The sequence below is a fragment of the Anomaloglossus baeobatrachus genome, chromosome 6, assembly GCF_048569485.1.
Source record: "Anomaloglossus baeobatrachus isolate aAnoBae1 chromosome 6, aAnoBae1.hap1, whole genome shotgun sequence".
Lineage (NCBI taxonomy): Eukaryota > Metazoa > Chordata > Amphibia > Anura > Aromobatidae > Anomaloglossus > Anomaloglossus baeobatrachus.
In genome coordinates, this window is record NC_134358.1 from 574,697,312 (window position 1) to 574,985,669 (window position 288,358).

The 288,358-nt window shown below is 50.4% G+C and overlaps 1 protein-coding gene across 2 annotated transcripts; it reads left to right on the top strand.

The window, feature by feature from the left end:
- The first annotated feature begins 28,068 nt into the window (after positions 1-28,068).
- Positions 28,069-159,481, top strand: WNT9A (Wnt family member 9A). 2 transcript variants are annotated; one of them, XM_075315891.1, is made up of 5 exons: positions 28,069-28,184; positions 58,614-58,739; positions 113,524-113,783; positions 130,607-130,869; positions 151,767-159,481. In XM_075315891.1, exons 1-5 carry the CDS (start codon positions 28,105-28,107, stop codon positions 152,238-152,240), a joined length of 1,203 nt encoding a protein of 400 aa, XP_075172006.1. In that variant the 5' UTR covers positions 28,069-28,104; the 3' UTR covers positions 152,241-159,481. The 2 variants fall into 2 exon arrangements, with proteins under 2 accessions (XP_075172006.1, XP_075172007.1); XM_075315892.1 differs by lacking the exon at positions 58,614-58,739.
- The last annotated feature ends 128,877 nt before the right edge of the window (positions 159,482-288,358 follow it).

Sequence of the window (288,358 nt, forward strand, 5' to 3'; positions counted from 1 at the left end):
TGTTTCTGGTGGGCTGTATTTCTGGTGGGCTGGGTTTCTGGTGGGCTGTGTTTCTGTTTGGCTGTATTTTTGGTGGTATGTATCTCTAGTTGGCACTGTTTCTCGTGGGCTATATTTCTGGTGGGCTGGGTTTCTGGTGGGCTGTTTTTCTGTTTGGCGGTATGTATCTCTGGTTGGCTCTGTTTCTGTTTGGCTGTATTTTTGGCGGTATGTATCTCTGGTTGGCTCTGTTTCTCGTGGGCTATATTTCTGGTGGGCTGGGTTCCCGGTTGGCTGTGTTTCTGGTGGGCTGGGTTTCTGGTGGGCTGTTTTTCTGTTTGGCGGTATGTATCTCTGGTTGGCTCTGTTTCTGTTTGGCTGTATTTTTGGCGGTATGTATCTCTGGTTGGCTCTGTTTCTGGTGGGCTGTATTTCTGGTGGGCTGTGTTTCTGGTGGGCTGGGTTTCTGGTGGGCTGTTTATCTGTTTGGCGATATGTATCTCTGGTTGGCTCTGTTTCTGTTTGGCTGTATTTTTGGCGGTATGTATCTCTGGTTGGCTCTGTTTCTGGTGGGCTGTATTTCTGGTGGGCTGTGTTTCTGGTGGGCTGTGTTTCTGGTGGGCTGTTTTTCTGTTTGGCGATATGTATCTCTGGTTGGCTCTGTTTCTGGTGGGCTGTGTTTCTGGTGGGCTGTATTTCTGGTGGGCTGGGTTTCTGGTGGGCTGTATTTCTGGTGGGCTGTATCTCTGGTTGGCTCTGTTTCTGGTGGGCTGTATCTCTGGTGGGCTGTATCTCTGGTGGGCTACATCGTTATAGCTGTTTCTCTCCGTGTGCACTCAGATGTGGCCGCCAGCCTGTGTTCCCAATATGTAAATGGTTCCATCTATGGTCTGAAAGTCTTTTTTATCTTTGTTCTTGAATTGAGGTCTCCTAGGATGAGAACTTTTACCCCAGACCTGATAATGGGCGGCTTCTTCTTCTAAGATTCCAGAGTTCGCAGGGGATTCTGGCCATACGAGGGGCAGAGGTGGACATCAGCTTGAGGTGAGGATGGAGCTGCTGATGCTGATCTATATGTGGTTGTCTTCTCACGTCACTGGTTTGATGTACTCTCTCATTGTACTACACCAATCCTTCTCCTGAGCAGCGGCTCTGCCAGATGTGTATGTATCTCATATATCTCAGATATATACACTGCCTTGCAAAAGTATTCGGCTCCCTTCAATTTTTCAGCCTTTTCCCACATTTCAGGCGTCAAACATAAAGATAAAATGTTAATGTTCTGGTGAAGAATCAACAACAAGTGACACAATTTAAATAAATTAAAATAAGCAATAAATTTCCTTCCTCCTCACAATTGTGTCACTTGTTGTAGATTCTTCACCAGAACATTCACATTTTATCTTTATGTTTGACGCCTGAAATGTTGGAAAAGGCTGAAAAATTCCAAGGGGGCTGAATACTTTCGCAAGGCAGTGTATATCTTGGGCAGCACGGTGGCTCAGTGCTTAGCACTTGCAGTATCATCATCATAGTATCATAGTATCATAGTTTTTAAGGTTGAAGGGAGACTCTAAGGGGCACTTTGCACACTGCGACATCGCAGGTGCGATGTCGGTGGGGTCAAATTGAAAATGACGCACTTCCTGCATCGCATGCGACATCGCAGTGTGTAAAGGCTGGATGATACGATTAACGAGCGCAAAAGCGTCGTAATCGTATCATCGGTGCAGCGTCGGCGTAATCCATGATTACGCTGACGCGACGGTCCGATGTTGTTCCTCGCTCCTGCGGCAGCACACATCGCTGTGTGTGAAGTCGCAGGAGCGAGGAACGTCTCCTACCGGCGTCACCGCGGCTTCCGTAGGATATGCGGAAGGAAGGAGGTGGGCAGGATGTTTACATCCTGCTCATCTCCGCCCCTCCGCTCTGATTGGCCGCCTGCCGTGTGACGTCGCAGTGACGCCGCACGACCCGCCCCCTTAACAAGGAGGCGGGTCGCCGGCCACAGGGACGTCGCACGGCAGGTGAGTGTGTGTGTGAAGCTGGCGTAGCGATAACTTTCGCTACGCCAGCTATCACCACATATCGCTGCTGCGACGGGGGCGGGCACTATCGCACTCGGCATCGCAGCATCGGCCTGCGATGTCGCAGTGTGCAAAGTGCCCCTAAGTCCATCTAGTTCAACCCGTAGCCTAACATGTTGATCCAGAGGAAGGCAAAAAAACCCCAATGTGGCAAACAAGTTCCAATGGGGGAAAAATGTCCTTCCTTCGTCCACATCCGGCAATCAGACTAGTTCCCTGGATCAATACCCTGTCATAAAATCTAATATACATAACTGGTAATATTACATTTTTCAGGAAAGGCATCCAGGCTCTGCTTAATGTTAGTAGTGAATCCCTCATTACAACATCATACGGCAGAGAGTTCCATAGTCTCACTGCTCGTACAGTAAAGAATCCTCGTCTGTGATTATGATTAAACCTTCTTTCCTCAAGACGTAGCGGATGCCCCCGTGTTCCAGTCGCAGGCCTAGGTGTAAATAGATCTTTGGAAAGGTCTCTGTACTGTCCCCTCATATATTTATATATTGTGATTAGATCCCCCCTAAGCCTTCGTTTTTCCTGTCTTGGTATTGCAGCCCCCCCATTCCTCTAATAATCTTGGTGGTCTTCTCTGCACCCCCTCCAGTTCAGCTATGTCCTTCTTATATATCGGTGACCAGAATTGTACACAGTATTCTAAGTGCGGTCGCACTAGTGACTTGTACAGAGGTAGAACTATATTTTTTTCATGAACACTTCTACCTCTTTTAATACATCCCATTATTTTATTAGCCCTGGCAGCAGCTGCCTGACACTGGCCACTAAAGTGAAGTTTACCATCCCCCCATACACCCAAGTCTTTTTCTGTGTCTGTTTTACCCAGTGTTCTACAATTAAGTACATAATCATAAATGTTATTTCCTCTACCCAAGTGCATGACCTTACATTTATCTACATTAAACTTCAATTGCCACTTCTCAGCCCAATCCCCCAATTTACATAAATCTCCCTGTAATATAAAATTATCCTCCTCTGTATTGATTACCCTGCAGAGTTTAGTATCATCTGCAAATATTGAAATTCTACTCCGCATGCCCCCAACAAGGTCATTTATAAATATGTTGAAAAGAAGTGGGCCCAATACTGACCCCTGTGGTACCCCACTATGAACTGAGACCCAGTCCGAGTACGTACCATTAATAACCACCCTTTGTTTCCTATCACTGAGCCAGTTTTTAACCCAGTTACACATATTTTCCCCTATCCCCATTATTCTCATTTTATGTACCAACCTTTTGTGTGGCACCGTATCAAAAGCTTTTGAAAAGTCCATATACACAACATCCACTGCATTTCCCTGCTCCAGGCTTGAACTTACCTCTTCATAGAAGCTGATCAAATTAGTTTGACAGGATCGATCCCTCATAAACCCATGTTGATACTCTGTCATAAGGTTATTTTTCTTGAGATACTCCAGTATAGCATCTCTCAAGAAACCCTCAAGGATTTTACCAACCGTAGAGGTTAAACTTACCGGCCTATAATTTCCCGGCTCAGTTTTTGTCCCCTTTTTGAATATTGGCACCACATTTGCTATGCGCCAGTCCTGCGGTACCGGCCCTGTTATTAAGGAATCTAAGAAGATTAAAAATAATGGTCTATCTATCACAGAACTCAATTCCTGTAGTACTCTGGGGTGTAGCCATCCGGGCCCGGAGATTTGTCAACCTTAGTGATTTCGAGGCGGCGGCGTACTTCCTGCTGGGTTAAGCAGGTAATATTCAAGGGTGAATTTATGGTATCACTGGTCATGTCATCTGCCATGGCATTTTCTTGTATAAAAACCGTAGAAAAAAAGTCATTCAGCAGGTTGGCTTTACCCTCATCCCCTTCCACCATTTCACCAAGACTATTTTTAAGGGGGCCAACACTATCGCTTTTCAGTTTTTTACTGTTTATGTAGTTAAAGAATATTTTAGGATTATTTTTACTTTCTCTCGCAATGAGTCTCTCTGTCTCAAACTTAGCTAACTTATTTTGGTTTTTACATATTTTATTTAATTTTCTATAATTATATAATGCCTCATCACTACCTACCCTCTTTAATTCTTTTAAGGCTTTCTTTTTTTCTTTTATTGCTTCCCTTACAGCTCTATTTAGCCATAGGGGTTTCCTCCTATTTCTAGCATGTTTGTTGTCATAGGGTATATTTTCTGCACAAGCCCTATTCAGGATGCTCATAAAAGTCTCCCATTTGCTTTGTGTACTTTTATTACTTAGTACATCATCCCAGTTTATTGCACTAAGATCATCTCTCAACCGTTTAAAATTTGCTTTCCTGAAGTTTAGTGTCCTTGTAGCCCCTCTACTATATATCTTACTAAAGAATACATGAAAACTTATTATTTTGTGATCACTATTCCCCAAGTAACCCCAACTTGTATATTTGATATGCGGTCTGGCCTATTGGTTAGTACAAGGTTGTCACGGCCAGGTGTACGGGCAGGCCCAGGAGGTGGATCCACTGGACCGAACTCCTAGATGGTAGGAAAGAGTCCGGCAGCTGGAACACTAGAAACAGCAGAACAGTCCTTGCACACGGGAATAGCGGAGAAGTCCCTGGGACCACGGAGTTATGGGTGGTGGTCCGGGTGACGCAGCTCAGGTTCGGAAGCCGAGATGATGTCAGGCGGGGTCCGGAACCTTGGTAGCAAGATGACGGGTCACCGCAGGGATCCGAGATGGTGCGGACTGTCAGGATGGCAGAAGGACAGCGTTCGGGGTTCAGGATACGGCAGACTGGATGGCGAGGCAAGCACGGCTCTACAAAGAGAGATAGGTGAGTACATGCACTGAAACACCAGGAGACCTGACTCCTAGCTTAGGGAACACGAAGATCAGGCCCCGCCCCCTTGGACAATACACCCCTTTATACCCTGTACCTGATTAGCCTCATTACCTGTTAATGGACGCTGGCCCTTTAAGAAAGGGTCAGTGACCGCGCGCGCGCCCTAATGCGCATGCGCGCAGCCCGGGTGCCAGAAGCCAGGGAAGGAGGCTGAGAAGAGGACGCAGGGGAGCCGGCCAGGGCCTGGGAGGCCGTCGGGCGCCGCGATCGGGGACCAGGGGGCCTGGGAAGGACGGGGACCGGAGGCTGGAGAGCGGGGAGCGTGGCAGGTGAGCCGGGGAGCGGGGCTGAGGACCCGGGGAGCGGAGCAGAGGACCCGGGGAGGGAAGCCAAGGACCCGGGGAGCGTGACAGTACCCCCCCCCCCACGCCCCCCTCCCCGCAACCGGGACATGAAGGCACGGATCAGAGGAGTGCCCACGTTCTCCCTGGGCTCCCAGGACCTATCCTCAGGACCATACCCCTCCCAGTCCACCAGGAAGAACTGACGACCTCGAACGGTCTTCATGGCCACGATATCCCTTACCGCATAGATGTCGTCATCGGCAATAGGTGGAGGAGCCGGACTGGCAGCAGCGGAGAAGGGACCAAGGACGACCGGCTTGAGCAGGGAGACGTGGAAAGAGTTGGGAATCCTCATCGTGGCCGGGAGCTGTAGCTTGTAGGAGACCTCATTGATCTTGCTGAGGACCTTAAACGGCCCGATGTAGCGAGGACCCAGCTTGTAGGAAGGTATCTTCAATCGGATGTACTGGGAAGCAAGCCAGACCAGGTCACCAGGAGAGAAACACGGAGGGTCCAGACGCCTCTTGTCAGCGTGTTTCTTCATCCGCTGGGAAGCGCGTCCAAGGGACGCCTTGACAGAGTCCCAAATGGTAGCGAAGTCACGGGCTACAGTATCAGCCGCAGGGACATCCGAAGAAGGGGATATAGGCAATGGAACGGAGGGCTGAAGTCCGTAAACGACATGGAAGGGAGATTTGGAGGACGACTCACTGATATGGTGGTTATGTGAGAATTCAGCCCAAGGCAGAAGCGTGGACCAGTCGTCGTGATGGGCGTTGACATAGTGACGTAAGAAGGATGTCAAGATTTGATTGACCCTCTCCACTTGGCCATTAGACTGAGGATGGTAAGCAGAAGAAAAGTCCAGAGTCACTCCCAGATGCTTGCAGAGCGCCCTCCAGAAGCGGGAGGTGAACTGAGTTCCTCTGTCGGACACGATGTGGGATGGAAAGCCATGCAAGCGGAAGATGTGATGTATATAGGCTTCCGCGAGTTCCTGAGCAGAGGGCAGTCCGGCCATAGGGACGAAGTGAGCCATTTTGGAGAACCGGTCCACCACGACCCATATGACTGTGTGTCCGGAGGATAATGGCAAGTCCGTAATAAAATCCATCGCTATGTGTTGCCACGGAACTGAGGGTATAGGCAGAGGCAGAAGACGGCCATAGGGCAGGTGTTTGGGCGTCTTGTTCCTGGCACAAGAGGAGCAGGCAGAGACATAAGCAGCGACGTCCGTGCGAAGGGATGGCCACCAGTAATGGCGTACAATCGCACCCCATGTTCTCTTCTGGCCTGCATGACCGGCTGTTTTGGAGGCATGACCCCAGTGTAACACTTTTTGCCTGTCAGTCTCAGAGACATAGGTCTTCCCGGGCGGTATCTGGGCCAGAGTGACAGGGGCCACCGGAATAATCTTGCTAGGAGGGATGATAGGTTGGGTAGTCTCTTCCTCCTGCTCCATGGGCACGAAAGACCTAGACAAGGCATCAGCACGTACATTCTTGTCCGCGGGTCTGAAATGGAGCTGGAAGTCAAACCTGGCAAAGAATAAGGACCACCTGGCTTGCCGTGGGTTCAGTCGCTGAGCGGACCGCAGGTATTCCAGGTTCTTGTGGTCCGTGTAGATAATCACGGGGTACACTGCTCCTTCCAGGAGGTAGCGCCACTCCTCCAGAGCCAGTTTGACCGCCAATAGTTCTCGGTCACCGATGGTGTAATTACGTTCCGGCGCGGAGAAGCTCTTGGAGAAGAAACCGCAAGTCACCATCTTGCCGGAGGAGGATTTCTGCATGAGCACTGCTCCAGCCCCCGAGGAGGAGGCATCCACTTCCAAGGTGAACTGGCGGTTTAACTCCGGACGGTGGAGTACAGGAGCGGAGGCAAATGCTCGCTTCAGGGAGCAAAACGCGGCGTCGGCCGCAGGTGACCAGTCCTTTGGATTAGCCTCCTTTTTGGTCAAAGCGGAGAGAGGAGCAGTCAGGGCAGAGAAGTGAGGGATAAACTGGCGGTAGTAGTTGGCGAATCCCAGGAACCGTTGGATTGCCTTCAGTCCAGAAGGAGGAGGCCAGTTGAGTATGGAGGAGACCTTCTTTGGATCCATCTGCAGTCCAGTGCCCGAGATGATGTATCCCAGGAAAGGGAGAGAAGACTGCTCAAAGACGCACTTCTCATATTTGGCGTAAAGACGATTCTCCCTCAGTCTTTGCAGAACCAGCTGTACGTTCTCTCTATGGGTCTGGAGGTCCGGAGAGAAGATAAGGATGTCATCCAGATAAACTACGACACAGACGTAGAGGAGGTCCCGGAATATGTCGTTCACCAATTCTTGGAAGACTGCTGGTGCGTTACACAGGCCGAAGGGCATCACGCAGTATTCATAGTGCCCATCGCGAGTATTAAACGCGGTCTTCCATTCGTCCCCAGAGCGGATACGAACTAGGTTGTAGGCACCCCGAAGATCCAGCTTGGTGAACACACGGGCTCCTCTGAGCCGGTCGAACAATTCGGGGATGAGCGGCAGAGGGTACTTGTTTTTGACGGTGATCTGATTTAGACCCCGGTAGTCGATGCATGGGCGTAGGTCACCCTCTTTCTTCTTCACGAAGAAGAAGCCTGCTCCCGCAGGAGAGGAGGATCTCCGGATGAATCCTTTTGCCAGGCTCTCTGTGATGTAGGTAGACATGGCCCTGGTTTCGGCCGGAGACAACGGATATATCCGTCCTCGAGGTGGTGTTGTTCCTGGGAGCAGGTCGATGGCACAATCGTAGGGACGGTGTGGCGGAAGTACCTCAGACTCCTTCTTGTCAAAAACGTCTGCGAAGGACCAATAGGCCGAGGGCAGTTCCGGTAGGTTCTCTGGAACCGGAGGTCGTCGGATAGGTTGTATGGACTTCAGACACTTCTCATGACAAGCAGAACCCCATCGGGTGATTTCGCCAGTACCCCAGCTGACTGATGGTTCGTGTGTCCGCAACCAGGGAAGTCCCAGCAGGATCTGGTGGGACATGTGTGGAAGGACGTAGAGAGTGATGTTCTCGGTGTGCAGGGCACCGATACGCAGTTCGACCGGTCTGGTGACCCAGGAGATGGTATCAGAGAGGGGTCTCCCATCCACAGAGGCAATCACTAGGGGCTTCTCGAGTAGAGTAACAGGCAGCTGGTACTTGTCCACCGTGGCCTGCTGGATGAAATTGCCTGCTGCTCCAGAGTCGAGGTATGCCTCAGCCGTGAAGCGCGTCTCTCCCGTTGACACTTGCACAGTCCACATAACCGGGTCTGAGAGAGTCCCAGCACCTAGGGTGGCCTCTCCTACCAACCCTAGGCTTTGGAGTTTCCCGGCCTTTCCGGACAGGAGCGTAGGAGGTGAGTGTCCTCTCCGCAGTAAAAGCAGAGGCCCTTGGCGAGCCGCTCTGCTCGACGTTGTTCAGATTGCCGTACTCGGTCGATCTGCATGGGCTCGTGGACGGGAATCCCAGCTGTTGATGACTGCGATACGGAGGGCTTCTGTGGAGGAGGGGAATGTCGTACCGGACGTCTCTCCCGAGACAGCTCTTTGGAGCGCTCCTGAAAACGAATGTCCACTCGAGTTGCTAGGGCAATCAGGGCATCTAGGGTGGAGGGCACGTCACGACCCGCCAACTCATCTTTGATGCGACTCGAGAGTCCTTCCCAGAAGGCGGCTGTTAGGGCATCATTATTCCACCCGAGTTCAGAAGCCAACGTGCGGAAACGGATGGCGTATTGGCCCACCGTCAGTGTTCCTTGACGTAAGCGGAGGAGGGATGAAGCAGACGCAGAGGCGCGTCCCGGCTCGTCAAAGGTGCTGCGGAAGGCCTGCAGGAACTCTTGAAGATCCTTGGTCATAGGGTCCTCCTTCTCCCACAACGGGTTCATCCACGCCAGTGCCTCGCCCTCCAGGTGAGACATGATGAAGGCGACCTTGGCTTGGTCGGAGGCAAACAGATGTGGCAGCTGCGTGAAGTGGAGGGAGCATTGGTTTATAAACCCCCTGCAAGTCTTGGGATCTCCGGCGTACCGGGGTGGTGAGGCCAAACGCAGTCTGGAAGCATCCGAAGAAGCGGCCACGGGAGCGGGGGACGTGGCTTGACTAGTGGCGGCTTGGGATGTTGTAGACGTGACTGCCGCTTGTAGCATGGTCAGGCGGGTGTCCACGGAAGTCATGAAGTTCAGCATGCGGGTCTGGACTTCACGCTGGCGTTGGAGTTCCTCTTGCAAGGCCGCTAGTGCTGCAGCGGGATCCATGGCCTGATCTTACTGTCACGGCCAGGTGTACGGGCAGGCCCAGGAGGTGGATCCACTGGACCGAACTCCTAGATGGTAGGAAAGAGTCCGGCAGCTGGAACACTAGAAACAGCAGAACAGTCCTTGCACACGGGAATAGCGGAGAAGTCCCTGGGACCACGGAGTTATGGGTGGTGGTCCGGGTGACGCAGCTCAGGTTCGGAAGCCGAGATGATGTCAGGCGGGGTCCGGAACCTTGGGAGCAAGATGACGGGTCACCGCAGGGATCCGAGATGGTGCGGACTGTCAGGATGGCAGAAGGACAGCGTTCGGGGTTCAGGATACGGCAGACTGGATGGCGAGGCAAGCACGGCTCTACAAAGAGAGATAGGTGAGTACATGCACTGAAACACCAGGAGACCTGACTCCTAGCTTAGGGAACACGAAGATCAGGCCCCGCCCCCTTGGACAATACACCCCTTTATACCCTGTACCTGATTAGCCTCATTACCTGTTAATGGACGCTGGCCCTTTAAGAAAGGGTCAGTGACCGCGCGCGCGCCCTAATGCGCATGCGCGCAGCCCGGGTGCCAGAAGCCAGGGAAGGAGGCTGAGAAGAGGACGCAGGGGAGCCGGCCAGGGCCTGGGAGGCCGTCGGGCGCCGCGATCGGGGACCAGGGGGCCTGGGAAGGACGGGGACCGGAGGCTGGAGAGCGGGGAGCGTGGCAGGTGAGCCGGGGAGCGGGGCTGAGGACCCGGGGAGCGGAGCAGAGGACCCGGGGAGGGAAGCCAAGGACCCGGGGAGCGTGACAGTGGTCTAGTAGTGCTCCCCCTCTTGTGGGGTCCTGTACCATTTGTGAAAGGTAATTATCTTTCATTGTTATAAAACATCTATTTCCTTTGCTGGAACTGCAAGTTTCTGTTCCCCAATTTATATCAGGATAGTTAAAGTCCCCCATAATAATTACCTCTCCGAGACTCGTTGCTTTATCAATTTGCTTTATGAGGAGATTCTCTACTGTTACGGCCAGATGGACGGGCAGACCCGGGAGGTGGATCCACTGGGCCGAACTCCCCGATGAGGGAAAGGGGTCCGGTAGCCGGAGCACTTTAGGTAGCAGGACAGTCCGTGCACTAGAGCACAATGGAGAAGTCCCTGGGACCACGAGGTCACTGATGGTGGTCCGGGTGACGGAGCTCAGGTTCGGGAGCCGTGATGATGTCAGGCGGGGTCCGGAACCGTTGGAGCGAGATGACGGGTCACCGCAGGGAACCGAGATGGTACGGACTGTCAGGATGGCAGATGGGCAGCATTCGGGGTTCGAGATACAGCAGGACCGGATGGCGATGCAGGATCGGCTCTAGAAGACAGAGAGGTAAGTATCTCACAGAACACAAGGAGACCTGACTCCTAGCTTGGGAAAACACGAAGAACAGGCCCCGCTCCCTTGGACATTAACCCCCTTTATACCCTGTACCTGTGTGCATCATTTCCTGTCAGTGGACACTGGCCCTTTAAGAAAGGGTCAGTGACCGCGCGCGCGCCCTAATGCGCATGCGCGCGGCCCGGGTGCCAGAAGCCAGGGCAGGAAGCTGAGAGGAGGACACAGCAGAGCCGGCCAGGGACTGGGAAGCCGACGGGCGCCGGGAGCGGGGACCAGGAGGCCTGGGAAGCGCGGGCACTGGAGGCTGAAGAGCGGGGAGCGTGGCAGGTGAGCCGGGGAGCGGAGCAGAGGACCCGGGGAGCGGAGCAGAGGACCCGGGGAGCGGAGCAGAGGACCCGGGGAGCGTGACAGTACCCCCCCCACGACCCCCTCCCCGCAACCGGGACAGGAAGGCACGGATCAGAGGACTGCCCACGTTCTCCCTGGGCTCCCAGGACCTATCCTCAGGGCCATACCCTTCCCAGTCCACCAGGAAGAACTGTCGACCTCGTACGGTCTTCATGGCCACGATATCCCTTACCGCATAGATGTCGTCCTCAGCAATAGGAGGGGGAGCCGGACTGGCGGCAGCGGAGAAGGGACCAAGGACAACCGGCTTGAGCAGAGAGACGTGGAAGGAGTTGGGTACCTTCATCGTGGCCGGGAGCTGTAGCTTGTAGGAGACCTCATTGATCTTGCCGAGGACTTTAAACGGTCCGATGTAGCGAGGTCCCAGCTTGTAGGATGGTATCTTCAGTCGGATGTATTTGGAAGCAAGCCAGACGAGATCTCCCGGAGAGAAACACGGAGGATCCAGACGTCTCTTGTCCGCGTGTCTCTTCATCCGCAGGGATGCACGTGCAAGGGAGGCCTTAACTGAGTCCCAAATGGTTGTAAAGTCACGGAGTACTGCATCAGCAGCAGGGATGTCCGAGGAAGAGGATACAGGCAATGGGACAGACGGCTGAAGTCCGTAGACGACATGGAAGGGAGAACTGGAGGAGGACTCACTGACGTGGTGATTATGGGAGAATTCAGCCCAAGGAAGAAGCGTGGACCAATCGTCATGATGGGCGTTGACGTAGTGACGTAAGAAAGAGGTCAAGATCTGATTGACCCGTTCCACTTGGCCGTTCGACTGAGGATGGTAGGCCGAAGAAAAGTCCAGAGTCACTCCCAGATGTTTACAGAGAGCCCTCCAGAAGCGGGAGGTGAACTGAGTTCCTCTGTCGGACACTATGTGTGATGGAAAGCCATGCAAGCGGAAGATGTGATGTATATAGGCGTCCGCGAGTTCCTGGGCAGAGGGTAGTCCAGCCATAGGAACGAAATGGGCCATTTTAGAGAACCGATCCACCACGACCCATATGACTGTGTGTCCGGAGGATAGGGGCAAGTCCGTAATAAAGTCCATCGCTATGTGTTGCCAGGGAACTGAGGGTATGGGCAGAGGCAGAAGACGGCCATATGGCAGGTGTTTGGGAGTCTTGTTCCTGGCACAGGAGGAGCAGGCAGAGACAAAAGAGGCGACGTCCGTGCGAAGAGATGGCCACCAGTAATGACGTGCAATCGCACTCCATGTTTTCTTCTGACCTGCATGACCGGCTGTTTTCGAGGCATGGCCCCAGTGTAACACTTTTCTCCTGTCAGTCTCAGAGACATAAGTCTTCCCAGGCGATATCTGGGCCAGGGTGACAGGAGCCATCGGAATGATCTTGCTAGGGCAGATGATGGGTTGGGATGTCTCTTCCTCCTGCTCCATGGGCATGAAAGACCTAGACAAGGCGTCAGCGCGTACATTCTTGTTCGTGGGTCGGAAATGGAGCTGGAAGTCGAACCGGGCAAAGAACAAGGACCACCTGGCTTGCCGTGGGTTCAGTCGCTGAGCAGTCCGCAGGTATTCCAGGTTTTTGTGGTCCGTGTAAATAATGACTGGGTACACTGCTCCTTCCAGAAGATAGCGCCATTCCTCCAGAGCCAGTTTGACTGCCAATAGCTCTCGGTCACCGATGGTGTAGTTGCGTTCAGGCGCTGAGAAGCTCTTGGAGAAGAAACCGCATGTCACCATCTTCCCGGAGGAGGACTTCTGCATGAGCACTGCTCCGGCTCCCGAGGAGGAGGCATCCACCTCCAAGGTGAACTGGCGGTTTAACTCTGGACGGTGGAGTACAGGAGAGGAGGCAAAGGCTCGCTTTAGAGAGCCAAACGCGGCGTCGGCCGCAGGTGACCAGTCCTTTGGATTAGCCCCCTTCTTGGTCAAGGCGGAAAGAGGAGCAGTCAGGGCCGAGAAGTGAGGAATAAACTGGCGGTAATAGTTGGCGAATCCCAGAAAGCGTTGGATTGCCTTCAGTCCAGAAGGAGGAGGCCAGTTGAGAACGGAAGAGACCTTCTTAGGATCCATCTGCAGTCCGGTATCGGTGATGAGGTAACCCAGGAAGGGGAGAGAAGACTGTTCGAAGACGCACTTCTCGTACTTGGCGTACAGACGATTCTCTCTCAGTCTTTGTAGAACCAGTTGCACGTTCTCTCGGTGGGTCTGGAGGTCCGGAGAGAAGACAAGGATGTCATCCAGATATACCACCACACAGACGTAGAGAAGGTCCCGGAATACATCGTTCACTAATTCTTGGAAGACTGCTGGTGCGTTACACAGGCCGAAGGGCATCACGCAGTATTCATAGTGCCCATCGCGAGTGTTGAACGCGGTCTTCCATTCATCCCCTGAGCGGATACGGACCAGGTTGTAGGCACCCCGAAGATCCAACTTGGTGAACACACGAGCTCCTCTGAGCCGATCAAACAATTCGGGGATGAGCGGCAGGGGGTACTTGTTTTTTACGGTGATTAGGTTCAATCCCCGATAGTCTATACATGGGCGTAGGTCGCCCTCTTTCTTCTTTACGAAGAAGAAGCCTGCTCCAGCAGGAGAGGAGGATCTCCGAATGAATCCCTTAGCCAAGCTCTCTGTGATGTACGTAGACATGGCCCTTGTTTCGGCTGGAGACAGTGGATATATCCGTCCTCGAGGTGGTGTAGTTCCCGGGAGCAGGTCAATGGCACAATCGTAAGGACGATGTGGCGGAAGTACTTCGGACTCCTTCTTATCAAAGACGTCCACGAAGGACCAATAGGCTGAGGGCAGTCCCGGTAGGGACTCGGGAACCGGAGGTCGCCGGATAGGTTGTATGGTCTTCAGACAGTTCTCATGGCAAGAAGACCCCCATCGAGTGATATCACCAGTGCCCCAGCTGACTGAAGGCTCGTGTGTCCGCAACCAAGGAAGGCCCAGCAGGATTTGATGTGACATATGTGGGAGGACGTAGAGAGAGATGTTCTCGGTGTGAAGAGCACCGATACGCAGTTCAAGCGGCTTGGTGATCCAGGAGATGGTGTCAGAGAGGGGTCTCCCATCCACAGAGGCAATCACAAGAGGTTTGGCGAGTGGAGTAACAGGCACCTGGTACTTGTCCACCGTGGCCTGCTGGATGAAATTGCCTGCTGCCCCAGAATCGAGGTACGCCTCAGCCGTAAACCGCGTCTCTCCCGTTGTCACTTGCACAGTCCATGTAACTGGGTCTGAGAGAGTCCCAGCACCTAGGGTGGCCTCTCCTACCAACCCTAGGCTTTGAAGTTTCCCGGCCTCTCTGGACAGGCGCGTAGCAGGTGTGTGCCCTCTCCGCAGTAGAAGCAGAGACCCTTGGCGAGCCGCTCTGCTCGACGTTGTTCAGACTGTCGCACACGGTCGATCTGCATGGGCTCATGGACGGAGACACCAGAGGCCGTTGACTGGAGTACGGCGGGCTTCTGTGGAGGAGAGGAATGCCTTACCGGACGTCTCTCACGGGACACCTCTTTGGACCGCTCCTGAAAGCGTATGTCCACTCGAGTCGCTAGGGTAATCAGGGCGTCCAGGGTGGACGGTACGTCACGTCCAGCCAGCTCATCTTTGATTCGACCCGAGAGTCCTTCCCAGAAGGCGGCGGTTAGGGCCTCGTTATTCCACCCGAGTTCAGAAGCCAGGGTGCGGAAACGGATGGCGTATTGACCCACCGTCAGAGTTCCCTGACGTAACCGGAGAAGAGATGAAGCAGACGCGGAGGCGCGTCCGGGTTCGTCAAAGGTGCTGCGAAAGGCCTGCAGGAACTCCTGGAGGTTCTTGGTCATAGGGTCCTCCTTCTCCCACAAGGGGTTCATCCACGCCAGTGCCTCGCCCTCTAGGTGAGACATGATGAAGGCGACCTTGGCTTGGTCGGAGGCAAACAAATGTGGCAGCTGCGTGAAATGGAGGGAGCATTGGTTTATAAACCCCCTGCAGGTCTTGGGATCTCCGGCGTACCGGGGTGGTGAGGCCAAACGCAGTCTGGAAGCATCCGAGGAGGCTGCCACGGGAGCGGGAGCCGTGGATTGACTAGTGGAGGCCCGGGGCGTTGAAGATGTGACCGAGGCTTGTAGCGTGTTCAAGCGGGCGTCCACGGAAGTCATAAAGTTCAGCATACGGGTCTGGACTTCACGCTGGCGTTGGAGTTCCTCATGCAAGGCCGCTAGTGCTTCGGCGGGATCCATGGCCTGTTCTTACTGTTAGGACCAGATGGACGGGCAGACCCGGGAGGTGGATCCACTGGGCCGAACTCCCCGATGAGGGAAAGGGGTCCGGTAGCCGGAGCACTTTAGGTAGCAGGACAGTCCGTGCACTAGAGCACAATGGAGAAGTCCCTGGGACCACGAGGTCACTGATGGTGGTCCGGGTGACGGAGCTCAGGTTCGGAAGCCGTGATGATGTCAGGCGGGGTCCGGAACCGTTGGAGCGAGATGACGGGTCACCGCAGGGAACCGAGATGGTACGGACTGTCAGGATGGCAGATGGGCAGCGTTCAGGGTTCGAGATACAGCAGGACCGGATGGCGATGCAGGATCGGCTCTAGAAGACAGAGAGGTAAGTATCTCACAGAACACAAGGAGACCTGACTCCTAGCTTGGGAAAACACAAAGAACAGGCCCCGCTCCCTTGGACATTAACCCCCTTTATACCCTGTACCTGTGTGCATCATTTCCTGTCAGTGGACACTGGCCCTTTAAGAAAGGGTCAGTGACCGCGCGCGCGCCCTAATGCGCATGCGCGCGGCCCGGGTGCCAGAAGCCAGGGCAGGAAGCTGAGAGGAGGACGCAGCAGAGCCGGCCAGGGACTGGGAAGCCGACGGGCGCCGGGAGCGGGGACCAGGAGGCCTGGGAAGCGCGGGCACTGGAGGCTGAAGAGCGGGGAGCGTGGCAGGTGAGCCGGGGAGCGGAGCAGAGGACCCGGGGAGCAGAGCAGAGGACCCGGGGAGCGGAGCAGAGGACCCGGGGAGCGTGACATCTACCTCTTCCATAATATTCGGCGTCTTATAACACACCCCTATCAGTATTTTATTATTCATTCTCCCCCCCTTATCTCCACCCATAGGGACTCTACATTCTCAGTACCCTCACATATGTTGTCACGCAGGATGGGTTGTAAGGATGATGTTACATATAGACACACACCTCCCCCTCGCTTATTTGTACGGTCATTCCTGAATAGGCTATAACCCTGTAAATTAACAGCCCAGTCATAGCTCTCATCCAGCCATGTCTCTGATATCCCCACTATATCATCATTTTCTTCCAACAATATTAATTCTAATTCCTCCACCTTATTTGTGAGGCTTCGGGCATTAGTGTACATGCACGTTACGTATGACTCTGTACCTGTATTCCTGCTTACTGTATTGACTGTCCTAACCCTTCCCCCCGTACCACCCCCAATTTCATTACTTGTGCCCTGGTCACTATCTGCACTACATTCCCCTTCTATAAAGTGAATACCCTCGCCCCCCATTCCTAGTTTAAACACTCCTCCAACCTTCTAGTCATTTTCTGCCCCAGCAGAGCTGCACCCTCCCCATTAAGATGCAGCCCATCCCTAGCATAGAATCTGTAGCCAACTGAAAAGTCGGCCCAATTCTCCAGGAACCCAAAACCCTCTTTCCTACACCAATTCCTGAGCCACCTGTTAACCTCCCTGATCTCTCTTTGCCTCTCTGGTGTGGCTTGTGGCACAGGTAGTATTTCCGAAAATACCACCTTTGAGGTCCATGCTTTAAGCTTACAACCTAATTCCCTGAAATCATCTTTAAGGACCTTCCACCTACCTCTAACTTTGTCATTTGTGCCAATGTGTACAATGACCGCTGGGTCCTCCCCAGCCCCTCCCAGTAATCTGTCAACCCGATCAGCGATGTGCCGAACTCGAGCGCCAGGAAGACAACATACTGTTTGGCGATCCATGTCCTTGTGACAGATTGCCCTATCTGTCCCCCTAATAATTGAGTTCCCCACTACCAGTACCTGTCTTGGTAGTGGGGGACTCAATTATGTGTGTATGTTCTCCCCGTGGTTGTGTGAATTTCCTCCTCCGAGTTCTCCGGTTTCCTCCCACACGCCATAGACTGATAGGAAGTTTAGACTGTGAGCCCCAACAGGGACAGTGATGACGATGCATGTAAAGCGCTGCGAAATTAATGGCGCCATATAAGTGAGCGAATATTATATTATTATATAGGAGATAGGCAGATAATTAATGGATATGATGTGTTCATCTATCTTCACCATTCACTATTATTTTATCTGTTTCTCTCCATTTTTCTTCTGATCTTTCTCTCCCTCTTTTTCTCTTTTCTGTCGCTTTTTCTCTATTATGCTCCCTCTTTCCTTATCTCCCATGCTTTTCACACTTTCTTTCTTTTTTCTTTTTTTCTTTCTCTCTATCTCTCTCTTTCCTGTCTTTCTTTCTTTTTCTCTCTTTCTTTTTCTTTCCTTCTTTGTTTCTTTTTTTTTCTTTCTCTTTCTCTCTATTTCTTTTTCTTTCTTTCTCTTTCTTTTTCTCTCTCTTTCTTATTTTCTTTCTTTCTCTCTTTCTTTTGTTCTCTCTCTTTCTTATTTTCTTTATTTCTCTCTTTCTATATCTCTTTCTCTCTATCTCTCTTTCGTTCTCTCTTTCTTTCGTTCTTTCTCTCTTTCTTTCTTTCTCTCTCTTTCTCTTTTTTTTCTTTCTTTCTCTCTTTCTTTCTCTCTTTCTCTTTCTTTCGTTCTTTCTTTCTCTCTTTCTTTCTCTCTCTCTCTTTCTTTTTCTTTCTTTCTCTCTCTTTCTTTTTTTTCTTTCTCTCTCTCTCTTTCGTTCTTTTTTCTTTCTTTATTTTTCTCTCTCTTTCTTTCTCTCTCTTTCTCTTTTTCTCTCTTTCTCTGTCTTTCTTTCTCTCTCCTTCTCTCTCTCTTTTTCTTTCTCTCTCTCTCTTTCTCTCTCTTTCTTTCTCTCTTTCTCTCGCTCTTTCTTTCTGTCTTTCTCTCTCTTTCTCTCTCCCTTTCTCTCTTTCTTTCTCTCTCTCTCTTTCTCTCTCTATCTCTCTCTCTTTCTCTCTCTATTTCTCTCTTTCTCTCTCTTTCTTTCGCTCTTTCCCTCTCTCTTTCTTTCACTCTTTCTTTCTCTCTCTTTCTTTCACTCTTTCTCTCTCTTTCCCTCTCTCTCTCTTTTTTTCTCTTTCGCTCTCTTTCTTTCTCTCTCTCTCTATTTCTCTCATATTCTCTCTGTCTTTTTCTCTTTTTCTCTCTCTTTCTTTCTTTCACTCTCTCTCTTTCTTTCTTTCTCTCTCTCTTTCTCTCTCTTTCTCTCTTTCTCTCTCTCCCTTTCTCTCTCTTTCTCTCTCTTTCTCTCTTTCTTTCTCTCTCTTTCTCTCTCTCTCTTTCCTTCACTCTTTCTATCTCTCTCTTTCCCCTTCCTGTAGTATAGCAGGTTAGCAGGCAGCATGCTCGGGGTATATCACACACACATTACTCCCTCCCTGACCCCAGCACACCTCATACCCCGGTGATTGACAGTGACTGCTGGACCCTGGACATGAGCGGACCCTGATGCGGGGGAGACGTATCAGCTACTTTATATTGTGGCGCTTCACTAAGTGACTGGCACTTTGTCTGGCACTGCAGGGGATAGTGTAACACTGGGGCTAATATAGCAGTGGTTAGGCTGGTATTGAGTGTGGCAGTGCAGGGTTAGGCTGGTATTGAGTGTGGCAGTGCAGGGTTAGGCTGGCTCTGGCAGTGCAGGGTTAGGCTGGCTCTGGCAGTGCAGGGATAGGCTGGCTCTGGCAGTGCAGGGTTAGGCTGGCTCTGGCAGTGCAGGGATAGGCTGGCTCTGGCTCTGGCAGTGCAGGGTTAGGCTGGCTCTGGCAGTGCAGGGTTGGGCTGGCTCTGGCAGTGCAGGGTTAGGCTGGCTCTGGCAGTGCAGGGTTAGGCTGGCTCTGGCAGTGCAGGGTTGGGCTGGCTCTGGCAGTGCAGGGTTAGGCTGGCTCTGGCAGTGCAGGGTTAGGCTGGCTCTGGCAGTGCAGGGTTAGGCTGGCTCTCGCAGTGCAGGGTTAGGTTGGCTCTGGCAGTGCAGGGTTAGGCTGGCTCTGGCAGTGCAGGGTTAGGCTGGCTCTCGCAGTGCAGGGTTAGGTTGGCTCTGGCAGTGCAGGGTTAGGCTGGCTCTGGCTCTGGCAGGGTTAGGCTGGCTCTGGCAGTGCAGGGTTAGGCTGGCTCTGGCAGTGCAGGGTTAGGCTGGCTCTGGCAGTGCAGGGTTAGGCTGGCTCTGGCTCTGGCAGTGCAGAGTTAGGCTGGCTCTGGCAGTGCAGGGTTAGGCTGGCTCTGGCAGTGCAGGGTTAGGTTGGCTCTGGCAGTGCAGGGTTAGGGCTGGCTCTGGCAGTGCAGGGATAGGCTGGCTCTGGCTCTGGCAGTGCAGGGTTAGGCTGGCTCTGGCAGTGCAGGGTTGGGCTGGCTCTGGCAGTGCAGGGTTAGGCTGGCTCTGGCAGTGCAGGGTTAGGCTGGCTCTGGCAGTGCAGGGTTAGGCTGGCTCTGGCAGTGCAGGGTTAGGCTGGCTCTGGCAGTGCAGGGTTAGGCTGGCTCTCGCAGTGCAGGGTTAGGCTGGCTCTGGCAGTGCAAGGTTAGGCTGGCTCTGGCAGTGCAGGGTTAGGCTGGCTCTGGCAGTGCAGGGTTAGGCTGGCTCTGGCAGTGCAGGGTTAGGCTGGCTCTGGCAGTGCCGGGTTAGGCTGGCTCTGGCAGGGCAGGGTTAGGCTGGCTCTGGCAGGGCAGGGTTAGGCTGGCTCTGGTAGTGCAGGGTTAGGCTGGCTCTGGCAGTGCAGGGTTAGGCTGGCTCTGGCAGTGCAGGGTTAGGCTGGCTCTGGCAGTGCAGGGTTAGGCTGGCTCTGGCTCTGGCAGGGCAGGGTTAGGCTGGCTCTGGTAGTGCAGGGTTAGGCTGGCTCTGGCAGTGCAGGGTTAGGCTGGCTCTGGCAGTGCAGGGTTAGGCTGGCTCTGGCAGTGCAGGGTTAGGCTGGCTCTGGCAGTGCAAGGTTAGGCTGGCTCTGGCAGTGCAGGGTTAGGCTGGCTCTGGCAGTGCAGGGTTAGGCTGGCTCTGGCAGTGCAGGGTTAGGCTGGCTCTGGCAGTGCCGGGTTAGGCTGGCTCTGGCAGGGCAGGGTTAGGCTGGCTCTGGCAGGGCAGGGTTAGGCTGGCTCTGGTAGTGCAGGGTTAGGCTGGCTCTGGCAGTGCATGGTTAGGCTGGCTCTGGCAGTGCAGGGTTAGGCTGGCTCTGGCAGTGCAGGGTTAGGCTGGCTCTGGCTCTGGGAGTGCAGGGTTAGGCTGGCTCTGGCAGTGCAGGGTTAGGTTGGCTCTGGCAGTGCAGGGTTAGGCTGGCTCTGGGTCTGGCAGTGCAGGGGATAGTGTAACACTGGGTGTACTATAGCAGTGGTTAGGCTGGTACTGAGTGTGGCAGTGCAGGTGTAGCGCCCCTGCAGCGGTCGAACCGCTCGGATCCGGCGGTTGCTGTGGCTCAAGGGTCTCCGGACCCGGGGGCTTGCGGCCACTCTCAAATGAAAAGGGGGCTATATACAGGGGATAATAGTTTGTGACGCCACCTGTGGTTTGTGGTAAGGGGAGTACCACCGCTGCTGATGGGAGTACCCGGGGGAGATGGAGTGGGGCAGCCAGATGACGTTCCCTCCACGAGTAGGGGAGACCCCGGGACTCTGGATGGTGGGGTGCAGGGGAGCGCAGGGCTAGGTGGTAGCAGGGGGGGCAGCGTACTCACTCAGACAGCATTGGTGATGAAGAAAAGAGTCTAACATTGAGATAAACCAATTCTCTGGGTGCCGCTGCCCTCTTGGGGGAGCCCATCCAGGTATCCGTCCTCTATAGTACCGCCTGATGGTCCGGAGCCTGCCTCCAAGCACAAATTTAGAAGTGTTCAGTTGGCCCGTAGGCATAAAGCTGACCGGGCCTTGCTCCCTACAATTGGTAGAGGAGCTTTGCTCTCAGGGGCTCACGCTTGGGATTTCTGTGGGCTGCTTGTTTGGAAAGCTCTATCCCCCTCATTGCGCTAGTGCCCCCCGATCTCTGAGCTTCGTGGGGACAGTCCATAAAGTCACTATCCTCCGCAGGTTAATTGCCGGGTTGCTTGAAGCCTCTCCTCGACCTAGGGTCCAGTACCCCGACATGCTTTTGATCCCGGACTGGTTATTAGACTCAGATGCCTCCTGACCTCCAAGACCGGGTCCAGGCATCCAGCCTCAATACCCTGCGACCGGGTCTCCGACTCCTCTGGCCCAGACCACCGTCTGCGACCCAACCTCTGTCTCCCCGGGAGCTCCAACTCCCCTAGCTCCTCACTGCTCGAGGGCTACTCTGTTCTCCTCACTTCCTCTCTCTTTGCTCCCCTGGAGCCGACTACTCTGTCACCTCCCACCAGTCTGCCTGACCCCTATGTGGGCGGCCCTATTCCAGCTCAGCAGCCCACTGGTGTGCCTGACAGGGTGTGCTGCGAGGTGTGGTTGGCATTTGGATGCTGATGGAGGCAATACTATAGGTTGGGAACCCAAAACCATGGGGGGTTGAGTCCTACACTAAGAAATAAAAAGCGTGCAGTCCCCTGTGACGCCCTGACTAGTCCAGGGGCGTCACACAGGGTTAGGATAACACTGTGTATAGTGCTGCAGGGTCAGGCTGGCACTGGGTCTGACAGTGCAGAATTAGCCTAGTACTTGTTCTGGTAGTGCATAATTAGACACTGGGCCTGGCATTACAGATTTCATTTGTCACTGAGTATGACAGTGTAGATTTGGGCTAGCACTGGATCTGACAGTGCAGGATTATGGGTCAGACACTACAAATTTAGGCTGGCACTGGCTCTGACACTGGGTCTAGCACTGCAGGGTTAGGCTGAAACTGGGTCTGGCAGTGCATGGTTAAGCTAGCACTGAGTCAGTGAGTGCAGAGTTAGGCTGGCACTGGGCTTGGCTTACAGAGTTGAGTTGACACTGGCTCTGGCAGTGCAGGGTTAGGCTGGCACTGGGTCTGGCTGTACAGGGTTAGGCTGGCTCTGGGTCTGGCTATACAGGATTAGATTGGCATATGGTCTGGTAGTGCAGGGTTAGGCTGGCACTAGGTCTGGTTATACAGGATTAGGCTTGCACTGGGTCTGGCTGTACAGGATTAGGTTGGCATTGCCTCTGGAGTGTAGGTTAGGCTGGCTCTGGGTCTGGCTGTACAGGGTTAGGCTGGCACTAGGTCTGGTTATACAGGGTTAGGCTAGCACTGAGTCTGGCTGTACAGGGATAGGCTGGCACTGGGTCTGGCTGTACAGGGATAGGCTGGCACTGGGTCTGGCTGTACAGGGATAGGCTGGCACTGGGTCTGGCAGTGCAGGGTTAGGCTGAAACTGGGTCTGGCATTCTAGCCTTAAGGGGGCTTTACGCGAGGCGATGCATCATCGGGGTCACGGTTTCCGTGACGCACATCCGGCATCGTTCACGTCGTCGTCTCATGTGACACCTCTGAGCGTCGCAGTATCGCTCACAAATCGTGAGTCGTGCACTCGTCGCTCAGTTTTAAAAAATTGTTTATTTAAAATGAATGAACACAGCTCACCTGCGTCCCGTGGCTCCCGCCGGCTATGCGGAAGTAAGGAGGTGGGCGGCATGTTTACGTCCCGCTCATCTCCGCCCCTCCGCTTCTATTGGCTGTGTGACGTCGCTGTGACACCGAATGTCCCTCTCCCTTCAGGAAGAGGATGTTCGCCGCCCACAGCGAGGTCGCTCAGCAGGTAAGTACGGGTGACGGGGGTTTAACAACTTTGTGCGACAAGGGCAGCGATTTGCCTATGACGCACAAAAGATGGGGGCTGGGACGATCGATCGTGAAATCGCACAATAGGTCGTCTCGTGTAAAGCAGGCAGTAGGGTGGCACTGGGTTCGATAGTATAGGGTTAGGCTGGCTCTGGGTATGGCACTGCAGGGTTAGGCTGGCACTGGGTCTGGCTATACAGGATTAGATTGGCATATGGTCTGGTAGTGCAGGGTTAGGCTGGCACTGGGTCTGCTCATACAGGATTAGGCTTGCACTGGGTCTGGCTGTACAGGATTAGGTTGGCATTGCCTCTGGAGTGTAGGTTAGGCTGGCTCTGGGTCTGGCTGTACAGGGTTAGGCTGGCACTAGGTCTGGTTATACAGGGTTAGGCTGGCACTGAGTCTGGTAGTGCAGGGTTAGGCTGGCACTAGGTCTGGTTATACAGTGTTAGGCTTGCACTGGGTCTGCTCATACAGGATTAGGCTTGCACTGGGTCTGGCTGTACAGGATTAGGTTGGCATTGCCTCTGGAGTGTAGGTTAGGCTGGCTCTGGGTCTGGCTGTACAGGGTTAGGCTGGCACTAGGTCTGGTTATACATGGTTAGGCTGGCACTGAGTCTGGTAGTACAGGGTTAGGCTGGCACTAGGTCTGGTTATACAGTGTTAGGCTTGCACTGGGTCTGCTCATACAGGATTAGGCTTGCACTGGGTCTGGCTGTACTGGATTAGGTTGGCATTGCCTCTGGAGTGTAGGTTAGGCTGGCTCTGGGTCTGGCTGTACAGGGTTAGGCTGGCACTAGGTCTGGTTATACAGGGTTAGTCTGGCACTGAGTCTGGTAGTACAGGGTTAGGCTGGCACCGGGTCTGGCAGTGCAGGGTTTGGGTGGCTCTGGGTCCAGCAGGGTGAGGCTGGAACAGAGTCTGGCAGTGCAGGGTTAGGTTGGCTCTGGGTCTGACAGGGAAGGGTTAGGCTGGCACTGGGTCTGGCAGTACAGGGTTAAGCTGGCACTAGGTCTGGCAGTGCAGGGTTAGGTTGGCTCTGGGACCCCCAGTGCAGGGTTAGGCTAGCACTGGATCTGGTTGTAGATGGATAGGCTGGCACTGGGTATGGCAGTGCAGAATTAGGCTGGCATTGAGTCTGGCACTGCAGGGTTAGGCTGGCACTGGGTCTGGTTATACAGGGTTAGGCTGGCACTGAGTCTGGTAGTACAGGGTTAGGCTGGCACTGGGTCTGGCAGTGCAGGGTTAGGTTGGCTCTGGGTCTGACAGGGAAGGGTTAGGCTGGCACTGGGTCTGGTTGTCCCGGGTTAGGCTGACACTGGGTCTATCTGTGCAGAGTTAGGCTGGCACCTGGTCTGGTTGTACAGGGTTAGGATGGCACTGGGTCTGGCAGTACAGGGTTAAGCTGGCACTAGGTCTGGCAGTACAGGGTTAAGCTGGCACTAGGTCTGGCAGTACAGGGTTAGGTTGGCTCTGGGACCCCCAGTGCAGGATTAGGCTAGCACTGGATCTGGTTGTAGATGGATAGGCTGGCACTGGGTATGGCAGTGCAGAATTAGGCGGGCATTGAGTCTGGCACTGCAGGGTTAGTGTGGCACTGGGTCTGGCAATGCAGGGTTAGGCTGGCACTGGGTCGGACAGAGCAGAGTTAGGCTGGCACTGGATCTGGTTGTACAGGGTTAGGCTGGTACTGGGTCTGGCACTGCAAGGTTAGGCTGGCTCTGGGTCTGGCACTGCAGGGTAAGGCTGGCAGTGAGTCTGGTTGTACAGGGTTAGGCTGGCACTGGATCTGGCACTAAAGGGTTAGGCTTACTCTGGGTCTGGCAGTGCAGGGATAGACTGGCACTTAGTCTGGCAGTGTGGGGTTAGGCTGGCATTGGGTCTGTCTGTGCAGGGTCACCCTGGCTCTGGGTCTGGCAGTGCAGGGTTAGGATGGCACTGGGTCTGGCACTGCAGGGTTGGGCTGGCTCTAGGTCCGGCTTTGCAGGGTTAGGCTGAAACTGAGTCTGGCATTCCAGCCTTAGGCTGGCTCTGGGTCTGGCACTGCAGGATTAGGCTGGCACTGGGTCTGGCTATACAGGGTAAGGTTGGCATGTGGTCTCGTTATACAGGGTTAGGCTGGCATTGGGTCTGCTAGTACAGAATTAGGCTTGCACTGGGTCTGGCTGTACAGGGTTAGGTTGGCATTGCCTTTGGAGTGCAGGTTAGGCTGGCTCTGGGTCTGGCTTTACAGGGTTAGGCTGGCACTAGTTCTGGTTATTCAGGGTTAGGCTGGCTCTGAGTCTGGCTGTACAGGTTTAGGCTGGAACTGGATCTGGAAGTACAGGGTTAGGGTGGCACTGGGTCTATCTGTGCAGAGTTAGGCTGGCATCTGGTCTGGTTATACAGGGTTAGGATGGCACTGGGTCTGGCAGTGCAGCGTTAGGTTGGCTCTGGGATCGCCAGTGCAAGGTTAGGCTAGCAATGGATCTGGTTGTAGATGGATAGGCTGGCACTGGGTATGGCAGTGCAGAATTAGGCTGGCATTGGGTCTGGCACTGTAGGTTAGGCTGGCACTGGGTTCGGCAGTGCAGGGTTAGGCTGGCTCTGGGTCTGGCAGTGCAGGGTTGGGCTGGCTCTGGGTCTGGCAGTGCAGGGTTAGGCTGGCACTGGGTCTGGCAGTGCAGGGTTAGGCTGGCTCTGGGTCTGGCACTGTAGGTTAGGCTGGCACTGGGTCTGGCAGTGCAGGGTTAGGCTGGCACTGGCACTGTAGGTTAGGCTGGCACTGGGTCTGGCAGTGCAGGGTTAGGCTGGCTCTGGCACTGTAGGTTAGGCTGGCACTGGGTTCGGCAGTGCAGGGTTAGGCTGGCTCTGGGTCTGGCAGTGCAGGGTTAGGCTGTCTCTGGGTCTGGCAGTGCAGGGTTAGGCTGGCACTGGGTCTGGCAGTGCAGGGTTAGGCTGGCTCTGGGTCTGGCAGTGCAGGGTTAGGCTGGCTCTGGCAGTGCAGTGTTAGGCTGGCTTTGGTAGTGCAGGGTTAGGCTGGCTCTGGGTCTGGCAGTGCAGGGTTAGGCTGGCACTGGGCCTGGCAGTGCAGGGTTAGGCTGGCTCTGGGTCTGGCAGTGCAGGGTTAGGCTGGCTCTGGCAGTGCAGTGTTAGGCTGGCTTTGGTAGTGCAGGGTTAGGCTGGCTCTGGGTCTGGCAGTGCAGGGTTAGGCTGGCTCTGGGTCTGGCAGTGCAGGGTTAGGCTGGCACTGGGTCTGGCAGTGCAGGGTTAGGCTGGCTCTGGGTCTGGCAGTGCAGGGTTAGGCTGGCTCTGACACTGTAGGTTAGGCTGGCACCGGGTCTGGCAGTGCAGGGTTAGGCTGGCTCTGGCACTGTAGGTTAGGCTGGCACTGGGTTCGGCAGTGCAGGGTTAGGCTGGCTCTGGGTCTGGCCGTGCAGGGTTAGGCTGGCTCTGGCAGTGCAGGGTTAGGCTGGCTCTGGGTCTGGCAGTGCAGGGTTGGGCTGGCGCTGGCAGTGCAGGGTTAGGCTGGCTCTGGGTCTGGCAGTGCAGGGTTAGGCTGGCACTGGGTCTGGCAGTGCAGGGTTAGGCTGGCTCTGGGTCTGGCAGTGCAGGGTTAGGCTGGCTCTGACACTGTAGGTTAGGCTGGCACCGGGTCTGGCAGTGCAGGGTTAGGCTGGCTCTGGCACTGTAGGTTAGGCTGGCACTGGGTTCGGCAGTGCAGGGTTAGGCTGGCTCTGGCAGTGCAGGGTTAGGCTGGCTCTGGGTCTGGCAGTGCAGGGTTGGGCTGGCTCTGGGTCTGGCAGTGCAGGGTTAGGCTGGCTCTGGCAGTGCAGGGTTAGGCTGGCTCTGGGTCTGGCAGTGCAGGGTTGGGCTGGCTCTGGGTCTGGCAGTGCAGGGTTAGGCTGGCTCTGGGTCTGGCAGTGCAGGGTTGGGCTGGCTCTGGGTCTGGCAGTGCAGGGTTAGGCTGGCACTGGGTCTGGCAGTGCAGGGTTAGGCTGGCTCTGGGTCTGGCAGTGCAGGGTTAGGCTGGCTCTGACACTGTAGGTTAGGCTGGCACCGGGTCTGGCAGTGCAGGGTTAGGCTGGCTCTGGCACTGTAGGTTAGGCTGGCACTGGGTTCGGCAGTGCAGGGTTAGGCTGGCTCTGGCAGTGCAGGGTTAGGCTGGCTCTGGGTCTGGCAGTGCAGGGTTGGGCTGGCTCTGGGTCTGGCAGTGCAGGGTTAGGCTGGCTCTGGCAGTGCAGGGTTAGGCTGGCTCTGGGTCTGGCAGTGCAGGGTTGGGCTGGCTCTGGGTCTGGCAGTGCAGGGTTGGGCTGGCTCTGGCAGTGCAGGGTTAGGCTGGCGCTGGCAGTGCAGGGTTGGGCTGGCTCTGGCTCTGGCAGTGCAGGGTTGGGCTGGCTCTGGGTCTGGCAGTGCAGGGTTAGGCTGGCTCTGGCAGTGCAGGGTTGGGCTGGCTCTGGCAGTGCAGGGTTAGGCTGGCTCTGGGTCTGGCAGGGCAGGGTTAGGCTGGCTCTTGCAGTGCAGGGTTAGGCTGGCTCTGGTAGTGCAGGGTTAGGCTGGCTCTGGGTCTGGCAGTGCAGGGTTAGGCTGGCTCTGGCAGTGCAGGGTTAGGCTGGCATTAGTCTGGCAGTGCAGGGTTAGGCTGGCTCTGGCTCTGGCAGTGCAGGGTTAGGCTGGCTCTGGGTCTGGCAGTGCAGGGTTAGGCTGGCTCTGGCAGTGCAGGGTTAGGCTGGCTCTGGGTCTGGCAGGGCAGGGTTAGGCTGGCTCTTGCAGTGCGGGGTTAGGCTGGCTCTGGTAGTGCAGGGTTAGGCTGGCTCTGGGTCTGGCAGTGCAGGGTTAGGCTGGCTCTGGCGCAGTGGCAGTGCAGGGGTTAAGCAGGCAGTGTGGCAGTGTCAGTCCCCGGGTGTGATGTGCAGGCACGTGTAGCGGGAGGAGGCAGCTGCGGGGAGGAGTGGTGGGGGGGGGGGGGGGGGGGGCGCCGGTCTCCGCCTCAGTCTATAAGAAGCGCAGATCTGCAAGAAGCTAAACTCCAACACAACTACACGAGCGAAATGGTCATCTCCAGAGCCGCAGCAAGATGCTGGATGGACAGGGCTTCCTGGGATGGCTGTCACTTGTAGTCCTCCTCTCCAGCGGACCGGCGGCTGCTTACTTCGGGTAGGTGACAATCTGCAGCTCCAGGAACCTGCGGGGACTGATGGCAGCGGGACCTCCGGGATCAGAGACGGCTGCGGCAGCGCAGGGAGTGATACAAAGTGTCTGAGCCGGAGGCACCGGGACCTGCAAGCAGAGGTACAATGTATCTAAGCGCTGGCACCTGTAGAGAGGGGTACAGTGTATCTAAGCAATGACAGCAGCACCTCTGAAGTGGTCCATTGCATCTGAGCTGAGATCCTGGACCTGTAGAGAAGCGTATAGTGTATCTAAGCTTTAACAGCGGCGCCTCTGAAGAGGTAGTGTATCTAAGCTTTAACAGCGGCACCTCTGAAGAGGTAGTGTATCTAAGCTTTAACAGCGGCGCCTCTGAAGAGGTACAGTGTATATATGCAATGACAGCGGTGCCTCTGAAGTGGTCCATTGCATCTGAGTGAGATCCTGGACCTGTAGAGAAGCGTATAGTGTATCTAAGCTTTAACAGCGGCGCCTCTGAAGAGGTAGTGTATCTAAGCTTTAACAGCGGCACCTCTGAAGAGGTAGTGTATCTAAGCTTTAACAGCGGCGCCTCTGAAGAGGTACAGTGTATATATGCAATGACAGCGGTGCCTCTGAAGTGGTCCAGTGCATCTGAGCTGAGATCCTGGACCTGTAGAGAAGCGTATAGTGTATCTAAGCTTTAACAGTGGTGCCTCTGAAGAGGTAGTGTATCTAAGCTTTAACAGTGGTGCCTCTGAAGAGGTAGTGTATCTAAGCTTTAACAGCGGCACCTCTGAAGAGGTACAGTGTATATATGCAATGACAGCGGTGCCTCTGAAGTGGTCCAGTGCATCTGAGCTGAGATCCTGGACCTGTAGAGAAGGGTATAGTGTATCTAAGCGTTAACAGCGGCGTCTCTGAAGAGGTACAGTGTATCTAAGGGATGACATCGGCACCTCTGAGAAGGTACACAGTGTATCTGAGCTAAGACACGGGACCTGGAGAAGTTACATTGTCTCTGTTGCGCCGGACTGTGAAGATTGATACAATGTATCTGAGCTGCAATCACAGGAAAGCTGCGCTGAGAATGAGATCCACCGGCTCTGGACATCCTGTACGGAGGAGATGGGGTACATTGTACCTAGTCTGGAGCAGCTGGGATACATTGTATCTATTCTGGATAAATGAGGTATTTCTGTTTTGAAGATGCTGGGGTACATTGTATCTATATTGGAGGAACGTGGTGCATTCTGTGGCTATACTGAAGTTGAGGCACGTTGTGTCTATTCTCGAGAAGTTGAGGCACGTTGTGTCTATTCTCGAGAAGTTGAGGCACGTTGTGTCTATTCTCGAGAAGTTGAGGCACGTTGTGTCTATTCTCGAGAAGTTGAGGCACGTTGTGTCTATTCTCGAGAAGTTGAGGCACGTTGTGTCTATTCTCGAGAAGTTGAGGCACGTTGTGTCTATTCTCGAGAAGTTGAGGCACGTTGTGTCTATTCTCGAGAAGTTGAGGCACGTTGTGTCTATTCTCGAGAAGTTGAGGCACGTTGTGTCTATTTTAGAGAAGTTGAGGCACGTTGTGTCTATTTTAGAGAAGTTGAGGCACGTTGTGTCTATTTTAGAGAAGCTGAGGTACATTGGATCTTCGCTATCTCTTTGGTACAGTGTATCCTCACTATTTCGCTTTGGAACATTGTATGTATCCTGGAAGAGCTGAGATACAATGTACCTCAGCTTCTTCAATATAAATACAAGTATCTCTTTTGGTGGAGCTGAGGTACATTTTATCCCCGCTGTCTCTGTGGTGCGGCGTGCCGCCGCTGTCTCTGTGGTGCGGCGTGCCGCCGCTGTCTCTGTGGTGCGGCATATCAGGCACATTCCCTAGAGAAAGCCACCAGGCGAAATGCGCGTTGGGTTGATGGGGTCTCCTGGGAGAGCTCCTTCTTCCATTATGGGTAGCTGACGTAATGATATTGTATGCATTGTGCTAAGTGGTATAATTACACTACTAGTGTTTGGATATTTGTTTGCTGTCTTACCCCTGTTGATTTATACAGTCGGGTACTTGCAGATTATTAGGATGGGTTTTCCCCGGAATTGTTTCCCCTCCCCCACTAGTTGGATTTATGTCTGTTATTCTTGTTACATCTGACCTCGGTATTGTTGTTTGTGTATAATATTTGTATATTCAATTTTCAATAAAGAGTACATTTTAGTGGATGTGTTACTCCATTTTTTTTCTTTCTATGGTTTGTATATGGCGTATCCCCGCTGGCTCTCTGGCGCGGCGCGTCCCCGCTGGCTCTCTGGCTCTCTGGCGCGTCCCCGCTGGCTCTCTGGCTCTCTGGCGCGTCCCCGCTGGCTCTCTGGCTCTCTGGCGCGTCCCCGCTGGCTCTCTGGCTCTCTGGCGCGTCCCCGCTGGCTCTCTGGCGTGGCGCGTCCCCGCTGGCTCTCTGGCGTGGCGCGTCCCCGCTGGCTCTCTGGCGTGGCGCGTCCCCGCTGGCTCTCTGGCGTGGCGCGTCCCCGCTGGCTCTCTGGCGTGGCGCGTCCCCGCTGGCTCTCTGGCGCGGCGCGTCCCCGCTGGCTCTCTGGCGCGGCGCGTCCCCGCTGGCTCTCTGGCGCGGCGCGTCCCCGCTGGCTCTCTGGCGCGGCGCGTCCCCGCTGGCTCTCTGGCGCGGCGCGTCCCCGCTGGCTCTCTGGCGCGGCGCGTCCTCGCTGGATCACCTTCTTGTACAGTTTGGACTTTTCTCTGCCGGTTTTGTTCTTGTCTTGGAGTGAAATGTGGATCCTTGTCGTCCCAGTTCCAGCGGTGGATTATGGGGCTGATTTAGATTTAGGGGCAGGTGGAGACGTCACTTCTCACTCTGTTCTCAGTGAGAGAAACAAAATTATAATCATGTTGTGATACCTTTTTAATGGCTAACTAAAATATAATAAAATGATGTTACAAAGCAGTTTTCGAGACATCCGGGGTCCCTTCATCAGGCATGGTAGGACAAAATATCTGAAGAAACACAAATATATATACACAACAAGCAGAGGGATGGCAGAATAAAAGACATTTAAATAAACAAACACTGAGCTTAGAAAGTGAATCCTTAATTAGCTTTGATTAGTGGTGTGAAGGTTTATTGTCCCAATATCCATGTAGGATCAGAGGCCTGTGCCCTCAGTCTCTGGAACAGACTCCTCAGATTTTGTAGTGAGTCATAAATCCTCCTGACAGGCTGAGTCCTGTGTCCACAGAGTCACACATTGTAATGAATTTATCTTCCAGACCCTGCGATGATTCTGTGATCTGAAGTTGCCTTTTAATATGACGACTTTCATATGGTTTATGTTGTGTCCTGGAGCACAGAAATGTTTGGCCACAGGTAAATGTGTTTTTTTTTTTTTGTCTGTAATTGTGTGGCGGTGAGATCTCATGAAGATGGACTAACCGGCTACCAAATGTTTCTTGTAGCTAATGGGATCCCTTCTGAGTCTATTAAGACTCACCAGATTCATGCTCACACACAACGTTTTCTCTTTTGGCGAGGAGCTTTACTTACAACGCACAGGAACTGCTAGCAAGGATGAAATCTCACCACCACACAATTACAGACAAAAAAAAAACCATTTACCTGTGGCCAAACATTTATGACCCATTACAGAATCAGAGGAGCCTGCTCCAGAGACTGAGGACACAGGCCTCTGATCTTACATGGATACAGAATCTGAGGGGTCTGCTCCAGAGACTGAGGGCACCAGCCTCTGATCCTACATGGATACAGAATCTGAGGGGTCTGCTCCAGAGACTGAGGACACCAGCCTCTGATCCTACATGGATACAGAATCTGAGGAGTCTGCTCCAGAGACTGAGGGCACCAGCCTCTGATCCTACATGGATACAGAATCTGAGGAGTCTGCTCCAGAGACTGAGGACACCAGCCTCTGATCCTACATGGATACAGAATCTGAGGAGTCTGCTCCAGAGACTGAGGGCACCAGCCTCTGATCCTACATGGATACAGAATCTGAGGAGCCTGCTCCAGAGACTGAGGGCACCAGCCTCTGATCCTACATGGATACAGAATCTGAGGAGTCTGCTCCAGAGACTGAGGGCACCAGCCTCTGATCCTACATGGATACAGAATCTGAGGAGTGTGCTCCAGAGACTGAGGACACCAGCCTCTGATCTTACATGGATACAGAATCTGAGGGGTCTGCTCCAGAGAGTGAGGGCACCAGCCTCTGATCCTACATGGATACAGAATCTGAGGGGTCTGCTCCAGAGACTGAGGGCACCAGCCTCTGATCCTACATGGATACAGAATCTGAGGAGTCTGCTCCAGAGACTGAGGGCACAGACCTCTGATCCTACATGGATACAGAATCTGAGGGGTCTGCTCCAGAGACTGAGGGCACAGACCTCTGATCCTACATGGATACAGAATCTGAGGGGTCTGCTCCAGAGACTGAGGGCACAGACCTCTGATCCTACATGGATACAGAATCTGAGGGGTCTGCTCCAGAGACTGAGGGCACAGACCTCTGATCCTACATGGATACAGAATCTGAGGGGTCTGCTCCAGAGACTGAGGGCACAGACCTCTGATCCTACATGGATACAGAATCTGAGGGGTCTGCTCCAGAGACTGAGGGCACAGACCTCTGATCCTACATGGATCCAGAATCTGAGGGGTCTGCTCCAGAGACTGAGGGCACAGGCCCTGATCCTACATGGATACAGAATCAGAGGAGCCTGCTCCAGAGACTGAGGGCACCAGCCTCTGATCCTACATGGATACAGAATCTGAGGGGTCTGCTCCAGAGACTGAGGGCACAGACCTCTGATCCTACATGGATACAGAATCTGAGGAGTCTGCTCCAGAGACTGAGGGCACCAGCCTCTGATCCTACATGGATACAGAATCTGAGGGGTCTGCTCCAGAGACTGAGGACACCAGCCTCTGATCCTACATGGATACAGAATCTGAGGGGTCTGCTCCAGAGACTGAGGACACCAGCCTCTGATCCTACATGGATACAGAATCTGAGGGGTCTGCTCCAGAGAATGAGGGCACCAGCCTCTGATCCTACATGGATACAGAATCTGAGGAGTCTGCTCCAGAGACTGAGGACACCAGCCTCTGATCCTACATGGATACAGAATCTGAGGAGTGTGCTCCAGAGACTGAGGGCACAGGCCTCTGATCCTACATGGATACAGAATCTGAGGGGTCTGCTCCAGAGAATGAGGGCACCAGCCTCTGATCCTACATGGATACAGAATCTGAGGAGTGTGTTCCAGAGACTGAGGACACCAGCCTCTGATCCTACATGGATACAGAATCTGAGGAGTGTGCTCCAGAGACTGAGGGCACAGGCCTCTGATCCTACATGGATACAGAATCTGAGGAGTGTGCTCCAGAGACTGAGGGCACAGGCCTCTGATCCTACATGGATATTGGGACAATAAAACCTTCACACCACTAATCAAAGCTAATTAAGGATTCCCTCTCTAAGCTCAGTGTTTATTTACATGTCCTCTTATTCTGCCGCCTCTGCCCTGGTTGTGCATACATTTGTGTTTCTTCAGGTATTTTGTCCTACCATGCCTGATGAAGGGACCTGAGAGGTCTGGAAGCTGCTTTGTGACACCATTTTATTTTTTTAGTTAGTCATTAAAAGGTATCACAACAAGATTATAATTTTGTTTCTCACTGAGAACAATCAATCATGTTTCGACGGCTAAGACGGCACCAAAACCCTTTCCCTTGTAACTTCTCACGCTGACATGTCTTCTGCCTTTTTTTCATTTAAAGGTACTTTAAACGCTGCAATATCGCTAGCAATGTCGAGCGCGATAGCACCCGCCCCCGTCGTATGTGAGACATTTGGTGCTGGCTGCTGTAGCGAACATTATCGCTACGGCAGCGTCACATGCACATACCTGCCCTGCGACGTCGCTGTGATCGCCGAACAATCCCTCCTTCAAGGGGGCGGTGCGTTCGGCGTCACAGCGACGTCACTAAGCGGCCGTCCAATAGAAGCGGAGGGGCGGAGATGAGCAGGACGTAACATCCCGCCCATCTCCTTCCTTCCTCATTGCCGGTGGACGCAGGTAAGGAGATGTTCGTCGTTCCTGCGGTGTCACACGTAGCGATATGTGGTGCTGCAGGAACGACAAACAACATCGTACCGGTGGCAGCAGCGATATTAAGGAAAGGAGCGACGTGTCAACGATCACCATTTTTGGCCGATTTTGTGATTATTGATCATCGCTCCTTGGTGTCACACGCTGCGATGCCGCTACTGGCGCTGGATGTGCGTCACTAACGACGTGACCCCAACGATATATCGGCAGTGATGTCGCAGCGTGTAAAGCCCCCTTTAGTCTTGGTGCCTTCATCTGCTCATGAGGATTGTATCTCAAGGGTCTGCAGCCAGCAGCGTGCCCCCCAGTCATGTGCTCTGCTGCCTCCACATCCACCTCCGGGGGCTTCTCTGTCCTCATCTACACCCATAGACAGTAATATGGAGGAAAGTATGTGCCCCCCCCCCCACATCCACCTACGGGGGGCTTCTCTGTCCTCCATCTACATCCATAGACCGTAATATGGAGGAAAGTAAGTGCCCCCCCCCCCCACACACACATCCACCTCCGGGGGCTTCTCTGTCCTCCATCTACATCCATAGACCGTAATATGGAGGAAAGTAAGTGCCCCCCCCCCACACACACATCCACCTCCGGGGGCTTCTCTGTCCTCATCTACACCCATAGACAGTAATATGGAGGAAAGTATGTGCCCCCCCCACATCCACCTACGGGGGGCTTCTCTGTCCTCTATCTACATCCATAGACCGTAATATGGAGGAAAGTAAGTGCCCCCCCCCTCCCCCCCCCCACACACACATCCACCTCCGGGGGCTTCTCTGTCCTCCATCTACATCCATAGACATTAATATGGAGGAAAGTAAGTGCCCCCCCCCCCCCTCCACACACACATCCACCTCCAGGGGCTTCTCTGTCCTCATCTACACCCATAGATGTTAATATGGAGTCGATCTCTGCAGATATAATGGATCTTGCTCGTCTGTGATTTCCACGAGATATCAGTGTCATCTGTTGGAATTTTTGCCCCACTTTTTGGGTCATACCCTGATGTTGGGGGGCTGGACTCAGTCTCTGTATTGGATAGGGCGGGGGTCCGGTCTCTGTGCGGCATCATGTTCTCCCCCCTCCATGTCTGTATGGAGCTTGTGCACTGGGCACAGTCAGGGGGAGCAGATGAGGCCTTCCCACAAGTGTCCACAATGTCTTCTGAAATTTCCCATTACTGGTATAAGAGGCCGCGGCCGCCCCCTGATAACAGCCCGGAGCATCCTCCTCCTCCACCATCTGTAGGGTGGGCACAGTGCAGTCAGGGGGTGACGTCCTACATCAGACGCAGATAGAGACGTGCGATCAGTCACTACATAGAACACATCTCCTCCAGAGTCCGGTGGTGGCGGCTTTACACCGCTCCATCCGACACTCGGCATTGTGCTCGGTGATGTACGGCTGATCCATAGAGGACACGTCTCCTCCAGGGTCCAGTGGTGGCGGCTTTACAGCGCTCCATCCGACACTCGGCATTGTGCTTGGTGATGTGCATCTGATCCATAGAGGACACGTCTCCTCCAGAGTCCAGTGGTGGCGGCTTTACAGCGCTCCATCCGACGCTCGGCATTGTGCTTGGTGATGTGCATCTGATCCATAGAGGACACGTCTCCTCCAGAGTGCAGTGGTGGCGGCAATACACCGCTCCATCCGACACTCGGCATTGTGCTCGGTGATGTACGGCTGATCCATAGAGGACACGTCTCCTCCAGAGTCCGGTGGTGGCGGCTTTACACCGCTCCATCCGACACTCAGCATTGTGCTTGGTGATGTACGTCTGATCCATGCACGACACATCTCCTCCAGAGTGCAGTGGTGGCGGCAATACACCGCTCCATCCGACACTCGGCATTGTGCTTGGTGATGTGCATCTGATCCATAGAGGACACGTCTCCTCCAGAGTGCAGTGGTGGCGGCTTTACAGCGCTCCATCCGACGCTCGGCATTGTGCTCGGTGATGTGCAGCTGATCCATAGAGGACACGTCTCCTCCAGAGTGCAGCGGTGGCGGCAATACACCGCTCCATCCGACGCTCGGCATTGTGCTTGGTAACATACGGCTGCTGCAGCTATTCGGCCAGGTTTGTGCTGATGATACCAGATGCTTGCTGCTCAATACTTTTTTCCGTATAGCGGATTTTCCCTGATCTGTAACCTGTGTAGCATCGCTGGTTCGGCAGTGTGCTCTGTGAGGTTTCGCCCACTGTGCGCTGACTCTATTACTCTTCGCTTCAGTGTGTGGTTGCTCTCACTCTGTGAGGTTTCGCTTGCTCTGCTATTCTCTTAGATTATTATGCTTGCTTCATGTTGATCTTTTTTCCTCTTCCCTGCTGCCTGTGTTGTATCGCTCGCTTGGTGCTGTACTGTGTATGGTTTTGGTCGCTCGGCAGTGTTCTCTGTGAGGTTACACTCACTCAGCGCTTTGTCCTGATCCCTCCTTCTCTTCACTCGTCGTTAGGTTGTATCGCTCGCTTGGTGCTGTACTGTGTATGGTTTTGGTCGCTCGGTAGTGTTCTCTGTGAGGTTACACTCGCTCAGCGCTTTATCCTGATCCCTCCTTCTCTTCACTCCTCGTTAGGTGGTATCGCTCGCTTGGTGCTGTACTGTGTATGGTTTTGGTCGCTCGGCAGTGTTCTCTGTGAGGTTACACTCGCTCAGCGCTTTGTCCTGATCCCTCTTTCTCTTCACTCCTCGTTAGGTTGTATCGCTCGCTTGGTGCTGTACTGTGTATGGTTTTGGTCGCTCGGCAGTGTTCTCTGTGAGGTTACACTCGCTCAGCGCTTTGTCCTGATCCCTCTTTCTCTTCACTCCTCGTTAGGTGGTATCGCTCGCTTGGTGCTGTACTGTGTATGGTTTTGGTCGCTCGGCAGTGTTCTCTGTGAGGTTACACTCGCTCAGCACTTTGTCCTGATCCCTCTTTCTCTTCACTCCTCGTTAGGTTGTATCGCTCGCTTGGTGCTGTACTGTGTATGGTTTTGGTCGCTCGGCAGTGTTCTCTGTGAGGTTACACTCGCTCAGCGCTTTGTCCTGATCCCTCTTTCTCTTCACTCCTCGTTAGGTTGTATCGCTCGCTTGGTGCTGTACTGTGTATGGTTTTGGTCGCTCGGCAGTGTTCTCTGTGAGGTTACACTCACTCAGCGCTTTGTCCTGATCCCTCCTTCTCTTCATTCCTCGTTAGGTTGTATTGCTCGCTTGGTGCTGTACTGTGTATGGTTTTGGTCGCTCGGCAGTGTTCTCTGTGAGGTGTCGCTCAGCTCTTTGTCCTGATCCCTCTTTCTCCTCTCTCCTCGTTATGTTGTATCGCTCGGTCGGTGCTGTACTGTGTGGTTTCGCTCACCCTGCATTGTACTCTGTGTGGGTTTGCTTGCTCAGTGCTTTCTTGATCCTTCTTTCCCCTGTTTGATTTTGCTCACCCAGCACTGTACTCTGTGTGATTATGCTCGCTCAGAGCTGTACTCTGTGGTTAAGTTCACCCAGCGGTGTGTCCTGATCTTTGTTTCTCTGAGTATATGTGGCATTGCTCACTTGGTGCTGTACTCTGCGGATTCATTTACTCTATGCTGTGCTCTGGTTTTGCTCGGCGCTGTAATCTGTGGATTCGCTTGTTTGGCACTGTGCTCTTTGGTTTCACTCAGCGCTGTACTGTGCATTCGCTTGCTCGCTGCTGTACTCTGTGCATTCGCTTGCTCGCTGCTGTACTCTGTGCATTCGCTTGCTCGCTGCTGTACTCTGTGGATTCGATTGCTTGACGCCGTGCTCTGTGGATTCACTTGCTCGCTGCTGTGCTCTGTGGATTCGCTTGCTCGCTGCTGTACTCTGTGCATTCGCTTGCTCGCTGCTGTACTCTGTGGATTCACTTGCTCGCTGCTGTGCTCTGTGGATTCGCTTGCTCGCTGCTGTGCTCTGTGGATTCGCTTGCTCGCTGCTGTGCTCTGTGGATTCGCTTGCTCGCTGCTGTGCTCTGTGGATTCACTTGCTCGCTGCTGTGCTCTGTGGATTCGCTTGCTCGCTGCTGTGCTCTGTGGATTCACTTGCTCGCTGCTGTGCTCTGTGGATTCGCTTGCTCGCTGCTGTGCTCTGTGGATTCGCTTGCTCGCTGCTGTGCTCTGTGGATTCGCTTGCTCGCTGCTGTGCTCTGTGGATTCGCTTGCTCGCTGCTGTACTCTGTGGATTCGATTGCTCGCTGCTATACTCTGTGGATTCGATTGCTTGACGCCGTGCTCTGTGGATTCGCTTGCTCGCTGCTTTACTCTGTGGATTCGCTTGCTCGCTGCTTTACTCTGTGGATTCGCTTGCTCGCTGCTTTACTCTGTGGATTCGCTTGCTCGCTGCTGTGCTCTGTGGATTCGATTGCTCGCTGCTGTGCTCTGTGGATTTGATTGCTTGACGCCGTGCTCTGTGGATTCGATTGCTTGACTCCGTGCTCTGTGGATTCGATTGCTTGACGCCGTGCTCTGTGGATTCGATTGCTTGACGCCGTGCTCTGTGGATTCGATTGCTTGACACCGTGCTCTGTGGATTCGATTGCTTGACGCCGTGCTCTGTGGATTCGATTGCTTGACGCCGTGCTCTGTGTGGATTCGATTGCTTGACGCCGTGCTCTGTGTGGATTCGATTGCTTGACGCCGTGCTCTGTGTGGATTCGATTGCTTGACCCTGTGCTCTGTGGATTCGATTGCTTGACTCTGTGCTCTGTGTGGATTCGATTGCTTGACGCCGTGCTCTGTGGATTCGATTGCTTGACGCCGTGCTCTGTGGATTCGATTGCTTGACGCCGTGCTCTGTGGATTCGATTGCTTGACGCCGTGCTCTGTGGATTCGATTGCTTGACGCCGCGCTCTGTGGATTCGATTGCTTGACGCCGTGCTCTGTGGATTCGATTGCTTGACCCTGTGCTCTGTGTGGATTCGATTGCTTGACGCCGTGCTCTGTGGATTCGATTGCTTGACCCTGTGCTCTGTGTGGATTCGATTGCTTGACCCTGTGCTCTGTGTGGATTCGATTGCTTGACCCTGTGCTCTGTGTGGATTCGATTGCTTGACGCCGTGCTCTGTGGATGCGTTTGCTCGACGCTGTGTTGTGATCCCTCTTGGGTGTGTCAGGATTCGGTTCTCTTCTCTAGATCTTGCGCTCGCACAGGATTTTGTAGATTCTCCTGTTTCTCCCATTATTTCAGAGCAGATTGTGGAGCTGCAGATGCCCCCCCAACACACAGGCTAGAAACTGATTTGGGGAGCATTGAAAATATGGGGGTTGCAGGGGAAATGAGGATGTTGGTAGAAGTGCTGATGATTATTAGGGTATGTGCGCACGTTGCTTTTTACCTGCTTTTTACCTGCTTTTTTGCTGCTTTTTCTTCTGCGCTGTTTAATGCCAAAATGGATGTGTTCTGCTATTCAAGCAAAGTCTATGGGAATTTGGGTTTCTTGTTCACACTAGGTTGTTCAAAATGCTGCCTTTTTGTGGCAGAACTTTGATCAAAAACTCAGCTTTGCAGTGCAAAACCCAAATGGCAAAAACAATTGACATGTTGCTTCTTTGAAAAGCAGAGTTTTTGACCAAAGTTCTGCCACAAAAAGGCAGCATTTTGAACAACATAGTGTGAACAAGAAACCCAAATTCCCATAGACTTTGCTTGAATAGAAGAACACATCCATTTTGGCATTAAACAGCGCAGAAGAAAAAGCAGCAAAAAAGCAGGTAAAAAGCAGGTAAAAAGCAACGTGCGCACATACCCTTAGACTGTTGCAGGCAAGAGGGAAGATGACTATCGTGATGATGGTGGTGGTGGTGATGATGATGATGGTGGTGGTGATGATGATGATGACAATGGTGATGGCGATGGTGGTGATGATGATGATGGCGGTGATGGCAATGATGATGGTGGTGATGATGATGATTCGGGGAGGGTTATTATGTAAATCCAGGGAAGAAGGAAGAATGTTAACCTTCTAACAATCAACGAGGATGGAAGATGCCCAGGAGGGCCACATCTTCCCCAAGTATTGAGTGTGGATGATAGGAGTGATACATTGTGTTATAGATTAGATTGTGAGTTCCGGGGTCAGGGATGATGGGAGCAGTGATACATAGTGTAGGATTAGGATGGTGAGAGCAGTGATACATTGTGTGATGGGGATGATGGGAGCAGTGATACATAGTGTAGGATTAGGATGGTGAGAGCTGGATCCTGATTGGTTGCAGGTTTCCTTTGGTCCAGTGTTGATGACTTTCCTCCGGACGGCTTTGCTGCAGACGATCTTCTCACGTGAGCTCCAGACTGAAACTTTTATTATTTTTTTTTTCCAATTGAGAAGACCTTGTGAATGGAATTTCTTAGGAGTGATCCTCATCCTCCGCTGTCACCTGCTCCTCGTTGTTTGACAGTCTCCGCGCAGTCCTGGCTGTGGCCAGCAGGGGGTTCCAGTGAGCCAGGAATCAGTGGGAGGATGATGAGCGTTCGGCAGGTGCATCCTGTTCTCGCTGTTATTCTTCTCTCTAACTTCTGCTGAGTTTACGTCGCGAAGAGCGAACACATAAGCATCGCGGCACGGGGGCGCTCCTCGCGGCACAGGGGGCGCTCCTCGCGGCACAGGGGGCGCTCCTCGCGGCACAGGGGGCGCTCCTCGCGAGGTTCCTTGAGATGTCCGCTCATTCTCGTGTTCCGCATGCCTGCTTCTTTGATTGACTTTTGGAAGAGGTGATGACCTCCATATTTGATCTCCTGAGATTGCTGCTGGATCCTTCCTGCCCTTTATATTTGCAACGTGTATTCCGTTAGTGTCCGGCCAGACAGAGGTCAACTTGTCGTGGCCAGTGGCTTTCTTGAAATGGCCAGTGGCTTTCTTGAAATGGCCAGTGGCTTTCTTGAAATGGCCAGTGGCTTTCTTGAAATGGCCAGTGGCTTTCTTGAAATGGCCAGTGGCTTTCTTGAAATGGCCAGATTATGTGCCAAGTTGCTTCAATTTACATGTACGTTCTATGTAACACCCGCCTCCATAGGCCGGATGTCCGGTAGTTCTCACCTCACTATGGCGAACCTTGCTGGGGGGTCCCTGGAGGAGGGTTTTCCGTTTGTCAGGGATTGACTCGGGAACCCCCCGTCCGCACTCACAGGAGAGCAGATTTACATAACCGGTTTATTACAAGCCCTATCAAGAAAAGAGCCGATACCAAAAACAAAATCCAAAATTTATTAATTTAAAATTAAAACAACAAGGAAGACCGTAATGAAAAAAGCCACAAAATCGACACCGCAGAAAAAGGAGCAGTAAACAGGTTTATTGCGCGATTATTAAATGGTGAAAATGGCGAGAAAATGAAGAAGCTGCAATCATATGTCCCAACACAAGTGCCGCCCCCTAGAGGTAGGGAGTGGCATTACTCCGAGCTCGGCGGGGGATAATCCCAGGGTAATACACAATCCGGCTATACAGTGGAGGGTTGGGCTGCTTTCACACATCCGGTTTTTGCTGTGTGGCACAATCCGGCTCTTTGCAGAAAAAACGCAACCGTTTTTTGGTGTTTTTTTTTTGCCACCGGTTGCGTTTTTTCCGCATAGACTTTCATTAGTGCCGGATTGTGCCGCATGGCCTTGCATCGGTCTGTTTTTTGCCGGATGCGGCATATTTAGGCCATGCGGCGGCTGGATGGAACGTTGCCTGGCACATTTTTTTTTTTGTCTGGAAAAAAACCCCGCATCCAGCCGATGCGGCGCTTTTTCCAATGCATGCCTATGGACGCCGAATGCTGCAAAAAACTCATCCAGCCGCCGCATGCGTTTTTTTGCACTGCGCATGCTCAGTAGTGTGCCGCAACCAGCAAAAACCGGACGGGCCGCATGTAAAAACTTATGCAAAGAATGCGGTTTTTTTCGCCGCATCCGTTGCATAGGTTTTAGAGCCGGATTTAGCCGCTCTGCAAAAACGGATGTGTGAAAGCCGCCTTTTACACATGACGTTTCCTCAATCTCGGGTTCTTCCAGCTCACAGTTGACACTTTCACATTGCAGCAATCCCCCATCTAACAGCAGATACCAGATAATCGCCTGAAACCAGCGCCGTCCAATCATAGGGCACAATTACTGCGGGGAACTGTTGATGCATTGTAACATTGCAGTCCTGGAAAAATCCTCTCAGTAACTCATCTGTTATGAACCACAAGTTCCTGAAATATTCTCTCAACATCACTTTTCTCTTACAGATTCTCTAGCTGAGGTGTCCGTAATCATAGTACGGTGTCCGTGCTCTGCACAATCTCAGTTGTGCTGTCATTGATCACATATGGTGTCTCGGTCCCATACACTCTCTTCCTTCCCCTCCTTCCCCTCTTCTTCCCTCCTCCCTTCCCCCTTTTTCCTCCCTTCCCCCTTTTTCCTCCCTTCCCCCTTTTTCCTCCCTTCCCCCTTTTTCCTCCCTTCCCCCTTTTTCCTCCCTTCCCCCTTTTTCCTCCCTTCCCCCTTTTTCCCTGCCCTTCCCCCTTTTTCCCTGCCCTTCCACCTTTTTTCCTGCCCTTCCACCTTTTTTCCTGCCCTTCCCCCTTTTTCCCTGCCCTTCCCCCTTTTTTCCCTGCCCTTCCCCTCTTCTTTTTCCCTGCCCTTCCCCCTTTTTCCCTTCTTTTTCCCTGCCCTTCCCCTCTTCTTCTCTTTTTTTTACCTGCCCTTCCGCTCTTCTTCTCTTCTTTTTACCTGCCCTTCCCCTTCTTCTCTTCTTTTTACCTGCCCTTCCCCTCTTCTTCTCTTCTCTTCTTTTTCCCTGCCCTTCCCCTCTTCTTCTCTTCTTTTTCCCTGCCCTTCCCCTCTTCTTCTCTTCTTTTTTCCCTGCCCTTCCCCTCTTCTTCTCTTCTTTTTCCCTGCCCTTCCCCTCTTCTTCTCTTCTTTTTCCCTGCCCTTCCCCTCTTCTTCTCTTCTTCTTTTTCCCTGCCCTTCCCCTCTTCTTCTCTTCTTCTTTTTCCCTGCCCTTCCCCTCTTCTTCTCTTCTTCTTTTTCCCTGCCCTTCCCCTCTTCTTCTCTTCTTCTTTTTCCCTGCCCTTCCCCTCTTCTTCTCTTCTTCTTTTTCCCTGCCCTTCCCCTCTTCTTCTCTTCTTCTTTTTCCCTGCCCTTCCCCTCTTCTTCTCTTCTTCTTTTTCCCTGCCCTTCCCCTCTTCTTCTCTTCTTCTTTTTCCCTGCCCTTCCCCTCTTCTTCTCTTCTTTTTTTCCCTGCCCTTCCCCTCTTCTTTTTCCCTGCCCTTCCCCTCTTCTTCTCTTCTTTTTCCCTGCCCTTCCCCTCTTCTTTTTCCCTGCCCTTCCCCTCTTCTTCTCTTCTTTTTCCCTGCCCTTCCCCTCTTCTTCTCTTCTTTTTCCCTGCCCTTCCCCTCTTCTTTTTTCCCTGCCCTTCCCCTCTTCTTCTCTTCTTTTTCCCTGCCCTTCCCCTCTTCTTCTCTTCTTTTTCCCTGCCCTTCCCCTCTTCTTCTCTTCTTTTTCCCTGCCCTTCCTCTCTTCTTCTTCTCTTCTTTTTCCCTGCCCTTCCCCTCTTCTTCTCTTCTTTTTCCCTGCCCTTCCCCTCTTCTTCTCTTCTTTTTTACCTGCCCTTCCCCTCTTCTTCTCTTCTTTTTTCCCTGCCCTTCCCCTCTTCTTCTCTTCTTTTTCCCTGCCCTTCCCCTCTTCTTCTCTTCTTTTTCCCTGCCCTTCCCCTCTTCTTTTTTCCCTGCCCTTCCCCTCTTCTTCTCTTCTTTTTCCCTGCCCTTCCCCTCTTCTTCTCTTCTTTTTCCCTGCCCTTCCCCTCTTCTTCTCTTCTTTTTCCCTGCCCTTCCCCTCTTCTCTTCTTTTTCCCTACCCTTCCCCTCTTCTTCTCTTCTTTTTCCCTGCCCTTCCCCTCCTCTTCTTCTCTTCTTTTTTCCCTGCCCTTCCCCTCTTCTTCTCTTCTTTTTCCCTGCCCTTCCCCTCTTCTTCTCTTCTTTTTCCCTGCCCTTCCCCTCTTCTTCTCTTCTTTTTCCCTGCCCTTCCCCTCTTCTTCTCTTTCCCTGCCCTTCCCCTCTTCTTCTCTTCTTCTTTTTCCCTGCCCTTCCCCTCTTCTTCTCTTCTTCTTTTTCCCTGCCCTTCCCCTCTTCTTCTCTTCTTTTTTCCCTGCCCTTCCCCTCTTCTTCTCTTCTTTTTCCCTTCTTGCTTTCTCTCAGGTGAGTTCAATCTATTACTCCCCATTATCAGTCATCACTGTGATGTGATGGATGGATCCTCTATTTCCACCTGCGGAGACTTCTGAGCTCTGCTGGTCATTTGGCCATTAATGATTGATTGCCTCCGGCTACATGAATAGAGGTGGCAGCCGCCTCCGCCAGAACTGTGATTAATCAGTAACGGATGCCTCGTGCTTTATCAGCGACTTATCGAGCGTACCACGGGCTCATTCACCAGCTTATAATCACCGGAGCTCATGGGGGTCAGGTGCCCCAATACCTCATTCCCAGCGTATGGTCATGAGGGCTCTATCATGACAGTGTGCGCTGTACTGAAGGAGCAGGCACTGCACATTCGGTGAGAGTGGGGATAGACTACATGGGTATGAATAGATCAGCGCCCCTCGCTCTGTTGGTGGCCACCCACCCCGCTCTGTCTGTCGGTGGCTGCCCTTCATCGCTGCCCTGTCTTGGTCGGTGGCCCCAACCACCCCGCTCTGTCTCTGGCTGCCCCAACCACCCCGCTCTGTCTCTGGCTGCCCCCCTACTGTGTTGGAGGAAGCCCCCTGTTATTGCCCTTTCTATTCTCATGTGGCAGCAGTAGATGAACATGGTGAAGCAATGTGGTTGCTCTGCCAGCCCCACCGTGTGCTGCTCGGAGAGGGAAAATCCCACCCAATATTCTAGGAAATCCTCAGCTCTGAAATTCTGAATGAGACGTTTGTCAACTGCAAATGTCGCTCCACAAGTGAGAAATTGGCCAACTTTTTGGCAAATATTTGGTTCATGATCACAGTCTGACAGGAGCACTGTGCAGCTCTGGCTGGGACTGGAGCCTAGGACTGTGCAGCTCTGGCTGGGACTGGAGCCTAGGACTGTGCAGCTCTGGCTGGGACTGGAGCCTCGGACTGTACAGCTCTGGCTGGGACTGGAGCCTAGGACTGTGCAGCTCTGGCTGGGACTGGAGCCTAGGACTGTGCAGCTCTGGCTGGGACTGGAGCCTAGGACTGTGCAGCTCTGGCTGGGACTGGAGCCTAGGACTGTGCAGCTCTGGCTGGGACTGGAGCCTAGGACTGTGCAGCTCTGGCTGGGACTGGAGCCTAGGACTGTGCAGCTCTGGCTGGGACTGGAGCCTAGGACTGTGCAGCTCTGGCTGGGACTGGAGCCTAGGACTGTGCAGCTCTGGCTGGGACTGGAGCCTAGGACTGTGCAGCTCTGGCTGGGACTGGAGCCTAGGACTGTGCAGCTCTGGCTGGGACTGGAGCCTCGGACTGTACAGCTCTCTCTGGGACTGGAGCCTAGGACTGTGCAGCTCTGGCTGGGACTGGAGCCTAGGACTGTGCAGCTCTGGCTGGGACTGGAGCCTAGGACTGTGCAGCTCTGGTTGGGACTGGAGCCTAGGACTGTGCAGCTCTGGTTGGGACTGGAGCCTAGGACTGTGCAGCTCTGGTTGGGACTGGAGCCTAGGACTGTGCAGCTCTCTCTGGGACTGGAGCCTAGGACTGTACAGCTCTCTCTGGGACTGGAGCCTAGGACTGTGCAGCTCTCTCTGGGACTGGAGCCTAGGACTGTGCAGCTCTGGCTGGGACTGGAGCCTAGGACTGTGCAGCTCTGGTTGGGACTGGAGCCTAGGACTGTGCAGCTCTGGCTGGGACTGGAGCCTAGGACTGTGCAGCTCTGGCTGGGACTGGAGCCTAGGACTGTGCAGCTCTGGCTGGGACTGGAGCCTAGGACTGTGCAGCTCTGGCTGGGACTGGAACCTAGGACTGTGCAGCTCTGGTTGGGACTGGAGCCTAGGACTGTGCAGCTCTGGTTGGGACTGGAGCCTAGGACTGTGCAGCTCTGGCTGGGACTGGAGCCTAGGACTGTGCAGCTCTGGCTGGGACTGGAGCCTAGGACTGTGCAGCTCTGGCTGGGACTGGAGCCTAGGACTGTGCAGCTCTGGTTGGGACTGGCGCTTGCAGCTTCTGAATATGAAACTCTCCTACAGAATACTACGGGGCCTAGGACAGAGTCTGAAGAAAATGCTAAGACAGCAAAAATCTCTAGTATGGGAGGGCATGATATACCGGTAGAGAGGAAGACAGGTAAACGGTAGACAATCTAAACTTTACCAACTAAAGGTGAGTGCAAAGCCCCAAAAATTATCACCAAAACCTCCCGAGTGCAAAAAAGAAAAATGGGCAGCACTCGAGTCTGTGAACAGTAGTTACCACCACCATAGCAATGGCAAAGAGAAGAGTTTGTAACGCCAGGGTGCACTCAGTTTAGATCGCCTCCTGGCAGTCCCGTGTAAGGTGGGGCAGTCCCAGGAGCAGTGGAAAGCACATTTACGTGTGGTAAGGTTACACAGGTACAACCCTATTCAGCAGTTTCTTTCCAGGGAAGTGATGTGGTTCTCCATCTAATGCAGTGACGCCGTAGCTTCACTCTCTGCGCATGCGCACAATCCTCACCACACAAGTACCTGTAGCTGAGGCTATACACCGGAGCTGTGGCTGCTCTCCTACCTGCCCCCTCAGCTTCTGATCAACTCACACACAGAGAACATATCTCCTTCCCTGCTAGGTCCAGAGACTGGTCACAGCTCCACCATGTGACCTGAATGCATATATGGAAACAAATTCATTAACCCTTACAACTTCTTAATAACAGAACATAACAGGTACATCACTTTGTGCAGTTATAAACTATTTCTGCATGCTGAATTCTCATGTCCAATATCTACAAAGGGAAATGTTACCAGAGTGCAAATATAATAAAGGGGCTGCTAGCTCTGCTACATCTTAAAGGCACATACACAACTACTTCGGTGTATTAGAGAGAGATAAATGATAGATGATTTGATACATGGATAATAAGTGATACATACACTACAGTTCAAAAGTTTGGGGTCCTCCAGACAATTTTGTCCTTCCCATCCTACTTGTATTTATCAGATGAGTTGCATAATAAATAGAGAATATTGTCCAGACAGTGACGAGGTTAGAAATAATAATTTCTCTTCACACTTTGCTTTCGGCACAGAATGCTTCTTTGCAGCAATTCCAGCTTTGCAGAGCTTTGGCATTCTAGGTGTTAATTTGCGGAGGTATCTGGAGATATTTCGCCCCATGCTTCCCCCTCCACAAGTTGGATTGGCTTGATGGGAACTTTTTGTAACATACAGCTCTATAGGGTTGAGGTCTGGTGACTGGGCCCCTCCATTACAGATAGATACCAGCTGCCGGCTTCTCCCCTAAATAGTTCATGCCTAATTTGGAGGTTGCTTTGGGTCATTGTCCTGTTGTAGGATGAAATTGGCTCCAATCAAGCGCTGTCCACAGGGTATGGCATGGCGTTACAAAATGGAGTGATAGCCTTCCTTATTCACAATCCCTTTTACCTTGCACAAATCTCCCACTTTACCAGCACCAAAGCAACCCCAGACCATCACATTACCTCCACCATGCTTGACAGATGGCGTCAGGCAGTCTTCCAGCATCTTTTCAGTGGTTCTGCGTCTCACATATATTATTCTGTGTGATCCAAACGCCTCAAACTTCGATTTGTCCGTCCATAACACTTTTCTTCAATCTTCCTCTGTCCAATGTCTGTTCTTTTGCCCATATTAACCTTTTCCTGTTATTAGCCAGTCTCAGATATGGCTTTTTCTTTGCCACTCTGTCCTGAAGGCCGGCATCCCGGAGTCTCCTCGTCACTGTAGACGGTGACACTGGTGTTTTGCGGGTGCTATGTAATGAAGCTGCCAGGTGAGGACCTGTGAGGCGTGGATTTCTCACACTAGAGACTGTAATGTCCTTGTCTTGTTGCTCAGTTGTGCAGCGCGGCCTCCACTTCTCTCTACTCTGGTTACAGCCTGTTTGTGCTCTCCTCAGTTGTGCAGCGCGGCCTCCACTTCTCTCTACTCTGGTTACAGCCTGTGTGTGCTCTCCTCAGTTGTGCAGCGCGGCCTCCACTTCTCTCTACTCTGGTTACAGCTTGTTTGTGCTCTCCTCTGAAGGGAGTAGTACGCACCGGTGTAGGAAATTTTCAGTTTCTTGGCAATTTCTCGCATGGAATATCCTTCATTTCTAAGAACAAGCATAAACTGTTGAGTTTCACATGAAAGTTCTCTTTTTCTGGCCATTTTGAGAGTCTAATGGAAGCAACAAATGTAATGCTCCAGATTCTCAACTAGCTCAAAGGAAGGTCAGTTTTATAGCTTCTCTAATCAGCAAAACTGTTTTCAGCTGTGCTAACATACTTGCACAAGGGTTTTCAAGGGATTTCTAAACATGCATTAGCCTTCTAACACAGCATACACAATGTATTATTAGAACACTGGAGTGGTGGTTGTTGGAAATGGGCCTCTATACACCTATGTAGATATTGCATTACACACCAGACGTCTGCAGCTGAATAGTCATTTACCACAGAACAATGTATAGAGGGGATTTCTGTTTGTTTTTCAATTAAGATAACATTAATTTAATTTTCTTTCAAAAATAAGGAAATATCTAAGTGACTCGAAACTTCAGAACTGTAGTGTAAATGATAGAATACGTTTCATGGATATATGGGTATAAACCCTCCACGTTTCTTGCCTTTAAATCCCTACACCAGGGCAGCGCTCTGTAATCTGGTGGGGAGAGCACAGGATAAATCCCTACACCGGGGCAGCGCTCTGTAATATGGTGGGGAGAGCACAGGATAAATCCCTACACCGGGGCAGCGCTCTGTAATCTGGTGGGGAGGGCACAGGATAAATCCCTGCACCGGGGCAGCGCTCTGTAATCTGGTGGAGAGGGCACAGGATAAATCCCTGCACCGGGGCAGCGCTCTGTAATCTGGTGGGGAGGGCACAGGATAAACCCCTGCACCGGGGCAGCGCTCTGTAATCTGGTGGAGAGGGCACAGGATAAATCCCTGCACCGGGGCAGCGCTCTGTAATCTGGTGGAGAGGGCACAGGATAAATCCCTGCACCGGGGCAGCGCTCTGTAATCTGGTGGGGAGGGCACAGGATAAATCCCTGCACCGGGGCAGTGCTCTGTAATCTGGTGGGGAGGGCACAGGATAAATCCCTACACCAGGGCAGCGCTCTGTAATCTGGTGGGGAGAGCACAGGATAAATCCCTGCACCGGGGCAGCGCTCTGTAATCTGGTGGGGAGAGCACAGGATAAATCCCTACACCGGGGCAGCGCTCTGTAATCTGGTGGGGAGGGCACAGGATAAATCCCTGCACCGGGGCAGCGCTCTGTAATCTGGTGGAGAGGGCACAGGATAAATCCCTGCACCGGGGCAGCGCTCTGTAATCTGGTGGGGAGGGCACAGGATAAATCCCTGCACCGGGGCAGTGCTCTGTAATCTGGTGGGGAGGGCACAGGATAAATCCCTACACCAGGGCAGCGCTCTGTAATCTGGTGGGGAGAGCACAGGATAAATCCCTGCACCGGGGCAGCGCTCTGTAATCTGGTGGGGAGAGCACAGGATAAATCCCTGCACCGGGGCAGCGCTCTGTAATCTGGTGGGGAGGGCACAGGATAAATCCCTACACCAGGGCAGCGCTCTGTAATCTGGTGGGGAGAGCACAGGATAAATCCCTGCACCGGGGCAGCGCTCTGTAATCTGGTGGGGAGAGCACAGGATAAATCCCTGCACCGGGGCAGTGCTCTGTAATCTGGTGGGGAGGGCACAGGATAAATCCCTACACCGGGGCAGCGCTCTGTAATCTGGTGGGGAGAGCACAGGATAAATCCCTACACCGGGGCAGCGCTCTGTAATCTGGTGGGGAGGGCACAGGATAAATCCCTGCAGCGGGGCAGCGCTCTGTAATCTGGTATGGAGAGCGCAGGTTTTAATTATTAACACTTGATGTTTCCTCTCTTCTGACTGCGGCGCTGCCCCCATTTCTTTGGACTTCTTGCTTTCCTCTCGGTGGAGTCGTCTTCTCTGATGTTCTTTGGCTTTGATTCTTTTTCTGGATTGCCCCCCATTCTGAGTAAATTGTACGTCAGTGATGACCGCACCTAAAACCAGACTTGTCTAAGAATACTGGACCATACGAGGGCCGAGGATTCACCGTCTAGACACGGAAATTGTACATGTGGAAGCCGCACATTTTCTCTGCAGTTTGGGATGTGGAGGACGTATTAAACTCTCATGTTATGTTATAGAGGAACTTAATGAATGTCATTGTATGACAGCAGCTGGGGGCCGCAGGGGCCACAATCGTGCCCCTCAATAACCCCGTACAACATACATCTGACAGTGCACAGCATAATCACCATCATTCTTCATCCATTGCTGTTTTCCTTTTTGTGATTTCTTCAGGGGCTTTCACTTCTTACCAACAAAACACTAAGACCACTACTGGAGCATGATAGCGGTATCTACTGCGCTGTGGTCTGTCAGTGATGTCATCATCGAGGGCGTGGTTTTATATAAGGAGTTTGGTCTCATGACTGATCACATGTCATTGCATCAGTGATATCATCAGGGGTGGGGCTGTATATAATGGGTGTGGTCTCATCAGGGCTGTGGAGTCAGAGCTCATTTTGGTGGAGTCTGAGTCGGTATAAAATGCACCGACTCCGACTCCTAAAATCTATAATAAATTGGGTCCAGCGCTCGGTGCAGAATGTGCGGAATATTGTTCATAGGAATTTGGGAAAGTTCTGAAATGTCCTATAAATGTCTGTTCTATTCCTGATCTAAGGCTGCATTCACACACAGCGTTTTTTCTGCGTTTTTTGAGGATACGTTTGTCAGCTGTAAAAGCAGATCATCTTTTTATAAAACCGCATCACCTGAAAGTTTTCTGAGCTCATAGATAATGCTTTCAATAGCAAAAGCAGATTAGAAAACACCACAAACTGACCGCTCATTCTGTGCGAGGAGCCGCACAACACGCGGTGTCTGAATGTCCTCTCTTGTCACCCATTGCCTTTGCTGGATGCCGGAGTCACTGCATTTCACTGCATTATTTTGCCATCAATGTTCGATATGTTTGTGACAAGAAAGAAATTGTTACCAAGACACTGGCAGTAACAGATAGTAAAGCTCATCACACCGGCCAGTTTCTCCAGGCCTTAGTGGAAAAAGTTCTGCAAGATTAGGAACGCAAAAAAGAGCAGGTTCTTGCCATTGTAACGGACAATGCTTCACTCATAAGTACAATTACACTGATGAATGAGAGGAATGAACAGCAGCTAGAAGAGAATGTAGGCTTCAGTGTGTGTGAGATGGAGCCACAGCGCTGCTCATGTAACTGAGGAACAAACAGATATTACAACAGAAGAACAGCAAAATGATACTTTAGGATTAGATGATCTTGTTTCCTATTCATCACATGCGCTGTGTTGTGCACACGCTGCAGCTGGCAATAAGAGTCTGCAAGAGGGACCCTGGTTTCACACATCCGTCTTTTCGCCAGTTTGGCGGATGCGGCGCACCCCAGTACAGTGTATACAGTACAGTGGCAGCGCGACAAACGACGGTCACATGCTTTCATGTGACCGGAGCATGTGACCCGGAAATTGTGGCGCTGCCACTGTACTGTATCGTACTGTACTGGCTTGCGCCACATCCGCCAAACCGGCAAAAAGCCGGATGTATGAAACTGGGCGGACATGCTGGAAATCTGATTGGAAAAGTGAGGAAGTGGGTTATTGCCGCCAAAACCCATAAAATTGATTCCATCTTGAAGAGACGTGCTGGGAAAGGGGCAATTATTGATCAAGCCACTCACTGAGGCAGCACTTATTTAATGACTTGAACTAAAATAGTTTCTTAAAGATATGATGAACCCTCAAGTAACCTTAAATGAAGGTCAATGGACACAGGTGGCTGAATTGAAGGAATTGCTTAATCACCCATTTACCGTGACTAAAAAATTACAAGCTGAGGATTTAACTCCTGGCATTTTCATAAGGGAGTGGAAGAACTTGCTATTTTGCCTGTCCCAAAGAGGAGGTTTAATCGCAGATGGCATTTCTGCTTCAATGAAACGGGGAGAGCCACAGCTATTGGAAAATAAAATTCTTCTGGCAGCTGTTTATGTGGCCCCAAGTCATCATATACTGGTTGATGATCAACAGCTTACTAAAGGAAAAGAAGCTGTGACTGAGGTAGCAGTTAGGATGAGCGGCTACAGGACTGCCAGGCGCAAGCGGACTTGGGGCCTGACAGTGGTACTGCTGCCGTATCTTCATCCTCATCAGATGAGGAGTTTAACTTTGACAAGTATTTGGATGACATGGAGCAGCAAAGCGTTACCGCAAGGAAAAAGATTTCACTCCGTCTCCTATAGCAGCAGATTGACCAGATTTCAGTAACATTTTTCACTTGCTCTCAAAGAAATAAAAAAATTCAACCGTTCATCAAAACTGAGTGTGCACGAGGCAATTCCTTTGTACCCGGAGATTGTTAGAGATGTTCCCATGTGGCTACGGCTTTGTCTCCGACCCAAGTTACTGTAGAGAGGTTGTTCTCTAACATTATTAGGTCAGATTTGAGGTCATCTGCGAAGGACGATCTGATGGAGGCAATTCTATTTCTTACAACAATTTCATGGACTGCACAAATGTTATTTAGTATGTTTTTGTTGAAAACTGTTTTTCACCACTTACATAGTGTATTACATAGTGTTATATACAGTATAACACACACACATATATCTATATCTATATATATCTATATCTATATCTATATCTATATATATATATATATATATATATATTTAGATATAGATAGATATATCACTATGTAATGCACTATGTAAGTGGCAAAAAACAGTTGTCAACAAAAACATACTAAATAACAACATTTAGTATATTGCTTATATTTAAGTGAGAAATATATTGTAGTACAATGTGAACATCAGACATTTAATCATTGTTATCATACAATAATCAAGATATTTAGATAGAACATAAAATATATTCATTGGATACAACTTTAGAACACAAACTGTAATAAATTGTAAATATGTAATACAATATGTAATTTTATATATATATATATATATATATATATATATATATATATATATATATATATATATATATATATATATATATATATATATAAAATGTGTTCTAAAGTTGTATCCAATAAATATATTTTATGTTCTATCTATCTCAATTATTGTATCATAAAAATGATTAAATATCTGATGTTCACATTGTACTACAATACATTTTTCACTTAACTATAAGCAATATATGTGGGAGTCTGAGTCGTGGAGTCTGAGTCGTGGAGTCTGAGTCGTGGAGTCTGAGTCGTGGAGTCTGAGTCGTGGAGTCTGAGTCGTGGAGTCTGAGTCGTGGAGTCTGAGTCGTGGAGTCTGAGTCGTGGAGTCTGAGTCGTGGAGTCTGAGTCGTGGAGTCTGAGTCGTGGAGTCTGAGTCGTGGAGTCTGAGTCGGAGTCGGTGCAAGGGAAATTGAGGAGTCTGAGTCGAAGGTTTGGCTTACCGACTCCACAGCCTGTCTCATGTCTGATCACATATCTTTATATCAGTGATGTCATCGCTAGGGGGCAGGGCTGTATATAATGGGGTGTGGTCTGGTGTCTGACTCCTTTACTCACACTCCGTCCCTTGGTGCTTTCTGCAGGATGTAGAATATGGGATATGACAGATGGCGCTTATGTTCTGGTGATTGTCGCCCACTTCTCCCCTTCCCGCTGTACAATATTTCATTGGAGCTCATATTCCCTTATCAGAAATCTTGGAAACCCCCCTGCCCCCCATGTCTGATGTGTAACCCGCTGGGAGTTGTATTACTTGCAGTAACATAATCCGGCACTGGGCCTGGATACTAAACTTAGCCGCCGCTCACGTTTCCTGCCGGAGCTGGAGACACTCTTCTTACAGATCGCTTTATATAAAATTGTACTGTGATAAATAATCCCCATAAATGACCCCAGAACGTGTGAGGAGCAGAGCTCCGGGGTCTGTTACATTGTATCACAGACGTGGCGCAGCGCCTGACAGTCCTGACTCCGCATCCTGCCCTTGTGCTGAGGCTTCTGATATTGTGTTCATGTGCGGCTGACACCTATCGATGCCTCCATTAATAGTGGCTATAGGTTGTCAGTGTTCACCCAGCTGTCCTATAGACCTCCATTGCCTCTTTCTCGTTGTGTCAGTTTTCACGGATCTTCCGGTGCTCATGAACAAAGCGGCTCAGAATGAGCATTTGTAGAAAGTGTCATGGAATAAAAAGAAATGAATGTGACGCCCCAGGGCAGTGGGGTACTCGGTCCCAGGCGTGCGGTGAACAGGGTGGTCGTGGTTGTTGCCCGATCGCGTGACCCCGGGGGTCAATCCGAAAAAGGCTGAAAAAAGTTTAAAAATGAGTTTTTGACTACGCCACTTGTGTAATCCGCAAGCAGGGCCAGGCCCCGGAAGAGGATGTAGTGTGCAGTGAGCTGATGATGCACCAAGGTAGAAAAGATTCAAGCCTCACAGGGACTGCAGTGTAAACTGGTCTTTACTCACTGTTTTGGTACCAGTGCCCGGGTGGTGCTGCTTTTCAGGTGTTCATTCACCCTTTGTTCCCAGTGCCAGTTGGTGACCTGGTGAGCTGTCCTCTGTGCACATTTTAGTTTTTTATGGGTCCCCGTGGCCTAAAGCATCTTGGTCTCTCCACCGTTTCACAGTCTTGGCCCGTATAGCAGGCAGCCTGGACAATTTTAATAAGCAGGACTCCTGTCCCTGTCCCCAGGTCCACTCTTTGCTGCTTTGCTCCGGACACTCTGGTGATGGACCCTGATGAAAACCTCAACTGGCAGATTTAACAGGTAGCTTGACGCATACTCCCGTTCAAGGGTTCTGCACCCCGCCTGTGCTGGATGCTGTGAGTTATGGTCCCGCACTTCTCTGGCAACCCTCGGTTCCTTGAGTACTGGTTCCTTACTCCACAGCAACTCTCCTGTTTTAGCTCCAGTTCTTTCTTCAGGTTTTAACACCCAGGACTACTCTCCTGAAACACTTCACTTTCTCCGTTCTCTCACTTCGGACTCCCTCAGAGTCTCTCTCCAACAACTGACTTCAGTTCCCGCCTCTCTCTGTTCAACTTCAACTCCTCCCACTCCCAGGTTTCTAGCTTACGGATTGGATGAGCGCCTACCAATAGGCGGCTTCCATCAGGCCCGTCTCCAGGCAGGGAAAAGGTGTGGTGTGCTGTGTGGTCACCGGCACTGGTGTTCCAGGGTTTGGGTTGTCCACTGTTGGTTACATATTTTGTGGCACCGGATACCTCAGGGGTGCTACGAATAAGCTGCAGAATCCCGCTATTCATCGGATTCATACAGATATGGGTAACTGGTTGGGAAAGTTGACTAAAATCGACCATTTACATATGTTAATGAGCAATCAGTGATTGTACTGTTATGCCTGGATAAACAAAGAATTATTATATAGTGATCAATTACAGATCCCAAGCTTCCATATCCAACTAAATCCATTAAAGGGAACCTGTCAGGTGCGATCTGCCCCCGGAGCACGAGCAGCGCTGTGCATATTACTGATCCCGGCCTCCCTGTCCTGTATACACTAGCATAGATAAAGAGATCTTTAGGAAAAGTATTTATAAAGATCTTTTATTGTATCCTAATGAGCGCGGGGACTAGTCTCGGGGGCGTTGCTTCCCTTGCTAGTCAGCCCCATTAGCATGTTGGCACCCACAGGGGCCCACAGGGGTGTACTAACATGCCAATGGATGGGCAGTGTCAGAGGATGATCTCACCTCTCCGCTGTCATCGCATCCGACGCTGGATTTCGGCTCAGTGCGCATGACCCCGGAGTTTAGGTCATGTGCACTATAAAGCCGGATGTACGCGTCCTGGCATCAAACTGAAGTAGTGCACATCAGCGAACCTCCGGGGTCATGCGCACTGAGCCGAAATCCAGTGTCTGACACGATGACAGCGGACAGGTGAGCTCATCTTGTGACGCTGTGCATTCATTAGCATGATAACACGTCCACAGGGGCCCACAGGGGCGTACAAACATGCTAATGTCCCCAAGCAACAAGGAAAGCAACGCCCCCGGGACTAGTTCTCGCGCTCATTAGCATGTGATAAAAAATATTTAGAAATACTTTTTCTAGAGATCTCTTTATCTATGCTAGTGTATACAGGGACGGTTAGGCAGGGATTACTAATAAGCATCCAGAACTGCTCGTGGTTCGGGGGCAGAACGCACCTGACCGGTTCCCTTTAAGAGTGATGTCCCCAATAATTCCAGTTTAGGATATAGTTCTCCTATTACTTCCATTGTACATTGTAGTTCTCCCCCCGTTACAGCCAGTGTAGGGAGTAGTTCTCCCCCCGTTACAGCCAGTGTAGGGAGTAGTTCTCCCCCGTTACAGCCAGTGTAGGGTGTAGTTCTCCCCCCGTTACAGCCAGTGTAGGGTGTAGTTCTCCCCCCGTTACAGCCAGTGTAGGGAGTAGTTCTCCCCCGTTACAGCCAGTGTAGGGTGTAGTTCTCCCCCCGTTACAGCCAGTGTAGGGTGTAGTTCTCCCCGCGTTACAGCCAGTGTAGGGTGTAGTTCTCCCCCCGTTACAGCCAGTGTAGGGAGTAGTTCTCCCCTCGTTACAGCCAGTGTAGGGAGTAGTTCTCCCCCCGTTACAGACAGTGTAGGGAGTAGTTCTCCCCCCGTTACAGCCAGTGTAGGGTGTAGTTCTCCCCCCGTTACAGCCAGTGTAGGGTGTAGTTATCCCCCCGTTACAGCCAGTGTAGGGTGTAGTTCTCCCCCCGTTACAGACAGTGTAGGGTGTAGTTCTCCCCCCGTTACAGCCAGTGTAGGGAGTAGTTCTCCCCCCGTTACAGCCAGTGTAGGGAGTAGTTCTCCCCCCGTTACAGCCAGTGTAGGGAGTAGTTCTCCCCCCATTACAGCCAGTGTAGGGAGTAGTTCTCTCCCCCGTTACAGCCAGTGTAGGGAGTAGTTCTCCCCCCGTTACAGCCAGTGTAGGGAGTAGTTCTCCCCCCGTTACAGCCATTCTACGGAGTAGTTCTCCCCCCGTTACAGCCAGTGTAGGGAGTAGTTCTCCCCCCGTTACAGCCAGTGTAGGGAGTAGTTCTCCCCCCGTTACAGCCAGTGTAGGGAGTAGTTCTCCCCCCGTTACAGCCAGTGTAGGGTGTAGTTGTCCCCCCGTTACAGCCAGTGTAGGGTGTAGTTGTCCCCCCATTACAGCCAGTGTAGGGTGTAGTTCTCCCCCCGTTACAGCCAGTGTAGGGTGTAGTTCTCCCCCCGTTACAGCCAGTGTAGGGTGTAGTTCTCCCCCCGTTACAGCCAGTGTAGGGTGTAGTTCTCCCCCCGTTACAGCCAGTGTAGGGTGTAGTTCTCCCCCCGTTACAGCCAGTGTAGGGTGTAGTTCTCCCCCGTTACAGGCCAGTGTAGGGTGTAGTTCCCCCCCCCCGTTACAGCCAGTGTAGGGAGTAGTTCTCCCCCCGTTACAGCCAGTGTAGGGTGTAGTTCTCCCCCGTTACAGGCCAGTGTAGGGTGTAGTTCCCCCCCCCCCGTTACAGCCAGTGTAGGGTGTAGTTCTCCCCCGTTACAGGCCAGTGTAGGGTGTAGTTCTCCCCCGTTACAGGCCAGTGTAGGGTGAAGTTCCCCCCCCCCCGTTACAGCCAGTGTAGGGTGTAGTTCTCCCCCGTAACAGCCAGTGTAGGGAGTAGTTCTCTCCCCGTTACAGCCAGTGTAGGGAGTAGTTCTCTCCCCGTTACAGCCAGTGTAGGGTGTAGTTCTCTCCCCGTTACAGCCAGTGTAGGGTGTAGTTCTCTCCCCGTTACAGCCAGTGTAGGGTGTAGTTCTCCCTCCGTTACTTCCAGTGTAGGGTGTAGTTCTCCCCCCGTTACAGCCAGTGTAGGGTGTAGTTCTCCCCCCCGTTACAGCCCAGTGTAGGGTGTAGTTCTCCCCCCGTTACAGCCCAGTGTAGGGTGTAGTTCTCCCCCCGTTACAGCCCAGTGTAGGGTGTAGTTCTCCCCCGTTACAGGGCAGTGTAGGGTGTAGTTCTCCCCCGTTACAGGGCAGTGTAGGGTGTAATACTCTCTAATATGTCAAATATAAAGCATAGTGCTCTCAATTTTTATTAGCAATTTCTGCACTCACACCACATATGGTCACAGTTAAAAGGGCATCCCCCTGACCATATTTTACATGCCCCCTAGAAATCCAGCCCCTAAGCCCCTACGTGTCTACCCAAGATTGTCTTCAGAGGGGCGGAAAATTGGGCAAAGTCTGCAACCACCTCGGTCCGTGGAAGAAACGCCGCGCTATGGACGATACAGCCGACCGTGAGTAATTTCATTATATTCTGGATCTTTTCTACAACTGGTAGAAAACAATAGTAATTCATTGCTATAAAAAAACAAAACTCGGAATGCAGAGAAAAAGCAGTAAATCACATAAAAATGTGTCATAGATTCAGATATAACGTATAAAAAAAACCGGAATCCTTGAAAGTATAAAGCGATTATTATATAGGATGTATAGATGAGGCCTGTATGTAATCTATAGATGGTGCCTGTATGTAATATGTTGGTATTTATTATATAGGATGTATAGATGCCGCCTGTATGTAATATATTGGTTATTATATAGGGTGTATAGGTGAGGCCGGTATGTAATATGTTGGGGATTATTATATAGGATGTATAGATGGCGCCTGTATGTAATATGTTGGGGATTATTATATAGGATGTATAGATGAGGCCTGTATGTAATATATTGGTGATTATTATATAGGATGTATAGATGAGGCCTGTATGTAATATATTGGTTATTATATAGGGTGTATAGATGGCGCCTGTATGTAATATGTTGGGGATTATTATATAGGATGTATAGATGGCGCCTGTATGTAATATGTTGGTGATTATTATATAGGATGTATAGATGACGCCTGTATGTAATATGTTGGTGATTATTATATAGGATGTATAGATGAGGCCTGTATGTAATATGTTGGGGATTATTATATAGGATGTATAGATGAGGCCTGTATGTAATATGCTGGTGATTATTATATAGGATGTATAGATGGCGCCTGTATGTAATATGTTGGGGATTATTATATAGGATGTATAGATGAGGCCTGTATGTAATATATTGGTTATTATATAGGGTGTATAGATGGCGCCTGTATGTAATATGTTGGGGATTATTATATAGGATGTATAGGTGAGGCCGGTATGTAATATGCTGGTGATTATTATATAGGGTGTATAGACAACGCCTGTATGTAATATGTTGGTGATTATTATATAGGATGTATAGATGACGCCTGTATGTAATATGTTGGGGATTATTATATAGGATGTATAGATGAGGCCTGTATGTAATATGTTGGGGATTATTATATAGGATGTATAGATGGCGCCTGTATGTAATATGTTGGGGATTATTATATAGGATGTATAGATGAGGCCGGTATGTAATATGCTGGTGATTATTATATAGGATGTATAGATGACGCCTGTATGTAATATGTTGGTGATTATTATATAGGATGTATAGATGAGGCCTGTATGTAATATGTTGGGGATTATTATATAGGATGTATAGATGAGGCCTGTATGTAATATGTTGGGGATTATTATATAGGATGTATAGATGAGGCCTGTATGTAATATGTTGGGGATTATTATATAGGACTAGGGGGTGCATTATAGTCACTGGAGGATGATAAGGTGCATTATAATATATTGAGAACTATTTGGGGTGCATTATATATGTAAGGCAATGTATGGTCAATTATACTAAATGGTGGACTATGGGGGTGCATTATACTACAGAGGACAATGCAGGTGCACTTGTGGTATATCCAAGGCAATGTGGGGGGCATTGTAATATTTGGAGGGCTGTGAGGGAGTCTTCTCTCGCTCTTTCCCTCTGTCTTTCTGTCTATAGGCCTCCAGGTAAATCTCCAGGGTAACTGTGAAAACAGCCCATATATTCCCTCATAGAACCCCTCACAATGAGTATACAGGTGAGGTGACCCCCATCACTTACATAAAGCGCAGTCATGGCCGTCGTCCTGCCTTCCCTTTCTTCAGACTGGTCATTGAGCCGTAATTCAGCTTCTCTTAGGGGGGCTTTGCACACTACGACATTGCAGGTGCGATGTCGGTGGGGTCAAATTGAAAGTGACGCACATCCGGCATCGCAGTCGAGATCGTAGTGTGTAAAGGCTCGATGATACGATTAACGAGCGCAAAAGCGTCGTAATCGTATCATCGGTGCAGCGTCGGCGTAATCCATGATTACGCTGACGCGACCGCCCGATGTTGCTCCTCGCTCCTGCGGCAGCACACATCGCTGTGTGTGAAGCCGCAGGAGCGAGGAACATCTCCTACCGGCGTCACTGCGGCTTCCGTAGGATATGCGGAAGGAAGGAGGTGGGCGGGATGTTTACATCCCACTCATCTCCGCCCCTTCGCTCCTATTGGCCGCCTGCCGTGTGACGTCGCAGTGACGCCATACGACCCGCCACCTTAATAAGGAGGTGGGTCGCCGGCCAGAGCGACAGTCGCAGGACAGGTGAGTCCATGTGAAGCTGCAGTAGCGATAATGTTCGCTACGGCAGTTATCACAAGGATATCACTGCTGCGACGGGGGCGGGGACTATCGCGCTCGGCATCGCAGCATCGGCCTGCGATGTCGCAGCGTGCAAAGTGCCCCTTAGTGTCTGACAACAATCGTGCAATGATATTGTATATAACCCCACACACAGAATATACAGGGGAGGTGATGACTTTCCTCAGCCTCTGCAGCAGCCGGGGGAAGTGTCACCACCGATATCACCTCACACAGAGTATACATGGGAGGTGATGACTTACCTCAGCCTCTGCAGCAGCCGGGGGAAGTGTCACCACCGATATCACCTCACACAGAGTATACAGGGGAGGTGATGACTTACCTCAGCCTCTGCAGCAGCCGGGGGAAGCGTCACCACCGATATCACCTCACAGAGAATATACAGGTGAGGTGATGACTTACCTCAGCCTCTGCAGCAGCCGGGGGAAGCGTCACCACCGATATCACCTCACACAGAGTATACATGGGAGGTGATGACTTACCTCAGCCTCTGCAGCAGCAGGGGGAAGTGTCACCACCGATATCACCTCACACAGAGCATACAGGGGAGGTGATGACTTACCTCAGCCTCTGCAGCAGCAGGGGGAAGTGTCACCACCGATATCACCTCACACAGAGCATACAGGGGAGGTGATGACTTACCTCAGCCTCTGCAGCAGCCGGGGGAAGCGTCACCACCGATATCACCTCACACAGAGTATACATGGGAGGTGATGACTTACCTCAGCCTCTGCAGCAGCCGGGGGAAGTGTCACCACCGATATCACCTCACACAGAGTATACAGGGGAGGTGATGACCTACCTTAGCCTCTGCAGCAGCCGGGGGAAGCGTCACACCGATATCACCTCACACAGAGTATACAGGGGAGGTGATGACTTACCTCAGCCTCTGCAGCAGCCGGGGGAAGCGTCACCACCGATATCACCTCACAGAGAATATACAGGTGAGGTGATGACTTACCTCAGCCTCTGCAGCAGCCGGGGGAAGCGTCACCACCGATATCACCTCACACAGAGTATACAGGGGAGGTGATGACCTACCTCAGCCTCTGCAGCAGCCGGGGGAAGCGTCACCACCGATATCACCTCACAGAGAATATACAGGTGAGGTGATGACTTACCTCAGCCTCTGCAGCAGCCGGGGGAAGCGTCACCACCGATATCACCTCACACAGAGTATACAGGTCAGGTGATGACTTACCTCAGCCTCTGCAGCAGCCGGGGGAAGCGTCACCACCGATATCACCTCACACAGAGTATACAGGGGAGGTGATGACCTACCTCAGCCTCTGCAGCAGCCGGGGGAAGCGTCACCACCGATATCACCTCACACAGAGTATACAGGGGAGGTGATGACTTACCTCAGCCTCTGCAGCAGCCGGGGGAAGCGTCACCACTGATATCACCTCACACAGAGTATACAGGGGAGGTGATGACCTACCTCAGCCTCTGCAGCAGCCGGGGGAAGCGTCACCACCGATATCACCTCACACAGAGTATACAGGGGAGGTGATGACCTACCTTAGCCTCTGCAGCAGCCGGGGGAAGCGTCACACCGATATCACCTCACACAGAGTATACAGGGGAGGTGATGACTTACCTCAGCCTCTGCAGCAGCCGGGGGAAGCGTCACCACCGATATCACCTCACAGAGAATATACAGGTGAGGTGATGACTTACCTCAGCCTCTGCAGCAGCCGGGGGAAGCGTCACCACCGATATCACCTCACACAGAGTATACAGGGGAGGTGATGACCTACCTCAGCCTCTGCAGCAGCCGGGGGAAGCGTCACCACCGATATCACCTCACAGAGAATATACAGGTGAGGTGATGACTTACCTCAGCCTCTGCAGCAGCCGGGGGAAGCGTCACCACCGATATCACCTCACACAGAGTATACAGGTCAGGTGATGACTTACCTCAGCCTCTGCAGCAGCCGGGGGAAGCGTCACCACCGATATCACCTCACACAGAGTATACAGGGGAGGTGATGACCTACCTCAGCCTCTGCAGCAGCCGGGGGAAGCGTCACCACCGATATCACCTCACACAGAGTATACAGGGGAGGTGATGACTTACCTCAGCCTCTGCAGCAGCCGGGGGAAGCGTCACCACTGATATCACCTCACACAGAGTATACAGGGGAGGTGATGACCTACCTCAGCCTCTGCAGCAGCCGGGGGAAGCGTCACCACCGATATCACCTCACACAGAGTATACAGGGGAGGTGATGACTTACCTCAGCCTCTGCAGCAGCCGGGGGAAGCGTCACCACCGATATCACCTCACACAGAGTATACAGGGGGGGGTGATGGCTTACCTCAGCCTCTGCAGCAGCCGGGGGAAGTGTCACCACCGATATCACCTCACACAGAGTATACAGGGGAGGTGATGACTTACCTCAGCCTCTGCAGCAGCCGGGGGAAGCGTCACACCGATATCACCTCACAGAGAATATACAGGTCAGGTGATGACTTACCTCAGCCTCTGCAGCAGCCGGGGGAAGCGTCACCACCGATATCACCTCACACAGAGTATACAGGGGAGGTGATGACCTACCTCAGCCTCTGCAGCAGCCGGGGGAAGCGTCACCACCGATATCACCTCACACAGAGTATACAGGGGAGGTGATGACTTACCTCAGCCTCTGCAGCAGCCGGGGGAAGCGTCACCACCGATATCACCTCACACAGAGTATACAGGGGAGGTGATGACTTACCTCAGCCTCTGCAGCAGCCGGGGGAAGCGTCACCACCGATATCACCTCACACAGAGTATACAGGGGGGTGATGGCTTACCTCAGCCTCTGCAGCAGCCGGGGGAAGCGTCACCACCGATATCTCCTCACACAGAGTATACAGGGGAGGTGATGACTTACCTCAGCCTCTGCAGCAGCCGGGGGAAGCGTCACACCGATATCACCTCACACAGAGTATACAGGTCAGGTGATGACTTACCTCAGCCTCTGCAGCAGCCGGGGGAAGCGTCACACCGATATCACCTCACACAGAGTATACAGGGGAGGTGATGACCTACCTCAGCCTCTGCAGCAGCTGGGGAAAGCGTCACCACCGATATCACCTCACACAGAGTATACAGGTGAGGTGATGTGACTTACCTCAGCCTCTGCAGCAGCCGGGGGAAGCGTCACCACCGATATCACCTCACACAGAGTATACAGGTGAGGTGATGTGACTTACCTCAGCCTCTGCAGCAGCCGGGGGAAGCGTCACACCGATATCACCTCACACAGAGTATACAGGTGAGGTGATGACTTACCTCAGCCTCTGCAGCAGCCGGGGGAAGCGTCACCACCGATATCACCTCACACAGAGCATACAGGGGAGGTGATGACTTACCTCAGCCTCTGCAGCAGCCGGGGGAAGCGTCACCACCGATATCACCTCACACAGAGTATACAGGGGAGGTGATGACTTTCCTCAGCCTCTGCAGCAGCCGGGGGAAGCGTCACCACCGATATCAGCTCACACAGAGCATACAGGTGAGGTGATGTGACTTACCTCAGCCTCTGCAGCAGCCGGGGGAAGCGTCACCACCGATATCACCTCACACAGAGTATACAGGGGAGGTGATGTGACTTACCTCAGCCTCTGCAGCAGCCGGGGAAGCGTCACCACCGATATCACCTCACACAGAGTATACAGGGGAGGTGATGACCTACCTCAGCCTCTGCAGCAGCCGGGGGAAGCGTCACACCGATATCACCTCACACAGAGCATACAGGGGAGGTGATTACTTACCTCAGCCTCTGCAGCAGCCGGGGAAGCGTCACCACCGATATCACCTCACACAGAGTATACAGGGGAGGTGATGACCTACCTCAGCCTCTGCAGCAGCCGGGGGAAGCGTCACCACCGATATCACCTCACACAGAGTATACAGGGGAGGTGATAACTTGCCTCAGCCTCTGCAGCAGCCGGGGGAAGCGTCACACCGATATCACCTCACACAGAGTATACAGGTGAGGTGATGACTTACCTCAGCCTCTGCAGCAGCCGGGGGAAGCGTCACACCGATATCACCTCACACAGAGTATACAGGTGAGGTGATGACTTACCTCAGCCTCTGCAGCAGCCGGGGGAAGCGTCACCACCGATATCACCTCACACAGAGTATACAGGTGAGGTGATGACTTACCTCAGCCTCTGCAGCAGCCGGGGGAAGCATCACCACCGATATCACCTCACACAGAGTATACAGGGGAGGTGATGACTTACCTCAGCCTCTGCAGCAGCCGGGGGAAGCATCACCACCGATATCACCTCACACACAGAGTATACAGGGGAGGTGATGACTTACCTCAGCCTCTGCAGCAGCCGGGGGAAGTGTCACCACCGATATCACCTCACACAGAGTATACAGGGGAGGTGATGACTTACCTCAGCCTCTGCAGCAGCCGGGGGAAGCGTCACCACCGATATCACCTCACACAGAGCATACAGGTGAGGTGATGACTTACCTCAGCCTCTGCAGCAGCCGGGGGAAGTGTCACCACCGATATCACCTCACACAGAGTATACAGGGGAGGTGATGTGACTTACTTCAGCCTCTGCAGCAGCCGGGGGAAGCGTCACCACCGATATCACCTCACACAGAGTATACAGGTGAGGTGATGACCTACCTCAGCCTCTGCAGCAGCCGGGGGAAGCGTCACCACCGATATCACCTCACACAGAATATACAGGGGAGGTGATGACTTACCTCAGCCTCTGCAGCAGCCGGGGGAAGCGTCACCACCGATATCACCTCACACTGAGCATACAGGGGAGGTGATGACTTACCTCAGCCTCTGCAGCAGCCGGGGGAAGCGTCACCACCGATATCACCTCACACAGAATATACAGGGGAGGTGATGACTTACCTCAGCCTCTGCAGCAGCCGGGGGAAGCGTCACCACCGATATCACCTCACACAGAGTATACAGGGGAGGTGATGACTTACCTCAGCCTCTGCAGCAGCCGGGGGAAGCGTCACCACCGATATCACCTCACACAGAGTATACAGGGGAGGTGATGACTTACCTCAGCCTCTGCAGCAGCCGGGGGAAGCGTCACACCGATATCACCTCACACAGAGTATACAGGGGAGGTGATGACTTACCTCAGCCTCTGCAGCAGCCGGGGGAAGCGTCACACCGATATCACCTCACACAGAGTATACAGGGGAGGTGATGACTTACCTCAGCCTCTGCAGCAGCCGGGGGAAGCGTCACACCGATATCACCTCACAGAGAAGCTTCCTATAACAATGTCCAATCACAGCACCTATTATTGACCTGTAACAGAATACAAGCAGAGCTGTGATTGGTCGCTATAGGCCTCCTGATAAATCTCCAGGGTAACTGTCAAAACAGCCACTAATTTACCTCATAAATCCCCACACAATGAGTATACAGGTATACAGGTGATGTGACTCCCATCAGCCGGGGCATAATAGGAGTCTATAATAACAGAACCGCTCCCACCTACATTCACTTTAATGGAGGCAGGTTTTTTGGCGAATAACTGTAAGGTGCAGGCTTACATTTTCCCCTCAAAACATTGTCTACAACGTTCCCTGAGTCACATGAGGCGTCTGCAAAATATCATGATTGTTAATACGATGGTGCGGAGTCCTTTAGGGGACATACATACATACATACATACATACATACATACATACATACATAAGTGCGCACATACACACAGACACATACAAATACATCTACATACACACACATACAGATACATACATACATACATACATGCACATAAATACATAAATACATACACACATACACACACACACACACATAGATAGATAGATACATACATACATACATACATACACATAAATACATACATACATACACACACACACATAATAATAATAATAATCATCTGTATTTCTATAGCGCCAACATATTCCGCAGCGCTGTACAATTCAGGAGGTTCAGATACAAACAAGTAACTATTATAGAAAACACAAGGATTACAGCAAAAAAGACAACCCTGCTCGTGAGAGCTTCTAATCTACAAAGAGGGGGGGACAAGGTACAAGTGCTTATTACATATACATACACAATCATCTTTATGTATGTAATCTATAGATGGGGTCTGTATGTAATATGTTGGTGATTATTATATAGGATATATAGATGCCTGTATGTAATATGTTGGTGATTATTATATAGGATGTATAGATGGGGCCTGTATGTAATATGTTGGTGATTATTATATAGGATGTATAGATGAGGCATGTATGTAATATGTTGGTGATTATTATATAGGATGTATAGATGGGGCCTGTATGTAATATGTTGGTGATTATTATATAGGGTGTATAGATGGGGCCTGTATGTAATATGTTGGTGATTATTATATAGGATGTATAGATGAGGCCTGTATGTAATATGTTGGTGACTATTATATAGGGTGTATAGATGAGGCCTGTATGTAATATGTTGGTGACTATTATATAGGGTGTATAGATGAGGCCTGTATGTAATATGTTGGTGATTATTATATAGGATGTATAGATGACGCCTGTATGTAATATGTTGGTGATTATTATATAGGATGTATAGATGAGGCCTGTATGTAATATGTTGGTGACTATTATATAGGGTGTATAGATGAGGCCTGTATGTAATATGTTGGTGATTATTATATAGGATGTATAGATGACGCCTGTATGTAATATGTTGGTGATTATTATATATGATGTATAGATGAGGCCTGTATGTAATATGTTGGTGATTATTATATAGGATGTATAGATGAGGCCTGTATGTAATATGCTGGTGATTATTACATTGGATGTATAGATGAGGCCTGTATGTAATATGTTGGTGATTATTATATAGGATGTATAGATGACGCCTGTATGTAATATGTTGGGGATTATTATATAGGATGTATAGATGACGCCTGTATGTAATATGTTGGTGATTATTATATAGGGTGTATAGATGAGGCCTGTATGTAATATGCTGGTGATTATTACATTGGATGTATAGATGAGGCCTGTATGTAATATGTTGGTGATTATTATATAGGATGTATAGATGAGGCCTGTATGTAATATGTTGGTGATTATTATATAGGATGTATAGATGACGCCTGTATGTAATATGTTGATGATTATTATATAGGGTGTATAGATGAGGCCTGTATGTAATATGTTGGTGATTATTATATAGGATGTATAGATGACGCCTGTATGTAATATGTTGGTGATTATTATATAGGGTGTATAGATGAGGCCTGTATGTAATATGTTGGTGACTATTATATAGGGTGTATAGATGAGGCCTGTATGTAATATGTTGGGGATTATTATATAGGATGTATAGATGAGGCCTGTATGTAATATGTTGGTGATTATTATATAGGATGTATAGATGACGCCTGTATGTAATATGTTGATGATTATTATATAGGGTGTATAGATGAGGCCTGTATGTAATATGTTGGTGATTATTATATAGGATGTATAGATGACGCCTGTATGTAATATGTTGGTGATTATTATATAGGGTGTATAGATGAGGCCTGTATGTAATATGTTGGTGACTATTATATAGGGTGTATAGATGAGGCCTGTATGTAATATGTTGGTGATTATTATATAGGATGTATAGATTAGGCCTGTATGTAATATGCTGGTGATTATTATATAGGGTGTATAGATGAGGCCTGTATGTAATATGTTGGGGATTATTATATAGGATGTATAGATGAGGCCTGTATGTAATATGTTGGTGATTATTATATAGGATGTATAGATGACGCCTGTATGTAATATGTTGGTGATTATTATATATGATGTATAGATGAGGCCTGTATGTAATATGTTGGTGATTATTATATAGGATGTATAGATGAGGCCTGTATGTAATATGCTGGTGATTATTACATTGGATGTATAGATGAGGCCTGTATGTAATATGTTGGTGATTATTATATAGGATGTATAGATGACGCCTGTATGTAATATGTTGGGGATTATTATATAGGATGTATAGATGACGCCTGTATGTAATATGTTGGTGATTATTATATAGGGTGTATAGATGAGGCCTGTATGTAATATGCTGGTGATTATTACATTGGATGTATAGATGAGGCCTGTATGTAATATGTTGGTGATTATTATATAGGATGTATAGATGAGGCCTGTATGTAATATGTTGGTGATTATTATATAGGATGTATAGATGACGCCTGTATGTAATATGTTGATGATTATTATATAGGGTGTATAGATGAGGCCTGTATGTAATATGTTGGTGATTATTATATAGGATGTATAGATGACGCCTGTATGTAATATGTTGGTGATTATTATATAGGGTGTATAGATGAGGCCTGTATGTAATATGTTGGTGACTATTATATAGGGTGTATAGATGAGGCCTGTATGTAATATGTTGGGGATTATTATATAGGATGTATAGATGAGGCCTGTATGTAATATGTTGGTGATTATTATATAGGATGTATAGATGACGCCTGTATGTAATATGTTGATGATTATTATATAGGGTGTATAGATGAGGCCTGTATGTAATATGTTGGTGATTATTATATAGGATGTATAGATGACGCCTGTATGTAATATGTTGGTGATTATTATATAGGGTGTATAGATGAGGCCTGTATGTAATATGTTGGTGACTATTATATAGGGTGTATAGATGAGGCCTGTATGTAATATGTTGGTGATTATTATATAGGATGTATAGATTAGGCCTGTATGTAATATGCTGGTGATTATTATATAGGGTGTATAGATGAGGCCTGTATGTAATATGTTGGGGATTATTATATAGGATGTATAGATGAGGCCTGTATGTAATATGTTGATGATTATTATATAGGATGTATAGATGGCTGGTGACTATATATTTAATAGGGATGATCGAATACCACAAATATTCGGCTTTGCGAATATCCGACAAATAGGTTGCCGCTATATGAATATTCGATTTGCAATGTAAGTCTATGGGAAAGCTGAATAGTTGTTGTTCTGGTTTCCCATAGACTTACATTGCGCATAGAATCTTCGCGAATAGTTGAATAGCGGCGATCTAGTCGGTGAATATTCGCAAAGCCGAATATTTGTGGTATTTTGATCATCCCTAATATTTAACCATTCGGTTGAGTGGTTAGATGGCTATACATGTGCGTTAGTCCTGGACGGAGGGGCCGTGTTTTGGGGTCAGTACGATGTGTGCGGTGCTGGGAACTTGCTGAGTGTCCGTGTTTTTGCCCGGGAGCCTGCGGTCAGTAATGAGCCTCTTGTGCTTCCCGTTATCTCGCTGCGGTGCGACATGGGACTGTATAATGATGACTGCGTTGGCCTCTTGACTCTCGCACACATGACTACGTGGGGTATTTTTGTTCTGCGGCCAGCAGTTTTACTTACGTAATTGGTGGAGAATAATGAGATCTGACATGAGAACACAGACTGGCAATTAATGAGCGGCTATTTTCTGCCTCTAATCCAGGAATCCCTTTCTGCGCTGGTTTTCGCAGGCCGCAGTGGGGGACGGTCCGAGCCTACATCTGAGAGGCAGCACATTTCCTCAGCACTTCAAAGGACCCTGAGAAAACGTTTCGTGACTTGTGATCTCAGACACAGTGGAGCTGGGAGTCCTATTAATGTACTTAAGATAAGCGGCTGCGGGGGTCACCTCATGGGGGACAAACCAGGCTTTGTGCACCGACAAGAACGTTAGGGTGTATGACCACTAGAGGGCAGATCTGGAGGTCAGGGGCTGCGGTCCCACGTGGGGTCTGGTATGGAAGTTGTGTGAGTGGATTGTCTATGATGTTTTGGTGGCCCCTGTTCTAGATTTGCTTCGGGGTCCCGGAGCTCTATGACCCACCTTCCATCTTTTTCATTAGAGTATCAGCAAATGCTCTAAAATGTGGCAGCAAATGTGTGTATGTGTGACCAGCAGTGGATTGCGGTGACTCTTGAGCTGCTCTTCTGTCTCTACATTCACTTATGAATGACCGTAGTTATCAAGGTGGCTCCTCCATGACACAACTTTGATGTCTCTAGTGTATGAATTTTGTGTGATTGTGTGGCCGGGTCACATTTTATGGACATTGTGTTGGGGTTAACCTTTAGTAGAGTCATTAGTTGGGATGACTTTTACGGAAGTGTTTCGATAGCTCTCATTGATTAACATTGCTCCACTATCACCCAACATTGAGGTCTTCTGAACTGTGTTGGCTTCAGCTCTAACTCTTGAGTATCCTATATTGACATTTTCACCATCTTCTCCTTGCGTGTGGCCACCATTTAGTGATGACTTGAGATGATGCCATCTCTTGTAGTGATCAGGAGTAGTTAGTCACCACTAAATAACCTTGATGTCTCCTGAAGTATGTTGGGGTAACGTATACATCATTTTGTTGAAGGGGTTTTGTTTTTTATTTAATGACTTTTTTTGTGTTTGTACCTGGCAATGGCCATCGTTGACTTTTATTTCATGGATATGGTCACTATTCAGTGTAGGCATTGGTTGGGCTGACTCGTTCTCCTTTAGTGATCAGTGGTAGATGTTCTTCCATCATAGAATGAATGTTGTGTGACTATATATTGGCAGAGGTGTCACACTTGCTGGACAATGTGTTCAGGGTTTAGCCAATTTTTGGGTCATGAATTAGTAGATACATTAGTTGGGATGACTCTTGTCACAGAGATCAATGATAAATAATGCTGCACCAACACACAACCTTGATATCTCCTGGAGTCTGTTGGTGACAAGGATAAATTTGACTTTTATTTCGTGTATTTGGCCACCGTGGATTTTAGCTTCTGTTTTTTGGCTGTTATGCATTTGTATCTCTTGTATATGCTCACCATGGACTTTCAGTACCAGCATATGGTCACCATGGACTTTCAGTACCAGCATATGGTCACCATGGACTTTCAGCACCAGCATATGGTCACCATGGACTTTCAGCACCAGCATATGGTCACCATGGACTTTCAGCACCAGCATATGGTCACCATGGACTTTCAGCACCAACATATGGTCACCATGGACATTCAGCAGCAATATATTGTCACCATGGACTTTCAGCAGCAATATATTGTCACCATGGACTTGTATCACACGTGTATGACCACTATGGATTTTATCTTGATTACCACCATGGACGTTCATCCAATATAAAAGGCCAAAATGGACTATTATCTCATGTATATAACCACCTTGGAACTTTATCTTGTGTATACGCTCACCGTGGAATTTTTCCTCATCTGTATGACGACCCTGGATTTATTTATTTTTTTTTTTTCTCGTGTGTATGGCCCCCATAGACTTTCAGCTCATATGTGTCACCACAATGGATTTTATCTCATGTATATTGCAACCATAGACTTTCATCTTGTGGATATGGCCACCATGGACTTTCAACTAGTACATATGGCTACCATGGACTTTCTCCTAATATATATGGCTGAAATGGACTTTTATCTCCTGTTTATGTAGGATCACCATAGAATTTTTTTCTCATGCATGTGAACACCATTGACTTTCAACTCCTTTATATGACCAACATGAAATTTTATCTCATAAATATGGCCACCATGCACTGTCATTTTGTAGATATGGCCACCATGGACTTTCAACTCATACATATGGCTACCATGGACTTTCATTTAATATATATGGCTGAAATGGACTTTTATCTCATGTATATAACCACTCTGGAATTTTATCTTCTGTATATGACCACCATGGATTTTTGTTTCTTGTGCATATGACTACCATTGACTTTCATCTTATTGATATGGCCATCATGGACATTAATCTCATATTTGGCCACTATGGACTTTCATCTAGCATATAGGTCCCCAACCTTTCCTATCATAAGAGTAACATTTAGCTATGAAAGAGCATCACAAGCCACATTCAGCTCAGGGAGGGTCGCAAGCCACATTCAGCTACTGCCCCCTCATAGTAGTGACACCCAGCGAACCCATTACCAGTATAATGACAGCCAAAGCTTTACCACAGAAATTCCACCAAAGCAGTATACAAAGAGCCAGAGGTTCCTACCTTACCCCCGTTCAGATCTGCTCTTGTGTGGGCCTACTCACAAAAGTCACCATTTGGAGACCTGCAACTCCTAGCCATTTGCTTATGAACCAAGCTGGAAGACAGCCGCAAGCCACATATTATGGGCCCGTGAGCCAAATGTGGCTCCAGAGCCACAGGTTGGGAGCCTCTGAGCTACTGGATATCGCCACTATGGACTTTCATCTTATGTACTTATGTATATGGCCACCATGGACTTTCATCTTATACATATGGCCACCATGGACTTTCATTTTGTTGAAATAGCCAGCATGGGTTTTCATTTTGTGGATATGGCCACCCTGGACTTTCATCTTGCGGATAGGCCACCCTGGATTTTCATCTTGCGGATAGGCCACCCTGGATTTTCATCTTGCGGATAGGCCACCCTGGATTTTCATCTTGCGGATAGGCCACCATGGACTTTCATCTCATATGTAACTACCTTGGACTTTTATTTTGTGGATATAGCCATCATGGACTTTCACCTAGTGGATATGGCCACTATGGACTTTCATCTTGTGTATGTGGCCACCATGGACTTCTTATACATATGGCTACCATGGCCTTTCGTGTTGTACATGTGGCCACCATTATTTTATACTTGTACATGCAACCACCATGGACTTGTACCTCATATAAGTGACCATCATGGACTTTCTTCTTGTGCAAGTACCCACCATGGACTTTTCTCCTGTATGTGGCCACTGTGGATTTTCTCATGTATGTGGCTAACATGGGCCTTTCTCTCGTATATGTGGCTACCATGGACGTTTTTCTCATGTATGTGGCTACCATGGACCGTTCTCTCGTGTGTGGCCATTGTGGACTTTTTTTCATGTTTGTACCAACTGTAGCCTTTTTCCTTGTGTATGTGGCCACCATGGACTTTTACCTTATGGTGGAGACTTTGGTTGGGGTGATTTGCTCTCCAGTAGAAGTCTCTGGTAAATATTGTCCCGCATGTCCTGTGTCGCAGCGGTGGCGTCATGGCTGCTGCTGTTCCTTGTGTTTGGAGTAGTGAGTGTGAATATAGAGCAGAAATCTCCATGTGTTAAGGTCACCAGATGCCGGATAATCTGAAGTGGCACCTAAGTTATTTATGGAAACCAAAGTCGCTGAAAAAGCGGGTGCCGAATCTTCTGCCAGAGGCGATAGGAGTGGTAACTGAATGTCCGTTACCCTGATGATAAACAGCGTTCAGGTGCGGTCTCTTCCCGCGAGAGGGACCTACCTGGGGGAAGGGATGGTCACTCCGCAGTCAGTAGACCAGGAGGAGTTCTCTTCTGCAGTTATTTCGGCTGTTTCCAGAAAGTCAGGTGACCATTACTCTAATATGGCAGTCAGTCCAGCGATCAAGTTGTCGCCTAACTTTCTCACTATTTTGAAGATCTCTGCTTGCTGTCATGGAAACATTTTTCTATAGATCCAGAGGCTTTATTTTGTGGATTTGTTGCATGTATCAGTCATTGAATCCTCTCCGGTCTTGGTCTTCAGGCTGATAACGCTACCTGAACTGACACACTGTGACAGATCCTCGTCCACTGAGTGAGCGGGACGTGATCAAGGACATCCAATAATGTCTCCATTCACTGACGGGAACCACAGATCTTGACATTTTAATGTTTTACCATTTTAAAGTTTTGTCTAAAGTTGCTGGACTTGTGACTCAGCTTCATCTCGACCCTTTAAATAAGTGACTGATGTCACCACATCCGCACACATCCACCCAGAGAGGCAGTCTTACCGGACGTCTAATCCAGCTGCTTAACAGTTCATTAATAAGGAAAGTGAGAGTGACAGAAGATGAGGGGAATGACTACGTGAGCCTCGGATGTGACATAAGAGCCTCAAACATGAGCCCCAGGGTCCGAGGACCCTAATCCGGGCGGATACGTTCTAGCTTTCCTCCAGCTGTTGTGGGACCACACGCTCCAGCCAGTAACATGGTGGTTAGGTCAAGACGATCTCTCAAAGATTCACCTCTGGTCTTCTATATGGTCATGAGGTGACTGTGGTTGTTCTCCAGATGCTCGACCCCTGCACATGCCCTGGCATGGAGAACCCCGCAATGTAGGAGGTGGTCAGGGGCTGGCTTTACGGTTGATTGTACGGCACAATGGTGGATTTCACTCTATTTCTTGGATTGGTAGGAAATGTCTAGAAGTGGTTGAGCCTGTCTTACAAGGTGTCGCTAATGAAGAGATATAAAGGAAGGCATACCACCGCTGGTTGCCCATCCTGGTGCCAGCTCACATATTAGGAGACTCTCCATAACCCTTGTGCTGGCCCATTCATCAGGGTTTAGTGCCATATCACAGTTTTGGGAGGATCTACCAATAAACACAATTTTCTGGTGATCACCTGACATTTCACAAGGATGGTTTGGACTTTTCTTACTATTAGAAGTCATCAGTAAATGATTGACTTCCTATGATGCCAAAAGAAGCCATTAATATGGGTGGCTATGGCACCTGAACTGACCATATTTCCCTCAGTTGTCTATTCGGTAACATTTGGTGGCAGGCACAGCCAATAGGATCCTGGGTTTAAGATCCATCCACGTTGACATCAACATTAAGCTTCTGGCGTTTTCTCCAGGTCTGTTCAGGTGATCTTATTGATGTTCTAATGACTTTCTGTGATTGATCCGCTCGAGATCATGCCTAGGTCCTATGATTTTTTTCATGATTCTTCCATCCTAGGTCCTACTTAGGTCCAGTGTTTTTCTGTAATCATTCCACCGTAGGTTATACTTGGGTCTCCTGTCTTCTTGTGATCTGTCCACCCTAGGTCATACATGGGTCCCATGTTTTCCGGTGATCTGTCCACCCTAGGTCCTACTTGGGTCCCATGTTTTCCTGTGATCCGTCCATTTTAGCTCCTACTTAGGTCTTCTGTCTTCCTGTAGTCTGTCAACCCCAGGTCCTACTTAGGTCCCATGTTTTCCTGTGATCCATCCACCTTAGGTTCTACTTAGGTCCCTTGTCTTCCCATGATCCTTCCAACCTAGGTCACACTTGGGCCGTGTCTTCCTATGATTGCTCCAGCCTAATCTACATCTGTAAATTCTGCAGATCCCGATGACCCACACATATGCAAATGCTAACTATGGAGACGTTGAGGTTCTTCTGGGTGAGAAGGTGTTGGTCATTTTTTTATTTCTTGATGGCTTGCAATGTGAATGGTAGGGAGGCCTCCTGGAGATCTCCATCCTGAAGGAACTCTTGGGGCAGTAGTATATATGGCCTTTGAAAAGCAGGTGTGGCGGGTATGTTACAGTTCACCACATTGTACACCAAACTTCGCCATCACGTCTGACAGCTATCAGTGATTGCTCAGGGCAGGCGTACGTTTCCGCAGGAAAAGCTGCACCAAATGTTTGTAAGGCTGAGAGGCTTTGTGGTGCACTATGATCCAAGTATAAGTAGATGTGGAACTGCGAGCGGATCCACAAACACTGCCATGTGGGCCTGTACCTCCATGCACAGGCACGGGGCGGCTGCGGAGTCCGACCGTCCGCTCCTATATGTCCCGCTTCTAGGCCATACATCATGGGGCGTCACTTTCCGTCTGACTTTTCTTCTGTTCCTATAAGTCCCGATTCTAGGCCATACATCATGGGGCGTCACTTTCCGTCTGACTTTTCTTCTGCTCCTTATTTTTCTCCCTTGGCCGCGGAGTTTTGTAAAATCATCATCCATTTCATCTGCCAGAGTATAGAGTTGTTGTGCTGTATTCGCCGGTATCCTTGGCCACCCCAAATATCCCACGGCTATGCTGCGCCCGTCAGCAGGTCTGAGAATGAGGTGTAGCTATTGGGTGGTCTCCCCCGGAGCTGGCCGGTGACGGTGTGTGGATCCCGGGGCTCTGGCCGTGGCTCCGCCACATGTGCTCTTCTCGTTTGTGAATTCTTCCTCCGTACACTCCTCATTCTTTCACCATTTGACCCTCGCTCTGCGCTGGTTTCCATCTGCAGCCCTGGATCTGTGCATCCTTCTGGTAGACTCCCTTCACCACATCCGCCAGCTTCTGCCATCAGCTATTCTCGTCCCGCTGTGTATTACACGGGGCTGTGCCAAGATGTCCGACCAGAAGGGAGGAAGACCGAAAAGACAAGGGGGAGAGTATACAGGACCCCCGACCCTCGGTAATACTGGACCCCTCATAGCGGCCCCTCTGCATCCTGATCAATGGAGAACCACAACTCCCAGCATTGCCAGGATATTACTTATAGTTACCACACAGTCTGTGCTGCGGCCGTCATCTCTATAGTTATAACTTGATGGGTGTGAGACATTTCAGTAGCTGAGGATCCCCAGTAATTGTGACCAAGGGCAGAAGACCTTACATTACTGACCCTGTGTTACCTCCTGTATTATACTCCAGAGCTGCACTCACTATTCTGCTGGTGCAGTCACTGTGTACATACATTACTGACCCTGTGTTACCTCCTGTATTATACTCCAGAGCTGCACTCACTATTCTGCTGGTGTAGTCACTGTGCACATACATTACATTACTGAAACCCTTAGTTTCCCTCCGCTCTCTATACAGACACATCTGCGGATTATCCCCTCCGCTCTCTATACAGACACATCTGCGGATTTTCCCCTCCACTCTCTATACAGACACATCTGCAGGTTTTTCCCTCTGCTCTCTATACAGACACATCTGCAGGTTTTTCCCTCTGCTCTCTATATTGACACATCTGCAGGTTTTTCCCTCTGCTCTCTATATTGACACATCTGCAGGTTTTTCCCTCTGCTCTCTATACAGACACATCTGCAGGTTTTCCCTCCGCTCTCTGTACAGACACATCTGCAGGTTTTTCCCTCTGCTCTCTATACAGACACATCTGCAGGTTTTTCCCTCTGCTCTCTGTACAGACACATCTGCAGGTTTTTACCTATGATCTCTATACAGACACATCTGCAGGTTTTTCCCCTCTGCTCTCTATATTGACACATCTCCAGGTTTTTCCCTTTGCTCTCTATATTGACACATCTGCAGGTTTTTCCCTCTGCTCTCTATATTGACACATCTGCAGGTTTTTCCCTCCGCTCTCTATACAGACACATCTGCAGGTTTTTCCCTCTGCTCTCTTTACAGACACATCTGCAGGTTTTCCCTCTGCTCTCTATACAGACACATCTGCAGGTTTTTCCCTCTGCTCTCTATACAGACACATCTGCAGGTTTTTCCCTCTGCTCTCTGTACAGACACATCTGCAGGTTTTTACCTATGATCTCTATACAGACACATCTGCAGGTTTTTCCCCTCTGCTCTCTATATTGACACATCTCCAGGTTTTTCCCTTTGCTCTCTATATTGACACATCTGCAGGTTTTTCCCTCTGCTCTCTATATTGACACATCTGCAGGTTTTTCCCTCCGCTCTCTATACAGACACATCTGCAGGTTTTTCCCTCTGCTCTCTTTACAGACACATCTGCAGGTTTTCCCTCTGCTCTCTATACAGACACATCTGCAGGTTTTTCCCTCTGCTCTCTATACAGACACATCTGCAGGTTTTTCCCTCTGCTCTCTATACAGACACATCTGCAGGTTTTTCCCTCTGCTCTCTATACAGACACATCTGCAGGTTTTTCCCTCTGCTCTCTATACAGACACATCTGCAGGTTTTTCCCTCTGCTCTCTATACAGACACATCTGCAGGTTTTTCCCTCTGCTCTCTATACAGACACATCTGCAGGTTTTTCCCTCTGCTCTCTATACAGACACATCTGCAGGTTTTTCCCCTCTGCTCTCTATACAGACACATCTGCAGGTTTTTCCCTCTGCTCTCTATACAGACACATCTGCAGGTTTTTCTCCTAATTTTGGTAATTTAGTAACTAAAATTATTTCTATTTGTCAAATGCCAGAATAATGAGAGAATGATTTCCGGCAGTCGCAACAAAAAAGACTATCTAAATGAAATGATAAATTAAGTCTTCCTATGGGTGATATCCGGGCAGTGCGGGATCTGCTGAGGCCACTGGTCACACTCTCCGCAGTCATGAGGCTGTATATAAGGGGTGTGGTCTCATGTCTGATCACATGTTATATCAGTGATGTCATCACCGGGGGCGGGGCTGACACCTTTCACACTATATACAGGCCGGTTGTCACAAATCACGAATTGAGGCCTCTACACTCCCTGACAGACGTTCTGTCGCTTATCCATGTTATGTAAATAAAAGCTTATAACCTGACTTTAAATTCATCCATTGGTTTTATAAATTACTCTTTTGAAAGCTGAAACCCTCCCAAATTTGGTTTAGGTATGAAAATAAAGTTGCTGCAAAGCTGAAATATTGATCATTTAATGAACACAGAAAGGTCAGATTTTGGAAAGACAAAAGTTTTGTCGCCCACAGAAAGTAATGTGAAATTCACACAAATAATTACCTTCTAATACAAAGATATGCTGCATAACATTGGTGAATGAAGTTGTGGTGCTATTGGAGCCATATGTAATATTTTGTGTGACTTACATGAGCTTGAAGGACTGCATCCATGCGGCTCAACAATGATTCATACAATGTATTAATGACGTCATCAGGAATAGCAGAGAATGCATCTTACATGCCTCCCAGAGCTCATCTAGACTCTTTGGTTTTGTCTTCCAAGCTTCCTCTTTCATCCTACCTGTTAGGGCCAGGTGGACGGGCAGACCCAGGAGGTGGATCCACTGGGCTGAATACCTCACCAAGGGCAAGGTGCCCAGTAGCCGGAGCACAAGCAGGACAGTCCGTTCAGAGGAGTGGAGTGAAGAAGTCCCTGGGACCACGGGGTCTCTGATGGTAGTCCAGGTGACGGAGCTCAGGTTCGGAGGCCGAGATGTCGTCAGGCAGAGTCCGGAACCAATGGAGCGAGAAGGCGGGTCACCACAGGGATCGGAGATGGCAGGAACTGACGGGATGGCAGGCCGTCACCGTTTGGGGTTCGGGTATCGTCAGGACCGGTTGGCGAGGCAGGAGCGGCTCTACGAGAGAGATAGGTGAGTATATCACAGACACAAGGAGACCTGACTCCTAGCTTAGAAAACATGAAGAACAGGCCCCACCCAGTTGGAAAGGATCCCCCTATATACCCAGTACCTAATCCTTCAATATCCTGTTGGAGGACACTGGCCCTTTAAGAAAGGGTCAATGACCGCGCGCGCGCCCTAATGCGCATGCGCGCGGCCCGGGTGCCAGAAGCCAGGGCAGGGAGCGGTGAACAGGAGGCAGGAGAGCCGGCCTGGAGCAGAGCTGCCGACGGGCGCCGGGAGCGGGGACCGGGCCGCCTGGGGACCGCAGGTGATGGGGCCTGGAGGCTGTGGAGCGGGGGAAGCCTGACAGAGGAGCCGGGGAGCGAGGCAGGGAAGCCGGGGAGCGTGGCAGGTGAGCCGGGGAGCGAGGCAGGGGAGCCGGAGAGCGTGGCAGGGGAGCCGGGAAGCGTGACAGTACCCCCCCCCCACGCCACCTCCCCGCAACCGGGACAGGTAGGCACGTATCAGAGGAGTACCCACATTCTCCCGGGGCTCCCAGGACCTATCCTCAGGACCATACCCTGCCCAGTCCACCAGGAAGAACTGTCGGCCCCGAACGGTTTTCATGGCCACGATATCCCTTACCGCATAGATGTCATCATCAGCAATAGGAGGAGGAGCAGAACTGGCAGCAGCGGAGAAGGGACCAAGGACAACCAGCTTGAGCAGGGAGACGTGGAAGGAGTTGGGTATTCTCATCGTGGCCGGGAGCTGCAGCTTGTAGGAGACCTCATTTATTTTGCTGATGACTTTAAACGGCCCGATGTAGCGTGGACCCAGCTTGTATGATGGTAGCTTCAATCGGACGTACTTGGAAGCAAGCCAGACCAGATCTCCTGGAGAGAAACACGGAGGATCCAGATGCCTTTTTGTCTGCGTGTCTCTTCATCCGCAGGGAAGCATGTCCAAGGGACGTCTTGACAGAGTCCCAAATTGTTGCAAAGTCACGGACTACAGCATCAGCAGCAGGGACATCCGAGGAAGAGGATACAGGTAATGGGACGGAAGGCTGAAGTCCATAAATTACATGGAAGGGAGAGCTGGAGGAGGACTCACTGACGTGGTGTTTATGGGAGAATTCAGCCCAAGGAAGAAGCGTGGACCAGTCGTCGTGATGGGCGTTAACGTAGTGACGTAAGAAGGAGGTCAAGATCTGATTGACTCGTTCCACTTGGCCATTCGACTGAGGATGGTAGGCTGAAGAAAAGTCCAGAGTCACTCCCAGATGTTTGCAGAGGGCCCTCCAGAAGCGGGAGGTAAACTGAGTTCCTCTGTCGGACACAATGTGAGATGGAAAGCCATGCAACCGGAAGATGTGTTGTATGTAGGCGTCAGCGAGTTCCTGGGCAGAGGGCAGTCCAGCCATAGGGACGAAATGAGCCATTTTGGAGAACCGATCCACCACGACCCATATGACTGTGTGTCCGGAGGACAGGGGCAAGTCCGTAATAAAGTCCATTGCAATGTGTTGCCATGGAACGGAGGGTATAGGCAGAGGCAGAAGACGACCATATGGCAGGTGTTTGGGCGTCTTGTTCCTGGCACAAGAGGAGCAGGCTGAGACAAAAGAAGCGACGTCCGTGCGAAGGGATGGCCACCAGTAGTGACGTACAATTGTACTCCATGTTTTCTTCTGACCAGCATGGCCGGCTATTTTCGAGTCATGGCCCCAGTGCAACACTTTTTGCCTGTCAGTCTCAGAGACATAGGTCTTCCCGGGCGGTATCTGGGCCAGGGTCACAGGAGCCACCGGAATGATTTTACTAGGGCAGATGATGGGCTGGGATGTCTTCTCGTCCTGCTCCATGGGCATGAATGACCTGGACAAAGCATCTGCTCGTACATTCTTGTCCGCGGGTCGAAAATGGAGCTGAAAATCGAACCTGGCAAAGAACAAGGACCATCTGGCTTGCCGTGGGTTCAGTCGCTGAGCGGACTGCAGGTATTCCAGGTTCTTGTGGTCCGTGTAAATGATCACGGGGTACACTGCTCCCTCCAGAAGGTAGCGCCATTCCTCCAGAGCCAGTTTGACTGCCAATAGCTCTCAGTCACCGATGGTGTAGTTGCGTTCAGGCGCTGAGAAGCTGTTGGAGAAGAAACCGCAAGTAACCATCTTCCCGGAGGAGGACTTCTGCATGAGCACTGCTCCGGCTCCCGAGGAGGAGGCATCCACCTCCAAGGTGAACTGTCGGTTTAACTCAGGACGGTGGAGCACAGGGGAAGAAGCAAATACCTGTTTCAGGGAGCCAAACGCGGCGTCGGCCGCAGGTGACCAGTCCTTTGGATTAGCCCCCTTCTTGGTCAAGGCGGAGAGAGGTGCAGTCAGAGCAGAGAAGTGAGGGATGAACTGACGGTAATAGTTTGCGAATCCCAGAAAGCGTTGGATTGCCTTCAGTCCGGAAGGAGGGGGCCAGTTGAGAATGGAAGAGACCTTCTCCGGGTCCATCTGCAGACCGGTATCGGAGATTACGTAACCCAAGAAGGGAAGAGAAGACTGCTCGAATACACACTTCTCGTACTTGGCGTACAGACGATTCTCTCTCAGTCTTTGTAGTACCAGCTGCACGTTCTTTCTGTGGGTCTGGAGGTCCGGAGAGAAGACCAGGATATCGTCAAGATACACCACCACACAGACGTAGAGAAGGTCCCGGAACACGTCGTTCACCAATTCCTGAAAAACTGCTGGTGCGTTACACAGGCCGAAGGGCATCACACAGTATTCATAGTGCCCATCGCGAGTATTGAATGCGGTCTTCCATTCGTCCCCAGAGCGGATGCGGACCAGGTTGTAGGCACCCCGAAGATCCAACTTGGTAAACACACGAGCTCCTCTAAGCCGATCAAACAATTCGGGGATGAGCGGCAGGGGGTATTTATTCTTTACGGTGATGTGATTCAATCCCCGGTAGTCAATGCAGGGGCGCAGGTCGCCCTCTTTCTTCTTAACGAAGAAGAAGCCTGCTCCCGCAGGAGAGGAGGACCTCCGAATGAATCCCCTTGCCAGGTTCTCCGTGATGTAGGCAGACATGGCCCTTGTTTCAGCAGGAGACAGCGGATATATCCGTCCTCGAGGTGGTGTAGTTCCCGGGAGTAGGTCGATGGCACAGTCATAAGGACGATGTGGCGGAAGTACCTCTGACTCCTTTTTATCAAAGACGTCCGTGAAGGACCAATAGGCCGAGGGCAGTCCCGGTAGGGACTCCGGAACCGGAGGTCGTTGGATGGGCTGTATAGTCTTCAGACAATTCTCGTGGCAAGAGGAGCCCCATCAGGTGATTTCACCAGTACCCCAGCTGACTGACGGTTCGTGTGTCCGTAACCAGGGGAGTCCCAGCAGGATTTGATGGGACATGTGTGGGAGGACGTAGAGAGCGATGTTCTCGGTGTGCAGGGCACCGATACGTAGTTCCACCGGCTTGGTGATCCACGAGATGGTGTCAGAGAGGGGTCTCCCATCTACCGAGGCAATCACGAGGGGTTTGTCGAGTGGAGTAACAGGCACCTGGTACTTGTCCACCGTGGCCTGCTGGATGAAATTGCCTGCTGCCCCGGAATCGAGGTACGCCTCGGCCGTGAACCGCGTCTCTCCCGTTGTCACTTGAACAGTCCACGTAACCGGGTCTGAGAGAGTCCCAGCACCTAGGGTGGCCTCTCCTACCAACCCTAGGCTTTGGAGTTTCCCGGCCTCTCTGGACAGGAGCGTAGAAGGTGTGTGCCCTCTCCGCAGTAGAAGCAGAGGCCCTTGGCGAGCCGTTCTGCTCGGCGTTGTTCGGACTGCCGCAAACTGTCAATCTGCATGGGCTCGTGGACAGAGACACCAGACGACGCTGACTGAAGTACGGCGGGCTTCTGCGGAGGAGAGGAATGCCGTATCGGACGTCTCTCACGGGACACCTCTTTGGATCGTTCCTGGAATCTGAGGTCCACGCGGGTGGCTAGTGCGATCAGGGCATCCAGGGTGGAAGGAACATCGCGGCCTGCCAGCTCATCCTTAATACGGCTGGAGAGTCCTTCCCAGAAGGCGGCGGTGAGGGCTTCATTGTTCCATCCCAATTCTGAGGCCAAAGTGCGGAAGCGGATGGCATACTGCCCTACCGTCATAGTCCCCTGACGTAGCCTGAGGAGTGATGAGGCGGTTGCAGCGGCACGGCCAGGTTCGTCGAAGGTGTTTCTAAATGCCTGCAGGAAGTCCTGGATGTTAGCGGTTACAGGGTCCTCCTTTTCCCACAAGGGGTTCATCCAGGCCAGTGCCTCACCCTCTAGATGGGACATCACAAACGCCACCTTGGCTTGGTCAGAGGCAAACAAGTGCGGAAGCAGCTTGAAATGAAGGGAGCACTGGTTTAGGAATCCTCTGCAGGTCTTGGGATCTCCGGCATATCGGGGTGGAGAGGGCAAGCGAAGTTTAGAAGCTTCCGAGGTAGCCGCCACAGGAACCGTGGCCGTGGACTGTGCAGTAGCAACCTGAGACGCCAGGGACGTGGCAGATGCTTGCAGCGTGTTCAGGCGGGTATCCACCGAGGACATGAAGGACAGCATGCGGGTCTGGGTCTCGCGCTGTCGTACGAGTTCCTGCTGCAGGGTGCCCAGCTGGGCCGCTAGTGCTTCGGCGGGATCCATGGCCTGTTCTTACTGTTAGGGCCAGGTGGACGGGCAGACCCAGGAGGTGGATCCACTGGGCTGAACACCTCACCAAGGGCAAGGTGCCCAGTAGCCGGAGCACAAGCAGGACAGTCCGTTCAGAGGAGTGGAGTGAAGAAGTCCCTGGGACCACGGGGTCTCTGATGGTAGTCCGGGTGACGGAGCTCAGGTTCGGAGGCCGAGATGTCGTCAGGCAGAGTCCGGAACCAATGGAGCGAGAAGGCGGGTCACCACAGGGATCGGAGATGGCAGGAACTGACGGGATGGCAGGCCGTCACCGTTCGGGGTTCGGGTATCGTCAGGACCGGTTGGCGAGGCAGGAGCGGCTCTACGAGAGAGATAGGTGAGTATATCACAGACACAAGGAGACCTGACTCCTAGCTTAGAAAACACGAAGAACAGGCCCCCGCCCAGTTGGAAAGGATCCCCCTATATACCCAGTACCTAATCCTTCAATATCCTGTTGGAGGACACTGGCCCTTTAAGAAAGGGTCAATGACCGCGCGCGCGCCCTAATGCGCATGCGCGCGGCCCGGGTGCCAGAAGCCAGGGCAGGGAGTGGTGAACAGGAGGCAGGAGAGCCGGCCTGGAGCAGAGCTGCCGACGGGCGCCGGGAGCAGGGACCGGGCCGCCTGGGGACCGCAGGTGATGGGGCCTGGAGGCTGTGGAGCGGGGGACGCCTGACAGAGGAGCCGGGGAGCGAGGCAGGGAAGCCGGGGAGCGAGGCAGGGGAGCCAGAGAGCGTGGCAGGGGACCCGGGGAGCGTGACACTACCCCAAACATGCTCTATGATGGTCATGTCTGGTGACTGGGCTGGTCAGTTCTTGAGCACCTTGATCTTCTTTGCCAGGAGGAACTTTGTTGTAGAGATGGATGTATGAGATGGAGACCCTCCTGCTGCAGAATGTGACCAATTTTATGATTGGGAATGTAAGAGGTAGCTAATACTTTTTCATATTTTAGGCTATTGCCACCTTGCAAATGTTTCGCACACCCCCATACTGAATGTAACCCCAGACCATGATCTTTCCACCACCAAACCTGTTTTCTGGATCCATTCGGGCTCCAGTAGGTCTCCTGCAGTATGTGCAGCGGCTGTGGTGTAATTCAACTGATGATTCATCAGAGGAATCCACCTTCTGCCACTTTTCCAGCGTCCATCTGTTTAGCAGGCTGTGGGACTTGGCAAACGCCATACCTTTTTTTTTAATTGCCTTTTGTTTGGTGCTGGCTTCTGGGCACTGAGTCGACCATGGAGGCCATTTCGAGACAGAATCCTACAAACTCTTCTAGTTGACACAGGGACTTGAGGTGACCAGGCCTGTTGGAGCTCTGCTGCAGTGGAAGAGGGGCTGGCTTTGGATTTTCGTTCCTCCTGAGCAGTTGTCTTGTGGGGTCTGCTTGACCTGGGCATCTCCAGTCTCTTCAAATCTTTTTTTAGGTCTTTGTACTTGACGCTGAGACTCAGTAAAGATGCAGCCTCCTCTGCAGTGGATCTGGTCTTCAGCCTCTTGATAATCAAGGCTTTGGTCGCAGGGTGGATTTTTGGCATGTTGTCAGAGGTCAAGTTGCAGTTCAAGTGAAGGTCTGGGGTGCTGGGTTTCTTATATATATATATATATAATATATATATATATACACACACATACACACACACACATATATATATATATATATATATATATATATAATACACACATACACACACACATATATATATATACACACATACACACACATATATATATACACACATACACACACACATCATTTAGTGAGCACAGGTGAGGATGTAAACTAGGATTAGGTGCATTATATGAAAAGGCAACAAAACTTTTGTCTTTCCAAAATCTGACCTTTCTGTGTTCATTAAATGATCAATATTTCAGCTTTGCAGCAACTTTATTTTCATAACCTAAACCAAATTTGGGAGGGTTTCAGCTTTCAAAAGAGTAATTTATAAAACCAATGGATGAATTTAAAGTCAGGTTATAAGCTTTTATTTACTTAACATGGATAAGCGACAGAACGTCTGTCAGGGACTGTATGGTGTAATAATATATGCTGTGTGTATAATTTTGAACATTTTAGTCTTGTGACTATGGTTACAGGATCTGAATGTCGTGCGGTGGGGCAGGGGTGATAACCCGGAGGCGGCGTATCCTCATCTTCATCCTCTTCCTCCTCATCATCAGACGGAGCGGCCGCCAGAGCCGGGGTTTATGCTGCGCTCAGTGTATTAGTCTTAGGCTCTGTGCGCACTAGACCTTTTTACTCGCAGATTTACCCGTGGATTTGCCGCGGAAATTTCTTGAGAAATGTCTGCAATCTTTGTGCGGACATTTCCCAGCAAATTCTATTTCCTTGAAGAATTTCTCGAGAAACTTTCTTGAGAAAATGAGCATGTCCATTATTTCCGCAGGTACCCTGCGGATTTCGGCAGTAGAGCCTGCAAAATCCGCAGGGAACCACCCGCGGGAAAATCGCGGCAAATCCGCATGCGAATTTGGTGCGGATTTTTTCCGGAGGTCCGGAAATCTTTCACTCCCAGAAATTTCTCAAGAAATTTTCTTGAGAAACTTCACATTTCTAGTGCGCACATAGCCTAAATCTCTTAAGTGCGGATTCTCCTGACAATGTTATTACTGTACGACTGATATACGAGCGGCGAGGCCCAGAAACCTCTCTACATGGTGCACGTATAGAGAGACGGGAAGTATGGAAGATATACCCCGATCATTCACCGCACAGATCATACAGCGCATGACATAGTATACAACAGTGAGACATCCCGGCCTGACCACGAAATAAGGAGAACGACACCAGAAAGAATGGCACCGGGAGATACAACACTAGCAGAGGCCTCAACCATGATATACCTATAATACTATGTACAAGAATATAACTACTATAATACTGCCCCCTATGTACAAGAATATAACTACTATAATACTGCCCCTATGTACAAGAATATAACTACTATAATACTGCCCCCTATGTACAAGAATATAACTACTATAATACTGCCCCCTATATACAAGAATATAACTACTATAATACTGCCCCTATGTACAAGAATATAACTACTATAATACTGCCCCCTATGTACAAGAATATAACTACTATAATACTGCCTCTATGTACAAGAATATAACTACTCTAATACTGACCCCTATGTACAAGAATATAACTACTATAATACTGCCCCCTATATACAAGAATATAACTACTATAATACTGCCCCTATATACAAGAATATAACTACTATAATACTGCCCCCTATGTACAAGAATATAACTACTATAATACTACCCCTATGTACAAGAATATAACTACTCTAATACTGACCCCTATGTACAAGAATATAACTACTATAATACTGCCCCCTATGTACAAGAATATAACTACTATAATACTGCCCCTATATACAAGAATATAACTACTATAATACTGCCCCTATGTACAAGAATATAACTGCTATAATACTGCCCTTATGTGCAAGAATATAACTATAATAATACTGCCCCTATGTACAAGAATATAACTACTATAATACTGCCCCTATGTACAAGAATATAACTACTATAATACTGCTCCTATGTACAAGAATATAACTACTATAATACTGCCCCTATATACAAGAATATAACTACTATAATACTGCCCCTATGTGCAGACTCCCAGGTCCCCGCTTCTTCCACACCCTCACTACCACGCTCCTCTCCATGGTGTGAAGAATCGGGAGTGATTGTGGTCACTGATTGGTCTCCATTCCACCGTGTTACTCCTTGATTCCCTTCTATTTTCTCTGACTTCCCCAAACAAGATGGCGCTGTCCATCCATCTCTAGGCGTTCCCCTCTGCCGCTCTGCCTTTGGCTAGGCGTGGTCTCTTCCGATTCACCATCATGGAGTCTCCACCCGTCCTATCCTGTCAATTTTATAATGATTGGGTTTCTTCTTCCAATGTGCTGGGAGTAGTGGGCACCGCCTGACAAGGGACTGAGGATTTCTAGGTGTGGACTCTCCTCTGAAGGACATGGTATCTCGAGGGCTGGACAGGCCTTCGCGCTCATGCACTCCTCTGACTCCTAGGAAGGGTGGAGCTTTTTGTGCGGCGCCATTGTCGCCATTGCTGCAGACCCGGTCAGGGTTCTGGAATGTCCTGCTCAGCCTCACAGTAAGGGGGACATTGTGTTTGGAGTTGTGATGGGCCTGGTTGGGCGCGAGGGTTTGTTCGCTGCAGGTCGGTGTTATTGGTGACCAGGTCCCATCTGCAGTGAAGGCAAACACAGAGGCAACCGATGTTTTAGGTCCTTCCATGTGACATAGCGGGCTCATATCGTAAGCGCAATCTGTTCATGTAACGTCAGATATACAGCCGCGCAGTCTGTAACCGTTACTCTCCACACAACGGTTTACCTTCACCTTCCCTCTTCTCTGGAGAATCTCCATGGAGTCCACAAACCATGGCGGGATCGAGACCTCACATAGGTCTTCTATCTTCTGTGGACGAGAGGTGGCAAGAGGGATTCCATAACTCCAGTGAGGAGCGGCTGCCGAAGGTTCCGCATGGGGGGTGGATAACTGCCGCTTCCCGCCAGGAAGGGTCAGGGGCCCGGCCGGCAGTCCGGTTACAGCTCTGCATTTAGCATTGGCCACTCGTCTGTTTCCAGCCTTGTTCTGCCTGAAGCTGCGATCTCTCGGAGGACTCTCGCTATCTCACTGTCCATCTTATGCTTTGGAGTCAACAAGTCACCCCCTACTGCAGCCTTTTAGGTATGAACCGACCAGCCCGTCCGAAATAGACACAAGACACACACTATGACTTCTAAGGTGGAGTCCGTCCTGTCCCCAGGGACCGGCTCCTGCACTGGTGGCCTAGTCCCACGCCTCACTGCCTCTGCAGCCACCCTACATCCACACGTTCCTACGTAACTGTCCTCACACACCATCAGTCTTATCACCCGCCATGCAGGAACACATTGTAACACTGTGGATGTCTTCAGGGCCAGGACCTCGACCACCTCCTTATACCGCAACACTGCACCAACCCTGCCCTGACACTGCACCGCCCTCTACCAAACACTGCACCACCCCTCCACCGACACTCTACCGCCCTCTACCAAACCCTGCACCACCCCTCCACCGACACTGCACCGCCGTCTACCAAACACTGCACCACCCCTCCACCGACACTGCACCGCCGTCTACCAAACACTGCACCACCCCTCCACCGACACTGTACCGCCCTCTACCAAACACTGCACCACCCCTCCACCGACACTGCACCGCACTCTACCAAACACTGCACCACCCCTCCACCGACACTGTACAGCCCTCTACCAAACACTGCACCACCCCTCCACCGACACTGTACAGCCCTCTACCAAACACTGCACCACCCCTCCACCGACACTGCACCGCCGTCTACCAAACACTGCACCACCCCTCCACCAACACTGTACCGCCCTCTACCAAACACTGCACCCCCCCTCCACCGACACTGTACCGCCCTCTACCAGACACTGCACCACCCCTCCACCGTCACTGTACCACCCTCTACCAAATACTGCACCACCCCTCCACCGACACTGCACCGCCGTCTACCAAACACTGCACCACCCCTCCACCGACACTGCACCGCCCTCTACCAAACACTGCACCACCCCTCCACCGACACTGTACCACCCCCTACACTGCACCACCCCTCCACCGACACTGCACCGCCGTCTACCAAACACTGCACCACCCCTCCACCGACACTGCACCGCCGTCTACCAAACACTGCACCACCCCTCCACCGACACTGTACCGCCCTCTACCAAACACTGCACCACCCCTCCACCGACACTGTACCACCCCCTACACTGCACCACCCCTCCACCGACACTGCACCGCCCTCTACCAAACACTGCACCACCCCTCCACCGACATTGTACCGCCCTCTACCAAACACTGCACCACCCCTCCACCGACACTGTACCACCCTCTACCAAACACTGCACCACCCCTCCACCGACACTGCACCGCCGTCTACCAAACACTGCACCACCCCTCCACCGACACTGTACCGCCGTCTACCAAATACTGCACTGCACCACCCCCTACACTGCACCACCTCCTACCAAACACTGCACCATCCCTCCACCGACACTGTACCGCCCTCTACCAAACACTGCACCACCCCTCCACCGACCCTGTACCGCCCTCTACCAAACACTGCACCATCCCTCCACCGACACTGCACCGCCGTCTACCAAACACTGCACCACCCCTCCACCGACACTGTACCGCCCTCTACCAAACACTGCACCACCCCTCCACCGACACTGCACCGCCCTCTACAAAACACTGCACCACCCCTCCACCGACCCTGCACCGCCGTCTACCAAACACTGCACCACCCCTCCACCGACACTGCACCGCCGTCTACCAAACACTGCACCACCCCTCCACCGACACTGTACCACCCTCTACCAAACACTGCACCACCCCTCCACCGACACTGCACCGCACTCTACCAAACACTGCACCACCCCTCCACCGACACTGTACAGCCCTCTACCAAACACTGCACCACCCCTCCACCGACACTGTACAGCCCTCTACCAAACACTGCACCACCCCTCCACCGACACTGTACCGCCGTCTACCAAACACTGCACCACCCCTCCACCGACACTGCACCGCCGTCTACCAAACGCTGCACCACCCCTCCACCGACACTGCACCGCCATCTACCAAACACTGCACCACCCCTCCACCGACACTGCACCGCCCTCTACCAAACACTGCACCACCCCTCCACCGACACTGTACCGCCCTCTACCAAACACTGCACCACCCCTCCACCGACACTGTACCGCCCTCTACCAAATACTGCACTGCACCACCCCCTACACTGCACTACCTCCTACCAAACACTGCAGCACCCCTGCCCTGACACTGCACCACCCCTCCACCGACACTGTACCGCCCTCTACCAAACAGTGCACCACCCCTCCACCGTCACTGTACCGCCCTCTACCAAATACTGCACTGCACCACCCCCTACACTGCACTACCTCCTACCAAACACTGGAGCACCCCTGCCCTGACACTGCACCACCCTCTACCAAACACTGCACCACCCCTCCACCGACACTGTACCGCCCTCTACCAAATACTGCACCACCCCTCCACCGTCACTGTACCGCCCTCTACCAAATACTGCACTGCACTACCTCCTACCAAACACTGCAGCACCCCTGCCCTGACACTGCACCAACCTCTACCAAACACTGCACCACCCCTCCACCGACACTGTACCGCCCTCTACCAAACACTGCACCACCCCTCCACCAACACTGTACCGCCCTCTACCAAATACTGCACTGTACCACCCCTCCACCGACCCTGTACCGCCCTCTACCAAACACTGCACCACCCCCTACACTGAACCACCTCCTACTAAACACTGCACCACCCCTGCCCTGACACTGCACCACCCCTGCCCTGATACTGCACCGCCCTCTACCAAACACTGCACCACCCCTCCACCGACACTGTACCGCCCTCTACCAAATACTGCACTGCACAACCCCCTACACTGTACCGCCCTCTACCAGACACTGCACCACCCCTGCCCTGACACTGCACTGCCCTCTACCAAACACTGCACTGCACCACCCCCTACACTGCACCACTCTTTACCAAACACTGCACCGTCCCTCACCGTACACTGTATAGCACCATCTCTAAATTGCTCCACTCCATCCCTGCTCCACCTCTTTCCCTGGCACTGCCCTGTCCCCCCAACACTGCGCCACAGCTCCCCTGTGCAGCCCGTCCCCCAGCTTTTCACTCCTCATCACCTAACACTGCACCCACTGCCTCAGCCTTACACCATCCGTGGCTCGATCCACCGCACTGCACCTGGGCCCTGAAGACCTCGCCCCCCCGGGGTCCGCACATTGTTAGCTGCTGTCACTGCTGTGATCCTTCCTTAGCTGGTAGATGACATTTTGACGTTTTTTTCCTCTTGTTTGTGTCCCGGGCCATGCCTGCGGAGGTGATGGGTCAGACGAGGGGTTGGCAGCTCTCAGGAGTCAAAAAAAGGAGGACGGCGGCCAAGACTGCAGGGAGGAATGCAGAATATCAGCACACCTGTCAGGGAGCGACTGTGCCATCCGCCATCACTCACCCTGGGGAGACGGCGGGGAGGCCCGGCGTCTGCATGGATCCATCCTCTTCTCCCACCCTCCTTACAGATACACAGTATAGCAACCGGGGCGGACCACCTTGGAAGTGGACGGATGACAAATGACAATGGAAGGCCCCAATCCCACAGGTGCTGCTTGGATGACAGCGGACGGCCCCAATCCTACAGGTGCTGCCCCGATAACAGTGGACGACCCCAATCCTACAGGTGCGGCCCCGATGACAGTGGACGGCCCCGATCCCACAGGTGCTGCCCCGATGACAGTGGACGGCCCCAATCCCACAGGTGCTGCCCCGATGACAGTGGACGGCCCCAATCCTACAGGTGCGGCCCCGATGACAGTGGACGGCCCCAATCCCACAGGTGCGGCCCCGATGACAGTGGACGGCCCCAATCCCACAGGTGCGGCCCCGATGACAGTGGACGGCCCCAATCCCACAGGTGCTGCCCCGATGACAGTGGACGGCCCCAATCCTACAGGTGCTGCCCCGATGACAGTGGACGGCCCCAATCCTACAGGTGCTGCCCCGATGACAGTGGACGGCCCCAATCCTACAGGTGCTGCCCCAATGAGTGGACGACCCCAATCCTACAGGTGCTGCCCGGATGATAGTGGACGGCCCCAATCCTAAAGGTGCTGCCCCGATGACAGTGGACGGCCCCAATCCTACAGGTGCTGCCCCGATGACAGTGGACGACCCCAATCCTACAGGTGCTGCCCGGATGACAGTGGAAGGCCCCAATCCTACAGGTGCTGCACCGATGACAGTGGACGACCCCAATCCTAAAGGTGCTGCACGGATGACAGTGGACGGCCCCAATCCTACAGGTGCGGCCCCTATGACAGTGGACGACCCCAATTCTACAGGTGCGGCCCCTATGACAGTGGACGGCCCCAATCCTACAGGTGCGGCCCCGATGACAGTGGACTGCCCCAATCCTACAGATGCGTCCCCGATGACAGTGGACGTCCCCAATCCCACAGGTGCGGCCCCGATGACAGTGGACGTCCCCAATCCCACAGGTGCGGCCCCGATGACAGTGGACGGCCCCAATCCTACAGGTGCGGCCCCTATGACAGTGGACGGCTCCAATCCTACAGGTGCGGCCCCTATGACAGTGGACGGCCCCAATCCTACAGATGCGTCCCCGATGACAGTGGACGTCCCCAATCCCACAGGTGCGGCCCCGATGACAGTGGACGTCCCCAATCCCACAGGTGCGGCCCCGATGACAGTGGACGGCCCCAATCCTACAGGTGCGGCCCCGATGACAGTGGACGGCCCCAATCCTACAGGTGCTGCCCCGATGACCGTGGACGGCCCCAATCCTACAGGTGCTGCCCGGATGACAGTGGAAGGCCCCAATACTACAGATGCTGCACGGATGACAGTGGACGGCCCCAATCCTACAGGTGCGGCCCCGATGACAGTGGACGGCCCCAATCCTTTAGGTGCTGCCCCGATGACAGTGGACGGCTCCAATCCTTTAGGTGCTGTGCGGATGACAGTGGACGACCCCAATCCTTTAGGTGCTGTGCGGATGACAGTGGACGGCCCCAATCCTACAGGTGCGGCCCCGATGACAGTGGACGGCCCCAATCCTTTAGGTGCTGCCCCGATGACAGTGGACGGCTCCAATCCTTTAGGTGCTGTGCGGATGACAGTGGACGGCCCCAATCCTACAGGTGCGGCCCCGATGACAGTGGACGGCCCCAATCCTTTAGGTGCTGCCCCGATGACAGTGGACGGCTCCAATCCTTTAGGTGCTGTGCGGATGACAGTGGACGGCCCCAATCCTACAGGTGCGGCCCCGATGACAGTGGACGGCCCCAATCCTACAGGTGCGGCCCCGATGACAGTGGACGGCCCCAATCCTACAGGTGCTGCCCCGATGACCGTGGACGGCCCCAATCCTACAGGTGCTGCCCGGATGACAGTGGAAGGCCCCAATACTACAGATGCTGCACGGATGACAGTGGACGGCCCCAATCCTACAGGTGCGGCCCCGATGACAGTGGACGGCCCCAATCCTTTAGGTGCTGCCCCGATGACAGTGGACGGCTCCAATCCTTTAGGTGCTGTGCGGATGACAGTGGACGACCCCAATCCTTTAGGTGCTGTGCGGATGACAGTGGACGGCCCCAATCCTACAGGTGCGGCCCCGATGACAGTGGACGGCCCCAATCCTTTAGGTGCTGCCCCGATGACAGTGGACGGCTCCAATCCTTTAGGTGCTGTGCGGATGACAGTGGACGGCCCCAATCCTACAGGTGCGGCCCCGATGACAGTGGACGGCCCCAATCCTTTAGGTGCTGCCCCGATGACAGTGGACGGCTCCAATCCTTTAGGTGCTGTGCGGATGACAGTGGACGGCCCCAATCCTACAGGTGCGGCCCCGATGACAGTGGACGGCCCCAATCCTTTAGGTGCTGCCCCGATGACAGTGGACGGCTCCAATCCTTTAGGTGCTGTGCGGATGACAGTGGACGGCCCCAATCCTACAGGTGCGGCCCCGATGACAGTGGACGGCCCCAATCCTTTAGGTGCTGCCCCGATGACAGTGGATGGCTCCAATCCTTTAGGTGCTGTGCGGATGATGAGCTGTGGATGCCATTCACAGGCACTCCTTAGGGATTTGGAGCCGGGATACCTTCATGTCTAGTTGCTGGTTTCTCGTGTGACAGGAAATAGTCAAATGAAACATCGGGAAGAAGAAGAAGACAGTAAAAATGTAGATTTTCCCAAGTTGAGGTTCTACTTATTGTAATACATGGATAAGTCAGTCTGTTCATTGAGGGCCTCATTACCCCATATGATCGGACACAAGGGGAACACTATCCCTTTAAATGAAAGCTCCACCCACAATGTAAGATGAGCACTGAATATAGCTAAGAGGTAGAGATATTCATACATTTACTGTAATATCCCCCTGGTGATAATGAAAAATAAAAATGTCCCAGCATGCATCACATCCTTCCCCTCAGAGGAGGATGCTTACTGCAGCCAATCGGTGGTTGTTTTATGTAGGCCCCACCCTAGAGGAGATATTCAGAAATGTCCCCATAATCTTGTTACACTTGTGAGCCACTGTGCAGATCGTCGTGCTGCAGATCGTCGTGCTGCAGATCACAGTTTTGTAATCATGTTGCAGATCGCCGTGTTGTGGATTGCTGTGTTGCACCATGTTGCCGATCGTCGTCTTGCGGATCGTTGTGCTGTGGATTGCCATGTTGCGGATCGTTGTGCTCTGGATTGCCATGTTGCGGATCATTGTGTTGGAGGTCGTTGATTTGCAGATTGCCATGTTGCAGATTGTCATCTTGCAGATCGTTGTGTTGCGGATCATTGTGTTGCGGATCGTTGTGCTCTGGATTGCCATGTTGCGGATCATTGTGATGGAGGTCGTTGTGTTGCGCATGGCCGTGTTGCGGATTGTTGTGCTCTGGATTGCCGTGTTGCAGATCATTGTGTTGCGGATGGTCGTCTTGCGGATCGTTGTGTTGTGGATTGCCGTGTTGTGGATCATTGTGTTGGAGGTCGTCGTGTTGCGGATTGTTGTGCTCTGGATTGCCGTGTTGCAGATCATTGTGTTGCGGATGGTCGTCTTGCGGATCGTTGTGTTGTGGATTGCCATGTTGCAGATCACTGTGTTGCGGATGGTCGTGTTGCGGATGGCTGTTTTGTAGCCGTGTTACAGGTCGTTGTCCAGACTGGACCCGGTGCTCCTGGTTGCCTCCGCTTGCCGCAGCCGTATTGAGGATGGCCATAATATAATGATATTCATCGCCATGTTTGGGATATTTGAAGTCCCGTTTCCTTTCAGCCGCTCGTCTTTGACAGCGTCGGGGAGAGATAAAGCGTTTCTGGACACATATGAAAGCGTTCCGGCGCTCCGTCTGCTGCACCAGCTCTTTGTTCCTCCATCGTCAAGGCCCTCGGTGCAGATGGAGATGGATATTTTGGAGACTTTCGTGGAGGACACATAATACCCTGCTAACAGATGATTAGATGGGAGCGTCTGATGGAGGGGGCAGCCGTTTTTGTGCCGGGTGATGATGGGCGCATGGCCAGGACATGATCAGAGGTGATCCGCAGAATGTTACATTGTATCACTGGCCGCAGATGATGAATCCTCTCCATGAAAACGTCTCTCATTATATTCTTGTGCTGGGTGATTTGTCACCGGCTCAGAGCCGCATCCAACATGGCTGTCTGATGGCCAAGTCCCAGAAAAGTCCTATTGTGAGCGAGCCAGAGCCGGCTTCATTAGAATAGGAAGGAATATTATACCAGCGACTAATAGAGGGTCAACGAGGCGATCTCCGAGTGCTCAGCCGCGACCGTCCTCCACCGCCGTACAGCCCGCCGGATACTGATAGGGGGCCGCTCATCTAATAATGTGTCCAGAATACCGACCACAATACCGTCCTCCACCGCCGCACAGCCTGCCGAGTACTGATAGCGGGCTCATCTAATAATGTGTCCAGAATTACCGACCACAACACCGTCCTCCACCACCGCACAGCCTGCCGGATACTGATAGCGGGCTCATCTAATAATGTGTCCAGAATTACCGACCACAACACTGTCCTCCACCGCCGCACAGCCTGCCGGATACTGATAGGGGGCTCATCTAATAATGTGTCCAGAATTACCGACCACAACACTGTCCTCCACCACCGCACAGCCTGCCGGATACTGATAGGGGGCTCATCTAATAATGTGTCCAGAATTACCGACCACAACACCGTCCTCCACCGCCGCACAGCCTGCCGGATACTGATAGCGGGCTCATCTAATAATGTGTCCAGAATTACCGACCACAACACTGTCCTCCACCGCCGCACAGCCTGCCGGATACTGATAGCGGGCTCATCTAATAATGTGTCCAGAATTACTGACCACAACACCGTCCTCCACCGCCGCACAGCCTGCCGGATACTGATAGGGGGCTCATCTAATAATGTGTCCAGAATTACTGACCACAACACTGTCCTCCACCGCCGCACAGCCTGCCGGATACTGATAGCGGGCTCATCTAATAATGTGTCCAGAATTACCGACCACAACACTGTCCTCCACCGCCGCACAGCCTGCCGGATACTGATAGCGGGCTCATCTAATAATGTGTCCGGAATACCGAGCACAAAACCGTTTGAATAATCCGGTGCAACAGAATCCATACACTCATAATACAGGTATCCACTGTGGAGCTATATTATAGGAGTGATATTTCTGTACATAGGAGCAGTATTATAGTAGTTATATTATTGTACATAGGGAGCAGTATTATAATGACATGCCTGTGTGCCGCCCCCATGCCAGCAGCCATGCTGCTTGGATCCGAATTTGCGGTATGGCTCGAGGGACTCTACCGGACCCGGGGGTCACGTGGATACTCCGAATAAAAGGGGGACGTATTTGTACGGGTGTCGTTGAAAACTATCTGTGACGCCACCCACGGTGTGTGGTGAGATGTAGCACCACCGCTGCTGCTGTGGGACTCCTGGGGGACGATGGGCTGGCAGCTGGATGTTAACGCCTCCGTGGGCAGGGATGGATGCCCCGGGGCCCAATATCTCTGTGCAGGGGATGATAACGGCAGGGGTCGGCGCACCCGGTCAGACCGGGGATGTTACTCACAGTTGAATAAATCACACGAGTCCTTTGGTAAACCAAGGTGATGGTGACCGGCTGCCGCAGACAGGTGTATCTGGTCCCACACCCGGGCCGGTGGTCAATGACCCTTTCCTCTGCACTTTGTGTTTTCTGTGGTGGACTTCCCGGTGTGTAACGCAGGAGTCCGCTCCCAGTCCTTTGGTTGGGAGCCGTGCCCATCAGACGCTGACCTGTGGGATCTACCGGGCCCTGGCGGATGCCCTATTCCTCTCTGTGTGTGGTTGTCTACTTTTCGGGACTTGGGTTGGGACAGGACCTAAAATCCTGCCCTCAATTGGTTAATTAACTAGGCCGTTGGTGCCGGTCCTGGCTTCAGGGTCCAAGTACCCCCTTTTGTGCACGGTTGGTTCTCCGGTGTCGGTATCGGCGGGCTACAACTCTGCCCCGGTCCACCTCGGATCTCCGGCAGCCGTCTCTCCATCTCCTGCTGGTGCTGACCACTGTCTGCCACCTAGCCAATGTGTCAGGGCTCCTACCCTGGCACCTGTCAGCTTCACCTCCAACCTCCACTTAACTCCAAACTTCAAAACTAAACTGACTGCTTTCCCGCCCCCGGGTTCTCCAGACCCCTAGGTGGGCGTTTTCCTTCCGCCTGGTCCCGTCCACTGGTGTGTCTGTCCGTCCCTGAGGGAGTGACTAGGGTTTTGTCAGCTGGTTTAACCCTGTGTGGGAGCGGTGTTATGCGGGGGCCTATAACTGTGTGACTACCTGGTTTTGCCAGGGCGTCACACCTGCCCCAGGGCAATACTCGGAACCGGGCCGGCCTAGTCTGGGGATGTCAGCAGTGGCAGGGTCTGGGATGATGATTACAGTGGAATAAAGCTAGTGACGCCACCTGTGATTTTGCGGCTATGTGGGCCGCCGCTGAGCTGTAGGTTCCACGGGGCAGGTGAGGAGGGCGCAGCTGAGGTGTTTTATTCCCCACAGCTGGAGTGAGGCCCCAACATAACCGCTGATTAAATGAAAAGTCTATGAGGGCTTGTTTAAAACTATTTTGGAATAAATTATATGAAAATTAACCCTTGAGAGTGCCTTGTACCTATTTGTATGAGGGCAGGCTGTGACGCAGGAGAATGGAGACGACACCAGGGCTTTGCAACAACAGCCTTTTACTCACTGTTCCGGTTCAAGCTTTCCAGCCTGCTTAGTCCATCCACAGTGTGTTGCGATCCTCGATGATGGGCAACCACCGATCCCGAATAAGTCTGAGGCCAGTACCGGTACACCCTTCGTTTGCCTGTCCTGGCCGTCTCTCTGTGCTGCCTTTCTCCTGCCATCCTGCACCTCCACACACAGTGCCCTGAGCCAGGGGCCGTGGACCTGTAATGGGGCTTCTGCCTGCCGGGCTCCCTCTGGAGACCTGTAATGGGGTTCTGCCTGCCTGGATCCCTCTGGAGACCTGTAATGGGGCTTCTGCCTGCCGGGCTCCCTCTGGGGACCTGTAATGGGGCTTCTGCCTGCCTGGCTCCCTCTGGGGACCTGTAATGGGGCTTCTGCCTGCCTAGCTCCCTCTGGGGACCTGTAATGGGGCTTCTGCCTGCCTGGCTCCCTCTGGGGACCTGTAATGGGGCTTCTGCCTGCCTGGCTCCCTCTGGGGACCTGTAATGGGGTTTCTGCCTGCTTGGCTCCCTCTGGGGACCTGTAATGGGGCTTCTGTCTGCCTGGCTCCCTCTGGAGACATGTAATGGGGCTTCTGCCTGCCTGGCTCCCTCTGGAGATCTGTAATGGGTCTTCTGCCTGCCTGGCTCCCTCTGGGGACCTGTAATGGGGCTTCTGCCTGCCTAGCTCCCTCTGGGGACCTGTAATGGGGTTTCTGCCTGCTTGGCTCCCTCTGGGGACCTGTAATGGGGCTTCTGCCTGCCTGGCTCCCTCTGGGGACCTGTAATGGGGCTTCTGTCTGCCTGGCTCCCTCTGGAGACATGTAATGGGGCTTCTGCCTGCCTGGCTCCCTCTGGGGACCTGTAATGGGGCTTCTGCCTGCCTGGCTCCCTCTGGGGACCTGTAATGGGGCTTCTGTCTGCCTGGCTCCCTCTGGAGACATGTAATGGGGCTTCTGCCTGCCTGGCTCCCTCTGGAGATCTGTAATGGGGCTTCTGCCTGCCTGGCTCCCTCTGGAGACCTGTAATGGGGCTTCTGCCTGCCTGGCTCCCTCTGGGGACCTGTGATGGGGCTTCTGCCTGCCTGGCTCCCTGGTCCTCTGTGGCCCCTTCCAGCGGATTCTTGTGCTGCTTGTGGGCCAAATATGCATACAGCAAATCTCCCCCCCCAAGGCTCCGGTGTTACTAGAAAGTCCTGAAGTATCGCCCCAGCCTGGGGACCGGGACCCCGTTTGCGACCAATCCCTTCACTTTCAGCTACTGTCTGTGAAATGTGACTATAAGGTGTCTGACACCTCCCCTACTGTAAGTCACTGGGATCCTTTCTTCCATCTCCTCAGAGTTGACAGGACCCGGGGCCCTCACCCCTCGTCGGTCTCCTCCCCGCTTCTGACTGACTGACTCTCTCTACGGTGAACTTTTTAAATTTAGCTCCGCCCCTTTTACCTCAGACAGCTCAGCCACTAAGCTCCACCCACTGAATGTTTCTAGGGACAGTGCAGGGGCTTCAGTGCCAGACCCAGATTACTGGTCACAGCAGTAATGGCCCCTGCCCCGGCCCTGACCTAATGTGTGGGGTAATAATTGGGTGTCTGTAGGTTTTTGGTGCGTGAACCGGTAGATGGCCTCTCTCTTACCCAAGATGGGGCACCACACCTGTAGCTGATGTGCAGTACCTCTGTGGCTACGGTAGCCTCAGGGGCGCCACAATAGTAGTTATATTCTTGTACATAGGGCAGTATTATAGTAATTATATTCTTGTACATAGGGGGCAGTATTATAGTAGTTATATTCTTGTACATAGGGGGCAGTATTATAGTAGTTATATTCTTGTACATAGGGGCAGTATTATAGTAATTATATTCTTGTACATAGGGGGCAGTATTATAGTAGTTATATTCTTGTACATAGGGGGCAGTATTATAGTAGTTATATTCTTGTATATAGGGAACAGTATTATAGTAGTTATATTCTTGTACATAGGAGCAGTATTATAGTAGTTATATTCTTGTACATAGGGGCAGTATTATAGTAGTTATATTCTTGTACATAGGGAGCAGTATTATAGTAGTTATATTCTTGTACATAGGAGCAGTATTATAGTGGTTATATTCTTGTACATAGGGGCAGTATTATAGTAGTTATATTCTTGTATATAGGGAACAGTATTATAGTAGTTATATTCTTGTATATAGGGAACAGTATTATAGTAGTTATATTCTTGTATATAGGGGCAGTATTATAGTAGTTATATTCTTGTATATAGGGAACAGTATTATAGTAGTTATATTCTTGTATATAGGGGGCAGTATTATAGTAGTTATATTCTTGTATATAGGGGGCAGTATTATAGTAGTTATATTCTTGTATATAGGGAACAGTATTATAGTAGTTATATTCTTGTATATAGGGAACAGTATTATAGTAGTTATATTCTTGTATATAGGGGGCAGTATTATAGTAGTTATATTCTTGTATATAGGGGGCAGTATTATAGTAGTTATATTCTTGTATATAGGGGCAGTATTATAGTAGTTATATTCTTGTATGTAGGGAACAGTATTATAGTAGTTATATTCTTGTATATAGGGGGTGTGAGGTAAATCCTGGGATATGAAGAGGAATTATGACTAGAAGTCATAATTGCTCTCATCACTCCCTGGCAGTGCCCCCCTCCCTTCTTGTGCTCAAATGTCCAGCATCTGTGAAGGTGTCACATCCCACTTACACCTCCAACAGCCATCTCCTCTGATATGGAGATGAGATGATGTGAGGACAATGGACCCAGGATGACTCCCTGCCGTCACCCTGTAACAAGAGTTGTATCTCATTAGCAAGGCTTGGAAGTAGCCAGACAGAACGACTCCAGTAAAAAATGGTTCATATCTCGCAAGCCATATCTCCGATAAATATGGCAACCATAAAAATGGTGTTTGCGCAGGCGGACGATGCTGGCACACCTTTTTTATGGAAGGGGGAGCTTGGGAAATACCCCAGGCGTGATATCAGCCAATGGGGAACTGGCAGACAGGTCATGAGTCCCCTCGTTCTGTAGCTAAATTCATAACTGTCACAATGAGAGCATTGGCGTCCGCCTACGACGCTCCCAGGCAAAGTTATGGCCCATATTCCATGTTGTGAATTTGTCCATAACTCCAGCCAGGGGTGGAGCAGTGCTCCCTGTGAGGTCACTAAGGTAGGAGGGGACCTGGATTTGCCCAGGTTGATAACCCTGCTTCGGCCATTTTCCAAGGTTCTTCTCGCTGGGGCACGTGTAGGAAACATCTGTGGGAGTTCCTAGAAACCTGGTCTACAGCGCCCCCCTGTGGCCAGACGCAACAAGGTAACTGCTGGAACTGTGTATGCCTGTTTGTAACCCATGCTTTATCTGTAACTGTACTCTGACATATGTATATTCTGTAGATTCCCTATTGTATATATTGTAGTTTCTAGTGTGCTTTAGGCGATTAAATTATATAATTAATCTTGGGCTGTTCTGTTATCTCGATCTTGAATCCCACGTCTGTGTGTTCGGCTAATAGTTACCGTGAAGCGGTTGGTGGCAGCGAGTTGTGCCAAGGATTATTGTGGGGAGGCCAGTGAGATTCGGGAAGATATTATATATTCCGCCCGCGGAGGTCGGGGGAATATATACCTTACTCTCACCGGGGACCCTTCAATAATCGGCATAAGTAGTATAGCGGCCTCCTTTCTTATTGTCGGGCAATTCCATAATTGGCCTGACTATAAGAGGGGCGCTAGAGAGCGCGTCACGTGCTCTGTCTGTCGGTCGGGAGGTATAAAGGAGGGTTGACTCCTGCTTGTTACCCCCCGATCGTGACGTACTGGTAGCCAGCGCGGGGGATTTCGGAGTGACCCCCCCGGTGGTTTGTGACATATTGGTGGCATAGCGGTGGGATCGAGATAATAGTGTGTGTGAGTGTGAGACCCATACTCCCAGACACTAAAGACTGCCTGCAGCAGCTGTGGCTGCTGGGGTCTTCAGACTAGCTCAACACTAGAGTGTCAGAGTGCAGATACTGTAAGGTGTGTGGAGGCATCAGGTGTCAGTTCTGTGTCAGTGACCAAAAGTCTGCAAGAATGGCTGAGAGCACCAGGAGCAAAGCCAAAGGAATGGCCGATGCTAAGGCCAGAGACGATGAGGAGGTTGTCCACGAGTCCTCCAGGAGCTCGACGCCAGAAAACAGCTCTGCAGAGGACATTGCACAACCGGGCACTGCTGGACAAGATGAGGAGCAGCTCGCCCAAGGGTCCTCAACGAGCCAGACGCCAGCCCTCCGCTCTGCAATGGACAGTGAAGCACCAGGCTCCGCAGCGGGCCGCAGATCACCACGTGCCATTCCACCGAGCCTGGGAGGCTCGGATAGCCTTCTTCAAATGGCTATGGCCCTACGCCAGGCTGGAGACCGGGAGGGCTACAAGGAACTCATGGCCGAGCTGTGAGCGGCAAGCAGCGCGTGAAGAGCGCCAGGCAGAGCGTAACTACCAGCTGCAGCTAGCTCAGCTCCGGCCCTCATCAGCCACCCGTGACCTTCCAGACACCAAACTTCCAAAGGTCCGTGTTGAGGACTTCCCAGTGCTGGAGAAGGATGGAGACTTGGACTCTTTCTTGACTGCTTTTGAACGGACTTGCTTGCAGCATCATCTGAACAAGGACCAGTGGGCCAAATACCTGACCCCCCGTTTAAGGGGTAAGGCCCTGGATGTCCTTGGGGACTTGCCTGCTGAGGCAGATCAGGGCTACGACACCATCAAGCGGGCCCTGATCCAACAGTTCAACCTCACTCCGGAGTCCTACCGCAAGAAGTTCCGGACCCTGCAGAAGGGACCAAAGGACTCCTGGGCTGACCACCGCGCGGGCACTTGCCCGAGCTGCCGACCACTGGACCCAAGGCCTGCAGCTTTCCACCGGACCAGAGATCCTGGACTTGGTCATCACGGAGCAACTCTTGTGGAACTGCCCTGAGGATCTCCGCCAGTTCATCCGAGACCAGAAGCCAAAGGGGTCCACGGCTACAGCTGCCCTTGCCGATGACTACACCAACAACCGGGCCCCTGAGGCCAGGAGAGCGGCCACCAGCAGCACCTGGAGAGGGGGTAAGATGAATTCTGCGACTGCCCCACCTGCCCCTAGACTGCAGGGGTGTCCCCCTCAACTCCCCTCTCCAGGCCCGTGGCAGAGCCAAGACAGTGCCACCAGTGCAACCTACCTGGACACTTCAAGGCCATGTGCCCTCAGCGTCCCAAGGCCCCGGCTCCGTCCCCGTCCCAAGGGCCGCCCAAGGTGTATTGTGTGGGTGGGGGTGGTGGTAGGTCCCTGGACAGCTTCCAACCTGTCACCGTCGGCCAGTCTGTGACCATAGGACTGCGAGACAGCGCCTCGGAAGTGACTCTGGTGCGGCCTGAGATGGTGTCCCCCCCAAGACTTGATCCCTGGAAAAACCCTCGCTGTCTCCGGGATTGGAGGCATTGACCCGGCGCTGCCTGTTGCTGACATTTATGTGGACTGGGGCGCGGGGCGAGGGGTGAGAGAGGTGGGGGTAACTGATCGGATCCCTGCAAACGTGCTACTTGGGACAGATTTGGGGCAAATAACCTCCCAGTTTGGCCCCGCCCCAAAGGCTGAACCTTCAGCCAGTGCTGACGTGCCTCCGGACAATGTTAATGTGTTATCTATGAATGATGTAAGGGAGGAGGGAGTGAACTCTGATATTTCTGCTTGCACAGACACCATAGACACACACACAGCTGCAGCTGTGACAGGGGAGGGGGTCAGAGAAAGGTGTGACAATGCCTCTACAAGTAATCAGCCTGTGAGCTGGGATCTGTTGCCCTCTGCAGGGATAAGCAGAGAGCAGGGTGCTGCAGGGGGAGGACCAGTGTGTGGGGTGGGGGCTACCACAGCAAATGTGGGGTCCCCAGAGATTTCACAGCGGGGTTCTGTTGCTGCAGGAGGGGAACAGGCAGGTGAGATTGGGGCCGGTCCAGGAGCGGAAGTGCTCCCAGGTAAGATCTCGGTGCATGGTTCCCCCACAACCGGGGTGTCAGGAAGCCAGGTAGGTCTGCCTGAACCGGCGACTTGGTCAGGAACGGAGGAGGAGCAGGCACGACCCACGGTCGCAGCGGCTGTGGCCGCTGTCACCCGCAGTGGGAGTGCTGGAAGCCAAGGGGCCTCCCGGAGGTCCGAAAGCTCTTCCCCTTCTGACCAAGTGGCAGCCGAGTCAGGTGGAGGCCAGGACACAGGTCCCGGGGTACTGACTGAAGATGTGACAGTCTCGTCGATTCTGGCCACATCTAGTCAGGAGTTTCAGGCAGCGTTAGAAGCTGACGACAGCCTGAAAGCTCTTAAGGAGCAGGCGGCACAGCCTCCCTCGGACTCGGACCCGGAGCGAGTGGTCTGGGACCAAGGACGGCTGTACCGGGCCACGGTCCAGCAGGGTTCACCGGAGGCGTGGCCCAGGGACCGACAGTTGGTGGTACCCTATCCGTTCCGGACGGAGTTGTTGCGGATCGCACATGAGATTCCGATGGCCGGACACCTAGGGATCGCTAAGACCAAGGCCAGGTTAAACCAGCATTTCTACTGGCCAAAAATGGGGGCCGATGTGGCTGCCTACTGCCGTTCGTGTGAAACCTGTCAGAGAGTGGGGAAGGCGGGGCCACGCCCCAAAGCCCCACTGGTATCTCTGCCAATCATCGATGAGCCTTTCAGGAGGGTGGCTGTGGATCTGGTCGGCCCGCTGGCCATCCCCAGCAGCTCCGGGAAACGCTTCATACTGACGGTAGTGGACTATGCCACCCGGTACCCAGAAGCAGTGGCCTTGTCGTCCATTCGGGCTGACAAGGTGGCCACCGCATTGCTGGAGATTTTCTCCCGAGTGGGTTTTCCCCAGGAAATGCTCACTGACCGGGGGACCCAATTCATGTCCCAGCTGATGGAGGCCCTCTGTAAGCAAGTCCAGGTGCGACATCTGGTGGCCAGCCCGTACCATCCACAGACTAATGGCCTGTGCGAGCGGTTCAATGGCACCTTAAAGCAGATGCTTAAGATGTTGGTCGACTCCCATGGGCGTGACTGGGAGCGGTATCTCCCACACCTGTTATTTGCTTACCGGGAGGTTCCACAGGCCTCAACAGGATTCTCACCGTTTGAGCTCCTGTACGGGCGACGTGTGCGGGGCCCCCTGGCTCTGGTGAAAGAGGCTTGGGAAGGGGATTTGGCCACCCCTGGAGTGTCGGTTATCGAGTATGTCATGCGCTTCCGGGACAAAATGCAGGCCTTGACGCAACTGGTACACGACAATATGGCTCAAGCCCAGGCCGATCAGAAGCGTTGGTACGACCAGAACGCTTGTGAGAGGACCTACCAAGTGGGTCAAGAGGTGTGGGTACTGGTCCCCGTACCACAGGACAAGCTTCAGGCAGCCTGGGAAGGCCCATACCTCGTGTACCAGCAGCTCAACCCTGTGACGTACCTGGTCACCCTGGACCCTGCCCGTGGAAGGCGGAAGCCCTTCCATGTGAACATGATGAAGGCACATCATGAGCGGGAGGCATGTGCGCTCCCCGTGTGCAACCTGCCCGAGGAGGGAGAAGCGGAAACCCTCTTGGATATGCTAGCCCAGGTTAGGGCAGGCGGATCCATTGAGGATGTGGAGGTTGGCCACCAGCTCTTGGAGGACCAACGGTCCCAGCTGTGGGCCACCCTACACCCCTTCCGGGGGTTGTTTACCAACCAGCCCGGAAGGACTGACTTGGCTGTCCATCACGTGGACACTGGGGATCATCCCCCGATCCGGCGTTCAGCATATCGGGTCTCCCTGGAGGTGCAGCAACACATGCGCCAGGAGATTGACGAGATGCTGGAGCTGGGGGTGATCCAGGCATCCAACAGCGCTTGGGCCTCGCCTGTAGTCCTCGTCCCTAAGAAGGACCGAACCACTCGGTTCTGCGTGGACTACAGGGGGCTCAATGCTGTCACGGTCGCCGATGCGTACCCAATGCCACGCATCGATGACCTGCTCGATCAGTTGGCCGGGGCTCAGTACCTGACCATCATGGACCTGAGCCGGGGATATTGGCAGATCCCCCTGACTCGCAAGGCCAGGGAACGCTCTGCCTTTATTACCCCATTTGGACTGTACGAGTCCACGGTGATGCCATTCGGGATGAGGAATGCCCCTGCCACTTTCCAGCGGATGGTCAACACCCTGCTCAAGGGACTTGAAGGGTACGCGGCCGCGTACCCTGGATGACATTGCCGTCTTCAGTCCCACCTGGGAGGACCACCTAGAGCATCTAGCACAGGTGCTCAGGCGGATCCACCGGGCAGGTTTGACCATCAAGCCGGGAAAGTGTCAGCTGGCCATGAGCGAGGTCCAGTACCTCGGTCACCGGGTAGGTGGGGGAACGCTGAAGCCCGAGCCTGAGAAAGTGGGGGCCATCGCATCCTGGCCCACCCCCAGGACCAAGAAGCAGGTGATGTCCTTCTTGGGGACCGCTGGGTACTATAGGAGGTTTGTTCCACGCTATAGTAGCCTGGCAAAGCCCTTGACGGACCTCACCAAGAAGAAGCTGCCCTCTGCAGTCGATTGGACAGTGGACTGCGAGACAGCCTTCCGGGCCCTAAAGGACGCCCTGTCCAGCCCGCCCGTGCTACAGGCAGCCAACTTCACGCGGCCGTTTGTAGTACAGACCGACGCCAGTGACTTCGGCCTCGGTGCGGTGCTCAGCCAGGTGGACTCTGCGAGCCAAGAGCACCCAGTCCTGTACCTGAGCAGGAAGCTGTTACCAAGGGAAGTGGCCTATTCTACAATGGAGAAGGAGTGCCTGGCCATAGTGTGGGCCCTGCAGCGTCTGCAACCCTATCTATACGGGCGCCACTTCATCGTGGAGACGGACCACAATCCCCTCAGCTGGTTGCACACCGTCTCTGGGACGAATGGGCGATTGTTGCGATGGAGCCTTGCGCTCCAGCAATACGACTTCACCATTCGCCACAAAAGGGGCCGTGACCACGGTAACGCAGACGGGCTGTCCCGACAAGGAGAGGTCGCGGACGGGCGCACGGGGGAACACCGGAGTGTGCTGCCCCCTAGCGCCCTCAAAAGGGGGGAGGTGTGAGGTAAATCCTGGGATATGAAGAGGAATTATGACTAGAAGTCATAATTGCTCTCATCACTCCCTGGCAGTGCCCCCCTCCCTTCTTGTGCTCAAATGTCCAGCATCTGTGAAGGTGTCACATCCCACTTACACCTCCAACAGCCATCTCCTCTGATATGGAGATGAGATGATGTGAGGACAATGGACCCAGGATGACTCCCTGCCGTCACCCTGTAACAAGAGTTGTATCTCATTAGCAAGGCTTGGAAGTAGCCAGACAGAACGACTCCAGTAAAAAATGGTTCATATCTCGCAAGCCATATCTCCGATAAATATGGCAACCATAAAAATGGTGTTTGCGCAGGCGGACGATGCTGGCACACCTTTTTTATGGAAGGGGGAGCTTGGGAAATACCCCAGGCGTGATATCAGCCATATGGGAACTCGTAGACAGGTCATGAGTCCCCTCGTTCTGTAGCTAAATTCATAACTGTCACAATGAGAGCATTGGCGTCCGCCTACGACGCTCCCAGGCAAAGTTATGGCCCATATTCCATGTTGTGAATTTGTCCATAACTCCAGCCAGGGGTGGAGCAGTGCTCCCTGTGAGGTCACTAAGGTAGGAGGGGACCTGGATTTGCCCAGGTTGATAACCCTGCTTCGGCCATTTTCCAAGGTTCTTCTCGCTGGGGGCACGTGTAGGAAACATCTGTGGGAGTTCCTAGAAACCTGGTCTACAGCGCCCCCCTGTGGCCAGACGCAACAAGGTAACTGCTGGAACTGTGTATGCCTGTTTGTAACCCATGCTTTATCTGTAACTGTACTCTGACATATGTATATTCTGTAGATTCCCTATTGTATATATTGTAGTTTCTAGTGTGCTTTAGGCTGATTAAATTATATAATTAATCTTGGGCTGTTCTGTTATCTCGATCTTGAATCCCACGTCTGTGTGTTCGGCTAATAGTTACCGTGAAGCGGTTGGTGGCAGCGAGTTGTGCCAAGGATTATTGTGGGGAGGCCAGTGAGATTCGGGAAGTTATTATATATTCCGCCCGCGGAGGTCGGGGGAATATATACCTTACTCTCACCGGGGACCCTTCAATAATCGGCATAAGTAGTATAGCGGCCTCCTTTCTTATTGTCGGGCAATTCCATAATTGGCCTGACTATAAGAGGGGCGCTAGAGAGCGCGTCACGTGCTCTGTCTGTCGGTCGGGAGGTATAAAGGAGGGTTGACTCCTGCTTGTTACCCCCCGATCGTGACGTACTGGTAGCCAGCGCGGGGGATTTCGGAGTGACCCCCCCCGGTGGTTTGTGACAGGGGGCAGTATTATAGTAGTTATATTCTTGTATATAGGGGGCAGTATTATAGTAATTATATTCTTGTACATAGGGGGCAGTATTATAGTAGTTATATTCTTGTATATAGGGGGCAGTATTATAGTAGTTATATTCTTGTATATAGGGGCAGTATTATAGTAGTTATATTCTTGTATATAGGGAACAGTATTATAGTAGTTATATTCTTGTATATAGGGGCAGTATTATAGTAGTTATATTCCTGTACATAGGGGGCAGTATTATAGTAGTTATATTCTTGTATATAGGGGCAGTATTATAGTAGTTATATTCTTGTATATAGGGGCAGTATTATAGTAGTTATATTCTTGTATATAGGGGCAGTATTATAGTAGTTATATTCCTGTACATAGGGGGCAGTATTATAGTAGTTATATTCTTGTACATAGGGGCAGTATTATAGTAGTTATATTCTTGTATATAGGGAACAGTATTATAGTAGTTATATTCTTGTATATAGGGGCAGTATTATAGTAGTTATATTCTTGAATATAGGGAACAGTATTATAGTAGTTATATTCTTGTACATAGGGGCAGTATTATAGTAGTTATATTCTTGTATGTAGGGGCAGTATTATAGTAGTTATATTCTTGTATATAGGAGCAATATTATAGTAGTTATATTCTTGTACATAGGGGGCAGTATTATAGTAGTTATATTCTTGTACATAGGGGCAGTATTATAATAGTTATATTCTTGTATATAGGAGGAGTATTATAGCAGTTATATTCTTGTACATAGGGGCAGTATTATAGTAGTTATATTCTTGTACATAGGGGCAGTATTATAGTAGTTATATTCTTGTACATAGGAGCAGTATTATAGTAGTTATATTCTTGTACATAGGGGCAGTATTATAGTAGTTATATTCTTGTACATAGGGGCAGTATTATAGTAGTTATATTCTTCTACATAGGGGCAGTATTATAGTAGTTATATTCTTGTACATAGGGGCAGTATTATAGTAGTTATATTCTTGTACATAGAGGGCAGTATTATAGTAGTTATATTCTTGTACATAGAGGGCAGTATTATTGTAGTTATATTCTTGTATATAGGAGCAGTATTATAGTAGTTATATTCTTGTACATAGGGGGCAGTATTATAGTAGTTATATTCTTGTACATAGGGAACAGTATTATAGTAGTTATATTCTTGTACATAGGGGGCAGTATTATAGTAGTTATATTCTTGTACATAGGTGGCAGTATTATAGTAGTTATATTCTTGTATATAGGAGCAGTATTATAGTAGTTATATTCTTGTACATAGGGGGCAGTATTATAGTAGTTATATTCTTCTACATAGGGGCAGTATTATAGTAGTTATATTCTTGTACATAGATGGCAGTATTATAGTAGTTATATTCTTGTACATAGGGGGCAGTATTATAGTAGTTATATTCTTCTACATAGGGGCAGTATTATAGTAGTTATATTCTTGTACATAGAGGGCAGTATTATTGTAGTTATATTCTTGTACATAGGGGGCAGTATTATAGTAGTTATATTCTTCTACATAGGGGCAGTATTATAGTAGTTATATTCTTGTACATAGAGGGCAGTATTATAGTAGTTATATTCTTGCACATAGAGGGCAGTATTATAGTAGTTATATTCTTGTATATAGGGGCAGTATTATAGTAGTTATATTCTTGTACATAGGGGGCAGTATTATAGTAGTTATATTCTTGTACATAGGAGCAGTATTATAGTAGGTATATTCTTGTACATAGGGGGCAGTATTATAATAGTTATATTCTTGTATATAGGGGCAGTATTATAGTAGTTATATTCTTGTACATAGGGGGCAGTATTACAGTAGTTATATTCTTGTACATAGGGGCAGTATTATAGTAGTTATATTCTTGTACATAGGGGCAGTATTATAGTAGTTATATTCTTGTACATAGGAGCAGTATTATAGTAGTTAGATTCTTGTACATAGGAGCAGTATTATAGTAGTTATATTCTTGTACATAGGGGGCAGTATTATAGTAGTTATATTCTTGTACATAGGGGCAGTATTATAGTAGTTATATTCTTGTATATAGGGGGCAGTATTATAGTAGTTATATTCTTGTACATAGGGGGCAGTATTATAGTAGTTATATTCTTGTACATACGGGGCAGTATTATAGTAGTTATATTCTTGTACATAGGGGCAGTATTATAGTAGTTATATTCTTGTACATAGGGGGCAGTATTATAGTAGTTATATTCTTGTATATAGGGGCAGTATTATAGTAGTTATATTCTTGTATATAGGGGCAGTATTATAGTAGTTATATTCTTGTACATAGGGGGCAGTATTATAGTAGTTATATTCTTGTACATAGGGTCAGTATTATAGTAGTTATATTCTTGTACATTGGGGGCAGTATTATAGTAGTTATATTTTTGTACATAGGGTCAGTATTATAGTAGTTATATTCTTGTACTTAGCGGCAGTATTATAGTAGTTATATTCTTGTACATAGGGGGCAGTATTATAGTAGTTATATTCTTGTACATAGGGTCGGTATTATAGTAGTTATATTCTTGTATATGTGAGCAGTATTATAGTAGTTATATTCCTGTACATAGGGGCAGTATTATAGTAGTTATATTCTTGTACATAGGGTCAGTATTATAGTAGTTATATTCTTGTACATAGGGGCAGTATTATAGTAGTTATATTCTTGTACATAGGGGGCAGTATTATAGTAGTTATATTCTTGTACATAGGGTCAGTATTATAGTAGTTATATTCTTGTACATAGGGGCAGTATTATAGTAGTTATATTTTGTACATAGGGGCAGTATTATTGTAGTTATATTCTTGTACATAGGGGGCAGTATTATAGTAGTTATATTCTTGTACATAGGGGGCAGTATTATAGTAGTTATATTCTTGTACATAGGAGCATTATTATAGTAGTTATATTCTTGTACATAGGGGCAGTATTATAGTAGTTATATTCTTGTATATAGGGGGCAGTATTATAGTAGTTATATTCTTGTATATAGGGACAGTATTATAGTAGTTATATTCTTGTACATTTGGCGGTATTATAGTAGTTATTTTCTTGTACATTTGGCGGTATTCTTGTACATTTGGCGGTATTATAGTAGTTATATTCTTGTACATTTGGCGGTATTCTTGTACATTTGGCGGTATTATAGTAGTTACATTATTGTACATAGGGGGCAGTTATTACATTTTACATTTTCAATATACAATTCTGTCATTTTCAGACTGACTGGGAACGAGCCATTGACAATTCTTCCTCTGACCTCAGAAACGGAGGGAGCTGCAGACAAAACCCATTACAAAATCTGTGACCGACTGAAGCTTGAGAAGAAGCAGCGAAGAATGTGCCGACGAGACCCTGGCGTAGCGGAGACCCTGATGGAGGCCATTAGTATGAGCGCCCAGGAATGCGAGTATCAATTCCACTTTGAACGCTGGAACTGCACCTTAGAAGGACGGTATCGGGCGAGTCTACTGAAGCAAGGTGCGGTATTCTTTATGATTTGTTCCTTATTGCAGATCAGAGCAGCGTCTCTAAATTTCCAGACGGAAGGGATATATGGAAACACTAGAGATTGGCCACTAACTAAGGACTGCGCACTAAACCTGCCGACACCGGGGTCTGCGCACTAAACCTGCCGACACCGGGGACTGCGCACTAAACCTGCCGACACCGGGGTCTGCGCACTAAACCTGCTGACACCGGGGACTGTGCACTAAACCTGCCGACACCGGGGTCTGCGCACTAAACCTGCTGACACCGGGGACTGTGCACTAAACCTGCCGACACCGGGGTCTGCGCACTAAACCTGCTGACACCGGGGACTGCGCACTAAACCTGCTGACACCGGGGACTGCGCACTAAACCTGCCGACACCAGGGACTGTGCACTAAACCTGCCGACACCGGGGACTGTGCACTAAACCTGCCGACACCGGGGACTGCGCACTAAACCTGCCGACACCGGGGACTGCGCACTAAACCTGCCGACACCGGGGACTGCGCACTAAACCTGCCGTCACCGGGGACTGCGCACTAAACCTGCCGACACCGGGGACTGCGCACTAAACCTGCCGACACCGGGGACTGCGCACTAAACCTGCCGACACCGGGGACTGCGCACTAAACCTGCCGACACCGGGGACTGCGCACTAAACCTGCCGACACCGGGGACTGCGCACTAAACCTGCCGACACCGGGGACTGCGCACTAAACCTGCCGACACCCGGGGTCTGCGCACTAAACCTGCCGACACCGGGGTCTGCGCACTAAACCTGCCGACACCGGGGTCTGCGCACTAAACCTGCCGACACCGGGGTCTGCGCACTAAACCTGCCGACACCGGGGACTGCGCACTAAACCTGCCGACACCGGGGGACTGCGCACTAAACCTGCCGACACCGGGGGACTGCGCACTAAACCTGCCGACACCGGGGACTGCGCACTAAACCTGCCGTCACCGGGGACTGCGCACTAAACCTGCCGTCACCGGGGACTGCGCACTAAACCTGCCGACATCGGGGACTGCGCACTAAACCTGCCGACACCGGGGTCCTGCGCACTAAACCTGCCGACACCGGGGTCTGCGCACTAAACCTGCGGACACCGGGGACTGCGCACTAAACCTGCCGACACCGGGGACTGCGCACTAAACCTGCCGACACCGGGGACTGCGCACTAAACCTGCCGACACCGGGGACTGCGCACTAAACCTGCCGACACCGGGGTCTGCGCACTAAACCTGCCGACACCGGGGTCTGCGCACTAAACCTGCCGACACCGGGGACTGCGCACTAAACCTGCCGACACCGGGGACTGCGCACTAAACCTGCCGACACCGGGGGTCTGCGCACTAAACCTGCCGACACCGGGGTCTGCGCACTAAACCTGCCGACACCGGGGTCTGCGCACTAAACCTGCCGACACCGGGGTCTGCGCACTAAACCTGCCGACACCGGGGACTGCGCACTAAACCTGCCGACACCGGGGACTGCGCACTAAACCTGCCGACACCGGGGACTGCGCACTAAACCTGCCGACACCGGGGGACTGCGCACTAAACCTGCCGACACCGGGGGACTGCGCACTAAACCTGCCGTCACCGGGGACTGCGCACTAAACCTGCCGACACCGGGGACTGCGCACTAAACCTGCCGACACCGGGGTCTGCGCACTAAACTTGCGGACACCGGGGTCTGCGCACTAAACCTGCGGACACCGGGGACTGCGCACTAAACCTGCCGACACCGGGGACTGCGCACTAAACCTGCCGACACCGGGGACTGCGCACTAAACCTGCCGACACCGGGGACTGCGCACTAAACCTGCCGACACCGGGGTCTGCGCACTAAACCTGCCGACACCGGGGTCTGCGCACTAAACCTGCCGACACCGGGGACTGCGCACTAAACCTGCCGACACCGGGGACTGCGCACTAAACCTGCCGACACCGGGGACTGCGCACTAAACCTGCCGACACCGGGGACTGCGCACTAAACCTGCCGTCACCGGGGACTGCGCACTAAACCTGCCGTCACCGGGGACTGCGCACTAAACCTGCCGTCACCGGGGACTGCGCACTAAACCTGCCGTCACCGTGGACTGCGCACTAAACCTGCCGACACCGGGGTCTGCGCACTAAACCTGCCGACACCGGGGGACTGCGCACTAAACCTGCCGACACCGGGGTCTGCGCACTAAACCTGCCGACACCGGGGTCTGCGCACTAAACCTGCCGACACCGGGGGTCTGCGCACTAAACCTCTGGCCATTATTCTGCTGATGGTATGCCTCTGCAGGAAATGCTCTTTGTTCCATGAGACGATGTTCCTTTCTGGAACGAGCTCAGCTCCGACACCGCAGCGCTGGACCGGGCCCCGAGCTGTCAGGAGACACCGGCTGGAGCTGTGGAGGTGTCTGGAGTCCGGTGACGCGGAGCGCTATGTGCAGACTGTCTGATGTCACCGATCAGCATAAACCGTATGTCACAAAAGTGAGTACACCCCTCACACTTCTGTAATTTTGTTATTATATCTCCTCCTGGGACAGCGCTGTGGATCTCACAATGTGCAGTGTCAGTGGGCAGCGTGTATACAATGTGCAGTGTCAGTGGGCAGCTTGTATACAATGTGCAGTGTCAGTGCGCAGCTTGTATGCAATATGCAGTGTCAGTGCGCAGCTTGTATACAATGTGCAGTGTCAGTGCGCAGCTTGTATACAATGTGCAGTGTCAGTGCGCAGCTTGTATACAATGTGCAGTGTCAGTGCGCAGCTGGTATACAATGTGCAGTATCAGTGCGCAGCTTGTATACAATGTGCAGTGTCAGTGTGCAGCTTGTATAACAGTGTAAATAATTCAGCACACGGCCATTAATGTCTAAACTGCTGATTGCAAAAGTGAGTACACCCCTATGTGAAAATGGCCACATTTTGCCCTTGGTGTGAATATTTTGTGTGGCCGCCATTATTTCCAGCATCTTACCTCTCTTGGGTCTGGAGGTCACTAGAGCTTCACAGGAGCCGCTGGATCCTCTTCATCCTCCATGACGAGATCACGGAGCTGGTGGATGTTACAGACCCCTGCGCTCCTCCACCTTCCATGTGAGGAGGCCCCCACAGATGCTCCATAGGGTTCAGGTCTGGAGACACTCGGCCTCCACCACCATGCCTGACTGTAGGCAGGACACACTGGTCTTTGTCCTCTACCCTTGGAGCAGCCCGCACACACTGACACAATCTGAACCAAAATAAGTTTATCTTGGTCTCATCAGACACAGGACGGCTCCGGTCATCCATGTCCCTTTCTCTGTTCATCTTCAGCAAAATGTTTACAGCTTTCTTGTGCATCTTTAGAAGAGGCTTCCTTCTGGGATGACAGCATTGCAGAGCAATGTGCTGCAGAGTGTGGTGTATGGTCTGAGCACTGACAGGAGGACCCCCCCACCCCTGTAACCTCTGCAGTGTATAGTGTATGGTCTGAGCACTGACAGGCGGACCCCCCCACCCCTGTAACCTCTGCAGTGTGTGGTGTATGGTCTGAGCACTGACAGGCGGACCCCCCACCCCTGTAACCTCTGCAGTGTGTGGTGTATGGTCTGAGCACTGATAGGAGGACCCCCCCACCCCTGTAACCTCTGCAGTGTGCGGTGTATGGTCTGAGCACTGACAGGCAGACCCCCCACCCCTGTAACCTCTGCAGTGTGCAGTGTATGGTCTGAGCACTTGACAGGCGGACCCCCCACCCCTGTAACCTCTGCAGTGTGTGGTGTATGGTCTGAGCACTGATAGGAGGACCCCCCACCCCTGTAACCTCTGCAGTGTGCGGTGTATGGTCTGACCCCTGACAGGCGGACTCCCCACCCCTGTAACCTCTGCAGTGTGTAGTGTATGGTCTGAGCACTGACAGGCGGACCCCCCCACCCCTGTAACCTCTGCAGTGTGCGGTGTATGGTCTGAGCACTGACAGGAGGACCCCCCACCCCTGTAACCTCTGCAGTGTGTGGTGTATGGTCTGAGCACTGACAGGCGGACCCCCCCCCCTGTAACCTCTGCAGTGTGCGGTGTATGGTCTGAGCACCGATAGGAGGAACCCCCACCCCTGTAACCTCTGCAGTGTGCGGTGTATGGTCTGAGCACTGACAGGCGGACCCCCACCCCTGTAACCTCTGCAGTGTATGGTGTATGGTCTAAGCACTGACAGGCGGACCCCCACCCCTGTAACCTCTGCAGTGTATGGTGTATGGTCTAAGCACTGACAGGCGGACCCCCACCCCTGTAACCTCTGCAGTGTGTGGTGTATGGTCTGAGCACTGACAGGAGGACCCCCCACCCCTGTAACCTCTGCAGTGTGCGGTGTATGGTCTGAGCACTGACAGGTGGACCCCCCACCCCTGTAACCTCTGCAGTGTGTAGTGTATGGCCTGAGCACTGACAGGTGGACCCCCCACCCCTGTAACCTCTGCAGTGTGAGGTGTATGGTGTGAGCACTGACAGGAGGACCCTCCACCCCTGTAACCTCTGCAGTGTGCGGTGTATGGTCTGCACTGACAGGCGCATACCCCACTCCTGTAACCTCTGCAGTGTGTAGTGTATGGCCTGAGCACTGACAGGCGGACCCCCCACCCCTGTAACCTCTGCAGTGTGAGGTGTATGGTGTGAGCACTGACAGGCGGATCCCCCACCCCTGTAACCTGTACAGTGTGTGGTGTATGGTCTGAGCACTGACAGGTGGACCCCCCACTCCTGTAACCTCTGCAGTGTGAGGTGTATGGTGTGAGCACTGACAGGCGGACCCCCCACCCCTGTAACCTCTGCAGTGTGTGGTGTATGGTGTGAGCACTGACAGGCGGACCCCCCACTCCTGTAACCTCTGCAGTGTGAGGTGTATGGTGTGAGCACTGACAGGAGGACCCTCCACCCCTGTAACCTCTGCAGTGTGTAGTGTATGGCCTGAGCACTGACAGGTGGACCCCCCACTCCTGTAACCTCTGCAGTGTGTGGTGTATGGTGTGAGCACTGACAGGCGGACCCCCCACCCCTGTAACCTCTGCAGTGTGTGGTGTATGGTGTGAGCACTGACAGGCGGACCCCCCACTCCTGTAACCTCTGCAGTGTGAGGTGTTTGGTGTGAGCACTGACAGGCGGACCCCCCACTCCTGTAACCTCTGCAGTGTGAGGTGTATGGTGTGAGCACTGACAGGCGGATCCCCCACTCCTGTAACCTCTGCAGTGTGAGGTGTATGGTGTGAGCACTGACAGGCGGATCCCCCACTCCTGTAACCTCTGCAGTGTGTGGTGTATGGTCTGAGCACTGACAGGAGGATCCCCCACCCCTGTAACCTCTGCAGTGTGCGGTGTATGGTCTGCACTGACAGGCGGATCCCCCACTCCTGTAACCTCTGCAGTGTGTGGTGTATGGTCTGAGCACTGACAGGCGGACCCCCCACCCCTGTAACCTCTGCAGTGTGCGGTGTATGGACTGAGCACTGACAGGCGGACCCCCCACCCCTGTAACCTCTGCAGTGTGCGGTGTATGGTCTGCACTGACAGGCGCATACCCCACTCCTGTAACCTCTGCAGTGTGTGGTGTATGGTGTGAGCACTGACAGGAGGACCCCCCACCCCTGTAACCTCTGCAGTGTGAGGTGTATGGTGTGAGCACTGACAGGCGGACCCCCCACTCCTGTAACCTCTGCAGTGTGCGGTGTATGGTCTGCACTGACAGGTGGACCCCCCACTCCTGTAACCTCTGCAGCAATGCTGGCCACACTCATATGTCTATTCTATAAGACCTCTGGGTATGAGGCTGAGCTCGTGCACTCAGCTGTGGTCGGCCATGGTGAGGTCTGTTCTGAGTGGATCCTGTCTGGTTATACCTCTGTATGGTCTTGGCCGCCGTGCTGCAGCTCAGGGACACTCCCCACTGTGCTTTCTCTCTGGCTTCTGAGTTGCACAGAGATGCTCGGGCATTGATCAGCTGTGTGCTCATTAGTGATCGGGCTAGCAGGAGTTAATTTCGGCTAGCCTGTTGGTTACGTTTTGGATCACATGTTGTGGGAGACCTATTACATTTACTCCCCGCCTTTTTAAGATGGAGGAACCTGTTTTCTCATTCCGACTATAGCTTTTTGCTTATCTGGTCCATGTGCTGTTGTGTTCCAGTAACTGGTGATTTACTGTGACCTGATTGGTGTACTGTGGAACGCCTCTTGTCGTCTGGTTATTTCCCCCCTGCTCTTTATTTCCTCCTGATCGCATATTGTCTTATATCTCCATATGGGCTAGCTGTTTGATAGTTTTGCTTTCTCCTGTTTGTCGATATCTGTGGCTTCAACCACTCCTCACCCAGCTCTAGAGGTGCTATTAGATCAAGGCTGGCCAGGAGCAAGGCAAGGAAGGCGGCCCAGACATCCTCACCATTAGAGGTATCTCTGGGAGTAGGAACAGCTAGGCCCCCCAGCCTGAGGGCTAGTCTAGGAGCCCATGACAATACCGTCTATGAACGCCTCTCTGCAGGGATCACACAGCGCTGGATCCTTCCGCTTCTGATATTTCCTCAGAAATCAGACAAAGTGAAAGGGAATTGTGACCGGGCTCCTGATGGTGAGTGTGTCTGTGCAGTGAACACTAGCTGCATGGTGTGTGTGTCTGTGCAGTGAACACTAGCTGCATGGTGAGTGTGTCTGTGCAGTGAACACTAGCTGCATGGTGAGTGTGTCTGAGGAGTGAACGCTAGCTGCATGGTGAGTGTGTCTGAGGAGTGAACGCTAGCTGCATGGTGAGTGTGTCTGTGCAGTGAACACTAGCTGCGTGGTGTGTGTGTCTGAGGAGTGAACGCTGGCTGCATGGTGAGTGTGTCTGTGCAGTGAACGCTAGCTGCATGGTGAGTGTGTCTGTGCAGTGAACACTAGCTGCATGGTGAGTGTGTCTGAGGAGTGAACGCTGGCTGCATGGTGAGTGTGTCTGAGCAGTGAACGCTAGCTGCATGGTGAGTGTGTCTGAGGAGTGAACGCTAGCTGCATGGTGAGTGTGTCTGAGGAGTGATCGCTAGCTGCATTGTGAGTGTGTCTGAGGAGTGAACACTAGCTGCATGGTGTGTGTGTCTGAGGAGTGAACGCTAGCTGCATGGTGAGTGTGTCTGAGGAGTGAACGCTGGCTGCATGGTGAGTGTGTCTGAGGAGTGAACACTAGCTGCATTGTGAGTGTGTCTGAGGAGTGAACACTAGCTGCATGGTGAGTGTGTCTGAGGAGTGAACGCTAGCTGCATGGTGAGTGTGTCTGAGGAGTGAACGCTAGCTGCATGGTGAGTGTGTCTGAGGAGTGAACGCTAGCTGCATGGTGAGTGTGTCTGAGGAGTGATCGCTAGCTGCATTGTGAGTGTGTCTGAGGAGTGAACACTAGCTGCGTGGTGTGTGTGTCTGAGGAGTGAACGCTAGCTGCATGGTGAGTGTGTCTGAGGAGTGAACGCTGGCTGCATGGTGAGTGTGTCTGAGGAGTGAACACTAGCTGCATTGTGAGTGTGTCTGAGGAGTGAACACTAGCTGCATGGTGAGTGTGTCTGAGGAGTGAACGCTAGCTGCATGGTGAGTGTGTCTGAGGAGTGAACGCTAGCTGCATGGTGAGTGTGTCTGAGGAGTGAAGGCTAGCTGCATGGTGAGTGTGTCTGAGGAGTGAACGCTAGCTGCATGGTGAGTGTGTCTGAGGAGTGATCGCTAGCTGCATGGTGAGTGTGTCTGAGGAGTGATCGCTAGCTGCATGGTGAGTGTGTCTGTGCAGTGAACACTAGCTGCATGGTGAGTGTGTCTGAGCAGTGAACGCTAGCTGCATGGTGAGTGTGTCTGTGCAGAGAACACTAGCTGCGTGGTGTGTGTGTCTGAGGAGTGAACGCTGGCTGCATGGTGAGTGTGTCTGTGCAGTGAACACTAGCTGCATGGTGAGTGTGTCTGTGCAGTGAACACTAGCTGCATGGTGAGTGTGTCTGAGGAGTGAACGCTAGCTGCATGGTGAGTGTGTCTGAGGAGTGAAGGCTAGCTGCATGGTGAGTGTGTCTGAGGAGTGATCGCTAGCTGCATGGTGAGTGTGTCTGAGGAGTGAACGCTAGCTGCATGGTGAGTGTGTCTGAGCAGTGAACGCTAGCTGCATGGTGAGTGTGTCTGAGGAGTGAACGCTGGCTGCATGGTGAGTGTGTCTGAGGAGTGAACACTAGCTGCATGGTGAGTGTGTCTGAGGAGTGAACGCTAGCTGCATGGTGAGTGTGTCTGAGGAGTGAACGCTGGCTGCATGGTGAGTGTGTCTGAGGAGTGAAGGCTAGCTGCATGGTGAGTGTGTCTGAGGAGTGAACGCTGGCTGCATGGTGAGTGTGTCTGTGCAGTGAACGCTAGCTGCATGGTGAGTGTGTCTGAGGAGTGAACGCTAGCTGCATGGTGAGTGTGTCTGAAGAGTGAACGCTAGCTGCATGGTGAGTGTGTCTGAGGAGTGAACACTAGCTGCATGGTGAGTGTGTCTGTGCAGTGAACACTAGCTGCATGGTGAGTGTGTCTGTGCAGTGAACACTAGCTGCGTGGTGTGTGTGTCTGAGGAGTGAACGCTAGCTGCATGGTGAGTGTGTCTGTGCAGTGAACACTAGCTGCGTGGTGTGTGTGTCTGAGGAGTGAACGCTAGCTGCATGGTGAGTGTGTCTGTGCAGTGAACACTAGCTGCGTGGAGTGTGTGTCTGAGGAGTGAACGCTGGCTGCATGGTGAGTGTGTCTGAGCAGTGAACGCTAGCTGCATGGTGAGTGTGTCTGAGCAGTGAACGCTAGCTGCATGGTGAGTGTGTCTGAGGAGTGAACGCTAGCTGCATGGTGAGTGTGTCTGAGGAGTGAACGCTAGCTGCATGGTGAGTGTGTCTGAGGAGTGAACGCTAGCTGCATGGTGAGTGTGTCTGAGGAGTGAACGCTAGCTGCATGGTGAGTGTGTCTGAGGAGTGAACGCTAGCTGCATGGTGAGTGTGTCTGAGGAGTGAACGCTAGCTGCATGGTGAGTGTGTCTGAGGAGTGAACGCTAGCTGCATGGTGAGTGTGTCTGAGGAGTGAACGCTAGCTGCATGGTGAGTGTGTCTGAGGAGTGAACGCTAGCTGCATGGTGAGTGTGTCTGAGGAGTGAACGCTAGCTGCATGGTAAGTGTGTCTGAGGAGTGAACGCTAGCTGCATGGTGAGTGTGTCTGAGGAGTGAACGCTAGCTGCATGGTGAGTGTGTCTGAGGAGTGAACGCTGGCTGCATGGTGAGTGTGTCTGAGGAGTGAACGCTAGCTGCATGGTGAGTGTGTCTGAGGAGTGAACGCTAGCTGCATGGTGAGTGTGTCTGAGGAGTGAACGCTAGCTGCATGGTGAGTGTGTCTGAGGAGTGAACGCTAGCTGCATGGTGAGTGTGTCTGAGGAGTGAACGCTAGCTGCATGGTGAGTGTGTCTGAGGAGTGAACGCTAGCTGCATGGTGAGTGTGTCTGAGGAGTGAACGCTAGCTGCATGGTGAGTGTGTCTGAGCAGTGAACGCTAGCTGCATGGTGAGTGTGTCTGAGGAGTGAACGCTGGCTGCATGGTGAGTGTGTCTGAGGAGTGAACGCTAGCTGCATGGTGAGTGTGTCTGAGGAGTGAACGCTAGCTGCATGGTGAGTGTGTCTGAAGAGTGAACGCTAGCTGCATGGTGAGTGTGTCTGAGGAGTGAACGCTAGCTGCATGGAGAGTGTGTCTGAGGAGTGAACGCTGGCTGCATGGTGAGTGTGTCTGAGGAGTGAACGCTAGCTGCATGGTGAGTGTGTCTGAGGAGTGAACGCTAGCTGCATGGTGAGTGTGTCTGAGCAGTGAACGCTAGCTGCATGGTGAGTGTGTCTGAGGAGTGAACACTAGCTGCCTGAGCATGCCACCTGAAGACAGTCTGCCTCACTGCCTCAGACCAGCTGACAGCTTCATTCTGCAGTAACAGCAGTGGCCGGCACCTTTGCTATGAAGTGCTGCGTTCTACAATTCAAAAGCAAAGGGTTTAGTTGATCCACTCAGTGACGTGGACAACTGAAAGTGCCGAAATGTGCACGACAAATACAATGGCAGGGCCGTGCTAGCCATCTGACAATTGCCATATAGGCTGGTACCTACCCTGGGCTGCTCTGTCACTTGGTATCTCCCAATATCTAAAGCAGTGCAGTGAGGAGAAGAGAGGGGGCGAGCTAAGTGCTGGATCACAGGCTGCAGCAATGCATGATGGAATTTGTAGTAATAGCACACAGTAAGCCGGGGAGGGGAAGACAGAGCTGCAGACACCAGGGAATGCGATCTGCAGGATAAAAGGCTGATATCACTGTAATAAAAATATTGGATGCGAACGATGAATAAAAAGGAAATGAGAGAGTAGTGGATATCATTAATGGCCGTGTGCGGAGTTATTTACACGTTTATACAAGCTGCACATTGTATACAAGCTGCACACTGACACTGCACATTGTATACAAGCTGCACACTGACACTGCACATTGTATACAAGCTGCGCACTGACACTGCACATTGTATACAAGCTGCGCACTGACACTGCACATTGTATACAAGCTGCGCACTGACACTGTACATTGTATACAAGCTGCACACTGACACTGCACATTGTATACAAGCTGCACACTGATACTGCACATTCTATACAAGCTGCACACTGACACTGCACATTGTATACAAGCTGCGCACTGACACTGCACATTGTATACAAGCTGCACACTGACACTGCACATTCTATACAAGCTGCACACTGACACTGCACATTGTATACAAGCTGCGCACCGACACTGCACATTGTATACAAGCTGCGCACTGACACTGCACATTGTATACAAGCTGCGCACTGACACTGCACATTGTATCACAGGGTCAGATCTGCAGCGCTGTCCAAGGAGAAGAAATAAAATGTTTACAAAAATGTGAGGGGTGTACTCACTTCTGTGCTATACTGTATTCTGTGTGTCAGAGATCCTTTTGCTGCAGATTGTGGAGTGACAGCAGTGACTTAATGTTCCCGGGATCATGTCCAGAATATAGCAACATCTGTAGGACGCTCTGCGGGGGCCACAACCGCGTCCCCACCATCCTCACTACAATGCCAGCTCCTGCACAGCAGGGTCTGATCCGCCGCCAGCTGCAGGGCCTGGATATGAAATGCCTGACACCAGTCACCTCCAGAGCTGCAGTCACTATTCTGCTGTTACATCATGTCTTATCCTCCTGTCACCTCCAGAGCTGCAGTCACTATTCTGCTGTTACATCATTTCTTATCCTCCAGTCACCTCCAGAGCTGCAGTCACTATTCTGCTGTTACATCATTTCTTATCCTCCTGTCACCTCCAGAGCTGCACTTAGTATACTGCTGTTACATGATGTCTTATCCTCCAGTCACCTCCAGAGCTGCAGTCACTATTCTGCTGTTACATCATGTATTATCCTCCAATCACCTCCACAGCTGCAGTCACTATTCTGCTATTTACATCATGTCTTATCCTCCAGAGCTGCGGTCACTATTCTGCTGTTGCATCAGGTCTTATTCTCTAGGGACCTCCAGAGCTGCACTCGCTATGCTGCTTTTACATTATGTCTTATCCTCCTGTCACCTCCAGAGCTGCACTCACTATTCTGCTGTTACATCATGTCTTATCCTCCAGTCACCTCCAGAGCTGCAGTCACTATTCTGCTGCTACATCGGGTATTATCCTCCAATCACCTCCAGAGCTGCAGTCACTATTTTGCTTTTACATCATGTCTTATCCTCCAGTCACTTCCAGAGCTGCAGTCACTATTCTGCTGTTACATTGTCTTATCCTCCAGTCACCTCCAGAGCTGCAGTCACTATTCTGCTGTTACATCGTGTATTATCCTCTAATCACCTCCAGAGCTGCAGTCACTATTCTGCTGTTACATCATGTATTATCCTCCAGTCACTTCCAGAGCTGTAGTCACTATTCTGCTGTTACATTGTGTATTATCCTCTAATCACCTCCAGAGCTGCAGTCACTATTCTGCTGTTACATCATGTATTATCCTCCAGTCACTTCCAGAGCTGCAGTCACTATTCTGCTGTTACATTGTCTTATCCTCCAGTCACCTCCAGAGCTGCAGTCACTATTCTGCTGTTACATTGTGTATTATCCTCTAATCACCTCCAGAGCTGCAGTCACTATTCTCCTGTTACATCAGGTCTTATTCTCTAGTCACCTCCAGAGCTGCACTCGCTATACTGCTTTTACATGATGTCTTATCCTCCAATCACCTCCAGAGCTGCAGTCACTATTCTGCTGTTACATTGTGTATTATCCTCCAATCACCTCCAGAGCTGCAGTCACTATTCTGCTGCTACATTATGCCGTATCCTCCAGTCACCTCCAGAGTTGCAGTTAGTATATTGCTGTTACATTGTCTTATCCTCCTGTCACCTCCAAAGCTGCAGTCACTATTCTGCTGTTACATTGTCTTATCCTCCAGTCACCTCCAGAGCTGCAGTCACTATTTTCCTGTTACATCATGTCTTATCCTCCAGTCACCTCCAGAGCTGCAGTCACTATTCTGCTGTTACATCGTGTATTATCCTCCAATCACCTCCAGAGCTGCAGTCACTATTCTGCTGTTACATCAGGTCTTATTCTCTAGTCACCTCCAGAGCTGCACTCGCTATGCTGCTTTTACATCATGTCTTATCCTCCACTCCCCTCCAGAGCTGCAGTCACTATTCTGCCATTAAATCAGGAATCGGGGTCCTGTGTGGATTCTCTGTAATTGAATCTTGGATGTCCTATGACCCGCAGCTCCTTTGCTGCTGACCCCTGATCCTCTGTCATCCGTATGTGAGGAGTGGGGGGTCCTGACCCATAAGGGGCTGTTATTTCAGGGCCTGTGATCCTGGGGGGGCAGTGCTTACTGCTGTGGCTACAGTGTATGCACATCGGCAGTGTTATTCTCTTGTGCTGAGGGTTTGTTACAGTGTATCGGTGCAGACAATCCTCTGTGAGTGATGCACACCGGCAGTGTTATTCTCGCTTGTGCTGAGGGTTTGTTACAGTGTGTCGGTGCAGACAATCCTCTGTGAGTGATGCACACTGGCAGTGTTATTCTCTTGTGCTGAGGGTTTGTTACAGTGTGTCGGTGCAGACAATCCTCTGTGAGTGATGCACACCGGCAGTGTTATTGTCTTGTGCTGAGGGTTTGTTACAGTGTGTCAGTGCAGACAATCCTCTGTGAGTGATGCACACCGGCAGTGTTATTCTCTTGTGCTGAGGGTTTGTTACAGTGTATCAGTGCAGACAATCCTCTGTGAGTGATGCACACCAGCAGTGTTATTCTCTTGTGCTGAGGGTTTGTTACAGTGTATCGGTGCAGACAATCCTCTGTGAGTGATGCACACCGGCAGTGTTATTCTCTTGTGCTGAGGGTTTGTTACAGTGTGTCGGTACAGACAATCCTCTGTGAGTGATGCACACCGGCAGTGTTATTCTCTTGTGCTGAAGGTTTGTTACAGTGTGTCGGTGCAGACAATCCTCTGTGAGTGAGGCACACCGGCAGTGTTATTCTCTTGTGCTGAGGGTTTGTTACAGTGTGTCGGTGCAGACAATCCTCTGTGAGTGAGGCACACCGGCAGTGTTATTCTCTTGTGCTGAGGGTTTGTTACAGTGTGTCGGTGCAGACAATCCTCTGTGAGTGATGCACACCGGCAGTGTTATTCTCGCTTGTGCTGAGGGTTTGTTACAGTGTATCAGTGCAGACAATCATTTGTGAGTGAGGCACATCGGCAGTGTTATTCTCTTATGCTGAGGTTTTGTTACAGTGTATCGGTGCAGACAATCCTCTGTGAGTGATGCACATCGGCAGTGTTATTCTCTTATGCTGAGGTTTTGTTACAGTGTATCGGTGCAGACAATCCTCTGTGAGTGATGCACACCAGCAGTGTTATTCTCTTGTGCTGAGGGTTTGTTACAGTGTGTCGGTGCAGACAATCCTCTGTGAGTGATGCACACCGGCAGTGTTATTCTCGCTTGTGCTGAGGGTTTGTTACAGTGTATCGGTGCAGACAATCCTCTGTGAGTGAGGCACATCGGCAGTGTTATTCTCTTGTGCTGAGGGTTTGTTACAGTGTGTCGGTGCAGACAATCCTCTGTGAGTGATGCACACCGGCAGTGTTATTCTCGCTTGTGCTGAGGGTTTGTTGCTTGTGCTGAGGGTTTGTTACAGTGTATCGGTGCAGACAATCCTCTCTGAGTGAGGCACATCGGCAGTGTTATTCTCTTATGCTGAGGTTTTGTTACAGTGTATCGGTGCAGACAATCCTCTGTGAGTGATGCACACCGGCAGTGTTATTCTCGCTTGTGCTGAGGGTTTGTTACAGTGTGTCGGTGCAGACAATCCTCTGTGAGTGATGCACACTGGCAGTGTTATTCTCTTGTGCTGAGGGTTTGTTACAGTGTGTCGGTGCAGACAATCCTCTGTGAGTGATGCACACTGGCAGTGTTATTCTCTTGTGCTGAGGGTTTGTTACAGTGTGTCGGTGCAGACAATCCTCTGTGAGTGATGCACACCGGCAGTGTTATTGTCTTGTGCTGAGGGTTTGTTACAGTGTGTCGGTGCAGACAATCCTCTGTGAGTGATGCACACCAGCAGTGTTATTCTCTTGTGCTGAGGGTTTGTTACAGTGTGTCGGTGCAGACAATCCTCTGTGAGTGATGCACACCGGCAGTGTTATTCTCGCTTGTGCTGAGGGTTTGTTACAGTGTATCAGTGCAGACAATCCTCTGTGAGTGAGGCACACCGGCAGTGTTATTCTCTTGTACTGAGGGTTTGTTACAGTGTATCAGTGCAGACAATCCTCTGTGAGTGAGGCACACCGGCAGTGCTATTCTCTTGTGCTGAGGGTTTGTTACAGTGTGTCGGTGCAGACAATCCTCTGTGAGTGATGCACACCGGCAGTGTTATTCTCTTGTGCTGAGGGTTTGTTACAGTGTGTCGGTGCAGACAATCCTCTGTGAGTGATGCACACCGGCAGTGTTATTCTCTTGTGCTGAGGGTTTGTTACAGTGTATCGGTGCAGACAATCCTCTGTGAGTGATGCACACCTTCAGTGTTATTCTCTTGTGCTGAGGGTTTGTTAGTGTATCGGTGCAGACAATCCTCTGTGAGTGATGCACACCGGCAGTGTTATTCTCTTGTGCTGAGGGTTTGTTACAGTGTATCAGTGCAGACAATCCTCTGTGAGTGATGCACACCGGCAGTGTTATTCTCTTGTGCTGAGGGTTTGTTACAGTGTATCGGTGCAGACAATCCTCTGTGAGTGATGCACAAAGGCAGTGTTATTCTTTTGTGCTGAGGGTTTGTTACAGTGTATCGGTGCAGACAATCCTCTGTGAGTGATGCACACCGGCAGTGTTATTCTCGCTTGTTCTGAGGGTTTGTTACAGTGTATCGGTGCAGACCATCCTCTGTGAGTGATGCACACCGGCAGTGTTATTCTCGCTTGTGCTGAGGGTTTGTTACAGTGTATCAGTGCAGACAATCCTCTGTGAGTGATGCACACCGGCAGTGTTATTCTCTTGTGCGGAGGGTTTGTTACAGTGTATCAGTGCAGACAATCCTCTGTGAGTGATGCACACTGGCAGTGTTATTCTCTCTTTTGCTGAGGGTTTGTTACAGTGTATCGGTGCAGACAATCCTCTGTGAGTGATGCACACCGGCAGTGTTATTCTCACTTGTGCTGAGGGTTTGTTACAGTGTATCAGTGCAGGCAATCCTCTGTGAGTGATGCACACCGGCAGTGTTATTCTCTTGTGCTGAGGTTTTGTTACAGTTTATCGGTGCAGACAATCCTCTGTGAGTGATGCACATCGGCAGTGTTATTCTCTTGTGCTGAGGGTTTGTTACATTGTATCAGTGCAGACAATCCTCTGTGAGTGATGCACACTGGCAGTGTTATTCTCTTGTGCTGAGGGTTTGTTACAGTGTATCAGTGCAGACAATCCTCTGTGAGTGATGCACACCGGCAGTGTTATTCTCTTGTGCTGAGGGTTTGTTACAGTGTATCGGTGCAGACAATCCTCTGTGAGTGATGCACACCGGCAGTGTTATTCTCTTGTGCTGAGGGTTTGTTACATTGTATCAGTGCAGACAATCCTCTGTGAGTGATGCACACCGGCAGTGTTATTCTCTTGTGCTGAGGGTTTGTTACAGTGTATCGGTGCAGACAATCCTCTGTGAGTGATGCACACCGGCAGTGTTATTCTCTTGTGCTGAGGGTTTGTTACATTGTATCAGTGCAGACAATCCTCTGTGAGTGATGCACACGGGCAGTGTTATTCTCTTGTGCTGAGGGTTTGTTACAGTGTATCGGTGCAGTCAATCCTCTGGGATGTGAAGGGTTATTGTCGCGGCCAGTGATGTGAGAAGCGCTGAAACCAGAGAGCTGCGGGTGGAGGACCCAGGAGACGCCGGCGGGAGAATGGCCGTATTCACCTCTGCTTTTCTTGTGCAGCCATGTGCCTCGCTGGGGAGACTCCGGGGGTGTAATCCGAATATTGTGCGGTGGTGACTGGCGCTGCCGTCTGTGAGGAGCTCCGCTTGCTGCCAGTGAATTGTCCTGATCTTCTGTCCTGAGGGTTTGTTACAATGTATCAGTGCTGTCAGTCTGGAGTCCAGGCTGGTGGAGCATTGTCTACACTGGATACAATTGTAGCAAAGCCTCAGCTGTGATCCGTGTCAGCGGTGACTTTCTCTGGATGAGGACACGCTCCGTTGACCATTTCCCGCTCTTCCTATTTCAGGGTTCAAGGAGACCGCCTTCCTCTTCGCCATCTCCTCTGCTGGACTCACCCACGCCATGGCGAAGGCGTGCAGCGCGGGGCGGATGGAGCGCTGCACGTGTGACGAGGCGCCGGACCTGGAGAACAGGGAGGCCTGGCAATGGGGCGGCTGCGGAGACAACCTGAAATACAGCAACAAGTTTGTCAAGGAATTTCTGGGCAAAAAATCCGACCGAGATCTGCGAGCGCGAATGGACTTACATAACACCAACGTGGGGATGAAGGTGAGGAGTCCGGGAGAAGCACGGGGGCCGCCTCGGGGGTCTGACCTCCCAGCGGACCCCAATAGGTGGGGAGGGGGTCTTACCTGTGCAGGGATGGTGGTGAGGGAACAGTCGGCTCATGAGGCTGCGACTGACTCTGTATGTCGGTCCAGATGGCTAGTGCCACAGCCGTCCACACAAGGAGGGATGAGCGGGCCCGTGAAGTTCAGGCCCGCCGGCTTCAGTATAAGTCAATCAATGGTGACCTGAGCCAGTGTGCTGTAAAATGATCGTAGTAAGAGTTAGGGGGCTGCAAAATAGGAAACAAATGTGGATATTTTTCATAACCAACAATGGAAAAGCAGACAAGGTTGTTGGGCCCCTCCTAGCCTAAAAATAGCAGCCCGCAGGCACCCTAGAAGTGATGCATCCATTAGATGCTCCGATTCTGGTGCTTCACCCCGGCTCTTACTGATTCCCCTGGTTCGGTGGTAATCAAAGTAATACTTTTGGGTTTGATGTCAGTTGTGTAGTGTCTGCTGGCATCAAGCCCAGGAGTTTGTAATGCAGAGGCGTCTGAGATACCCCCATTACTGACCCGGCAAGTGTAGAGTTAAAAAAGACAGAGGGGAAAAAGAAAAATTGACTAAAGACTCCTCTTCAAGACGGCTTCAAATTAAACACTCGAAATTCAGAATAATCCAAACAGTAATGTCCCATGAGGCCCATCGATTCCTATCGAGCCTTGTTCTGAGAACCTTTACAGAACGAGGCTCCATACATATCGATGGCCATTGAGGGACATTACTCTTTGGATTAGGTCGGAAGTTCCCGAATTTATTTTGAAGCAATAAATTGGTGAAGGAGGGAGTGTGGGGGGGTCTGTAATCAAATAAACATTCTCTTTCCTGTCTGTGTGTGTGTGTGTGTGGGCTAGTAATGGGGATGTCTGATACACGCCTCTCCATTACTAACCCCTGGGATTGATGCCAGCTGACATTAAACAGCTGACAGCAACCCAAAAGGTAGTACCTCAATTGCCACCGCAGCAGGGTAATCGGAAGAGCCGATTAAAGCACCGAAATCGCATCATCTAATGGCTGTGCCACTTCTGCGGCAGCTACAGGCTGATGAATGATTTTTAGGCTGGTCCTCGTTCTGGTCCTCGTTCTGGTCCTCGGTGTGGTCGTTGTTCTGGTCCTCGTTCTGGTTCCCGTTTTGGTCGTTGGTCTGGTCCTCGGTCTGGTCCTCGGTCTTGTCCTCGTTCTGGTTGTTCTGATTCTGGTTCTCATTCCCGTTCTGGTTCCCATTCTAGTTTTAGTTCTCGTTCTAGTCCTCGTTCTGGTCCCTGTTCTGGTCCCCGTTCTTGTTCTGGTCCCCATTCTGGTCCTCGTTCTGGTCGTGGTTCTGGTCCTTGTTCTGGTCGTGGTTCTGGTCCTCGTTCTGGTCCTCGTTCTTGTTCTGGTTGTTGTGATTCTGGTTTTCATTCTGATCCTCGTTCTGATTCTCGTTCTGATCCTCGTTCTGGTTCTGGTTCTCGTTCTGGTTCTCGTTCTGGTCCTTGTTCTGGTCCTTGTTCTGGTTCTCGTTCTGGTTCTGGTTCTCATTCTGGTTCTCGTTCTGGTTCTCGTTCTGGTCCTTGTTCTGGTCCTTGTTCTGGTCCTTGTTCTGGTTCTCGTTCTGGTCCTTGTTCTGGTTCTCGTTCTGGTTCTCGTTCTGGTTCTCGTTCTGGTTCTCGTTCTGGTTCTCGTTCTGGTTCTCGTTCTGGTCCTCGTTCTGGTCCTCCTTCTGGTCCTTGTTCTGGTTCTCGTTCTGGTTTTCGTTCTCGTTCTGGTTCTCATTCTGGTCCTTGTCAGGTCCTTGTCAGGTCCTCGTTCTGGTCCTCGTTCTGGTCCTCGTTCTGGTTTTCGTTCTCGTTCTGGTTCTCGTTCTGGTCCTCGTTCTGGTTCTCGTTCTGGTCCTCGTTCTTGTTCTCGTTATGGTCCTCGTTCTTGTTCTGGTTCTCGTTCTGGTCCTCGATCTTGTTCTTGTTATGGTCCTCATTCTGGTTCTCATTCCGGTTCTGGTTCTCGTTTTGGTTCTCGTTCTGGTTCTCGTTCTGGTCCTCATAATGGTTTATTGTAGTCCTGATTTATAGCTCCATAGTGTTTCTTACTAATAACCTTCGGCGTCCCAGTCTCCAATGTCCCCCACCCTACCATGGCACGTATCCTGCTCGTACGCCCTCCACCACTGTTTTAGCAGGTCATGTTGGGTTGTCCCTCGCGTAGTGTGACCGGTGAATGTTGGGTTGTCCCGCGCGTGGTGTGACTGGTGAATGTTGGGTTGTCCCGCTCGTGATGTGATCGGTGAATGTTGGGTTGTCCCGCGTGGTGTGACCGGTGAATGTTGGGTTGTCCCGCTCGTGATGTGACTGGTGAATGTTGGGTTGTCCCGCTCGTGATGTGATCGGTGAATGTTGGGTTGTACCGCGCGTGGTGTGACCGGTGAATGTTGGGTTGTCCCGCGCGTGGTGTGACCGGTGAATGTTGGGTTCTCTCTCGCGTGGTGTGACTGGTGAATGTTGGGTTGTCCCGCGCGTGGTGTGACTGGTGAATGTTGGATTGTCCCGCGCGTGGTGTGACCGGTGAATGTTGGGTTCTCCCTTGCGTGGTGTGACTGGTGAATGTTGGGTTGTCCCGCGCGTGGTGTGACTGGTGAATGTTGGGTTCTCCCTCGCGTGGTGTGACTGGTGAATGTTGAGTTGTCCCTCGCGTGGTGTGACCGGTGAATGTTGGGTTGTCTCTCGCGTGGTGTGACCGGTGAATGTTGGGTTGTCCCGCGCGTGGTGTGACCGGTGAATGTTGGGTTGTCCCGCGCGTGGTGTGACTGGTGAATGTTGGGTTGTCCCGCGCGTGGTGTGACTGGTGAATGTTGGGTTGTCCCTCGCGTGGTGTGACCGGTGAATGTTGGGTTTTCCCGCGCGTGGTGTGACCGGTGAATGTTGGGTTGTCTCTCGCGTGGTGTGACCGGTGAATGTTGGGTTGTCCCGCGCGTGGTGTGACCGGTGAATGTTGGGTTGTCCCTCGCGTGGTGTGACCGGTGAATGTTGGGTTGTCCCGCGCGTGGTGTGACTGGTGAATGTTGGGTTGTCCCTCGCGTGGTGTGACTGGTGAATGTTGGGTTGTCCCTCGCGTGGTGTGACCGGTGAATGTTGGGTTGTCTCTCGCGTGGTGTGACCGGTGAATGTTGGGTTGTCCCGCGCGTGGTGTGACTGGTGAATGTTGGGTTGTCCCGCGCGTGGTGTGACTGGTGAATGTTGGGTTGTCTCTTGCGTGGTGTGACCGGTGAATGTTGGGTTGTCCCGCGCGTGGTGTGACCGGTGAATGTTGGGTTGTCCCGCGCGTAGTGTGACCGGTGAATGTTGGGTTGTCCCGCGCGTGGTGTGACCGGTGAATGTTGGGTTGTCCCTCGCGTGGTGTGACCGGTGAATGTTGGGTTGTCCCGCGCGTGGTGTGACTGGTGAATGTTGGGTTGTCCCTCGCGTGGTGTGACCGGTGAATGTTGGGTTGTCCCGCGCGTGGTGTGACCGGTGAATGTTGGGTTGTCTCTCGCGTGGTGTGACCGGTGAATGTTGGGTTGTCCCGCGCGTGGTGTGACCGGTGAATGTTGGGTTGTCTCTCGCGTGGTGTGACCGGTGAATGTTGGGTTGTCTCTCGCGTGGTGTGACCGGTGAATGTTGGGTTGTCCCGCGCGTGGTGTGACCGGTGAATGTTGGGTTGTCTCTCGCGTGGTGTGACCGGTGAATGTTGGGTTGTCCCGCGCGTGGTGTGACCGGTGAATGTTGGGTTGTCTCTCGCGTGGTGTGACTGGTGAATGTTGGGTTGTCCCGCGCGTGGTGTGACTGGTGAATGTTGGGTTGTCTCTCGCGTGGTGTGACCGGTGAATGTTGGGTTGTCCCGCGCGTGGTGTGACCGGTGAATGTTGGGTTGTCTCTCGCGTGGTGTGACTGGTGAATGTTGGGTTGTCTCTCGCGTGGTGTGACCGGTGAATGTTGGGTTGTCTCTCGCGTGGTGTGACCAGTGAATGTTGGGTTGTCTCTCGCGTGGTGTGACTGGTGAATGTTGGGTTGTCTCTCGCGTGGTGTGACCGGTGAATGTTGGGTTGTCTCTCGCGTGGTGTGACTGGTGAATGTTGGGTTGTCTCTCGCGTGGTGTGACCGGTGAATGTTGGGTTGTCTCTCGCGTGGTGTGACCGGTGAATGTTGGCTCGTCTGCCCAGTTATGGAGGAGTGACCTCATCTCGCAGAGTTTGACATCATGGCCTCGTTGTGTCGAGTCTTTGCTCCCGGCGTGACCTCAGTCTCCAATGAAGTGTGCGTCACTGGCGCGGACAAGCGCAATTAAAGTCCGGGCGTCTTCAGTGGCTTCTTTCTGGAGATGTCCGCCATGTAAATACTGCCATTATTAAAAACACAATTTCCTCTCGGCTGCCAAATCCAGAGAAAGGAGAAGTCCGGCCCTCCCCTCCCCCCCCTGCCCCCCCCCCCCGCCTTCTCCAGACCTCACCCGAGCCCAAACTCCAGCGCTTTGTGTTTTTCTAATAAAAGCAAATAATTCTAACAAGTTCATGGATCTGATCCAAGAGAGGAAACGGGAGGGAAATCCAATATATACTAGAAGAACATGACACGCAGAGCGCCAGGAGGAATAATACCGCACTACAACATCACATGTAATGTGTGCCCATCTGTACAGAAATACAACTGCTATACTACTGCCCCCCGTGTGCAGGAATATCACTACTATAATACTGCCCCCTATGTACAAGAATATAACTACTATAATACTGCTCCTATATACAAGAATATAACTACTATAATACTGCCCCTATATACAAGAATATAACTACTATATTCTTGTACATAGGGGCAGTATTATAGTAGTTATATTCTTGTATATAGGGGCAGTATTATAGTAGTTATATTCTTGTACATAGGGGCAGTATTATAGTAGTTATATTCTTGTATATAGGGGCAGTATTATAGCAGTTATATTCTTGTACATAGGGAGCAGTATTATAGTAGTTATATTCTTGTACATAGGGGCAGTATTATAGTAGTTATATTCTTGTATATAGGGGCAGTATTATAGTAGTTATATTCTTGTACATAGGGGCAGTATTATAGTAGTTATATTCTTGTACATAGGGGGCAGTATTATAGTAGTTATATTCTTGTACATAGGGGCAGTATTACAAGAATGTATGTACAAGAATTTAACTACTATAATACTGCCCCTATGTACAAGAATATAACTACTATAATACTGCCCCCTATGTACAAGAATATAACTGCTATAATACTGCCCCTATATACAAGAATATAACTACTATAATACTGCCCCTATGTACAAGAATATAACTACTATAATACTGCCCCTATGTACAAGAATATAACTACTATAATACTGCCCCTATGTACAAGAATATAACTACTATAATACTGCCCCTATATACAAGAATATAACTACGATAATGCTGCCCCTTATGTACAAGAATATAACTAATATAATACTGCCCCCTATGTACAAGAATATAACTATTATAATACTGCCCCTTATGTACAAGAATATAACTACTATAATACTGCCACCTATATACAAGAATATAACTACTATAATACTGCCCCTATGTACAAGTATATAACTACTATAATACTGCCCCTATATACAAGAATATAACTACGATAATACTGCCCCTATATACAAGAATATAACTACTATAATACTGCCCCTTATGTACAAGAATATAACTACTATAATACTGCCCCCTATGTACAAGAATATAACTACTATAATACTGCCCCTATGTACAAGAATATAACTACTATAATACTGCCACCTATATACAAGAATATAACTACTATAATACTGCCCCTATGTACAAGAATATAACTAATATAATACTGCCCCTTATGTACAAGAATATAACTAATATAATACTGCCACCTATATACAAGAATATAACTACTATAATACTGCCCCTATGTACAAGTATATAACTACTATAATACTGCCCCTATATACAAGAATATAACTACGATAATACTGCCCCTATATACAAGAATATAACTACTATAATACTGCCCCTTATGTACAAGAATATAACTACTATAATACTGCTCCCATGTACAAGAATATAACTACTATAATACTGCTCCTATGTACAAGAATATAACTACTATAATACTGCCCCCTATGTACAAGAATATAACTACTATAATACTGCCCCTATATACAAGAATATAACTACTATAATACTGCCCCCTATGTACAAGAATATAACTACTATAATACTGCCCCTATATACAAGAATATAACTACTATAATACTGCCCCCTATGTACAAGAATATAACTACTATAATACTGCCCCCTATGTACAAGAATATAACTACTATAATACTGCCCCTATATACAAGAATATAACTACTATAATACTGCCCCCTATGTACAAGAATATAACTACTATAATACTGCCCCTATATACAAGAATATAACTACTATAATACTGCCCCCTATGTACAAGAATATAACTACTATAATACTGCCCCCTATGTACAAGAATATAACTACTATAATACTGCCCCTATATACAAGAATATAACTACTATAATACTGCCCCCTATGTACAAGAATATAACTACTATAATACTGCCCCCTATACACAAGAATATATCTACTATAATACTGCCCCTATGTACAAGAATATAACTACTATAATACTGCCCCTATGTACAAGAATATAACTACTATAATACTGCCCCTATATACAAGAACATAACTACTATAATACTGCCCCCTATGTACAAGAATATAACTACTAGAATACTGCCCCTATGTACAAGAATATAACTACTATAATACTGCCCCTATATCTAATATATAAAGCTGAATGTGTGTATGTATGTGTGTGTGTGTGTGTGTGTATGTCCGGGATTGGCATCTGCACCGTCGCAGCTACAGCCACAAAATTTTGCACACTCACACTTCTGGACCCCGAGAGCGTCATAGGTTATGTTTTGAAGGGAAATTTTAACCCCGCGCTTTACAGTTATTCACCAAAAACCTGCCTCCATTAAAGCGAATAGAGTTGGGAGCCACAGTGCAGCCAGAACTTCAGAAGATTGCGCAGCCACGCCCTTATATGGAATGTTGGCGTGTCACAATGCAGCCAGGGAAAGAGGCAGACACAGACAAAGAAAGAGGCAGACACAGACAGGGAAAGAGGCAGACACAGACAGGGAAAGAGGCATACACAGACAGAGTAAGAAACAGACATAGACAGGGTAAGAGACAGACACAAAGAGACAGACACAGACAAAGAGACAGACAGGGAAAGAGAGGGAAAGTGACAGACAAAGACAGGTAAAGAGACAGACAGGGAAAGAGAGGGAAAGTGACAGACAAAGACAGGTAAAGAGACAGGGAAAGAGACAGACAGGGAAAGAGACAGACAGGGAAAGAGACAGACAGGGAAAGAGACAGACAGGGAAAGAGACAGACAGGGAAAGAGACAGACAGGGAAAGAGACAGACAGGGAAAGAGACAGACAGGGACAGAGACAGACAGGGACAGAGACAGACAGGGACAGAGACAGACAGGGACAGAGACAGACCGGGAAAGAGACAGACCGGGAAAGAGACAGACCGGGAAAGAGACAGACCGGGAAAGAGACAGACCGGGAAAGAGACAGACCGGGAAAGAGACAGACCGGGAAAGTGACAGAGGTAAATAGACCGACAAAGCGATAGATAGACAGACAGATAGATAGACAGAGAGATATATACAGAGGGGGAGACAGATATTATAATTACATTTCTATCTATTTGTTTTGTGGTTCTTGTGTGCAGAATACATTTTTGTTAATACATTCTATTTTGTTAACAGCAGTTATTAACCCGGGTGAAGCCGGGTAGTACAGCGAGTCTAAGAATATAACTGCTGCTCAGTTGTCTTATAGCGGTGGTATATTATGGGCACAGTATGATAATCTCCGGCTGACTGCGTCTTGGTTTGTTAGATGACCGGCATAGGATTATCTGTGATGTCATTGTTCATTGTCTTCCGGTGACTTGTGATGTCACAGTCTATATCAGGGTGTGGTGAGTTGTGATGTCACAGTCTATATCAGGGTCTGGTGAGTTGTGATGTCACAGTCTATATCAGGGGTCTGGAGAGTTGTGATGTCACAGTCTATATCAGGGTCCGGTGAGTTGTGATGTCACAGTCTATATCAGGATCCGGTGAGTTGTGATGTCACAGTCTATATCAGGGGTCTGGAGAGTTGTGATGTCACAGTCTATATCAGGGTCTGGAGAGTTGTGATGTCACAGTCTATATCAGGGTCCGGTGAGTTGTGATGTCACAGTCTATATCAGGGTCCGGTGAGTTGTGATGTCACAGTCTATATCAGGGTCTGGTGAGTTGTGATGTCACAGTCTATATCAGGGTCTGGTGAGTTGTGATGTCACAGTCTATATCAGGGTCTGGTGAGTTGTGATGTCACAGTCTATATCAGGGTCCGGTGAGTTGTGATGTCACAGTCTATATCAGGGTCCGGTGAGTTGTGATGTCACAGTCTATATCAGGGTCCGGTGAGTTGTGATGTCACAGTCTATATCAGGGTCCGGTGAGTTGTGATGTAACAGTCTATATCAGGGTCCGGTGAGTTGTGATGTCACAGTCTATATCAGGGTCCGGTGAGTTGTGATGTCACAGTCTATATCAGGGTCCGGTGAGTTGTGATGTCACAGTCTATATCAGGGTCCGGTGAGTTGTGATGTCACAGTCTATATCAGGGTCCGGTGAGTTGTGATGTCACAGTCTATATCAGGGTGTGGTGAGTTGTGATGTCACAGTCTATATCAGGGTCCGGTGAGTTGTGATGTCACAGTCTATATCAGGGTCCGGTGAGTTGTGATGTCACAGTCTATATCAGGGTCCGGTGAGTTGTGATGTCACAGTCTATATCAGGGTCCGGTGAGTTGTGATGTCACAGTCTATATCAGGGTCTGGTGAGTTGTGATGTCACAGTCTATATCAGGGTGTGGTGAGTTGTGATGTCACAGTCTATATCAGGGTCTGGTGAGTTGTGATGTCACAGTCTATATCAGGGTGTGGTGAGTTGTGATGTCACAGTCTATATCAGGGTCTGGTGAGTTGTGATGTCACAGTCTATATCAGGGTGTGGTAAGTTGTGATGTCACAGTCTATATCAGGGTCCGGTGAGTTGTGATGCCACAGTCTATATCAGGGTGTGGTGAGTTGTGATGTCACAGTCTATATCAGGGTGTGGTGAGTTGTGATGTCACAATCTATATCAGGGTCCGGTGAGTTGTGATGTCACAGTCTATATCAGGGTGTGGAGAGTTGTGATGTCACAGTCTATATCAGGGTCCGGTGAGTTGTGATGTCACAGTCTATATCAGGGTCCGGTGAGTTGTGAAGTCACAGTCTATATCAGGGGTCTGCAGAGTTGTGATGTCACAGTCTAAAACAGGGTCCGGTAAGTTGTGATGTCACAGTCTATATCAGGGTGTGGTGAGTTGTGATGTCACAGTCTATATCAGGGTGTGGTGAGTTGTGATGTCACAGTCTATATCAGGGTCCGGTGAGTTGTGATGTCACAGTCTATATCAGGGTGTGGTGAGTTGTGATGTCACAGTCTATATCAGGGTCCGGTGAGTTGTGATGTCACAGTCTATATCAGGATCCGGTGAGTTGTGATGTCACAGTCTATATCAGGGTCCGGTGAGTTGTGATGTCACAGTCTATATCAGGGTCCGGTGAGTTGTGATGTCACAGTCTATATCAGGGTCCGGTGAGTTGTGATGTCACAGTCTATATCAGGGGTCTGGAGAGTTGTGATGTCACAGTCTATATCAGGGTCCGGTGAGTTGTGATGTCACAGTCTATATCAGGGTCCGGTGAGTTGTGATGTCACAGTCTATATCAGGGTCCGGTGAGTTGTGATGTCACAGTCTATATCAGGGTGTGGAGAGTTGTGATGTCACAGTCTATATCAGGATCCGGTGAGTTGTGATGTCACAGTCTATATCAGGATCCGGTGAGTTGTGATGTCACAGTCTATATCAGGGTCCGGTGAGTTGTGATGTCACAGTCTATATCAGGGTTTGGTGAGTTGTGATGTCACAGTCTATATCAGGGTCCGGTGAGTTGTGATGTCACAGTCTATATCAGGGTTTGGTGAGTTGTGATGTCACAGTCTATATCAGGGTCTGGTGAGTTGTGATGTCACAGTCTATATCAGGGTCCGGTGAGTTGTGATGTCACAGTCTATATCAGGGTCCGGTGAGTTGTGATGTCACAGTCTATATCAGGGTCCGGTGAGTTGTGATGTCACAGTCTATATCAGGGTCTGGTGAGTTGTGATGTCACAGTCTATATCAGGGTTTGGTGAGTTGTGATGTCACAGTCTATATCAGGGTCCGGTGAGTTGTGATGTCACAGTCTATATCAGGGTCCGGTGAGTTGTGATGTCACAGTCTATATCAGGGTGTGGTGAGTTGTGATGTCACAGTCTATATCAGGGTTTGGTGAGTTGTGATGTCACAGTCTATATCAGGGTCCGGTGAGTTGTGATGTCACAGTCTATATCAGGGTCCGGTGAGTTGTGATGTCACAGTCTATATCAGGGTCCGGTGAGTTGTGATGTCACAGTCTATATCAGGGTCCGGTGAGTTGTGATGTCACAGTCTATATCAGGGTTTGGTGAGTTGTGATGTCACAGTCTATATCAGGGTCTGGTGAGTTGTGATGTCACAGTCTATATCAGGGTCTGGTGAGTTGTGATGTCACAGTCTATATCAGGGTCTGGTGAGTTGTGATGTCACAGTCTATATCCGGTGAGTTGTGATGTCACAGTCTATATCAGGGTCCGGTGAGTTGTGATGTCACAGTCTATATCAGGGTCCGGTGAGTTGTGATGTCACAGTCTATATCAGGGTCCGGTGAGTTGTGATGTCACAGTCTATATCAGGGTGTGGTGAGTTGTGATGTCACAGTCTATATCAGGGTCTGGTGAGTTGTGATGTCACAGTCTATATCCGGTGAGTTGTGATGTCACAGTCTATATCAGGGTCTGGTGAGTTGTGATGTCACAGTCTATATCAGGGGTCGGTGAGTTGTGATGTCACAGTCTATATCAGGGTCCGGTGAGTTGTGATGTCACAATCTATATCAGGGTGTGGTGAGTTGTGATGTCACAGTCTATATCAGGGTGTGGTGAGTTGTGATGTCACAGTCTATATCAGGGTCCGGTGAGTTGTGATGTCACAGTCTATATCAGGGTGTGGTGAGTTGTGATGTCACAGTCTATATCAGGGTCTGGTGAGTTGTGATGTCACAGTCTATATCCGGTGAGTTGTGATGTCACAGTCTATATCAGGGTCTGGTGAGTTGTGATGTCACAGTCTATATCAGGGTCTGGTGAGTTGTGATGTCACAGTCTATATCAGGGGTCGGTGAGTTGTGATGTCACAGTCTATATCAGGGTCTGGTGAGTTGTGATGTCACAGTCTATATCAGGGTCCGGTGAGTTGTGATGTCACAGTCTATATCAGGGTGTGGTGAGTTGTGATGTCACAGTCTATATCAGGGTCTGGTGAGTTGTGATGTCACAGTCTATATCCGGTGAGTTGTGATGTCACAGTCTATATCAGGGTCTGGTGAGTTGTGATGTCACAGTCTATATCAGGGTCTGGTGAGTTGTGATGTCACAGTCTATATCAGGGGTCGGTGAGTTGTGATGTCACAGTCTATATCAGGGTCTGGTGAGTTGTGATGTCACAGTCTATATCAGGGGTCGGTGAGTTGTGATGTCACAGTCTATATCAGGGGTCGGTGAGTTGTGATGTCATTATAATCACTTGGTTAGGTGATGACATCACAGTTCATTCTCGGCTGTGTTGGCTGCGGTGACTATGACATCACGGTGTGTTGTGGATGATGTCACCAGTTCTGGTTTCCTCTCACTTCTCGTTCTCTGCAGTGTTGAGAGTAATGACCTCCGGCTCTGGTTGTCTCGGAGACTCTAGGGTCCTCAGATATTGGGGTCTCGTAGTGACAGACCCCACTTGTCCCGCACTTCAGGACGTTTCTCAGCAGAGGATCATGGAGCAGGATTTCCAAGATGTGTGACCAATATCCCACCGCCATGAGGTGCACTGCGGGCACTCGCCCCCGAGAGCGGGGAATCCTGGGATATCTATCTACAGCAGGCCGGCGGGTTCATGTGGAGGACAGCACGGGGTCTCCTGCGCCCCGCACCCCCCATGTATTGTAGGACAGACTCCGCTCCAGAGACTGGTCTGAGGACATAAAACAGCGCCATCCCGGGCCATGGTGCAGTCTGGTATTGCAGCTAAGCTACATTGAAGGGAATGCGGCTGATTTCCTGTGGACATGGGGGGCGCTGTGGAGTCTAAACCTGGAGGTCTGAATGTCTTGTACGGCACTGACATCACACCCAGTCACCTGCACACACCGCCATAATATGCTGATTACTGGCACCCGCAATTATTACAAGGCGCAAAGCTTGACTAAACAGCGGTATTATATGAGCACTGTATGGTGGTATGTGAGCACTGTATGGTGGTATTATATGAGCACTGTATGATGTATTATATGAGCACTGTATGGGGGTGTTATATGAGCACTGTATGATGGTATATCAGCACTGTATGGGGGTATATGAGCACTGTCTGGAGGTGTTATATTAGCACTGTCTGGGGGTATTATATCAGCACTGTATGGTGGTATATGAGCACTGTATGGGGGTATTATGTGAGCACTGTATGGGGGTATTATATGAGCACTGTATGGGGGTATTATATGAGCACTGTATGGGGATATTATATGAGCACTGTATGGGGGTATTATATGAGCACTGTATGGGGGTATTATATGAGCACTGTATGGGGGTATTATATGAGCTCTGTATGGGGGTATTATATGAGCACTGTATGGGGGTATTATATGAGCACTGTATGGGGGTATTATATGAGCTCTGTATGGGGGTATTATATGAGCTCTGTATGGGGGTATTATATCAGCACTGTATGGGGGAATTATATGAGCACTGTATGGTGGCATTTCTTGGGCACTGCACAGTGTGATATTTTGCAGTGTTTGGAAGAGGCGGTATTATATATAGCTGTGCAGTTTCGGGTGCGCTCCCCCGTGTGTGCCGCCTCCTGTACACGGTGCAGACGCTGGAGATTGAGGTCACAGGAAACTTCAATGTGAACCAGGCTCTAAACCAAATCCTTGCTGAGCGTGTGCTGCAGGAGGCGGTGTAACGTAATGTATGTATAAGGCTGCGTGTGACCTCTGCGAGTGAAAGCCTGCACCTGTGTGATGTCATGAGGAGCGGCCCTGCCTGCTGACAGTCTCCTATAAATTATCTCTTTGTGCAGGCAGCCATTACGTTGTGTCGCTACCGTGTGTGACTGGAGTGTATTTGTCGAGGCCTCCGCTGTCACTGGCAGAGGTGTGATTGTTGGCCCCATCGCTGATACATGCAGTGTTTTTTAGGAAATGATCTATGTAACATCAATTTTGGCAAAGTCTCAGCTGGAGCTGAACTCCCGAGTGCAGCTCTGAACACTTCAGAGCCACGTCGCTGTCATTAAATATTCATTCATTTTCTCTTGGTCTCTTAAATGCAACTATAGAAAGATGTGCCCGAGAGCGAGTCCGTGCCCGAGAGCGAGTCCGTGCCCGAGAGCGAGTCCGTGCCCGAGAGCGAGTCCGTGCCCGAGAGCGAGTCCGTGCCCGAGACCGTGCCCGAGAGCGAGTCCGTGCCCGAGAGCGAGTCCGTGCCCGAGAGCGAGTCCGTGCCCGAGAGCGAGTCCGTGCCCGAGACCGTGCCCGAGAGCGAGTCCGTGCCCGAGAGCGAGTCCGTGCCCGAGAGCGAGTCCGTGCCCGAGTCCGTGCCCGAGATTGAGACCGTGCCCGAGAGCGAGTCCATGCCCGAGAGCGAGTCCGAGAGCGAGTCCATGCCCGAGAGCGAGTCCGTGCCCGAGAGCGAGTCCGTGCCCGAGAGCGAGTCCGTGCCCGAGAGCGAGTCCGTGCCCGAGAGCGAGTCCGTGCCCGTGCCCGAGTCCTAGTGCGAGTCCGAGAGCGAGTCCGGGGGCGAGTCCGATCCTGAGAGCGAGCCCAAGAGTGAGTCCAAGCGCAAGTCCGAGTCCGGGTTTATGCCTAAGAGGGAGCCTGTGTCTGAACATGTGCCCTAGAGTGAGCCTGTGCCTAAAGGTACTGTTCCACTTGCTCATAGCTTGTGATGTGAGAGCATCAGAAGTGATATGCTAATAACCCTCTGCTGTGGGTATCTTGCGATCGGATCACAGCTGCGGAGGAGAGGGAGCACTTTATCCCCATCTCCTCCATTGTCTCTGCGTACATCGCACTGCAGTCGGATGACATGCGAATACAGTGCAATGTTTTACATGCTCCCATAGACTTGTATGGGGGGGTGTGAGCCGAGACCTGCTGCCAAACACAGCGTGCTGTAATCCATCCTGCATGCCCCTGTGGTATGAGAAATCAATCGCAGATGGACACTGCCGTATAGTTTTGCACTGGTGCGAATACAATCTGATGTTTTATTGAATTGCACTCACCTGTGCAAAACGCAAGAGGAACAGTACCCTAAGGCTATGTGCCTACGGGGACATTGTCCTGCGGATATATCCGCAAGACATTCCGCAGGAGCTCCCAGAAATCCGCAACAGAACTTTCTCTGTTTCAATGCTGCGGATATACAGCGGAATGTCGTGCGGATATGGTGCGGGCATTCTGCATTGAGGATACAGTACCATGGCTTCGGCACTGAATCCTCAATGCAGAACAAGTGCTGCAGTGATCGGGGTGCTCGTACTTACCTCCATCATGCAGAACCTCGCTTTCCAGCGGCCGGGTCACTGTCAGGCAGCGTCTGGTTCACTGTGCTGGAGGTGGGCGGGCCTACACTAGCTCCGGCTGTCACATGACCGGAGCTCGTGCTGGCCCCGCCCACCTCTTCCTTCCTGTACCTGGCAGGATCCACCGCGCTGCTGCCGCTGCCGCTACACCGGACGGAGAAAGTGACTCGGGTCTCTATCAAGGCAGGTAAGTATATGGGACCCTGCGGAGAAATCCACAACAATAATTGACATGCTGCAGATTTTTCCGCACGAAAATCTGCACGATTTCCGCTGCGGAAAAATCTGCAGTGTGGGCACAGCATTTCCCAAATGCCATAGAAATGGCTGGGGAGTAGCTGTGCTGCAGATTTCTGGAAAATCTGCAGCTTTTCCGCGAAAAATCCGCGGCAAAATCCGCGCATTTTCCGCAGCGTGGGCACATAGCCTTAGAGGGAGCGTGCTTGTATCTGAGCGTGAGTCTATATGTGAGATTTTGCCAGCGCGCCTATATAGTGAATATATCTCGTGGAGATGAGCAAATCGATTAGATGGGTATTGAATTTAAGTACAATTTTAAGAAATTCTGAGGTGTCTGCAAGTTTTAACAATTTGCAATTCAGTTAGCAAGAAAGAGAAAAGAACAATGCCCGTTGATCTCAGGTGCATCCGTGCGTGCGTCACCTTTGCAGCTGTCACTTAATTTGGAATAGAGCAACAGGATGGGATATCAGAGCCTGTATAAAAGCCAAGGCAGGGAATGCAGCAGCCAGTGCAGGATGATTTAGAATAGTGAAAGGACGTAACACCCTAGATATATACAGTCCCTGAAAGAAGTCCTGTCACTTATCCATGTTATGTAAATAAAAGCTTATAACCTGACTTTAAATTCATCCATTGGTTTTATTAATTACTCTTTTGAAAACTGAAACCCTCCCAAATGTGATTGAGGTTATGACAATAAAGTTGTTGAAATATTGATCATTTAATAAACACGGAAAGGTCAGATTTTGGAAAGACAAAAGTTTTGTCGCCCACAGAAAGTAATGTGAAATTCAAACAAATAATTACCTTCTAATACAAAGATATGTTGCATAGCATTGGTGAATGAAGTTGTGGTGCTATTAAAGCCATATGTAATATTTTGTGTGACTTCCATGAGCTTGAAGGACGGCATCTATGCAGCTCAAAAATGATTCATACAATTTATTGCTGAAGTCATCAGGAATAGCAGAGAATGCATCTTACATGTCTCCCAGAGATCATCTAGAGTCTTTGGTTTTGTCTTCCAAGCTTCCTCTTTCACCCTACCCCAAACATGCTCAATGATGGTCATGTCTGGTGCCTGGGCTGGCCAGTCCTTGAGCACCTTGATCTTCTTTGCCAGGAGGAACTTTGTTGTAGAGATGGATGTATGAGATGGAGACCATCCTGCAGCAGAATGCGACCCCTTTTATGATTGGGAATGTAAGAGGTAGCTAATGCTTCTTGATATTTTAGGCTATTGATATTGCATTCCACATTGTAAATGTTTCGCACCCCCCCATACTGAATGTAACCCCAGACCATGATCTTTCCACCACCAGACTTAACTGTTTTCTGGATCCATTCGGGCTCCAGTAGGTCTCCTGCAGTATTTGCGGCGGCTGTGGTGTAATTCAACTGAAGATTCATCAGAGAAATCCACCTTCTGCCACTTTTACAGCGTCCATCTGTTTAGCAGGCTGTGGGACTTGGCAAATGCCACACGGTTTTTTAATTGCCTTTTGTTTGGTGCTGGCTTCTGGGCACTGATTCGACAATGGAGGCCATTTCGAGACAGAATCCTACAAACTGTTCTAGTTGACACAGGGACTTGAGGTGACCAGGCCTGTTGGAGCTCTGCTGCAGTGGAAGAGGGGCTGGCTTTGGATTCGTTCCTCCTGAGCAGTTGTCTTGTGGGGTCTGCCGGACCTGGGCATCTCCAGTCTCTTCAAATCTTTTTTTAGGTCTTTGTAGTTGACGCTGAGACACATTAAAGGTGCAGCCTCCTCTGCAGTGGATCTGGTCTTCAGCCTCTTGATAATCAAGGCTTTGGTCACAGGGTGGATTTTTGGCATGTTGTCAGAGGTCAAGTTGCAGCTCAAATGAAGGTCTGGGGTGCTGGGTTTCTTTTATATACGCACCCACTAATTAACCAATCATTTGGTGAGCACAGGTGAGGATGTAAACTAGGATTGGGTGCATTATATGACAATGCGACAAAACTTTTGTCTTTCCAAAATGTGACCTTTCTGTGTTCATTAAATGATGAATATTTCAGCAACTTTATTGTCATAACCTCAATCACATTTGGGAGGGTTTCAGCTTTCAAAAGAGTAATTTATAAAACCAATGGATGAATTTAAAGTCAGGTTATAAGCTTTTATTTACATAACATGGATAAGCGACAGAACGTCTGTCAGGGACTGTATATGTATAGAGATATATATTGTGTATAATATATATATATATATATATATATATATATATATATATATATATATATATATATATATATATATATATATATATATATAAAATATACACTGTTCATAAAAATAAAGGGAACACTAAAGTACCATTTTGTTTAATTGTTCCCCTTATTTTTTTTGAACAGTGTGTATGTATGTATACAGTATATATAATATTGTACAGCTCTGGCAGTAATCCAGACATCGCTGCACAATGTTCCGTTTTTCTGATTTTTCTCTTTATATTTCTGAGTAAAATGTAAACTGTTCTTTATTCTATAATCTACTGACGACGTCTCCCAATTTCCAAGCAAAAAATGTTGTATTTATTTCTGAAAATGAGAAATGGTGAAAATAACAGAACAATGCACAGAGCTCTCACCTCAAATAATGCAAAGAAAGCAAGTTCATAATCATATATACACAACAATATAATAATGTTTTACCTCAGGAAGATTCAGAAATTAATATTTTGTGGAATAACCATGATTATTAATCACAGCTTTCATGCGTCTTGGCTGCTTTCCACCAGTCTTCACACTGGTTTTGGGTGACCTTATGCCACTTCTGGCGCAGAAATGCAAGCAGTTCTTCTATGTTTGATGGCTTGTTACTATCCATCTTCCTCTTGATTACATTCCAGAGGTTTTCAATGGGGTTCAGGTCTGGAGATTGTGCTGGACATGACAGGATTTTGATGTGGTGGTCCTTCATCCACACATTGATTGACCTAGCTGTGTGGCATGGCGCATTGTCCTGCTGGAAGAACCAGTCCTCAGAGTTAGGGAACATTGCCTGAGCAGAAGGAAGCAACTGTTTTTCCAGGATAACCCTGTATGTGGCTTGATTCATACGTCCTTTGCAAAGTTTAATCTGCCCAATTCCAGCCTTGCTGAAGCCTCCCCTGATCATCACCGATCCTCCACCAGATTTCACAGTGGGTGCAGGACACTGGCTTGTTGCCTCTCCAGGTCTCCATCTAACCATTAGACAACCAGGTGTTGGGCAAAGCTGGAAATTAGTTAAAGAAAATTCAACAAACATCTTTGCAAAGGACGTGCAATGTTCCCCAACTCTGAGGACTGTTTTTTCCAGTAGGACAATTCACCATGCCACACAGCTAGGTCAATCAATGTGTGGATGAAGGACCACCACATCAAAACCCTGTCATGGCCAGCCCAATCTCCAGACCTGAACCCCATTGAAAACCTCTGGAATGTAATTAAGAGGAAGATGGATAGTCACAAGCCACCAAACAAAAAACTGCTTACATATTTGCACCAGGTGTGGCATAAGGTCACCCAAAAACCGTGTGACAGACTGGTGTACAGCAGCCAAGACACAGGAAAGCTGGGATTAATAATCCTGGTTATTCCACAGAATATTGATTTCTGAATCTTCCTGAGATAACGCATTATTATATTGTTGTGTGATGATGAGGAACTTGTTTTCTTTGCATTATTTGAGGTGAGAGCTCTGTGCATTGTTCTGTTATTTTCACCATTTCTCATTTTCAGAAAATAAATATAACATTTTTTGCTTGGAAATTCGGAGACGTCGTCAGTAGATTATAGAATAAAGAACAATTTACATTTTACTTAAACATAAAAAGAGAAGAATCAGAAAAACTGACAATTTGGAAGTGGTCTCTTAATTTTTGGCAGAGGTGTGTGTGTGTGTGTGTGTGTGTGTATCAGCTACAGCGATGAAAAAGATGAGATTAGTAGTCTGTGAATAATAGAGATTCAATTGATAGGGGGCCAGCAGCAGTGCCAGACTGATCAGTCATATGTTGGAGCTGCATCTGTTCTGCTGCATTTGGCTTACACATTTTTATTTTTTCTTAATGCACTAGAAAGCAGCAGCAAGCCATAGAAAAAATCTGAAGTTTGTGTTGGTCATAAACATTTTGCTGCTTATCACAAGCAATTTTACAGAATTTTTCCATTTCTTCTACAATCATTTTTATGAAGGGCAGATAATTGTTTTTTAAAAAATAATCAAAGTCGCTGACATCTAGACTTTGAACATTTTATGCAATATTATTTAATATGTTGACTCCCTGTCTTTGATGACTAATAGTGTATAGGAGGAGAAATCTGGTATGTGCCGCGCCATCACCAAATGAAGCCGATGTTAATTATTTAATCTCTTTATTCATTGTACAGGTTAATGCGTTTCAGAAACGCATTGACCTGTACAAAGAATAAAGAGATGAAATAATTAACATCGGCTTCCTTTGGTGATAGCGCGGCACATACCAGATTTTTCCTCCTAAACACTATTCCGCTTCTACTGGGGGCTTCGGCTGTCGCCATTTCAATACGTGTATTTAGGGGTTGTGACTGGCACAACCCCAATAGGTGAGTGCAACTACTTTTAATTATTGTTCCCTTACCAGGCACGACCCTAACTTGCGCTTCTGCTCCAGACTTCTTTTCCTGTATGTCTTTGATGACTAGCTGAGCCAGCAGATGATGATGATGTTTTATATGGGAGTAAGAGTATTATTGGTGAAGAAACACAACACAATGATGTTACCTCTGACAGCGACACCATAGGTTGCAGTCGTAGGAGACCTCCGTGTGTTATACATATTTTAGGGTAATTTGGTACAAAATTGAGGTGAACTTAATCATTGTAAATTTGAGATTCAAAATATTTGATCATTTCTAATTTCTATAGGGACAGGACTAGGGTTAGGAAGATTGTTAGGGGTAAAGGATATTGTTAAGTCCTGTCCACGGGTTGAGGGCACAAACTCCTTTTTTGCCCTGGGCTCTGACAACCCAGTACACTGCGCTTACGATGTGTGCTCATACAATGGCTTGTGCTATAGGGGCATAACCTTCCTAAAATATTGTCTCCCCGAGGACTGGAAACGTCTTGATTCAGTGAAAATATAATGATCTCTCTAATCGTCCCCTTAAGGAGAAGTCCACCTTATGAAATGAAGGAAACGAGAGGTTGTGTGGAAACCAGCTCCACTGATGATGGGTGGAGGTTAATTGAGGTGGAATTCCTTTAAGAAGAGTGATTACATTGTAAAGGGGGTTTTTTTTCCCTTTATTTTGATCTTTTCTTTCCAGTGTTTTATGTTAGCAAACATTGATAAATGGATTCATCTGGGAGCGTGGAGGCAGGTGAATCAAAACCAGAGATCTGGGACGTCGACAAGTTTCCATGAAGTCAAGAATTCCAGGAAACTGTTATTGGTTAACTCAGCCACTCGACCTGCCAGTTCTCATTCATCTCACACGTTCCGAGGAGAAAGGAAAGAAATGTGACAGCCCCGTGGTAGAATTAGGGTGGCAGGAGGTGTCGTCACCCAGCTCAACACAATATTCATTCGGGATCCCGCTCTTCGTTATTTATGGGTGGGGACTGCTGAGACCATTTTGGGTTTTTTAATGTGGAAAATTTAATTTTTTTTCTGAATTTAATGTTTTTTTCCCCATCATTTTAGGTCATAAAATCCGGAGTGAAGACCACATGCAAATGTCATGGAGTTTCTGGATCGTGCACGGTCCGCACCTGCTGGAGGCAACTCTCTCCTTTTCATGAAATCGGAAAGCAGTTGAAGCAAAAATATGAGAGTTCACTCAAAGTAGGAAGCACCACCAATGAAGCTACGGGGGAAGGGGACATTTCTCCAGCCAAGAAGCCCATCCCTGGTCACACTGACCATATCCCAAGGACTACAGACCTCATTTACATTGACGACTCGCCCAACTTTTGCTTGATGAGCAAGTATTCTCCTGGAACGTTTGGGAGGAGATGTTACAAAGACAAAAATTGTGAAAGCATTTGTTGTGGTCGTGGACATAACACCCAAAGCAAAGTGGTGACGAGGCCTTGCCAGTGTCAGGTTCGCTGGTGCTGCTATGTGGAGTGCAAACAGTGTACTCAAAGGGAGGAGGTGTACACCTGCAAAGACTAGCCGGCTCTGCAAGGCGGTGGATATAATCGACACCATCGTAACATACGGAAACAAACAGGGTTTGACTGACGTTCTTGTTGGATGGAGAGCTCTATGTGACACAAGCACTTTGTAGGGTTCCCGATGACCCAACTGTGTTTTCGCTGTTGTCAATGTTCTGGGTTTGTGAAGAGCCGCGGATAATGATGGAGCACCTTGGGTCCCAGAGGACATTCCAATGCCACCTGTTCACATGGTCGTCATCTCAAGATCTTCTCCGTTCTCTCCAAGCTCTGTGAACATTTAGGCATTACTCCCGGATTCTAGAAAACTCCAGGAATTCACATTAACGACAAGGGAACAATTCTACTATCCACTTTAGCTTGTTTTTGTTGTACATTTTTTGTTTTTTGCCCCCTGAAGAGGAAACTCTCCTGTATCCTGCACTCAACCATAACCAGCGTTCGTTCTAGGACACTAGTTGTGTGTTAGGAAATGCAAAACCCCAAATATCTCCTGGGGAAGTAGACCAGAAGTGACCTTAGAACGCCATCCGTTCCATCGCTGACAAGCAAAGATCTAGGTAGCTTGAGTAGTAGGTTGTCTTTAGACTACGGCATGGACAGAAGCCACATGCCTTATTTTATAGCACTATCACTGTCTTAAAAACCACTAGAAGAAGTTTATTTTTCCTTGTATAAATATAGAAATATATAGACGTATATTTTGCTTTTTTTCTTTCTTGATTATCACTAACCCTGAGGAGGTGACCTGAGACAGAATGACGCCTGCTCCTCTCCGATCCCTTTACCACATTACGTGGCGATCCTGAGACTTAGTCTCCCTCTTCTTATGACTTCATTCCACTTACTGTAATACTCAGAGTAATAAAACCTTCTTCGATACTGTAGATTGCTCGAAAACCACTATATTAAGGACTATGGCGCATTCACCAGATGTGCCAGCTACACAAATCTTGGCGTAACGTTTGCCAAACCACACAAGACAGGAACGCTTCCCGTGCCTTTGCTAAGCTGTGAAGTAGACAGATATTTTCTATTAACGAGACCAGTTTAATGAATGTTGCTTGGAAATTTATTGCAAACATGACAAAGCTACTTGGGTAGATCCTAAATGTAGGCCGAGCTCTGAGCAATCCTGGACAGCTTGATTTAGGGGTTCAGCTTCTCCACTGGGGGATCATTAGTCTTCATCCTGCCAGCAATAGTCCTGGTAGTAAATACCGGGACACGATGTAGAGCCAGGGAACGTCACTTACATGAACGGAGGCCGACATGATTCCCATGAGGGACAACTTAAGACTATTTTAGTTTTTAACCCAGGAACTTTTCGTACTGATATTCGTTCTACACGAGCATACAGCCATGTAGTATATCCGCTTCTCAGTACCATCGCTCAGCTTCATCACTGGTTACTGCTGCTCACATGACTAAAAGTGGGTTCCAACCTTTAGAAAAAATGTAAGTATCAGAAGTAGATGAGATAGAATAACAATGTAGCCACTAGTGATGAGCGAGCACTACCATGCTCTGGTGCCCGCTACTCATAACTCTTGGGTGCTCGATACTCATAACTAGTGATGAGCGGGCATTACCATGCTCAGGTGCTTAGTAGTCGTAACTAGTAATGAGTGGCACTAACATGCTTGGGTGCTCGTAACCAGTGATGAGCGAGCACTACCATGCTCGGGTGCTCCATACTCATAATGAGCAGTCGGACGCTCGGATGGGCATGACTCGAGTACCTGAATATAATGGAAGCCAGTGAGGAACTCAAGAATTTTTTTCCACTAAAAAACATAGACTTATCTATAGGGATTCAAAGGAGTCTGGAGGGAGCAGAGTAGTCTGGAAGGAGACAAAGAGGTCTCAAAAGGACATAGGAAACTACTGGGAGGGCAAAGATGTCTGATGGAAAAACAGAGAAGTCAAAGGAGTCTGTGGGTGACAAAAGACTCTGCTGAGAAGACAGAGATGTCTGAATGAAGGACAGAAAAGACAGGGAGGTCTAGAGAGGACAACAGACACTATTGGGAAGGCATAAGGGAGGACAGAGCAGTCTGGAGAGGATGGAAGACTGGGAAGGCAGCAGTGTCTAAAGAGATAACAGAGGGGGTCTAGATAGGAGAAAGGAGTCTGATGGTAAGGCAGAAGTGTCTGGAAGACACAAAGGAGTCTACCGGAGGGACAAAGGGGTTTTTAGAAGAATAAAGACTGTACTGGAAGATCGGGGGGTCATCATGAGACAGAGATATCTACTGAAGGCACAGAAAAGGCTAGAGGTGTTCAAAGGAGTCTACTGGTAGAGCAGAGATGTCTAGAGGTAAAGCAGGACTCTGTTAGTGACTTATTAACATCTTCCCATTGAAAATGTGCACATGTAGATGGGAGAATAGGAACAAAGTGAACGATGGGTGACACCAAGGTGAACTGGTCAATGTTGTGTAGAGGAATAATAGAAGTGTCCAGACGTGTCCTGAGGTTCCATCTATGTTCCTAATTATCCACTGGACAGAATGAGAGGATTTGTATGTGATGGCAGCAGACGTTTGGTCAGAGAGCTGAGACCATCCTCATCCTCTTCATCCTCATGATATTCACCATCCTCATTAGTCTCATAATCCTCCTCTTCCCCATCATGCTCATAATCCTCATCCTCACCATCCTCATCTTCCCCATCCTCCACACTCTCATCCTCCCCATCCTCATGCTCACCACCTTCCCCATCCTCACCATTCTCATCCACACCTCCTTATTCTCATCCATATCCTCTTCCCCATCCTCATCCTCACCTTCCCTATCCTCATCCTCATTCTCATCCACTCCCTCCTCTCCTCCTCACTATCCTCATCGTTCACATCTTCACCATCCTGATCCTCTGCATCATCCTCTTCTTCATGACTTTAGTTTTACATTATAGACCATTGCTCCCCAAGAACTTTTTTAGGAATAATCAGCGCTGAAATGTATAAAACTCCCATCTCCAATCTTACAGATTCCTGTTGGTCCCGTTCGTCCCATTATTCCATTCTTCCCATTCTTCTTTAGCCTAATCCTAATTTGTAACCAATCCTGATCTCTTCCTCCCGCTGATGACCGACCTCCACTGATCCCCGCTCTCGTTACCACCTTCACGGGGCTCGCTTCTCACTACCAAACACTCGGACTCCTCGGCACTGACCAAAATCATAGCTATAAAAAAAAAAACTAACAAAACAAAATAAAAAGTTATCTAAATATATAGCAATTCTCCGCTGGTTCCAGAATGGAGCTGCATTCAGTGTGAATATACGTATATTATATTATATGAGAACATTATTTATTCTATGCATTTTGCAGGACCTTACTATGGTTGTATTGTGGTATCACAGACATTGCTTTTATTACTTTCCTTTTTTACATAGTTATTTTTGAGTAGACACAGATTTTGTGCCTTCAGTACGGAAGAAGAAACGCGTCGAGTGGCTGAATCAGATACACTAAGCTTGCACATAGTTTATTTTTTTTTCCTGTTTTTATCAACATATTTTACATATTCCCAGGAAATGGAAAAAAAAATCTGAAAAACCCAAAACGGCGTGTTAGTACAGGAGAGGATGAATGAACTACTGAGCGGACAAAGCTCCTCTGAGTGTAAATTACACGCACTGAGGCCTAAATGCTTTCTGTATTTAAAGTGTATTTATGACATGTGGATATATGGCTTTTCCTGTTATATATTGTACATAGTTGGGTTTATATTCCTGTGGTATTACAATATTTAAAAAAAAATGCAAAATAACAAAAAAAAATGAGAAATGGACAAGAATTTTCCGCATTACATGTACGACCAATGGTACTCAGTCTTTGGTGTTTAACTTTTTTAAATAATTCCAAACGGTGTCGTCTCCTTTTATTACTTCCTGTCACAATGACTATGGGGATAGCAGGAAACCAGGGCGCCTAACCTGACCCTCAGACTAGGGGGTCCTGTGCTATCCCTAGTCTCAGGGATACCCCTAAAGGTGAGGATGCCTGAGTCTCCTTCCTGGCCCTGTTCCTGACCAGTCCTGATCTGATATCCCCTCCCCCTCCCTCAGGGGAAAGCAGGACAGGAGTGAGATTAAGCCCACAAAGATAGACAGACAGGGGAAAACAAAACTGTCACACAGCATGCATACATAAAGGTATAAGACAATAAGAGATTAGGAAGCAAAAATACAAAGGGTAAACTTCACAACCGCTCCAGGCAAAAAGCAACTCTTTCCAAATAGTCTGGGACACCAAAACACAGAGATGAACCCAGTATAACCTATAGCTGGCATGGGTAGAAGATTTCCTCCAGCATAAATATGAGAGGAGCAGATGTGATTGGCTTCCTCACAACATGTGATCAAAGAAGCCTAACAGGCTAGCAGAGCTTAACTTTTGCTAGCCTGTCTATGGCTAAGCACACAGCAGGCCAACGCCCCAGTCTGCCTGTGTTGATCAGAGAAACCATTGGGCAGAGCGTCAGAATCTGCAATGTGAACAGAGCCTGACGCAGCCATGAGAGTCAGCAAAGTTTGTGCAAAACTCCGTATGACACTTCCTAAAACTATGTTCAAAGTGATTTAAAAAAGAAAATATAGACGTGAGTACCTCTGTAGCATTACATAATTCCTCCTCCGATCACGCTCTGTCAATGGGCATGAGATTGGCTCTATGGAACCCAAGAAGATGAGAATGGTTAATGAGTTTGGCAGATTTTGGGGATAAAAGAAAAAACACATAGACAACTCCTTGAAGCGGAACTACAGTCCACAAAAGGTCTCTGACTGAGTGGCGCCCCTGATTCCACCCGGAGCCTCGTTCATGGACTTCAGTGTCACGAGCTGCCAAATCTTAGGTTTCGGTGGAAATTTCCACATCTCATTTTTTAGTCATTCTAGGAAATAAAACGGAAGTATTTGGGAAGATGTATAAAAGGTTGACGTCCCGATCCTCCACCCGTTCTTGTGTTTCCAACCACCCATGATTGAGTACCAGGCGTTACATGCCATGGCCCTCTCCGTTCAGGAGAACGCATCGCCTTCTGTGTGAATTCACCCAGTAATCAGGAGTTGCATTGCTCGGAGGGGGACGGGCTCGTTCTGTAACCCATTTTTACATATGGAAACATGTCTGATGTTTTTTGAATGTCTCTGTACAAACGTGTATAGGTTTTATTTTTAACTTAATTTAATAAATCACGACTGAACAATGAACCGTGCTTTTGCCACATTAATTTGGCTGATTCAGAAATTTCTTTGCTTATAGTTGATCCAATTTTTATATACTTTTATTAAACTTCAAATTCAGCCAAAACGAAGAGGTTTTATCGACTTTCATTTTCTTAGAAACCAAGATATTAAAAAATAAAAAGCAATTTTTAATTTTATAAAAAATAAAAAAATGTTGGTAGAAAGAGTTGCCCGTGACATGTTAGACCGAATAAATGGAGGCTAAGAAAAGTAGAAAGAAATCCTCTCCGATACAATTTCATATGTTCCCCAGTCGAAATGCAATGGAAACCTGACTAATTCTGCTAATCCCCCACTTTACGAGAGCTTAGTCCGTATTGTTTATCTAGATCCCGCTGTCCTCTCAGCCATTTGACGTACCCCGTTAGACTCCGAGAAACTTAAGGTCAAGAATCCAGAGTTACATAAATCAGAGCTTTTCCCAAATCCCCATTTCCTGCTTAAGTAAAATTACACATTTATGCAAAATGTTATTGTGTCAGAAACAAATATTCCCTGGAGTTCTTGTAAATTCAGGAATATTTTGATACAGGCGAGCGATGGCTGCATCTGCACATCTGCGGGGGGAGCCGGGCGCAACAAATGTTTATTCTGTGTATTACATTGTAACGTACAGATCTGCTCTTTCCTTCGGATTCCCGTGGACCGTGAGCGAAACGGGGAAATATTACAATGATCAGATTTATGGTGACATTTTTGCAAGATACATTATTTTATAAAAACCTGTTAATGGGCTCCACGGTACAAAAGAGGCAAAAAACTCAACTTGTGTTTCTAAAATATTGAATATTAGACTTGTCTTTTCTTTCCTGACAACGAAAAACACAATTAATTTTTCCCAACATTTTTTTCGAGAAATTTAAAAACTTAAATCCTAAATGTAAACAATTATTACAAGGGCTATAAAAATCTACAAAGGCAAACCATCTCTTTAAGCTGCACTTGAAGTTTAATTGAAAGCAGACTAATAAGAGTAAAACATGTAACATTTTATCAAATTAGAAGTCGTAGTTGGGGAGAAATGAAAAGAAAAAAATGAATATGAGAATTGAGAAATAAGTGTGTAATTGTATTAATATTTTTCATTCTCATCCTCGCAGATTTGAAGCTTGATTAGTAAATTAATAAAATGTCAATATTGATGGATGTCGTTATAGACATTGTAAAACATTTCACTTTATTTTACAAACCTATAAATTGTATTTCTTTATATGCCAACAACTGCATAATAGACATTATTAGCTATATATCTGGACTCTTTTAAACATATCTGTTACATGCAATTTATAGTTTTATGGGTAACACAGATCTACATGCTGCAGTATTGCAGCATAATCATGGTATTAGCTTGCCTGTAATATATTAGGAACCGCCATGGGTTCCACATTCGCACCAACATTTGTGACTCTCATAAATATCGGTTTTCATTCCCATCTTCGCAGATTTGAAGCTTGATTAGAAAAGTAATAAAATGTCATCAGTGGTGGATGTCGTTATAGACATTGCACAAAATTTCACTTTGTTTTACAAACATATAAATTGTATTTCTTTATATGCCAAGAACTGCATAATAGACATTATTAGCAATATATATCTGGATTGTTTACCACATATTTGTTACATACAATGCATGGTTTTATGGGTGACACAGATCTACATGCCCCACAATTGCAGCATAATCATGGTATTATCTTGCTTGTAATATATTAGGAACCGCCATGGGTCCCGCATTCACAACAACATTTGTGATTCTCTCATAAATATAAGTTTGGATTCTGAATATGTTATGTTCAATATGTACATTATTTAATGGACACTCAGAAAAAAATAAGAGAATCAAATGAAGAAATAGGGATTTCTTTTTGTACATTTTTTTTCTAATGACTTTTGGGAGACTAAATTATTTATCTCTACCTCATGTGTACAGCTTGTAGGCTTCAATCTGATTCTGAGTGACTGTTGAGAATGTATTTAAGTTATTTAACATCTTTGTATAACAAATAAAAAATGAATGTATTTTAAATTGTAAATGAGCTACGTCTTCTCTTATTTTCCTTTTCACTAAGAAAAAGTTTTTGGGCCAAAAGAGAGGTGACCTCAAAATGATGATAAAGTGATGAGGTGGAAACAATTAGCGATCACAACATGCAACTGAGGCTATGGTAGGCCAAAGATTTCACTAAGGAAGGCAGGTCCTCTATAATTCCAATAAATGATATTCTAAGATAAACGTGAGGGCTTTTTTAATAGTATAAGCAGAATGAAAACTTCACAGCTTTTGGGCTAATGCAGTTACAATGTCAATGCCCAAGCATTCAGTCATTGTAAAAATGTACATATTGCCTTCTGTTCAGGTCACAGTTACTTACCTATAGCCTCCTTATCAATCCTATGTGCCTAGAATCATACAATATTTTCCAGTTATTACTTTAGTTATTTCTGTGTGTAATACAGCACCTTATGTACAGGAAAATAATAAAATACTGCCCCCTCTGTGTCACGCAGTGACTATAGAGGTTGCCAATAGGCACCAAGGAACCCTCAACAAGCAACGTTATAAACAGGGTTACACTGGTTACTCAGTAACAACGGTGGGGAATAGCAATAGGGAGAGGGGAGCGGGGACACCTCCTGCACTCACCTGAGCCTGTACCCTAAGCTCCCTATTATCCATATACAAATTATTTCAACTTGTCATCGACTACATGCCTAGTCCCTCCTTTGAACTGTACTAACCCTGGCTAGTGAAAAGTCCACTGAGAGCACTAGTCCCACCACTGCAAAAATAGAAGGGAATGTACACAAATTAAAAAGCTAAAAAAAAACACGGCTCTAAAAACTGAATGCTAGCAGCTCCTAGAGATGTGCTGCCTACTGGTTAGTCAGAACTGTTTCCAGCGTCAGGTGCTGAAACATGTGACTATTTGAAGGAGATGGGAGTGGTCAGAAACCAGCTGCAAGTAAGGTGAATAAACCAGGAGCTGCTAGCAGGAAAACTGACACTAAAACATGCTGTACCAACAGAAAGCAAATACAGTAAATATAAAGAGCCTTAAAACTCAATGTGGAGCTCAGATCCCAGAACCATCACAAACATCATAAGGATGGAAAACAGTTGTGACACTATGTACTAGAATATAACTACTATAATATGGCTCTTATGTACAAGAATATAACTACTATAATACTGCCCCTATGTACAAGAATATAACTACTATAATACTGCCCCCTATGTACAAGAATATAACTACTATAATACTGCCCCTCTATACAAGAATATAACTACTATAATACTGCCCCCTATGTACAAGAATATAACTACTATAATACTGCTCCTATATACAAGAATATAACTACTATAATATGGCCCTTATGTACAAGAATATAACTACTATAATACTGCCCCTATGTACAAGAATATAACTACTATAATACTTCCCCCTATGTACAAGAATATAACTACTATAATACTGCCCCTATGTACAAGAATATAACTACTATAATACTTCCCCTATGTACAAGAATATAACCACTATAATACTGCCCCTATGTACAAGAATATAACTACTATAATACTGCCCCAATATACAAGAATATAACTACTATAATACTGCCCCTATATACAAGAATATAACTACTATAATACTGCCCCCTATATACAAGAATATAACTACTATAATACTGCCCCTATATACAAGAATATAACTACTATAATACTGCCCCTATATACAAGAATATAACTACTATAATACTGCCCCTATGTATGAGAATATACCCGCTATACTCAGCGGGTGGTGTTGTCCTTGTGGACATGTCCGCTGGGTGCTCTCTCCCCCTTATATTTGTCGTTCTTGCTCTTGGCTGTGCAGTGATCTTTCTTTGCTCGTTTCCTCGATTTTCGCTGATTCTACGCTTAGTTGCTTCCTGTCTGCTCCTTGTTGTGGTCAGAGCCACAAACTCTCATAAAAGTTCAATAATTACTGTCCTTTATTTGTTGGGTTTTGATTTAGACCTGAAAATGTGGGAGTGGTCTGAGTCCTGCGTCCTGGGCTGTGACCGGGGGCTTCTGTGACATTGGGGGGCTTCTGTGACATTGGGGGCTCGCGTGGCTCGTACGCGGTGCCGTCCTCTACCTTCGACTCTCTTGCAGTGTTAATGCTTCATGGGACATTAGCAAAACCAGCTGAGAAAATACCATGGTAAAGAGTCCCATGTGTAGTGGAGCGGCAGAGATGGAGCGAAAATACACACAAAAGTCTAAACGTGTCAGTACAGAGACATAAAATAAATGGCGCACAACAGTATAACACCGACGACCGGTGCGAGTACAGGAGTGTCTGTCAGTTACTAGAGTCATTAATGTGTTAAAGGAATCATCAGAAAATAGAAGAATGACATTTCTCTGACATGGGGGCTATGGGGGGATGAGGGCGGGGGAGGGGCACGCAGTCCTATGTTTTCTTATATCATTAGAGGAAGGGGTTAAAAATAAAATGTACAATCTTATTATAAATCTGGGGGATAACGCAGGATCACACTATTGGCATTGAATAATGTAAACATGGAAATCTGGATACTCTGCACTACAGAGAGGACACAAGCCAATCTAGATACTGTCACTGAGCATGCGCACTACAGAGAGGAGACAAGCCAATCTAGATACTGTCACTGAGCATGCGCACTACAGAGTGGATACAAGCCAATCTAGATACTGTCACTGAGCATGCGCACTACAGAGTGGATACAAGCCAATCTAGATACTGTCACTGAGCATGCGCACTACAGAGTGGATACAAGCCAATCTAGATACTGTCACTGAGCATGCGCACTAGGGAGAGGACACAAGCCAATCTAGACACTGTCACTGAGCATGCGCACTACAGAGTGGATACAAGCCAATCTAGACACTGTCACTGAGCATGCGCACTACAGAGAGGACACAAGCCATTATAGACACTGTCACTGAGCATGCGCACTACAGAGTGGATACAAGCCAATCTAGATACTGTCACTGAGCATGCGCACTACAGAGAGGACACAAGCCAATCTAGATACTGTCACTGAGCATGCGCACTACAGAGAGGACACAAGCCAATCTAGATACTGTCACTGAGCATGCGCACTACAGAGAGGACACAAGCCAATCTAGATACTGTCACTGAGCATGCGCACTACAGAGTGGATACAAGCCAATCTAGATACTGTCACTGAGCATGCGCACTACAGAGAGGACACAAGCCAATTTAGATACTGTCACTGAGCATGCGCACTACAGAGTGGATACAAGCCAATCTAGATACTGTCACTGAGCATGCGCACTACAGAGTGGATACAAGCCAATCTAGATACTGTCACTGAGCATGCGCACTACAGAGTGGATACAAGCCAATCTAGATACTGTCACTGAGCATGCGCACTAGGGAGAGGACACAAGCCAATCTAGACACTGTCACTGAGCATGCGCACTACAGAGTGGATACAAGCCAATCTAGATACTGTCACTGAGCATGCGCACTACAGAGTGGATACAAGCCAATCTAGATACTGTCACTGAGCATGCGCACTACAGAGAGGACACAAGCCAATCTAGATACTGTCACTGAGCATGCGCACTAGGGAGAGGACACAAGCCAATCTAGACACTGTCACTGAGCATGCGCACTACAGAGTGGATACAAGCCAATCTAGACACTGTCACTGAGCATGCGCACTACAGAGAGGACACAAGCCAATCTAGATATTGTCACTGAGCATGCGCACTAGGGAGAGGACACAAGCCAATCTAGACACTGTCACTGAGCATGCGCACTACAGAGAGGAAACAAGCCAATCTAGACACTGTCACTGAGCATGCGCACTACAGAGTGGATACAAGCCAATCTAGATACTGTCACTAAGCATGCGCACTACAGAGAGGACACAAGCCAATCTAGATACTGTCACTGAGCATGCGCACTAAGGTGAGGACACAAGCCAATCTAGACACTGTCACTGAGCATGCGCACTACAGAGAGGAAACAAGCCAATCTAGACACTGTCACTGAGCATGCGCACTACAGAGTGGATACAAGCCAATCTAGATACTGTCACTAAGCATGCGCACTACAGAGAGGACACAAGCCAATCTAGATACTGTCACTGAGCATGCGCACTACAGAGTGGACACAAGCCATTCTAGACACTGTCACTGAGCATGTGCACTACAGAGTGGACACAAGCCATTCTAGACACTGTCACTGAGCATGCGCACTACAGAGAGGACACAAGCCAATCTAGATACTGTCACTGAGCATGTGCACTACAGAGTGGACACAAGCTATTCTAGACACTGTCACTGAGCATGCGCACTGCAGAGAGGACACAAGCCAATCTAGATACTGTCACTGAGCATGCGCACTACAGAGTGGACACAAGCCATTCTAGACACTGTCACTGAGCATGCGCACTACAGAGAGGACACAAGCCAATCTAGATACTGTCACTGAGCATGCGCACTACAGAGAGGACACAAGCCAATCTAGATACTGTCACTGAGCATGCGCACTACAGACTGGACACAAGCTATTCTAGACACTGTCACTGAGCATGCGCACTACAGAGAGGACACAAGCCAATCTAGATACTGTCACTGAGCATGCGCACTACAGAGAGGACACAAGCCAATCTAGATACTGTCACTGAGCATGCGCACTACAGAGTGGACACAAGCCATTCTAGACACTGTCACTGAGCATGCGCACTACAGAGAGGACACAAGGCAATCTAGATACTGTCACTGAGCATGCGCACTACAGAGTGGACACAAGCCATTCTAGACACTGTCACTGAGCATGCGCACTACAGAGAGGACACAAGCCAATCTAGACACTGTCACTGAGCATGCGCACTACAGAGTGGATACAAGCCATTCTAGACAATGTCACTGAGCATGCGCACTACAGAGAGGACACAAGCCATTCTAGACACTGTCACTGAGCATGTGCACTACAGAGAGGACACAAGCCAATCTAGACACTGTCACTGAGCATGCGCACTACAGAGAGGACACAAGCCAATCTAGACACTGTCACTGAGTATGCGCACTACAGAGTGGATACAAGCCATTCTAGACAATGTCACTGAGCATGCGCACTACAGAGAGGACACAAGCCATTCTAGACACTGTCACTGAGCATGCGCACTACAGAGAGGACACAAGCCATTCTAGACAATGTCACTGAGCATGCGCACTACAGAGAGGACACAAGGTATTCTAGACAATGTCACTGAGCATGCGCACTACAGAGAGGACACAAGCCATTCTACACACTGTCACTGAGCATGCGCACTACAGAGAGGACACAAGCCATTCTACACACTGTCACTGAGCATGCGCACTACAGAGAGGACACAAGCCATTCTAGACAATGTCACTGAGCATGCACACTACAGAGAGGACACAAGCCATTCTAGACACTGTCACTGAGCATGCGCACTACAGAGAGGACACAAGCCATTCTACACACTGTCACTGAGCATGCGCACTACAGAGAGGACACAAGCCAATCTAGACACTGTCACTGAGCATGCGTACTACAGAGAGGACACAAGCCATTCTACACACTGTAACTGAGCATGCGCACTACAGAGAGGACACAAGCCATTCTAGACAATGTCACTGAGCATGCACACTACAGAGAGGACACAAGCTAATCTAGACACTGTCACTGAGCATGTGCACTACAGAGAGGACACAAGCCATTCTAGACACTGTCAGTGAGCATGCGCACTACAGAGAGGACACAAGCCATTCTAGACACTGTCACTGAGCATGCGCACTACAGAGAGGACACAAGGCATTCTACACACTGTCACTGAGCATGCGCACTACAGAGAGGACACAAGCCATTCTAGACACTGTCACTGAGCATGCGCACTACAGAGAGGACACAAGCCATTCTACACACTGTCACTGAGCATGCGCACTACAGAGAGGACACAAGCCATTCTACACACTGTCACTGAGCATGCGCACTACAGAGAGGACACAAGCCATCCTAGACACTCACTGAACAGGCGCACTACAGAGAGGACACAAGCCATTCTAGACACTGTCACTGAGCACGCGCACTACAGAGAGGACACAAGCCATTCTAGACACTGTCACTGAGTATGCGCACTACAGAGTGGATACAAGCCATTCTAGACAATGTCACTGAGCATGCGCACTACAGAGAGGACACAAGCCATTCTAGACACTGTCACTGAGCATGCGCACTACAGAGAGGACACAAGCCATTCTAGACAATGTCACTGAGCATGCGCACTACAGAGAGGACACAAGGTATTCTAGACAATGTCACTGAGCATGCGCACTACAGAGAGGACACAAGCCATTCTACACACTGTCACTGAGCATGCGCACTACAGAGAGGACACAAGCCATTCTACACACTGTCACTGAGCATGCGCACTACAGAGAGGACACAAGCCATTCTAGACAATGTCACTGAGCATGCACACTACAGAGAGGACACAAGCCATTCTAGACACTGTCACTGAGCATGCGCACTACAGAGAGGACACAAGCCATTCTACACACTGTCACTGAGCATGCGCACTACAGAGAGGACACAAGCCAATCTAGACACTGTCACTGAGCATGCGTACTACAGAGAGGACACAAGCCATTCTACACACTGTAACTGAGCATGCGCACTACAGAGAGGACACAAGCCATTCTAGACAATGTCACTGAGCATGCACACTACAGAGAGGACACAAGCTAATCTAGACACTGTCACTGAGCATGTGCACTACAGAGAGGACACAAGCCATTCTAGACACTGTCAGTGAGCATGCGCACTACAGAGAGGACACAAGCCATTCTAGACACTGTCACTGAGCATGCGCACTACAGAGAGGACACAAGGCATTCTACACACTGTCACTGAGCATGCGCACTACAGAGAGGACACAAGCCATTCTACACACTGTCACTGAGCATGCGCACTACAGAGAGGACACAAGCCATTCTAGACAATGTCACTGAGCATGCACACTACAGAGAGGACACAAGCCATTCTAGACACTGTCACTAAGCATGCGCACTACAGAGAGGACACAAGCCATTCTACACACTGTCACTGAGCATGCGCACTACAGAGAGGACACAAGCCAATCTAGACACTGTCACTGAGCATGCGTACTACAGAGAGGACACAAGCCATTCTACACACTGTCACTGAGCATGCGCACTACAGAGTGGATACAAGCCAATCTAGATACTGTCACTAAGCATGCGCACTACAGAGAGGACACAAGCCAATCTAGATACTGTCACTGAGCATGCGCACCACAGAGAGGACACAAGCCAATCTAGATACTGTCACTGAGCATGCGCACTAGGGAGAGGACACAAGCCAATCTAGACACTGTCACTGAGCATGCGCACTAAAGAGTGGATACAAGCCAATCTAGATACTGTCACTGAGCATGCGCACTACAGAGAGGACACAAGCCAATCTAGATACTGTCACTGAGCATGCGCACTAAGGAGAGGACACAAGCCAATCTAGACACTGTCACTGAGCATGCGCACTACAGAGAGGAAACAAGCCAATCTAGACACTGTCACTGAGCATGCGCACTACAGAGTGGATACAAGCCAATCTAGATACTGTCACTAAGCATGCGCACTACAGAGAGGACACAAGCCAATCTAGATACTGTCACTGAGCATGCGCACTACAGAGTGGACACAAGCCATTCTAGACTCTGTCACTGAGCATGTGCACTACAGAGTGGACACAAGCCATTCTAGACACTGTCACTGAGCATGCGCACTACAGAGAGGACACAAGCCAATCTAGATACTGTCACTGAGCATGTGCACTACAGAGTGGACACAAGCTATTCTAGACACTGTCACTGAGCATGCGCACTGCAGAGAGGACACAAGCCAATCTAGATACTGTCACTGAGCATGCGCACTACAGAGTGGACACAAGCCATTCTAGACACTGTCACTGAGCATGCGCACTACAGAGAGGACACAAGCCAATCTAGATACTGTCACTGAGCATGCGCACTACAGAGAGGACACAAGCCAATCTAGATACTGTCACTGAGCATGCGCACTACAGACTGGACACAAGCTATTCTAGACACTGTCACTGAGCATGCGCACTTCAGAGAGGACACAAGCCAATCTAGATACTGTCACTGAGCATGCGCACTACTGAGAGGACACAAGCCAATCTAGATACTGTCACTGAGCATGCGCACTACAGAGTGGACACAAGCCATTCTAGACACTGTCACTGAGCATGCGCACTACAGAGAGGACACAAGCCATTCTAGACTCTGTCACTGAGCATGTGCACTACAGAGTGGACACAAGCCATTCTAGACACTGTCACTGAGCATGCGCACTACAGAGAGGACACAAGCCAATCTAGATACTGTCACTGAGCATGTGCACTACAGAGTGGACACAAGCTATTCTAGACACTGTCACTGAGCATGCGCACTGCAGAGAGGACACAAGCCAATCTAGATACTGTCACTGAGCATGCGCACTACAGAGTGGACACAAGCCATTCTAGACACTGTCACTGAGCATGCGCACTACAGAGAGGACACAAGCCAATCTAGATACTGTCACTGAGCATGCGCACTACAGAGAGGACACAAGCCAATCTAGATACTGTCACTGAGCATGCGCACTACAGACTGGACACAAGCTATTCTAGACACTGTCACTGAGCATGCGCACTTCAGAGAGGACACAAGCCAATCTAGATACTGTCACTGAGCATGCGCACTACTGAGAGGACACAAGCCAATCTAGATACTGTCACTGAGCATGCGCACTACAGAGTGGACACAAGCCATTCTAGACACTGTCACTGAGCATGCGCACTACAGAGAGGACACAAGCCAATCTAGATACTGTCACTGAGCATGCGCACTACAGAGTGGACACAAGCCATTCTAGACACTGTCACTGAGCATGCGCACTACAGAGAGGACACAAGCCAATCTAGACACTGTCACTGAGCATGCGCACTACAGAGTGGATACAAGCCATTCTAGACAATGTCACTGAGCATGCGCACTACAGAGAGGACACAAGCCATTCTAGACACTGTCACTGAGCATGTGCACTACAGAGAGGACACAAGCCAATCTAGACACTGTCACTGAGCATGCGCACTACAGAGAGGACACAAGCCAATCTAGACACTGTCACTGAGTATGCGCACTACAGAGTGGATACAAGCCATTCTAGACAATGTCACTGAGCATGCGCACTACAGAGAGGACACAAGCCATTCTAGACACTGTCACTGAGCATGCGCACTACAGAGAGGACACAAGCCATTCTAGACAATGTCACTGAGCATGCGCACTACAGAGAGGACACAAGGTATTCTAGACAATGTCACTGAGCATGCGCACTACAGAGAGGACACAAGCCATTCTACACACTGTCACTGAGCATGCGCACTACAGAGAGGACACAAGCCATTCTACACACTGTCACTGAGCATGCGCACTACAGAGAGGACACAAGCCATTCTAGACAATGTCACTGAGCATTCACACTACAGAGAGGACACAAGCCATTCTAGACACTGTCACTGAGCATGCGCACTACAGAGAGGACACAAGCCATTCTACACACTGTCACTGAGCATGCGCACTACAGAGAGGACACAAGCCAATCTAGACACTGTCACTGAGCATGCGTACTACAGAGAGGACACAAGCCATTCTACACACTGTAACTGAGCATGCGCACTACAGAGAGGACACAAGCCATTCTAGACAATGTCACTGAGCATGCACACTACAGAGAGGACACAAGCTAATCTAGACACTGTCACTGAGCATGTGCACTACAGAGAGGACACAAGCCATTCTAGACACTGTCAGTGAGCATGCGCACTACAGAGAGGACACAAGCCATTCTAGACACTGTCACTGAGCATGCGCACTACAGAGAGGACACAAGGCATTCTACACACTGTCACTGAGCATGCGCAGTACAGAGAGGACACAAGCCATTCTAGACACTGTCACTGAGCATGCGCACTACAGAGAGGACACAAGCCATTCTACACACTGTCACTGAGCATGCGCACTACAGAGAGGACACAAGCCATTCTACACACTGTCACTGAGCATGCGCACTACAGAGAGGACACAAGCCATCCTAGACACTCATTGAACAGGCGCACTACAGAGAGGACACAAGCCATTCTAGACACTGTCACTGAGCACGCGCACTACAGAGAGGACACAAGCCATTCTAGACACTGTCACTGAGTATGCGCACTACAGAGTGGATACAAGCCATTCTAGACAATGTCACTCAGCATGCGCACTACAGAGAGGACACAAGCCATTCTAGACACTGTCACTGAGCATGCGCACTACAGAGAGGACACAAGCCATTCTAGACAATGTCACTGAGCATGCGCACTACAGAGAGGACACAAGGTATTCTAGACAATGTCACTGAGCATGCGCACTACAGAGAGGACACAAGCCATTCTACACACTGTCACTGAGCATGCGCACTACAAAGAGGACACAAGCCATTCTACACACTGTCACTGAGCATGCGCACTACAGAGAGGACACAAGCAATTCTAGACAATGTCACTGAGCATGCACACTACAGAGAGGACACAAGCCATTCTAGACACTGTCACTGAGCATGCGCACTACAGAGAGGACACAAGCCATTCTACACACTGTCACTGAGCATGCGCACTACAGAGAGGACACAAGCCAATCTAGACACTGTCACTGAGCATGCGTACTACAGAGAGGACACAAGCCATTCTACACACTGTAACTGAGCATGCGCACTACAGAGAGGACACAAGCCATTCTAGACAATGTCACTGAGCATGCGCACTACAGAGAGGACACAAGCCAATCTAGATACTGTCACTGAGCATGCGCACTACAGAGAGGACACAAGCCAATCTAGATACTGTCACTGAGCATGCGCACTACAGACTGGACACAAGCTATTCTAGACACTGTCACTGAGCATGCGCACTTCAGAGAGGACACAAGCCAATCTAGATACTGTCACTGAGCATGCGCACTACTGAGAGGACACAAGCCAATCTAGATACTGTCACTGAGCATGCGCACTACAGAGTGGACACAAGCCATTCTAGACACTGTCACTGAGCATGCGCACTACAGAGAGGACACAAGCCAATCTAGATACTGTCACTGAGCATGCGCACTACAGAGTGGACACAAGCCATTCTAGACACTGTCACTGAGCATGCGCACTACAGAGAGGACACAAGCCAATCTAGACACTGTCACTGAGCATGCGCACTACAGAGTGGATACAAGCCATTCTAGACAATGTCACTGAGCATGCGCACTACAGAGAGGACACAAGCCATTCTAGACACTGTCACTGAGCATGTGCACTACAGAGAGGACACAAGCCAATCTAGACACTGTCACTGAGCATGCGCACTACAGAGAGGACACAAGCCAATCTAGACACTGTCACTGAGTATGCGCACTACAGAGTGGATACAAGCCATTCTAGACAATGTCACTGAGCATGCGCACTACAGAGAGGACACAAGCCATTCTAGACACTGTCACTGAGCATGCGCACTACAGAGAGGACACAAGCCATTCTAGACAATGTCACTGAGCATGCGCACTACAGAGAGGACACAAGGTATTCTAGACAATGTCACTGAGCATGCGCACTACAGAGAGGACACAAGCCATTCTACACACTGTCACTGAGCATGCGCACTACAGAGAGGACACAAGCCATTCTACACACTGTCACTGAGCATGCGCACTACAGAGAGGACACAAGCCATTCTAGACAATGTCACTGAGCATTCACACTACAGAGAGGACACAAGCCATTCTAGACACTGTCACTGAGCATGCGCACTACAGAGAGGACACAAGCCATTCTACACACTGTCACTGAGCATGCGCACTACAGAGAGGACACAAGCCAATCTAGACACTGTCACTGAGCATGCGTACTACAGAGAGGACACAAGCCATTCTACACACTGTAACTGAGCATGCGCACTACAGAGAGGACACAAGCCATTCTAGACAATGTCACTGAGCATGCACACTACAGAGAGGACACAAGCTAATCTAGACACTGTCACTGAGCATGTGCACTACAGAGAGGACACAAGCCATTCTAGACACTGTCAGTGAGCATGCGCACTACAGAGAGGACACAAGCCATTCTAGACACTGTCACTGAGCATGCGCACTACAGAGAGGACACAAGGCATTCTACACACTGTCACTGAGCATGCGCACTACAGAGAGGACACAAGCCATTCTAGACACTGTCACTGAGCATGCGCACTACAGAGAGGACACAAGCCATTCTACACACTGTCACTGAGCATGCGCACTACAGAGAGGACACAAGCCATTCTACACACTGTCACTGAGCATGCGCACTACAGAGAGGACACAAGCCATCCTAGACACTCATTGAACAGGCGCACTACAGAGAGGACACAAGCCATTCTAGACACTGTCACTGAGCACGCGCACTACAGAGAGGACACAAGCCATTCTAGACACTGTCACTGAGTATGCCCACTACAGAGTGGATACAAGCCATTCTAGACAATGTCACTCAGCATGCGCACTACAGAGAGGACACAAGCCATTCTAGACACTGTCACTGAGCATGCGCACTACAGAGAGGACACAAGCCATTCTAGACAATGTCACTGAGCATGCGCACTACAGAGAGGACACAAGGTATTCTAGACAATGTCACTGAGCATGCGCACTACAGAGAGGACACAAGCCATTCTACACACTGTCACTGAGCATGCGCACTACAAAGAGGACACAAGCCATTCTACACACTGTCACTGAGCATGCGCACTACAGAGAGGACACAAGCAATTCTAGACAATGTCACTGAGCATGCACACTACAGAGAGGACACAAGCCATTCTAGACACTGTCACTGAGCATGCGCACTACAGAGAGGACACAAGCCATTCTACACACTGTCACTGAGCATGCGCACTACAGAGAGGACACAAGCCAATCTAGACACTGTCACTGAGCATGCGTACTACAGAGAGGACACAAGCCATTCTACACACTGTAACTGAGCATGCGCACTACAGAGAGGACACAAGCCATTCTAGACAATGTCACTGAGCATGCACACTACAGAGAGGACACAAGCTAATCTAGACACTGTCACTGAGCATGTGCACTACAGAGAGGACACAAGCCATTCTAGACACTGTCAGTGAGCATGCGCACTACAGAGAGGACACAAGCCATTCTAGACACTGTCACTGAGCATGCGCACTACAGAGAGGACACAAGACATTCTACACACTGTCACTGAGCATGCGCACTACAGAGAGGACACAAGCCATTCTAGACACTGTCACTGAGCATGCGCACTACAGAGAGGACACAAGCCATTCTACACACTGTCACTGAGCATGCGCACTACAGAGAGGACACAAGCCATTCTACACACTGTCACTGAGCATGCGCACTACAGAGAGGACACAAGCCATCCTAGACACTCACTGAACAGGCGCACTACAGAGAGGACACAAGCCATTCTAGACACTGTCACTGAGCATGCGCACTACAGAGAGGACACAAGCCATTTTAGACACTGTCACTGAGCATGCGCACTACAGAGAGGACACAAGCCATCCTAGACACTCACTGAACAGGCGCACTACAGAGAGGACACAAGCCATTCTAGACACTGTCACTGAGCACGCGCACTACAGAGAGGACACAAGCCATTCTAGACACTGTCACTGAGCATGCGCACTACAGAGAGGACACAAGCCATTCTAGACACTGTCACTGAGCATGCGCACTACAGAGAGGACACAAGCCATTCTACACACTGTCACTGAGCATGCGCACTACAGAGAGGACACAAGCCATTCTACACACTGTCACTGAGCATGCGCACTACAGAGAGGACACAAGCCATCCTAGACACTCACTGAACAGGCGCACTACAGAGAGGACACAAGCCATTCTAGACACTGTCACTGAGCACGCGCACTACAGAGAGGACACAAGCCATTCTAGACACTGTCACTGAGCATGCGCACTACATAGAGGACACAAGCCATTCTAGACACTGTCACTGAGCATGCGCACTACAGAGAGGACACAAGCCATTCTACACACTGTCACTAAGCATGCGCACTACAGAGAGGACACAAGCCATTCTAGACACTGTCACTGAGCATGCGCACTACAGAGAGGACACAAGCCATTCTAGACACTGTCACTGAGCAGGCGCACTACAGAGAGGACACAAGCCATTCTACACACTGTCACTGAGCATGCGCACTACAGAGAGGACACAAGCCATCCTAGACACTCACTGAGCAGGCGCACTACAGAGAGGACACAAGCCATTCTAGACAATGTCACTGAGCATGCGCACTACAGAGAGGACACAAGCCATTCTACACACTGTCACTGAGCATTCGCACTACAGAGAGGCCACAAGCCATTCTACTCACTGTCACTGAGCATGCGCACTACAGAGAGGACACAAGCCATTCTAGACACTGTCACTGAGCATGTGCACTATAGAGAGGACAAAAGCCATTCTAGACACTCACACTGCATGCGCACTACAGAGAGGACACAAGCCATTCTAGACACTGTCACTGAGCATGTGCACTACAGAGAGGACACAAGCCATCCTAGACGCTCACAGAGCATGTGCACTACAGAGAGGACACAAGCAAATCTACACACTGTCACTGAGCATGTGCACTACAGAGAGCACACAAGCCATCCTAGACACTCACTGAGCAGGCGCACTACAGAGAGGACACAAGCCATTCTAGACACTGTCATTGAGCATGCGCACTACAGAGAGGACACAAGCCAATCTAGACACTGTCACTGAGCATGCGCACTACAGAGTGGATACAAGCCATTCTAGACACTGTCACTGAGCATGCGCACTACAGAGAGGACACAAGCCAATCTAAACACTGTCACTGAGCATGCGCACTACAGAGAGGACACAAGCCAATCTAGATACTGTCACTGAGCATGCGCACTACAGAGAGGACACAATCCAATCTAGATACTGTCACTGAGCATGCGCACTACAGAGTGGACACAAGCCATTCTAGACACTGTCACTGAGCATGCGCACTACAGAGAGGACACAAGCCAATCTAGATACTGTCACTGAGCATGCGCACTACAGAGTGGACACAAGCCATTCTAGACACTGTCACTGAGCATGCGCACTACAGAGAGGACACAAGCCATTCTAGACAATGTCACTGAGCATGCGCACTACAGAGAGGACACAAGCCATTCTACACACTGTCACTGAGCATGCGCACTACAGAGAGGACACAAGCCATTCTACACACTGTCACTGAGCATGCGCACTACAGAGAGGACACAAGCCATTCTAGACAATGTCACTGAGCATGCACACTACAGAGAGGACACAAGCCATTCTAGACACTGTCACTGAGCATGCGCACTACAGAGAGGACACAAGCCAATCTAGACACTGTCACTGAGCATGCGCACTACAGAGAGGACACAAGCCATTCTACACACTGTCACTGAGCATGCGCACTACAGAGAGGACACAAGCCATTCAAGACAATGTCACTGAGCATGCACACTACAGAGAGGACACAAGCTAATCTAGACACTGTCACTGAGCATGTGCACTACAGAGAGGACACAAGCCATTCTAGACACTGTCAGTGAGCATGCGCACTACAGAGAGGACACAAGCCATTCTAGACACTGTCACTGAGCATGCGCACTACAGAGAGGACACAAGCCATCCTAGACACTCACTGAACAGGCGCACTACAGAGAGGACACCAGCCATTCTAGACACTGTCACTGAGCACGCGCACTACAGAGAGGACACAAGCCATTCTAGACACTGTCACTGAGCATGCGCACTACAGAGAGGACACAAGCCATTCTACACACTGTCACTGAGCATGCGCACTACAGAGAGGACACAAGCCATCCTAGACACTCACTGAACAGGCGCACTACAGAGAGGACACAAGCCATTCTAGACACTGTCACTGAGCACGTGCACTACAGAGAGGACACAAGCCATTCTAGACACTGTCACTGAGCATGCGCACTACAGAGAGGACACAAGCCATTCTAGACACTGTCACTGAGCATGCGCACTACAGAGAGGACACAAGCCATCCTAGACACTCACTGAACAGGCGCACTACAGAGAGGACACAAGCCATTCTAGACACTGTCACTGAGCACGCGCACTACAGAGAGGACACAAGCCATTCTAGACACTGTCACTGAGCATGCGCACTACAGAGAAGACACAAGCCATTCTAGACACTGTCACTGAGCATGCGCACTACAGAGAGGACACAAGCCATTCTACACACTGTCACTGAGCATGCGCACTACAGAGAGGACACAAGCCATTCTACACACTGTCACTGAGCATGCGCACTACAGAGAGGACACAAGCCATCCTAGACACTCACTGAACAGGCGCACTACAGAGAGGACACAAGCCATTCTAGACACTGTCACTGAGCACGCGCACTACAGAGAGGACACAAGCCATTCTAGACACTGTCACTGAGAATGCGCACTACAGAGAGGACACAAGCCATTCTAGACACTGTCACTGAGCATGCGCACTACAGAGAGGACACAAGCCATTCTACACACTGTCACTAAGCATGCGCACTACAGAGAGGACACAAGCCATTCTAGACACTGTCACTGAGCATGCGCACTACAGAGAGGACAAAAGCCATTCTAGACACTGTCACTGAGCAGGCGCACTACAGAGAGGACACAAGCCATTCTACACACTGTCACTGAGCATGCGCACTACAGAGAGGACACAAGCCATCCTAGACACTCACTGAGCAGGCGCACTACAGAGAGGACACAAGCCATTCTAGACAATGTCACTGAGCATGCGCACTACAGAGAGGACACAAGCCATTCTACACACTGTCACTGAGCATTCGCACTACAGAGAGGCCACAAGCCATTCTACTCACTGTCACTGAGCATGCGCACTACATAGAGGACACAAGCCATTCTAGACACTGTCACTGAGCATGTGCACTATAGAGAGGACAAAAGCCATTCTAGACACTCACACTGCATGCGCACTACAGAGAGGACACAAGCCATTCTAGACACTGTCACTGAGCATGTGCACTACAGAGAGGACACAAGCCATCCTAGACACTCACAGAGCATGTGCACTACAGAGAGGACACGAGCAATTCTACACACTGTCACTGAGCATGTGCACTACAGAGAGCACACAAGCCATCCTAGACACTCACTGAGCAGGCGCACTACAGAGAGGACACAAGACATTCTAGACACTGTCATTGAGCATGTGCACTACAGAGTGGATACAAGCCATTCTAGACACTGTCACTGAGCATGCGCACTACAGAGTGGATACAAGCCATTCTAGACACTGTCACTGAGCATGCGCACTACAGAGAGGACACAAGCCAATCTAGACACTGTCACTGAGCATGCGCACTACAGAGAGGACACAAACCAATCTAGATACTGTCACTGAGCATGCGCACTACAGAGAGGACACAAGCCAATCTAGATACTGTCACTGAGCATGCGCACTAGAGAGTGGACACAAGCCATTCTAGACACTGTCACTGAGCATGCGCACTACAGAGAGGACACAAGCCAATCTAGATACTGTCACTGAGCATGCGCACTACAGAGTGGACACAAGCCATTCTAGACACTGTCACTGAGCATGCGCACTACAGAGAGGACACAAGCCAATCTAGACACTGTCACTGAGCATGCGCACTACAGAGTGGATACAAGCCATTCTAGACACTGTCACTGAGCACGCGCACTACAGAGAGGACACAAGCCATTCTAGACACTGTCACTGAGCATGCGCACTACAGAGAGGACACAAGCCATTCTAGACACTGTCACTGAGCATGCGCACTACAGAGAGGACACAAGCCATTCTACACACTGTCACTAAGCATGCGCACTACAGAGAGGACACAAGCCATTCTAGACACTGTCACTGAGCATGCGCACTACAGAGAGGACACAAGCCATTCTAGACACTGTCACTGAGCAGGCGCACTACAGAGAGGACACAAGCCATTCTACACACTGTCACTGAGCATGCGCACTACAGAGAGGACACAAGCCATCCTAGACACTCACTGAGCAGGCGCACTACAGAGAGGACACAAGCCATTCTAGACAATGTCACTGAGCATGCGCACTACAGAGAGGACACAAGCCATTCTAGACACTGTCACTGAGCATTCGCACTACAGAGAGGCCACAAGCCAGTCTACTCACTGTCACTGAGCATGCGCACTACAGAGAGGACACAAGCCATTCTAGACACTGTCACTGAGCATGTGCACTATAGAGAGGACAAAAGCCATTCTAGACACTCACACTGCATGCGCACTACAGAGAGGACACAAGCCATTCTAGACACTGTCACTGAGCATGTGCACTACAGAGAGGACACAAGCCATCCTAGACACTCACAGAGCATGTGCACTACAGAGAGGACACAAGCAAATCTACACACTGTCACTGAGCATGTGCACTACAGAGAGCACACAAGCCATCCTAGACACTCACTGAGCAGGCGCACTACAGAGAGGACACAAGCCATTCTAGACACTGTCATTGAGCATGTGCACTACAGAGTGGATACAAGCCATTCTAGACACTGTCACTGAGCATGCGCACTACAGAGAGGACACAAGCCAATCTAGACTCTGTCACTGAGCATGCGCACTACAGAGTGGACACAAGCCATTCTAGACACTGTCACTGAGCATGCGCACTACAGAGAGGACACAAGCCAATCTAGATACTGTCACTGAGCATGCGCACTACAGAGTGGACACAAGCCATTCTAGACACTGTCACTGAGCATGCGCACTACAGAGAGGACACAAGCCAATCTAGACACTGTCACTGAGCATGCGCACTACAGAGTGGATACAAGCCATTCTAGACAATGTCACTGAGCATGCGCACTACAGAGAGGACACAAGCCATTCTAGACACTGTCACTGAGCATGTGCACTACAGAGAGGACACAAGCCAATCTAGACACTGTCACTGAGCATGCGCACTACAGAGAGGACACAAGCCAATCTAGACACTGTCACTGAGCATGCGCATTACAGAGTGGATACAAGCCATTCTAGACAATGTCACTGAGCATGCGCACTACAGAGAGGACACAAGCCATTCTAGACACTGGCACTGAGCATGCGCACTACAGAGAGGACACAAGCCATTCTAGACAATGTCACTGAGCATGCGCACTACAGAGAGGACACAAGCTATTCTAGACAATGTCACTGAGCATGCGCACTACAGAGAGGACACAAGCCATTCTACACACTGTCACTGAGCATGCGCACTACAGAGAGGACACAAGCCATTCTACACACTGTCACTGAGCATGCGCACTACAGAGAGGACACAAGCCATTCTAGACAATGTCACTGAGCATGCACACTACAGAGAGGACACAAGCCATTCTAGACACTGTAACTGAGCATGCACACTACAGAGAGGACACAAGCCATTCTACACACTGTCACTGAGCATGCGCACTACAGAGAGGACACAAGCCAATCTAGACACTGTCACTGAGCATGTGCACTACAGAGAGGACACAAGCCATTCTACACACTGTCACTGAGCATGCGCACTACAGAGAGGACACAAGCCATTCTAGACAATGTCACTGAGCATGCACACTACAGAGAGGACACAAGCTAATCTAGACACTGTCACTGAGCATGTGCACTACAGAGAGGACACAAGCCATTCTAGACAATGTCAGTGAGCATGCGCACTACAGAGAGGACACAAGCCATTCTAGACACTGTCACTGAGCATGCGCACTACAGAGAGGACACAAGCCATCCTAGACACTCACTGAACAGGCGCACTACAGAGAGGACACAGGCCATTCTAGACACTGTCACTGAGCATGCGCACTACAGAGAGGACACAAGCCATTCTAGACACTGTCACTGAGCATGCGCACTACAGAGAGGACACAAGCCATTCTACACACTGTCACTGAGCATGCGCACTACAGAGAGGACACAAGCCATCCTAGACACTCACTGAACAGGCGCACTACAGAGAGGACACAAGCCATTCTAGACACTGTCACTGAGCACGTGCACTACAGAGAGGACACAAGCCATTCTAGACACTGTCACTGACCATGCGCACTACAGAGAGGACACAAGCCATTCTAGACACTGTCACTGAGCATGCGCACTACAGAGAGGACACAAGCCATCCTAGACACTCACTGAACAGGCGCACTACAGAGAGGACACAAGCCATTCTAGACACTGTCACTGAGCATGCGCACTACAGAGAGGACACAAGCCATTCTAGACACTGTCACTGAGCATGCGCACTACAGAGAGGACACAAGCCATTCTAGACACTGTCACTGAGCATGCGCACTACAGAGAGGACACAAGCCATTCTACACACTGTCACTGAGCATGCGCACTACAGAGAGGACACAAGCCATTCTACACACTGTCACTGAGCATGCGCACTACAGAGAGGACACAAGCCATCCTAGACACTCACTGAACAGGCGCACTACAGAGAGGACACAAGCCATTCTAGACACTGTCACTGAGCACGCGCACTACAGAGAGGACACAAGCCATTCTAGACACTGTCACTGAGAATGCGCACTACAGAGAGGACACAAGCCATTCTAGACACTGTCACTGAGCATGCGCACTACAGAGAGGACACAAGCCATTCTACACACTGTCACTAAGCATGCGCACTACAGAGAGGACACAAGCCATTCTAGACACTGTCACTGAGCATGCGCACTACAGAGAGGACACAAGCCATTCTAGACACTGTCACTGAGCAGGCGCACTACAGAGAGGACACAAGCCATTCTACACACTGTCACTGAGCATGCGCACTACAGAGAGGACACAAGCCATCCTAGACACTCACTGAGCAGGCGCACTACAGAGAGGACACAAGCCATTCTAGACAATGTCACTGAGCATGCGCACTACAGAGAGGACACAAGCCATTCTACACACTGTCACTGAGCATTCGCACTACAGAGAGGCCACAAGCCATTCTACTCACTGTCACTGAGCATGCGCACTACAGAGAGGACACAAGCCATTCTAGACACTGTCACTGAGCATGTGCACTATAGAGAGGACAAAAGCCATTCTAGACACTCACACTGCATGCGCACTACAGAGAGGACACAAGCCATTCTAGACACTGTCACTGAGCATGTGCACTACAGAGAGGACACAAGCCATCCTAGACACTCACAGAGCATGTGCACTACAGAGAGGACACAAGCAAATCTACACACTGTCACTGAGCATGTGCACTACAGAGAGCACACAAGCCATCCTAGACACTCACCGAGCAGGCGCACTACAGAGAGGACACAAGCCATTATAGACACTGTCATTGAGCATGTGCACTACAGAGTGGATACAAGCCATTCTAGACACTGTCACTGAGCATGCGCACTACAGAGTGGATACAAGCCATTCTAGACACTGTCACTGAGCATGCGCACTACAGAGAGGACACAAGCCAATCTAGACACTGTCACTGAGCATGCGCACTACAGAGAGGACACAAGCCAATCTGGATACTGTCACTGAGCATTCGCACTACAGAGAGGACACAAGCCAATCTAGATACTGTCACTGAGCATGCGCACTACAGAGTGGACACAAGCCATTCTAGACACTGTCACTGAGTACGCGCACTATGGAGTGGATACAAGCCAATCTAGATACTGTCACTGAGCATGCGCACTACAGAGTGGACACAAGCCATTCTAGACACTGTCACTGAGCATGCGCACTACAGAAAGGACACAAGCCAATCTAGACACTGTCACTGAGCATGCGCACTACAGAGTGGATACAAGCCATTCTAGACAATGTCACTGAGCATGCGCACTACAGAGAGGACACAAGCCATTCTAGACACTGTCACTGAGCATGTGCACTACATAGAGGACACAAGCCAATCTAGACACTGTCACTGAGCATGCGCACTACAGAGAGGACACAAGCCAATCTAGACACTGTCACTGAGCATGCGCATTACAGAGTGGATACAAGCCATTCTAGACAATGTCACTGAGCATGCGCACTACAGAGAGGACACAAGCCATTCTAGACACTGGCACTGAGCATGCGCACTACAGAGAGGACACAAGCCATTCTAGACAATGTCACTGAGCATGCGCACTACAGAGAGGACACAAGCTATTCTAGACATTGTCACTGAGCATGCGCACTACAGAGAGGACACAAGCCATTCTACACACTGTCACTGAGCATGCGCACTACAGAGAGGACACAAGCCATTCTACACACTGTCACTGAGCATGCGCACTACAGAGAGGACACAAGCCATTCTAGACAATGTCACTGAGCATGCACACTACAGAGAGGACACAAGCCATTCTAGACACTGTCACTGAGCATGCGCACTACAGAGAGGACACAAGCCATTCTACACACTGTCACTGAGCATGCGCACTACAGAGAGGACACAAGCCAATCTAGACACTGTCACTGAGCATGCGCACTACAGAGAGGACACAAGCCATTCTACACACTGTCACTGAGCATGCGCACTACAGAGAGGACACAAGCCAATCTAGACACTGTCACTGAGCATGCGCACTACAGAGAGCACACAAGCCATCCTAGACACTCACTGAGCAGGCGCACTACAGAGAGGACACAAGCCATTCTAGACACTGTCATTGAGCATGTGCACTACAGAGTGGATACAAGCCATTCTAGACACTGTCACTGAGCATGCGCACTACAGAGAGGACACAAGCCAATCTAGACACTGTCACTGAGCATGCGCACTACAGAGTGGACACAAGCCATTCTAGACACTGTCACTGAGCATGCGCACTACAGAGAGGACACGAGCCAATCTAGATACTGTCACTGAGCATGCGCACTACAGAGTGGACACAAGCCATTCTAGACACTGTCACTGAGCATGCGCACTACAGAGAGGACACAAGCCAATCTAGACACTGTCACTGAGCATGCGCACTACAGAGTGGATACAAGCCATTCTAGACAATGTCACTGAGCATGCGCACTACAGAGAGGACACAAGCCATTCTAGACACTGTCACTGAGCATGTGCACTGCAGAGAGGACACAAGCCAATCTAGACACTGTCACTGAGCATGCGCACTACAGAGAGGACACAAGCCAATCTAGACACTGTCACTGAGCATGCGCATTACAGAGTGGATACAAGCCATTCTAGACAATGTCACTGAGCATGCGCACTACAGAGAGGACACAAGCCATTCTAGACACTGGCACTGAGCATGCGCACTACAGAGAGGACACAAGCCATTCTAGACAATGTCACTGAGCATGCGCACTACAGAGAGGACACAAGCTATTCTAGACAATGTCACTGAGCATGCGCACTACAGAGAGGACACAAGCCATTCTACACACTGTCACTGAGCATGCGCACTACAGAGAGGACACAAGCCATTCTACACACTGTCACTGAGCATGCGCACTACAGAGAGGACACAAGCCATTCTAGACAATGTCACTGAGCATGCACACTACAGAGAGGACACAAGCCATTCTAGACACTGTAACTGAGCACGCGCACTACAGAGAGGACACAAGCCATTCTACACACTGTCACTGAGCATGCGCACTACAGAGAGGACACAAGCCAATCTAGACACTGTCACTGAGCATGTGCACTACAGAGAGGACACAAGCCATTCTACACACTGTCACTGAGCATGCACACTACAGAGAGGACACAAGCCATTCTAGACAATGTCACTGAGCATGCACACTACAGAGAGGACACAAGCTAATCTAGACACTGTCACTGAGCATGTGCACTACAGAGAGGACACAAGCCATTCTAGACAATGTCAGTGAGCATGCGCACTACAGAGAGGACACAAGCCATTCTAGACACTGTCACTGAGCATGCGCACTACAGAGAGGACACAAGCCATCCTAGACACTCACTGAACAGGCGCACTACAGAGAGGACACAGGCCATTCTAGACACTGTCACTGAGCATGCGCACTACAGAGAGGACACAAGCCATTCTAGACACTGTCACTGAGCATGCGCACTACAGAGAGGACACAAGCCATTCTACACACTGTCACTGAGCATGCGCACTACAGAGAGGACACAAGCCATCCTAGACACTCACTGAACAGGCGCACTACAGAGAGGACACAAGCCATTCTAGACACTGTCACTGAGCACGTGCACTACAGAGAGGACACAAGCCATTCTAGACACTGTCACTGAGCATGCGCACTACAGAGAGGACACAAGCCATTCTAGACACTGTCACTGAGCATGCGCACTACAGAGAGGACACAAGCCATCCTAGACACTCACTGAACAGGCGCACTACAGAGAGGACACAAGCCATTCTAGACACTGTCACTGAGCATGCGCACTACAGAGAGGACACAAGCCATTCTAGACACTGTCACTGAGCATGCGCACTACAGAGAGGACACAAGCCATTCTAGACACTGTCACTGAGCATGCGCACTACAGAGAGGACACAAGCCATTCTACACACTGTCACTGAGCATGCGCACTACAGAGAGGACACAAGCCATTCTACACACTGTCACTGAGCATGCGCACTACAGAGAGGACACAAGCCATCCTAGACACTCACTGAACAGGCGCACTACAGAGAGGACACAAGCCATTTTAGACACTGTCACTGAGCACGCGCACTACAGAGAGGACACAAGCCATTCTAGACACTGTCACTGAGAATGCGCACTACAGAGAGGACACAAGCCATTCTAGACACTGTCACTGAGCATGCGCACTACAGAGAGGACACAAGCCATTCTACACACTGTCACTAAGCATGCGCACTACAGAGAGGACACAAGCCATTCTAGACACTGTCACTGAGCATGCGCACTACAGAGAGCACACAAACCATTCTAGACACTGTCACTGAGCAGGCGCACTACAGAGAGGACACAAGCCATTCTACACACTGTCACTGAGCATGCGCACTACAGAGAGGACACAAGCCATCCTAGACACTCACTGAGCAGGCGCACTACAGAGAGGACACAAGCCATTCTAGACAATGTCACTGAGCATGCGCACTACAGAGAGGACACAAGCCATTCTACACACTGTCACTGAGCATTCGCACTACAGAGAGGCCACAAGCCATTCTACTCACTGTCACTGAGCATGCGCACTACAGAGAGGACACAAGCCATTCTAGACACTGTCACTGAGCATGTGCACTATAGAGAGGACAAAAGCCATTCTAGACACTCACACTGCATGCGCACTACAGAGAGGACACAAGCCATTCTAGACACTGTCACTGAGCATGTGCACTACAGAGAGGACACAAGCCATCCTAGACACTCACAGAGCATGTGCACTACAGAGAGGACACAAGCAAATCTACACACTGTCACTGAGCATGTGCACTACAGAGAGCACACAAGCCATCCTAGACACTCACTGAGCAGGCGCACTACAGAGAGGACACAAGCCATTATAGACACTGTCATTGAGCATGTGCACTACAGAGTGGATACAAGCCATTCTAGACACTGTCACTGAGCATGCGCACTACAGAGTGGATACAAGCCATTCTAGACACTGTCACTGAGCATGCGCACTACAGAGAGGACACAAGCCAATCTAGACACTGTCACTGAGCATGCGCACTACAGAGAGGACACAAGCCAATCTAGATACTGTCACTGAGCATTCGCACTACAGAGAGGACACAAGCCAATCTAGATACTGTCACTGAGCATGTGCACTACATAGAGGACACAAGCCAATCTAGACACTGTCACTGAGCATGCGCACTACAGAGAGGACACAAGCCAATCTAGACACTGTCACTGAGCATGCGCATTACAGAGTGGATACAAGCCATTCTAGACAATGTCACTGAGCATGCGCACTACAGAGAGGACACAAGCCATTCTAGACACTGGCACTGAGCATGCGCACTACAGAGAGGACACAAGCCATTCTAGACAATGTCACTGAGCATGCGCACTACAGAGAGGACACAAGCTATTCTAGACAATGTCACTGAGCATGCGCACTACAGAGAGGACACAAGCCATTCTACACACTGTCACTGAGCATGCGCACTACAGAGAGGACACAAGCCATTCTACACACTGTCACTGAGCATGCGCACTACAGAGAGGACACAAGCCATTCTAGACAATGTCACTGAGCATGCACACTACAGAGAGGACACAAGCCATTCTAGACACTGTCACTGAGCATGCGCACTACAGAGAGGACACAAGCCATTCTACACACTGTCACTGAGCATGCGCACTACAGAGAGGACACAAGCCAATCTAGACACTGTCACTGAGCATGCGCACTACAGAGAGGACACAAGCCATTCTACACACTGTCACTGAGCATGCGCACTACAGAGAGGACACAAGCCATTCTAGACAATGTCACTGAGCATGCACACTACAGAGAGGACACAAGCTAATCTAGACACTGTCACTGAGCATGTGCACTACAGAGAGGACACAAGCCATTCTAGACACTGTCAGTGAGCATGCGCACTACAGAGAGGACACAAGCCATTCTAGACACTATCACTGAGCATGCGCACTACAGAGAGGACACAAGCCATCCTAGACACTCACTGAACAGGCGCACTACAGAGAGGACACAAGCCATTCTAGACACTGTCACTGAGCACGCGCACTACAGAGAGGACACAAGCCATTCTAGACACTGTCACTGAGCATGCGCACTACAGAGAGGACACAAGCCATTCTAGACACTGTCACTGAGCATGCGCACTACAGAGAGGACACAAGCCATTCTACACACTGTCACTAAGCATGCGCACTACAGAGAGGACACAAGCCATTCTAGACACTGTCACTGAGCATGCGCACTACAGAGAGGACACAAGGCATTCTACACACTGTCACTGAGCATGCGCACTACAGAGAGGACACAAGCCATCCTAGACACTCACTGAGCAGGCGCACTACAGAGAGGACACAAGCCATTCTAGACAATGTCACTGAGCATGCGCATTACAGAGAGGACACAAGCCATTCTACACACTGTCACTGAGCATTCGCACTACAGAGAGGCCACAAGCCATTCTACACACTGTCACTGAGCATGCGCACTACAGAGAGGACACAAGCCATTCTAGACACTGTCACTGAGCATGTGCACTATAGAGAGGACACAAGCCATTCTAGACACTCACTCTGCATGCGCACTACAGAGAGGACACAAGCCATTCTAGACACTGTCACTGAGCATGTGCACTACAGAGAGGACACAAGCCATCCTAGACACTCACAGAGCATGTGCACTACAGAGAGGACACAAGCAAATCTACACACTGTCACTGAGCATGTGCACTACAGAGAGCACACAAGCCATCCTAGACACTCACTGAGCAGGCGCACTACAGAGAGGACACAAGCCATTGTAGACACTGTCATTGAGCATGTGCACTACAGAGTGGATACAAGCCATTCTAGACACTGTCACTGAGCATGCGCACTACAGAGAGGACACAAGCCAATCTAGACACTGTCACTGAGCATGCGCACTACAGAGTGGATACAAGCCATTCTAGACACTGTCACTGAGCATGCGCACTACAGAGAGGACACAAGCCAATCTAGACACTGTCACTGAGCATGCGCACTACAGAGAGGACACAAGCCAATCTAGATACTGTCACTGAGCATGCGCACTACAGAGAGGACACAAGCCAATCTAGACACTGTCACTGAGCATGCGCACTACAGAGTGGATACAAGCCATTCTAGACAATGTCACTGAGCATGCGCACTACAGAGAGGACACAAGCCATTCTAGACACTGTCACTGAGCATGTGCACTACAGAGAGGACACAAGCCAATCTAGACACTGTCACTGAGCATGCGCACTACAGAGAGGACACAAGCCAATCTAGACACTGTCACTGAGCATGCGCATTACAGAGTGGATACAAGCCATTCTAGACAATGTCACTGAGCATGCGCACTACAGAGAGGACACAAGCCATTCTAGACACTGGCACTGAGCATGCGCACTACAGAGAGGACACAAGCCATTCTAGACAATGTCACTGAGCATGCGCACTACAGAGAGGACACAAGCTATTCTAGACAATGTCACTGAGCATGCGCACTACAGAGAGGACACAAGCCATTCTACACACTGTCACTGAGCATGCGCACTACAGAGAGGACACAAGCCATTCTACACACTGTCACTGAGCATGCGCACTACAGAGAGGACACAAGCCATTCTAGACAATGTCACTGAGCATGCACACTACAGAGAGGACACAAGCCATTCTAGACACTGTCACTGAGCATGCGCACTACAGAGAGGACACAAGCCATTCTACACACTGTCACTGAGCATGCGCACTACAGAGAGGACACAAGCCAATCTAGACACTGTCACTGAGCATGCGCACTACAGAGAGGACACAAGCCATTCTACACACTGTCACTGAGCATGCGCACTACAGAGAGGACACAAGCCATTCTAGACAATGTCACTGAGCATGCACACTACAGAGAGGACACAAGCTAATCTAGACACTGTCACTGAGCATGTGCACTACAGAGAGGACACAAGCCATTCTAGACACTGTCAGTGAGCATGCGCACTACAGAGAGGACACAAGCCATTCTAGACACTGTCACTGAGCATGCGCACTACAGAGAGGACACAAGCCATCCTAGACACTCACTGAACAGGCGCACTACAGAGAGGACACAAGCCATTCTAGACACTGTCACTGAGCACGCGCACTACAGAGAGGACACAAGCCATTCTAGACACTGTCACTGAGCATGCGCACTACAGAGAGGACACAAGCCATTCTAGACACTGTCACTGAGCATGCGCACTACAGAGAGGACACAAGCCATTCTACACACTGTCACTAAGCATGCGCACTACAGAGAGGACACAAGCCATTCTAGACACTGTCACTGAGCATGCGCACTACAGAGAGGACACAAGCCATTCTACACACTGTCACTGAGCATGCGCACTACAGAGAGGACACAAGCCATCCTAGACACTCACTGAGCAGGCGCACTACAGAGAGGACACAAGCCATTCTAGACAATGTCACTGAGCATGCGCACTACAGAGAGGACACAAGCCATTTTACACAATGTCACTGAGCATTCGCACTACAGAGAGGCCACAAGCCATTCTACACACTGTCACTGAGCATGCGCACTACAGAGAGGACACAAGCCATTCTAGACACTCACTCTGCATGCGCACTACAGAGAGGACACAAGCCATTCTAGACACTGTCACTGAGCATGTGCACTACAGAGAGGACACAAGCCATTCTAGACACTGTCACTGAGCATGCGCACTACAGAGAGGACACAAGCCATTCTAGACACTGTCACTGAGCATGCACACTACAGAGAGGACACAAGAAAATCTACACACTGTCACTGAGCATGTGCACTACAGAGAGGACACAAGCCATCCTAGACACTGTCACTGAGCATGCGCACTACAGAGAGGACACAAGCCATTCTTTACACTGTCACTGAGCATGCGCACTACAGAGAGGACACAAGCCATTCTAGACACTGTCACTGAGCATGTGCACTACAGAGAGGACACAAGCCATTCTTTACACTGTCACTGAGCATGCGCACTACAGAGAGGACACAAGCCATTCTAGACACTGTCACTGACCATGCGCACTACAGAGAGGACACAAGCCATTCTAGACACTGTCACTGAGCATGCGCACTACAGAGAGGACACAAGCCATTCTAGACAATGTCACTGAGCATGCGCACTACAGAGAGGACACAAGCCATTTTACACAATGTCACTGAGCATTCGCACTACAGAGAGGCCACAAGCCATTCTACACACTGTCACTGAGCATGCGCACTACAGAGAGGACACAAGCCATTCTAGACACTGTCACTGAGCATGTGCACTATAGAGAGGACACAAGCCATTCTAGACACTCACTCTGCATGCGCACTACAGAGAGGACACAAGCCATTCTAGACACTGTCACTGAGCATGTGTACTACAGAGAGGACACAAGCCATCCTAGACACTCACAGAGCATGTGCACTACAGAGAGGACACAAGCCATTCTAGACACTGTCACTGAGCATGCACACTACAGAGAGGACACAAGAAAATCTACACACTGTCACTGAGCATGTGCACTACAGAGAGGACACAAGCCATCCTAGACACTGTCACTGAGCATGCGCACTACAGAGAGGACACAAGCCATTCTAGACACTGTCACTGAGCATGCGCACTACAGAGAGGACACAAGCCATTCTAGACACTGTCACTGAGCATGCGCACTACAGAGAGGACACAAGCCATTCTTTACACTGTCACTGAGCATGCGCACTACAGAGAGGACACAAGCCATTCTAGACACTGTCACTGACCATGCGCACTACAGAGAGGACACAAGCCATTCTAGACACTGTCACTGAGCATGCGCACTACAGAGAGGACACAAGCCATTCTACACACTGTCACTGAGCATGCGCACTACAGAGAGGACACAAGCCATCCTAGACACTCACTGAGCAGGTGCACTACAGAGAGGACACAAGCCATTCTAGACAATGTCACTGAGCATGCGCACTACAGAGAGGACACAAGCCATTCTACACACTGTCACTGAGCATTCGCACTACAGAGAGGCCACAAGCCATTCTACTCACTGTCACTGAGCATGCGCACTACAGAGAGGCCACAAGCCATTCTACTCACTGTCACTGAGCATGTGCACTACAGAGAGCACACAAGCCATCCTAGACACTCACTGAGCAGGCGCACTACAGAGAGGACACAAGCCATTCTAGACACTGTCACTGAGCATGTGCACTACAGAGTGGATACAAGCCATTCTAGACACTGTCACTGAGCATGCGCACTTCAGAGAGGACACAAGCCAATCTAGACACTGTCACTGAACATGCGCACTACAGGGTGGATACAAGCCATTCTAGACACTGTCACTGAGCATGTGCACTACAGAGAGGACACAAGCCAATCTAGACACTGTCACTGAGCATGCGCACTACAGAGAGGACACAAGCCAATCTAGATACTGTCACTGAGCATGCGCACTACAGAGGAGGACACAAGCCAATCTAGATACTGTCACTGAGCATGCGCACTACAGAGTGGACAAAAGCCATTCTAGACACTGTCACTGAGCATGCGCACTACAGAGAGGACACAAGCCAATCTAGATACTGTCACTGAGCATGCGCACTACAGAGTGGACACAAGCCATTCTAGACACTTTCACTGAGCATGCGCACTACAGAGAGGACACAAGCCAATCTAGACACTGTCACTGAGCATGCGCACTACAGAGTGGATACAAGCCATTCTAGACAATGTCACTGAGCATGCGCACTACAGAGAGGACACAAGCCATTCTAGACACTGTCACTGAGCATGTGCACTACAGAGAGGACACAAGCCAATCTAGACACTGTCACTGAGCATGCGCACTACAGAGAGGACACAAGCCAATCTAGACACTGTCACTGAGCATGCGCATTACAGAGTGGATACAAGCCATTCTAGACAATGTCACTGAGCATGCGCACTACAGAGAGGACACAAGCCATTCTAGACACTGGCACTGAGCATGCGCACTACAGAGAGGACACAAGCCATTCTAGACAATGTCACTGAGCATGCGCACTACAGAGAGGACACAAGCTATTCTAGACAAAGTCACTGAGCATGCGCACTACAGAGAGGACACAAGCCATTCTACACACTGTCACTGAGCATGCGCACTACAGAGAGGACACAAGCCATTCTACACACTGTCACTGAGCATGCGCACTACAGAGAGGACACAAGCCATTCTAGACAATGTCACTGAGCATGCACACTACAGAGAGGACACAAGCCATTCTAGACACTGTCACTGAGCATGCGCACTACAGAGAGGACACAAGCCATTCTACACACTGTCACTGAGCATGCGCACTACAGAGAGGACACAAGCCAATCTAGACACTGTCACTGAGCATGCGCACTACAGAGAGGACACAAGCCATTCTACACACTGTCACTGAGCATGCGCACTACAGAGAGGACACAAGCCATTCTAGACAATGTCACTGAGCATGCACACTACAGAAAGGACACAAGCTAATCTAGACACTGTCACTGAGCATGTGCACTACAGAGAGGACACAAGCCATTCTAGACACTGTCAGTGAGCATGCGCACTACAGAGAGGACACAAGCCATTCTAGACACTGTCACTGAGCATGCGCACTACAGAGAGGACACAAGCCATCCTAGACACTCACTGAACAGGCGCACTACAGAGAGGACACAAGCCATTCTAGACACTGTCACTGAGCACGCGCACTACAGAGAGGACACAAGCCATTCTAGACACTGTCACTGAGCATGCGCACTACAGAGAGGACACAAGCCATTCTAGACACTGTCACTGAGCATGCGCACTACAGAGAGGACACAAGCCATTCTACACACTGTCACTAAGCATGCGCACTACAGAGAGGACACAAGCCATTCTAGACACTGTCACTGAGCATGCGCACTACAGAGAGGACACAAGCCATTCTACACACTGTCACTGAGCATGCGCACTACAGAGAGGACACAAGCCATCCTAGACACTCACTGAGCAGGCGCACTACAGAGAGGACACAAGCCATTCTAGACAATGTCACTGAGCATGCGCACTACAGAGAGGACACAAGCCATTCTACACACTGTCACTGAGCATTCGCACTACAGAGAGGCCACAAGCCATTCTACACACTGTCACTGAGCATGCGCACTACAGAGAGGACACAAGCCATTCTAGACACTGTCACTGAGCATGTGTACTATAGAGAGGACACAAGCCATTCTAGACACTCACTCTGCATGCGCACTACAGAGAGGACACAAGCCATTCTAGACACTGTCACTGAGCATGTGCACTACAGAGAGGACACAAGCCATCCTAGACACTCACAGAGCATGTGCACTACAGAGAGGACACAAGAAAATCTACACACTGTCACTGAGCATGTGCACTACAGAGAGGACACAAGCCATCCTAGACACTCACTGAGCAGGCGCACTACAGAGAGGACACAAGCCATTCTAGACACTGTCACTGAGCATGCGCACTACAGAGAGGACACAAGCCATTCTAGACACTGTCACTGAGCATGTGCACTACAGAGTGGATACAAGCCATTCTAGACACTGTCACTGAGCAGGCGCACTACAGAGAGGACACAAGCCATTCTAGACACTGTCACTGAGCATGCGCACTACAGAGAGGACACAAGCCATTCTAGACACTGTCACTGAGCATGCGCACTACAGAGAGGACACAAGCCATTCTAGACACTGTCACTGAGCATGCGCACTACAGAGAGGACACAAGCCATTCTTTACACTGTCACTGAGCATGCGCACTACAGAGAGGACACAAGCCATTCTAGACACTGTCACTGACCATGCGCACTACAGAGAGGACACAAGCCATTCTAGACACTGTCACTGAGCATGCCCACTACAGAGAGGACACAAGCCATTCTACACACTGTCACTGAGCATGCGCACTACAGAGAGGACACAAGCCATCCTAGACACTCACTGAGCAGGTGCACTACAGAGAGGACACAAGCCATTCTAGACAATGTCACTGAGCATGCGCACTACAGAGAGGACACAAGCCATTCTAGACAATGTCACTGAGCATGCGCACTACAGAGAGGACACAAGCCATTCTACACACTGTCACTGAGCATGCGCACTACAGAGAGGACACAAGCCATTTTAGACAATGTCACTGAGCATGCACACTACAGAGAGGACACAAGCTAATCTAGACACTGTCACTGAGCATGTGCACTACAGAGAGGACACAAGCCATTCTAGACACTGTCAGTGAGCATGCGCACTACAGAGAGGACACAAGCCATTCTAGACACTGTCACTGAGCATGCGCACTACAGAGAGGACACAAGCCATCCTAGACACTCATTGAACAGGCGCACTACAGAGAGGACACAAGCCATTCTAGACACTGTCACTGAGCACGCGCACTACAGAGAGGACACAAGCCATTCTAGACACTGTCACTGAGCATGCGCACTACAGAGAGGACACAAGCCATTCTAGACACTGTCACTGAGCATGCGCACTAAAGGGAGGACACAAGCCATTCTACACACTGTCACTAAGCATGCGCACTACAGAGAGGACACAAGCCATTCTAGACACTGTCACTGAGCATGCGCACTACAGAGAGGACACAAGCCATTCTACACACTGTCACTGAGCATGCGCACTACAGAGAGGACACAAGCCATCCTAGACACTCACTGAGCAGGCGCACTACAGAGAGGACACAAGCCATTCTAGACACTGTCACTGAGCATGCGCACTACAGAGAGGACACAAGCCATTCTACACACTGTCACTGAGCATTCGCACTACAGAGAGGCCACAAGCCATTCTACACACTGTCACTGAGCATGCGCACTACAGAGAGGACACAAGCCATTCTAGACACTGTCACTGAGCATGTGCACTATAGAGAGGACACAAGCCATTCTAGACACTCACTCTGCATGCGCACTACAGAGAGGACACAAGCCTTTCTAGACACTGTCACTGAGCATGTGCACTACAGAGAGGACACAAGCCATCCTAGACACTCACAGAGCATGTGCACTACAGAGAGGACACAAGAAAATCTACACACTGTCACTGAGCATGTGCACTACAGAGAGGACACAAGCCATCCTAGACACTCACTGAGCAGGCGCACTACAGAGAGGACACAAGCCATTCTAGACACTGTCACTGAGCATGTGCACTACAGAGAGGACAGAAGCAAATCTACACACTGTCACTGAGCATGTGCACTACAGAGAGAACACAAGCCATCCTAGACACTCACTGAGCAGGCGCACTACAGAGAGGACACAAGCCATTCTAGACACTGTCATTGAGCATGTGCACTACAGAGTGGATACAAGCCATTCTAGACACTGTCACTGAGCATGCGCACTACAGAGAGGACACAAGCCATTCTAGACACTGTCACTGAGCATGTGCACTACATAGTGGATACAAGCCATTCTAGACACTGTCACTGAGCAGGCGCACTACAGAGAGGACACAAGCCATTCTTGACACTGTCACTGAGCATGCGCACTACAGAGAGGACAGAAGCAAATCTACACACTGTCACTGAGCATGTGCACTACAGAGAGAACACAAGCCATCCTAGACACTCACTGAGCAGGCGCACTACAGAGAGGACACAAGCCATTCTAGACAATGTCACTGAGCATGCGCACTACAGAGAGGACACAAGCCATTCTAGACAATGTCACTGAGCATGCGCACTACAGAGAGGACACAAGCCATTCTACACACTGTCACTGAGCATGCGCACTACAGAGAGGACACAAGCTAATCTAGACACTGTCACTGAGCATGTGCACTACAGAGAGGACACAAGCCATTCTAGACACTGTCAGTGAGCATGCGCACTACAGAGAGGACACAAGCCATTCTAGACACTGTCACTGAGCATGCGCACTACAGAGAGGACACAAGCCATCCTAGACACTCATTGAACAGGCGCACTACAGAGAGGACACAAGCCATCCTAGACACTCACTGAGCAGGTGCACTACAGAGAGGACACAAGCCATTCTAGACAATGTCACTGAGCATGCGCACTACAGAGAGGACACAAGCCATTCTAGACAATGTCACTGAGCATGCGCACTACAGAGAGGACACAAGCCATTCTACACACTGTCACTGAGCATGCGCACTACAGAGAGGACACAAGCCATTTTAGACAATGTCACTGAGCATGCACACTACAGAGAGGACACAAGCTAATCTAGACACTGTCACTGAGCATGTGCACTACAGAGAGGACACAAGCCATTCTAGACACTGTCAGTGAGCATGCGCACTACAGAGAGGACACAAGCCATTCTAGACACTGTCACTGAGCATGCGCACTACAGAGAGGACACAAGCCATCCTAGACACTCATTGAACAGGCGCACTACAGAGAGGACACAAGCCATTCTAGACACTGTCACTGAGCACGCGCACTACAGAGAGGACACAAGCCATTCTAGACACTGTCACTGAGCATGCGCACTACAGAGAGGACACAAGCCATTCTAGACACTGTCACTGAGCATGCGCACTAAAGGGAGGACACAAGCCATTCTACACACTGTCACTAAGCATGCGCACTACAGAGAGGACACAAGCCATTCTAGACACTGTCACTGAGCATGCACACTACAGAGAGGACACAAGCCATTCTACACACTGTCACTGAGCATGCGCACTACAGAGAGGACACAAGCCATCCTAGACACTCACTGAGCAGGCGCACTACAGAGAGGACACAAGCCATTCTAGACAATGTCACTGAGCATGCGCACTACAGAGAGGACACAAGCCATTCTACACACTGTCACTGAGCATTCGCACTACAGAGAGGCCACAAGCCATTCTACACACTGTCACTGAGCATGCGCACTACAGAGAGGACACAAGCCATTCTAGACACTGTCACTGAGCATGTGCACTATAGAGAGGACACAAGCCATTCTAGACACTCACTCTGCATGCGCACTACAGAGAGGACACAAGCCATTCTAGACACTGTCACTGAGCATGTGCACTACAGAGAGGACACAAGCCATCCTAGACACTCACAGAGCATGTGCACTACAGAGAGGACACAAGAAAATCTACACACTGTCACTGAGCATGTGCACTACAGAGAGGACACAAGCCATCCTAGACACTCACTGAGCAGGCGCACTACAGAGAGGACACAAGCCATTCTAGACACTGTCACTGAGCATGTGCACTACAGAGAGGACAGAAGCAAATCTACACACTGTCACTGAGCATGTGCACTACAGAGAGAACACAAGCCATCCTAGACACTCACTGAGCAGGCGCACTACAGAGAGGACACAAGCCATTCTAGACACTGTCATTGAGCATGTGCACTACAGAGTGGATACAAGCCATTCTAGACACTGTCACTGAGAATGCGCACTACAGAGAGGACACAAGCCATTCTAGACACTGTCACTGAGCATGTGCACTACATAGTGGATACAAGCCATTCTAGACACTGTCACTGAGCAGGCGCACTACAGAGAGGACACAAGCCATTCTAGACACTGTCACTGAGCATGCGCACTACAGAGAGGACAGAAGCAAATCTACACACTGTCACTGAGCATGTGCACTACAGAGAGAACACAAGCCATCCTAGACACTCACTGAGCAGGCGCACTACAGAGAGGACACAAGCCATTCTAGACACTGTCATTGAGCATGTGCACTACAGAGTGGATACAAGCCATTCTAGACACTGTCACTGAGCATGCGCACTACAGAGAGGACACAAGCCATTCTAGACACTGTCACTGAGCATGTGCACTACATAGTGGATACAAGCCATTCTAGACACTGTCACTGAGCAGGCGCACTACAGAGAGGACACAAGCCATTCTAGACACTGTCACTGAGCATGCGCACTACAGAAAGGACACAAGCCATTCTAGACACTGTCACTGAGCATGCGCACTACAGAGAGGACAGAAGCCATTCTTTACACTGTCACTGAGCATGTGCACTACAGAGAGGACACAAGCCATTCTAGACACTGTCACTGACCATGCGCACTACAGAGAGGACACAAGCAATTCTAGACACTGTCACTGAGCATGCGCACTACAGAGAGGACACAAGCCATTCTACACACTGTCACTGAGCATGCGCACTACAGAGAGGACACAAGCCATCCTAGACACTCACTGAGCAGGCGCACTACAGAGAGGACACAAGCCATTCTAGACAATGTCACTGAGCATGCGCACTACAGAGAGGACACAAGCCATTCTACACACTGTCACTGAGCATTCGCACTACAGAGAGGCCACAAGCCATTCTACTCACTGTCACTGAGCATGCGCACTACAGAGAGGACACAAGCCATTCTAGACACTGTCACTGAGCATGTGCACTATAGAGAGGACACAAGCCATTCTAGACACTCACTCTGCATGCGCACTACAGAGAGGACACAAGCCATTCTAGACACTGTCACTGAGCATGTGCACTACAGAGAGGACACAAGCCATCCTAGACACTCACAGAGCATGTGCACTACAGAGAGGACACAAGGAAATCTACACACTGTCACTGAGCATGTGCACTACAGAGAGGACACAAGCCATCCTAGACACTCACTGAGCAGGCGCACTACAGAGAGGACACAAGCCATTCTAGACACTGTCATTGAGCATGTGCACTACAGAGTGGATACAAGCCATTCTAGACACTGTCACTGAGCATGCGCACTACAGAGAGGACACAAGCCATTCTAGACACTGTCACTGAGCATGTGCACTACATAGTGGATACAAGCCATTCTAGACACTGTCACTGAGCAGGCGCACTACAGAGAGGACACAAGCCATTCTAGACACTGTCACTGAGCATGCGCACTACAGAGAGGACACAAGCCATTCTACACACTGTCACTGAGCATGCGCACTACAGAGAGGACACAAGCCATTCTACACACTGTCACTGAGCATGCGCACTAAAGAGAGGACACAAGCCATTCTAGACACTGTCACTGAGCATGCGCACTACAGAGAGGACACAAGCCATTCTAGACACTGTCACTGAGCATGCGCACTACAGAGAGGACACAAGCCATTCTACACACTGTCACTGAGCATGCGCACTACAGAGAGGACACAAGCCATTCTAGACACTGTCACTGAGCATGCGCACTACAGAGAGGACACAAGCCATTCTAGACACTGTCACTGAGCATGCGCACTACAGAGAGGACACAAGCCATTCTAGACAATGTCACTGAGCATGCGCACTACAGAGAGGACACAAGCCATTCTAGACACTGTCACTGAGCATGTGCACTACATAGTGGATACAAGCCATTCTAGACACTGTCACTGAGCAGGCGCACTACAGAGAGGACACAAGCCATTCTAGACACTGTCACTGAGCATGCGCACTACAGAGAGGACAGAAGCAAATCTACACACTGTCACTGAGCATGTGCACTACAGAGAGAACACAAGCCATCCTAGACACTCACTGAGCAGGCGCACTACAGAGAGGACACAAGCCATTCTAGACACTGTCATTGAGCATGTGCACTACAGAGTGGATACAAGCCATTCTAGACACTGTCACTGAGCATGCGCACTACAGAGAGGACACAAGCCATTCTAGACACTGTCACTGAGCATGTGCACTACATAGTGGATACAAGCCATTCTAGACACTGTCACTGAGCAGGCGCACTACAGAGAGGACACAAGCCATTCTAGACACTGTCACTGAGCATGCGCACTACAGAGAGGACACAAGCCATTCTAGACACTGTCACTGAGCATGCGCACTACAGAGAGGACAGAAGCCATTCTTTACACTGTCACTGAGCATGTGCACTACAGAGAGGACACAAGCCATTCTAGACACTGTCACTGACCATGCGCACTACAGAGAGGACACAAGCCATTCTACACACTGTCACTGAGCATGCGCACTACAGAGAGGACACAAGCCATCCTAGACACTCACTGAGCAGGCGCACTACAGAGAGGACACAAGCCATTCTAGACAATGTCACTGAGCATGCACACTACAGAGAGGACACAAGCCATTCTACACACTGTCACTGAGCATTCGCACTACAGAGAGGCCACAAGCCATTCTACTCACTGTCACTGAGCATGCGCACTACAGAGAGGACACAAGCCATTCTAGACACTGTCACTGAGCATGTGCACTATAGAGAGGACACAAGCCATTCTAGACACTCACTCTGCATGCGCACTACAGAGAGGACACAAGCCATTCTAGACACTGTCACTGAGCATGTGCACTACAGAGAGGACACAAGCCATCCTAGACACTCACAGAGCATGTGCACTACAGAGAGGACACAAGGAAATCTACACACTGTCACTGAGCATGTGCACTACAGAGAGGACACAAGCCATCCTAGACACTCACTGAGCAGGCGCACTACAGAGAGGACACAAGCCATTCTAGACACTGTCATTGAGCATGTGCACTACAGAGTGGATACAAGCCATTCTAGACACTGTCACTGAGCATGCGCACTACAGAGAGGACACAAGCCATTCTAGACACTGTCACTGAGCATGTGCACTGCATAGTGGATACAAGCCATTCTAGACACTGTCACTGAGCAGGCGCACTACAGAGAGGACACAAGCCATTCTAGACACTGTCACTGAGCATGCGCACTACAGAGAGGACACAAGCCATTCTACACACTGTCACTGAGCATGCGCACTACAGAGAGGACACAAGCCATTCTACACACTGTCACTGAGCATGCGCACTACAGAGAGGACACAAGCCATTCTAGACACTGTCACTGAGCATGCGCACTACAGAGAGGACACAAGCCATTCTAGACACTGTCACTGAGCATGCGCACTACAGAGAGGACACAAGCCATTCTACACACTGTCACTGAGCATGCGCACTACAGAGAGGACACAAGCCATTCTAGACACTGTCACTGAGCATGCGCACTACAGAGAGGACACAAGCCATTCTAGACACTGTCACTGAGCATGTAAATTACAGAGAGGACACAAGCCATTCTAGACACTGTCACTGAGCATGCTCACAGCGCTCTAAAAGGAAGCTCAATAGAAAATGGTGATGACTACTCAGTAATCCCTTAAACATTGCACATGTCACTGCGCATGCTCACAGGTATCTGCCAGGTATTTCTTTAGAGGATGATGATGATGATGATGATAACTGGTCAGCCATTCTTCTAAACTATGTACATATTACAAAATATTTTGCTAGGGAAATAACTAAGTAAAAGGAACAACTAAACTGATATCCCCGTCCCTGTAGCGGGACCTCTGCACATGCGACAGAGCATGCGCACAACATTGTCCCAAAGTGAGGCAGAAATGTTCTTACTGGCAGTATTTTTTTTTCTGACAGTATAAAGCTGAGTAGGCGGATGTCAGGAGAGAGTTTAGTTCTGAAGTCACAGATTTATGTTTATTTCTGTTACTCGCTTATTTAATGACATTGAATTTCACAGATTGTAAAATCCATAAAGACATCATTTTGGTCTTTGGAAAGTGGCGCATCCACCCTACACTGAACATTTAGGATTAATTATAGCTGAGAAAGAAAGCAAGAGGCAACACTTCATCTGACCCCTGTGTGGCTGAGACCCCGTGATTTGGACAGGTAATTTAACTGATTATGTGCTGGCAATATATATGTGTATATAGAGTTGGAGAAGCATCAAATGCATCACCTCAGGAGATAAATCTTCAGGGCTTCAAATGACTGTCCAAGACATCTGGGACAGATAGTCAGTGACAAATATTGGGGTTTGTGTCAATATAATATTTATGGGAGACACAGTTTTGGCATTGTGATCCCGAGGGGAAGAATATGCATATTTTTTCATAATTGGGAGGCCTGCCTATCAGCTCCAAATTAATATCAGTCAGATAGATGAAGCCATCCATCTATATAGAAAGGGAAAATCATGATAAACATGACCACAATATATCCTACCTGGGACCTCCAGAGGTGAAGAGATCCTTAAAGTTGTAGATCTCATAATTTTCTAAAGACTGAAGACACATCCCATCAACAGCCCTGTTATGAGTCACCAGAGGGGAGGTATATGGGTGTAAGTTGATTTAATAAAAGCAAATGCCAAATGATTATTCTTGGTTAATTCCAGGAAGATACATTGCTGTGTAGGATTGTTCTATGTTTCATTGGAGTTCTTCCCCCGTAGATTGGAAGCCATGTTCATGACCGAGGTTTTGAAACTTTGTTGTTTATCCCTTTTATTTTATATAATTGCATATACTGTATTGTTTTGTCCACTTTGTAACATATTTTTAAAAATTGTTATAAACACTACCTACTTTTCAAATTAAATATATAAAATGGAATAGCTTTGTTCCTCTTGCTCTATAAAACACATCCCCAAAGCCATATGTTACGGGTGTCCGATTGGCCTGCAAAACAGTTAGTGGTTAGAACTAGTAGTTTTCCTTGGGTTATTGTGGAGCTTAGCTGTGACTATATGAATGTATATATATATATATATATATTCCATGAGTTGGAAACAGTTGTCTATATACTATACACTCACTGTGAGCTCCTCAATAATCGGTTTAGTAGGGAAAGCAGCCGTCGCCTTGTCCATCAATCGTCGGTCAATTGTGTATTGTCCTGATGATTGGAGGCAGCGGAGTGCTATTCGTAACAAATCTGTGGCAGCTGTGGGATATCTACATGATCTCCAGGACTGTCTCCCTCACAAGGTGAGTATGGAGCAAAATTATGAGCCATTCACAAGCAACCTGGGCCGTGGGACCTCAAGGGATATAAAGGCCTAGTCTATGGTAGAAGCACCTGTGACCAGCTGAAGATTGGGTCAATATATACATTTATATAATTTTTGGGAAATGTTTGTCTTAAAAAATGAAAGAACATAAACAATGTTCCGTGAAAGCAAAGGCATGAAAGTAAGAGCTGAGCTTAGAGTTGGGATGCGGGTGATGTGGTCAGAGCGTAAGTTGAATATGGGACATGTAGTGGTACTAGTCGTAAAATGTGGCCAAGGACGTAGCTCGAGAGGACTGATTGGATACGCCCCCAGGTAGTAGATGCCAGAGGGAAGGTGGACATCTCAAGTGGTTTTGGGTAAAATTCTGTCCTGTGAAGAAATGTTTTAGGAGACACATGAGGTCAGGAAGCGTATTTTTGTCTCCTCTCTGACCGTGGATGCTCATGAGTCTCGTACCTTTACCCAAAAATCAAGTCTTCTATAGCATAATCCCAGGCATGGGCAGGGGAACTGCAAATCAAAGAGCATCTGGTTATATTTCCTGGAAGATATTGTGATGGGGTTGAGTAATCTTCACCAAGGGATAAACCCCAACTGGTTGTGATACAATTTCACTAAGGCCCCCTTCACACGTCCGTGATACACGTGCGTGTTTGGTCCGTTTCCGTATATACCGGAGACACGGCCAAACGTGCACCAATGTTAATCTATGATTGTGGTCACACGTGCGTTATTTCATTATGTCCGTGTGTGCATGTCCGTTATCTGCACGGAGCACGCACACGTGGACACAATGAAAGTCTATGGGTATGTGCACACACGTTACTTAGTTACATAGTTACATAGTTACTTAGGTTGAAAAAAGACCTAGGTCCATCTAGTTCATCCTCCTCCACCAGTTCTACATTTAGTCACTAAGTCATTTATAACCAACAATGTTTTGTGTACTGAGGAAATCATCCAGCCCTTTTTTAAAAGCTGTTATAGTATCTGCCATTACTACCTCTTGTGGTAGGGCATTCCACAGTCTGACTGCTCTAACTGTAAAGAACCCTTTCCTATTCAGCTGCTGGAATCGCTTTTCTTCCCCCGCAGTGACTGCCCCTGGTCCTTAGTACTGTCTTTGGAAGAAATAAGTCATGTGCCAGTCCTTTATATTGACCACACATGTATTTATACATATAAATGAGATCTCCTATGAGACGTCTTTTTTCTAAGCTAAACATATCTAACTTTTTCAACCTGCCATCATATGGGAGGCCTCCATTACTCATCATACGGGCGGCCTCCATTACTCATCATACGGGCGGCCTCCATTACTCATCATACGGGCGGCCTCCATTCCTTGTAGTAGTCTAGTTCCCCACCTTTGAACTGACTCTAACTTCTGAATGTCCTTTTTAAAATGTGGAGCCCAAAACTGGATCCCGTATTCCAGACGTTAGTAAACACGTATGCATCAACCTATAGTCCGTGTCCGTTTGGTGTTTTTATTTCTAGTGATGTCGGCTATTCTTTCTATTTCTGTGTATGTCGGTCAATCTCCCTGAGTCCGTCGGTCTCTCTGTCGGTCTCTCTGTCCTTCTCTCACAGTCTGTCGGTCAGTTTCCCCCCTCTCTCATACGTACCGTTCCCCGATCACCGGCACGGCGCTGCACGGCATTCACACTGCTGCGGCGGCTTTTACTATTTTGAAAAAGCCGGCCGCTCATTAAACAATCTCCTATTCCCTGCTTTCCCCGCCCACCGGCGCCTATGATTGGTTGCAGTGAGACACGCCCCCACACTGAGTGACAGGTGCCTCACTGCACCCGAAAAAATCCTTTATTAGAAATAAAAAACAAACACATATACCCTGGTTCAACAATTTAATCAGCCCGAAAAATCCCTCCATGTCCGGCGTCATCCAGGATGGTCCAGCGTCGCATCCAGCTCTGCTGCATGGAGGTGACAGGAGCTGCAGAAGACACCGCCGCTCCCGACAGCTCCACGCGGCAAATGAAGACAGCCGCGCGATCAGCTGAGCTGTCACTGAGGTTACCCGCTGTTACTGGATCCAGTGACAGCGGGTAACCTCAGTGACAGCTCAGCCGATCGCGCTTCTCACCTCAGTTGCCGCGTGGAGGTGACCGGAGCGGCTGTGTCTTCTGCAGCTCCTGTCACCTCCATGCAGCAGCGCTGGAAGCGACGCTGGACCATCCTGGATTACGCTGGACATGGAGGGCTTTTTCGGGCTGATTAAATTGTTGAACCAGGGTATATGTGTGTGTTTTTTATTTCTAATAAAGGATTTTTTCTGGTGTGTGTGTGTTTATTTACTGTAATTTACAGATTAATCATGAAAGGAATCTCGGGGAGACGCCTGACATGATTAATCTAGGATTTAGTGGCAGCTATGGGCTGCCATTAACTCCTTATTACCCCGATTTGCCAAAGCACCAGGGCAAATCGGGAAGAGCCGGGTACAGTCCCAGAACTGTCGCATATAATGTATGCGGCAATTCTGGGAGGCTGCTGACTGATATTGTTAGGGTGGGGGGCTCCCCATAACGTGGAGCTCCCCATCCCGAGAATACCAGCCTTCAGCCGTATGGCTTTATCTGGCTGGCATTAAAATTGGGGGGGACCGCACGCCGTTTTTTTTTAATTATTTATTTATTTATTTTATTGCACAGTATAGACACGCCCACCGGCTGCTGTGATTGGGTGCAGTGAGGCACCTGTCACTCAGTGTGGGGGCGTGTCTCACTGCAACCAATCATAGGCGCCGGTGGGCGGGGAAAGCAGGGAATGCGAGATTGTTTAATGAGTGGCCGGCTTTTTCAAAATAGTAAAAGCCGCCGCAGCAGTGTGAATGTCGTGCAGCGCCGCGCCGGGGATCGAGGAACGGTGAGTATGAGAGAGGGGGGGAAACTTCAGTCACTCGGGGGATTAGCGGTCACCGGTGAATCCTTCACAGGTGACCGCTAATCAGTACTCGACACAGACAGAGCCGCGGTATGAGGATGAAGTCGGGTGAAGTTCACCCGAGTTCATTCTCATCGCGCAACTCTGTCTGCTGTCAGCCGACATTTATAAACGACATTGTGCATCACACACACGGACATTCCACACGGACATTCCACGTACACATACACGTTAATTCCACACGCACACACGGACGTTCTACACACAAACACGGCTAGCATACGCAATTCACACAGGTGCCACACGGACCATAAAAACGGACACAAAAACGGGACACGGACCCGAAAAACGGCCCGTAACACACGTGCGTGTTTTTCACGGACGTGTGAAGGGGGCCTTAGGAAGGTTCTCACTAAGTTACACCATGGTGAAAGAGTCCAGAGGGAGAGGAACGGAGGCGTCAGTCGTGCCCCGGAGGTCCAAGGAGCGGTTGTAAAGAAGCGACCTGCATTTAGGCCTAGACACCCATTCGTAGTGGTCTCCGAGGGCCCCTGAAGCGCTTGCAGATGATTTTTGATGTGCAGGTCGATGACTCTTCTGGGGGAGGTGGCAGGTTTGGTAATAATCAGATCTTTTCTCCTGTGATATACAGTTACATGTCACAGACATTTTTCCACCTCCAGGTTAAGCATCTTTACTAAGACTCATTCATCATGGTCAGACTCAATGATTCTGCAGATCGATCTGGTTCTGGCATCTTCGGTGGATTGTGTTACATAAACGCTCCCTGCTCTGCGGCCCGGTCCCTTTCTATGTGCAACTGAAACTGCATCCGACCAAATCAGGAAAGTTTGTGACCTCCAACTAAATGTAAGGATATCTGCCGAAATGACGGCTCGGGGTCAGCTATGAGCAAGCTGCAAGTATTTACTGGGTGGTGAGCCACACTGATTACTGGGGATGAGTGACCCCTCGACTCTCCAAAATGAGAGAGAATGGTTCCATCGTGACGCTCAAAACCCAATAATGCGGGCTTGACACGAGACGACTGATCGTGCGATGCATCGTCGGGGTCGCGGTTTTCGTGACGCACATCCGGCATCGTACACGATGTCGTCTCGTGTAACACCTCCTAGCGATGCAGTATCGCTCACAAACCGTGAGTCGTGTACTTGTCGCTAGGTTTCATAAAATTGTTTAATTAAAATGGCGGCGGTTGTTCATCGTTTCCGTGGCATCACACGTTGCTCCGTGTGACACCACGGGAACGATGAACAGCAGCTTACCTGCCTCCCGCGGCTCCCGCCAGCTATGTGGAAGGAAGGAGGTGGGCGGGATGTTTACAGCCCGCTCATCTCCGCCCCTCTGCTTCTATTGGCCGGCTGCCGTGTGACGTCGCTATAACGCCGAACGTCCCTCCCACTCCAGGAAGTGGACGTTCGTCGCCCACAGCGAGGTCGTCCGGAAGGTAAGTACGTGTGACGGGGGTTAAACGAGTTTGTGCGCCACGGGCAGCGATTTGCCCGTGACGTAAAAACGACGGGGGCGGGTACGATCGATCGTGCTATCGCACAATCGATCGTCCAGTGTAAAGCAGGCTTAACGCCACTCTGCAATCTGCGATGTCACACACTGTCTGTACAGTATATCACTGCTGTGCTGTCACACACTGTCTGTACAGTATATCACTGCTGCGCCGTCACACACTGTCTGTACAGTATATCACTGCTGTGCTGTCACACACTGTCTGTACAGTATATCACTGCTGCACCGTCACACACTGTCTGTACAGTATATCACTGCTGCGCTGTCACACACTGTCTGTACAGTATATCACTGCTGTGCTGTCACACACTGTCTGTACAGTATATCACTGCTGCGCCGTCACACACTGTCTGTACAGTATATCACTGCTGCGCTGTCACACACTGTCTGTACAGTATATCACTGCTGTGCTGTCACACACTGTCTGTACAGTATATCACTGCTGTGCTGTCACACACTGTCTGTACAGTATATCACTGCTGCGCCGTCACACACTGTCTGTACAGTATATCACTGCTGCGCTGTCACACACTGTCTGTACAGTATATCACTGCTGCGATGTCACACACTGTCTGTACAGTATATCACTGCTGTGCTGTCACACACTGTCTGTACAGTATATCACTGCTGTGCTGTCACACACTGTCTGTACAGTATATCACTGCTGCGCCGTCACACACTGTCTGTACAGTATATCACTGCTGCGCTGTCACACACTGTCTGTACAGTATATCACTGCTGTGCCGTCACACACTGTCTGTACAGTATATCACTGCTGCGCTGTCACACACTGTCTGTACAGTATATCACTGCTGTGCTGTCACACATTATTGTGAAGCCATGGACTAGCCAGGTAGTCACAGGTAGGCCCTTGCATAACACCAGTCCCCTAAAAAGGTAATAGCAGCCAACCACACTAAAACCTAGTCACCTCCCTCAGAGCTTGATGGTCACACCAGGGGCGGAGCCAGGCGGTTGGCCATGCCCACCGAGGAGTCCAGAGGGCCTAAGGCAGGAGAAACAGTAGTCAGTTGACAGTGGAGAGCAGTTGGGTAGTGTTGAGAGGAGTGTGCAGCAGGCCTGTGGTGACAGGTCTGCAGCGGAAACTGACAGGTGCCAGGGTCGTAGCTCTGGTGCCTTGGCTAGGGGCCGGCAGTGGCCTGGCCTGCAGGAGCCGGGAAAACAGCCAGGTGGAACCGTAAGGGAACGGGACAGGGTAGTGGCCCGCCGGTACCGAACCGGGGAACCGACTGGAAACCGGAGCACAAGGGGGGTACTTAGACCCAGAACGAGGCCCAGAAGCCACTGGACCACGTCGAATTCACTGATTGAGGTCTGGACCTTAGGTCCTTTCCCATCCCAAGACCCGAAAAAAGGCAAAAGCCCACCGAGGGGGATAGAAAGCCATCGCACAGGCAGAGAGATCCCACGGGCCAGCGCCTGCGGGCAAACAGACTCCACCGGTACATACACAGCCGGGGAGCGGACTCCCGCTGCTAAGGCACAGGCAGTCTACACTAACATAACAAGGTGCAGGAAGAAGGCCAGGACCACCAACCCGGATCGGGGACAAGCCGCAAAGCCCTGCACCGCCCAACTACCACCATCCCTGCCCACGGAGGAGTTAACATCTTGCTGCACTACCATCTCCCCCAGGTGCCCCCGTAACTGCAGTGGTGGTGTCTACACCTTCACCATGTCCCGTGGGTGGCGTCACAAACTCAACCACAGATCCGGCCGTACAACTACTTAACCACCCCCATTGAGATCGCCAGCAACCCCTTGCAGAGCGACGTGACCCCCGGGTCCGGAGATGCTCGAGCCACCCCCCAAACGAGCCCGGACCCGAGCGGCTCGGCTGCAGCCGAGCACGGGGCGGTACACATCGACTCTTCTGGCGTCACAAACAGGATTGAATCCATTCACTTACCCAGTGAAGTGCGCCTTGAAGTGGAAGTCAGCGGTGATCTGTTGCGAAAATCAGAGAATCCGCCATCTTTTGGCGCAAAGATTCCCGCCGGAGTCTTCTTCCCGGACCTCGCAGATGTGCTGCCAGCTGCAGGCCCAGGTGCGCTTCTTCATGGAGCAGTGGGTGGCCGAGATGGGGGAGATAGCCGCAGCCATGCGGGCACATGAGGTGGAGGCAATTTTGGAGGAGCGGGTACGTGACCCACGCCTCTATGTCCCCGAGGGACCGGCCACTGCGGCTGAGGGACCCGATCTGCTCCTGCCCTCCATGTTGCTCGCCGCATCACCCGTATCGGCTGCCGCTGCCCCTCCGCTCGGTCCGCTGCCCCCGACAACGGCGGCGGAACCTGTCCTGGACGCCCGTGAGGATCCACCTGTAGAGGCAGCCCGCGGACAGCCGCTTGCTCGACCTGTACCGCTCCCGCTCCCGTGGAAGTTGCCCATTCCCAGAGTGGACCCGCCGGTCCCGAAGGGGACCGCGCCCCAAAAGGCCCAGGCCTCGGCAGTCTGCCCGGCCAGGAAGGTGGTGGATGCTGACCGTAAGAAGGCCCAGGAGGTAATGCTGGCTGCTCCCAGGTCCCAGGCCTCGGCTGAGGCGGCGGAGGGTTGTCGCTGCAAGGCAGCACAGCAGGCCGCGACACAGTGGGGGTTCCCCAATCCAGATGGTGCCGGTTGTAGCCGGCACGGGGGAGCTCCAGCTGGGCCCGACCCCCGCGCAAAGGGAGCAGGCAGACGCTCCATATTGGGAGCGGCAGCAGAACCAGCTGGGCCAGGAAATAGCGGCCCAGGAGAGGCAGAAGGCCGAGGTGCTGGCCCGTACCATCCGGGAGAAGGAAAACCTACGGAGTGCTACCTACCGGGTACGGGGCCCGACCTACGAGGGCCAGATCCGGCAGTTCGACCCCCAGCATGGATGGGAATTCATCTTTGAACCGGGCCTGGAGGCCGAAATTTTCATCTCCCAGCGGGACGTTAACCCTCACCTCCCATTGGGTCACCCGCATCGTGACCTGAAGCCCGGCGAGCTCATCACCTACACCCGGCATTGCGGGGAGAGGGGCTGGTTTGCCCTCAGTGTGAAGAGGAGGGTGAGTCGCAGTGCCCGGAGGCACATTTAGTCCCCGCCCCCGCCATACAGTCCTGACGTGGTGCTGGAGGAAGAGTATGGAGAGCACGAGTATTAAAGGTAGCGGATCCCAGGTACCATGTTGAAGTCCCCGTTGGGACCATACTGCCCGTCCCTGTTGGGACTTTGTTGATTTCCCCGCTTTAAAACCCATGAACAAGGCCGACAACTTGCAGGCCACCCAAAAACTATTGGGTTTGTAAATAAGTCCCAGACCACCCTTTCTGGTCCCATAGCCTCCGGAGAGGCAGGCTGAAGGGCCTGCGGGAATGTGATGGCCGAGGCCCTGTCACTAATGCAACCGGTGACAATCCTCCGGGTCAGAGGTCCCCTGGACGTAGGGCCTCTGGAGAGACTGTCGGGTATGGAACTTTGTACCCGGCCCGTTTGGGCAATACCCGGACCTGTTCCTGCTTCCTGGACTGGGGAAAAGGGGTGCGCACTATTGCTTAGCAGTGGCACCAAGGTCTAGGTTTGTTTGGATGGGTGACTGAAAGGACCCGGTCCAGTCTCGTTCCAGTTGAATAAAAATGTTTTTCTTTTCCCATTAGTAACGTTTAAGCAAAATGCCTCTCGCAAGGGAAGAAATGTCACATATACTTGAAAAATGTAAATAATGTTATTATAGTTGTATGTGTTTTCACTTTTTAGCTCTTTTTACAGTTAAAAAATAAACAGTGGTTTATTAGCCAGGTAGTCACAGGTAGGCCCTTGCATAACACCCATCCCCCTAAAAGGGTAACAGCAGCCAACCACACTAAAACCTAGTCACCTCCCTCAGAACTTGATGGTCACAGCAGGGGGCGGAGCCAGGCAGTTGACCATGCCCACCGAGGAGTCCAGAGGGCCTGAGGCAGGAGAAACAGTAGTCAATTGACAGTGGTGAGCAGTTGGGTAGTGTTGAGAGGAGTGTGCAGCAGGCCTGTGGTGACAGGTCTGCAGCGGAAACTGACAGGTGCCAGGGTCGTAGCTCTGGTACCTTGGCTAGGAGGCAGGAGGTGGCCTGGCCTGCCGGAGCCGGGAAGACGGCCAGGTGGAACCGTAAGGGACCGGGACAGGGTAGTGGCCCACCGGTAGCGAACCAGGGAACCGACTGGAAACCGGAGCACAAGGGGGGTCAGACCCAGAACGAGGCCCAGAGGCCACTGGACCACGTCGAATTCACTGATTGAGGTCTGGACCTTAGGTCCTTTCCCATCCCAAGACCTGAAAGAAGGCAAAAGCCCACCGAGGGGGATACACAGCCACCGCACAGGCAGAGAGATCCCACGGGCCAGCGCCTGCGGGCAAACGGACTCTACCGCTACATACACAGCCAGGGAGCAGACTCCCGCTGCTAAGGCACAGGCAGTCTACACTAACATAATAACAAGGTGTAGGAAGAAGGCCAGGACCACCAACCCGGGTGGGGGACAAGATGCAGCCGGCTGCGGGCATCGACCACCATCAACTTCGTTCATCAGAGACTTGTGTGTGTGTCAGTAATCGTGAGTACAACAGTGCCATCCGGCCGCGAACAGCCCTGCACCGTCCAGCCACTACTCTCCCCTAGCGGGTCCTGGCGCCACCATCCCTGCCCACGGAGGGGTTAACATCTTGCTGCACTACCTTCTCCTCCGGGTGCCAAAGGAACTGCAGCGGTGGTGTCTACACCTTCACCACGTCCCGTGGGTGGCTTCACGAACTCAAAACACGGCTCAGGCCGTACACCTACCTAACCACCCCCCATCGAGATCGCCAGCAACCCCCTTGCAGAGCGACGTGACCCCCGGGTCCGGAGGTGCTCGAGCCCCCCACCAAACGAGCCCGAACCTGAGCGGCTCGGCTGCAGCCGAGCGCGGGGCTGTACACTATGCCTCCCTCATGGTCTGTGTTTTATGGACTAGCCAGAAGAGACACCATGGCCAGTATATCGACCTTTGAGAGAGCTAAAGGCCTTTCTTGGTCTAGACAGTAATAACCAGTGTCGTACTGGCTACCAGAGAAACCGCCACTAATATCAGGCCTGGCCACAGTTACCTGCATTGAACTCTGAAGCTCTCACCTGAGCTCCGGAGTTCAGCCCGGCCTGTCCACAGCTGTGACATGAATTGAACCGCAATCACCGGGGAATCAGTCGGCAGTCGCAGTTAAGTCCTGCAAACCCTAAGGCGGGCTTTGCACACTACGACATCGCAGGTGCGATGTCGGTGGGGTCAAATCGAAAGTGACACACTTCTGGCGTCGCAGTCGATATTGTAGTGTGCAAATCCTTTTTGATACGATTAACGAGCGCAAAAGCGTCGTTATCGTATCATCGGTGTAGGGTCCGCCATTTCCATAATGCCGGTGCAGCAACAGGTACGATGTAGTTCCTTGTTCCTGCAGCAGCACACATCGCTGTGTGTGAAGCCGCAGGAGCGAGGAACATCTCCTACCTGCATCCCGGCTGCAATGCGGAAGGAAGGAGGTGGGCGGGATGTTTACATCCTGCTCATCTCCGCCCCTCCACTGCTGTTGTTCGCCTGCCGTGTGACGTTGCTGTGACGCCGCACGACCCGCCCCCTTAGGAAGGAGGCGGGTCGCCGGCCAGAGCGATGTCTCAGGGCAGGTGAGTGCATGTGAAGGTGGCGTAGCGATAATGTTCGCTACGGCAGCTATCACAAGCTATAGCTGCTGCGACGGGGGCGGGGTTTCATAGTATCATAGTATCATAGTATCATAGTTTTTAAGGTTGAAGGGAGACTCTAAGTCCATCTAGTTCAACCCATAGCCTAACATGTTGATCCAGAGGAAGGTAAAAAAAAACCCCAATGTGTCAAACAAGTTCCAATGGGGAAAAAATGTCCTTCCTGACTCCACATACGGCAATCAGACTAGTTCCCTGGATCAATACCCTGTCATAAAATCTAATATACATAACTGGTAATATTACATTTTTCAGGAAAGGCGTCCAGGCTCTGCTTAAATGTTAGTAGTGAATCCCTCATTACAACATCATGCGGCAGAGAGTTCCATAGTCTCACTGCTCGTACAGTAAAGAATCCTCGTCTGTGATTATGATTAAACCTTCTTTCCTCAAGACGTAGCGGATGCCCCCGTGTTCCAGTCGCAGGCCTAGGTGTAAAGAGATCTTTGGAAAGGTTTCTGTACTGTCCCCTCATATATTTATACATTGTGATTAGATCCCCCCTAAGCCTTCGTTTTTCCTGTCTTGGTATTGCAGCCCCCCCATTCCTCTAATAATCTTGGTGGTCTTCTCTGCACCCTCTCCAGTTCAGCTATGTCCTTCTTATATATCGGTGACCAGAATTGTACACAGTATATAAGTGCGGTCGCACTAGTGACTTGTACAGAGGTAGAACTATATTTTTTTCATGAACACTTCTACCTCTTTTAATACATCCCATTATTTTATTAGCCCTGGCAGCAGCTGCCTGACACTGGCCACTAAAGTGAAGTTTACCATCCACCCATACACCCAAGTCTTTTTCTGTCTGTTTTACCCAGTGTTCTACAATTAAGTACATAATCATAAATGTTATTTCCTCTACCCAATCGGTTTATCGCGCTCGACATCGCAGCATCGGCTTGCGATGTCGCAGTGTGCAAAGTACCTCTAAGTTCAGTCCAGGCTGCACTCTGGAGATCAGGTGACAGCCCAAGAGTTCAGTGCAGATAACCGCGGCCAGGCCTGGCATTACTGGCGGTTTCTCCGGTAGCCAGTCTGACACTGGTTATTACCGTCGGTTTATTAAAGACTTCGCAAAGCTAGCAGTTCCCCGAATGAGTTGTTGAGAGGGATGATCAGTGAAAAAAGACAAAAATAAAGAGAATTTTTTGTTTTGTATAAAGTCCATGAACCTGTGTATACCATTTTTAAACATTTGGCCAAAGGAAAAAACAAAACAAAAAAACCCAGCAAACAACACAATAGAAAAGCAAAAAAACCCAGGAAAAATGCAAATGATGAATGGGGTGGATTGTGTTTTCATTCATTTTGTGGTGGGTCTCACACACACGTGGCTCCTGGTCCAGGTATGGAGCACGGTGCACAGGTGAAGCCCTGGCAAAACCAGGTAGTCACAAAAGTGTCCATCCTCCTTGCCAGAAACCCACGCCCAGGCACAACACACACCCATTAAACCCTAACCACCCCCTCATGACAATAGGGACACACCAGTGGGCGGGATCAGGCGGATGAGAACACCCACCTAGGGGTCCTGAGGTGTCAGAGGCGGGAACACGTCAGTTTTTAGTTTGAGTTTAAGTTCAAGTTGACGTGTGGAGGAGTTGTGTAGTGAAGTCCAGTGCAGACTGCAGTGTAGTCAGGGGTAGGGGCCCTTGGACTACCCAGCTAGGTGGTAGACTGTGAGCAGGGCCACAGGCGACAGAGATCCGGTAGCGGGAGACCTAAAGTGGATTGGGGCAGGGTCGTAGCCCGCCGGTGCCGACAGTGGAAATCCGGTCTGGAGGCCGTGCACAGACGGGGTGCCTGGACCCTAGGACGAGGAAGGTTGCAAGCCCCCTTGTTAATTAATCAACAGAGGACGAGGTTTCAGGCCTTGTTCTCCCGAAGCCCAGAGAGTGAAACGGAAGCCCAACGCGGGGGATATGGTGTTTGTCAGAACCCACAGAGATCCCGTGGCGCCCTGGGCAAGCCAGGGGCCACAGGTAACAACACACACACACCCCCACCCTCAGCAGTGCACAGCAGTCATCCCCAGTGAGACCTGATTTCTTCCTCGGGTTCAGACAGACACACCAGGTGGGCGGAGTCCGGCAGATGGGCACGCCCACCGAGGAGTTTAGCTGGCCTGAGGCAGGAAACAAGCCAGACAAGTCCAGGCAGAGGAAGAGAGAGGAGGTCTGCAGAGAGGCAGACGCAGACTGGGGCCTAGGTTGGAGCCTAGGGCCTTCGTGTAGCAGTCAGGGAGACGGTAGTGGCCGTCTGCGAGAGCCGGGAAGACAGTCTGGTGGAACCGTAGGTAGCCAGGGCTGGGCGGTGGCCCACCGGTACTGAACCGGGGAACCAGCTGGAAACCGGAGCGCAGGAGGAGCGTACAGAAGGTGCAGGAAAGGACTTACATTACCAACCTGGGGTCAGGGGAAAAACACCACAGCCGCCTGTGGGACCCGTCCATCCAGCCGTTTGTTTCATCAGAGACTCTGTGTGTGTTACTGGCTGAGTGAGTACCACCGTGCCGTGCGGCACAGCGCTGCCCCCGCGACCCTGCACCTCGCCAGGCCCCGTAACCTGCCTGCAATCCATCCCTTCTCCATCACCGGGCCCCGGGACAACCAACCCCCTACCCACGGAGTGGAGAACTAACATCCAGGCTGCTCCCTGTCATCGCTCCCGGGATCCCCGTCCAGAGCAGCGGTGGTGTCACCAATCTCACCACAACCGTGGGTGGTGTCACGGTCAATAACCAAATCCCCACAATCAATCCCCACCCTTTTCACTCACGGGCGAGGAGCGCCGCTCGAGTCCCCGGGATCCGGCCCACCGCTCGAGCCACCACCGAGCAGCAGCAGCCGCAGCAGCCACGGCCGGACCCGAGCAGTGGGAGAGCGCAGCGTCCCCTCCTCCGCCCGCGATAATCCCAAGGGTCAGATTTTGCGGGCCACAGCTCCCAAATAAATACAAAACTGGGAGTGGACTTCTCCGTTCCATGCGAAGTCGTCCAAAAAGAAAGACAAACATAGCGTGCAGGAGGAAAGGACCCCTGTTCACTAACCAGGGTGTGGGACCCGAATACACACTCCAACGGCAGCCGGTCACTGGCAACTTGGTTTACTACTGGACTTGTGTGCAATTACTGAACTGTGAGTACACCACTGACTCCCGGTCCAAGCCGGCGTGCCACCTCCAGCAGCCATCACTCCCGTGTACCAACACAGGGCCCCGGGACTACACCTCCCCTACCCGTGGAGGGGATCCCATCTAGCTGCCCCGTTTCACCAGCCCCGGGCGCCCCATCACCAGGCAGCGGCGGTGTCACCATCCCTCACCGCAACCCACGGGTGGCGTCACAGACAATCTCCCCTATACATAACCCCCTTTTCTGACGGTTGTGAGGACGGGCGGCCGTGCGAGCCAGGGTCCGGTCACCACTCGAGACGCAGCAGCGAACCCGGATCCGAGCGGGCCCCAGGGAAGCAGCAGCGGCTCCCGCCTGCAACACGAAGACCGGACACAGGTCTCCTGAACTCGAGACTCTTCCATGTGAGGCTGTGAGGAGAGTCTGAGCCTCGTCGTACTCGGCCCGTGAGGCACCGATGTGTGAGGCGGCCAGTTTGGGTCTAGTCACTAGTTACAATTTTTGGATATAACTGACCAGGAAACCAGATCTGGTGGAAAATCACGCCGGAAACAACCATACTGCAGCTTCCACTCCGTCACGCCACTTCTCTTGCAATCCGATTTTTTTCTGATGAAGATCCAGTTCAAGAATTGAAATGTCATTTTTTGGGTCGTCAGAAGCAGAAATAATGGGGCAAAAGTCCCAGTCCCAGAATCAGCTGTCCCTATCGGTGATGTCAGTTATACCACTTTGGTACTAGGAGTTGTGATGATGGGCGTTATAGATGACCGGTATGATTAGTACTTTGCAACTTTATGGCTCCCCTTTGCAATCTGTTGCTGGCTCCAACCATTGACCTCTTCTCTCTCCAATAAAGGTTGTTGTTATTCCGGCCCCAAATCCTCATCACACAGCTCTGTCCACAAGTATAAACCCTGCGCTCGAGGCCAATTCAGACATACTCGACAGCGATGTCATCACTCAGCCGTCAGTCACAGGAACTAAGAGCTTCTTATCTCCGGATAATGAGTTTAGGAGAGGCCTGGCGAGACTCTGAGGACCAGCAGCCGTATGATGTGAAGCCACGAGAGCCATCAGACAGAGAAGCCGTAAGTATCTCTATGGTGAAATGCTGTAGAAATGGAACAATGTGGACATTGATCAGCAGAATTCACCTATTATCAGTATGTGCGCTGTGCTCACCATTGGTAATGGTGTGTTAGTCAGTGTACAACAGTTGCAGGCTTATGCTGTGCAGAGACTGTGTCGAGCAGAGATGAGATTGTGCGGTAAGGACTTCCATACTGTGTGGCCTCTCTGGTCTGCAGGCATCAGGTTAACTCTAATCGTTTATGCTGTAATGAGGAAGATCATGGTTTCTGTCAGTCTGAAGTAAAACAGTTCCCTCTCCCCCAATGTCAGAAAGCTGATGATTCTGCTGAAATATGCAACAGGCTGTAATGCTCGCTGGTAGAGACGATGCTGCGGCGAGCAAAAGTGGACCCATTGGACCAAAGGGGGTCCCCGGGCCTTGCCTTTAATGGGGTAGAGTCCGGGACTGTGGCAGCTGTCCCCGGGCAGGGATGGACACAGGAGCAGACAGGCTGAGTCCCTAGAGTACACAGGAACCACTGGGATGGCTGAAGTAGATGGCACGGCCAGGACAGATAAGCAGAGTCACTAGCAAGGCTGGGACCACCAGGATGGCTGAGGTAGATGGCACAGCCAGGATGGCAGGCAGAGTCTCTAGCAAGGGTGGGACCACCAGGATGGCTGAGGTAGATGGCACAGCCAGGATGGCAGGCAGAGTCTCTAGCAAGGCTGGGACCACCAGGATGGCTGAGGTAGATGGCACAGCCAGGATGGCAGGCAGAGTCTCTAGCAAGGGTGGGACCACCAGGATGGCTGAGGTAGATGGCACGGCCAGGATGGCAGGCAGAGTCTCTAGCAAGGGTGGGACCACCAGGATGGCTGAGGTAGATGGCACGGCCAGGATGGCAGGCAGAGTCTCTAGCAAGGCTGGGACCACCAGGATGGCTGAGGTAGATGGCACGGCCAGGATGGCAGGCAGAGTCTCTAGCAAGGCTGGGACCACCAGGATGGCTGAGGTAGATGGCACGGCCAGGACAGACAGGCAGAGTCACTAGCAAGGGTGTGAACACCAGGATAGCTGAGGCAGATGGCATGGCCAGGACGGACAGGCAGAGTCGCTAGTAAGGCTGGGACCACCGGGATGGCTGAGGCACATGGCATGGCCAGGAGGAACAGGCAGAGTTTCTAGCAAGAAAAAACCAAGGAGAAAAATTGTATGAAAAATACCATGAATATAAATAAATAAATTGCAAGTGCTTAATAACAGGGTACTTAGTGTATACATTTTTGCAAAAAGGTAAAAAGCTGTCTCACCTCGTCACGGTGTACCCATCTGAGACAGTCCCTAACCTACTGAAGTTAAAAACATTATCAATACCTGACTTGTGTCATGTCAAAACTCCAATATGGATGGTGGCAAGTTGTCAGCTGGGTCCCAGATAAAATACACAGCAAAGTGAGACGCAGTCAGCTGTTCAGTCTCAGTGTTAGGAGGGCTGCACCCCCAACTTGCAACCAAGCAAGATAACATACAAAAAACACAAAAACCTGAGCTGAAACAATGTTCAGTAAACATGCAACATTAAGCATGTGAATTGCAGCCTTAAGACTAGAAAAAAACAAGGAGAAAAATTGTATGAAAAATACCCTGAATATAAATAAATAAATTGCAAGTGCTTAATAACAGGGTACTTAGTGTATACATTTTTGCAAAAAGGTAAAAAGCTGTCTCACCTCGTCACGGTGTACCCATCTGAGACAGTCCCTAACCTACTGAAGTTAAAAACAGAGTTTCTAGCAAGGCTGGAACCACCAGGATGGCTGAGGTAGATGGCACGGCCAGGACAGACAGGCAGAGTCACTAGCAAGGGTGTGAACACCAGGATAGCTGAGGCAGATGGCATGGCCAGGACGGACAGGCAGAGTCGCTAGTAAGGCTGGGACCACCGGGATGGCTGAGGCACATGGCATGGCCAGGACAGGCAGGCAGAGTCACCAGCAAGGCTGGAACCACTGGGATGGCTTAGGCACATAGAATGGCCAGGACGAAAAGGCAGAGTCACTAGCAAGGCTGGAACTGTAGCGTACCATGGGGCCTTAGGGTTCTCGTCACCTGGCCAGTGGTTCCTTGGGGTAGCTGTGACTGGCCTGACCCGGTTCCGTGACCCAATTGGCTACATGAAAAAAAAAAGAACAAAAAACAAAAAAAAAAGCAACGGACAAGTGTCCAATACAGATGGAGATGGAAGGAGGGTGACGGGCCCCTGGGAAGCGTATCACCGGTGGCAGCGATGACTGGGGTCTCAGACTCCATCACGGCTGACCCTTCCTGCAATTAGTCCTTTCCCAGGGGCAGTACTGGATGGGGAATGGGGATGCTTCACAGCGCCACCCGTGGTAAGCGGCCAGGAATTAGCTGCCGCTGCACAGTCTCTCTCTGGGGCAGGTGTTAGGTGCAGCCGGGATGGTGTCGCTCCCCACAGGTGGAGCAGGGAACCCTGGGAGGTTGGTGAGAATGGGGGCGGCAGTCCACGGGAGCACCGGAGTGCATGGCGGCGGTAGTTTCTCACAGAGTCACCAGGTGCGGGTTCCAGTCACTTTATTTACTGGCTCAGGTGGTATCGCACCCGGGGTGCTGGTCCTTGCCGTCAGAGACTCCGGTCGCTTCCCGGACAGGTCAGAGGCTGGATCCGGTTTGATAATCTGTGGCCTTTCTCCTCCATGTACAACTCTGTACTCTCCCCCAGTCCTGGCCTGTACAGGCCGGCAGCCTGGGCCTCTCCTGGGTCGGACCTCTGTCCCATCTCCCCAGGCTCCCTCTCTGCTGCCACGCCGCGGCCACCCGAACCGGGGCTCTGTACCTCTCTTGTGCTCAGTCCCATGCTCTGGTGACTACCGTCTTTAAGTCCACAATTACAGGTGCTGGGTCTCGTCTCTCTAGATGTTATTGGGCCCGGCTTGGTTGTGCTGTCTGTTTGGTGTTACATCCAGACAGCTCTGTTCTGCCTCCCTTCAGGGAGCTACACACTGTTCGTCTGCTCTGTCTTGTGTCCAAGCTTGTTCAGGCTGGCTAAAGTGAAACTGGCTGTTTTCTACTCCTAACTACTCATGCCCCCACTTTTGCAAGTGCTATGGCAACCAATCTTGATCTAATTAGTGGAGGCCACCTGGCATTTGCTAGGAACTGTGTGTATAGAAACATTGTTAACCCTTTCCTAGTGACTGCTTCTCCCTGCTGTATGGTGGTGTGAGCAGAACTTACCAGATTAACATCTTCACCTGCCCGGGGAGGATATAATGATATACCCTGTAGCGACCAGTCTCAGGGGCGCTACAGAACCACCGGGATGGCTGAGGCACATGGCATGGCCAGGACGGGCAGGCAGAGTCACCAGCAAGGCTGGAACCACCAGGATGGCTGAGGTAGGTGGCATGGCCAGGGCGGGCAGGCAGAGTCACTACTGCAGAAGGGGACCACCGGGATGGCTGAGGCTGCACTATGGTAGGCGTGACATCACATCTCATGCAATTCGCTTTATTTTGATGAAGGTCTAATTCAAGCACCAAAATGTTTTTCAAATAAATGTTCCTTTCTGCTCATCTTTTGAATGTCAGGTTTTCGCACCTAGGGATATACTCAGTGTGCCGTGTACCATCGACTACAGAATAATCATGACAATTACTAGCTAGGGTTTTTTCCTGATAAAGAAGCTGGATGACGTTGACATGCATTTTTTTGGGGGCACGGATCAAGCAGTGGTAGTCATGTATACAGGGGTCGCCAGGCCGCAGCGCAGCCACAATGTAACCCCTTGCCTCCCAGTCGCTGTACCACTTAAAGGATGATTCCGCAACAGTCCATTCTTTACTCCACTCTCAGTCAATAAACTGCACACTGTAGTATTCTATTCAAACAACAACACTTGACTTATTGTCTTCACAGCATTTATAGCATCTATCTCCACCTGCACTACACGGGCACCATTCTTGGTCCTGACGGGGTTCCCTCCAGACTCCACCTCACAATACAATTCAATGGCCAACAGCTTTCCTGGCACCTGGGCTCCATAAGACACTGCTAGGCCCCTCATTTTCTTATCTGACATCACGCTGCACGAACCGATTCAAATAGTCCTTCTTAAGTCTATCTGTCCCACCCGCAGGGATTAGCTTGCACTTTGGACAGGACACGTACAACAGCACTCCTCCATTCGTGCTTAGGCCAGGACCTACCCTTCTCAGACAAGGGCCCACTGACCTTCAGTGCCGCAGTGGGATTCTTATGGTATTTGTTACGGTTGCTGCGAGCACTGGAGACTATGTCCAGATTTCTTGCTACTGCACATGTGCGAGCGCTGGAGACTAAGTCCAGATTTCTTGCTACTGCACATGTGCGAGCGCTGGAGACTAAGTCCAGATTTCTTGCTACTGCACATGTGCGAGCGCTGGAGACTAAGTCCAGATTTCTTGCTACTGCACATGTGCGAGCGCTGGAGACTAAGTCCAGATTTCTTGCTACTGCACATGTGCGAGCGCTGGAGACTAAGTCCAGATTTCTTGCTACTGCACATGTGCGAGCGCCGGAGACTAAGTCCAATCTTGGAGCCATTGCACATGTGCGGGTGACATCATCGCTGACACGAGGTCACATGTCTCTGACACCTTCTATGCCGATTAATCGCTGGTCATGTGCTTGTGACGTCTTGCTCGGTGATAGGCCAGCATGACGTCACTCCTGTCGTTCTGGCAGCGGATTGGCTCTGGTGTCCTCCATCTTGGATGAGGCACAGAGTCTATATAAGACCCTGACACACGCCGCATGGTGCTCAGTCCTCTTGGTTCATGCATATGAGTAGACGCTCTGTGCGCGTTCCTCTAGGCATTCCTCTGTCTATGCTAGGTGAGCGCTACCGGCAGGGTAGCGTTCTTATACCTTACAGCTTCGGCTGCTGTCCGTATCCTTACCTCTTAGGGGAGCGGACATAGGCAGGTGCCTGAGGCACATGGTCCGGCTGGGCCTTGTGATTCTACTCGTAGGTGGACGTTGCCGCTAGGGTAACGTTCCTTATACTGCGTCTGGCAGTTGTTCGTATCCTCGCACACTAGGGGAGCGAACAGAGGTAGGAGCTTTGTGCGGCTTACGCTGCTGTTCGTCTCTTTTGCACCACTAGAAGAGCGGACCTAGGCAGGTGCCATATCTAGTGGTTCGTGTCCTCGCACACTAGTGGAGCGAACGCAGGTAGGAGCTTTGTGCGGCTTACGCTGCTGTTCGTCTCTTTTGCACCACTAGAAGAGCGGACCTAGGTAGGTGCCATTTCGCACACATTGCCTTTGTCTCTGTGATTATTAACAGAGATCATTCCACACACCCTCCAAGTAAGGGAGGAATTGCTTTACTTTCTTATTATATCCTTCTGTGAGTTAACAGAGGTATTGCACTCTGCCATAGTCTGCAGCAAAGTCTTTGCACGGTGGACCCTGACTGTCTGATACTCCTTTCGGTTATTATCAGACAGCCCCCCGTAACATTAGGACTGAGCCAAGGGTCTGGCAGTTATGGCAGAATATCAGCAGTTACACCGTTACATACAAGTACTTGAGTCACGGCTCAAGAGTATAGAGGATAAACCTCAGACCATGGTGACATCTGCACATGATCCTCGACTTGCTCTGCCAAACAGATATTCTGGCGATGCCAGATCATGTCGTGGTTTCATTAGTCAGTGTCAGATACACCTAGAGGTCAACTCTTCTCGCTTCTCTACGGAGAGGTCCAGAGTAGGCTTTATCATCTCCTTACTTCAGGACAAAGCCTTAGAATGGGCGACTCCCCTATGGGAGCGCTCTGATGTGGTTACTCTGAGACATCAAGACTTTCTTGATGCTCTTAAGGCGGTATTCATGGGTCCGCAGGTTACCCATGATGCGGCCCTGAGACTGTTAGATCTATCTCAGGGTTCGTTATCCACTAGTTCTTATGCCATTGCTTTTAGAACTCTGGTGGCAGAACTAGATTGGCCAGAGAAGGTGTTGATTCCTATCTTCTGGAGAGGGTTGGCAGGCTATGTCAAGGATGCCCTTGCTACTCGTGAGGTCCCTGCTTCTCTGGAGGACTTGATCACAGTAGCAACGAGGATCGATGTACGCCATAAGGAACGAAGACTCGAGGTCTCTTCCTCACGCCCTAAGCATCGGGCTATTCCAGTTGTTGAGGGTCCACTACCATCTTCCTCAACATCTGAAACATCTCCCACTCCTATGGAGTTAGGTCATACGTTTTCCAGACTACGCAAGTCTGGTCCTCCTATATGTTATGTATGTCGTCAGGCTGGGCACTATGCCAACAAGTGTCCTAGTCGTCAGGGAAACTCCCTGGCCTAGTAACCATTAGAGGGGGGTTACTAGAGACGTCTTCTGCACCCTCTAAGTGTTGTATCCCAGGTCAGCTCTCGTTATCTGAGAATACATGGCCTATTATGGCTTTTGTGGATTCCGGAGCTGACGGGATTTTTGTGTCCTCAGGATTTGTAAAGGGACACAATATTCCCTCTATCATGTTAGAGGCGCCTATTCCTGTCCGTGTTGTTAATGGAACTATGTTGTCTGACTCCATTACATTGAGGACAGTTCCCTTGCGCCTTTCCCTGTCTCAGGGTCTCATAGAGGAGATTTCTTTTCTTGTTTTGCCTGAGGGTATAGACGACGTCCTTCTGGGTCTTCCATGGCTTCGGACTCATGCTCCTCACATTGACTGGGAGTCTGACAGCATTATTAGTTGGGGTTCGAAATGTCAGTCCCGATGCCTTCCCTTACCACCTAAGGTCGTTGCGGTTGCATCAACTGATCTCTCTCCCATACCTACACCCTATTTGGATTTCGCTGACGTGTTCTCCAAACAGGGTGCTGAGGTTCTTCCACCCCATAGGCCGTATGACTGTGCCATAGACCTTATCCCAGGTTCGGTTCCACCTAAAGGCAGGGTTTACCCCCTGTCGATACCTGAGTCGGAGGCCATGTCGACCTATATAAGAGAGAGTTTAGAGAAGGGGTTCATTCGTAAGTCTGTCTCTCCCGCGGGAGCTGGGTTTTTCTTTGTTCGGAAGAAAGAGGGTGATTTGCGTCCCTGCATAGATTACAGGGGTCTCAACGCAATCACAATAAAGAACAAATACCCATTACCTTTAATTTCGGAGCTCTTTGACAGACTGAGAGGAGCTCAAGTTTTTACGAAGTTGGATCTGCGGGGTGCGTATAACTTGGTACGAATTCGAAAGGGTGACGAATGGAAGACCGCTTTTAACACCCGAGACGGTCACTATGAATACCTCGTCATGCCTTTTGGGTTATGTAATGCACCCGCAGTATTTCAGGACTTCGTAAACGATGTGTTCAGGGATTTACTGTTATCCTCAGTAGTGGTGTATCTGGACGACATCCTGATTTTTTCTCCTGATCTGGAGACTCATCGTCAGGATGTCGTTCGTGTCCTTTCCCGTTTAAGGGAGCACTCATTGTTTGCTAAACTCGAGAAATGTGTATTCGAGCAGTCCTCATTGCCTTTTTTGGGTTACATTATCTCACAAGAGGGTCTGGCTATGGATCCTGCGAAGCTCTCTGCTGTCCTGCAATGGTCCGAACCTCATTCCTTGAAGGCGGTGCAACGCTTCTTAGGATTCATAAATTATTACAGGCAGTTCATACCCCATTTTTCTACTTTGGTGGCCCCTTTGGTGGCCTTGACTAAGAAAGGTGCTAATCCCAAAGCCTGGTCTACTGAGACATCTCAGGCTTTTGAGACAGTAAAAAGACACTTTTCAACTGCTCCCGTTCTTCAAAGACCCGATGAGAATAAGCCCTTCCTCTTAGAGGTTGATGCCTCTTCAGTGGGTGCTGGTGCGGTCTTGTATCAAAAGAACGGTGCAGGTAGAAAAAGGCCGTGTTTCTTCTTTGCTAAAACCTTTTCACCGGCAGAGAGAAACTATACCATTGGGGATAGGGAACTGCTCGCCTTGAGATTAGCCTTGGAGGAGTGGCGTCACTTGCTGGAAGGAGCGAAACATCCTTTCCAGGTCTATACAGACCATAAGAATCTGACGTACTTACAAACCGCTCAGCGTCTGAATCCTCGCCAAGCCCGCTGGTCCTTGTTTTTCTCCCGCTTTCACTTCTCCATCAACTATCTGTCTGGGAGTAAGAATAACAAGGCAGACGCCCTGTCTCGCTCTATGCTTTCTACCCAGGAAGAGATTGACGAACCTCGTCTTATCCTTCCCTCCAGGGTTTTTCATACGCTCTCCCCTGTGACGTTAGACCAAATCCCACCGGGCAAGACCTTTGTTCCGCCTGATCGACAGAATGATATACTGTCATGGGCCCACACCTCAAAGGTGGGTGGGCATTTTGGTATTAGGCGGACACGAGAGTTACTGGAGAGGTGGTATTGGTGGCCACACTTAGCCAGCCACGTCAAGAGATATGTCGGTTCCTGCTACTCGTGTGCTCGCAACCGTCCATTACGGCAGAGACCGGCTGGGCTCTTGCATCCTTTACCAGTGCCAGATAGACCATGGGAGGTGGTAGGCATGGACTTTGTGGGTGATCTTCCATGTTCACAGGGACATAGATTTGTGTGGGTCATTACGGACCATTTCTCCCGGATGGTTCATCTCGTACCGTTATCGAGAATCCCATCTTCCAGGGTACTAGCCAAACTATTCCTCAAGCATGTCTTTAGGCTTCACGGGATGCCAGATCGTATCATTTGTGATAGAGGCCCGCAATTTACTTCCCGTTTCTGGCGAGATCTTTGTAGCCTTCTGCAAATTGAGTTGAATCTCTCTTCGGCATACCATCCGGAGACTAATGGTTTGGTTGAACGTACCAATCAATCTATGATTATATACCTTCGACACTTTGTTGCTGAGAACCACGATAACTGGTCCTCCCTCCTACCCTGGGCAGAATTTGCCCTTAACAATTCGCTGGCTGAGGCCACTGGGCAGACACCGTTCGTACTCAATAATGGGCAACACCCTAGGGTACCGGTACCGTTTCCCGCTGCTGCACCTCCTCCTCTTGTGGCCGACTGGGCAACTAATGCCAGAGAGGTTTGGGATCGGACTCAAGAGTCGATCCAAGCAGCTAAGGACCGTATGAAGACGGTGTCCGATCGGTTTCGTCGCCCGGCTCCTGTCTTTTCTCCAGGGGACTTTGTGTGGCTCTCTGCAAAACACGTGAGACTTAGAGTGAGCTCTGTCAAATTTGCTCCTCGCTTCCTGGGTCCTTATGAGGTTCTTCGACAGGTAAATCCTGTAGTCTATCAATTGAAGTTACCTGTCCATCTTAGGATTCATGACAAATTCCATGTCTCACTGCTAAAGCCGGCTATTTTACCTCACGCTCGTGAAGTGCACTCTCCTGCCTCTGATTCCTCTCGCTCTAGCTATGAGGTACGAGCCATAGTTGGTTCTAAGATGGTTAGAGGGCGCAGGTTCTTCTTGATAGATTGGGAGGGCTATGGCCCGGAACATCGCTCTTGGGAGCCTGAGGAGGCTGTCCATGCTCCCGACTTAGTTGCCGATTACCTGCGTCGCCGGGAGGGGGGCCCTTGAGGGGGAGGTACTCTTACGGTTGCTGCGAGCACTGAAGACTATGTCCAGATTTCTTGCTACTGCACATGTGCGAGCGCTGGAGACTAAGTCCAGATTTCTTGCTACTGCACATGTGCGAGCGCTGGAGACTAAGTCCAGATTTCTTGCTACTGCACATGTGCGAGCGCCGGAGACTAAGTCCAATCTTGGAGCCATTGCACATGTGCGGGTGACATCATCGCTGACACGAGGTCACATGTCTCTGACACCTTCTATGCCGATTGGTCGCTGGTCATGTGCTTGTGACGTCTTGCTCGGTGATAGGCCAGCATGACGTCACTCCTGTCGTTCTGGCAGCGGATTGGCTCTGGTGTCCTCCATCTTGGATGAGGCACAGAGTCTATATAAGACCCTGACACACGCCGCATGGTGCTCAGTCCTCTTGGTTCATGCATATGAGTAGACGCTCTGTGCGCGTTCCTCTAGGCATTCCTCTGTCTATGCTAGGTGAGCGCTACCGGCAGGGTAGCGTTCTTATACCTTACAGCTTCGGCTGCTGTCCGTATCCTTACCTCTTAGGGGAGCGGACATAGGCAGGTGCCTGAGGCACATGGTCTGGCTGGGCCTTGTGATTCTACTCGTAGGTGGACGTTGCCGCTAGGGTAACGTTCCTTATACTGCGTCTGGCAGTTGTTCGTATCCTCGCACACTAGGGGAGCGAACAGAGGTAGGAGCTTTGTGCGGCTTACGCTGCTGTTCGTCTCTTTTGCACCACTAGAAGAGCGGACCTAGGCAGGTGCCATATCTAGTGGTTCGTGTCCTCGCACACTAGTGGAGCGAACGCAGGTAGGAGCTTTGTGCGGCTTACGCTGCTGTTCGTCTCTTTTGCACCACTAGAAGAGCGGACCTAGGTAGGTGCCATTTCGCACACATTGCCTTTGTCTCTGTGATTATTAACAGAGATCATTCCACACACCCTCCAAGTAAGGGAGGAATTGCTTTACTTTCTTATTATATCCTTCTGTGAGTTAACAGAGGTATTGCACTCTGCCATAGTCTGCAGCAAAGTCTTTGCACGGTGGACCCTGACTGTCTGATACTCCTTTCGGTTATTATCAGACAGCCCCCCGTAACAGTATTCGTATCCAGGAAAACAGACACCTCCTCTACTGACCGAACTATACCCCACTTCTGGGGACACAGTTCCACAGCCCTCAACGTGCAGGACCCCGCGTGTCACATGGGTGACCCTTAGGATCGATAATTAAGTCTGTAGATTTTGGCTTGTTCTCTGTCTCTACTCCTGGGGACTCTCCTGACATCTTTCTATATCCTGTCCTTTTTATATGCTACTCTACTCCTCTCATTTAACTCCTAAACTGTCTACTCAGGTGCCAGGACTGCTGCTGTGCCTAAGCCACATTGCCACCTGGTGGCCATTTACACGAACACAGTACATTTGAATACATTAAATATAACCCTTCAGTGTGCCGGCTACTTCTGCAGGGGTGGGGGTAGCCCTGATCCCTCCCTACACGTTGATAATAATAATAAACCGCATGGCCACAAGTCCTGTCTCCTGGAATCTTCCTTTGGCTCGTGATCAGCCGTGCAGGTGCCACACTTATTCCTACTTGGTAAATAAACATCTATGGAAGTTTACAGAGGAAATGTGACTGTCCTGGAGGAGGTAATTACTACACAGACATCACAGATTAATAGTCATAAATGGCACAAGAAAAACGGATAGTAAAGAGCAATCGCAGCTTATTGGTGTAGGACGACCGACTGATCTACAGAAGGACCTCGCTGGAAGCTTGTGCGACGCGCGGCAAAAGCTGCAGGAAATTCAGTCAAATCAGCAAATTAGATCTGCTAAAGAAACTACAGGATGAGACGGCACAGAAAAGAATAAACTGGAACAATGCAATACCGGAAATGACCACACAACTGAGTCAGAGGGTGAGGATATAAAAGACGGCCACGCTAAATATAATAATAATATTTATTCATTTATTTAGCGCTATTAATTCCACAGAGCTTTACATACATTGGTAATACTGTCCCCATTGGGGCTCACAATCTAAGTTCCCTATCAGTATGTTTTTGGAGTATGGGAGGAAACCGGAGAACTCGGAGGAAACCAACTCAGACATGGGGAGAACATACGAACTCCATGCAGGTATTGTCCTTAGTGGGAATTGAACCCAGGACCCCAGCGCTGCAAGACTGCAGTGCTAACCACTGAGCCACCACAAGACTGCAGTGCTAACCACTGAACCACCGTGCCGCCCTAAAGCCGTATCGCCGTGCATTGTACCTGACATACTTAGTGCATTGATTAATGTGCTCCAGAAAACTCCTGAGACAGAAACTAGAATCTGTAGAGATCAAACCAGTAGATGAATTCCAGAAAAGAAAGGAGCTTGTGCCGGGTTCCACAAAAGGTGACAGTGGAATTAGTCCTATAGTCCCAGAAATAAGGTCACACAGGCTGTTGCAGATTCCTGCGGATCTGCCTGTACAGATTGGCTGCTGTTTGTGAGCACAAGCCCTGCATGGAGAGCTCAGATGGAGAAATGCACCCCCCAAGTGAGACTCTGATCTGGAACCAGCGACGTAGGGGACGGTGCTTCAATAAAGGGGAGGAACTAGAGAAAACTGTTATTCCTCTTCCTTACAGTTTGGAACATTAGGGGGCGGTGCTTCAATAAGGGGGAGGAGCTAGAGAAAACTGTTATTCTTCTTCCCTACAGTTTGGCACATTAGGGGGCGCTGTCTCTCGGCTAAAGTGTCTCCTCTGTGCCCTGATGTTCCTCGTCCTGACATTGCTGTAACAGAAGATTCCAGGCACAACCTCGGTATCTAACCTCCGCCAGAGCCTTAAAGAGCTGCTAATGAGAGTCGTAAAGACCCAGTGGTCCATGATCCGGAGGTTTGGACAGCTGTTCCCACAGAGGATGTGGGTGCAGCAGAACCACAAACTGCAAAAAGTTGGAATATATTTTATTTCTTCAACTAAACGGAGCTACAAAATAATAATATCAGAAGGTGAATCCGCCGCCGGTGACTGAGGCCCCAGCTGAGCGCAGCAGAAAATCATCAACGTGCTTTATCTGTGGAAGGAAGGAAACTTTCCCACCGAGAGCCAAGGAAGCAGACGAGGCGAATATTAATCCGAGAGTCACAAACTGAACGCAGGATACTCGAGAGGGAAACGGCTTCTACAGTGCCATGATGAAGGCGATGATGGTGGTGGAGGAGATAACAGGGGCGACCAGAGCGAGAGCACCACTGCGGTACACTAGAGCCTCGTCTGGGGAAAGTATGGGAGGAATTCCTTCTCTCTGCTTCTGTACCATGAAATATAGGCGCCCGGAGCGTACAGTTCAGTTTCTTTCCTTTAGTCTAGAGCCTAAAAGTTCTGCAGAAAGTTTCACAAGGTCCAAGTCCCTCAATAAATCATTTAATTTGAGCTGCAAAAAAAGCTGCAGCTCGTTGGGACGTGAAAGTCTCCGTCAGAATCCGGCTCGTCATGTTCTGAATCTTCTGAATCAGGTAACGACCCCAAAATCACCAACCAAAGGTCACGCACAGGGGTCAAACTATGGAGCAAGGGAAAGCCTATGGAGTCAGAGGTTGTGAAAAACTGTACCTGAGGGAAAATTTTCAACATTTATACAGAGTTTAGCAATTGAAGGTTTGTAAGAATCCCCTCTTACTTTTCAGACAATTTTACCCCTGCAGACCTGTGTGATCATTGTAGCGGAGATGATGGTGCCGGTGTCGTGATGGTGATCATGGCCATGGTGGTGGATGCAATAATGATGGGGAAGATGTTGATGGTTGTAATGGTGGAGATAATTGTGATAGTGAAATGATGGTGGTGATGACAATGGTGATGATGACGATGGTGATGATGGCGATGGTGATGAACATGGTGATGATGACGATGGTGATGATGACGATGGTGATGAACATGGTGATGATGACTATGGTGATGATGATGATGGTGATGATATGGATGGTGATGAACATGGTGATGATGATGATGGTGATGAACATGGTGATGATGATGATGATGACGATGGTGTTGATGACGATGGTGATGAACATGGTGATGATGACAATGGTGATGGTGATGATATGGATGGTGATGAACATGGTGATGATGATGATGGTGATGAACATGGTGATGATGATGATGATGGTGATGATGACCATGGTGATGATGATGATGATGACCAAGATAACTACTTGAAGAATAAAAAAAGATCTTCAAGTCACAGGCCACTCAAGAAGAAGTGGAGACCTTCTAAACTCTTGAAAGAGCAACTAACTTAGTTATCCCGGTGCTCTGAGGCATGACTAATCATTCTTCAAACTGGTGACTTTATTTTTGGACTCCTGCTCTGGTGGCTGCACTTATTAGTGGTTTGGTCTGGCTTCTGTATTTATTAAGTGGTCTGCACTTATTAGGAGTCTGGTGTCTGTACTTAAAAGGGGTCTGGTTTGGGGTCTGTATTTCTTTAGGGGGTCTATACTTATTAGTCGTCTCTACTTATTAGGGATCTGGTCTGGGTTCTGTATTTACTTAAGGGTCTATTCTGGATGCTGTACTTATTTATGGGTCTGATCTAGGGTCTGTATTTATTTAGGAATCCGGTCTGGGATCTGTATTTATTTAGGGGTTTGGTCTGGGGGCTTTACTTATTAGGGGTCTGGTCTGGGTTCTGAATTTATGTAGGGGTCTGTACTTATTAGAGTTATAGTGTCTGTACTTAGTAGGGGTCTGGTCTGGGTTCTGTACTTATTTAGGGGTCTGTACTTATTAGGAGTCTGGTCTGTGGGCTGTATTTATTTAAGGATCCGGTCTGGGGGCAGTACTTATTTATATGTGTGATCTAGGTTCTGTATTTATTTAGGAGTTGTATTTATTAAGAGTTTGGTGTCTGTACTTAGCAGGGGTCTGGTCTTGGGGTCTTAATTTCTTTAGGGGCCTGCTCTGGGGCTGTACTTATTAGGGGTCTGCTCTGGGGTCTGTACTTAGTAAAGGTTTGGTCTGGGGGTTGTACTTATTAGGGGTCTGCTCTGGGGTCTGTATTTATTTAGCGGTCTGCTCTGGGGTCTGTACTTAGTAAAACTCTGGTCTGGGGTCTGAACTTATTTAAGGGTCTGCTCTGGGGTCTGTACTTATTTAGGGGTCTGGTCTGGAGGTTGTACGTATTAGGGGTCTGATCTATGATCTGCATTTGTTTGGGGGGTGGTCAGTACATTTACTTAGATGGTCTGGTATGGAGTCTGTATTATTCAAGTGGTCTGATTATGGGTGTTCATCGGGGATGTGATGGGGAGCTTCTATTTGTTTGGGGTCTGTATTAAGGGGTCTTTTGTTACTTAGGGGTTCTTAAATGAAAAAAAATCTTAATTTTTATATAGCGCTAACATATTCTGCAGTGCTTTACATACATCAGGAACACTGTCCCCATTGGGGCTCACAATCTAAATTCCCTATCTGTATGTCTTTGGAGTGTGGGAGGAAACCCACACAAACACAGGGAGAACATACAGACTCATTGCAGATGTTGTCCTTGGTGGGATTTCAACTCAGATCCCCAGCGCTGCTCAGCAACAGTGCTAACCACTAAGCCACCGTACCACCTTATCTGGAGTCTGTATTTCTTTGGGGTGTCTGTACTAATTTTGGGGTATGACGAGGAGAGGTCACATACACAACCTGTGACTCGAATGTCTTAGGTCGGAGTGAGTCCTAGATAAATATTGTTTGCGCCCCTGAATTCTCCGTTTCTCAGATTTTGACTTCTCAATAATTATCAAAATAAATTTGACCTAAAAAATGAATCAGGTTCAATAAATCTTTATCACTGAGCCTTGTATATTGGAGCTCTGGAAGAGAGAGAAGGGTCTCGGGAGGCGACTCTACACTTTCCAGGTCTGCAGGCCTCCTTGATCTTCTGGTCATCATCTCCCGGGTGGTTTGGCACCAGCCATGACTTATAGTTGTGCTTTGAAGGTGCTGATCCATACACCTGCTCATTCCAAGCTCTTCACAATTGACGCCATGATCCCCACATCTGGACTTCTGCTCACAGACCGCTCTATTTCTCGGTTTCTTCAAGGTTGGAGGATAATTTACTTGAGATTTTGACAAAGAAATGAGAGTGAAAGAAGACTGACACAGATTCCAGGGGGCAGCACGAGGAACCGGGGGGGGGGTCCAATTTATTGTTTTGTTAAGAATATTTCACATTCTGATGAAAAATAGGGTAAAGAAGAATATTTGGCTGCAGGATATTTCAATGTTTTTGAGATATTTTTTTTCCTTTGTTTTCGGTGGACAATGTCCCACCTCCAAAGGTTTATGTCTCACACATCACCGCCGTGTGTTCATTCAAAAATACTAAATAAAATATTAATATAAAAAGTTACTAAAAAGTAAAGACAGATCCTGATGGAGCAGAATCTGAGATTTTCCTCAGGAATCACAAGAATAAAATCCAATGATCAGAAGAGAGACCTGGGGAAGCGGAGTTTACCAGGAGACCATGGGGTGCAGACACTTCTACTTGTAGGACCATTGTCCGGGGCTGGGGCAGGGGCGATGAATGGTCCTCCATTTGGTTTACAGCTTGCACTGTGCCATATGTGCACAGCTCATTCCTCAAGACTCGGCCACTTTCTATGTATTTAACCTTTCACCTCCACCGCTGAGATGGATAAACCACCTGCCGTGCACTGTGGGCACAATCCGCCCTCCGCTTACATGGGTCAAGTGTGATGAGCAGAAACCAGGTCCCACACCACTACATCACCATTCATCACCATTTATCACCAGTCATCCTGCATTTCCGCACAGCGTTACTCATTTTTAATGTCAAATAGAACCGATGGAATTGCGATTTAGGCAAATCACGCAAAATGTCAACATATTAAAGCTCCACAAGGGGTTAAAAAAAATAAAAGTACATATACTCTGCCATCCCTGACTTTTTCTGCCTTGCTGATCCGTCCTGGTCTGGTGATTTTCTTCTGTCCCGTTTTCCCTGAGCTATCTTCTTTGGGCTGGTCTTCAGTGTTTTCCATCTTCAGCATCATCCAGTGTGTGCCAATTATACGGACTACACCAAACATAGACTAGACTGAAAAAGACCAGCCCAAAGAAGACCAGTCCAAAGAAGATCAGACCAAGGAAGATCAGCCCAAACAAAACTACTCCAAAGAAGATTAGACTAAAGAAGACCAGACTAAAGAAGACCAGCCCACAGAAGATCAGACCAAGGAAGATCAGCCCAAAGAAAGCTACTCCAAAGAAGACCAGACTAAACTAAAAAAGGCCAGCCCAAAGAAGAACAGAGCAAAGAAGACCAGTCCGAAGAAGACCAGCCCAAAGAAAACTACTTCAAAGAATACGAGACTTAAGAAGAACAGCTTAAAGAAAAGCAACCCAAAGAAGACCAGACCAATGAAGATCAGACCAAAGAAGACCAGATCAAAGAAGACCAGCCCAAAGAAAACAAGATTAAAGAAGACCAGTCCGAAAAAGATCACACCAAAGAAGATCAGCCCAAAGAAAATAACTCCAAAGAAGACCAGACTAAAGAAGACCAGACCAAAGAAGACCAGCCCAAAGAAGATCATCCCAAGGAAGATCAGCCGAAAGAAAACCACTCCATAGAAGACCAGACTAAAGAAGAGCAGGCCAGAGAAGACCAGTCCAAAGAAGATCAGACCAAGGAAGATCAGTCCAAACAAAACTACTCCAAAGAAGACCAGACTAAAGAAAACCAGCCTACAGAAGATCAGACCAAGGAAGATCAGCCCAAAGAAAGCTACTCCAAAGAAGACCAGAATAAAGAAGAGCAGACCAGAGAAGACCAGCCAAAAGAAGACTACTCCAAAGAAGACCAGACTAAACTAAAAAAGACCAGCCCAAAGAAGACCAGAGCAAAGAAGACCAGCGCAAAGGAGACCAGACCAAAGAAGACCAGTGCGAAGAAGACCAGCCCAAAGAAAACTATTCCAAAGAAGACGAGACTTAAGAAGAACAGCTTAAAGAAAAGCAACCCAAAGAAGACCAGACCAATGAAGATCAGACCAAAGAAGACCAGATCAAAGAAGACCAGCCCAAAGAAAACCAGATTAAAGAAGACCAGTCCGAAGAAGATCAGACCAAGGAAGATCAGCCCAAAGAAAATAACTCCAAAGAAGACCAGACTAAAGAAGACCAGACCAAAGAAGACCAGCCCAGAGAAGATCAGCCCAAGGAAGATCAGCCCAAAGAAAACGACTCCAAAGAAGACCAGATTAAAGAAGAGCAGACCAGAGAAGACCAGCCCAAAAAGACTATTCCAAAGAAACCAGACTAAACTAAAAAAGACCATCCCAAAGGAGACCAGAGCAAAGAAGACCAGCGCAAAGGAGACTACTCCAAAGAAGACGAGACTTAAGAAGACCAGCCCAAAGAAGAGCAACCCAAAGAAGACCAGACCAATGAAGATCAGATCAAAGAAGACCAGACCAAAGAAGACCAGCCCAATGAAAACCTAACCAAACCAAAGAGTACCAGACCAAAGAGGACCAGACTAAAGAAGACCAGACTAAAGAAGACCAGCCTGGGTTGGGACGACAGGTGTGGGACAGGTGAGGATGATCTTATTTTTACATCTATTTATTAAGCTGTGGTGTCTGCAGAATAATAATCCACATTCAATTCCCCTGAAATAAATTCAATGCAAATCAAATTTCCGGTATCAAATTGTGGAAATCTGCAAATACAAATGTGTTCAGTTTCTCTTATCACTAATATTAAACAATATAAAATAATCATTTTTATGCATTATATTAATATTCTTAGTAATTAATTGTCATTGCTTATTCCACATGAATAGTCCAAAAAAAGAAAAAAAAACCCAACAAAATAAGATTGTCAGCTTACCGGTGATGGATGTTATGAGTCCAAGTAGTACAAATCCTGGGGTCTGCACGGAATAGGGTGTAGAGCCATGCAGAATCCAATATGGAGGAATAAAACGCAGCATATCCAGTGGAAGTTACCTGATGTCATGGACCAGCAGTTTTTCAAAAATATAAATGTGTATTCCTTCATTTGTTAAAATTCCATTATACTGCAAAGTTGGCAGAGAAAGGAGCTAAAAAATATATAAAGATAGGACTAGGCGTTTCGGCCTTACCTGCTCGCCTTCATCATGGTCTATCATACTAAAGTTACTGATCGCTCTATATACAAATGGAATGGTTTCCTTTACCGGGTGCACCCTAATTACAAAGAGCTGCGGATCGCCCCATTAGTATATACAGTATAGAGAATAGTCTCCTTCAAAGCTATATCTCATTACAATTTAACCATAGTGGTAGGAACCAAACAATTAAATAGGATTGATTCAAGGCAAAAAAGAAAATAACAATAAAACAATAATACAGCTACAAGCGTGTATAATAATATATATAGAGCAATTAATGGCAATGATATGAAAGAGCTGATAGTAAAGGACAGGGCTGTACACAGAAATCATGGGGCCCCATAGCAGAATTTCTAATTGGGCCCCCCTCTCCTCCCCCCCAAAAAAAATTACGATGGTGATGATGACAATGGTGATGAACATGGTGATGGTGATGATGACGATGGTGATGATGACGATGGTGATGAACATGGTGATGATGACGATGGTGATGATAACGATGGCGAATGCCTAAAAAAATTGCATCAGCCAGAAATGGATCACATGACCTCAAGCTTCAACATAATTCCTTGCAACTTTCACATCACATGGTATAGCACAGCCAATGAGGAGGCACTCTCAGAGTCTGTATACAATCTGAGGCAGGGAATGCAGCAGCCAATTTAGGATGAATCTGGATAGTGGGAAGATGTCACAACTCACAGCTCAGATCTAGAGATATGGAGAGAAAATCATAAACCTCTTAAGACGCTGTACAGATAGTGTATGAGGATAGTGCCATACACAATCTTCAGGTGAATTGGAGGTTTTAGGTACTTTTGATTGTACCGTAAATTGATTTGTGGTGAATCTGGTGAATTGAAATTTCCAAAAGATTCTCTCAGCTGTAGTAACACAGCTCAGTCATCCAGGTATTGCTGCACCAAGGGATCCTAGGATATTGATGAGCCTCATTGTTTACGCTTGTCTCCAGGGCGGTCCTCATGAGTAGGTCTGTGCGACCTCTGATCTTGAAGGAATTAGCAGGAACCCAGCTGTCTCCAGCAGGTGCTGCTGCCAGAGTATCTGATCTTCTAGAGTTCGTGAGTGGTGGAGCTTCTGCTCTGAAGTCCTACTATAACTCCAGAGCCTCTCACAACTCATGCGCCTCATTCGTCTCTTGGTTTTCAGCACCAAACTCATCTCTGATCTGGTCCCAACACTCACAAGATGCCTTCAAAACTGCACGATCCTCCACAAACCCCTTGAAAGCCACTGGTTGCGTCCACCTCTGTAGGCCTATAAACCATGCAGGGTCTACGTGGACAAACTCTGTGGAAGTTACAATATCGGCCACATTATTTTATACCAATATATGTTTAGTAAGTTTATATGGACGTGACCATTGCTGGATGGTCTTCTACTTTCATCAGGATAACACGATTTTGGTGAATTCTGTTCAGGAACACGTTGACGTCTGGACCATTTTTCGTCTCATTTTTATTTACGGTTCTCAAAGATTTGCATCTTCACGTTAACTGTAGTGATATTTTTTTAGCCTAATGATTTCTGCTCTAATTTAGAAAGGAAACAATCTGTTTCTGTGTCCCTGCTTTGCCTGTCACTCTCTATTTTCCATCCACCGTATACACTTGCGGAGTCCTTGGAAAGTCTTCAGGAGCAAACACGGTGGCAGTGAAGGTAATAAAATAGACGTCACCGAGCCCTGAGCAAACAGCTGATGTCACACTGTTTAGTAAATCGGCTGCTTCTCCCTGTAGACTATGGAAAGAACCTGTCCATTAAGTGCCTGCTGGAAAGTTTGAGCGGCCGGGATGCAGGAGCTGACTCTTCTCGCGGACTCTCGGCCGCCTGTTTACTTCTGTTTGATTGTTGTTAGGGAACTGTCTCCATCAAGTATTTACTGTCCGAGTTTCTGCAGGTTTCTTTATTGGCATTGGGTGAGTGAGAAGTGTCGGCTATTTCCACCGTGATGACATGTGACTCTACGGAGCCACCAACCTCCATCATACAAGTTTGAAAGAAAGTGTCCGAATTTTCTCCAGAATAAAGAGGCATTGACATAAAAGCCATCTGAGGAACGTGGCACATTCTGAAGAGCTATTCCCACCTTTCCACCTCAGGATTTGCCATAAAGTTATTGGACCCAAACCTATGCAGAGGACAGAGCTTTCCTGCCCGTCTTTGTGAGGCTCGTGCATCCGGACAGAGAATGAATGGAGAGGAAGTCGTGAATTTATGTAACAGTCTGGAACAAATGCCTTAATACAAAGTGATCTGTAAGCGTCACCAGAAAATAAAGCAGGTGGATCTCAATAGCACCGGGTGATACACATTTAGCCAGTCTTTGGTTGGCAACATGAGAGTGGCAGACAACAAGTAAGGGCAAATCAAGAGCAAGAAAAAAAGTTAAAATACAAAAAAAGCAATAAAACACATACAGTTGTGCTCAAAAGCGGAGTGAGTTTCTTGGGTCCAGACAGACTCTTGCATCTTTCCTCCAGCCACTGATGGTTCTGGATTGTGAGTCATGGGGAAAGCAAAATAATTGTAAACGGTTCTACGGGAAAAGATAGTTGAACTGTATAAAACAGGAAAGGGATACAAAAAGATATCCAAAGAATTGATAATGCTGGTTAGCCGTGTTCAAACTGTGATTAAAAAATGGAAAATCAGGGGCTCTGTAAAAACCAGACCACGATCAGGTAGATCACCTACAATACACCAAACAGCACGGAGACACCACACTACTACATGAGGCAGATAATGGAGGAGCAGGATGTCTGAGGTAAAACTTCCCTCTGTATAATATCCCTCAAGTACGCTGCCCCTTTCTACACTATCCCCCACACAAGCTGCCCCTCTTTTTTACACACATATATATATATATATATATATATATATATATATATATATATTCTCACACACACACACTTCCCATCTGTATGCTATCCCCCCACACACACACACATTGCCCCTCTGTATAATATCCTCCCGGTATATATTTCCTACTCCTGGTATATATATCCCAATCCTGGTATATATGTCCTCATCCTGGTATGTCTGTCCCTATCCTGGGCCCTTCCGGGTATATATGTCCCATACTGGTTTATTTGTCCCCATCCTGGTATATATTATTATTATTATTTATTGTTATAGCGCCATTTATTCCATGGCGCTTTACAAGTGAAAGAGGGTATACGTACAACAATCATTAACAGTACAAGACAGACTGGTATAGGAGGAGAGAGGACCCTGCCCGCGAGGGCTCACAGTCTACAGGGAATGGGTGATGGTACAATAGGTGAGGACAGATATATTTCCCATCCTGGGCCCATCCTGGTATATATATCCCCCTCCTGGTTTTTGTCCCCTTTCTGGTATATATGTCCTCCTTTTTGTATATATGTCCCCTTCCAGTTTCCCTACTGGTGTACATATATCACCATATATCACCCTCTTGGGCACATTCTGGTATAACGTCCCCATCCTGGTTTTCATCCCCTTCCTGATATATATGACCTCCTTCTTGTATATATATATATCCCCTTCCAGGGCCCCTCCTGGTATCTACATACCGACTCCTTGGCTCATTCTGGTATAATGTCCCTATCCTGGTTTTTGTCCCCTTCCTGCTATATATGTCCTCTTTCTTGTATATATCCCCTTCCAGGGCCTTTCCTTGTATGTTTGTCTGCTGCAAAAAAAAACCAAACAAACATTTTACTCACCCTCCTTGACTTCCACGTCGCATGGCATTCTCTCTGAGCAGCGATGCATTTCAGCTGGATGGGCCCCCTCTGCACTCCGGGGATCTTCAGCTCAAGGAGCGCCTACCTTTCCATTCCAGATGCAGTGTCCTCACCACCTCCGCGTTGCCCGTAGTACTGTGATAAGGTCGCAGAGTGATGACCTCATCACTGAGGCCGCTGGATGATTCGCCGCCTCCCTGCTCTGCTTCACTCACCTTGCTTCCGGCCACATTGGTAATTTGCATGTAATGCCTTAGAAGGGCTTCACAGGCAATTTAACCTGAAGCGTCACCGTCAGGCCCCTCTGCTCCGGCTGTGACTGGGGCCCAGTGAGGAGGGGGTCCGAGGCTTCGTAAAGCTAAGTAATTACCCCAGGCTATGCCGGGCTGCCCCTCTTCACCGGGCCCGTACACCAAGCATGGTTGTAATGCCCTGATGAAGGCCCTGCATGAGGCAGACAATGGAGGAGCACAATGTCTGAAGTGAAACTTACCTCTGTATAATAGATGACTACACTGGTGCATGAGGCAGGCAGATAATGGAGGAGCACAATGTCTGAGGTGAAACTTCTCTCTGTATAAGAGTTAAGGGGGCTTTACACGCTGCGACATCGCTAATGCGGAGTCGTTGGGGTCATGGAATTTGTGACGCATTAGCGCATGCCGTTGCGTGTGACACCGATAAGCGATTTTGCATCGTTGCAAAAACGTGCAAAATCGCTAATCGGCGACATGGGGGTCCATTCTTAAAAATCGTTACTGCAGCAGTAACGAAGTTGTTCCTCGTTCCTGCGGCAGCACACATCGCTGCGTGTGACGCCGCAGGAACGAGGAAGCTCCCCTTACCTGCCTCCCGGCTGCTATGCAGAAGGAAGGAGGTGGGCGGGATGTTACGTCCCGCTCAGCTCCGCCCCTCCGCTGCTATTGGGCGGCGGTTCAGTGACGTTTCAGTGACGTCGCTGTGACGCCGCACGGACCGCCCCCTTAGAAAGGAGGCGGTTCGCCGGTCACAGCGACGTCACTGGACAGGTAAGTATGTGTGACGGCTCTGGGCGATGTTGTGCGGCACGGGCAGCGATATGCCCGTGTCGCGCAACAGATGGGGGCGGGTACCCACACTAGCGATATCGGGACCGATATCGCAGTGTGTAAAGTAGCCTTTAGATAACACTACACTAGTACATGAGGCAAATAATGGAGAAGCACAATGTCTGAGGTGAAACTTCCCTCTATATAAAAGTTAGATGACACTACACTAGTGCATGAGGCAGAAAATGGAGGAGCACAATGTCTGAGGTAAAACTTCTCTCTGTATAAGAGTTAGATAACATTACACTAGTACATGAGGCAGATAATGGAGGAGCACAATGTCTGAGGTAAAACTTCTCTCCGTATAAGAGTTAGATGACACTACACTAGTGCATGAGGCAGATAATGGAGAAGCACAATGTCTGAGGTAAAACGTCTCTCCGTATAAGAGTTAGATGACACTACACTAGTACATGAGGCAGATAATGGAGGAGCACAATGTCTGAGGTGAAACTTCCCTCTGTATAAGAGTTAGATAACACTACACTAGTTCATGAGGCAGATAATGGAGGAGCACAATGTCTGAGGTAAAACTTCCCTCTGTATAAGAGTTAGATGACACTACACTAGTGCATGAGGCAGATAATGGAGGAGCACAATGTCTGAGGTAAAACTTCCCTCTGTATAAGAGTTAGATGACACTACACTAGTGCATGAGGCAGATAATGGAGGAGCACAATGTCTGAGGTAAAACTTCCCTCTGTATAAGAGTTAGATGACACTACACTAGTGCATGAGGCAGATGATGGAGGAGCACAATGTCTGAGGTAAAACTTCCCTCTGTATAAGTTAGATAACATTACACTAGTGCATGAGGCAGATGATGGAGGAGCACAATGTCTGAGGTAAAACTTCTCTCTGTATAAGTTAGATAACATTACACTAGTGCATGAGGCAGATGATGGAGGAGCACAATGTCTGAGGTGAAACTTTCCTCTGTATAAGTTAGATAACACTACACTAGTACATGAGGCAGATAATGGAGGAGCACAATGTCTGAGGTAAAACTTCCCTCTGTATAAGAGTTAGATAACACTACACTAGTGCATGAGGCAGATGATGGAGGAGCACAATGTCTGAGGTAAAACTTCCCTCTGTATAAGTTAGATAACATTACACTAGTGCATGAGGCAGATGATGGAGGAGCACAATGCCTGAGGTAAAACTTCCCTCTGTATAAGTTAGATAACACTACACTAGTACATGAGGCAGATAATGGAGGAGCACAATGTCTGAGGTAAAACTTCTCTCTGTATAAGTTAGATAACATTACACTAGTGCATGAGGCAGATGATGGAGGAGCACAATGTCTGAGGTGAAACTTTCCTCTGTATAAGTTAGATAACACTACACTAGTACATGAGGCAGATAATGGAGGAGCACAATGTCTGAGGTAAAACTTCTCTCTGTATAAGAGTTAGATAACATTACACTAGTACATGAGGCAGATAATGGAGGAGCACAATGTCTGAGGTGAAACCTCTCTGTATAAGAGTTAGATAACACTACACTAGTACATGAGGCAGATAATGGAGGAGCACAATGTCTGAGGTAAAACTTCCCTCTGTATAAGTTATATAACATTACACTAGTGCATGAGGCAGATGATGGAGGAGCACAATGTCTGAGGTGAAACTTCCCTCTGTATAAGAGTTAGATGACACTACACTAGTGCATGAGGCAGATAATGGAGGAGCACAATGTCTGGGGTAAAACTTCTCTCTGTATAAGAGTTAGATGACACTACACTAGTGCATGAGGCAGATAATGGAGGAGCACAATGTCTGAGGTAAAACTTCTCTCTGTATAAGAGTTAGATAACACTACACTAGTACATGAGGCAGATGATGGAGGAGCACAATGTCTGAGGTGAAACCTCTCTGTATAAGAGTTAGATAACACTACACTAGTACATGAGGCAGATAATGGAGGAGCACAATGTCTGAGGTAAAACTTCTCTCTGTATAAGAGTTAGATAACACTACACTAGTACATGAGGCAGATAATGGAGGAGCACAATGTCTGAGGTGAAACTTCCCTCTGTATAAGTCATATAACACTACACTAGTGCATGAGGCAGATAATGGAGGAGCACAATGTCTGAGGTAAAACTTCTCTCTGTATAAGAGTTAGATAACACTACACTAGTACATGAGGCAGATGATGGAGGAGCACAATGTCTGAGGTAAAACTTCCCTCTGTATAAGTTAGATGACATTACGCTAGTACATGAGGCAGACAATGGAGGAGCACAATGTCTGAGGTAAAACTTCTCTCTGTATAAGAGTTAGATAACATTACACTAGTACATGAGGCAGATAATGGAGCAGCACAATGTGGACCCGTAGAAGCCTGATTGACAGGCGAAATGGCCGTCGTCCTCCTGGAGAGACTCGCATCCAGGTTACCTCCCGCTTTTTTACCTGCACTTATGGAGAAAAATCCTAAATAAATCTTCCGGCACAGCAGCTGAATGCAGTCAGTTTTCTTCCTTCCTTGTTGGATGTACTGTGAGGACATCATACTGTGTGTGGGAGGAATGTACTGTGAGGACATCATACTGTGTGTGGGGGAATGTACTGTGAGGACATCATACAGCGTGAGGGGGAATGTACTGTGAGGACATTATACTGTGTGGGGGGAATGTACTGTGGGGACATTATACTGTGTGTAGGGGGAATGTACTGTGAGGACATCATACTGTGTGTGTGGAGGAATGTACTGTGAGGACATCATACTGTGTGTGTAAGGAATGTACTGTGAGGACATCATACTGTGTGGGGGGAATGTACTGTGGGGACATCATACTGTGTGGGGGGAATGTACTGTGGGGACATCATACTGTGTGTGTAAGGAATGTACTGTGAGGACATCATACTGTGTGGGGGGAATGTACTGTGAGGACATCATACTGTGTGTGGGGGGAATGTACTGTGAGGACATCATACTGTGTGTGGGGGGGAATGTACTGTGGGGACATCATACTGTGTGTGTGGGGGAATGTACTGTGAGGATATCATACTGTGTGGGGGGAATGTACTGTGAGGACATCATACTGTGTGTGGGGGGAATGTACTGTGAGGACATCATACTGTGTGTGGGGGGGAATGTACTGTGGGGACATCATACTGGGTGTGTGGGGGAATGTACTGTGAGGACATCATACTGTGTGTGGGGGGAATGTACTGTGAGGACATCATACTGTGTGTGGGGGGGAATGTACTGTGGGGACATCATACTGTGTGTGGGGGAATGTACTGTAGGGACATCATACTGTGTGTGGAGGAATGTACTGTGAGGACATCATACTGTGTGTGGGGGAATGTACTGTGAGGTCATTATACTGTGTGTGGGGGTAATGTACTGTGGGAATATCATACTGTGTGTGCGGGGAATGTACTGTGAGGACATCACACTGTGTGTGTGGGGAAATGTACTGTGGGGACATCATACTGTGTGTGGGGGAATGTACTGTGGGGACATCATACTGTGTGTGGGGGAATGTACTGTGAGGTCATTATACTGTGTGTGGGGGTAATGTACTGTGGGAATATCATACTGTGTGTGCGGGGAATGTACTGTGAGGACATCACACTGTGTGTGTGGGGAAATGTACTGTGGGAACATCATACTGTGTGTGGGGGAATGTACTGTGGGGACATCATACTGTGTGTGGGGGAATGTACTGTGAGGACATCATACTGTGTGTGAGGAAATGTACTGTGAGGACATCATACTGTGTGTGGGGGAATGTACTGTGAGGACATCATACTGTGTGTGGGGGAATGTACTGTGAGGACATCATACTGTGTGTGGGGGAATGTACTGTGAGGACATCATACTGTGTGTGGGGGTAATGTACTGTGGGAATATCATACTGTGTGTGCGGGGAATGTACTGTGAGGACATCACACTGTGTGTGTGGGGAAATGTACTGTGGGGACATCATACTGTGTGTGGGGGAATGTACTGTGGGGACATCATACTGTGTGTAGGGGGAATGTACTGTGAGGATATTATACTGTGTGGGGGGAATGTACTGTGAGGATATCATACTGGGTGTGTGGGGGAATGTACTGTGGGGACATCATACTTTGTGTTGGGGGAATGTACTGTGAGGACATCATACTGTGTGTAGGGGGAATGTACTGTGAGGATATTATACTGTGTGGGGGGAATGTACTGTGAGGATATCATACTGGGTGTGTGGGGGAATGTACTGTGGGGATATCATACTGTGTGTGGAGGAATGTACTGTGGGGACATCATACTTTGTGTTGGGGGAATGTACTGTGGGGATCTCATACTGTGTGTGGGGGAAATGTACCATGAGGACATCATACTGTGTGTGGGGGGAATGTACTGTGAGGATATCATACTGTGTGTGTGGGGAATGTACTCTGAGGACATCATACTGTGTGTGGGGGGAATGTACTGTGAGGACATCATACTGTGTGTAGGGGGAATGTACTGTGAGGATATTATACTGTGTGTAGGGGGAATGTACTGTGAGGATATTATACTGTGTGTGGGGGGAATGTACTGTGAGGATATCATACTGTGTGTGTGGGGGAATGTACTGTGGGGATATCATACTGTGTGTGGAGGAATATACTGTGGGGACATCATACTTTGTGTTGGGGGAATGTACTGTGGTGATCTCATACTGTGTGTGGGGGGAATGTACTGTGAGGACATCATACTGTGTGTGGGGGGAATGTACTGTGAGGATATCATACTGTGTGTGGGGGGAATGTACTCTGAGGACATCATACTGTGTGTGGGGGGAATGGTACTGTGAGGATATCATACTGTGTGTGGGGAGAATGTACTGTGAGGACATTATACTGTGTGTGGGGGGAATGTACTGTGGGAATATCATACTGTGTGTGGGGGAATGTACTGTGAGGACATCATTCTGTGTGTGGGGGAATGTACTGTGAGGATATCATACTGTGTGTGTGGGGAATGTACTGTGAGGACATTATACTGTGTGTGGGGGGAATGTACTGTGAGGACATCATACTGTGTGTGGGGGGAATGAACTGTGAGGACATTATACTGTGTGTGGGGGAATGTACTGTGAGGACATTATACTGTGTGTGGGGGAATGTACTGTGAGGACATTATACTGTGTGTGGGGGGAATGTACTGTGAGGACATCATACTGTGCGTGGGGGGAATGAACTGTGGGGACATCATACTGTGTTGGGGACTGTCATCCATGACATCAGTATAGTTGTTTGTGGAAACAATAATGGGTTTAGTTAGGAGTGATATTTTCCCCTGTCTTATACTTTACAGTTGGACACATCTGTCTGACCCTGGATGGACTCAACCCTTTAGGCTAGGTTCACATTTCCGTTGTTTTGCATCAGTCACATGCGTTGCTTGACGCTTGTGGCTAATGCGTTGTACAACGGATGACAAGAAATGGAATTCATTGTCATGAGTAAGTGGATTCCGTTGTAAAACGAGAGAGAGAGCGATCAGCTGATCTCCCGGCGGCCGGCTAATGAGAGCGATCAGCTGATCTCCCGGCGGCCGGCTAATGAGAGCGATCAGCTAATCTCCCGGCGGCCGGCTAATGAGAGCGATCAGCTGATCTCCCAGCCGCCGGCTAATGAGAGCGATCAGCTGATATCCCGGCCGCCGGCTAATGAGAGCGATCAGCTGACCTCCCGGCGGCCGGCAAGTAGAGCGATCAGCTGATCTCCTGGCGGCCGGCTAATGAGAGCAATCAGCTGATCTCCCGACGGCCGGCTAATGAGAGCGATCAGCTGACCTCCCGGCGGCCGGCAAGTAGAGCGATCAGCTGATCTCCTGGAGGCCGGCTAATGAGAGCGATCAGCTGATCTCCCGGCGGCCGGCTAATGAGAGCGATCAGCTGATCTCCCGGCGTCCGGCTAATGAGAGCGATCAGCTGATCTCCTGGCGGCCGGCTAATGAGAGCGATCAGCTGATCTCCCGGCGGCCGTTTAATGAGAGCGATCTGCTGATCTCCCGGCGGCCGCCTAATGAGAGCGATCAGCTGGTTGCTCTCATTAGCTGGCTGCCGGGAGATCAGCTGATCGCTTTCAAAAGTCGGCGGCCGGGAGATCAGCTGATCGCTCACAGAAGTCGGCAGCCGGGAGATCAGCTGATCGCTCACAGAAGTCGGCGGCCGGGAGATCAGCTGATCGCTCACAAAAGACGGCGGCCGGGAGATCAGCTGATCGCTCTCATTAACCGGCGGCCGGGAGATCAGCTGATAGCTCACAGAAGCCGGTGGCCGGGAGATCAGCTGATCGCTCTCATTAGCCGGTGGCCAGGAGATCAGCTGATCGCTCTCAAAAGCCGGTGGCCGGGAGATCAGCTGATCGCTCACAGAAGTCGGCAGCCGGGAGATCAGCTGATCGCTCACAGAAGTCGGCGGCCGGGAGATCAGCTGATCGCTCACAGAAGTCGGCGGCCGGGAGATCAGCTGATCGCTCTCATTAGCCGGCGGCCGGGAAATCAGCTGATCACTCACAGAAGCCGGTGGCCGGGAGATCAGCTCATCGCTCTCATTAGCCGGTGGCCAGGAAATAAGCTGATCGCTCTCAAAAGCCGGTGGCCGGGAGATCAGCTGATCGCTCACAGAAGCCGGCGGCCGGGAGATCAGCTGATCGCTCACAGAAGCCGGCGGCCGGGAGATCAGCTGATCGCTCTCATTAGCCGGCGGCTGGGAGATCAGCTGATCGCTCTCATTAGCCGGCGGCCGGGAGATCAGCTGATCGCTCACAGAAGCCGGCGGCCGGGAGATCAGCTGATTGCTTACAGAAGTCAGCGGCCAGGAGATCAACTGATCACTCGCAGATGTCGGTGACTGGGAGATCAGCTGATCGCTCTCATTAGCCGGCGGCCAGGAGATCAGCTGATCGCTCTCATTAGCCGGCGGCCAGGAGATAAGCTGATCGCTCTCAAAAGCCGGTCGCCGGGAGATCAGCTGATCGCTCTCATTAGCCGGCCGCCGGGAGATCAGCTGATCGCTCTCATTAGCCGGCGGCCAGGAGATAAGCTGATCGCTCTCAAAAGCCGGGGGCCAGGAGATCAGCTGATCGCTCTCATTAGCCGGCGGCCGGGTGATCAGCTGATCGCTCACAGAAGCCGGCAGCCGGAAGATCAGCTGATTGATTACAGAAATCAGCGGCCGGGAGATCAACTGACCACTCACAGATGTCGGCGAACGGGAGATCAACTGATCGCTCTTATTAGCCGGCGGCCAGGAAATCAGCTGATCGCTCTCATTAGCCGGCGGCCAGGAGATAAGCTGATCGCTCTCAAAAGCCGGTCGCCGGGAGATCAGCGGATCGCTCTCATTAGCCGGCCGCCGGGAGATCAGCTGATCGCTCTCATTAGCTGGTGGCCAGGAGATAAGCTGATCGCTCTCAAAAGCCGGTGGCTGGGAGATCAGCTCATCGCTCCCAGAAGCCGGCGGCCGGGATATCAGCTGATCGCTCTCATTAGCCGGCGGCTGGGAGATCAGCTGATCGCTCACAGAAGCCGGCGGACGGGAGATCAGCTGATTGCTTACAGAAGTCAGCGGCTGGTAGATCAACTGATCACTCACAGATGTCGGCGACCGGGAGATCAACTGATCGCTCTCATTAGCCGGCGGCCAGGAAATCAGCTGATCGCTCTCATTAGCCGGCGGCCAGGAGATAAGCTGATCGCTCTCAAAAGCCGGTCGCCGGGAGATCAGCTGATCGCTCTCATTAGCCGGCCGCCGGGAGATCAGCTGATCGCTCTCATTAGCCGGCGGCCAGGAGATAAGCTGATCGCTCTCAAAAGCCGCTGGCCAGGAGATCAGCTGATCGCTCTCATTAGCCGGCGGCCAGGAGATCAGCTGATCGCTCTCATTAGCTGGCGGCCAGGAGATAAGCTGATCGCTCTCAAAAGCCGGTCGCCGGGAGATCAGCTGATCGCTCTCATTAGCCGGCCGCCGGGAGATCAGCTGATCGCTCTCATTAGCCGGTGGCCAGGAGATAAGCTGATCGCTCTCAAAAGCCGGTGGCCAGGAGATCAGTTGATCGCTCTCATTAGCCGGCGGCCAGGAGATCAGCTGATCGCTCTCATTAGCTGGCGGCCAGGAGATAAGCTGATCGCTCTCAAAAGCCAGTGGCCAGGAGATCAGCTGACCGCTCACAGAAGCCGGTCGCCGGGAGATCAGCTGATCGCTCTCATTAGCCGGCGGCTGGGAGATCAGCTGACCACTCTTATTAGCCGGCGGTCGGGAGATCAGCTGATCGCTCACAGTAGCCGGCGGCCGGGAGATCAGCTGATTGCTTACAGAAGTCAGTGGCCGGGAGATCAACTGATCACTCACAGATGTCGGCGACCAGGAGATCAACTGATCGCTCTCATTAGCCGGCGGCCAGGAGATCAGCTGATCGCTCTCATTAGCCGGCGGCCAGGAGATAAGCTGATCGCTCTCAAAAGCCAGTGGCCAGGAGATCAGCTGATCGCTCACAGAAGCCGGTGGCCGGGAGATCAGCTGATCGTTCTCATTAGCCGGTCGCCGGGAGATCAGCTGATCGCTCTCATTAGCCGGTGGCCGGGAGATCAGCTGATCGCTCTCATTAGCCGGTGGCCGGGAGATCAGCTGATCGTTCGGCCGCCGAGAGAGAGAGTCATTCATTTGAATGATTAAACACAAGATTTGAGCGTGTGCAGTGAAACATAAGGATTCCACTGCTCAAAAAACGTTACATGCTGCGTTCCTGCCGCCCGACGGTCAGTCATTCCACGACTGATCAGGCGGGCAGCGGATGCAATACAAGGGCATCAGTCGCAATCCGCCACTAATACAAGTCTATGGGAAACAACAGAATCCGCCAAACGGATTGCGTTATCAGAGCGGCGGATTGTGACTGATCATAAAACATCGGAAATGTGAACCTAGCCTTAACAATAAGTTATTTACATACTACTTCTGTAATATCCCCCTTTCCCCCTCACCTTCTCTTTCCCCCTCCACCCTTCCCCCCTCACCTTCCCTTTCCCCCTCCTATTTCTTGACTTCTCTTATAATATTGGGACCTCTTGAGCACAGAGCTGAGCTGGACGGGATCTTTAATGTGTGAGTTTGGGTGAATGTGGCATTTCCTGCGGCTGCACTGCTATCACTGGGGTCTCATTGTGTCCGGTGACCGGTATTAGCTCGGGCTTTATATTCTGAGTGACGGGCAGTATCAGAATGGCAGCAGAGCTGAGCGCCACTCATCCCCTCGTCAGGCCGCTCTCCAGGGTAAATGTCGGGAAACTTGTCTAATATTGTATCATTTACTGGAAACCCCTTCAATGCCACCGAATCCCAGAGTTCAGATGGAATCAGAGCGGATCAGCTGCAGGAATCTGGGTCACTGGCAGTTCACGCTTCCTGCCCACCGAGATCCGGAGCCTCGGCCTAAAATAATAGAGGGAAGCCAAGAGCCTGGCTCTGCTCGCTGCACCGCAGACACTCCTGTGTATCCCCCCATCCTCACACTCACATGGCCTGTATGACGACCACCAGACAACCAGATAGGTCAGGCAATGCCGACCTCCTCCAGTAGGGGGAGAGCTGGCGGACAGCCGAGCAGATGCCGGGGAGCATTGTGCCCACCTGCTGCCCACCTGCAGTGGAAGGGACGATGTTGCACCAAGACAGGGAGGAGCCTCAACAAGGGGGAGGGGCCACATTAAAGGGATGGACCTCAACAAGGCGGTGGGGCCACATTAAAGGGATGGACCTCAAACAGGGGAGTCACATTAAAAGGATGGAACTCAACAAGAGGGGGCACATTAAATGCATGGACCTCAGCAAGAGGGGGCACATTAAAGGGATGGATCTCAGAAAGAGGAGGCATATTAAAGGGATTTACCTTAACAAGCGGGTGGGGGCCACATTAAATGGATGGACCTCAACAAGGGGCGGCAAATTAAAGGGATGGACCTCAACAAGGGGGAGAAGACCACATTAAATGGACGGACCTCAACAAGGGGCGGCAAATTAAAGGGATGGACCTCAACAAGTAGGGCAAATAAAAGGAATGGACCTCAGCAAGAGGGGGGCACATTAAAGGGATGGACCTCGGCAAGAGGGGGCACATTAAAGGGATTGATTTCAGCAAGATGGGCACATAAAAGGGATGGATCTCAACAAGGTGGTTGGGCCACATTAAATGGATGGACCTCAACAAGGGTTGGCAAATTAAAGGGATGGACATCAAAAAGGGGCGGCAAATTAAAGGGATGAACCTCAACAAGGGAGTGGAGCCACATTAAAGGGATGGACCTCAAAAAGGGAGTGGAGCCACAACAGACAGACCTGGAAAGAGACAGACCTGGTAAGAGACAGACGGAGCACATTACTTGGCCAATTTAGTTATATCTGTGTGGAATATCTGTGGGGTTGAAATATATGTTGTGAAATGCTTCTATTAGCTTAGTTTTTGCCTTTTAATAATTACATTTCCATTTGTTTTGTGGTTTTTGTGTGAAGAATACATTTTTGTTAATACATTCTATTTTGTTAACAACAGTTATTAACCCGAGCGAAGTCGGGTAGTACAGCTAGTGTTGAATAAATCCCCAACAGTGTCACCAACATAGCCCCCCCCACACCATCACACCTTCTCCTCCATGCTTCACGGTGGGAACCAGGCATGTAGAGTCCATCCATTCACCTTTTCTGACATGGTGGTTGGATCCAAAGATCTCAAATTGGGACTCATCAGACCAAAGCACAGATTTCCACTGATCTAATGTCCATTCCTTGTGTTCTTTAGCCCAAACAAGTCTCTTCTGCTTGTTGCCTGTCCTTAGCACTGGTTTCCTAGCAGCTATTTTACCATGAAGGCCTGCTGCACAAAGTCTCCTCTTAACAGTTGTTCTAGAGATGTGTCTGCTGCTAGAACTCTGTGTGGCAATGACCTGGTCTCTAATCTGAGCTACTGTTAACCTGCGATTTCTGAGGCTGGTGACTCAGATAAACTTATCCTCCGCAGCAGAGGTGACTCTTGGTCTTCCTTTCCTGGGGCGGTCCTCATGTGAGCCAGTTTCTTTGTAGCATTTGATGGTTTTTCCCATTGCACTTGGGGACACTTTCAAAGTTTTCCCAATTTTTCGGACTGACTGCCCTTCATTTCTTAAAGTAATGATGGGCACTCGTTTTTCTTTACTTAGCTGCTTTTTTATTGCCATAATACAAATTCTAACAGTCTATTCAGTAGGACTATCAGCTGTGTATCCACCAGACTTCTGCACAACACAACTGATGGTCCCAACCCCATTTATAAGGCAAGAAATGCCACTTATTAAACCTGCCAGGGCACACCTGTGAAGTGAGAACCATTTCCGGTGACTACCTCGTGAAGCTCATCAAGAGAATGCCAAGAATGTGCAAAGCAGTAATCAAAGCAAAAGGAGGCCACTTTGAAGAACCTAGAATATAAGACATATTTTCAGATGTTTCACACTTTTTTGTTAAGTATTTCATTCCACATGTGTTAATTCATAGTTTTGATGCCTTCAATGTGAATCTACAATTTTCAGAGTCATGAAAATAAAGAAAACTCTTTGAATGAGAAGGTGTGTCCAAACTTTTGGTCTGCACTGTACCTCAATAAAGGGTATGTAATAATTAATCTAATACACCTTAATAAGGTAGATGTAGAAGGCCTTCATTAAAGGGACAGTCCTCAATAAGAGGGTGGGACATAATTAAAAGGACACGTCTTAACATGGGGTGGGGCCTAATTAAAGAGATAGACTTTAATGAACCAGTGGAGCCCTCTTTAAAGGCATTGACATCAATATTAGTGGTCTGGGCCTTATTGAAGGGATTGATCTCACTAAGGTGGTAGGTCCTCATTAAATAAATGGGGACGCATTAAAGGGTTAGCTCTTAATAAGGAATAGAGCGTCATTAAGGCCAGACCTGAATATTGGGGTGGGGCCCTCATTAGAAGCTGGGGCCTGAAGATGGTGGCTATATCCTGCACATGCAGTAATGATCTATGTGACATTCTGTAGGCCGCCGTTCAGCAGTGACTATGGGAGACCTCATCGCTGGTCGTCCTCGTGTTTAACCCTTGTGACCCCATCTTCTTACAATCCCACCACATCACATCAATGACAGCAGATGAGCCCCCATTATATGTAATGACGATGATTCATCCTGGAGGTCAGGAGATCATGCCTCCGCCGCCGGCCAGGATAATTACCGGGATCTCGATGAGTCAAGTCCAGATCTGGGGACGTTTGTTGTATTTTCTCAGCATTTCATCATCGTGATGACCGCACACATTGAGATCTTTGCTCTGGCATTGGGTGAAAAATAGATGGCCGCTGACTAGAAGATACATGGCCACAATCCTCTGTGGACCAGGGTCAGACCTGACAATGGGGCCCTAGCGGCAGGGGCCAAAATGTGGACAGACAAAGACCCCAGACTCAGATCTGTATACAAAGACTCCATGGTGATCTTCACTTAAAGGGATGGTCCATTTCCCACCAGGAAGCCCTCCAAACCCCCTTATCATGGTCCTGGCTTCATCTCCTACTGAGAAGAGGGGGTCACTGATCCGCTCTGATTGATATAATTGTAGTGTAGCGCCCATGAAGTTATAAGGGAGCTACAAGGTACTGCATCCCCACCGTGATGCAGGGCCTACCCCCTTAGGGACCCGGAAACCCAGTGCCGGTAACACACAAACACACACAAATCCCAGTTTTCCCCAACAATGCCCCATACAATGGTACCCAGCTAGGGTCGGACCAATGGATGGCTGCCTAGAGGTGGAGCCAGTCCAGTCCACTAGTTGACCAGGTGGGAGGGGTGGACTGTGGATGGAGACAGAAGAAGACAGTTGGTAGGAGTAAGATGATGAGGGTGGACGGGAAGTGACCTGGTGCTCAGGAGAGTAGTTGCTGGTGGAGTACGGTGGAGTACTCCCGGAACTATGCACCGACGGGGTACATGACCATAGGACAAGCAGAAGCTCCAGGCAGGCTTGTTAACACCTGCACAGCGAGGGGACCATCGAGGACCTTGCTGACCCTAAGAATCTGAAGACTCAGTAGCAAAAGGAGAACTGGGGACTGGACCAGAGACTCCAACCCCACAGGGTTCACGCTACCGTCAGGCGGACAGAAGTGGACAAACCACAGAAGGGGACGCCCAGTTGCTCTACGCCACGGGGACCCACCAACCAGAGACAGGTGAAAGAGGAAGAAGGCACCAGATTACTATCTGGCCCTGGGTACAAGGTAACCTGGAGGTGAAACCAGCCGGCCTCATTAACCAGTTACCATCACCGGACAGTGAGTAAAACCAGTTGCACTGAACTTTTGTGTGGACTCCCTTCTTCTAACGTCTGCCACATCACCTACTCTCTGGGTCCCGGCCCTGCTTGTGGAGGGCCTACCATCCAGGCTGCCCTAAACACCAGCCCCAGCAGTGGACATGGTGCAGCGGCGGCTCCATCCACATAGCCACAAAACCGCAAGTGGCGTCACAAGTGTGCATTACCTTAACTCCCCTGTAAATACCCCCCTTAACAAAAAGGGCCCAGGGCACGGAACCGAGCAACGGCCACCAGAGTGACGTTCCCCAGACGTACACCGCCCGGGACCGAGTACCCCATATCCCAGGGCGACACAGTAGCACACATCAATAGGATCACACAGATGTAGTAGAGCTGAATGTGAGATTTACAGCTGAGGAGCTCCGATAATTTAGAGACGACCCCCTGCGGCAGCACCATGTGCCGTGACCACGACAATCCCAGCTCTACTATGTCGTCATATATGTCCAGACCAGCAGATCCCGTCCACCATCGAGGGATTACATGATGCGCCCCATAATCATTATACAGAAACAATAGAAACAATTTGAATTTATTTTTTTATTAATAATTAAAGGTGACTGCCTTCATCTTTGGCGCCGTGTCCATGGGAACAGAGTGCGGCTGCGGAGGAATTCCGCTGCCACCACGGGGTCAGGATCTCACTGTCTTAATGAGTTTGTGGAGCTGTAGAAATCGTCAGATTGTGAGAAGGTGAATGGGAATGTGACTCCGCGAGGAATATGAAAGCAGACGGTCAGGGAGCAAGAGACGTCTTGTCGCATTAATCCACTGGGCAAACGCGGCACAGCGAACAGGTCGCGTCTTGTCCCGAGAGCCGATTGTCTGCCGTGTTTACTCTATAAATCCCATGTGGAGACGACAAATGTCACCCCCTCCCCGAGAAAGCTGCACAATCTGCCGCATTAGGCCTCAGATTCCCAAGGTCTCATTATTTATTGAAAACTTCTCAAACTCTCTTTTTTAAACTATTTATCAACTTCATTTGGGAAATTTTTGAAATGTTCCCATAAAAACATCGAATCTGAAGATTCACTCGAATTTGTCCTGGAAATCTGATTGTCAGTAAATATATTAAAGTGAATGTACCCAATGCCCTAGGATGTCTCCAGGTCAACCCAAAATACCTGTCTGCCACAGCCCCGTTATGTCCCCTGCGCAGCTTCTGCCGGCCCCATGTTTCCTTCTGATTGCACACAACGTGCCCTTCCTGCATCTTCACTCCGTGCTGAGGCTTCCAGTCCTGCGAAGGTCTCTGATGTCACCACATGCATCACCCGAGACACATAAGACCACCATGTACACCATAATGTCAGAGACCTACTCAGCAGCGGGGATGTGATGATGTCACCCTGTGACATAACATGTGGCCATTCTTCTCCGTTGGCTGAATGGATTGATGATGTCATCCTGTGACCTATCATGTGGCCATTCTTCTATGTTGGCTGGATGTGATGATGTCACCCTGTGACACATCATGGGGCCATTCTTCTCCATTTCCTGAGTGGATTGATGATGTCATCCTATGGCCTATCATGTGACCATTCTTCTGTGTTGGCTGGAAGGATGTAATGATGGTGTGCCGCCCCTGCAGCAGTCAAACCGCTCGGATCCGGAATTTGCTGTGGCTCGAGGGTCTCTGGACCCGGGGGCCTGCGGCCATTCAAATGGGGACTATTTACATGGGATAAGAGTTCGTGACGCAACCCGTGGTTCGCAGTAAGGGGAGTACCGCCACTGCCGATGGGAGTACCCGGGGGAGATGGAGTGGAGGCAGCCAGATGAAATTTCCCTCCACGGGTAGGGGAGACCCTGGGACTCTGGATGGTGGTGTTGGGGAGCAGGGTGCGGGTTGGAAGCCGGGGAGGACCATGCACTCACTCAGGCAGTGTTGGTAGTGATGATGCGGCCGCAAAGCAGACTCTGACAACAAGGTTAACCAAGTCTCTGGGTTCTGCTGCCGTCTTGGGGGAGCTCGTCTGGGTATCCGTCCCCTATAGTACTGCCGGGTGGTCTGGAGCTGCCTCTGTGCACAAATTTGAAGTGTTCTGGTGGCCCGTTGGCTTAAAGCTGTCTGGGCCCCGCTTCCTACTGTTTGAAGTGGAGCTGTGCTCTCAAGGGCTCATGCTTGGGATTTCTGTGGGCTGCTTGGGTTGGAAAGCCCTATCCCCCTCGTTGCGCTAGTGCCCCTGATCTCTGAGCTTCGTGGGGACAGTCCATAAAGTCCCTATCCTCCGCAGGTTAATTGCCGGGTTGCCTGAAGCTACTCCCCGACCTAGGGTTCTGTACCCCGCCGTGCTTTCGGTCCCGGACTGGTTATTAGACTCAGATGCCTCCCGTCCACCAATACCGGGTCCAGGCATCCAGCCTTAATACCCTGCGACCGGGTTTCCGACTCCTTCGGTCTCAGACCACCGTCTGCGACCCAACCTGTAACTCTCTGGGAGCCACACACTTCCCTAGCTCCTCACTGCTCGAGGGCTACCACTACACTGACTTACTTCCCTCCCACCATTCTGCTTGACCCCTAGGTGGGCGACCCTATTCTAGCTCAGCTGGTGTGACTGACAGGGTGTGGTTTGAATTTGGATGCTAATGGAGGCAGTACCATAGGTTGGGAACCCAGAGCCATGGGGGGTTGAGTCTTGCACTAAGGATAAAGAGCATGTGTGTCGCCCTGGGCAAGCCAGGGGACACAGGTCACAACACCACCACACCCCACACTCCAGGTAGGCACACCTGCTAACCACAAATCCTTGTTGCCTTCCTCCAGGAGTCTGTTGATGCACACCAGGGGGTGGGCCAGGCGGTTGGCTCCGCCCACCGAGGAGCTCACAACTCTGGAGGCAGGAAGAAACCAGGCAGTCTAGTCAGGGAGGAGGAAGTAGAAGGAGTGGAGGAGAAGCCTAGACAGGGCAAAAGTAAACAACAGCTAAGTGAAAGTGAAGGAAGTAAAGTGACAGAAGGAAAGAAAGCCTGAGAGCCCAGCTTTGTGTAGGGCCAGAACAGCAAGGTCAGCGACGGCGGTGACTGTCCGGAGGGGGACCGTTTGGAAGTTCCTGGAAGGACCCCGTTGGCTGTGTGCCCGGTGGTCTGGAGCAGTGTTCCGAAGGACAGTCAGCACCAGGGCAGGGGCCTCTCGGACCCCGGCAAGGCTAGGAGTCGCCAGATTTGCCAAATCCGTCAGTGAAGGGGACGTAGATCCCCCAACAACCAAGTCCCGATTGACGGCAACAGCCCGACCATTACCGGGGAGACACCGCCACCGCCAGGGCACCAGTTTCCCCAGGGCCAGCGCCTGCGGGCAAAGTGTAGAGCTTCTCCGGCCCAGATTGCAGTCGGGGAGCGGGTAACCGGAGGGAATCCACCGCTACCATCAGACAACACAGGTGCAAGGAAGAGAGACGTCACCGTCACCTACCGGGAGTGCAGGTGCAGCCGTCTGTGGGACCGTCCTACCAGCCGTTGGTTTACCGTACAAACTGTGTCCGAGTCTCAGGCTGAGTGAGTACCACAGTGCCGCAAGGCACAGCGCTGCCCCCGCGTCCCTGCGCCCACCGGGCCCTACACTTTACACCTCTTCACTGGGCCCCGGGATCACCAACCCCTACCCACGGAGGGGCAACACAACACCTGGCTGCTCCGCATCACCATCCCCGGGACCCCCATACTGAGCAGCGGTGGTGCAATCACCACAACCGTGGGTGGCGTCACGAACTATAACAATCCCCACACCCAATAAACACCCCCTTTCACTCACGGGCGAGGAGTGTCGCTCGAGACACCCCGGGATCCGGCCCACAGCTCGAGCCACCAGGAGCAGCTGCCGGACCCGAGCAGAAGGGGTGAGCGCGGTGTGCTGACACCCTTCTCCCCGCCCGCGACAACTTGGCGTCACGAACAGGATCTTACCGCTCTGCCGTCTGGTAGAGGTGCGCCTTGTTACCGCCGGAGGTATCCGGCAGAAAAATTTCAGAAGCCGCCATCTTTGGCGCGAAAAGTTCCCGCTCGAGCGTCTTCTCGAGCAGTAGAGGCGCGAAGGCCAAAACCCCGCCCCGAGAGAGGAGGGGCCGGAAAGAGCTAAGGGGGACGGAAACAAGATGTCTGCGCCCGACGGAGCCGCTGGAGGAGCGGTGGTCGCAGCCGCAGCGGCACCCGCGGATGGGAATGGGCCTGCCCAAGTCCCGGTTGTACCGGCGGGAGGTGCCGCGGCCCCCGCGCTTGCTCAGGTCATGTCGTTTTCCTTGCCCTATGCACCCGGAGCTGCCTGGCTACCGCAGTATGACGGGAAACCGGATGCCCTACAGGCCTTCCGGAAAAAGCTTAACCCGTTGCTAGAGCTGTACCCCCTGACTGATAAGCAACGTGCTAGGCCAGTTAACCGGTGCGGCGGAGCAGGAAGCGGAGACCTGGGCCGAGGGGGACCGGCTCTCTGTAGCCACCATTTTCGAGAAGTTACAGACTGCCTTCGAGACCCGGACTGAAGCTGAGCTGAGGATGCAGTTTTACCAGTGCCGGCAACGAGCTGGGGATAGCATTCGGGACTATTCTCTACGTCTGCAGACCGCCCTCCGCACGCTGAAGCGGGTGAACTCTATTAATGAGGCGGATAGCAACAAGATGTTAGTGGAGCAATTTGCGCAGGGGATGAGGTCCCCTGAGGATCGTAAACAACTCCGGCTGTGGGCCCTGGAACACCCTGATGTGGACTTTGCTGTGTTAAAGGAGCGGGCTATCAAAGCACTACAGCCCCCAGCTGCTGAAGTTCTGGAACCCGTCCCGTGGCCCGTCGAGACAGCTCCTGTTATGGCGGCCTCAGCCAAACCAACCTCTGTAATGCCTGCAGCCCCGAGCAGCACAGTCGAAGAGTTGGCAGCCCAGGTCCGTCGCCTGGACGGAGACCTTGCTAAAATCCTCGCTGCACTGCAACCTCTGACCAGATCTCAGCCTCCAGCGCAGATGCAGCTTGCTGACAGTCCCGAAGATGTTCCCTGGATGCAGCGGAGAAGCGTTAACAACCCGCGGAGCAGACCTCCAATCTGCTACAAGTGCCGTAAGCCGGGCCATTATTACCGACAGTGCCCGTTAAACGAGCAACCCCTGGGGCCCCGGGCCAATCCTCAGGAGTAGAACACCGTGGCCCCCCGGACTGGCGAGACCGATATGTCGGGGCCCGCCCTATCATCCCCGTGGCTGTGGACGGCATACCAGTGATGGCTCTCTTGGACACTGGATCACAGGTAACTACCATACCGTACACGTTGTATCAGCAGTATTGGGCCACAGACGAGCTGGCGCCTCCGGACAATAGTATAAATTTGATTGCCGCTAATGGACTTCCATTGACCCAGGTGGGGTATAAACAGGTGGCTATGACAGTGGGGCAAGCTGAACTGCAACATCAGGGTATGATTGTGATCATGAATGAACCCAGTGATCATAACCCGAAAATAGTGCTGGGAACCAACGTGATGGAACACTGCATGGCTGATGTGTTGAACCTATTGCAACAGCTAGCCACCACAGCGGCGGGGAGCCGGCAGAGGGCTGTGCAGCGTGAGATCCGCGCCCTGATGTACCGCCAGCATGTAAGCTCAACCGGAGGGGAGATTGGTGGAGTGAGAGTGATGGATGTTGCTCCATTGACTGTGCCCCCTAGGAGTGAGATGATGATTTGGTGTAGGGCAGCAGTAGGGCCTCAGGGGCGTGACTACCCTGCGATGATGGAGCCCATGCCTTCCGAGCACTGGCCCACTGTAGTAGCCGCCCGAGGGGTGGTAGATGTGAAGAAAGGGAGAGTGCCCGTGAGAGTGTTGAACTGTGGGGAGGAAGAAGTCAGGCTTCCCCGGTATGCCACCATTGCCAAGCTGCTCACCCTGGACCCTCACACTATTCATGAAGCCAGTCCATCCACACTCCCACCTACCACCAGCACTTCCCCACCCCAGGGGGACACAAAGGAGTGGCACCAACAGCTACATGTAGGCACGGATGACACCCCTACACATCACAGGGCAGGGGTACACAGGGTGGTGCAGGAGTACGAACAGGTTTTTAGTAAGCACCCCCTAGACTTTGGGCAGATCAAGGGGGTCCAACACCACATTCCCACGGGTGAACATCCCCCTATCAAAGAGAGGTATAGACCTATTCCCCCTGCACATTACCAGTGTGCCAAGGATATGTTGAGGAATATGAAGGAGGCAGGGGTTATTCGGGACAGCTGTAGTCCCTGGGCCGCTCCGTTGGTACTGGTCAAGAAGAAGGATGGTACCATGCGGATGTGTGTGGACTACCGGAAGATCAACCAGATAACCCATAAAGATGCCTATCCATTGCCTCGTATCGAAGAGTCTTTGGCTGCACTAAGAACTGCAAACTACTTCTCGACCCTTGACCTCACCAGCGGATACTGGCAAGTGGCCGTGGCCCCAGAGGACCGGGAGAAGACCGCCTTCACCACCCCGATGGGGCTCTGCGAATTCAATAGCATGCCGTTTGGGCTGTGCAATGCCCCTGGGACCTTCCAACGGTTGATGGAGTGCTGTCTGGGACACTTAAACTTCGAGACCGTCCTGCTGTATTTGGATGATGTGATTGTTTATTCCCAGACGTATGAAGCCCATCTGGAGCACCTGGCCGAGGTGTTCGCGTCCCTTGCCAAGTACGGGATGAAGTTGAAGCCCTCAAAATGCCATCTGCTGAAACCCAGGGTGCAGTATCTAGGGCATGTGGTGAGTGCGGATGGTGTCGCCCCCGACCCTGAGAAGATCACTGCCATCCAGAGCTGGCCGAGACCAACCACAGTGAGGGAAGTAAGGCAGTTTCTGGGCCTGGTGGGATACTATCGGCGTTTTATAAAGGGGTACACGAAGATGGCTGCCCCCATGCAAGATCTCCTCGTGGGACAGACCAAAGGTGGAAGACCCATTGGAGCCCCACTGTCGTGGGAAGACAAGCATGATGAGTCCTTTTGCCAGTTGAAGGCGGCCCTGACCGGAGAAGAGGTCCTGGCGTACCCTGATTATGGGCGCCCATTCATCCTCCACACGGACGCCAGTAACGTGGGGCTAGGAGCGGTCCTATCCCAGGTCCAGGATGGAAAGGAGAAGGTGATTGCCTACGCCAGCCGAAAACTCCGGCCGACCGAAAGGAACCCTGAGAACTATAGCTCTTTCAAGCTTGAGCTACTGGCGTTGGTGTGGGCTATCACGGAGCGGTTTCGGCACTATTTGGCGGCAGCAAAATTTACCGCATTCACGGACAACAATCCACTGACTCACCTGAACACGGCCAAGTTGGGCGCGCTGGAGCAGCGGTGGGTAGCCCGGTTAGCCAACTATGATTTCACCATAAAGTATCGAGCTGGTCGTGTCAACATCAATGCAGATGCACTCTCCCGGATGCCCCATTTGTCAGAAGAGGGGTGCGAGGATGACGACCTCGAGGAGATTGAGTTGCCTGCGTTCCACCAGCCGCCTACTGAGAGGGTACAAGTATGTCAGCAACGGGTGGATCTGGACCCGCGGCCCAGTCAAGAGTGGCAGGACGCCCAGGACCAAGCGCCGGCTGTCGCCTTGTCAAGACCCTGGTGGAACAAGGTGCTATGGGAATAGACCCTGCCGCTCCAGCCGAAGCCCAACGCTTGTGGAAAGAACGAAAACGGCTCTACCTACACCAAGGGAGGCTGTACCGTGAGCTGATCAACCCAAAGACCCATGAGAAAATATGCCAGTTGATCGTTCCTCAAGCTGAGGTTGCTACTGTCCTGCGGGCATACCATGATGGTGCTGGCCACTTCGGGTGGAAGAAGCTGGAGATGCTGTTGAGGGAGCGGTTCTATTGGAGTGGGATGCGTGAATCGGTGGAAGCCTGGTGCCGAGAGTGCGGTCCTTGTACACTGAGGAGAAAGGACGAGACTAGCCAGAGGGCACCGTTACATCCCATCGTCACCCATCAGCCGCTGGAGCTGGTCGCCCTGGACCATGTCAAACTCACCCCTAGCCGAAGTGGGTACACCTACGCATTGACCATGGTAGACCACTACTCAAGATTTATGGTGGTAGTCCCCGTTAAGGACTTGACTGGTCGAACCGCTGCTCGAGCGTTCCAGGCCTATTTTTGCCGACCCCATGGGTACCCCGAGAAGGTGCTGACTAACCAAGGCCCGGCTTTTGAAGCAGAAGTGTTTCACGAATTCTGCCAGTTGTACGGCTGCAAGAAGATCCGGACCACTCCGTACCACGCCCAAACCAACGGCATGTGCGAGAAAATGAACCACTTGGTCCTGGGGCTCCTCAAGACGCTACCGCTGGAAGAACGGAACATGTGGCCGGAAAAGTTACCCGACTTGGTCGACATGTACAATAATATCCCGTCCAGCTCGATGAAGTGCACCCCAGCGTATCTGATGAGGGCTCGGCCTGGCCGCCTGCCGGTGGATCTGGAGATGGGGTTGGAGGCTCCGGAAGCACTCCCTTCAACGGCAGAGTGGGAAAGTCGGAGGAGGGCCCAGTACCGGCAAATCCAGGAGTATGTGGAGAACAGCAAGAGCACCGGTTCAACCAGAAGGCGCCTGCAGGTCCTTTCCAGCCAGGAGATGTGGTGCTGAAACGGAAGAGAAAAGCCCACAAACTGGATGACCAGTGGGAGCAAGTCCCTTACGTCGTACAACCCACCGAGTGGGACAATGGGAAGACCTACCAGATCAGTCGTGACCAAGGGGGCACCCTGGCCACAGTTTCTCGGGACCATCTAAAAAAATGCCCCCCAGCGTTGAAGGCAGAGGCTGAAGTACCGGTTCCTCCACCAGTGGAAAAGGCAGCAGAGGTAATCCACACTGTGATGGGTGACTTCCCAGCAAACTGGCCTACACAGAACGGCGCGGTGATACTTCCAGTGATACTGTTCCCACAACCCGTGGATGAAGAAGTAGTGGAAGCGGTTAACCGTGAGCCAGAACCAGTGCCAGTGCCCAGGGATGAACCTGTACCCAGCCCCCCTGCACCTCCGCCTGCTCCACACTATAGCAGGGAGGAGGAACCGATTGTTCCCTCTACCCCACTGTCTAGCACCACTGACACCGGGCCCCGAAGGTCCACCCGTTCCAACCTAGGTAGACCCCCACTTAGGTACAGGGAGACCGTTCTATGAGTAAGAGGGGTCCGCAAATGTAAAAGAGTGTTGTGTGTCTGTTTGAAAAGTTTAAAAGTTTGAAAGTCTGCAAATGATAAGAAGAAAAATGATTATACCGAGTTTTCACCTGATTTGCTTTTGTGATTTGCAACCGGCAGGAGCTGGCACCGTTGTCCCCGTGGGGACCGTTTAAAATGCATGGGAACTATCCATGGACAAGCCCGTGAACTTGCAGGGCACCACAAACGTTAAGTGGCTTGTAAATATGTTGGTTACCGTTACCGTTTCCGCAATGCCGCCTCCGGAGAGGCAGGTTGGAGGGAGGGCCCTGAGCAGAGCAGCCTAGGGCCCAGCCACCAAAGGAACCGGTGGCTACCCTCTGGAGGGGAAGGACAGATCCCGCTCGGGTAACTTGTGCTGGACTGTGGGTCAAGGGGTGCTGCCTGGGCTTTAGGGGCAGCATCAGGGCCAGGTTGCATTGGGTGGGAGAGAGCGGAAACCGTAGCCGTAAACCGTTGCAACGTTTAAGAAAATGTGCCTCCCGTCTTGGGAAGAGTTTTGATTAAAAATGTATTTATGTTTGCTTAACCCTGTTATCCCCTTTTTACAGAAAAATAAAACCGGTGTAGGACGGCAGCCCGCGGACGGTCTGCATTTTGCTAAGGGGGAATGTGTCGCCCTGGGCAAGCCAGGGGACACAGGTCACAACACCACCACACCCCACACTCCAGGTAGGCACACCTGCTAACCACAAATCCTTGTTGCCTTCCTCCAGGAGTCTGTTGATGCACACCAGGGGGTGGGCCAGGTGGTTGGCTCCGCCCACCGAGGAGCTCACAACTCTGGAGGCAGGAAGAAACCAGGCAGTCTAGTCAGGGAGGAGGAAGTAGAAGGAGTGGAGGAGAAGCCTAGACAGGGCAAAAGTAAACAACAGCTAAGTGAAAGTGAAGGAAGTAAAGTGACAGAAGGAAAGAAAGCCTGAGAGCCCAGCTTTGTGTAGGGCCAGAACAGCAAGGTCAGCGACGGCGGTGACTGTCCGGAGGGGGACCGTTTGGAAGTTCCTGGAAGGACCCCGTTGGCTGTGTGCCCGGTGGTCTGGAGCAGTGTTCCGAAGGACAGTCAGCACCAGGGCAGGGGCCTCTCGGACCCCGGCAAGGCTAGGAGTCGCCAGATTTGCCAAATCCGTCAGTGACGGGGACGTAGATCCCCCAACAACCAAGTCCCGATTGACGGCAACAGCCCGACCATTACCGGGGAGACACCGCCACCGCCAGGGCACCAGTTTCCCCAGGGCCAGCGCCTGCGGGCAAAGTGTAGAGCTTCTCCGGCCCAGATTGCAGTCGGGGAGCGGGTAACCGGAGGGAATCCACCGCTACCATCAGACAACACAGGTGCAAGGAAGAGAGACGTCACCGTCACCTACCGGGAGTGCAGGTGCAGCCGTCTGTGGGACCGTCCTACCAGCCGTTGGTTTACCGTACAAACTGTGTCCGAGTCTCAGGCTGAGTGAGTACCACAGTGCCGCAAGGCACAGCGCTGCCCCCGCGTCCCTGCGCCCACCGGGCCCTACACTTTACACCTCTTCACTGGGCCCCGGGATCACCAACCCCTACCCACGGAGGGGCAACACAACACCTGGCTGCTCCGCATCACCATCCCCGGGACCCCCATACTGAGCAGCGGTGGTGCAATCACCACAACCGTGGGTGGCGTCACGAACTATAACAATCCCCACACCCAATAAACACCCCCTTTCACTCACGGGCGAGGAGTGTCGCTTGAGACACCCCGGGATCCGGCCCACAGCTCGAGCCACCAGGAGCAGCTGCCGGACCCGAGCAGAAGGGGTGAGCGCGGTGTGCTGACACCCTCCTCCCCGCCCGCGACACATGCAGTACCCTGTGATGACCTGACTAGTCCAGGAGCGTCACAATGTCATCATGTGGCCTATCATGTGACCATTCTTCTGTGTTGAAATCTGGTGAATCTGATTTTTTTGGGGCCAATTTAGCATAAAATGGATCTGATCAAGTGAAGCTGGACATTTTCAGTCTGCTGTGATTCCTTTCCTAATATTATGTTTTTACCTTAATCCCAGTTAATGTGGATCCAGGAGCTGAAATATGGTCCGTCTCATACCTTGTCTGATACGGCGCTGATCCGGGTCACTCCTCACTTCTGTCTCATCCTGGAGAGAGTATCTGCTGTTCTCTGCTCATTGCAGTAATTGGCTTTTAGCGCTGACGTCTGTTTTGTCCTCTGATTTTTGAGGTTCCTAGAAAAACCATCAGACTCCAGTAATCCCGGGAGAGACCCTCAGTAATGTGCGGTGACATCTGCGGCTGCTTCTGGAGAATATCAGTCATAGGTTACGTGCGCTGCCATGTAGTGCTGAGATTATCGTGATAAATGGCCGAGGAGACACGGTGAAAAAAATACAAAATAATAAAATGTATGAAAATAAGATATAAAAGAGCTGAAAATGCCTAAAATCAACATATAAAACATATACATCAAGAAAACGGGCAACAATCATTTATAACAGTATTTTCTCTAAAATTTGAGTGGATAAAAATGAACAAAAAGTAATTAAATAAGGTTTAATATATATATATATATATATATATATATATATATATTGTATATATATATATATATATTGTATATATATATATATATATGTATATATATATATATAAAAAAATCCAAAATAATTTAAACCCTCAATAGTAATAATGTCGGTGATGTTCACACTTGTACAATGTACTTAAAGGTCTGATGTACATTGTAGCAACACATAAAAAAGAATAATTAATACTGTAATAAAATGTTTTTCTTTCCTTAAATAATCCGTCCTGATGGTTCCATTGCGGGTGTCGGGGTCGCCCTTTCTGGTTATTTTTTGCTCATAAGATAATTTTATCCTTATGAACACCATGGATGTGTGAGAAGGGCTGCGGTATCACATTTTCGGGTGTGCCAAGGATGGGTGAAGCTTCCTCCTGCCGCCTCCATCATTGTCTTGGGCTGGTGATGATGTCATCAGGCCCGCGTTCTTCGTTACGCCCTATCTTTTCCATAACCTGTAATCTCAGGACGAGGCAGGTTCAGGTTTTTACTTTGCTCAATTCTCAACCTCCCCAGAAAAAAATTCTAAAATGTCATATTTTTCCCTCCCGTGATGTCTGCGACGTGAAAGGAGACACCGTCGCATGGTTCTCATCACTAGCACTGACCTGGCAGAAAAGGGTTTAATACAACTAGTGTATGGTAAAAAAAACAAACAAAAAAAAAAAAACCCAAAAAAAACAAAAAACATTAAAAAAAGGAAAAGAACAGTCTGTCTGCTGCTTTGCACCAGAGTGATGCACCGCCGGGGACTCACCAGATTCACCGCCGGGGACTCACCAGATTCACGTTGACTTTTATGTCCACGACTATCGGTACAATTCCTACAAATCTGAATCACTTTTCTCATCTTTACACCATGTTCCAAATTATTATGCAATAATAATAATGAAGCTCATTGATAGTTTTGTGTCTCAGAGTCTTTGGATCACTGAAATCAATCTCAGATACCTGTGATAATTAGTTGTCAGGTGAGGCCCAATAAAAGGAGAACTGGATGTTCCACAATATTAAGCAGCCACAATATTCAAGTAACATGGGAAAGAAGAAGGATCTCTGCTGCCGAAAAGCATCACATAGTGCAATACCTTGGACGAGGGATGAAAGCATTAGATATTTCATGAAAACGTAAGTGTGATCATCGCACTGTGAAGAGATGTGTGGCTGATTTTGAGCACATACGTGTTTGTGCTGATAAAGGCAGAATGAGGAAGGTTGCTGCCAGGCGAGTCCATCGGATTAAGAGAGCAGCTGCTAAAAAGCCATTACACACCATCAAACAGATATCTGAAGCTGCTGGTGCCCCTGGAGTCCCTCCAACCTCAAGGTGCAGGGTCCTTCAAAGGCTTGCTGTGGTGCATAAACCTACTATTCGGCCACCCCTAACCAGTGATCACAAGCAGAAACGGCTGCAGTGGCCCAGACATACATGAAGACTAATTTTCAAACAGTCTTGTTTACTGATGAGTGTGGAGCAACCCTGGATGGTCCAGATGGATGGAGTAGAGGACGGTTGGTGGATGCCACCATGTCCCAACAAGGCTGCGACGTCAGCAAGGAGGTGGAGGAGTCATGTTTTGGGCTAGAATCATGAGGAGACATCTGGTAGGCCCCTTTAGGGTTCCTGAAGGTGTGAAAATGACCTCTGCAAAGTAGTATATAGAGATTCTGAATGACAACTTTCTTCCTTGGTACAAAAAGCAGAAACGTGTCTTCAGGAGCAAAATCATCTTCATGCATAACAATGCACCATCTCATGCTGCAAAGAATCCCTCTGTGTCATTGGCTGCTATGGGCATAAAAGGAGATAAACTCATGGTGTGGCCACCATCTTCCCCTGACCTCAACCCTATAGAGAACCTTTGGAGTATCATCAAGCAAACGTTCTATGAGGGTGGGAGGCAGTTCACATCAAAACAGCGGCTCTGGGAGGCGATTCTGACATCAGGCAAAGAAATTCAAGTAGAAACTCTCCACAAACTCACAAGTTCAATGGATGCAAGGATTGTGACGGTGACATCAAAGAAGGGTTCCTGTGTTACATGTAACTTGGCCTGTTAGGAGGTTTTGGATTTACATAGCTTTTTATTTCAGTGAATGTGACTAATAATGCTGCAAATTCCACAAATCAGCATTTTCAGTAAAACATATAAAATGTTTAGAAAGTCTGCTGTACCTAATAATTTGGAACAGGAAGATTATACTGTTATCATTGGGAGGTTCCTACAATAAAACTCGATGTATCCTCTAACGGGTGATGACTGTTATTAGACTGACTGTCATCTGCACCCACCATGTAGGAAAATCAGAGAAAAATATCATTTACATAATAATTTGGAACATGGTGTAGTTCTAAACTGAGTAGAAATAAGCAAAAACATAATAACACATCACGCAGGAATCCAGTAGAATGGCAAACGGCCGGCTTCTGTGTTGCTTAGCTAAAAAAGGGAAGGATTGTGGCCACCTCCCGCCTGGGCTTTCCAGTCCGATTTTCACTCACAGGCGGCCCGTCTTCTTCACACCGGAGGTCCTATCAGGTCTTTGGTGTCTCTAGAGCACACTAGGTCTTTCGATTTTATGATATCACGGCCCGATGCACGTCGTAAGGTCGCCAGGCCTTGTGTGCACTGTACGGACACAAGACCCGATGGGTGTGGAGATGACCGGAAGCCGGAGAGTGAGGAGCGGGAGCACCGGGATCTGCGTGGACAATGTGAGGACCCGGGACAGGTGAGTATTATTCTTGCATCCCCCTACGTTACACTCTGGGGTCTGCAGAGACATCATGGGCAATAACCCACATTAGATTCCATTAGCTTAAACGAAATTCCTGGCCAAATTAGAGCGAGCCTGTAAATTAGGCACAATCACTCATCACTAAAACTTCCCGTTTTCCACCACTCATAATTAGCGATGGACGAGGACTAAAAGCTCTGGTGCCCGTTACGTGAATTGAGCAGGTCAGATGCTCTGACGGGCTCTGCTCGAGTAACGAGAATGATGGAAGTCAATGGGAAGCTCAAGCATTTTCTCAGCAGCCCCCTGGGAGGCCTGGGGGGGCAGTAAAATAGATGAAATTGCTGGGAACACCACTGAAATGGAATGGGAACAGTATTGGGAAGACGTCTGGATGTATTTCTGACTCCCAGGTAGCTGCAGGGAAGTTAAACAATTAAATTTAATTAAATAATTAAAAAAGACAATGTGGGTCCTCCCTGTTTTTGATAACCAGCCAAGGTAAAGGAGACAGCTGAGGGCTGGTATTATCAAGCTATGAAGGCCCATGGTTATTTGGCAGGTTTCAGATTAAAACTAGCAGCCCGCTGCTACCATGGAAGTGGTGCATCCATTGAATGCTCCAATTCCGGAGCTTCATCCGGCTCTGTCTGATTGCCCTGGTGCAGTGGCAATCAGGGTAATACTTTTGGGATTGATTTCAGCTGTGTAATATCAGCTGGCATTAAACCCAGGGGTTAGTAACGGAGAGACGTCTATCAGACACCCCCATTACTACCCCAGTAATCCCAAATAACCTATACACACATGAAAGAATAGTTTATTTGAATAAATTCTCCCGCACACTATCTCTTGTTCACTAATTTATTTAAACCCCTCCCACAAACTTATGTATTTGACGTATTCTTTTGCATAGTGATCCCACGACGTCCTCGTCGAATGGTCTCCCGATCAGTCTCAGCCGTCAGTAATAAGTAAAGGAGAACGAGGTTATTCCATGTAAAACCTAGGGGAAAGCATATACTGGGCTGGAGTGGTGCGAGATGCCTGTGAGAGCACCTCCTGCAGGTCCATGCAGTCCGCGCTGGTGAGTGAGAGTGAGACCATTCCCTGAGACAGTAAAAGGACCCCCACTACCTGTACAGTACCTGTGCGATTGAAAACGCCATTTCACTATACCCGTTCCATATTCTGGTTCCAAGATATTATTCCAGAACATCCCTATAGTAACTGTGGGTGAGATTTTTCCTGAAAAAAGGATCCTCACTACAACCATAGCACCTGCTGGATACACCGTGGTACATAGTGGTGTAGATCATACTTCATAAAGGCTGCTGTGTCGCCCAGGGCTATAGGGTACTCGGTCCCGGGCGGTGTATTGCTGGGGAGAGGTCACTGGGTGGCCGTTGCAAGGTTCCGTGACCCTGGGGGTCGCTAATTTAAAAGGGGTGTATTTACAGGGGAGATTGGCTAAAAGTTTATATCATGATGCCACTTGTGGGTTGTGGCTAATTAGTGGGGCCGCCGCTGCACAGTTCTCACTTCTGGGGCTGGTATGGAGGCAACCTGGATGTTAGGCCCTCCGCAAGTAGGGCCAGGCCCCAGAGGATAGATGATGTTGATGGGTGCAGAAAGAAGGTAGGCCACACAAGGGGTTGCAGTGTAACTGGTTCCTTTACTCACAGTAAGATGGAAACTGGACACCTGAGAAAGGCTGGTGATGGTCTTGACCGCTGGTCCCCTTAGTCCCAGTGCCGGTTTAGTGACCTGGTGGCTTCTTTCCCCTGCACCTATCTCTGGTTGGTGGGCCCCCGTGGCTTGGAGCGTCTGGGGGTCCCCTCCTGGTAGTCTCTCTTTCACAGTCCGTATGATGGTAGCGTGAACCCTGTGGGGTCGGTTCTTCTGATCCTGTCCCCCTGTTTTCCTGTTGCTACTGTGTCCCGAACTTCAAGGTCAGTGAGGTCCTGGATGGTCCCCTTACTGTGCAAATTTTATCAAGTCTTCCTGGAACATTTGCCTGACCTAGGGTTCTGTACCCTGTCAGTTGTATGGTTCCGGGAGTACTGCACCGTACTCCACTGGCAACCACACGCCTGGGCCCTCAGATCACCGTCACACTCCTGTCAGTGCTTCCGCTCACCCTCGCTGTCACCTACTAACTACTGACTGACTGTCCACTGTCCGCCCCTCCCACCTGGTCGTCTAGTGGACTGGACCTGCTCCACCCCTAAGTGGCCATCCATTGGGTTCAACCCTAGTCTGTAACCAGTCCTTGGAGAAATTGGGGAGAAACAGGGATTAACTGGAGTGTTTGGTTGTTACCGGCACTGGTCTTCTGGGTCCCTGGGGGTAGGCCCTGCATCCTGGTGGGGATGCAGTATCTTGTAGCTCCCTGATGGATTTAGGGGCGCTACACTTCCATAGGTCTTCATTTACCATATTTTTCCAAAAATAAGATAGGGTCTTATATTATTTTTGTTTCCAAAAAAAGGTCCACGGATTATTTTTGGGGGAGGGCTTATTTTTTTCCATGAACATTAATCACACATTTATGCTTCAATTTACCTTGAAGGTGTTTGGCTAGCTTCAGCTTGAAGGTGCGAGGCCAGCTTTAGGGTTAGTAACCTTAGCCCTAACTTACATTCACAATTGCTGGTGCAGGGTCTCGGTAACACTTACTGACACTCTCAAAACACTTTGTGTGGCAGAGGTGTGGCACCCCTGACCTGGTCAGGCACCACTGAGTACTGCACCCACGCTGGGTAAGTGCAAACAGGTAATCCCAAAGGCTGAGTAGGGTGTGTACGCACAGACACATTGTAACCAGGTCTCACACACATTAGAGGGGACCCCTGGGCAGACCCAGGAGGGGGCGTGGCCTCCACATCTCAGCTAGTGGTGCGGTAGAGAAGCTGGAAGCGAGTTGTTGCAGTGGCAGTCAAGGGAAGAGGAGCTGGAGGTAGCCGAGTCTGAAGTGCAGACGCAGGAGAGCGAACACACTAGTCAGACCCTGCAAGTGTAGTGGCTGTTGGCGCGGGAGTACATTGCCACACAATCAGCCTGAAAGACTCCTGCAGAAGAGAAAGGACAGGCAGTTGAGTACGTGGACTCTTGGTAATGAAGCACGCACGGGGAACAGGTCCCTAGAGCCAGACATCCATTTAGTGGTCTGCTAAATCATGTAGGTGGTGGGACTAGAGGTTCCACACCAACCAACACAGAGTCCGAGCATCAGCAGCAACGAGGGGGCCTATAAGGAGGATTGAGCCTGAAGCCATCCACCTTGGTCCACGCTGCTAGCAAACGGGCCAGAAAGGGGAGAAAAGGCAGCTGCACCTTCCCTGGATGAATCCCACGGTACTTTAAGTCAGGGGTTGTCCGAAACAAGAAGTGCTAGGAAGGTGAGTCAGCAGTTACCCCTATACCAGCCTGAAGGATACCTAGTTCTCTCTGGTCTATCTCAGTATCGCCCGGGTTACCTCACAGAAAACAACTGAAAGTGAGTAAAAGCCGTGAAAGACATTCTGGACTCTGTCTGAATTCTTCTGCGACCTGTGGTTCCACATACACACATCTGAGCCCCTGGGGCCAGCCTCACTCTCGGGAGGCCATACCACCAGACTGCAGACACCATCAGTCCCACACGCTCATTAAACTGCAGTGGCGATCACTACCCTGACCGCAAACCGAGAGTGGCGTCACGACTCCTATGAAAGTGAACCTGACATACCTGTTGCCAGAAGGGTCCCTCAAGAGAAGTCCCCGAAGTGTCTCGGAGGCAACCGCTGCAGCACTGGGGTGGGCAACTTAGTGGCATTCTTCTTCTCTATGCGGCCGGGAGGGGGCAGATGGTGGGAGTCTGGAGCAGGACTCGGGAATGGTGGTTGAGACGTCACACGCGGCTGCTTCTGCTTGAGCGAGCAGGGCCAGCTGGGAGGTGGGATACAAGTGGTGGCACTCGAGAGGCAGGAGGTGGGATCCTGGAACAGCAGCCAAACCCACACTGTAGCCCATAGCGGCTGGGAGGCGGGACCCAGGAGGCAGCATTCGGGAGGTGGGACTCAAGAGTGGCAACCAAGCAAATGTCGCGGGCGGGGAGGAGGGTGTCAGCACACTACGCTCACCCCCTTCTGCTCGGGTCCGGCGGTTGCTGCTCAGTGGTGGCTCGAGCTGTAGGCCGGATCCCGGGGGTTCTCGAGCGGCACTCCTCGCCCGTGAGTGAAAGGGGTTTGTTGGGTGTGGGGATTGTTTATTGTCCGTGACGCCACCCACGGTTGTGGTGATTTCACCACCGCTGCTCAATATGGGGATCCCGGGGATGGTGATGCGGAGCAGCCAGGTGTTGTGTTGCCCCTCCGTGGGTAGGGGTTGGTGATCCCGGGGCCCGGTGATGAGATGTGAGATGCAGGGCCTGGTGGGCGCAGGGACGCGGGGGCAGCGCTGTGCCTTGCGGCACTGTGGTACTCACTCAGCCTGAGACGTTGACACAGTTTTACGGTAAACGGCTGGTTGGACGGGTCCCTCGGATGGTTCACGGTGCTGCGGTTCCCTGCAGTTGGCGGTGATGGTCACTCTTCCCTGCACCTATGTTACATCTATTGGTAGCGATGGGTTCCCACCGGTTACCCGCTCCCCGACTACAATCTGGGCCGGAGGAGCTCCACACTTTGCCCGCAGGCGCTGGCCCTGGGGAAACTGGTGCCCTGGCGGTGGCGGTGTCTCCCCTGTAATGGTTGAGCTGTTGCCTTCAATCGGGACTTGGTTGTTGGGGGATCTACGTCCCCTTCACTGACGGATTCGGCAAATTATGGCGACTCCTAGCCTTGCCGGGGTCCGAGAGGCCCCTGCCCTGGTACTGACTGTCCTTTGCACGCTGCTCCAGACCGCCGGGTCACCACCCGTCCGCGGTCCTTCCAGGAACCTCCAAACAGTCCCACTCCAGACAATCTCCGCCGTCTGCTGACCTTGCTGTCTCCGTCCAGGCACACAGCCTCAGACCACTTCAGGCTGTACTAAACTGCCACTTTGCACTTTCTCTACTTTCACTTCTCTGTCACTTCAGCTTTCTTCTTCAGCTCCACTACACTTCACTTCCTTCCACTTCCTCCTCCCTGGCTGAACTGCCTGCTCCTTCCTGCCTCCAGGGCTATGAACTCCTTGGTGGGTGGACACCAACCGCCTGGCTCCACCCCCTGGTGTGGACACTAGCCCCTGGAGGAAGGCAACAAGGATTTCTGGTTAGCTGGTGTACCTGCAGGGAATGTGGGGTGTGTGTGTTGTTGTGACCTGTGACCCCTGGCTTGCCTAGGGCGTCACATTCCCCCTTAGCAAAATGCAGACCGTCCTCGGGCTGCCCGTCCAACACCGGTTTTATTTTCCTTTTTGTTTTCTGTAAAAGATATAACATGGTAACGGTAACATATATACATTTTTAATAAATCTTCCCTTAACGGGAGGCACATTTCTTAAACGTTGCATAACGGTTTACGGTTACGGTTTCCGCTCTCTCCCACCCAAGCAACCTGGCCCTGATGCTGCCCCTAAAGCCCAGGCAGCACCCCTTGACCCACAGTCCAGCACACGGTACCCGAGCGGGATCTGTCCTTCCCTCCAGAGGGTAGCCTCCGGTTCCTTTGGTGGCTGGGCCCCAGCCTGCTCTGCTGAGGGCCCTCCCTCCAACCTGCCTCTCCGGAGGCGGCATTGCGGAAACGGTAACGGCAAACAACATATTTACAAGCCACTTAACGTTTGTGGTTGCCCTGCAAGTTCACGGGCTTGTCCATGGATAGTTCCCATGCAAAACTTTTTAAACGGTCCCCACGGGGACAACGGTGCCAGCTCCGGCCGGTTGCAAATCACAACAGACAATCAGGTAACGTACTCGGTAATCATTTTCTTATCATTTGCTGTAACCTTTTTCAAACTTTTAAACAACACTTCACACAGACTTTGGTGGTGGTCCCAACAGGGACTGGACAACGGTGCTCCGCTGCCCTACTCCTGATATTCAGCTAACGCAGCTCCATCCCCCTCCACCAGCATATCCAACATGCACTGACATGCCTGCGGTGACAGGGGCACCCGGTACCCATTTCCACCGGTACACGGGGCATGGACGACCACTGGGGCTCCTACATAGTGGGAACGCTCGCTTGCTCCTTCAACTGCAACAGCGGACCCGGAGCTGGGGCAGGAGTCGTCATCTCTTGTTCCTGCGTCAGGCGGGTTGCCGCCAGCTGCCGCAGCCTCCTGGTCTCCAGCATCCAACACTTCAGCCCCTTCTGCGGTAGCACGGAGCAGCAGAGTAGGCGAGCTCATACTGAGGCGCCCCATAAGTAACGGCAAGGGCGATGCCTAGGCCGAGACTAGGCCGGGCCCCTCAGCCACAGCGGCCGGTCCAGGTAGGACATAGGGACGTGGGTCACCAGTCGACTCTGCTACATCCATTCCCCCTCCGTACCTCGGGGCAGTCGTAGTCAGCATCTGTCACGGGCGGGGAGGAGGGTGTCAGCACACCGCGCTCACCCCTTCTGCTCGGGTCCGGCGGCTGCTCCTGGTGGCTCGAGCCGTGGGCCGGATCCCGGGGTGTCTCGAGCGACACTCCTCGCCCGTGAGTGAAAGGGGGTGTTTGTTGGGTGTGGGGATTGTTATAGTTCGTGACGCCACCCACGGTTGTGGTGATTGCACCACCGCTGCTCAGTGTGGGGGTCCCGGGGATGGTGATGCGGAGCAGCCAGGTGTTGTGTTGCCCCTCCGTGGGTAGGGGTTGGTGATCCCGGGGCCCGGTGATGAGATGTGAAGTGTAGGGCCTGGAGGGCGCAGGGACGCGGGGGCAGCGCTGTGCCTTGCGGCACTATGGTACTCACTCAGCCTGACACACGGACACAGTCTGTACGGTAAACCAACGGCTGGTAGGACGGTCCCACAGACGGCTGCACCTGCACTCCCGGTAGGTGACGGTGACGTTTCTCTTCCTTGCACCTATGTTGTCTGATGGTAGCGGTGGATTCCCTCCGGTTACCCGCTCCCCGGCTGCAATCTGGGCCGGAGGAGCTCTACACTTTGCCCGCAGGCGCTGGCCCTGGGGAAACTTGTGCCCTGGCGGTGGCGGTGTCTCCCCGGTAATGGTCGGGCTGTTGCCGTCAATCGGGACTTGGTTGTTGGGGGATCTGCGTCCCCGTCACTGACGGATTTGGCAAATTTGGCGACTCCTAGCCTTGCCGGGGTCCGAGAGGCCCCTGCCCTGGTGCTGACTGTCCTTCGGAACACTGCTCCAGACCACCGGGCACACAGCCAACGGGGTCCTTCCAGGAACTTCCAAACGGTCCCCCTCCAGACAGTCACCGCCGTTGCTGACCTTGCTGTTCTGGCCCTCACAAAGTTGGACCATTCAGGCTGTCTTTCTCTTCTGTTACTTTGCTTGCTTTTCCTCCTTTACTACTTTCCTTCCTTCACTTTCACTTTCGCTTTCTTAACTCCTCTACTTAGCTCCTCACTCCTGCTCCTCCCTGAGCTATCTGCCTGGTTACTTCCTGCCTCCAGTGTTGTGAGCTCCTCGGTGGGCGGAGCCAACCGCCTGGCCCACCCCCTGGTGTGCATCATCAACCTCTGGAGGAAGGCAACAAGGATTTCTGGTTAGCAGGTGTGCCTACCTGGAGTGTGGGGTGCGGTGGTGTTGTGACCTGTGTCCCCTGGCTTGCCCAGGGCGACACATTCCCCCTTAGCAAAATGCAGACCGTCCGCGGGCTGCCGTCCTACACCGGTTTTATTTTTCTGTAAAAGGGGATAACAAGGGTTAATCAAACATCAATACATTTTTAATCATAACTCTTCCCAAGACGGGAGGCACATTTTCTTAAACGTTGCAACGGTATACGGTCACGGTTTCCGCTCTCTCCCACCCAAGCAACCTGGCCCTGATGCTGCCCCTAAAACCCAGGCAGCACCCCTTGACCCACAGTCCAGCACAAGTCACCCGAGCGGGATCTGTCCTTCCCCTCCAGAGGGTGGCCACCGGTTCCTTTGGTGGCTGGGCCCTGGCCTGCTCTGCTCAGGGCCCTCCCTCCAACCTGCCTCTCCGGAGGCGGTATTGCGGAAACGGTAACGGTACCCAACATATTTACAAGCCACTTAACGTTTGTGGTGCCCTGCAGAGTTCACGGGCTTGTCCATGGCTAGTTCCCATGCAAATAAACTTAAACGGTCCCCACGGGGACAACGGTGCCGGCTCCAGCCGGTTGCAAATCACAAACAAATCTGGTGAAGTACTCGGTCATTTTCATTTTCATCATTTCAAACTTTCAAACTTTTTCAAACAAACACACAACTTCAGTGGTGGTCCCAACGGGGACGGTGCAACGGGCATCCGCTGCCTTTTGCGGCTTAACAGTCCATTCTCAATCGCGGGGCTCTAGTGCCACCTTCACACGGTGCACCGCTCTGGACCCCAATGGTAGCTCGCTGCAGGCGATCTTCTTCCATATTCATGCGGGCATGCACATCCGCTCTACACCCCTCTCGGGCATCGATCTCCCTGCGCAGCTGCTGTTGCCGCCGCTCCCAGCCGGGAGTACTTTCTGTTTGCTCCGGTTCAGCATGTGCGGGGGACGGACCCAGCCAGAGTCCCTCCGTGTCGGCTACGACCGGCACCTTCAGTAATGAGGGACCCCGCTGTGACATGGCCTCCTCTGCCTCCTGGCAGCTGCATCCCCGCCGTGCCTCCGGTGCATCTTTGCTGACGGGCTCAGCCTTTGGCTTCTTCCATAGAAGCGGTTCAGGGTGGTCATGAACTTCTGCTGCAGGTCGGTCCGCCGGGGCGGATTGGCAGGGTACCGCTACCGGTGGTGGTGGTAGCGGGCCTAGTGGCGGGGCAGCAGCAGCTAACGCGGGTAGCGGGAGAGGCAGCAGGGTGAACGGGTGTAGGCCGGGCCCCTCAGCCGCAGCGGCCGATCCCTCGGGAATACAGGGACGTGGGTCTCTTACCCGTTCCTCCAAATCTTCCTCCACCTCGCATCTCCGCACAGCAGCCACCACTTCCACCATGTCGGCCTCCCACTCCTCCAGGAGGAGCTGCACGCGGACCTGCAGACGGCTGCTTAGCTGGGCGGTCCGGACTTCCACCCACGCCGCCATGCCGGGCGCGGGGACCACGGTGTTGTTGGTCGGACTCAGCATCTTTAGCAGCGGCCTCTTCCAGGAACCAGTAAATGGCCGCAGGGTCCTGGCGTCCCTGCTTCCACAGCCGCGCTCACATGCGGCCAGCCGCCATTTCGTCCCCCTTAGCTCTTTCCGGCCCCTCCTCTCTCGGGGCGGGGTTTTGGCCTTCGCGCTTCTACTGCTCGAGAAGACGCTCGAGCGGGAACTTTTCGCGCCAAAGATGGCGGCTTCTGAAATTTTTCTGCCGGATGCCTCCGGCGGTAACAAGGCGCACCTCTACCTGACGGCAGAGCGGTAAGATCCTGTTCGTGACGCCAAGTTGTCGCGGGTGGGGAGGAGGGTGTCAGCACACCGCGCTCACCCCTTCTGCTCGGGTCCGGCGGCTGCTCCTGGTGGCTCGAGCCGTGGGCCGGATCCCGGGGTGTCTCGAGCGACACTCCTCGCCCGTGAGTGAAAGGGGGTGTTTGTTGGGTGTGGGGATTGTTATAGTTCGTGACGCCACCCACGGTTGTGGTGATTGCACCACCGCTGCTCAGTGTGGGGGTCCCGGGGATGGTGATGCGGAGCAGCCAGGTGTTGTGTTGCCCCTCCGTGGGTAGGGGTTGGTGATCCCGGGGCCCGGTGATGAGATGTGAAGTGTAGGGCCTGGAGGGCGCAGGGACGCGGGGGCAGCGCTGTGCCTTGCGGCACTATGGTACTCACTCAGCCTGACACACGGACACAGTCTGTACGGTAAACCAACGGCTGGTAGGACGGTCCCACAGACGGCTGCACCTGCACTCCCGGTAGGTGACGGTGACGTTTCTCTTCCTTGCACCTATGTTGTCTGATGGTAGCGGTGGATTCCCTCCGGTTACCCGCTCCCCGGCTGCAATCTGGGCCGGAGGAGCTCTACACTTTGCCCGCAGGCGCTGGCCCTGGGGAAACTTGTGCCCTGGCGGTGGCGGTGTCTCCCCGGTAATGGTCGGGCTGTTGCCGTCAATCGGGACTTGGTTGTTGGGGGATCTGCGTCCCCGTCACTGACGGATTTGGCAAATTTGGCGACTCCTAGCCTTGCCGGGGTCCGAGAGGCCCCTGCCCTGGTGCTGACTGTCCTTCGGAACACTGCTCCAGACCACCGGGCACACAGCCAACGGGGTCCTTCCAGGAACTTCCAAACGGTCCCCCTCCAGACAGTCACCGCCGTTGCTGACCTTGCTGTTCTGGCCCTCACAAAGTTGGACCCTTCAGGCTGTCTTTCTCTTCTGTTACTTTGCTTGCTTTTCCTCCTTTACTACTTTCCTTCCTTCACTTTCACTTTCGCTTTCTTAACTCCTCTACTTAGCTCCTCACTCCTGCTCCTCCCTGAGCTATCTGCCTGGTTACTTCCTGCCTCCAGTGTTGTGAGCTCCTCGGTGGGCGGAGCCAACCGCCTGGCCCACCCCCTGGTGTGCATCATCAACCTCTGGAGGAAGGCAACAAGGATTTCTGGTTAGCAGGTGTGCCTACCTGGAGTGTGGGGTGCGGTGGTGTTGTGACCTGTGTCCCCTGGCTTGCCCAGGGCGACACACATCTCCACTTCGCTGGTCCACTGCTCCATCATCTGGAGGATTTGTTCCTGCTGACGCTGGTGGAACTGAATCACCCGGGCCCTCATCCAGGCCACGGTCCCGGGCTCAGGATCTGGCACAGTCTCTACTGGGACTTCGGGCACCACGCTGTTAAGGGGCCGCGGTTCTAGCGGTTCCCCTTGGTGCACTTCAGGACCGTCTTGGACGTCTGCAGCCGGCTGGTCCGCCGGAGCGGCTGGGCAGGGTATCGCTACCGGTTGGGCAGGTAGCGGGCCTAATGGCGGGGCGGCAGCAACTATCACGGGTAGCGGGGAGAGAGGCAGGGTGAGCGGAAGCCGGCCGGGCCCCTCAGCTCCAACGGCCGATCCCTCAGGAATACAGGGGCGTGGGTCGCTTACCCGCTCCTCCAACTCCTCTTCAACCTCGCGTCTCCACATAGCAGCCACCACGTCCGCCATGTCGGTCTCCCACTCCTCCAGGAGGAGTTACATATGAGCCTGCAGATGGTTACTCAGCGGGACGGTCCGGTCCCTCAACCACGTCGCCGTGCCGGGCTCGGGGGCTTCCTCGTTGGGAGTTGGGTTGTACATCTTGGCAATCGTGCCTTCCAGGAACCCAGTATGTCTGCAGAGTCCTGGCGTCCCTGCTTTTATAGCTGCAGCTACATGCAGCCAGCCGCCATCGCGTCCCCCTTAGCTCTTTCCGGCCCCTCCTCTCTCAGGGCGGAGTTCTGGCCTTCGCGCCTCTGCTGCTCGAGAAGACGCTCGAGCGGGAACTTTTCGCGCCAAAGATGGCGACTTCTGGAAATTTTCAGCCGGATACCTCCGGCGGTCACAAGGCGCACCTCTACCCAACGGCAGAGCGGTAGGATCCTGTTCGTGACGCCAAGTTGTCGCGGGCGGGGAGGAGGGTGTCAGCACACTACGCTCACCCCCTTCTGCTCGGGTCCGGCGGTTGCTGCTCAGTGGTGGCTCGAGCTGTAGGCCGGATCCCGGGGGTTCTCGAGCGGCACTCCTCGCCCGTGAGTGAAAGGGGTTTGTTGGGTGTGGGGATTGTTTATTGTCCGTGACGCCACCCACGGTTGTGGTGATTTCACCACCGCTGCTCAATATGGGGATCCCGGGGATGGTGATGCGGAGCAGCCAGGTGTTGTGTTGCCCCTCCGTGGGTAGGGGTTGGTGATCCCGGGGCCCGGTGATGAGATGTGAGATGCAGGGCCTGGTGGGCGCAGGGACGCGGGGGCAGCGCTGTGCCTTGCGGCACTGTGGTACTCACTCAGCCTGAGACGTTGACACAGTTTTACGGTAAATGGCTGGTTGGACGGGTCCCTCGGACGGTTCACGGTGCTGCGGTTCCCTGCAGTTGGCGGTGATGGTCACTCTTCCCTGCACCTATGTTACATCTATTGGTAGCGATGGGTTCCCACCGGTTACCCGCTCCCCGACTACAATCTGGGCCGGAGGAGCTCCACACTTTGCCCGCAGGCGCTGGCCCTGGGGAAACTGGTGCCCTGGCGGTGGCGGTGTCTCCCCTGTAATGGTTGAGCTGTTGCCTTCAATCGGGACTTGGTTGTTGGGGGATCTACGTCCCCTTCACTGACGGATTCGGCAAATTATGGCGACTCCTAGCCTTGCCGGGGTCCGAGAGGCCCCTGCCCTGGTACTGACTGTCCTTTGCACGCTGCTCCAGACCGCCGGGTCACCACCCGTCCGCGGTCCTTCCAGGAACCTCCAAACAGTCCCACTCCAGACAATCTCCGCCGTCTGCTGACCTTGCTGTCTCTGTCCAGGCACACAGCCTCAGACCACTTCAGGCTGTACTAAACTGCCACTTTGCACTTTCTCTACTTTCACTTCTCTGTCACTTCAGCTTTCTTCTTCAGCTCCACTACACTTCACTTCCTTCCACTTCCTCCTCCCTGGCTGAACTGCCTGCTCCTTCCTGCCTCCAGGGCTATGAACTCCTTGGTGGGTGGACACCAACCGCCTGGCTCCACCCCCTGGTGTGGACACTAGCCCCTGGAGGAAAGCAACAAGGATTTCTGGTTAGCTGGTGTACCTGCAGGGAATGTGGGGTGTGTGTGTTGTTGTGACCTGTGACCCCTGGCTTGCCCAGGGCGTCACACAAACATCATAGCGCAGTAGCGACCAGGAGGCAGAAACCAAGCTATAACACTCAGGAGGCAGGACTTAGGAGTGGATGAGCAGATTTTACCCTGCCATGGTGGGAGGAAGAGGCAGGACAATTTGGTACCTACATTATGCATATTACTGGGCCTCCAGTGTTAGGTTATGTCTCTGTGATGTTAGTGACATACCCTAGCACCTAGCACTGGAGGTGCTGACTAACTAGGGCTTATTTTTGGAGTAGGGCTTACTCCAAAAATCCCTAAAAATAAAACTAAGGTGGGCTTTGCACATTATGACATCGCAAGCCGATGCTGCGATGTCGAGTGCGATAGTCCCCGCCCCCGTCGCAGGTACGATATCTTGTGATAGCTGGCGTAGCGAAAATTATCGCTACGCCAGCTTCACATGCACTCACCTGCCCTGCGACCGTCGCTCTGGCCGGCGACCCGCCTCCTTCCTAAGGGGGCGGGTCATGCGGCGTCATAGCGACGTCACACGGCAGGCGGCCAATAGCGGCGGAGGGGCGGAGATGAGCAGGATGTAAACATCCCGCCCACCTCCTTCCTTCTCATTGCAGCTGGGAGGCAGGTAGGAGATGTTCCTCGTTCCTGCGGCTTTACACACTGCAATGTGTGCTGCCGCAGGAACGAGGAACAACATCGTACCTGTCGCTGCAGCGGCATTATGGAAATGTCGGAGAATATGTGGCGCCCTGGACTAGCCAGGTCGTCACAGGTACTACAACATATACCCCCACCCTGAGACAGGCACATCAGCCAGACACAAAATCCTTGTTGCCTCCCTCCGGGGGACTGATGTCCACACCAGGTGGGGTGGAGCCAGGTGGTTGGCCCCACCCACTGAGGAGTTCACAGTCCTGGAGGCGGGAAAAGGAAGGCAGTGCAGTTAGGGAAGTAAAGGAGTAAGGAGTGAAGAAGAAGTAGAGGAGCAGACTGACCGTGTCCGGGTGTGTGACCCGGGCACCAAGAGCAAGGTTGGCAGACGGTGGTGGCCTTCTGCAGGAGAGGCAGATCAACGCGGAACCGTAGGACCGGGGACGGGCGGTGGCCCGCCGGTACCGAATCGGGGAGCGAAGTGAAGCCAGCACACTCAGGCAGGGCCTACGGACCACGACCAGGCTTGGAGTCGCCATTAGAGGTCAAATCCGTCAGTGACCGGAACCCCAGGGGTTTCCTAACAGCCAAAACCCGATTGAAGGCAACTGTCCAACCAGCAAAAGGAAATACAGGTACCGCCACAGCTAGAGTTCCAAGGGTCAGAGCCTGCGGGCAAAAGGGCACCTCCAGCACATATATACGCTGAGGAGCAGGTTACCGGTGGGAATCCATCGGGACCGAACATACACAAAGGTGCAGGGAAAGGCAGCCACTACTAACCATCCAGGAGAAGCCACAGCAGCCGGCTGCGGGACCCGTCCATCCAGCCGTTTGGTTTACCAGAGACTATGCGTACCTTTGTGGCTGAGTGAGTACTACCGTGCCGTCTGGCACCGCGCTGCGCAGTCCAGGCGACCCTGTACCTTGCCAACCCTGCCTCCCTGTCATCTCACCGGGCCCCGGGACCACCAACCCCTACCCACTGAGGGGAAAACAACATCCCAGCTGCTCCCTGCCATCGCTCCCGGGATCCCCGTCACCCGCAGCGGTGGTACCCAACCTCACCACAACCCGTGGGTGGCGTCACGGACCAAATCCCCAAACCAAACTACCCCCTTTCACTCACGGGCGAGGAGCGCCGCTCGAGTCCCCGGATCCGGCCCACCGCTCGAGCCACCGAGCAGCCATCGCAGCACCGCTGGACCCGAGCGTTAGCGAGCGCAGCGCAGCGGCGTCCTTTCCCGCCCGCGACAAATACACCGATGATACGATAACGACGCTTTTTCGCTCGTTCATCGTATCAAAAAGGTTTTACACACTACGACATCGCAAGTGACGCCGGATGTGCGTCACTTTCGATTTGACCCCACCGACATCGCACCTGCGATGTCGTAGTGTGCAAAGTACCCCTAAGGCTTATTCTTGGGTGAGGGCTTATTTTTGGAAAAACAGGGTACCTCTTTGACCCTCCGCTGGCTCATATATCATAATCTATAGTAAACAGTCTCTGCCTGGGTTCCTGTCTACACACAGGCCTCAAAACGGATCCCTGACCAACCATTTTGAAGCTCTCACAGAGACTATTCCACCCAGGTTAGAGGTCTACAGTCCTCCTATGCATCTTATGCTATATGTGAATATTCCTTACTTGCCTTATTCATATAGATCATATCCCCTCATGAAGGCCAATTTTCTTTCACATTAGAGCATCACTAAAGAAAGCAAGTTTCTCATACTCCTTATTCTGGACTTCTCATATTCTCACATTTCATCTGGGGTGCCAGAATTATACCCTCTAGTTAACTATCCCGTAATGTCCAGGAGACAATTTGCCAGATTCCCAGAAGGCTCGGCACATTTCTATAGGTCCCAATCTAATCTAAAGCGCATTCACTTCTCGCAGTTGCACCTTTGAGGGTCACATTTAAGGTCCGCCATCAAGCTGCTGTCTGCTATGAAACCCTGGGGTAGGGGGACCTGCAGGAACTGGGAGCAGAAAATCTGCAACCTTTGGTGGAAATCTGTATGTAGTCATGGGCCTGGGGTCTGTACTTTCTTAAAGTTTCTAGATTACTACAGTAAATTATAGTTTTGGCCTATACAAATGGGTTTGGCTCAAAGCAAAAAGGTTTGCATAATGACCTTGGTGCGCCTCTTCTCAAAAGTTGACATGGCAAATACATTGTTAATTTACTGCAGAAACTTCACAAAATCCCAAAAATTTCTTGCAAAATAAAAGCATAACATTGAGCTCTGAAATGCTAATGTAAAAGTGAAATAAGGCTGTTAGTGAGCCGGTACGACCATCGCTCCCCCATCTGCAGATCTGGCTGCATGACACGTGTGTTGGCTAAATTTAGCCATTTTTTAATATCGGCCCTTTGATTATAAGTCACCCAGATCCTGGGATCACATCGGAGTTTGCCGGCTGAGCCTGGAATCAGACACTTTTCCTAAGTTCTTCGAAGCTTCAGTCCTTGGGTCAGGCCAGGGACACTTGTTGTTTTCCTTCTTGAAGGGCTTGTCCAATATTTTTTCAGGTGTAGTTGAAGCGCAGAAGGACGGTGGGAAATCCATACTAATAATATTTATCCTCCAAATTAATGGAGGAATGACACAGTAATAACCCCTTCATTCCTATTCCGGAATGTCCCTGTCACGGGGCAGCGCAGGAAGGACCAGTGAAAGCATAATTGATATTTTTACAAGTGGAACGACCTGTCGAGGGTCTGGTTAGTCATCGTATGGGGAGACCTGCCCTGAGCTGCGATGTATGAACTCCATCATGGAGACACTGCACTTGTACAAACCTGCTCCAAAAGTCATTTATTCTCATTACTGAGCCAGACAACGAGATGCAGAGGGCCACCCAGTGACTATGTATGGAGTCAGCCACGTGCTGAAACAACAGACCACCGGCCTTCACCACGGATCTTATCATGAAGGTTTTATTTGACTTTGAGGTTTAGACTGAGTCAAGTCATTAGTAGAATGGGTCGTTCCAAGAAGCTCCTTGAGAACGTCATAATTGGACTCTTCCCCTAACAGACTGTTCTTCAGGTTTGTTCCTTGATAGATGCTAGATATCACCTGAGTTCTCTGTTAAGCTCTTCTCTACCATTCTTACATAATTCTAAAATTACTCATCATAGATGAAGAAACACCTATCCTCAACCCTTCCCTCCGTAAGACCCTCATGGTCTGAATATGTCCCTGCCGGATGGGATTTGCATTAATAAGTAATGGTCCATGTTCCATGAGGCATTACAGGCATGTAGGGGATCATAGTGAGGGCTCTACAGGTACGTCAGGGAATATGGGGGGGTCTTGAGGTGGCCATGAGGATCAGAGTTGAATGGTGAGGTATCTGAAGACATATTTTGTTGAGAAGGATCTATGCATTGTTGGGGGTTACAGATGGAGACGTTTGAGATTATAGTGATGGTGTAAGAGTCTATAGACATTATACCAGGTGGTAGAGGATTATATTAGGGTTAATAATGTAGCAGCGAGGGATCTACAGACATGTCAGGGAATATGTGGGGGGGTCATTCGGAGCCCGTGGGTATCAGAGTGGGACAGTGAGGCATCTAGGGACATGTTGTATTGAGAAGGATCTATGGATTGTTGGGGGTTACAGATGGAGACATTTGAGATCGTAGTGGTGATGTGAGAGATCTATGGACTTTTTAGGGATTATACCAGGTGGTAAAGGATTATGTTGGGGATTATAATGGGGCAGTGAGAGATGTACTGGCACGTCAGGGAATATGGGAGGGTCATGAGGTGGTCGTGGGGATCAGAGTTGAATGGTGAGGCATCTGGGGACATGTTCTATTCAGAAGGCTCTATGGATAGTTGGAGGTTACAGATGGAGAAATTTGAGATTTTAGTGGTGGTGTGAGAGATCTATTGACATTTTAGGAATTATACGAGGTGGTAAAGGATTATCTTGGGGATTATAATGGGGCAGTGAGGTATCTCCAGGCACGTCAGGGAATATAGGGGGGGGTCATGAGGTGCCTGTGTGGGTCAGAGTGGGACAGTGAGGCATCTGTGGACATGTTTGATTGAGAATGGTCTATGCGTTATTGAGGGTTACAGATGGAGACATTTGAGATTATAAAGGTGGTGTGAGAGATCTATGGACATTTTAGGGATTATACCAGGTGGTAAAGGATTATGTTGGGGATTATAATGGGGCAGTGAGGGATCTACAGGCATGTTTGGAATTATACTGGTTTCTAACCAAGTATTTCAGTAAATTTAGGGTCAAATTTCTCATTAAACAAATTGGCTACATTTTCACACACAGACACATATAACTTAGACCATGCCCGACAGAGTGGCAGCCTTGTTTTCAGAGCTGCTCCTCTTGGACATGTTGCTCAATCTTGGCGTCTCTGCTTCCCGAGCTTTCTCTGCAGGAGTCATGGGTGGCAGGTTGGTCTTGCCCAGTATGGATGCACTATGTGCGTAATGTTCCCGTTTCCATCTCTTGTCCCTATGGTCGGTAATTAATTCTTCTGCTATTTTCCTTTGATTCGTGAATGTAATCCTAATGCAATGTAACAATTCAATACTCATTGTTTCCCTTTCTGTGTAGGAATTGCACTGACTTGATGGGTGGAAAAAGATTTTCTTGTCACTTTCTTGATGAGATCTCACAGGAGTAATTCCTCCTCCTCAGCCCACATCTGACTAATGAAGGAGCCGACCATCACCGTGCTGAGAGTAATTACCCTTTAGACAAGTTTGACATTTCTCCGCAGCGTTTCCTGCTTCTGCTTGTCGGGGGTTTCATAACCCTAATTCCTCGAAGGTTCGTCATCTAATAGCATCGCTTGTAATCCACAATACGCTCTTCTAACCTCTCCTTGGTGGACGCTGGGGATCATTCACACATCGAGTGACTGTCGCGCCCAGGTATTGGGGTAATCGGTCCCGGGCAGTATATGTCTTGGGAATGTCACGGTGGTGGCCGTTGCCCGGTTCCGTGCCCTGGGTCCTTTTTGTAATGGGGCGTATTTACAGGGGATTAGGTTAGTGTTCATTTGTGACGCCACTTGCGGTGTTGCGGCTATAGGTATGGAGCCGCCACTGCACAATGTCCACTACTGGGGCTGGTGTTAATGGCAGCCTGGATGGTGGGAACTCCGCAAGCAGGGACGGGCCCCAGAGGATGGGTGATGTGACGGGCGTCGGAAGAAGGTAGTCCACACAGAGGTAGGTATAGTGCAACTGGTCTTTACTCACTGCTGATTGATGGTAACTGGTTACCCGATTCCGAGGAGTGTCGCCTCCAGGCTCCCTTTGTTCCAGTGCCAGTTCAGTACTCTGGTACCTTCTTCCCCTGAATCTGTCTCTAGTAAATGGGTCCCTGTGGCGTAGAGCAACTGGGGGTCCCCGTCCGGTGGTTTGTCCACATCTGTCCGCCTGACGTTAGCGTGAACCCTGTGGGGTTGGAGTTTCTGGTCCTGTGGTCCTGTCCCCAGTTCTCCTTTTGCTACTGAGTCTTCGGATTCTTTAGGGTCAGCGAGGTCCTTGATGGTCCCCTCACTGTGCAGGTGTTAACAGGTCGTCTTGGAGCTCTTTCCTGTCCTAGGGTCCTGTACCCCGTTGGTGTGTAGTTCCAGGAGTACTCCACAGTACTCCACCGGCAACTACTCTCTTGGGTACCAGGTTACCGTTAACTCGAGTCAGAACGTCTCCTCACATCCACTCCTCTCCTTCTCTGACACTCACTACTCTCCACAGTTTACCTCTCCTACCTGGTCAACTAGTGGACTGGACTGGCTCCACCTCTAGGCGGCCATCCATTGGTCCAACCCTAGCTATGTACCATTGTATGGGGGATTGTTGAGGAAAACTGAGATTACCTGGGTTTTTGGTGTTACTAGTCTCCCAGGGACCTAGGGGGTAGGCCCCACATCCTTGTGGGGATGTAGAACCTTGTAGCACACTGATGGCTTCAGGGGTGCTACATGACACTGCTTGTACTAGTATAAGGTCATTACATTGTCGGCATGAATAGTCAAGGTGCACTAGCGGACACAGACAGAAAAGGGCCCCTGCGCAAGAACAATGTGTGTGCCCTTATCAGTCCATTAATGCTTAAAAATGGACAATTCCACCTATTTTGGAGGTAGAAATGTCCCCCTGACCTCTTGGGCCCCTGTGTGGCTGCCGTGGCAATGCCCTCAATGGCATTTTCCAGAACAGTTGGGTTATTTGAACATGTAGGTTGTTCTTGCAGGAGGTACTTGAACATGGAAGGGTTTCATTCTTGGTCATGATTAATTACCATGCGTGAGGCCTGATCAGGCGTATCCCCGTCATCCATGGCTGTGACTGGGGGTCAATAGCTGGGAATAACTCCAGTCAAATCCAGATGAAATCAGGAGACTACTGGTAAATAATAATGATGACTTTATTACCGGAACATGCTGCATCTAAACATGAACTTACGCTAAAAGGTGGAGTCCTCGAGACACCACTGTCCACTCCAGACTCCACTCTCCCCTCCAGACTCCTCTCTCCCCTCCAGACTCCTCTGTCCAACCAGACTCCTCTGTCCCACCAGACTCCTCTGTCCCCTCCAGACTCCTCTCTCCCCTCCAGACTCCTCTCTCCCCTCCAGACTCCTCTGTCCCACCAGACTCCTCTGTCCCCTCCAGACTCCTCTGTCCCCTCCAGACTCCTCTGGCCCCTCCAGACTCCTCTGGCCCCTCCAGACTCCACTCTCCCCTCCAGACACCACTCT

Coding starts and splice junctions, on each gene's coding strand:
- WNT9A (XM_075315891.1), top strand. CDS start 28,105: ATGCTGGATGGACAGGGCTTCCTGGGATGGCTGTCACTTGTAGTCCTC. Junction 28,185..58,613: donor CCGGCGGCTGCTTACTTCGG/GTAGGTGACAAT, acceptor CATGCCCCCTAG/AAATCCAGCCCCTAAGCCCC. Junction 113,784..130,606: donor GGCGAGTCTACTGAAGCAAG/GTGCGGTATTCT, acceptor TTCCTATTTCAG/GGTTCAAGGAGACCGCCTTC.